At 42.4% G+C, this 274483-nt stretch overlaps 4 protein-coding genes across 7 annotated transcripts; 2 read left to right on the top strand and 2 right to left on the bottom strand.

Moving 5' to 3' along the window:
• Window positions 1-7858: 7858 nt before the first annotated feature.
• KDM5A (lysine demethylase 5A) lies at window positions 7859-63154 on the bottom strand. 4 transcript variants are annotated; one of them, XM_063134919.1, is made up of 29 exons: window positions 62632-63154; window positions 59250-59327; window positions 58175-58297; window positions 56359-56529; window positions 55794-55928; window positions 50869-50974; window positions 49794-49882; window positions 47732-47890; window positions 46636-46755; window positions 42969-43127; window positions 42103-42284; window positions 41368-41530; window positions 38940-39059; window positions 37452-37646; window positions 37143-37324; window positions 36589-36713; window positions 32870-33020; window positions 31366-31483; window positions 30237-30592; window positions 29044-29182; window positions 28438-28503; window positions 25924-26103; window positions 25330-25491; window positions 19643-20194; window positions 18526-18669; window positions 17944-18103; window positions 17399-17619; window positions 15229-15639; window positions 7859-9671 (listed from the first exon to the last, which is right to left on the bottom strand). In XM_063134919.1, the coding sequence occupies exons 1-29, from the start codon at window positions 62806-62808 to the stop codon at window positions 9459-9461; spliced, it is 5157 nt and encodes a 1718-aa protein (XP_062990989.1). In that variant the 5' UTR covers window positions 62809-63154; the 3' UTR covers window positions 7859-9458. The 4 variants fall into 4 exon arrangements, with proteins under 4 accessions (XP_062990989.1, XP_062990990.1, XP_062990991.1 ...); XM_063134922.1 differs by lacking the exon at window positions 7859-9671 and adding an exon at window positions 14714-14901; XM_063134920.1 differs by lacking the exon at window positions 28438-28503.
• Window positions 63155-67636: 4482 nt separating this feature from the next.
• Window positions 67637-87351, top strand: CCDC77 (coiled-coil domain containing 77). The gene is made up of 12 exons (XM_063134428.1): window positions 67637-67653; window positions 69174-69229; window positions 71166-71382; window positions 73960-74102; window positions 76615-76711; window positions 79057-79129; window positions 79369-79457; window positions 82096-82244; window positions 83498-83891; window positions 85133-85258; window positions 85387-85539; window positions 86523-87351. The coding sequence occupies exons 2-12, from the start codon at window positions 69183-69185 to the stop codon at window positions 86670-86672; spliced, it is 1638 nt and encodes a 545-aa protein (XP_062990498.1). The 5' UTR covers window positions 67637-67653; window positions 69174-69182; the 3' UTR covers window positions 86673-87351.
• Window positions 87352-98185: 10834 nt separating this feature from the next.
• Window positions 98186-190728, top strand: B4GALNT3 (beta-1,4-N-acetyl-galactosaminyltransferase 3). The gene is made up of 20 exons (XM_063134532.1): window positions 98186-98333; window positions 147980-148083; window positions 150192-150275; window positions 160353-160448; window positions 166197-166287; window positions 169213-169313; window positions 171233-171300; window positions 172074-172152; window positions 172810-172876; window positions 173564-173707; window positions 174873-174982; window positions 176139-176239; window positions 177536-177615; window positions 179585-180548; window positions 182673-182965; window positions 184324-184477; window positions 185886-185958; window positions 187234-187387; window positions 189487-189613; window positions 190491-190728. The coding sequence occupies exons 1-20, from the start codon at window positions 98186-98188 to the stop codon at window positions 190594-190596; spliced, it is 3144 nt and encodes a 1047-aa protein (XP_062990602.1). The 3' UTR covers window positions 190597-190728.
• A 7903-nt stretch (window positions 190729-198631) lies between these two features.
• NINJ2 (ninjurin 2) lies at window positions 198632-273991 on the bottom strand. The gene is made up of 3 exons (XM_063134426.1): window positions 273488-273991; window positions 202232-202463; window positions 198632-198795 (listed from the first exon to the last, which is right to left on the bottom strand). The coding sequence occupies exons 1-3, from the start codon at window positions 273518-273520 to the stop codon at window positions 198632-198634; spliced, it is 429 nt and encodes a 142-aa protein (XP_062990496.1). The 5' UTR covers window positions 273521-273991.
• Window positions 273992-274483: the final 492 nt, after the last annotated feature.

Raw genomic sequence — 274483 nt, 5'->3', positions numbered from 1 at the left:
TTTTGGATAGGGACTTGTAGAGTTGTTTTGGACCTTGGGGTGTGGAAATTCAGGAGGAGAGGGAAAAGACCCTTTTTTTCTATCCGCTTTCCCTTATCTGCTACACATACCCCTAAAGGGTCAGCTGCCAGCCACAAACCTGAGTGCTTACAGAAAGGGAAAGGAGAATTCAAGAGGGTGAAAAAGGAAAAAAAGAAAGTGGCCTTGCTACTTCTGAAACCCCCTCATATACTATAGGGAGGGGGAGTTAACCTCACAATGCATCTCTCCCTCCAGGCTACTGTTAGTTGTTATGCATTCAAGCAGACCATTTACCTCTCCTCCTTATTTGCATTTCTTTCAAGAAAACTGACATCCTGATAGTTTCGTATGTCCTGGGAGCAACATGACCATGTTGGCCCATTTTTAAAAAACAACAACACTTTTCTCTTTGTGAATATACTTCTGCGTACATGGGACATCCAAACCTGTTTTGAGGTGTCCCTGTTTCACTTCCAAATTTATATACATAGGTTCACTCAAGTTCGGTATTGGAGGGAATTCTAGTGATGAGCCAAGAACTTTAAGGCACACAGGGTCACTTGACAGGTTTTGAGAAAATCAAGGGAAATTGTTAAGTTTCTTCTAAAACTTCCAAGCAGCCGTTTAAGACCCTCACTTCTGACTCGCCCAATTTCCCTTGAACAAGAAAGTCTCGAAATGTAATGGAAACCAGTGGAGGCTGGTGACCCGGAGTCAGAGCTACACACCTTGGATTTATTTATTTATTTATTTATTTATTATATTTCTATACCGCCCAATAGCCGGAGCTCTCTGGGCGGTTCACATTATCCAACTCTAATGGATAGCTCGATTAGAGTTCTGAGTGGTTCAGAATGAAACCCAGAGTGGATTCACTGCACTGCTGACATTGGAGCCACCAGCCTCCACTGTTGGGAACACTATATTGATGTGGCTTTGTTTGGTTTTGGGTTTTACAGCTTCTTCTTTTATAATCATAATCATAATAATAGTCCTTTGTGTGGTTGTCCAAGGTTGCATCCCTGGCATCTCCAAAGAAATGGAATCCCACAACTAGCAGCCACTGAGCTATATAGACCAATGATTTGACTCTGCATAAAGCAACTCCTTTTGTTCAAAACAGGACATTTCAGACTGAGCAAACCAAGCTAAGTTAGCAGTGGATGCATGAACGACAAATTAGACTTAGGATCCTTCTACAATGGATATGACATACACCTTCACTGGAGTGATAATTATATAGTCATTGTTATAATCGTGTGACAAGTGGATTTTCCTCTGGGGAGTGTAGCTATCTGGTGTTTTTAGCAAAGCATTAGAGAAGAAGGGCCTGCTTTCACGGGCTTTCCCAACCATGGATTTGCTGGTATACAACTCACTACCATGGAGGTAGGAGACATTGGAACAGCCCGGGGAACTCTGCTGCAATGAAACTATCTTGGACTGAATAGAAGGCAAGGCGTTGGTTTCTTGGAGGATTGCAAAGACAGCAGAGTTACAGCACCAAAGAGCACACGAAATACCTTTAGATGACAATGAAGGACATGACAATGAACTATTTTGGATTAGACTACGGGCGGTGGGGGTATATGAACTAAGAGGCCAACAGGTGTCATTATTTGAATAAATTTGAGAAGCTCTGGATTTCAACTGGTGCATGGTGACCCTCACCTCTGTCACTTTCTAACTCAAGATGGATTATGCCATCTTCTTGGGGTGGAGAAGATAAGGAGACAGAGATGTGCTTCCATGGATAGATGGTTGGGATTAACCAACCAAAGGTGATAGAAAAAGTTGTGCGTGTTTTTAAAGCATCTGTAAGCAAAGATTCTAGTATCTTCCAACGTTCATCACTGTTTGGTCTGAAATTTGGTGCTGTTGCCCTCTGGTCAAAGGTGGGTCTGAGCTCTGGAAAGATTGGAGTCTGCTACAGTGAAGTATATGGCAACTCAACAAGAAGGTTAAGATTGGTTAAATTCTTGTGTGAAATTCTATGGATAGTTGTGGGTGGGTTTTTTTAAGGTAATAAGGTAAGGTTATAAAATGGTCCCATCTGATTTTGCAGATTTATGAAATGTTATTGCCAGCTAACTCCACCAGAAACAAGAGATCAAGAACTGAAATTCCTGAACTGTATGAAAACATTGCAGATTGTACTGCATTCACAGGGGACTTTAGAAAACTGCTGGATAAGAACTCTAAATTAAGTTCTCACACACTTCGATATTCTGAATTGTTTGGACAGTCAAGCGGCTACCCTGGAGCCGTAGCACATTAAAGAAATCCATGACCTGAAAAAATTGCCTTCCGCATTTCAAAAGCTTCCAGATCCCAACCTCAACATAAATTATGAAAATCAATTAAATGTATGCGGTTTCACTTGGATCAATCTCAGTTGGCAAGCTTTGTCCATGGACCTGATGCATCCCCCGTCTCCCTGAACTCAAATATGGCAGGAGGGGGAGGGGTTGGCACTGAGCCATATGACAGAAGGAATCCTCACCTCCCATAAATCTTGGAGCTTTGAGTCAACATTGCCTGTTTGTTGTAGAGATCTATACAACAGCCTCCCCAAACCTGGTGCCCTCCAGGTGTGTTGGACCGCAACTCCCATCATTCCTAGGCCAGCACCAGCCACACTGGGAATGATGGGAGTTGCTGTCCAACATCTCTGGAGGACACTAGGTGGGGAACGCTGTTCTACAACTGTAAGAACTAAAAACTCTCTAAGGTGAAATTCGTGTGATTTTCAGCAAAGGAGGAACAGTTTTACTGAAGAGGTTTTCAGCCAGTGCTCTTAAATGTCTTGTCTGTGACAATGTATGCTAAAAACATATATACCCAAAATTGTTTGTTTTTTGGTTCACAGGAAACATCTTAGAAGTTATTTGGTGGAGGGTTAATATGTTTTAATTAATGGGCAACACATAATGTTTATATTGTTTGCACTGGGGGAAAATAAGTGCAAAATATGCAGAAAGAGAAGAGTATGATTTTATTTAAAGTTTCCCACTGTTTAGGACAGGTAGCAATACAAAAACAGTGGCAAGGTACAAAAGGTTGAAGTTCCAATTATTGTAATATAGTTGACTGCCTGTCATTACAACAGGTAGCTGAGCCCTCTGGGTTGCTATTCTGCTCCCATTCATTTACAACAAATGGTCAATAGTCTACAATACCCACTGGGAAGGCAGGCAGCCTGCCACAGTAGGCAGAGCACTTTCCTGAGGACTGATACAGAGCAGAGACTGGCTAAGCCAGCATCAGAAGATGGTACCTTACCTGCCTCACCATCACATCTCTCACACTGCTGCTAGCAACCCGGAACATGACTCTGTTCTGCACACAGGGAGACAATACCATCCACCATTGCTTTGCTACAACAGCCTTCGAGTTGCACAACCACCACCAAAATAAGACACGGACACACCTGATGGGCAATGGGACCAAAATGACAAGATGCTGGGGGGTGGGGGAGGGACACTCATTCGTGTATGTGATATAATCCTTGTGAAATGACTACTGAGGTTCTGTTTATCAGGAATAGTTGCGCGACCACAAAAGAGCCCAAAGATGTTTTTTGTCCTCTCAAAACCTCCCGTCTGGAGGTTCACCTTGTTCAATGTCTAAATGAGTGCACCAGGCGAGTCCTTGCAAAGAAATGGCCTCATACCCGTTTCATTGTTATTTCTTCTTGAAGATCAGTTGCCAAAAGTTGGAAGAATATTCTAGACAAGGCCTTTGCCAATGTTTTGAGCAAGTCACAGATTAACTTGCCTGATATAGTCAAGATGTTAATTTCTCCTCTGCTGCTGAATCTTATCATTCCACCTGTTTTTCTTTCTTAACTTGATGTCACCTGCAAATTTCAGTCAAAAATATTCCCTATTGCCCTCCAACAGGTAGGTCACAACTGAAGATACCGAATAGGTCAGAATCCCAAAATTGAGCCATGTCACTCTGTTTAGTTCTGAAAACCCACCCTTAAATAACGCTTTGGCTTATTGCAATTTAAGGAACATCTATTCTGTTATTCAGGTCAGATATTTTTCTGACTCTTCAAACAGGAAATGAAGACAACGGCCATCCCCAGCATCTGGTAATCAGCGTACTTTCACCATACATGAAGGTTCGTTTAGCATCATAGCTAAAAGCCACGCAGGCTGGCCAGTACATCACAAATTCGTCTAGTCAAAGTTCTTGCTACTGTCTTAGTTTTATTTTTGAAGTACACTTTTCAGTTTGACAAACCCTTTGAATGAGTGATTGGGCAGTGAATTTCAGAAGTTGTTTGTTGTGTGTTGTAAGACAGCAATTAAAGCTTTCCTATATGGCTTTTACCGCTGTATAAAATGTATGAAAATCCAAGTAGACCACAGCACCGACATTTAAAGTATGTTGGCTTCCATGCTGGCTCCAGGACTTTGGGGGCCATCCGGTTACATCTGATCTTCTTGGATATTCTTGTGTACAGTAGTTAAGGCAGTGGGCCCTCTGCTGCTCTTGGGGCCCTGGTAAATGTCCAACTGTGCCAACTCCTGGAGTCAGCCCTTATCTAGTAAACCCCCTTAAATCCCATGTTTTGTTTTTCTATTGTTTAACCATTCTTTTTAATATGATCTCCAGTGCAAGTCCATCCGTAGACCTTGGCATGCTTTATTCCTTGAGTATAGCCCGTAACACTTTCTACCCCAACTTCAGAGATGAACGTGGATTTTTTCTCATGTCTAATCCTACCATTGGTTTCCTTGACACTTCCCCCCTCTTCATTCAAACATATTCCAGATCTCCTCCAAGTATAAATCTTTTTGTGGGGGGGGGGAGGGAGGGAGCCAGTTGTATATGCAGCTAATAAAAACCAAGCAGAATGAGACCCAATTCAATGGTTAACTAGCGTGCATAGATTTCTTACCTAAACAGAGAGATCATCTATCAAGAACCATGACCAGAATTTCAAGGTCAACAAATTCCAGTTAGCTTAGGTGTTCTAACTTTTCTGCCCACACAGAAAATTTAATATTTGCGGCAGGAACTGAGCTTCAATGTGTGCAACATCCAAGCGTATAATAGGTATTGTGAACAGACGAAATTAGTCAGAAGAGAAAGGTAAGGAAAAGTTATGTTCATTCAACAACATACCCCCTGATCATTTGATACTGGATCACTTCCAAGTCGAACATCTATGTTTTCAACGTTTTCTTGTAGCCTGTCACCATATTCTGATGCAGGAAGCAATACACAGTGTTACAGAAAAGCAGAACCTCTGGCAATGTATAAGTTATAAATCATTATTAAATGCACACATCCTGCTTACAAGAAACGCCTGCAAGATGAGGCCTTTTTAAAAAGTATGAGAACACTCTTCTCAGACTACCTGAGGAATGCAAAGATCCCCTCACCGTGCCGTATTAAACATTTCCCGCTGGCTCATAGGCAAACCTTAGTAGGTTAAAATTTGCAGTCACCACTGTCCCTGGACAGAAACTCTGGGGAATGATGGGAGTTTCTAATGCAGGACTGAACTTTGGGGGCATTCTGAAGGAGCCTGCTAGAGTGAGAAAGGGCAAGAGAGAGATCTCATACTCCAAAGTCTCACTGATTTCAACCATCTTATAAGATCAACATGAATGCAGGAACTCATGCTGAGTTTCAGAGGCACATGAAAGCAGTGAGACTGCTCACAATTTCCTAGGGCCTCTGAAGGCCATCTGAAGGTCAGACAACCCCATCTCCCACCATTTCTTACTTGACAAAATAAAAGATATATTCACCATTGGCAAGGGCACTTGTGGACCCATCAATGGGGCTTCAACATATAAATTTCAATAAGGACAGCATGTTTCTTTCCATTCTTCTGATGGTGTTAGGGTTGGCCAAGATCAACCTGTCTCCCACATCCTTGGACCAACTTAAGTTGAACACCATGAATACTATATAGCATTTGTACAATATTTTCCACAGATGTTCAGAGGGCTTCTTGTATAGTCTTACAACCTTGTAGTCTACTGTTACTCTGCTATTATGGGGCAGGGAACAAACGCAGAGCACAACATTCAGCTCCTAATGCCAGCCCAATGAATTGCTGGCTTTGTGGAAATCTTAACTGCAGACTTGAAGCTAATGCTCAAACACACTAGCCCTTGTGGGGAAAGGGGGAACATAAAGGCAATGGGAACTGAAACAGTGGATGTATTTGGTCAGGTGGGATAGGTCAACCAGAGATGGAGGAGCAAATGGAATTATATAGGCAGAGAACTTGCAGTGTAGGGAGGGTGCTTCCTCAGCTATTAGTTTTGATGGCTATATGGACCTCCATGTTTTGAGGCCATGTGGTACGGAATACCAGTTGCTGGGAAACAATAGCAAAATAGGTCTTTATGGCCTACTTGTGGACTTCCAAAGTTAAACTTTGTTCTGATGCAGCAGGATTCTTACGTTTTACAAAAACTGGAAGATAATGCAACACAAAAAAGTACAAAACCAGAAAGAATCCAGTTTTCAAAGCAGACTCCAAAAGGGGCTAGAAAGCAAGGGACAGACTGGCACAAAAGGAAGGCAGAAAATAACGTAAGATTGCAATCTACATAGTCTGCCAATTCAGTAACGAGGGGGGAAACTGCTGTTTGCTTCACCTTACTTATGCCTGGTAAGGGAATACCACCCAGCAGAAAGTGTGGGGGCAAGTGAACACTTCCCCCTCAATCATAGAATCATAGAATAGCAGAGTTGGAAGGGGCCTACAAGGCCATCGAGTCCAACCCCCTGCTCAATGCAGGAATCCACCCTAAAGCGTCCCTGACAGATGGTTGTCCAGCTGCCTCTTGAATGCCTCTAGTGTGGGAGAGCCCACAACCTCCCTAGGTAACTGATTCCATTGTCGTACTGCTCTAACAGGAAGTTTTTCCTGATGTCCTTTCCTGATGTCCAGCTGGAATCTGGCTTCCTTTAACTTCAGCCCGTTATTCCGTGTCCTGCACTCTGGGAAGATTGAGAAGAAATCCTGGCCCTCCTCTGTGTGACAACCCTTTAAGTATTTGAAGAGTGCTATCATGTCTCCCCTCAATCTTCTCTTCTCCAGGCTAAACATGCCCAGTTCTTTCAGTCTCTCTTCATAGGGCTTTGTTTCCAGACCCCTGATCATCCTGGTTGTCCTGTAAGCCCAATTGCTTTTAACGTTTTTCTTTTCTTTTTATTGTGGAACAATCTACCTACCATATCTCCTGGTACCATTTTCCAAGTTTTCTGTTCAAAAGTCAGTGATAATTCAAGTATATCCACCTGAGCTTTCTGTTACAACTTTGGCTGGTATTTGATGTTGATGAAGTAACTGAGGATCAATATTCTGGCTTACTTGTTCTTTGAACAACCTACTGTGTTTTCTTACCTTATGGCCACCTTTTGGGATCACACCTGTCTTCTGAATTAAAGCTCAATTTGCAATTCAAAAAGCTGTGTATAAATTGGGGGGGGGGGGAGAGAAGAGACCCAAACACATAGTCAAGGCTTTCTTTGAAATGGAAACTACAGCCACCTAAGTTGCTGAGGAGGGAAACTGTTTTTTCCATTTAATCTTAAAACAAAAGCAAGAGGGGGTTGCCTCTTCAGCATATGGTGGATACTTAAAAGAAACTTTTCAGCATTTTCCTCTTTTTCACAGAGATCTCAGGGTTAAGGTAGAAGTACCCCGGGAAAACTGGTGGGCCTGGAACACCCCATATCCCAATTAAATGGAAGTGCATCATATGCAGACAGGAGACGTCAACATAGTGCTTCATGACAGAGATGCTCACCAGTGAGGTCTGCGAGTGCTGGATACAACAGAAGGGACACAAAACAGTCAAGGCAGAACACTACAGATTTTATCTTTTAGAAAATCCCAACCCCTGCATCTAATAAGACTGGACACTATAGTTACAACACTCCTAGAACTGTAGAAGAATGGAAACACAATAGATAATGGAGGGAGGGAGGTGGAAAGACACCACTATGGCCAGTTTCAGCCATTCACTTACATAAAAGCCAGCATAAACTGGGAGATAGCAAGGGCCAAGTGCCCTTGCTAACAGAACAAACCCCAACATGAAGGTAGCACATGAAATGTTTTCACCTATTTAAAACACAGGCAGCAGGTGGAGCAAGGATGTGGGAAGTAACTGCTAAGTTCCTTGTACTACAAGGAAGGAATGAAGTAAAAAAAAACCAAGCCTGCAGGCAGGTTTTTGTTTAGTGAGCCTCTCTCTCTTTTTCTGTGCTGCTGGTAACCGTGGTAAGTATAAAAACCAAAGAAAAATAATCTATTTTTTGTAGAACAAGTCAGTAGTTTGAGACATAGAAAAAAGTAAAAACCAGTCCTTTTTAAAAAATGGGTTTACTAAAACAATTGCCACCCGGGACACATACCCCCAAGCCACCTGCCTTCCAGAAGAGCAAGGGGGGAAAGGTCGAACCGGATTTGTAGCCAAGCTTAGGCCTTTAATCCATCGAAACGTAAAGGCAAGGAAGCAGGGCTGCCATCTGCATCTCTGGACTGCGGATTAGAACTGCGAGACTACAGTTTGATGGAGCTGGGAATACTCGTGAGTTGAAGTTTTCACAGAAGCAGGTCAGTGTGGACTCGTGAGAAAGCTGGGCTGCTCTCGGTCCCAGTCGTTCATCCCGTGGGCTCATGGGACCCACTTTACCAGCTGCACCTTGCTTCAGACAACTTAGTGAGACAGGGTGTTCATAATGCCTAAGACAGAGGGAAATGGCTACCAGTGCAGGAAGGAGTGTCTCGCCAAGGATACAGACCTCAGCTACATGTTAATTTACGTGTGAGCTTTCCCCAAGATGGGAAGATATCCCAGAAAGAATTAGGGTAAACACAAAACCAATGCTTTCAAGACCTAGCGTTCCTTTGCCTTCTAACAACCAAACAGGAACTAAGTTATTTTGCCCACCCTCTCCTGTCCCCTCCTGCACGGTGCTTAGCACAGGTTCCTTACGCACATAACGTTGCCTTGGTGCCTCAACAACACAAAGAGGCCGAGCAGGAGCCTTCACTGCCGCACAACCGACGTGTCCCTATGGGGCAAACCTGTGGGGTTCAGGTTCCTCACCAGTGCCCCCTCCCCTATTTGAACTGCTGAGGCAGAAAAGCATAATCCATGGGCTTCACATCTGCTCAGCCTGAAGACCGTAGCTTCGCTCAGCCTTACGTAGGAAACACGGGAGTACAAATACTGGCGGGGACTTCCAACAGGGTGGCATCTGCATAGCTGGGTCAGTACCCCTGTGCCCAGGACATCCCTTCGTGTAAAGGAAGCCAGCTACACGGGGCCAGCTCCGCTATAGGGCCGTTCGTTTGTGTAAGTGCAGCATTCCAAGTGGCTATATTAGCTTCACGCCACCTTTTTAGTGTTCCGTTTCCCTCAAGTCCCAGCAAGACCAAGCGGCCGCTAACTTGTCTCCTTGAGGTCCTCCATGGGAAGCTTGTAGCTCAGCAGGAAATGAGCAGGTGGTGCATGTGTCGGACTACCTGGCCCCTGCATCTGTTTCTTTGCACAGTTTATACAGATATAGTCTTCATTCTCCGCCATTTCTGGCGAGACCCCAACACAAACTTGATGAAACCATTCATCACAGCCACCATCGCACTGCACCCAGTCTACCTGTAAGAGACAACAGATGGGTGTTAACTATATTGGAAAAGAAGAAAGGAAAAAACACTCACAAAGAAGTGGCAAGAGTTCTCTAGCTTAGCATTATAGAAGCAGACGGTCTGAAAAGCTAGAGTACTCTTCAGAGGTCTCTAGAGAAGCAAGGGGTTAATGCAGGGCCTTCATTCTTATCACCCAACCATGCCTCTTCAGAGAACTGAACAGAGCTCCATCTCACCCTAGAGCTTCACCCTGACAGTAGCATGACTCATGATGTCAGAAACTAGTGGTAGATGCCACCACGCCTGTAGCATGTGTTTCCAGGCAACTTCAAAGCTGCTCAAGGGGAGACTGAGGAGTGCAGAACACTTGGCTGAGAGTTGAACACCAAACCTGGTGAGTGGAAATGGCTGGGCTCCAGGGAAGAGTCTGAGAAGGAAGACTCCCTGTAGAGAGCCACAGCAGTCTTCACGGTTTAAACACTGCAACTGTGTTTCAATCCTCATTTATGTACAAGCAGTATTTGTAGAGCATGAACATCCAGAAGAGTCTGAGATTCATACAACACACTAGCTCTTGTACAATATGGGCATACATTACTTGCATAAACCTTCGTACCACCGAGAATCCTGTGGAATTGAATAAGCAGGCAAAAAGCCTCTTATATTTCATCACCAACATCCACGGCACTCTACATAAATAAAATCAGGGAAATGACATTAGCTCTATCCCAGTTTTGAAGTGAAACTACTGGCAGTTAATTTCTCACAGGCCAGGAGCAGACACAATGGAAATAGCAGCCGTTGCACATTGAAGACTTACGTTTTGAATAATTAAGATGTCCTTTGGCCATTTAATTATTCTCACACGTCCACATGCGTGCGCACACACACGCACACACATCAAGAATTAAAAATGTTCCTGAGCACAAACCAGCTTTTCATGATGCAAAGCTGGAATTTGTGGATTTGCCTACACAGAAAAGCAAAATGGGAAGGCATTTCAAAATTAAGGGGAGGGTCCATAGCTCCGTATTGGAACACATTGTTTATATACACAAAGTCCTAGCTCAATCCCCAGAAATACCAAACCTTTAAGAACACAGAGAGCTGTTGCCAGGCTGAATAGAAAGTACAAGAATAGATGGTCTGACGCAGTGTAAGGCAGCTTTATATATTCAACCCACCATAAGAATAAAGTTGCAGCAGACCATCCACCTCTAGCACTTAAACTTTGATTTTTACCACCAGTTTTTGTCCCATTTGTCCCTGGGAACTGTTGAGAGTGCACTCTTTATGCCTTAATTTTTTAAAAAAAAATATCGCTCCCCCACAGTAATTGTAGATCACTGAAATACTGATCTGTGGTAAAATCCAGAAGCCTCCTGAATTCATGTCCATGCTGAAGACAGTATTTCTCTCTCCTTTGGCTGTTCTAAGTTACGCCTACTTTTTGGCTTTTAGCAGTGCTGAGTCACTGATCAAAGGATTCCTTTGCACAAATGAGGCAGGGAGTTAGTGGCCACTAAGTAATGGCAGGACTGTAACAAGAGCATATGTTCCATCGAGTTGAAGTGTAAAAATAACAGCTGACACAAACAAAAGACAAGCATGCTGTCATCAAAAAAGAAGTACAGCTTTAACTCTCTGCACTGAGAAATGTTTTGTTTCCGTTGTCAAAAGGATTTAAAAATGTGTAAGTCTGACCTTAACACTACCAGGATGAATTAAGTACAGCACATTCACAGTAATCCAACATTTAAACCTAATATCCTACCTCTTTAGCTTAAATTTATCTTGTCTCCAAGTAGTGGACTTAAAGAATAGTTAGGAAGGTGCTGTTCATCTCACTTCCTGCCACTGCAGGCCTGGTTTTGGGTTTCAACTGGTTTAGACCAGTGGTCTTCAATTGGTCCACACCTGAGACCCATCTTGCAGTCCTAACCTGCAACTTGGGACCAACTTTCACAACGTTCTCCATGCCCAACTTGGTGGTAACAGCTTTGCCGCGACCCATCTGAACTGATCCCGCAACTCGCTTTTGGGTCATGACCACTGATTTAGACAGTCAGTGGTCAATTCAACATTATCCATTAGTTAAATTATGGATGAAGCCAAGTGCCATTCTGTACATTATGAGACTGGCTGAATACGGCCTGCTTTTGGTCTTGTTCAAATATCCAAACTGCAGTGCAGGGAGAGAAATGTCAGTTATTGGCAAAGACACCTTTGGCTCTTCATTGAGGAGTGAATGTGTGCTTAGGTCATCCAATGCAGAATATGTATATTCATGGTGCTGGAGGCTGGACAGCCCCACTATGCTCGGGGATCAACACACATGCCAAGGCCAGCTCCTCAGAGCTGGCTTGGAAACTTGTCTCCATGACAACCATGGATCTTGTCCAGTTCCAGGTGCTACTCTTATGTCAGCACACACTTTGGGTTCCACATTCTGTGCTAATGTGGAAAGACTGGGTACCTACTTTCTTTTGGGATTTATGGATGAGCAGATGAAAAAGAACCATGGGACTATATTCTTATATATGACGACAGCTGCAAGACTGATATATGCACAAAGATGGAAGGGCAAAATAGTGCCCACAACAGAGGAATGGCTACTGAAGATGTTTGAGCTAGCGGAGATGGTGAAACTCACGGCAATAATGAGGGGAAAATTGACTGTAAGATTTATAACTGAATGGGAACCTTTTGTAAACTTTATGAAGGGATGAGAAAAAAATGACTTGTATCTCTGTGGGTTCAACCAATAGTGTAGAAAATGTGGAGAGAGAAATTAGAGATTTGGATTTGACAGTGATAAAGAAAAACAATAATAATAATAATAACATTGTTATATATTTTTGCTGAGGAGAATATTGGAAGAACATTTTATTTGGTGTTTTGTTTGATTTTGTTTTGCCTTATTTTTGTGGGCGTGTGTTTATATGTATATTTTGTTTTGTTAGTGTTTTTTATTTACTGGTGTTTGGAAATAATAAAGAGATTAAAACGGAAAGAGTGGGTACCTACTGGGGAAACAGGCCAACACCTTTGCCCTGGTCAGATCGTTATCATCTTAGAAGGTAGAGAATCCTCCCTTCAATGTCTTCATTGGGATGGTGAGCCACTTAGGTTGGTGTGCCACTAAAGTCATGAAGCAAACTGGATTCTACAAGTCAATGGACAGATTTTTCTCTCTGCCACTATTGTTACCTTCAAAATACCATCCAGTGGACCCTTTCCAAATGGTAAACTGCACTCTGAAAGCTAGTTTTCGAAAACAAACAAACCAACAAAAACCCTGCCAACTTGGCTTTTCATTTAAATGGCATGGAGACTGTGATTGTGGCTTTTTCAGTCAAATTCCACATAAAGCAGGAGAAAAACCATACTGACCTTGTTAGACTTTGCTGCAGACTTTAACAATTTTGGCCATGAGATACCGATATGATAGCTGCAGAACTAGCATTCATGGAATCACTCAAGCAATTTTGTTTATTAAGAGAAAAATCCCACAAAGTCTAGCAAAATGAGATTGCTTCACCCCTCCTTCCCAGATCTTCTTTATGGAGCTCCATAATGCACTCCTACTATGGCCAAATGAGAGATCAGGTGTAGATATGGAATTTGTTATTATCTATGTGCAGATGAAACAGCTAAACTTTTTATTATTATTATTCAATCCAAGTGTTGCAGAATCTATAATCGGGAGTCTGGCCACACAGGAGAAAAATCAACTGAAACTCCATCAAAGAAAGATTGAGGCCCTTTGCCTACCAATCCCACCAATGATTTCGGGTGGGTGGGTGGGGGGAGAGACTAGCCTCTCCATCAATTGAGCTTGCTTCCTCAAGCTTACAGCACTGCTTGAGACAGCAGCCAGAAGTGTGTTCCACCACCTGGTAAAGCAGCTGTGGCTTCACTTCCATATTCAGAGCTCAGGAACCATCCTTGCCTTCATAACCTTGAGGCTGGAGTCCCATGATATGAGCTTGGATGGTTTGGGTTTGTTTTTTCTAGAAGCTTTAACTGCTGCCAAACAAATGGTCCATCTCCTGGAATGAGTCACTAGGAGCACATTACTGTACTGATTCCCTCTAAATGGCCTAGGTGCATACACTCTCTTAAAGACCACTTTTTATATGTCCAACCATGATCTCTTAGATCAGTCAAGTGTGCCTTAAGCATAAAAATGCAATACACACACAATGAGGGCATGCAAAGAATCATTCTTGATAATCGCACCCTGCATTGGAACTCTTCTTCCTGACGTTTACCAAAGCCTAGCAGTCTTTAACACTTGAAGACTTTTGTTTGGACAAGTGTTCATTAGATAGGGATAAACGTGAATTGGCAGTGCATTTAAAACTAGCTTCTGAAAATATTTTTGGAAGTTTATTAGAAATAAATTAGCAAGGATGTTATATACACGTTTATCTGCCCTGAGCTGCCATGGATAGTGTGCGTGATCAGTCCAAAAACGAAAATAGAAAGATTTGAAGTGCCTTCACAGTGTTTCCTAGGTCTCTGCAGTTAAATCCTGCAGCAAAAAACTGGCTTTTACGGTGTATGGAAATTTCTGCAGCAGTTTCTGCACTTGTGTAGGATTTACATTTGGAGTGTTTTATGGAAAAGGGACAGCTTTATTTTCAGCGAGAGCCACACTCTGTCAAGAGCAATGTGTGTTGCTCACGAGCACAAGCCTCCTCTGTTAGTGCACACACTGCTATCCCTTCCCCCTCGACACAACATGATCAGTTGCACTACTGCACATAAGCACCAGCTGGCATTGCTGACGCAGAGGTGAATCCTAGCTATGTGTGCATACACATCCAAAGCAGCTTTGTGGAATGTTCCCTGAACAGCACAAAACTACTATGAGTATGAGTGTTGCTTCCAGCAGACTGTCCCCTGCAGAGCTGAAACTCGAGTCCAAAGTTGCTGCAAGTGGACCTGAAAAGGGTCTCCAGGGCGGAAGAGATTTAATTTTCTATAATCCGATCAGTTCTAAAAGCTCTGCAGATTTACCTCCAGCAAGAAAGTGGGGCAGTGCGGCATGTGGTTTCCCTCAACCTGCAGACTCAGGGCTCACAGGCTTTATGCAAGAGCTTTTGGAAGATTAACTTTCCTAGACGAAGACTGCACGGCCAGCTTAGAGACTTTCACTTCGATACACACCAAGGCCTGGGAATAGTTCTCTGTCAAGTCTGGAATTAACTCCTGGGTGTCAGTCAGCAGGTGTTCTAGAGTGCCAGCAGGGAAGGAAAGATGAGGAGATGGGAAAACTTATCAGATGGGGAAACTATTTTCAAATTCACCCATTTCTTTACTGCATTCTTTACTGCATTCTTCCTGCCAATGTGCAGAATCCAGTTGGCAAGACTGAATTCTGATTTGGCAGGGCCTAGACAGATACATATACCCGTACAGTTCTTTCTTAATGATTAAAGAACCAATATTTTATGGTCTCTACCCTTTAAAATCAAAAATGACAAAATTCTAAGGCACAGCCCTGGCGTCTGAAGCAGGCTAGCAACGATCTCTGAAAAGGTTCAGCCAAGGTGACCCACCTTGTCCTTGCAGGGCCTCTGGCAGTTCTGTGCAGCACACACTGCATTTTCGTCATCAGACTCCTCAGCTCCGGACCAGTCATACTTGGAGGGGATATCCAAGACTTTCTTCTCCCTCTTTTTCTCTGTGCACTCTTTTACCAGGTCCACCTTTGCTGCAGCTGCCTTCTCACGCTTCTTCTTCCGCTCCTCTTCCTTAGCCAGTTTCTTGGCCAGTTTGTTTAGTTCCTTCGTCTTGTCCATGGTCAGTTTTAGCTTCTTCTTCTTGGGTTTCTCCAACTTCTTCAACTCCTTAGACTTCTGCTTCATTTCACCAAAGTACTGCTCTGCTTTCTCTAGCTTGCGCTTCCGTTTCCTCTCAGAAGAGTCCCTTCCCCGCATTTTTAATGGCTTCTCATCCATGCTGTCATCCTTCAAGAAACAATTTGACAAAATACAGATTAAGATCATTGCAAAGTTATTCCAATGGCATATCATGCAAACAAAGCCAAGGCACCAACTTCCGTAAATGCTGTAATGCTTCCCGCAAATGTGCCATCTTGGTGTACTCACTCACTCTGCTGTCATACACTTGGGCAAACTGTTCACTGTTGAATGGAAGCAAAGTGCCATTCCGTCCACCTCCACCCAATTTTAGGAACTCAGCCATCATTGGCAGAGGCCGTAGGAGAAGAGTATGTAAAGCAATGCACAAACATACAGTAGTGAAGCTAGAGAAAACAAGATCTGAATGAACAGGTGCTTCAATTCTGAGTTTTATCCATCTTACGTAGGAAACTGCCTTAGACTGAAAACAACCACTGATCCATCTATTCCAGTGTTGTCTACAGTCGCCACCAGCAGCTCTCCAAGTTTTCAGACATCGGCCTTCCCCAGCCATACCTGGAGGTGCCAGGGATGTAACCTTGGGCCGCCTACTTGCAAAATATGTACTCTTATCACCATGTTTCGGTCCAAGATTAATTTTAAAACACAGCATAGGTGCTGAATAAAACTAGCAATCCTTTAAGCTTTAAAAGATGCCATGTATTAAGAGCACAGCAGGAGAAATAAGGAACGTGACCCATAACTGTGTCTAACTGGAACACCAGCTGGAAACATCAATGCCTATTTCAAACCAAGAGACGGAAGAAACCAGTTAAGTTTCACAATAGAAGCTTACAGCATAGCTGAAGTTAAAGTCTAGAGCGCCGCGCTCTATTCTGAAGCCCAAAGGATGGAAGTTAAACAATTTGGAAGGGTGATAGTTTGTATACACAGCCCTAATTAACTACTAGTTTTCTTGAAGGACCAGTCTGAAAAGTGGAGAGAGGGCTAAGGCCTCCTCACCATTTCCTGAAGTGGGCTCCTAAGCATCATATACCACTTTTTGCCTCTTGAATTAGCAAGCAAGGGAGCAGCTAATTCTATTCAGGAGGCTGGATCCTGCCCTGGGGATTTCAGTTGCTGATCCCTTACCCTTACACACACACACACACACACAGAGAGAGAGAGAGAGAATAACACACACAGAGAGAATAATACATTTCTTGGCTCAAATCAGTATTGCCTAAGTATGTGCAACAACTTGAAGAATGGAAAATGTGAAGATCAGAAGCCCCCCCAAAAAAGCAAGAATGTGTTGGGGAAGAAAAATTGAGTTTGAAAAACCAGACAAAGCAAAAACAACACACGCACAATCCTATTCATTTCTACTCAGAAATAAGTTCCATTGAGTTCAATGGGGCTTACTCCTAGGTAAGTGCTGTTAACCTCAAACTGTAATGAGTGCTAGTCATAAGAAAGACTCTATAAGGAAATATTTTGAAGACATTCCCTCTATAGGTAAAAAAAATAAAAGAGTGTGCCAAATATACAGTCAGACAAAAAGATGCAAAGCCTGCTTGTATGAATGAAACTGTGTAAGATTCACTCTTTAATACTCTATTTAGTGGTCAGTTAACGTCACTTAGTGGTCAGATTTACACTGTTCAGAAAATATACGAAAAAGATTCAGTTGGAAACTTGATTTAAATCAATGATTTAAATTGACCTTTTCCCTTGCTGATTTAAATCAATCCACCCTGGTAGAAATCGGTCTTATAGGTCCCTTCTTCTCAGATCGGGGATAGCAGCCTGAAAAAATGTTCAGAGAATACACTATTGTCTGCAGAGAATGTTATGTCCTTACCTCCATGATATGTAGAAACCTGTCCTCAGATGGTGGATGTGTTGCCTGCAAGATCCGCCAGATGTGTTGGGTCTCATCCAGAGATACCTCTAGGAGATCTCCTATCATCATTAGATCTTCTAGCTGTGATTTGGCTCCAGGAGACAACTCGAGCACAGGCGGTTCTAAACTGCGAGGTACCAGGGGGCTTTTACGCGGCTGCTTCCTTGGGGTGTTGGAACCTTTCAGAGAGAAGCCAAAACGGCACAAGACAAAGGGGAGAAAGTTAAAATATAACATTTTGATTTTTCATATCATAAAAAGAATTGTTAGGATTTCAGAAAGTATTTCAAAAACTCAATTTCTTGGTAGTTGGTGACAAGTTGATGGCAAGTTCTTCTTTATGGCTACACAAAACATAAAGTCGCTTATATGTTCTAACACAGCAGGAGAAATCAGGATTATAGTGAATGACCCAGCCAACACAAGCCACTCAAAGTGCGACATAGTGCTTAGAGGTCAGACAATCCCGGAGATGCTCCCATCTGGGCAGAAAATGTCATTACCTTGAGAGCAGCTTTTAGAAGCTGATGAGTATGCATGCTCAGCACAGAAGGATGGCGCCGTCCACATGTGCGTTACAACTTCTTCAGATTTGATAGGTATTTCCTCATCACAGAAGAGGTTGGGCTCGAGACTGCTGGAGGATTTTACACTGGCATTGTCCTAAAACAGAACAGAGCACAGATACGGGTGTATAGAGTAGAATCCAGCCATCCTAATGAGACACCCCCTAAGTCTGTTATCAGGAATTCTCCAGCCTAGGTTAATCTAGTATATTCATTTGTAGAAATGTGTCTTACGTTTTGTTTTGTTTTAATCAATACAGTAAACATCTTAAAGAAGAGCCAATACTTCTTTCAAAATGATGGTGACAATGCATTTTTGCTCATTTCCAGTCAGTTAATTCAAGTGCAGTAAGTTTTAAAAGCCCTTGCAAACTTCACAACAGAACTTGGATCACCTTGGAGCGTCATCCAATTTTACAGCTATGATGGTAACCTACTCTAAAGTTAGCAGAAGTTTTACCAAAGAAAAAGAACCGACTGTTAATTACACTGTTCAGAGATTTTTATTGCTGTACTGACCTTTATGTCGTAGCCATATGCTTCCCTGATGTCTTCATCTGAATCCGTTTCCTCGTCATCATAGTCCGCAGTTTGCCGTGGAGATGATGACACACTACTCATTGCCCGGTTAAAGCCGGATTGCTGAAAACTAGTCAAGTGGCCCTAAGTGGTGAAAGACACTTTGTGAAAACAACCAGGGTCTCCAGTGAAACACGCACAAGGAAACAAGAAGACTAGAGCATAAGATCTCCTTTACTTGGAGTCTTTGGCCTATGAATGCAATTTAGATCCTAAGGAACTGTAACCATAACATCTACATATGGTGGAGCCTTAATTTCTAATCCTTAGAAGTGACTGACTGAGAACTCTGAAGACCTTTCATTATCCATAGCACCTGAGAGCATCATCACAGCTAGCTTCTTCACTGTCTGAACTACCATCCCTTGGAAACAGTAGAAGTTATTAACCATACATAGGTAATCTCAAATACATGGAAGTTGCTAATTGCAACAATGATGTTGCGCCAGACATGCATTTCAAGTTCTGCTGTTATTGGAGCGGGATGTCCAAAATTAGGTAAACCTCCCTGAGGTGCATGGATAGGAGCCAGGAAAGACATACAGTGAATTTAGGAACTTTTTTTTTTAAAAAAAGGAGAGAACAGCTGACATGACACAGTATCGTTATTAACTCCTGAATAGTAAAGTTATACGCCCATAAGTAAAGCAATATCAAAGTAGACTTGCATTCATTTTGTATTCATGTTTTAAAAGCTGTCCTGTTTGTAAGGTTTGGGAATTTCTGGCACGGAAATACAAATGTTCTTCTTGGGTTATTACAGTCTACAAACTGCTGTATATTCTATGTGCTTGAGGGAAACTATTGTGCTTAGGTAACAAACCAGTTTATTCAAATCCCCCAATACACGTTATCACCTTATTTTATAAGCCTTTCCGCATATTTAAGGGGGGAAATCTTCAAAATATTTGGTCACAGAATGAGGACTGCATTCAAATCAGACTACGTGACTGTTCTTAGTATATACTTAAGGAAAACAGTAATTGTTTCCAGAAAGAGAAAAAATGTTTTACATACAGAGAAACAATCAAAGTCATATACTGCATTCCCCTCCTACCTGTAGATCAGGGTTAGCTGCGGCCTTTTGGAGTTCTGCACTGATTATTTTCTCGGTCTTCTCCCGCGCAGCCTGCTCTACCATACGTTGGCTCAACACCGAAAGCTTGGCCAATGCAGAGGACAGTTCATCAGTAGCCAGAGCTTGCCGCGCTCGGTCCTGCCAACTCATAGCCCGCTCTGTCAAGCACTGCAACGCCTCACCATCTGGCAGCCGCACCGGCAGCTTTTGCAAGGACACCAGGAGGGATAAGATGGTCTCAAGGCGGGGCCTTCGAGAACGCATGCAAAGCGGACACAGGAACTTGACTTCTTTGGAAGGCCAGCTTGAGCCCTTCTTTTGGGAGCTGGTTTTGGGGAGGGGCACACAGGTGCTGTGAAACCAGTCTTTGCAGAGTTCACACTGGAGCATGAACCCACTGGCCGTCTTGCGGCAGATGCAGAACTTTATTTCCTCAATGCGATCCACCATGGTCATCTTTGCCAGGTTGGCTTCCCTGAGGGCATGCATGGCTTCAACCTCCTTCTGTTCGCGGTCCTTGAAAACAGCCGCCTGTCCAACAGAGAGAACAGCTGACAACTCTTCACTCATTTCACCTGCTAACCCCACATGCCCGGTTTCTTTAAAGAGAGATATGTTTATGAATCGCTTGGCTTACTTGGAAAATACAATTTTAGTAAAAACAAAATTAAAGCGAATACATCAAAACAATAAAAAATAGGAGCAGAAACATTCATTATGTTAAAATCAGAGTATAACCTTAAGAATCATTACAAACTTAGCAGTCTTCACTGTCCATATGGAACATGCTAAAGGTGGGACTAGTCTGGCCTTTCTTGAAAGAGAGATCTATAATGAGGGTGCTGCTACAGAAAAGGCTCTGCCTTGAGAATCCACTAACTTAAACTATGAAGATGATGTTACATATAACAGGGCCTCTACGACTGCAGAATATGGGCAGGTTTATATGGGAGGAAACAGTCTTTCAGATATCCTGGTTCCAACTAATTTAGGGCTTTATAGGAAAGAGGCAGCACCTTGAAATAAGCTCGGAAACAAACTGGAAGTCAATAAAGCTGATTCAACATGCATGCTACTACCTGGCTTCCATATTTTGTGCTAGCTGTACTTTCCAAATTCTTTTCAAGGACATCCCTATGTAGAGCCTATTGCAATAATTTAGACAAGAGGTAATTATGTCATGCAACCACTGTGGCTAGTTCTGCATTCCCCAGGAAGGGGTGCAGCTAGTGCATCTCTCGCAACTGCGCTGAAGTACTCTTGGTTATCACTGTCAGCTGACCTCCCAAGAGCAGTGCTGGATCCAAGAATGGCCCCAAGCTGCATGCCTGGTCCTTTAAATGAAGTGATAAGCCATCCAGACAGCCTGACCTCCCAATCACGGATTGGCTTGACTACTAACCAAAAAGAACTCCATGTTGTGTGGACTGAACGTCAGTTTGTTCACCCACATCGAAAACTCACTTGATCTAGGGAATGGACCGGGACCTTTCACAGCCTCCTTGGCATCAGTTAAAAACAGAACATTGGATACTCACTATGAAAATTCCTTCCTGTTCTAAGCAAAGGAGGCATCCATGATGGGTTATGCCCCACCACCACCTAGGGCTAGGCAGGGAACACACACCGATGCTTTGGCCTAGTCTCACCATCTGGCTCTTCCTCTCTCCAATTCATTTCATGACCAAGCAACAGGCAGAATAACTCCAGGGATCCAGAAGTGCTTATTACAATTAGGAAGGAGAATGAATGTAGAAAAGGATATAAGCAATTTGAGGGGCCGACCAAACCCCCAAGAGAGCAGGGTGAAATTGGAAGTGCATAGATGATTTAAGGAATTTAACATCCCCTATAACTCAGCTTCTGTAAATTTGGGGTGTGGTGTAGATGCTTCCATGGCTTAGAACGGGAAGGAACCCTTCATAGTGAATATACAATGTTATGTTCTCTGTTCTAGCAAGGAGGCATTTATGATGGGATGTGCACACACCAATCAGCAGAACATGGGAGGGAATAGGCATGCTCTATCCTCCACTGAATAAAAGTACCCAATTTGTAATGTTTCACAAAGGTACAAGTATTAGACTGGCTGACATCAGAGCATTTCTGCTGAATGTGGCCAAAGTGGCTGTTGCTGGAGTAAGAATGGGCAGTAACAGCTCTATGCTTCGGAGTTCACAGAATTGCGTATGGTGTGATGATACATTCCTTCATCCACCATACTAGAATTGGTCCAAACACTTCCAATCCCATAGCTCTTGGATTGAAAGAGATAAATAAGGAATGTGATTTGCAACTGATATAAAAAAAAATATATCCTGCTTATGCGAAGAACTCTCAGAAGGGTGTGAAGGGAGGATAGCAGGAGAGTATTTTGAGACTAGAGAAACGTCAAGCAGACGGAGTAGTAGGTAATCCTTTTGAAAAAGACAAAGGTGATCTCTCACAGAAAGGGCCACCAGTTCTGAGATCTGTTTGGCAGACATAATTGCTAGCAGGAACACAACCTTTCGGGAAAGAAGGTTAAGAGAAATAGATTTGAGAGGTTTTTTAAGGAGATTTGTAAGAGCCAAAAGTACAACTTGTAGACTCTAGGTAAGGAACTACTACTGGTGGACTTAGAAGAGTAGCTGCTTTCAGAGGATGTTTAACATATGTAGACGCCCCCAGAGGTGTTCTGCTGCTGTGTGAAAGGACTGAACTTAGTGCCAAAACCTGCCCTGTGCAGGGCATTAGCTGGCACCCCCATTTCCAAACCTTCTTGCAGGAAGCGAGAGACTCGCAGTTGACCCCTTTTCTTCTGCACCACTTTAAGAAGGCCTTCCACGTCAACTTCTAGATATGATATGTAGAAGAACGTCTGGAAGAGATGACTTCATTAGAATACCCTTGCAGATAACCAGGTCATTCTGCCCTGATCAGCTCTTCCGGCAGGCCTATCCAGTAGAATTTTAGGGTATTTTAGTATGTTTTTAGGATGCTTTTAAGATGTTTTTAAACAGTGTATACCATGTTTTTAATCAGTATTTTATGTAATTTATGCTTATTGTTGTTCCCCACCTCGACCCAATCAGAGAGGTGGGAAAGAAATGTATTATTATTATTATTATTATTCGAAGGATGACTGAAAACGCACCTCTCTGATGGTGGACTTAGGTTCTGGGGGAAAGGTTGGTGTTTTTGATGTTGGTTTGTCAGAATCCTGTGGAGCATCCTTTATGTCTAAATCAGTCATAGCCTTCACAAGCAAGGGGGGGAAATCATCGCTGCTAAAAAATTCTAGTGGTGGAAGCTTCTTGTAACACTTCCACATCAGACCACTCTTCCTCTTCTTTATCTGACTGTTATTGTCCTGAAAGAGGATCTGGGTGAGTCTGGCTTAGTAGGGTTCAGTTTGGTTGACTTGGATGCCTACTTTTTTCCTTCCCCTTGGCAACAACCTTGGGTCAGGGGACTCATCCCCAGACTCCTGAGAGGAGCACAGCGCTTGCTGAAACAAGAGTGATGAATCTGCTTTCTAATGCATTTTGGTAATGGGGAGAGAGGAATCAGTCAATGAGAGTGACAGAGCCCTATGTCGGAGCATACAGGAGGCAGTGTAGCACTGAAGCGGAGTGCTGGGTTCGTGAGCCAACTCACTTTGCGGCTATTGTCCGGTCAGAGTGCACCCCAGCTGATTCACCAGAAGTCTGACATGCAACTCTTTATTGCTGTGCCCCATATTTCTGACTAATCAGATGTCTGACCATATGCCTTTCTTGACTGTGCTTGGATAGGCACTTGCCCAAAGGGAGAAATTCAAAGGGAAAGTCTGAGAAGTAAAAGATACAAAGGATAAGAGTATTTTTTTAAAAAAATTAAGCTAGCGTTTCTGTATATTAAATGTATATAAAATAATGAAGACTGATGCATCGGAAAAGGCTGAACAAAATGGAATGTTTTATTAAAAGAGATAGCTTAAAAAGAAACAGTAGAAATAACGATGTTCCTTGGAAGCTCTGGACAAAGGCTGAGAATGAACTGGAGAGAGAAGCCAGGTGGAGGGACTGGGCAAACAATGGTCACATGCTCCCTGCCTTGCCCTGGATGGGGTGGAGGGCATAACCCATTGTGAATGCTTCCTTGCTAGAACAGGGAAAGAGATAGAGCTGGGTATCATCAGCATAATGAAAATCAACCCTAAAAGTTTAAGATGTATTTTGCGCAGCGGCTAAATGACTGAGCTATGAACCAGGACACTCCAAGTTTGAACCAGCTATGAACTGAGCTATGAACCAGGACACCCCAAGTTTGAACCTCACTTCTGCCATGAACTCACAAGATGGCCTTAAGCAAGCCACTTTCTCAGCCTCATCTACAATATGGGAGGTAACACTATTGATTTACCTCTACTGGATTATTAAGGATTACAACTAGATAAAGCATGTGAAGCACATTCAACACTGAAAAAGGCAATAAACAACTTTTTTGATGTGTAGATACACCTCAGTCCTATTCTGTAATGGGATTTCCTATGCAATTGTGCTTAGGAATTGGGCAGTGGTCAGCAGCAACTCTCCCCTATTCATGTATTTTCGTGTATTTTCCTACGGAGAATGTGAAAGGCTTCACAGCACATCAAGAGAAAATCTTGCTTGACACCATTATTCAATTATTTGTAGCAACAAAAGAACATAGTTTAGGGAGGTGCAGGGGAGAAATTAAGTTTGCAGTAAGTACACTTTATAGTTGCTCCCCAATCTATTCCGTTTTTGAAGTTGACGAACTTTAGTCATTTTCGTTAAACTGAAAATGTTGTTTCATACTCAAGGCCAAAGTTTAGGTCCTGAGTATGAAACAAAAGGAGGATAAATTCTAAAGAAATAGAAGAGTTTCTGTTCAAATCAAAGGTCTTAACACTCCCTGCATCCTAAGGAAAAGGTTGAGCTCTCAAGTATTTATTATAATGGTATCATTCAGATACATCAGGCACAAATAAATAAATAAATAAATAGAATGGTGCACTGCTTGTACAATTCCAGCTACAGGTGTTTCCTGACTTCCCAATAAGCTATCAGTCATAAATCAGGCCAGGCTTTCTTTGTATTCAAAACATGAAAATGGGAGCATTGAATAAGAATAAACTAGAGTGTGGGTGCTTTCAGCAACAATGGCTACACACTTAACAATGGTCAAAATGGGCTTTTAGGAATGAAAGGTAAGACTTACCAAGGAAAAAGAGATTAAAAGTAAAATTTAACTAAAAGATGAGATGAACAATTACATTAGCAGCCATAGATCACAAGTAACACATGCAGTTAGTTATATTGGAGGCTGGATAAATAAGAGTAGAGATTCCCAATTTTAAACTTGAGGTCATAAGGTCTGACAGTTTCATCGTTCTGGTCTAATCCTTTTTGCACATCTTACAACTGTTTCAACCTAAAGGCCAGGATGTGGAGTTAGGAGGAAAAGCCCTTCTGAGGGCTTGATCTTCTCCTTGCGCAGAACATTTTCTATCTTGACCTCTAAATGACGTGCTCTGAGCCAAGGAAGAACTTACACAGTGTAGCTATTTCCTATTCCAACTAACCTAAAATGGGCTCAAACGCCTGCCCCAAGTTAATAGTGTTATACCAATAGGATACAAAGGTCCTGTATACAGCAACGCCACTATAGTTCCTTACCACAGCTGCAGTGTCCCTGGTCTCTTCCACACCATCTTCCAGTTCACTCAAGGACTCCATGTCAAGATCCTTTTCTTTCTCCTTCTCTATTAGCTCCTTCACTCTTTTTCGCCTGTTCTTACTGTTGCCATAAACACCAATATCAGTTCGAGGACTCAGAACCTGCAACCCAAAAGAAGAATGGTTATACGTTCAGCCATATAAATGGTTCTGCGAGCCTTGAAATTCATCACAAAACAGATCTAGCCACGATTTGCCATGGGACCAGGCTTTAGTCCAAATTAACTTTAAAAAGATTTGTGCTAATTAGTAAGTTGGAACTTTGAAAATGTTTCAGTTTCAGCCAAAGGAGCCAAGCCAACACCTTTCCATGGTACTGAAGTTTATATTCACTTCAACCCTGCCCAGATTTACTGCTTCTCAATCTCTTAACAATGACTGAGAAGCAGTAAGACATCAGGAAGCATTAGAGCTGCCTTAGTCCCTGGCACAAGAGAAAGATGGACCCAACAACCCCAATTACCCACTTGCCACTGATAAGACAATATCAAGAATGCTTCTCCAGGCCCTGATACAGGATTGCCCACAACTAACCTGCAAGAGTGTGTAGCTGGAGTTCTTTTTAAGGAATGTTCTGCCTGTGCGTTCCCTCCATGCACGGGCTGCTGCTACCTGTGAGTCAACTTGTGGCAGAGCATCAAGGCGGACAGGTATCAGGCGGCCTTTCGCAGACAGATTCTCTAACTGCTCTAGATATGTGTAGATGCTTCCATTCTACGGGGTAAAGAATAATGCTCGGTTATATATTCCCATCACCAAAGCAAACTGAACTTATCCCAATTTACAGCCACAGCAGGATTTCAACAGTGTTGCATTAACTTAATTAAAAATATGGCCTTCAGTATTACTACTCCCAGGACAGCTACTAAAATAAAATGAATAGATGCAATAAAAACACATGCACATTAACACAATGGTACAAATAAGAGGACAAAATTATAGCAGCAGAATAAGATTAATTTAGCCAAGATTTATAAAGAGATCTAGGAAAATACAAGGATCTTTGCTTAGTGCCGAAAAAGAAACAGGAACAAAAGGAAACTGCTTTATCCTAGGTCAGATTATTTATCCATCTAGGCCGGATCTACACTAGTCTTATAACGTTGCTAGTGTCCCTTTCTAACGTGGTTCTCTGTATCGGTTCTCTGTATCACGGGGCACACTAGCGTTACTTACGTTTAGCTGCAACGGTACTTCAGGGCACATTTGTCAATCCTTTCCGTTCTTCCTCTTCTCTGAGAGTAAGCAGAGCTGCTCGGTTTGCTCCGCCCACTTCCTGCCTCGTTTCTAGCCAGCAATAGTCATAAGCACACACAAACTCCCTCCCAAAACATCATAATACAAGTCCCCGGGAATAGCCTGAATGCATAGGAGCCAGCCACTTTGCTGAAGCTCAGATGGGCTGGGTCTGGTCAGGGTTTGGATGGGTGACCAAGTTGAAAAGTTTTAGCAGCAGCCCCAGCTGTTGAGATTATTTCAAACACACCATTTAAGCCCCGCTGGTCATGAGTTTTGGACTGGGAGCAGAGACCCTTGTTTATTTTCCTGCACGGAGCTACAGTGCTCCTTTGAGTGCTCCTCAGCTCCTTTGCAAAGAGGGGGGAAATGTTAAAAAAAAAATCATAAAAAATCAACTGATGACCCAATTCGATTCAAATTTGGTATTTGAATTACTGTGCCAATTTTGGTGTCTTTATCTATAAAGCTTACGCAGATGTAAGCATTTGTTTAAAATCCTGCTCCTGCGCCCACAGCAGCGGCTCGGGCAAATCTTTTGCAAAAGGAGCACAATTAAGGCAGGATGCATGGGAGTACTTCACAATAAAAGCAGATTCTAAGGTGGAAAACTTCTGAGTCCTTTGCATGCAATTGTCAGTGATTGCACAGTATAACGCTGGTGTGATTTATCTGCTGTAGCAGATAAGATAGCAAGCGGGGCGAAGGAAGGAGAACAGGAAGTGGGCGGAGCAAACTCAGCAGCTCTGCTACTCTCAGAGGAGAGGAAGAGGAAAATTACCGGTAGAAGGAGGCACATGAATCTGTAGCCGCGCTGCAACTAAGAAATAGAACCGGTAAGTACAACTCATTTACAGCGTTGGAGACCCAGGGTCACATGACGCTGTGCGTCACAGTAACCCATTCAAAACGTTAGAATAACATCAGTGTAGATTCCCACCTAGTCAAGCACTGCCAGCAAACAGCAGCAGTTCTTCAGGGGCCAACATGGAGGTCTTTCACATCAACTGCTACCTGATGTTTTTAACTGGAGGGACCAAGGATTGAATGTGGGACCGCCAACATGCAAAGTAGGTGCTGTACGACTGGGCTATTTTCTCTCCCCATAAAGACATGAGAAGACACCTGGCATGCCTCATTGGGGATAGTGTTAAAAGGTGGGGGACTACCACCAAAAATGCCCTCTCCTTGTTAGCTCCCTGCTTGAGCTCAGAGGGTGGAGGCACAAGGAGAAGAGCCCTAAGGATGACCTTAGTGTGCAAGTGATCCTGAGCAGTACCTTATTCTTCCCACTCAGTTACCGATAACAAACACATTAAATAATTTCTCACACACATTTTTGTAGCTCCCGTAATGTATTTCAATTTGGTTTGGGTTTTTTAAAGCATGCAATTCCTGAACTCTTACCTCTAAATACCAAATAACTCCGCTAAGACACCCTTTCTTGTGAGAAACAAGCCAACTTACATCGGTGCATAAACAAAAAATTAATATACTCCCAATAACCAGTGTTTAACTTTTGCTCAAGTGAATGCAGCAACAAAAGCCAAGGTTTAAAAGACAAGGGACATGGTGGATGAGCCAAACACAGTTTACGCAATTGGATATGCCTATTCATTAGGCAGAGGACTTCCTTGTTTGAAAAGCTCTGACTCAACAATTACCGTCACCACTGGGTACCCAACCTTACAATTTAAATTACGTTCAGAGAATTGAATATTATCACAGCTAAACACATCCTTAGCCAGAGAATGGAATCCCCGCTTCCCATGAAGAAAAGACATTCTATAGCAGCCCATCTGAGTATTTTACCATTTTAGTCTTTGTTGTTGTTTTATTGCTATGTTCTTTGATTAGTAGCTGCATGGGGCATCTCCACTGAAACGGAACAGAAAGATATAAATACTCTGAGGAGGCCACTGCCATACATTGCAGGATGCATCAGGATCAATTCTTCACACAGCGCATAGTTAAATTATGGAACTCACTACCACAAGATGTAGTGATGGCCACCAATTTGGATGGCTTTAAAAGGGGGTTGGATAAATTCCGGGAGGCGAAGACTATCAATGGCTACTAGTGTGCTACCTCCAGAATCCGAGGCAGTAAGCCAGTGTGCACCAGTTGCTGGAGAACATGGGTGGGAGGGTGCTGTTGCACCATGTCCTGCTTGTTCATCCCTGGTCAATGGCTGGTTGGCCACTGAGTGAATCGAGTGCTGGACTAGATGGACCCTTGGTCTGATCCAGCATGGCACTTATGTTCTTAATTAAAAAGCACCCACAAAACTGAAAGGTGTAACAAATAACAGATCAGATTTCAAAACCTGGGGAGTCGTGCTTTGTTCAGGGAAGGAAGAAAATACCTGTTTGAAAGGATGTAAGTTACAAATGCTGCATTGCTTGCAGTTAACCATACCTGAATGGCCTCCACTTTGGATGTCCAGTCTCGAGCTCGCTGCAGGGCTTCTCTCAATGCCAGCACATTAGGCAAGTAAGCTGGGATATTCTTTGCTTCACTGACGATGCTCTCCAGAGCTGCTATACTTTGCCGAGGCCTGCAGGTGGAGGGGGGAAAAACAACCCGGTTGGCATCTGTTCTTGCTTCCTGGTCAGGATCAATGAAAGCCAACTGCACCAAGAATAATGCTTTCTCCAAGGCAGCGCATGAATTTATTCCACTTGTAGCTCACCCTTCAGAGTGGACATCCTCTTACCCTCAGGTAAGGCAGAGAGTGACTTGCCCAAGGCCAGCCAGTACGTTTTGAGGCAGACTAGGGACTTGAAACAAGGTGCCCTCAGCCTAGTTCCAACAATTGTGCCCATTCAATACACTGAGTCCTATAACTGAAGTGTGCAAAGTCTCTTTAAACCAAGGGCATGGAACACTGCTCCATCAGCTTTGTGCAAGATCTGCTCTATTAGACTGGTGATGAATATCACTATCAGCAGGTCTTAGCTATAAAAAAAAATCAGACTTTTTGAAGCCATGGGAAAATCAAGTTTAATTTAGACAGACTTATGAAGTCACAATATTAAGGACTATCAATTTATTTAGAGAAGTTAAATTTTATAATATTGAAATCATTCAACGTTTTAATAGCATATTATAATTCTCTATTACTGCAGATTGCCTTACATAAAAATAGTCATTACATGTTCTGCACAAGCAAAACTTTATCTTAAAAAGAATTTCACTCTTCCATAAGTGAAAATAATTCATGATATATATATATTTTCAGCATTCCCTCATACTCCTTATTTTTCTATTGGAAAAATGGGAAGAAAAGGCCTGGGGGGGGGAGACTTTTTTCCTGAATGCTTTTCTGTTCTTTTTCCACAGGTCTTCACATCTCTAGCAACAATTAAAATTCAGTTTTAATGGGAAGCTACCAGAGAGCAAGTTATCTGTCCTTGAGATACAGAAGTAAGAATGTGAACCGTTTGGTTTCCTTTTCTAGCCACAAACTCCCAAGCCAGGCATCATCATATGTGCAACTGCTGCACTTGCTTATTTATGGTTGGCATGGAGTAAGTTCATTTATAGGGAGGCCAAGACTTATTTTAGAAGTCCTACGAACAGTGAGCAAAGCAACCAACAGTAAAACTCACCGTGCTTGGAGGCAGACTTTGGCTTTCTCTTCCCACCTCTCAGAAACCGTCAGCAGTTCCTGCAATTCAGCCATGGCCTTCTCCACTGCATGATGTGGTGCCAGCCCAACCCCTGAGTCAATCAGTTTCTTCATCACATCCAAGGTGACTCTCTGAGGATCTGACAAGGTCGCCCGCACTTCATCCAGCCAACGTGCCTGCTGCAGCTCTTGTTTCAGGCGAGGCAGTTCAGGAAGTTCCACATAGAGGCCAGTGCCCATGTCTATCAACATCTGCAGCTTGGACGAATCTGGAACTTCATCCATCATGGCCTCCTGAGCACGTTCATGAAACTCTTCAACATCATCCAGCAGGTTCTAAATGAAGATTTGGAACAAGTTGGGCATTCAAAACAAGTGGTTCTAGCTGCCACAACCACCAACGATAATCCCGACTGTTTAGCTAGATCGACTTAGAATGAGCCAAACGTTCAGAACTACGAGACCCTAATGTAAACAGTTACATGTGGTGCCAAGCAAAAAATAAACTAGAGCAGTTCATTACAACTGACTAACAGTTGACAACGGAGGCACAAGTGCTACACCTTCTTGGGTGTTTTCACTGGACTAGCAAGGAGAGTCCTAACTGATCAGACCCAATCTGTGTCGTGTTAAACCTACACCCCTTCACTCAAAAAATATTTTTTCTTAACTATTGCTGCTGGAAGTAATCATGGCCAGTCTAATTACTGCCCACTCTTGGCTTTTCTGGGATGCTACAGTAGCCAGTACACCACTTTTAAAAGAAGAAGGCGATGATACTGGTTGTCTCCTCAACCCAGGAGAAGAGCAAGCACTGCCAGTTGAACAATGTGCCTTTATTCCATCCTGGCTACATTTAGGATAAAGGAAATATAGTGTTTAAAAATATATATTAGGGAGGCTCATGATAGATCCCTTGAACTAAACAGAAAATTGAGTACTCAAAAACATATCTACCAGGCGCACAATATTAGTAGGCTGCCCCTGAAATTATTGCTAGGGAGTTTCAAATAAGTTCTTTAATTTATAGAACACTCCTTTCAAACAGGAAAGGGAAGTTCTACAAATATCTTTAACTCAATCCAAGTAGAGTTTCTCCAGATACCCACCTTAACTTGCCGGGCTTGACTGATGACACAGGGAAGACTAAATAGCTGTTGGACAAAAGCTTTCAGTTCTTCCACAGTCAGTTTAGTCCGTGTCCTCCCACTATCTGGGCTCAGTCTACTATATGGAAAGAAGAGAACGTTGTAAATCCCATACACAGCTCCTAGAGAGCTGCAGAGTAAGTGAACAAGTCTTAGTAAATTTCTCAAGCCTACGAAGACACCTCTATTTCACAAGCAGACGTGGCAGTAGAGTTTGAGGCTGTGCCACATGTACTGAAAAATGCCATTCATAATGGCAACAATAAGAAAGCAATCTTGAACAACAAAATTGATGTTCAAGAAGACTTACAAAAAAATTAAAAAACTATACAAAGTCAAACTAAACTTAATTCAGCTACAAACACAAATAAAACAACAATTAGAGCAAATAGAATAGAAGAATTTCCTTCAGCCAGCTAAAATTAGGCAACCAGGAATTACCCAGAGGACCTTCTCTTCTGCTGCTCCCAGAGTGTGGAATGGCCTACCGGAGGAGATTCATCAACTTAACCGTCTTTTAGCATTTAAGAAAGCTATAAAGACTGATCTCTTCTGGCAGGTCTATCCAGTGGAATTTTAGGATGCTTTTAGTATGCCTTTAGTATGCTTTTAGGATGTGTTTTTTTTAAGGATGTTTTAACAATGTATACTATGTTTTTAATTAGTATTTTATGTATCTTGTGCTTGCTGTTGTTCCCCACCTCGATCAGAGTGGAGAGGCGGGTGAGAAATCATCATCATCATCCAGAAGACATCAGAGGTAAAGCCTGATAAAAGCTTTACTTCACATCTAAGAGTCATTTAAGTCAGCACCAGGTGAATATGCTTGGGGAAGGCATTCCACATAGGAAAGTCTGTCCAAAGTAATCACCCACTTAACTTCTAACAAAGGTATACCCAAAGCAGGGCCTCCATCAATGATCGTGACAAGCAAGCATGTTCAATGCAAGAGAAGACAGTTCCTCAGACACCCATGTCCCATTCCAGTTAGGGGGTTTTAGATGAAACCCCCCCCCCAAAAAAAAAAAAATACTGCAAGCCAGTGAAGTTCTTTCAACACAGGCAAAACATGATCAACATCGTGACAGCTGGGTCATCACCTAGCTAGTTTTGAACAAGTTAGTTTCTGAAGACTTTTCATAGGCAAGTAGTTTAATAGGTTGCACCTGTAATTCTCAGTGTTGCACAAGCTTTCTTCAGACACTTTAGCGGTCAGGCTTTCACAATTCTACCAACTACTCGAAACAGCCTTTCCATTCATTTTTCCCCTTCACAACCACACTATCCAACAACCACTCCACAAAACCTGCCACCACATATTCGAATTGAAGAGAGTCCACTTTGGCAAAGCACGCACAATCTATTTTGATTACAGGATTACCACTTTTGAGTTGCTGATCTGTAAAGTTATTGTCATGCCAAACAAACAAACAAAAGCCACCACTTCCACCCTTTCTGGTCATACCTGTGCTTTTGCTTTTTGCTCAGGAGTAGTTGGGCCACTGAAGCACAAGTCTCTGCCTCTTTCACAGCATCTCTTAGCTTGCGGAAAAGGTCGTTTTCTGGATATTTCCTGTCTTCAGCATCCTCCAACATCACTCTCAGTTCAATCACATCTGCAACAAATTAGCTAAGAGGTCATTTGCACAAGCATTGCAAATTACTTTCCCCTAGACCCCAAGGTTGGTAGATTTAAAATACTTCAGTTCTCATAACATAGTATAACTATCAATTCACTATGAGTCACTTCCAGAACCAAAATATTTTGGACAAGAGGGGGTGAAAGGCAGGCTGGCAATCAAATGCTTCCACTAATGAAATTTCTAATTAAACCTGACTGTCACACTTGCCAGATCACTACTACAAAACAGAAGAATTTCATAGAATCATAGAATAGCAGAGTTGGAAGGGGCCTACAAGGCCATCAAGTCCAACCCCCTGCTCAATGCAGGAATCCACCCGAAAGCATCCATGTCCAGCTGCCTCTTGAATGACTCTAGTGTGGGAGAGCCCACAACCTCCCTAGGTAACTGATTCCACCGTCACACTGCTCTAACAGTCAGGAAGTTTTTCCTGATGTCCACCCGGAATCTGGCTTCCTTTAACTTGAGCCCGTTATTCCGTGTCCTGCACTCTGGGAGGATCGAGAAGAGATCCTGGCCCTCCTCTGTGTGACAACCTTTCAAGTATTTGAAGAGTGCTATCATGTCTCCCCTCAATCCTCTCTTCTCCAGGCTAAACATGCCCAGTTCTTTCAGTCTCTCTTCATAGGGCTTTGTTTACAGACCCCTGATCATCCTGGTTGCCCTCCTCTGAACACGCTCCAGCTTGTCTGCATCCTTCTTGAATTGTGGAGCCCAGAACTGGACGCAATACTCTAGATGAGGCCTAACCAGGGCTGAATAGAGAGGAACCAGTACCTCACGTGATTTGGAAGCTATACTTCTATTAATGCAGCCCAAAATAGCATTGGCCTTTCTTGCAGCCATATCGCACTGTTGACTCATATTCAGCTTGTGATCTACAACAATTCCAAGATCCTTCTCGTTTGTAGTATTGCTGAGCCAAGTATCCCCCATCTTGTAACTGTGCATTTGGTTTCTATTTCCTAAATGTAGAAGTTGGCATTTATCCCTATTAAATTTCATCCTGTTGTTTTCAGCCCAGCACTCCAGCCTATCAAGATCACTTTGAAGTATGTTTCTGTCTTCCAGGGTATTAGCTATCCCACCCAATTTTGTGTCATCTGCAAATTTGATAAGCGTTCTCTGCAACTCCTCATCCAAATCATTAATAAAAATGTTGAAGAGCACTGGACCCAGGACTGAGCCCTGCGGTACCCCACTCGTTGCCTCTCCCCAGTTTGAGAAGGTTCCATTAATAAGTACTCTTTGAGTCCGATTCTGTAGCCAACTGTGAATCCACCTGATAGTTGTTCCATCTAGCCCACTTTTAGCTAGTTTGTTAATCAGAATGTCATGTGGTACTTTGTCAAAAGCTTTGCTGAAGTCAAGATATATGACGTCCACAGCATTCCCACAGTCCACAAGGGGGGTTACCCTATCAAAAAATGAGATCAAATTAGTCTGACAGGACTTGTTCTTGACAAATCCATGTTGGCTTCTAGTGATCACCGCATTGATTTCAAGATGTTTACAGATTGACTTCTTTATAATCTGCTCCAGAATTTTCCCAGGGATGGATGTCAGACTGACTGGTCTGTAGTTCCCAGGTTCCTCCTTTTTGCCCTTTTTGAAGATAGGGACAACGTTGGGACAACATTAGCCCTCCTCCTGTCATCCGGCACCTCACCCATCTTCCATGATTTTGCAAAGATAATAGACAAAGGTTCTGAGAGTTCTTCCGCTAGCTCCTTCATTACTCTAGAATGCAGTTCATCGGGCCCTGGAGATTTGAACTCATTCAAGGAAATTAGGTGTTCTTTGACCATTTGTTTATCAATCTCAAACTGTAATCCTGCCCCCTCAACTTCTGCTTCACTTTTTCCAGGGGGGTGATAGACCCACTTTTGGGAGAAGACTGAGGCAAAGTAGGAATTGAGCACTTCAGCCTTTTCTTTGTCATCTGTTATCAATTTGCCATCCTCATTAAGCAGTTGAACCACCATTTCTTTCCTCTGTCTTTTACTACTCACGTAGCTGAAGAAAGCCTTTTTATTGCTTTTAGCATCCCTCGCTAATCTCAGCTCATTCTCAGCTTTAGCCTTCCTGACGCCATTTCGGCACTTCTGCGCCACTTGTCTGTACTCTTCTTTTGTAGCCTGGCCTTCCTTCCACTTCCTATATGTATCCCTTTTTGTTTTCAGTTCATCAATAAGCTTTTTGTGGAGCCACATTGGTTTCCTCTGTTGTCTTCTATCTTTTCTCCTTGTTGGAATTGTTTGTAACTGTGTCTTTAAAATTTCCTTTTTTAAATACTCCCACCCATCCTGCACTCCTTTTCTCATTAGGCTCATTTGCCATGGGACCTTACTTATCATAGTTCTGTGTTTATTAAAATCAGCTTTCCTAAAATCCAGAGTACGTGTATGCCTACACTCAACTTTTGTCTCCTTCATAATCAAGAATTCAAGTATGACGTGGTCACTTTCCCCCAGAGTTCCCGTAACTGCCACTTTATCCACTAAGTCATCCCTATTGGTCAATATCAAGTCAAGGATTGCCGATCCTCTAGTTCCTTCCTCCACTTTCTGTAGGAGAAAGTTATCACCCATACATGTCAGGAATTTCTTGGAAGGGCCGCTTTTGGCAGTATTGGTCTCCCAACAGATATCAGGGTAATTGAAGTCCCCCATCACTACTACATCACACTTCCTTGAAACACTGGCAATTTGTTTCTCAAAAGTTTCGTCCTTGTCTTCTCCTTGATTGGGTGGTCGGTAGTAGACTCCGATTATCATGTTCTTTTTATTCCTTGCCCCATTTATTTTAATCCAGATGCTCTCGATGGGGCTCCCATTTCTCGCAAGGGTGGGTACACCGCTTCACAACCCAAAACTCTGCACTAACGCTATACAAAATACGCATTAGTTTTAAGAGTTAACCCTTTTCAGGGAACGTGCCCCATGGCAATAGCCAGACATTGGTTTTTAAGAGCCAAATTGCACAAGTTAAGCCTGAATTAGCCATAGCTATTGCAAACATGGTGCTGATATGAACAAATACTGAAAGCGTTTACCACCTGATAAAATATGCAGTAGCTAATCAGTCGCTCCTGGACAACTGGCCCATAGTCTTTTTTTTTAAAGGAACAAATACAAGTTAAGCATGCCATATTACAGGGAGCAAATATTTTAGACATGCCCTGTCAAAATGTCATTCCATATTATTTATTTATTATTTATGACATTTATATGCCGCTAAGGTGATAAAAGCCCTAAGCAGTTCACGTATAAATTATTCATAGCGAGTTTGTGCCAAATGTTTATCATCTGAAAGATCCTCTCAATCTTATTTGGAAGGCACTCTTTGAACACTCTGCAGGAGTCAGGGATTGTGGAGGAGGTGGGACTTGTGAGGCCCTCAGAGGTAGCTCACGCCTCTCTGGGCCAGAGATTCTGCACCCTTAGTTTAAGGATTTGGTTAATTAAGCCAATCTCCAACCCATGTGTGCTCCAAGGATTCCCACCCACAGATTCGTACAGAAAACAAAGCAGTATCTAACCTTTCTTGTGGTTGAGGTTAGCAGACAATGCCTCTGTGACCCTGCTGACCCAAGTATCATAGGACTGTGCTCTGAGTTTCACTCCATACAGCAGGGAAGGGAAGTCCTCTAGCGGATACCGGTATCTGGAGGTAAACAAGGAGGAAAAGCTTTCAAGCATATTGCAACTCTCAGATGAGGTAAAAGATACTAATAACGTCCCATATTTTGTCGATTTAATATATACTGGGTCTGTGGTTAACACGTAACCGTAAGAACATAAGCAGAGCCCTGCTGGATCAGACCAGCATTCTATCCACACAGTGTCCAAACAGCTGTTGACCAGGAACCTACAAGCAGGACACAAGTGCAACATCACCCTCCCACCCATCTTCCCCAGCAACTGGTATACATAGGCTTATAGCCTCTGCTTCTGGAGGTGGCACATAGCCATGAGGACTAGTAGCCATTGATAGCCTTTTCCTGAATACAATGTGTCCCGTTGAGAGGCTACAAAAGAGCAAGTGAGTCAACAGGAAGCAGAAGTATAGGTAGGGCCATTGGGAAAATCGTACCTTAGACACTTCTTCTGCATAGAACATAAACACAAATCATTTGGATGATACAAGCACACAAGGCGCTCAGGGTTACAGGAGCAGGTAAGAGCAGACAAGAAACACGTGGTCCTACAGGCTGCACACTGGCGCTCATCATCCGGAACCAGCTCAAACACTTCCTCCTCTGACATCAGCACCCCCTGAGGGGGAAAAAAAGCGATATCCGATAAGGATGCTCAGGAGAAGAACTTTCTTTTCTAAGGGCTTACACATTCTATTTACACAGCCCAAAAAGCCTGGAAAACTGTAGAGTCTCCCTGAACTCACCATCTGAACAACAGACTCCCTTAAGCGTGCCTCCTCTTCTGTCATGAGAGTCATTTCCTTGCAGACCATGGCAGCCAGTCCAACATCCAAGCAGTCTGGGTCTGCAGCCATCTTGAAGATTAGCTCCTCATGAGAGAACACACAGTGACGCCTCAGTCGCCGGTAATGATTTACACACTGCCGCCCTATTGGAAGCTAGAAAGGCAAGAAACGTTTGGTTTAGCCTTCTGCCAAACAGGCTACCTCAGTACCTCCTCCTCTTGGACTTCCATGCTGGAGGTCAAAAGGCGAGGAGAAAAACAGGAGAAAATGGTCTCATTAAAGGACGTCGGCAATTATTATAGGAATTAAGTGTGTCACCGTATCCAGGAGTAGGGTCTCCAGAGACCATGGTAAGTGAAACGCTTCAGAGTCTACTTGAGAAAAAAAGATGAGGGAATTGGTTCTGTAAGTTCCTGGATCCCAAGGGCTTCATTTCACACTGAGGAAAAGTAGTCTCAAATAGCCTATTTGAAACCAGCCTCTCCCTCCTGAAGCAATGAGCCAACCACCTCATTAGTTAAGAACAAAGACGGATAAAAACAACAGGGGGTAAAAGCAACAAAAAACAGGAGAAGGGAGGCCTGAAAATAAGTTTCCCAAGAGATACCACCTCCTTATAGTACCTGAAAAGGACAACCCAAAGAAAGTGGAAGTGTCACCACTCCACATGAGAAAAGTTAAAAGTCATCTAAACAAAGGAGGTCTGCTTAATTTTGTGTCATCTTACGTTAATTCTTTGTTGGATTTTAATAAAAGCACAGTAAGATTTATACAGCAAATGTTGCATAGCACCTAATATGCTGTCAACACTAAATATTAGAATAATAAAACAGGTGTGGTGATCTTAGAGATCAGATGACCTGAAAAAAACCTGGAAAAAAGTTCTGCTCACAGATCTGAAAGGGGGGGGGTAAATATTTTTAGAATGATCAGTTGAATTAATTCGTCAATTGCATTACAATTCTACATGAAGTAAACTTCTTCTGTTTCTGCATGATAACATGGTCAAGATTGTTTCTAAGCTCAAATGATATAACCTTGCTTTTTATTTGTAATGATGATGGTTTCCTATTTTCAGCTTTTATTTCACCCTATCTGCCAACTAGAAAAATAAATACTTCGTACATTTTAGGGTGCAGCAGTTTGTAGTTCATCTTCTTCTGAAGTATATTTTTTTATTCCTGAACAGGGCCAAAGGATTCGGTTGCCTGTTCCCATACTAAGAGTAACAAGCGAAATGGGAACAGGAGGGTTGTCAACCCCTCAACAGGTAGCTAAATTGCTAGGATCCACACTGTCCCAAGGTAGGCAAAACTGTACTTTAAAGTTTAACAAAAATAATACTTTGCAGATGAATGCTACAGAGCTGCCCTTTACTATAGCAGTACCAGGCAATTCAATATAGAATATTACTGCCCAGATAAGTTGTGCCAGGTGTATACAGACCCAGTCAGCAGTGCAGAAGTTCACAGCTTCAGCAAAGTTGTAGCCTTGATTAAATCCAGAGTGGTAGGCACGTGGGAAAGTCACAACAAACTCGCCAGCACACTGATTGGTCCGGTACACCTAGAAATGAGCCAATGAGAAGTGTGAGATTCAGAAAAGGAAGTATCAATTTTTGTGAACTGCCCAGAGAGCTTTGGGTATTGGTTGGTACAGACACGAAATGAAATAAATAATTAAATAAATAAAAATAGAATTATCACATAATCTCTTTCAGAAATGAACATGAAAATGAGTTTCAAAAGCTGCTAATTCAAGCATTACTTTTTCTTACACTTCCCCCAAGCACTTCATGTAGCCCACTCAACTGGCAACCATTTCAACTGACATGGGACGCAAAGGAGGTTGGTTTTAAAACCTCAAAACATTTTTAAAATAACAACAACACAGAGTGCTTTGCTGTGAATCCCCAAAGAAATATCTTTCCACTATCTGGAAGTAAAATCACTTAGCTCCTTCACATGGGCTAAAAGCTTTTGGAACATAGTATATACAGCTTTGTAAAGACAAAAAACTTTAAAAGTTTGTTAGAATAGAGAAAGTATTAATAGAATCACAGAAAATAGAATCAATTGTTGCTTCATGGGTCAGCAAATAGTGCTGTTTCCTCCAAATTGTGGCCAAGTTTATACAAAATGTAAAGTTCTTACAAAATCTAAAGATCAAAGTGACATGTAACTAAATATGCGCCAGTAATGATTATAATGATAATGTAAGCGTTTTTCCTGGTTTCAATAAAAGCATTCTAGTCCAGGCATTTTTGTTGTTGTTGAGTGCCTAATACTTGAGACAATTTAAAATAAAGTATCATCATTACAGCTGATGAAGATTAATATAAAGGGTACTCTATGTTCTATGTAGACATACTGGGAAAGTCAAGACTAAAAACTACAAAGCTGCAAGGCTGAAATTGAAAGCAAACACCAGCGCCATCATAATTTATGTAAAATATTTTTATCACACCTTTCCAAAACGCTCAGGGTGGCTGACACATTCTTTTAACCAAAACTATAGAGAAAAACTCATTTAAGACAGAGGTACAGCAGATAAACATGTCAAAAAATAATTACCCAGCAAGTCAGTTGACACTATCATCAGGCATGCGAGCCAAATACCTGTCGAAAAGGAAAGGCCTTCCAAAGACAGAAGAAACACATAGAAGTGGGCGGAAGGCAGGCCTCCCCAAAAATAGGGAATTCCAAAGCTACAGAGACAAATCTCCCCACATCCCCAATCAAATGCTGACAGGATGTTAAGGAGAGTCTCTCCAGTACAACTGAATGAACAGATAGGCTTTTTTTATATATATATATATATATATATATATATATACACACACACACACACACACACACACACACACACACACACACACATATACACACATATATATATATATGTTATCCTGATTACAAATTGTTTAGGGCTTTAAAGTTAAGTGACCAGCAGTCTGAATTGAGGCTGGAAATTAATCAAAAGACAGTGAATCTGCCACAAAAGAGGGGGGGCCCCATGATCGCCCCACAACCAGCTCTAGTCAAAATTCTAGTTCCCACATTTTTTCAAAGGCAGCCCCATGTAGAGCACATTGCCTTAATTCAATCTCACTATAAGTGAGGCATGTGCCACCATGGCCAGACCTGTCCTGTCCTCCCTAAGAACAGCTGCAGCTGCACAAAAACACCACTGGCCGTGGCTGCCTGAGTATACAGGAGCAAAGTCAGATTCAGGAGGACCTCCACTTGCAAACCCAAATTTTCAATGGGAGGGCAACCTCAAGAATAGGCTGGACTCCTATTTTCAGATGGGCAGTTATACAAACGAAAAGCACCTCTGCCTTTATCTGATTAAGCTTCAATTTGTTTGTCCCCACTCAGTCCATTACCAACTCAGACATCAATACAGCACCTCTTGCTAGAGACTTGGGCATCATCAGCATATTGGTGGTTCTCTCGAAACTCCTGGTTCACAGCAGTTTCATGTAAATGTTAAACAATATGGAGGACAAGATTGTGGACATCACAGGCTACTGTCTAAACTGCAGTACCACCTTCTGAAACTACCTTTCTAAGGAGGACTGGAAACATCACAAAATCATGCCTCCAAGTCCCATCCCAGCCAGGTGGGCCAGGAGGATACCATGGACAATATTATTGAAAATCACTGAGAGGTCCAGCGGAACCAACTGGGACACATTCCTGTCCAATTCCTGGTGCAGTTGGTCCAGCAGACCTACCACAGCAGTTTCTATCCCATAAGTGGGCTTTGAAGCTGGATTGAAATAGAACTAGAATATTTTAAATGCTATTCCAAGTCTTTCTACATGACACAAGACAAAGAGCCACTGAGTAGATAATTCTGCTCTACTTACAGGGACACCATGCTCCATAAGTATATTGGGGTTCATGATGGTGACTAGCTGGTGCAAAAGATCAGGCTGTGTCTCAAACAGCTCAGGAGCTAGTTCTCGCATCACTTCCTCCAGTTGTTCAGCTGCATGAGAGGGCACTCCGTACCATGTCTTTGGCTCTCCCCTAGAAGAGCAGATAATCCATTACCCAACTGAAAGCAATTCTAGTATAAGGCACACACTATGAACCTTCCCAACCCAAATCTAGAAATACAGGCCCACTCTCCTAGAAACAATAATGGGCCTTCGCCAAGAACCAATTAAACTGGAAAGATACAAAGATGGGCAATTTGTTCATAAGCTTCCAGCATGACCATGAGAACTGGAGAGGCAAGTAGAAGTCCACCTTTAATTGTGTACTGGTAACAAAATTATACAAGCATGGCAGATACAAAGCAATACAGTGCTTGTTCAGTGATGGTCTGAAAAAGACCATAGACATTATTCTGCTCCTCCCCAATTAATTGAACTATTTTCCCATTTAAAGATACACCTACGCCTCTTATTAATGCCTTTTTTAACAGATTATTAATAGTTTTACTATTATTTACATTAAGTTTTACTTAATGTTCTTATGCCCTTGACAAACAGCTTGAGGTAAAATCCTAGAAATGATTAAAACTGAACAGATAAGAACGGCACTATCATCATCCTGGGCAGGCAAACACATATCACCTATACAGCAAGAGTCCATACCAATGAAGGTAGTTGATGGAATAGCTCCAGTGATCCTCAATGTGCCAGCAGAAAGAGGAGAAGCACATCCCCACATAAAGCCAGGGCACCTTCATGCCAGAAATATCAGCATTGATGTGAGCGAGGACAGATTGCTCTAGTACTGGCATGTTGTTGAGGTTCCAGCCGGAAAGGGCATACTCCTGCCAACAAAAAGAAATTCGTCAAGGAAGTGGCCAGACAGCAATGCATGCACATTAATACAATGCAAGTCCGAGTCTTTTACACTAGCCAGACCACAATGCTTTGACACATTCTGGCATAGAGTATGGATGGGCAAACTTCACCTCCTCAAATGCTTCATCCACTGTTCTCCACTGTTGAGAGCAAAACCTATCCTCCATCTCCAACACAGGCTGTCCTAGCCTTCACTTACAGGGATCCCTTACAAGACAGGAGCTCTATGTCCTAATACACAAGTCAACCCCTCCCCAAACCACCTGACATAATAGGGGTTTTGTTAGTTTGGTTGCAATGCTTTCTCTGTTACAAAGTGCCTTGAGGAGGAGTGAGAAAGGAGTGCTTAACCCTTCTCAAGCAGTCACAATCCCCTAACCACCACCACCACCACCACCCACTGCTTTTACCCCCCACTGAAGTTCCAGTGGTAGTGGGCCCTGCCTAGGTGCCAACATTTGTCCCACCATGCCGGGCCCTGGCACCAGGCCCAATTGTAGCCAGTCAATATCAGAAAGAGTGTTAAGTCATATGTTAAATCTGTTGCCTCTCTCAATACTGAACTGCCCCAAATACATTGATCCTAAACACACTGAGAGCTAGCTTTCTAGTATGCAGAACCACATGCAGGCTGCGTATGCTAGCCACACCTCTTCTTCTGGCATTAGTTTTCGCCTGCCGTCCTTTATGGGGAAGCCACTTCCAAAGTCCTTGGATGAAATGTCAGCTCCATACTCAACAATGACATCCTCCTCAATGCTGCTGACTAGTCGCCAGAACTCCTTCTCCACCAATTCAGTAGGAACCATCTGAAAACACAGAAGTAATAGCATAAAAAGGATTTTGAAGCTAGCAAGTTACATGCAAACGGAATACAACAACACTTATAACCTCAAAGATTTTAAATAGCCGCCCCCACCCCAAACAACACTTAAATCACTTGTTTTAAAACGTTCTAATTTCGTAGGAACGGTAGCCATGATAAAAAAGAAAAATGTAAGGAATGTAACGGTGAATTTTCCTCAGGGGGTAAAGTCATTTTGAAACACAGTTTGCTCAACTGGTGTGGGAAGGGGGAGAAGTAGTGTAATGTGGAGCTGATTTTCCCTGAACTGTAACATTCAGACAGGAGGTAAGAGGGAATCATGCATGAATGCTCCCCCTGTGCCTGACATACTAGTTCTCTATGTGTAGAGAGGTAGGAGTGGTTTGGGTGCACATGAGCAAGCAAGCACACAAGCAGTCCAATATGGCACTTAGATGCTGCCAATTTACCCACATTCACATGCATCTGAGTGAAGTAGGCAGGCAAGAATACATCACTGTGGTGGCTTTCCTGCTGCAGCAGGGAGGACAAGCACATAGATCTGTTGCCATTGTCTTCACCTCAGCTCAGGATCCACAAAAGACAGTAGCGAAAGATAGACAGGAACTAAGAAGAGCAGTCATCACCCCAGGAATTTTTGTCAGGGTGGCCAAACTCATTTTTTTAATGTACCTCTCATATGTTCCTGCCTGGACCATCCTCAAAAACCCTCTTCTCAGTGCCTCTGCCAAATGAAGTTAGGCAGGTGGCTACAAGCGAGTGCCTTCTCAGTTTGGGCACCCCATTTACAGAATGCCTTCCATAAGGAGGCACACCTGGCACACACACTTATCTTTTCAGCACCAGGCAAAGACATTTCTCTTGTCCCAAGCATTTTAGATTATCATATTTGTTGTGTCAAGTTGGGCCCAGGCTCCCTGCTTAGGTTTCGGATTCTGAGTCAGTCTTGGAGGCAGAGCTAGAAAAAGCTCTGTCAAGACAGAGCAGAGGAGGAAATCCTCTAGGACTCTCCAGAATTAAAGGAGGGATCTTCCCAGGTGCTTATCAAACAGAAGGCCCAGTTCAGAGACCACCTTCCCTCTCCCCCACCCTTGGGATCGCACCCTTTGTCAGAGAGGGAGGATGCACTGGAATTGACAAATCCCAAAGTCTGCTACAGGGTTAAGTGGGAAGAATTGAGAGGAAGTAGGAGGCAGCCCGTCAGACTGGGGTCAAGGGGACCCTCACTGAAAGGATACAGTAGAAGCCTTTGAGCATATTAGCAGAAGTTCAAATTAGCACTAATGCAATTAGTGTAAATGAAACAAAATTCTTGTACATCCCTAAATCAATTTGATTCAATCACTGAGTGGACAATGGAACAAGAGATGTCTCACAGTCTGAGGAACACAGACAGAATGGATTTAACAAAATCCATACATCTCTAGTCCCTGACTACTTCTAGCTCAGCAATTCCCCAATCTGGTGCCTTTCAGATGTTTTGGGACTACAACTCTCATTATTCCTGACCATTGCTCATGCTGGTTGAAGCTGATGGGAGTTGTAGTGCAAAACACATGGAGAGGACCAGGTTGGGGGAAAGTGCTCTAGCTAGAGAATCTTAAGTCATAAGGCTGGGAAAGATGGCAAGAAGCACTGCCAGTCACAGTAGACAATAATAATATAAATAATAATAATAATATTTATTTCTTACCCGCCTCTCCCTTTGGATCAAGGCGGGGAACAATATTAGAACAGTAATCAATACATCTTAAAAATTCTTGATTTTACATTGATCTGGATAGGCCTGCCGGAAAAAGCTAGCCTTTAAAGCTGCCTTAAAATCACACAGAGTGTTAATTTTACGAATCTCCTCCGGCAGGCCATTCCACAATCTGGGGGCAACAGAAAAAAAGGTCCTCTGGGAAACTGATGTCAGTCTAGTTTTAGCTGACTAAAGTAAGTTCACCCCAGAGGACATGAGTGTGCGGGGCGGACTTATGGGAGAAGGCCCGCAGGTAACCTGGACCCAAACCATTTAGGGCTTTAAAAGTAATGACCAACACTTTGTACTTTGCCTGGAAACTAATTGGCAGCCAGTGGAGTGATTTTAATGTTGGGGTAATACGCTCACCCCTAGATGTACCGGTGACCAACCTGGCTGCCATATTTGAACTAGTTGAAGTTTCTGAACTAGGTACAACGGTAGCCCTATGTAGAGCATATTGCAGAAGTCAAGCCTTGAGGTTACCAGTGCATGCACTACTGTCTTTAGGTCTTCTGACTCTAAGAAGGGGCGCAGCTGGCGTATCAGCCAAAGCTGATAGTAGGCACTCCTGGCCGTAGCATCTATCTGGCCTGTCATTTGGAGCAACGGATCCAGGAGCACCCCCAAACTGCGAACACAGTCTTTCAGGGGGAGTGTAGCCCCATCTAGAACTGGTTGACATACCTCCAAACCTGGGTCAGAGCCCTTGACAGCAAGCACCTCTGTTTTGTCTGGATTCAGCTTCAGTTTGTTTTTCCTCATCCAGCCCATTACCGCCTCCAAGCATTCATTCAGAGGAGACATACTATCCTTAGCTGATGCTGTTATTGAAGTCATAGAGAAATATATTTGGGTGTCATCAGCATACTGATAGCACCCCGCCCCATGCCTCTCGATGATCTCTCCCAGCGGTTTGATGTAGATGTTAAACAGCATTGGGGATAGGATGGCACCTTGTGGTACGCCATACAACAGCTCCTTTTTTGAGGAGCCACTATCCCCAAGCATCACCATCTGGAATCTACCTGAGAGGTAGGACCGGAACCACTGCAGCACAGCGGCCCCAATTCCCAAATCCCTCAGGCGTTCCAGACGGATACCATGGTCGATGGTATCGAAAGCCGCTGAAAGGTCCAAAAGTACCAGCAGGAACACACTCCCCCTGTCTGGCTAATATTATGGGCTAGATGGATCAATGGCTTGCTAGCAAATAACACCCTTGTTACTAAAGGTCTATATAATGCCTGCCTTCACACGTTTTACAAAACTGAAGTTCAACTCCAACTCCTAAGGATGCCAGAATAAATCCTATTTGACTATGAAAGAGTTTAATACCTATACTAATTCTGTTTTTCCTTTAATTTTGAAATGCAATTTTATCCCATATGGCTACAGAGAAGAAAAGAGCCTCCAAGAAGCTTCCCTGGCACTTACGTCTGGCCTCTGAAGACCTATGCCCCATCATAGCTCTATGAGCCCCAACCTTTCATTCACAAACTCTATAACAGTAACCATAATTCTAAAGTTGGGCAAAAATACATCTAAAGGCAAAGTTGTAAAACTATCCTAATGGTTAAACACTCAAGTTGTGTGTGCCAGTTTTCACCAGTTGCAGAATATCAGACTGCTAGTGAGAATAGTGTGACTGCATCACAGTCTTAAGTCATATCAAACATTTCAGAAAAGTGGATATGGATATCACACACACACAAATGTGTGCAAGTGTCAGCAATTACATACTTACATGAACTGGCATGTTGAAATAATCAGACTTGAAATTATCTGCCATCTCACCAAAGCTCTGGAGGGTGTACTCTCGAACAGCCTGTTCAAATCCAAAGGCTTCACGTGGTTTGTTACATTCCTGGGGGGGGGGGGGGGAATAAATATTCATCATGACAGATGACAACAACCAGTTCAATCGTTACTGCAGGCTACTGTGACATAAGTCACTTTACCTGACCAAATATAAGAAAACATTAAACTTTCATAAATTTCTCCAGATTATAGCTATAGCTAGCCAGGTAATTAAGCGAGTCAGGCCAGTTAGCACATTTAGCAGAGATGGCACACAGGTGAACTTGCTTCCCAAAATATTCAGTTTCTGCGCCTGCTGCAATACATTTCAGATGGGGAAAGTCGGGGGGGGGGGAGGAAGCAGTTGGTGAACATCTGATCTTTGAGCCTGGATTAGAGAAAAATATATGGAAGAGCGGTCACATAGGAGCAGGTTCCACAGCTTCCTTAGTCACCTTGGCAGCTATGCTCAGCTATAGCGAGTGCTCTGGCAGGAGCTTGCTCAGCTGTGTCTTGGAATTAAGGCTTCTCCAAACATTATAAAATGCCTGCGTAGAAACCCATTCCAGATAGGAAAAAGCATGACAATCAAGGTGCATCAAGTGCCATGTGTGACAACTGCACTGCTCCCACCCCCCGTAAACCCCAATTGACTGTGGCTTCCTGTATTTGAATGCAGAGAGCTGAATTTCCCACCCCTCCTTCTCATGGAAGCTCCACCCACCCACCCACCATCCCCCAAATGCTACACAGAGGGTCGGGCAACTCTGAATGGGTTGGGCTGTGGTGCAGGTGGAAGGCAGTGTTCCAAAAAGTCTGGAAGATCCCTCCAGCCTCTGTTTAGGTGCCTTCCTCCCTCTCCACAGCCTTCACCATTCAGCAAGGTTTCTGTGAAGCAGGGGTGGGGAACTCCGCTTCCACCAGCCAAGTTGCAGGCACTGAAAGTAGGACTGCACCCATTATCTTACAACCTAACAAAGATGGGGCAAGCCACTTATTCTTGCCCCCCAATATTTTCCAAGAAGTATGCCAAAAAGCGGTACCTCAGCAACACATTTGGGGCATCTCCAGTCACCCTTGGGCACATCAGGCAAAGGGGGTATTAGGCAAAAAGTATGGTAGCTGTCATCGCACCCATCACACAGCAGCAATTTGTCTTCATTGTTTCCCCGTCCACAGAACAAGCAGACATATAGGTCAACCTGCAGAAAAGACAACTTCTCAGTCTCATGATGCTGATGCATAAGACAACAATTGCCAGGCAAACCTACCCCATTACATCTAATGTAGCATACAGTCCCCCTCCATAAGGAGGCTCTTTAAAAAAACAAAAAACTCCAGTGTAATTCTCAAACAGGTAGGAAAACAGTTCTATGTATACCGAACACACAAAATGAAGAGCAACTGCCAAGGGCAGCAATGGAAGGAGGAAAGGTATCAACGTTGGCTGTGATCTCATTACAGGGTTGGCATGATATTTTTCAGGGCACTGTTTTAACAGCCCTCAGGGAGAACCTCTGGTTAAAGCATTCTCATCTCCCTTATGTTTATACTAATGAAAGCTTTAATTTGCTTGGAATTGCTTTATTTTAGTTACTTTTTCAAATTACAAATATCTAAAGCAGCATATTCCAATATTATGGCCAATAAATAACTTCATATTTTTCCTTATTTCAATGCATATGTTTGGTTTGGTATATTTTAAAGAAATTACATGACATTCCAGTTTTTATAACATATTGATACATTATATAGGCCTCTATCAGAGATTTCAACTTGTGTCAGAACTTCAAAGCTTAAATTCTGGACTCAGAGTACAATCACACTAGTAGTCTGACAATTTTGCAATGCAGTTTTCTGGTGGCTCTCCTAGAGTGACACTAGCTCCTTTCGCTGCTCTTGCCAGGGAACTCTGTACCCAGTGGGAAAAGTCAACTGCAGAGGCCACCAGAGAGGGAGGAAGCAGCAGCCAGGCACCTCTCCACCGTGCCTGGGTCCAGCTCCAACTGAGAGCCCCCTCCCTCCTGCTACCAACTGTAACTGCTGAACTTTCCAACTAAGATTGTAGTGCCTGAGTTTGCTTTCCTTCCCCCCTCCTCCTCCTCCCTCCCAATCCCCTTTCCTTTTGTGTCATGTCTTTTAGATTGTAAGCCTGTGGGCAGGGACTGTCAAGAAATACTTTTGTAAGCCGCCGTGAGAGCCTTTTTTGGCTGAATGGTGGCATAAAAATCCTTAAATAAATAAATAAAAATAAAATAAAACTCAACACAACGGAAGACCCCACAGAACCCGCCACACAACAGTTGTGCAGGAACTCTCCTTTGCACAGTGTGGATATTCTGCATGGAGTGGTGTTGTTGTTTAAAAAAAACTCCACCGTTGCATGGAGTTTTCCTATCAGACAACACATTTCTCAACAGTGGTGTAAAAAAAACTCCACCGTGGAGTTCTAAAACCACCGTTGAGAAACATGTTAGCTGAACTGAGCCATCATCTCCTCAATATGAATTACAATTAGTGCATGTTATTGATGGCACATAATTAGACACATCCATTGACCTTAATTTCTCACATTCTGCTCTTGAAACACACACTACGCAAACAAAATTTGAAAGGGGCTTTTACATATGCTTCTTCCATGAAGTGCTAATCACACACAATAATGACCTAGAAGCAATGCAGTTAGCTCACCCTAAGGTAAAGTCTTGCTTGAAATCAATGCATAAAACTAAGAATAGTCCATAACTTCCTCCAATCATACTGCATAAAAAATAGCCAAGTCTCAGAACTAATAGATACAGTACTCAGCAAAACCCATATAAGATTTTAACCGTAATAAAATAGAGAACCCTCAACAGTTTCAACTTTTCTCATCTTGTGGGTGTCTCTTACAAGGTTCATGTAAAAATTTGTCAACTACAGCATGACTAAGAATTAGACTCCAGCAACTACAGGCCGAACTAGAAGTTGTTCTCAGCCTAGCCATGACACTGGTGTTATAGCGTTCAGCAAATGACGGGGTTAACCTTCTTTATTCACCCACATTTTCCCATCCCAGACAAGAAGCAAGGTTACAGATGCTTACATGCTCTAGAGCAAACTTACAAAATTGACAGAAAGTGCCCCTTTCCGCTGCCTCATCTGCATGCCGAAAGCTTCTGACCTGGTACCTTTGCGTCTTCGAGGTACTTCATCTGGAAAGAGAGAGATGTACTAGTTACGTTTTTTGCAAATATTGCACATGGTCAATCTAGCATTCTAAACGTAGCAACAGCCAAAGAAAGCCAAAATAGTATATTGAATGAACTAAGCAATTGTCATAGGAATCAACATTTACATTGCTAAAATGGCACAACCAGTCCAGCATCCTAGGAGCCAAACCTTTGTATTCTTAAAATAAGTAAAATTTCTAATCCTACCAACTGTTCATGAGAACTATGGGTATCTATAGTAAAGTAATGGAACCAGAAGAGATTTGGTGGGACTTCTAGGGCTCAGGACCCTCCTTCAAGGCCTCCAATTCTTTGCCTCAAAATTTGTATACATCTCATCCTGGTTTTTCATTCCAAAGTTCCCACTTACATCCCATTTAAAATTCCAGGATGGTGGGACCACAACTTTTACCAGCTCAAAGTACATATATTCTTAACAGTACATTTTTGAGAGGGAATGGAAAACCCAGGCAAGACATACCACAGAGATCTTTTTGACCTGCATAGTCACTAGTCACCCAAGCAGTGTATCATAATGTATTTATTTTTAAAGAGATTTTAACCTGTCTTTGAGAACACATTCTGGAGGATCCACATTAGTAGAAGCACCACCAAATCCTTTCCAACATAAATGTAACCAGGATTTACGGTGACACATGATTTTCAAACCATCTTGCATTAGAATATTAGCCAGACAAATTCTCACAAAGTTTCTTAGAAACCTCACAGTAATTTCTTTTGCATTGGCTTCCAGAAGAGACAATTGATCATATCCACACAACCCTGCAGTATGGTACTTACCAAAGACTCTGAAACCTTGCTTTACAAAGGTTTGAAATGCCCAGGTCATTACTTTGCACCAGCTACTAAACAGTCTTGTGAACAATCAGCTGAAAATCAATGCATTACAGAAATTAACAGGCTCTCAAGTCTATTTGAACTGCGGGGCCTCAGAAGCTGCTGTTTACCTTCTTTTTCCTTTGCTCCCAATGCCAATCCCATCATCTTTGGTCCTGCTCCAAAGATCTGGAGCTTCTTCAGTTCAGTGTTCCTACTCATCTCTCCTGCCTCTGCCTGAAAACAAGATCACATGAGTATTTATGCTGAAATGAGTATTTATGCTGAAATGAGTATTTATGCTGAAACACTATTAGTATTTATGCTGAAGCTAACTGTTCCATGGTAAAGGACCAGGGGAGTTATGGGCTAGATCAAACCCATTCTCCACATTTGTCTTTTCAGGGGCACTGCCAAGAACAGATAGTTCAGCAGACAACATATGTTTCATCACTACCATCAACATCTTTTAACAACTTTCAGATAAATTTTATGTTTCCTGGAATAGTACCCAGATGCAAAACGTCAACAGCAAAAAGGGGGGGGGGTTAAAAATAGGAATCTATTTCCTATCCCATTTCTACAAACCAGGGTCATCAGCTAATGCATTTTTAAATGAAGTCTCAGAATGAAGATTAAAAACAAAGGTAGACTCTTTTATTGAGGGACAACTTTGAAAAAGAATGCATGTAATTCATGTTATATTTACTACTATATATCATACTAATTATATGCCTGTGTTAATGAAGCTCAGTTTTGCAGACCTGGGTGTTTTCATATGCATTTCATTTTGATACAAGCAATATTTTTCTTTAATAAACAGGCTTCTTTCCTCGTTTCTAGTTAAGATGCTCCGATCTGCAATTCCTCACAAATCCAGGAATGGATTCATCTTTCAAGAGGCTAAGTAATTTATTCATTTCTGGTGCCTACATTCTACTCTTTTCAGCACCAGGTGAAGACCTTTTTTATTTTCCCAGTATTTTACCACCCTAGTCTTCTAGCTCTGCAGTTTTAAACCTGAATTTTAAATCTCTGCATTGCTGCTAGGTTTTATTCTGGTTCTACTATATTGTGGTTTTACGCTTCCATATTTTATGCTGTATCTTGTGGTTTTAATTTTTGCGAACTCCCCGGAGAGTTTCTCCTAGAAGATAGTACAAAAATGAAAATTAAAAAACCCAAAATAGCATCATAAAATCTTGAAAAGATATTTAAATTCAAAAGAACCTTCCTCCAAATGGATGGAGAAGAGATCATCTAGTGTCTGGAGGCAACAAGTAGTAAGAAAAATAAGATTGTATTAAGCATTTTTCACTCTACATTGTATCTTGCTTTTTCCCCAATTGAGCAATTCCTAAGGCAAGAGAGAAGCTCAAAACAGACACAATGCTCTTCAGTAATATTAGCCTTAATATCCTACTTCCTTAACTAGAGTCAAAGAGAGAAGGCAAGGGAGTAACCATGATCCTGCAGCCCACTCTCAATCGTATTTAGGAGACTTTTTTTAATGCTGTGCTGACTCTAAAAGAGTGTTTTGACTAGAATTGTACTATGAAAGTGATATGAAAGCAGTATATGGTATGTGTCATGGGCCCTAACAGTTGTCAGTGCCCTTCAATACTGCTACAAAGCAGTAGTGTGGCTCCTGCCTTTTATATACTGCTTCCATCGTGCAATAACCTGCTTGGTGTAGATTAGGCCTAAAGCTCAGAACTATAGGAATGAGACCCAGCCACTTCCCAGAACCAAAGAGGTCATAATCAGTTGCCAGCCACAAAATTAGATTATCTTCCAAGGCCAGTCAGATTTGTAGGTTTGGCCTGTTTTAGGATAGGATCTATATAATATTTGACTGAAATCTTAAGGCACAATCTAGTTGAAATTAAACACTCTTAAGGTCTCACTGATTTCAATGGAAGAGTTAAGCATGTGGGCACCATAGAATTTAAAAGTGCTTAAGTTTGGCTGGATTTGTTTAATAGCTGTTTGAGCTAATTTTACAAAAAAATCAAGTTTTTCTGAAACTCCATTTTTTAGTTTAGTTTGATATGTATTTATTTTAATATGTATGTCCCAGTATTCCTTACTTTGACAGGGAGCAGCTATCCACAATTTCAGATGTCTTTCCTATCATCCACTACCCAATTATTTTTAACTGGAGATTCTAGGCATTGAACTTTGGGCTTCCTGCATGCAAAAAGCAGCTATGTACTCCACCACTGAATCAGTACCTCTCTGATGTTTTATCAACACAAACAGGTTTTACCGAATTAAAAATATTCCAGCTTAGAGTTACTTTGACAGCAACAACATGCTTAGGAACAGCTGAACAAGAAACAGTACAAAAAGGCTGCTGGAAAACTCTGAGGTTTTAATTACTTTCATCCCGGCTATTTTGTAAAAAAAATTGAATAGGATTTGGTTGCCTGAGCCTGTTATACACTACATTGTACATTTTATATGGAAAAGCAGTACCAAAATTCTACAAGTAAATAAATACATATTAAACTACTTGGAGTAGTTCATACAATTTCCAAAACTGGAGAATGGACATACAAATCTAAGGAACCAAAATAGGCCTATTCCACCCTTAATTATTAAAATGTAAGAGGGATCTCTTTTGTACACTAGTTATGTAATACATATCTCAGGAAAAACATGTCTTACTAGACCGCATTATATGCAGAGCAGTAAAGTTGAAAAAGAAGATCAAGAATACTTTTAATCGTGAGTCTGGAGGGAGGCCTAAGTAGAGTCTTGGGAAAGCTATTCTACTCCACCAAAGTGTGCCTCTGGGAATCATCTAGCTAATTTACATATCCAATTCCAAAAACAGCAGCAAAACAAGACAAACCATGAGGATTGATTTAGGAGACGAACAGACCCAACAATGAACACATTTTAAACCTTCTTGACGTAAACAAGCAGAAAAAGATACAAAACATCTGAAATCACATTTTCTTAAGATACTTGGTTAATAGGATTTTGACAACAGAAGCAGCACTACTCAAGCATCTAAAGTACTTTATTCCAACATGTGATCTGTTATATATCAGTCACTATTAACTTCATATTCTGGTTCTTTCATGCTCATATATTTCAATAATTTCAAACGACAATCCAATTCTCGCCATTCCTAATGCCATTGTAACATCCACTATTCATTTTAAGTGTTGTATATAAAGCAAAATCAATTAAAAAGTCTCCTCAATATAAAGATTTGAGTTTTGAACATTAAGACTCCTTTCCATTTTTACTTTCTTTGTTCAAAATTTCACATGAGATTTTTCTGAAGTCTTCCAAATAGTAACAAAGAATGTTTCGGTTCAATTTTCAAGGCTGACATGTATCATCAAAGTAGAAAACCTGATTACAATACAACCAAAGACTAGTCAGGAAGGTAAGAAACACAAATGTTACTTGGAATGTGCATGCCTTCCTGCAGAGAATCACTTTTTAAATTACTGGAAAGTTTCCATCTACTATTAACTTGAACTCTTAGGTCATGATCCATGGAAGATTTCTGCTGCACTGGCACCACCCTCCCCACTCCCATCCCTGTATCAGTGTAAGCAGCCAAGCGCCAGCAAAAACTAAGCATTCCTGGGTTTGGAAGACTGTGTGGCCAAGTTGCCATGTAACCAGTGCTGGCAGTTCTAAAAGAAGATCTCACACCAAATTATTCCAAGTTTATTCCAAGAATTCAGTTCTTCAATAATGTAACCTGTCACCTATATTATTAAGCTTTATAATTAAAGATCAATATTTATTTATTACATTTTTATACCGCCCAATAGCCGAAGCTCTCTGGGCGGTTCAGAATACCATTTCAGAAGTACTAGAAAGAGTCAGGATGAGCAAAAACTTAACTCCAATCTACAAGCTAGTGACTCACCAGCAAGTAGCCACTGGAACACATTCATAACAGTGGCCTGCGAATCCCAGCTTTTAACTAAAATTTATAACAAATAGTTTAAAGTTTTTAAATAAAGTTTATAAATAAATAATTTATTTATAAATATAAATACTATTTACAAATAAAGTCATTTTCCCATCCTTCCTGTTCATTTTTCTTTTGCCTCATTTTTTTCAACAGCTTCAATTGTATTTGCTAACAGAGTTGGGGGGAGGTGGTTCAAACAGAACATAATGCATAGTATAATAATCGCATCAAACATAAAGTGGTAACACAGAGAAAAGGCTGTCAGAGTTAGCTATATGTTTTTCTTTCGTTTTGGTCAGTTTGTAAGGAAGGGATTGGGCCTTAATGGATTTTAAATAATTCTTTTTTTAAAATCACATCTCCTGAGGAAAACACTCTTAACCCTCATGAAAGAAAATGGTTATTTTAACAGAAAGGATGGGGAATTTGTACACAAGAACCAGACACTGCTTAGACACTGCCCTTCCTGCTGCAAGCCCTTTCTCCCCTTCATGGCTTGAACTGAGCATCCTGAAGACATAATGCTACCCACAAAAAATGTTGTCTACTTATCACACCTGAGGTGAGCCCAAGTTCCTCCATGCCTACTCTTACATATTTCTACTGGTATAGTGCATATCAGTAACTAGTCATATTTAGCATTTATGTAGCCCTTGTATGTTTTGTGAATACTCAAAACATACATTTCATTAATACTTACAGCCACCCTGTAGGGTAGACCAGTTTATCATCTCGTAATGCAGCACGTGGGGCACTAAAGTTAAGAGAAGGTGGCTTGCCCAAGGCCACACAAGCCAAGTGATGGCAGAGGTGAAGACCAGGGACTTCCTAGCTCACCATCTTAGTCACCATGCTACACCAGTTCAAACTGATATGAGAAGCTAACACACTAAAAAAAAGCCTTCAATATTAGTTATTTGTCGGCTGGGAGAAACATTAGTCAGGCCACTTTTATCTAGCATACCCACTTCTGAACTTTGAAAGGATAGACTTCTCATAATATGTTTTGAGTGAGCCAAGGCTAGACAAAGGCTGTTGCATTTCCAATGCATCTGCACTGGTGCAAAAACTAAAGGCACTCTGTCTACAGTGGCCAAGTGATCTGGGTACCTGGGACTTGACACGTCTGGTTCTCTTCAGCACAACGTTCATTCTTGAACCCTGCTTTGGGGGAGACTGGGCATCAATGCCAAGGTCCGCAACCTCCACTTTTTCCTTAAGGTCCAAGTTTGGCTTTTGGATGCCCTAAAGAATCAGAGCACAGAAGGACACCAGGTTGGTTGGATCCAGGACATCAGACTCTGGTTTTCAAAATGTGCATCACTAATGGTGGGGAAAAGGCTGCCAGCAATGACACATTACAAATGTCATCTGGAACAGAGTCATCCATGAAATCTAAATAAAATTGGTTCTCAACTGCTGCTGCCTAGCCAAAAAAAAATTAAGAATCCTTCCCTTGTTTGGTTCTCTTCCAACAAAGTCCCCATCCTATCAAGGTTCGCTACAAACATATAAACAGATGGTAACAAGATATAACCACAACAGCACACAACATAGCCCAGGTTACCAGAACAGTTGTTTCTAAAAGGGAAATGGACAAGAACGCAAAATCTTGAGTTAGTATATAGTGAACAGCAACTTGCATTAAGTCCTATTAAGATCTTAGCCCTCTCACCATAAGGCTAACACCAGACTGGAAAAGCTCATATGGATATAAGATCCGCTCATAGTGTGATTTCAGCAATGAGCCTGTGGCCTTTCCTGGCAAGTAACCAAGTCGGCTAGCCACTTTAGACCATTTCTTCTCTTTCGTGACTACTTCAAAGCCTCCTTTGCTGGCAACAATCTGAAATAGAAGTGAAACAACGTTGTCTTTTAGAAGGCTGCATATAAGTGATTCTTAAAACATATAGGTCACAGGCCTGCAGAAATCCCATATCCTCTGCTTTAGGGCATATGGATATTTCTTCTGCAGAAGCAACAAATTCATTTCTCCCTCCTCCAAAACCCTCAATGCATATAAAGAAAATCTGGATGCCCAAAACTAGACAAGCAGGAGTTCCCAGAGGTGCTGGAAATAGCACAAGCTTACTAAGATCAACCTGAAACACACACAAAACAGGTATGCAAAATCTAACTAGCAGTCTTAATAATATTAAAACTTGCTGTGAAGCCAAACAGGTAGTCAGAACATCTAGGGTATGTGACCGGTATGCAGACTCTCTGAGAAAGGAGTCTTAAAGCAGCAGCTTACTGCATGAGGTAAAATAGTCTGCTGCTTCCATGGTGAAGGCTACCATCTTAGAAATATTTGATTCTCTGTTCTTATCACTGGCCCGATAACGTCTATATTTATTTGCCTTGAAAAACAGATCATGAAAGAAAGTCACAGTCAGGCCCAGAGATACCTCCTCTGAAACACTAACCTCTTCCCCATTTTGCATTTGGCTCCCAAAAATTAATTGAATCAAATTTTCCCTTTTCCGGCTTGTGTGATATAGTTCTTCAAGTTGCTTAATTCAAATATGACATGCTACGGAATTTTGCAAATACTACTACTGTCACTCAAAAGGGGCCAATAGCTGTGCACACCACCAACCCGTGTTCTTCCCTCATGACATTCGGAGAATTTGTCAAAGCACGTTTGAGAAGGCGTTCAATAACAAATAAAGTGCCAATGAGGGGCAGGAGCGCTATTGTGTTCCTGAGATACTTTTTTTAACTACTATTTGTATTTGCTTTTATTATACTAAATTAAAATCAAAACACAAAGTTTTAAGCTACCTTGAGCTTTGGAAAGAGAGCTGACTATTGGGTGGAATAGAATTGCAATAAATGAACAAAACTCAATAAAGATTTTAGATAAAAGATTAGGACTACAAGAGAGCCCTGCGTTTCTTACAGACATATTTAAAATCAGTGACATTTTATTTAGCATGGATCATAGAGTTGGTTTTTTTTTTAAAAAAAACACCTCACAAATTATCCCAATAAAACTACTACTTTTCTGCCACTGAATCTACATGCTTGTCATGAGTTAGTTTGTGAAATATAATCCTTAAGTAAATTAGAAGTTGTACAATACAAACCTTAAGTAAATTAGGAACACAGAACTTAGGAAGCTGCCATACTGAATCAGACCTTTTGTCCATCTTGCACTGTATTATTTACACTGACGGGCAGCAACATGGACATGCCATTGATTGAGCCTGTGGCATGCAAAACAGATGTCCTACCTTAGAGATATAACCCTTTCCTAAGAGCAACAGTATTTAGTATTTTGCAACAAAACCCAAGCCTCATGATACTTTAAAGACTAAAAGAGCTAATGTCTGGCTAGAATGCTTGCCAAAGCCTGTGCAACAAGACTCCTTGTTACTTAAGTGCACATTGCTCAGACCATAAGGAAACAAACTGGAATAATTTACACAGGGCTATGTTCTCAATTCAAGGTTGGAAAATTGGCTTGATTGACTATCATCTCCACTCACCTTGCTCAATGAATACAGATCCAATATTTTTCTTTCTACTACCGGGATTTTTAACGTAGACCCTTGAAGTTCCCAAAATTTTGCCAGTTGGTCTAAGAAGTCCAGCTTCACTCTAGTCATTGCCTAATAACAAACCAAGGCAGCAGATGGACATCAGACAAGCTAGGTAAGAGAGAAGTAGACTGCCCAAGGAAAAGAATAGCAACATGCTCAGTCAACTCAACTGTTCCAAAAGTCTCGAGCTTAATGAGCAGAAAACGTCATATCAAAAACTAAGACCATTTCAGTTGATGTCAGATATGAACATCTGAGTACTTGAGGCAAATTTGAAGACAAACTTTCTATATCCCCATCACCCTGAAGTCTTCTTTACCATTGGCAGATGCTATTTGTAAAGCAACATAAATCAGGGGGAAACATTAAGGATCAGAGCAAGAGAGGGATGAATCCAAGAACAGTGAACACTACTTTTATTTTGATTCTCCATACTTCCTCTTTTCAGAAGTTTAAGAGTCTCTTGCAAGAAGTGTATTGAGTACCTGAAAGCTAGATAGGTTCTGTGGTTATGTTTGGACTTATCATGGTTAGCATTACAAGAAAAAAGCTGCAGGGCTCTAAATTTCACAAAGAACCTACATGAGTACAGCAGCCTTCACACTGCAGAAAGTCAGCCTTAATACATGGAAAGTTGTGGGACTGGGCTATCAAGAAAAGTCGAAGGCTGTGGGGCTGAAAATTGCACCTCTGCTCTCCCCACTCATGCAACAGGGAATGCCCAAACAGGGATATTGTCTCTAGGAAGTATGTTTCAGACAAGGGTTCTTAGATATTTCTAGTAGAGCCTTAAAAGCTCTTTTAGTGATATGTGGTACTACAACAAAAGACTATTCATGAACACTTGGGAGAGTTATTTTTACGCAAATCATGCCAATGCAAATGATGAAGAAGTGAGATGTTCTCATATTTTTTTCTTGCTTTTTAAGCCAATGATTAAGAAACCTCACCAAAATCTAAAGAAGCAGGCCTAATACTTTGTGTATTTATACAGATTTATGCCAGTGGTTGGGAATCTCACCTCCAGTTCGTTCAAGCGCTGAACTCGTGGGGTGAAGCGAAAACTTTGTACATCACATGCAAAAGGAGGTTGCCAGTCCTAAGGAGAAAAAAGGAAATGTTTGCTTCAAGATTCAAACTTTCAACAAAGCACTTAATGCACTATACAGCTAACAATCTTTCTGTATTTTAGAAACAGACGTGTTTTTATTCTTGAATTATATGCAAACAGTCAGGTTGAAAATATTTTAGGTTGAACTAGGAAGTGAAGAGGTTTTCAGGGAAAGAATCAGGTTAATTCATTTTTGACCAATAGTAACAAGTCAAAATGCCAGCATATTTGAGAATCTATTTGTCTTAAAAAAGAGACCCTAATTCTGCTAATGCCTGCACTCATATGGGTTACTAATGTACATAAGCAGGAGCATAATTTGAGATGTAAGAAAATTTATATTTTTATTCACTCCTTTGAGAGAGATGTAGGCATGCAAGGAACAAACAACTGCCTGAGACACTTTGCAGAGCAAACCCCAGCATTCACAGTGTTGTGAACCCTACTTAGATACTGACTTCAACAAATGCAGCTCAATTTTTCCAGTCCATTAGCATGGCCTTGAGATACATCTACACAAGTTACGATCCCATAAAATATTTTACTTGCCTGTCTGCCCACATCCCTTTGCCGTTTGTGGTATATTATGGCCTAAAGGTGAAAAAGGCCACTTGCCACAGACAACCAGTCAAACGACTACAAATTTCCAATATTATTTAAAAGAACATTTAAGTAGAAAACAGTATTTCTCCAGGTGACTGTTACACTTAAGTTCTAAATAGTAGGCATATATTGATAAACAAAGAAATAAAGGGATGGATCCAAATTTATGCTGGATCAAATGCGCTGGTAGAAGTGAACTTTCCTGCCCCCCTCATTCCTACAGCAGCACCTCTAGCCACCTGGAAACACTACATAGAGAGTTTTAAAAAACCTGAATGGGTAAACTGTGGTGTGGAGAGAGAAGGATTCCCAAAAATCAGACAGAGGAGAGCGCTTCCTCTCGTGAAATGTTAAGTTCTAGATTCAACTCATTATCACTTCTAATATGTCACAAAAGCATTCAGAGTGACATACTATTTCAAGCTTTTCAAGCTTGTAATAATACAAATCAATCAAGTTATTCATCACTGAGTACAGGTTTTTAATTATTATGTCAATGTAACCTGCCCATTATGCAGACGCTAAAGCAGTTAATAAGGAGCAAGACATTTAAATGGAAAAGAATTATTATTATTTTAGGCCCCAACAGATACTCCAGACAATCCAAGGTATTTGATGTGGTCCTAAAATAGGCAGCTGCTTCAAGAGCAACATGCCATAAGGCCAAATATGTGAATTCCAGAAGAACATAGAGCTCCTAGAAGCATAGCTAGTGGGGGGAAAGCAGAAGAGCTGCATAATTTAATGTTAGCTTTTTCTAGTATTTGAATACATGACTAGACTTCTACTTCCGCTGCTACACTGTTTTAAAAGTAATTTATACTATTTTGTACTAAAGTATTCTTTAAATTGCAACTGGTCTGTCTTGTAAATTAAAGCAAAAATATCATCTGCAAAATGGTAAAAATCTTTACTGAACTAATTGCAATTTTACTAGAAGTCTAACCTTGTCATCACATTCAAACAATGTGCTCTTTTTAACAGTGCAATATAATAATCAACCCTACTCATACTTTAATATTGACCTGAATAAAAAATATAACATTTAAACACGATATGGTAACAGAACTACAGTGTTTATTGTTACTGATCCTTTCCTGACCCCAACAGTGTGGACCAAAAGGGCTGCAATACTACTTCAGGATTCATTTCTTTCAATAACAAGTGCCATACATGTATTCAAAAATCAGTTATAAGCTTATTGCAAACAACTTTAGCCTCTAAAACCATGTAGAATTAGAAACTCCTCACTAGTATGGAATCAGGGAGAGAAAAACAATCTGACAAATCTTCTCTTAAGTGACAATTAGGGTTGCCAATTCTTTTGGCAGGACTCTTCTTCCAGCACCTACTTAATTCCTGACAGATACACACACAGCTACTAAAAGCACAAGCATTTGCCAGGTATTGCTTCTCCTATTCTCCAGGTTTATAAGGTGGGGGATTGAAAGGAGAGAACATAAGAGAACCTCTACCAAATCACATCATTTCAGGGTAAGTGTAACTACTGCAGCCTTTCATACAGTAACACAAAATCTAGTTCAGATTGTATACTAAGAAAAAGCAGCAACAAAGATGGAAGACAGGATCTAGATTGACCTTGGCTGGTGAAGGGGAGTGAGCAACATTCAAAGCAGGATGCAGCAACTGGATTCTATGCACTAATCGAGTTGTTTAAGGAGAGCACTAAGAATTCTAAACTCTCTAAAAGGCTTTTTAAAAAATCACCACACACATTGAGGTAATGTTTTAACTTACAGAAGCTGTATAATACAGTCTAGATAGGGAAAGGGTGCAAAGGAGACTATGTCTTTAACACTGATACCTAAATAAACTGGTGTAGAGCCTATACTATATCAAACTTCTTTGCCTTACAGTATTTTGCCTGTGTCTTTATCTAGAAATAACATACCAACAAGACCATATTTTACTGAACCAACTTACATTAACGCAGGAGCCATGGACAAGTTTTTCATGGAGATTTCTACACAACTTAGAAACCTGAGGGGCATCCTATCCTGAGCCAACAAAAATTGGAACAATACAACCCTCGGTGGTCTATGTAGAAGGTCAGCACTCAAATCCTCCCCCAGCATATAGTAACTAAGTAATCTCATTGTTTTGATCATAGCTACTGCATCTTGTACATCATTGATACATGAAACCTTTGTGTTACTTGGGGGCTCCATCCCTCATTTCTCTCTCTCCCTCCCATTTTCTGCTCCTCCTTTTTTCTTTGTATATAACCAGCTCTTTTTTACTTTTCGAAGAGATATGTTTGCTTTATTTTTTTGGCCAAAGTTCAAATCCAATTAGCGTGTGTATGTATATATGGATGGAAGAGTTGCCCCATCGCGAAAGAAACGCCATTGCTACGAATGATCGTGTGCATGAAGGCCTTTGAAAACTCGGGAGCGCTACAGGGGCAGCAAAGGCTAGCCTTGCTCTTTCGGCATCTTCCAAACGCGAAGCATCGCCAACCCGTCAGGTGTAGGGCGGCTGGTGGCGTTGGCCTGGTTTTTTGGGGGGGGGGGCGACGGGGGGGTAGCGAAGAGATGAGGCAACTGAGGAAAAGAGCGGCTCTTAGGAAAGCCAATATTCAATTCCAAAGACCACACACACACACACACGCCCCACCTTCATCCTGGCCCCTTCCGCAGCTCCTGCTTTCCCCCCACTCCCCGAGTACCTTGGGCGGCCTGATCTTGCAGATGCCGGTTTTCTCGGCCAAGGGTCGGATGCGGCCGATGAAGCCAAGGGGGTCGCTGAACTCCTCCCAGCTGGGCTCGAAGACGGGGCATTCGGGAGGAGGCACGAACTCTGCCACGTAGTGAGACCCACCAGGGCCATCGTCGTCCCCCGACATGATGGCGGCGGCGGCGCCGTCGTCGTCGTCGCTGCTGCTGCTGGCGTTCCTGCTGCCGCTGCCTCAGGACCGGGGAGGGAATGGGCTAGGCCGGGAGGGGGGCGGCGAAGAAGCGACGGCAGAGGAGCTCAAGGATGGGCCGGGGGGCGGAGGGACATCCCGGTACCCAGCGGGAGACAAACGCGCTGCTGCCCTCGCGCAGTGAGGCCCCTCAGAAAGAGCCACGGAGCTCTCGTAACACCCGCTGCTGAACAGGCCTCCCGTTTGTTTTTGTTTCCCCCTTCAGGGGGTTTGTTATTTTTTTCTTCTTCTTTCCTTTTCCTCCCCTTCGTTAGGCTCGCCGGAAGTGACGCGTCTCAGTTAAAACCCCTTTCTTGCGGAAGCGGGGGTGAGTATATCCTTCCGCCGGCAAGTTGTTGGGCTTTTAAATAGTCCCGGGTGTCTCTCCCCTCGGGTTGAGGCGCTTCTCTTTCCGCACACGCACCGTCTCTCTTTGTATCCCACCCCACGGCGAAGGGCCAAAGTGGAAGCTATCTTGTCCCTACGGGAGCCACAATGGACTTGGTTAGGCTGAGGCCTTTGGGTTCGCGGAGGAATGTGTGAGGACGCTCAACGACTAGCGAACTTCCGGTGCCGACAACTCGTTTACCCCACTCTGTCCCTGTGTGCGCGTTAAGAGATCCTGCCCCGCCCCTTTCCGTGGAAGCCTCGCAGAGCCCCGCCCCCCTCCGCTAGCCGTCAAGTGCTCCTTCCTCGGGCTACCTGCTGAATCCCTTGCCTCAGTCCCTTCCCCCGCCCGCCCGCAGAACACCTGGGCTCCCCCCCACTTGCAATTCCCACGGCGCCTCCTGCGTTACCTACCTCCCCCCACCGCGCTTCAGAACTCCCAAAGAGCCCCGCCCTCTCGCCGTCGCCAAAGCAACCCTCCTCATCCCACCGAAGCACCGTAACTCCTTGACCCCCTGGTAGGCCCTCAGAGGAAAACCCCTCGGGACCTTTAGGGCAGTTCTCGAAATTGCCATTTATCAAATCCACTTCCCCAACACTTTTTCATGCAAGAAAATAAACAAAAAACAGCCTGGGTGGCTGCTGTGTTTTAAATTTATTTACTACGTTTATCTGCCACCTTTCCCCCAAGGACCTCAAGCTGGCCAATATGATGATTTCCCTCACACATTTTTATCCAAACAACCCTCCGAGGGAGATTAGGCTGACCAAGGTCACCCAATGAGCTCCATGGCTGAGTAGAATTTTGAAATTCTGTTCTGCTCCTCAAGTTCCTACACTCGTAACAGCCTTCCCCATCCTGCTTTGGACTACACCTCCCATCAGCCCCAGCTAGCATGGCCAATGGTCAGGAATTCTGGGAGCTTTCCTCTATAACATCTACAGGCTGCCTAACTGCTACACCATCTTTTTGACAGCGAAACAATAAACTATCTTCATAACAGGCAGCAGTATTATCCTCTATGTCTGCAGCATAACAAGCTTCAGAAAGCTGCATAGGAGAAGAGGATGGTAAAAACTGGCAGACACTGCTAATAAAGCATCCTTCTTATTGTGACTGCCTTCAGAAACCTGGAAGCTAATGTTGTTTTGAATAATACCAAGCTAATACGGGTCTTACGGCACCTTAAAAACGAATAAATCTATTCTGGTATAAGTTTTGTGGACTATATATAGCCTTCATTGCATACATGGAGTGTTATAGACAGCTTCAGATTTATAGTCACTGTCAGTAATTTCTGCATTTAATTTCCTTCCAATCTCAGTTTACAATGCTCCCTACCACCACCACATGTACTGCACATATACTGTACATGAAGTTCATGAACCTGAAACTATAAAGTTCCAGGCATCTGATGAAGTGGGCAAAAGCTTATGGCAGAATAAATTTGTTACTCTTTAAGGTGCCACATGATTCTTTGTTGTTTTTACAGCAATACACTGCTGCCCTCTGGAAATCAAGATAACGTTCTTCTATAAAATAATGTATGTATCCCTAATGTTGACATTAATCACTGACATTAACAATTGCTCAAAACATCTATTGAAGAGAACAGAAACCAAACCATCTACATTTTTATGACTGTTCAGTTGTTTTTTATAGTGTAGACAAAAGTGCTACTAATCTGCCATTTCCAGCCAGCTCCACAACAAAGGTAGTAACTGGGCTGGCAGGGTGAAGTGGTTGCCTCAGGCAGCTGATTATGGGTGTCATGAAAAGGCAGCAAAACAATTGTTCAATTTATTGCTGTATTTTTTTTACTACTGAGAGGTGAGGCGCTTGTTGGATTTTCTGCCTCAGTACCAGCCTTGGGTACTAGGCACTTTGACTTGATAGGTGGCAGTGACATTTGCTGCTCTGCAAGTTATCTTGGGGCAGCCCTAGTACTATAATTCTAGTTTTGTCAATGTAGTCAGCAAGAATTGAGAAAAGTCTTTTCCAACCTAGTCAGTATTTATTTGTATTTTGAGGATTTATTAATTACCCTTCAACAATGTTTCCAAAAACATAAAAACACAATTACAATATCATAACACAGCAACTCATAAAACCAATTAGAATAGCTACAATCCACAATGTTCACCATTCTGTAACCCTATGGTTATGACTACAATAAGTTGGCTAAGATGTGCTATGGCTTACTCAGACCTGCACAAATCGTGATCCACCAAATTGAACACAGCTCACTAATCACAGCTTGCCAGGAGCTTGATGGCTCCCTTGTTTTTACAGGCCAATAATTATTGAGACCTTCTAGGTTCATGGCAGGTTTCTTGAGGAAGCGGTTGCATCATCACTTCTTGTAAGGAGGTTGAGATCTCTTAAGGAGATTTTAGTAACTCCTGGACTAGTGGGACAGTCCCTCCCTACTTTGCTTGTACCCCATCTTTCTAAGAAAGATGACACTCAATGTGGCTTACAATCATAAATAATACATTATTAAAACAAAAAAATGCATTAAAACACATACAAAAAACAACAGAAAAAATCCAGTATCCAACTCAAGAGACCCACTTACACACCAAAGGCCTGCTTGACTAAAAAGGTCTTTGCCTGCTGGGACAGCAGAGATAACGAGCCACAAGGGTCAAGTGCACACATAGTTAACACAATTGTTCAGGAGACAATTGTATCTCTATACATGTCTAGAGACTACTCAGTCTGTGTTTAGTAAATAAGCCCTTCCAGAACATGAACGATGGAGACATTCAACTTAAATATGCTAGGAAGGGGAAGGTAGAAGGTATATCTCCAGATATTTTTAACTTCAACTCCTAGAATTTCTCACCATTGACCATCCTGGCAGGGGCTTATGGGAGCTGAAGTCCAAAACATCTGGAATTCAACCAACTGCTCACCCATGTGCGATGGGAACTGTTTCTCACTGTGACCCTGACTCTATTCTGCTGGAGGACAGGCTGTTGTCTGTCCAGAAGAGCTGCCCCAGAAGCGTGAATAACTTTGCATTGTTTAGTTAAGGTAGTGGAATGGTCCTGTAAGGTACTTTCTAGCTCACTTTCCCAAAGAAAATTTAGCTTTTTAAGCCAAGGTGCTCAAGAGAAAGCAACATGATAAGGAGTATGAACAACAAAGTCTTGTGGCATCTTAAAAATAGCACTATCCTCTACATTTTACTCAGAAATAAGCACCATCTATCTAAAGTTCTTTGTAGGCTGCCTTTAAGGATTCAACCCTTTCAAGTTGGCATACAAGATAAAAACCATACAAACTGAATAATTTTTTTAAAAAAAATCCATAAAAACATATTTCAATAAAATCCGTAACAGAGATTGCCAATTTAAAATCAATAAAACAAAACTTAGCAATAAAAGCCAATGGTCCAGGTTTAAGGTGATTCTCCAGCAAGAAAAAGTGGGTCTTCAGAGTTTTCCTGAAGACCAGCAAAGAGGTCTGATGAACCCCTGATCAAAGTTGATTCCAATGGTGTGCAGCCACCACTGAGAAGAACCTCTCCCTTATACTCACCAACCTAACATCCTTGGACAGATAAGAAGGACCTCTGTAGATGACCGCAAAGTGCGGGCAGGCTGGTACCAGAGAAGGCAGTCCTTTAAGTAGCTTGGGCTGAAACCATTTAAGGGTGCAATCTTATGGGATATGCCCTGGGTATTCATAACACTCTGCATTTTAGCTAGATGGCCGATTTCTCCCATCTAGCAGAGGCTTTGGGGAGGGAAAGAGGCTGGGGATACCTTGTAGCCCCACATTCCCAGTCCCCTCCCCTGGTAACACCCCCATTCACCTTCTAAATAACCCATGGTCAGTCTTATGAATTCTATGGATTAAAATCCCACAGTGGGCTGTTGTGTCATGCAAACCGTCCCATTGTGCTCAATGTGTGTTACAGGTAAAGAGTTCATAAGACTGCAATACCGCAGCACTTTTACTCCCAGGTAAGAATGCAATAATAATAATAATAATAATAATAATAATAATAATAATAATAATAATAATAATAATAATAATAATTTTATTTTATTTTAAGATACCAGGCAACCCAAGTGAAGGCAATTTGGCGGTTTAGTTATTCTCACTAATCCCGTCTTTGTTTTCATGTTCGTGATGATGGCCTTGAAAAAACTTTCACAGCTCCCAAGATGTTTACCCACTCATTGTTTTCACGTTGGGACTTCATTTCCCAACGAACTTTTAAAAGGGAAGCTGGATGGATAGATAGAGAGTTGTGATTGGATACAAAGTCTGATCTCATTTGTCACGTTCTTCGCGATTGGAGGATTCTCACCGCCTTGCGCTTGATTTTTGGTTTTTCCGTTGAGACCAGCACTAGCAGCAGCGCGAACGGGGGAGTTACAGCGGTTAGTGGGCACGCTGAGGGAAAACGGGGAGTGAGGGATGCAGACAAAGCAGAGTGCAGACTGCTCGCCCTGGGGGTTGAGACTGAGGCGGGTCTCCGGGGATTGCACGGAGTTCTCCTAGGCGGGCAAGGGAGGAAACAGTTCCTGATAATCATTTATTTAAAAATTTAAACCAGTGGGGTTAGCGGCGCAAGCCTTCTTTCTCTCCCCGCCGCCCCAGGAAACAAATGCATATTTTGCAACCAATCCTTATACTAAGCTGGTGTGGGGGAGACCAGTGTAGGGTTGGTAGCCAGCAATGTGGTATAGCCCAGAGAATGTTGGCTGTGGGAAGAATTGGGTTCAAAATTCACCTCACCTGCAGAGTGACCCTGGGCCAGTCGGGGTCTCCCAGCCCAATCAACCCCACAGGGATGTTGTGGGGAGAAAAAAGGGAATCATGTATGCTCTCGCTTCTTGCCTGTTAAGAACCCTTCATGAGTATCTGTGATGAGCAACCAGTTGGATTGTACCCAATGTTATTTTAATTTCGAGTAGACCCGTTGAAATGAATGGAGTAAGGTAGATAGCCACTGGATGCAACCTATTGCTATTACTTACTCATCACTCCCCATAATTTAAGCCCCCTTTCCAGCATGCTCTCATGTGCCAAAACGTTTTACCCTCGCCCCAAATTCTGTCTGCTTTATATATCCCTGCCACCTTTTCCAAAGACTAACGTGAATTCATCCTTTTCCTTTGGCTGTAAATCTTGGTAAATTGCAGATTATGTGCCTTCCACAGTATTTCATACCTCTGCTGCTAATTTGAATGTGATGGGGGAAGGGAATGATGATTGAGGCATGCAGGAGAAGCCATTGGCCCCTTTGCCTCCCTAAAAGCATTCTTTCCTAGTCCTGAATAGATGTGGAATATGGTTGGGATGCCTCGCTGCTGCATGGGTGGTCACACACACACTGCAAAGACCCGTGGCCTTTAAGTTTGTGAGCTCTAAAGTTAAAGGGGCCTCTCTATTTTGTCTTGTCCATTCTCACAACAACCCTGTGAAGTAAAAAACAAAAAAGTTAGTGCTTTGGGCCAGTGGCTATTTGTGTCAATGTGCTCTTCCTCTTTATTATCACTTCACGTGTTCCAGGTTGAGACCTGGCATTGAAATGTTTTGATAAGACCCAGGGACATCTGACAAACTATTTTGAAAGTGGACTATGAGAAAGAAGTAGCTGTATGTGTCAGTGGGTTACAGTACATTGGAGGATCAGCCAAGCTGAACCGGTGGGAACTAAACAAAACCCAAATCTGCCCACATAGCTTGAATGCTAAATCTGAAAATGAAATACTTACTTGACCTGTGAAGTAAAAGTTCTTACTATGAAATACTTTATGCTTGAAGCTGGGTAGCAGGGAGGTAAGATATTGATGGAAGAGTGGTATAGAAAATGGAATTGCAAATAGGCCTAAGAGATCTTAGAATCTAAGAAATCTGTTTCTTTTATCAAATAGTGTATTTGACTTTCCTGCAGGTGGCAGGAATGAGAACCATGATGTCTTCTCCAAAAACACCCCCTGCCTCCAAAAGGTAAGCCAGAGAACTAGCTGCCAGTTTCACATGGCTTTGTTAGTTCCCTCTTCATTTGCCTTCTGGGATGGTGTGTTCGAACTAGGCGGATCACATTCCTTATATTCGTTTGCTGTTCATTTGGAATGTCTTTTAACAATTTCATTTTCCACAGCATATCATTGTTGCTGCAGAAGTTCTTGCCAACTTCTTAAAATATTCCAGCTATCTTTACTTCAAGACCCTCTGTCATTCCACTCTTTAGAAATCCATGAGTGTATCGTTGTAGGCTCAAAACGGGGGCATTCAAGTGAAAAGTTGCACACAAGCAGGAACACATTACACCAGTACTCCAGTGTATGCTCCAACTTCCTACAGCATCCTAGGCAAATTTCAGAGGACTTTTATATTATATAAAGCTCTAATCTGCTTGGTACCTCCCTATCTAGCTCCTTGGCTTCCTTCTTGCCTATATCCCCTTGTGGTATCTACCGTCAAGCGAAAGTGCCTTCTTGGTTGTGTCCTCCACATGCCAAGTCCAAATGATGAGAGATCATAAAGAGGCCTTTTGGTATCTCTTCTTCCAGATTTGGAACTCCTGTTTTCCAAAAGTTTTTTTTAAGGGGGAGAGGGACTCAGAACCAAAGCATTTTCAGGAAGCGAATGCATATTAAGGAGACCCTAGGGTTGTGTACCTCATGGTTTTTTGTTTGCTTGCTTTTAAAATGCATTAATTAATGCACAAGTGTGTCCATTTGGTTGAAGATACAGTCATCTTAAGTAGGGATGTGTGAATCAGTAAAACTCAAGCTTGCCAAAATTCTCCAAATTCCATCTCAAAGTCATTTTGACTGAAGTCTGAATCAGATTGTAAGCTTGGTTTTCTTTCTTTTCACTTGAAAATCCATGCATGTTTTCATCCACATTTTTCCAAATTTATGCATCTATTGTGCACCTCTTTGAAATGTACACATTCTTCTCCCATTGATTAAAGTGTATTTCTGTGCATTTTTTAAAAGTACACATTTTTCATGTGTGTTTTTGAAATGTAAGCATACGGTCAAATGAAATTCTTTTTGGTTCACGAATCACACTGCAAGTTCAGAAATGTAGGGACTTCAACAGGACATTACATCTGAGTTTGTTTTTATCCTGAAAATGGTGCAAACTAAGTAAATCATGATAAAAAAAATGAACTGAAATTAATTTCTTATACATCCCTAATCTTCAGCCACTGGGGTCAGGCATCCCTACCCAGCACATAGCTTTGCAGGCAATACAGTTTGCAGGCAATACTATTCTAAGGGGAGGATACTGGGCTGCGGGACAGAGTTATATGACTGCTCCCTCCCCCCCCCTTTCCGCTATGGAGCAGCTCTGCCTCCACAGGGGAATGGAGTTGACAAACCCTTCCAGCATTTTCTGTCACTAGGGGGAGACCTCCCTAGCCAGTCCATAGTTTTGTAGTCGATTCAGTTTGAAATTCGGAGAGATTAGTAGGGTGAGCGACACAGTCATATGCCTGCTATCCCCCCACCCTCCGCGGCTGTGGGGCAGCCCCCCTAATTTGAACGGAATGGACAAATCCCTCCCATAGAGGGCTCTAGGGGTGCACTGTGGCAGGGCCCATGCCTAGGGGAGCTAGTGGGCAGGCATAATGTGTCCCCATCATTCAGATGGGGCAGGCATAATGTGTCCAACTCTGGCAGCTGCAGAAGTTTTCTTGTAACCTTTGCTGTATCAATGTAAAGGCTCTTCTCACCCATGTGAAGCCAGGCCCATTCACCAGTATTTAAATAAAATTTCAATTCAGAACCAGATTTGTTGTCCTGCATGAAACTGTACATAGCCTGTCTTTTTTATCTTGTTGCTTGTTATTGTACAAGTGCTGTGGTTTGACAGGTTTTAGGATTTTAGTAACTTAACTGTTCTTGATGTGTTCAACCCTACCGCTCAGATCAACCACCAACCGTGGCTCACCCAAATGTGCAAGCTCCCCATCTCCTCAGCGGAATGATTCTACTCCTCTTCCATCAATCAACGAGCGTCTGGCCTACCTCCGTCCCTCCCGGGAACTGCTAGAGTACTACCGAAAAAAGATTGCAGAATTTGATGAAGAGCATGAGGAGCTGGTCAAAAGGCTGGAGAAATACAAAGCAACGTATGATGAGCAGGTAGGAAAAAGAAGCAATTATCCAGCCAGAAATGAGTTTAATAAGTTTCATATTTTGAATGAGGTTTTATTTTATTTTATTATTTAGCGTATTTATACCCTGCTCCTCAGCCGAAAAAAGGCTCTTGGAGAGGCTTACAATTAGTTAGCAAAAAATTAGTACTTGCTCACTTGCTTTATTTTTCTCTTCTTGCAAACTGGGTATTTACCATCTTGAATTTTCTGGGGAAATCCAAGTGTTCCATTTTAAATTACTAAAATGAGTAAATATTATGCTAGAATGTTGTAACTTAGTCCATAGTCTTTCTCTTGATATTGTATCAAAGGCAGATTTAAGGTCTATAAAAGCAACAAACAGACCATTTCCATAAGAATTCATATATTTTTCTGCCAGATGGTTTAGGACTAAACAATGGTCAAGAGTTGATCTGCCCTTCCTAAACCCGGCTTGTTCTTCTCCCAGGGTATTTTCCTCTTCTATCCAAGTGTTGAGCCTTGTATTTAAGTAACTGGCATACAGCTTCCCCACAACTGACAGTAAATTAATAGGCCTATAATTGGATGGATCCTCCCTGTCACCTTTTTAAAATATTGGTATCACAACAGCCTCCAACCGTTCTGAGGGGAGCTGTCCAGAGTTGTTAATATGTGTAAAAAGCTTGGCTAGAAGGGGAGCCCACCAATCTAGCTTGGCCTTCAGGATTTCAGAGGTTATTAAATCTAATCCTGGGGCCTTTCCTGGTTTAAGACATTTAATTAAAGTCTTTATTTCAAGTGGGGAAACTGGGTCCCATTTTGGTAGGTAATTTGGTTCCAGAGAAGAAAGTTTTTCAATTGACTGCTCCCTAGAGTCCATAAAATTTTTGGAGAAATGGCTCTCCCAAATGTCAGCTGAAATATTACAGGTAATTGAGCCTGAAGCATCACCCAAGGCATCAGTGACCAGTGTCCAAAATAATTTGGGTTTGTTATTTAATGAAGAATCTATCAGAGCCTTCCACCCTAGTTGCACTGCTTCCCTCTTCTTTTGAGCTAGCAGTGTCTTATAGTATTTTTTAATCAGATAATATTGATGGGGTAGAACAGCCTGATTTTCCTTTCTGTATTGATTGTATACATCTCTCAGATTTTTTTTACTACTTGGCATTCCTTGTCAAACCACTTGGGAGGGCTCTTCTTCAAGACATTTCTCGGGGCAGGTTGTTTCCGGCTTAGGGCAGATTTCAGAATAGATACCAATGTGGAGTAATTGTTTAAGACAGATGTAATTTCAGTGGCCCCTATGATTGAGTTTTTCAATTCTTCACCCACTGTAGAGTTTAGGAGGCCAGTGATTTTAATATTTATTGCTTCAGACCAATAAACTCTCTGGTACCTAAGAATTAGATCTGAATCTCTGTACTGGTAATTGGAAGCAATGTGTACAGAAACAGATAATAATAGGGTGAGATTGAGAGGTAGATGATCACTTTCAATCCTATTTCCAACAGAAAACTCCTTAATCATGCTTGATAAACAAGAGGAAAGCAACACATAGTCAACAACACTACTACCACGTCCGGAGGCAAAAGTGTATTCTGCACAGTGGTCAAAGGAATGGTTTCCATTCAGAATTGTGAGGGCGAGGCGGCCCACCATTTCTGTCAGGCATATACCACCATAATTAACTTTGGGATCTTTTGAACTTCTGTTATAGCTAAAAACATAATTCTCATTATCATGTGTCCCCCATAAACAAGATGAAAAAAGTGCCTTATTATTAGGACCAATTCTAGCATTAAAATCCCCCATTAAAATGAGGTAAGCCCTTGGAAATTTTGATTGTAGATCTGTTATATAGCTTTCCAAGTCTTCCCAGACCTTTTTGGTACAGATATTGAAAATCTATATCTTTAATCCGTTGTTCTACTATGGATTTTACCAAGATTACTCTGTAATCCAAGTGTTCCATTTTAAATTACTAAAATGAGTAAATACTAGTTGTCTGGGGCCTGGCTGTGGTTGCCAGATCCACCTTGGTTGCCAGATCCACTTGATGCTGCTTCCTCCATTGGGGAAATGGCAAATGAAGCCACGTTGGAGGGAGCAGGACCCGAAGCTCTGCGCCATCACTGATCTATGACCCCTCTCTTAATGCAGTAAATGAAAGAGGAGGCTGGAAAGTGTTGTAGCTAGTTGAGCGTTTCACCAAGGCGGCTGAGAGGATTGAAGGTGTGATGATCAGGAAGAGATTTGGAGGGAGGTAATAATTGAAATGGTGCTAAGAGAGGCATAGACATAGAAAATCTGCTCACAAGCTACAAGGATTTGCACTGCAGCGTTGAGGTCTAGAAAAGAATTCGCAGCACCCAGCTGCTGAGAGTAAAGGTGCAGAGAATTCCCAACATTTCTTCTCTTGCAATCTGCCAGAACTAGATTATGTCTAACCTTCATAAAAGTCAGTAAAAACTAGCATTCCTCTTGAAAGTTGCCAAGGTTTTGAGATGGGACAAGGTAATCAATGAGGAAAAATATCTCTGTCCTGCCTTTGCTTTAACTGCCAGGTGATCAATAATGTGCTTCCCATTTCTCCACGCAGCACAAATTGCAGTGGGAAATGCGTCAGCGGGAAGAAGAAATTGCAGAGCTGCAGAAGGCTTTGAGTGACATGCAGGTTTACCTCTTCCAGGAGAGAGAGCACGTGCTGCGCCTTTATGCTGAGAATGATCGGCTGAAAATCAGGTCTGCGGTTTGGGTGGAATAATAGAAAAACCTTCTCCCCATCTCTAGGTGTAAGTCAGATGCTAGCAAATAATCTTTTAACAGTACAGTGAGGACCTGAAGATGCTGGGAGCGATGGGTTTGGAATGTGTTTGTGTGGTTTTGGGGGTGGTATGGACAAAGGTGGGGTGTGTGCAAATAGACTGCAGAGGGGAGCAGTGTGCTTGTCCTTATCTCTGTATTTTATTGACCTGGGGAGAGAATTGAAATAATGCTCCGTCACACATGAAGAAATCTGCAGGGAGGAACATGATGCTTACTCCAAATCCCAAAGTGAAGCCAGGGTGATGTGTTACCCTCCATTCCCTTCTACTGTTGTCTTTCACTGAATTACTGTGCTAGGATATGAAGAGAAGCTATCCAGTTGTCGTGGGACTTGAGGGTGTTATTTGCATATGCACACTTTTCTTGACATTCCTCTAGCATAGAATTCTAGTATACAGGATTAGCATAAGATGAAGAATATGAACAAGGTTTTGGGATCCTTTACTTCCTAATATATAACATGAAAATACCTCCATGTCAGCCCATGCATGTTGAATTTTATTCCCCTTGCTTGATTCCTGCCAGTGATAACTTAGAATCAGTTCTGACATAAGTTAACTAAAGCTGAATTACGCCAGCCTTGTTTGGTCATAGATAGTCACACATGTGTGACAGATTGTCACACATCGAGACATCTGTTTGTTCCAGCAAAACCTCAAATTCACTGTGATGTTCATTTTTGTATTTAATGATACTGAGCTAGATAATAAGATAGGCTCCCAAACTGTGGTTTGACTTGATAACGAACATTTGCTTATGTTCCCCAGTGGCTCCTTTTTGCCAGCACCTTTGAATCTAGCAGCAGGATATAAGTGACAAAAATAAATACATCCAACCTGGGTGAGAGAGAAACATGTTTGGTATAGATTTACGATTAAATGTAGTTGTTGTCTTTAGGTTAGGAGTTTCTGTTTTTTAACCCAAACTGAACATATTTGAGCATTATTCTCTAGCTCCACATAGTTTTACAAACTTTAAGGGTGCAATCTTATCCCAGTGTTCATAAGCTTCCAAACTTGGAGGCTTACGGGCATCCAGTGCAGAGCAGTAGGTGATCTTCACCTCCATGCTCTTCCTGCTCTGCATTTTAGTTAGATGGGCATTTTCACCTGTCTAGCCAGGGTGTTGCGGAGGAGAAGGAGGAGGAAGAAAGGAGGCTGGAGAGGCCTGGGGATGCTTCCTATGCCAGTCCCCTCCCCCCACCCCCGCTTTTCAACCTTGGAGAGGCAGTTGGTGGGTTCTCTCTGTGGTGGCTGTGATGGGGTGGGGGAATGTGGATTCTTGGATGTGAGGTTGGAGCAGGGTCTCCAGCCTCAGATCCAGGAATCTGAAATATCCCATGGTTCCCCAGATGCTGTTTAGAAGCCATACGATTGCACCCTCCGTGCCTTATACAGGAGATGTAGTCCAGGTGTTTGTTTTTGTTCACCTTGCCATATCCCTTTTTATTATTCCATGTTGGTAGATACTTGTAAAAGTAACTTCAGAATGATTAAGGGTGCAATCCTATTTAATGTAGGACTTTTTTATGTCTAAGCAACTCCCTTTTTGGCTGGAGAATGATGGGATTTGCAGGACTTTTTTTCTGTCTAAACATGCATAAGATTGACTCCTAAGACAGTTCAGTAGTAATATATGAGTCAAAGGGAGAATACCTGACCATTTCTGCTATATGTATGTCTTAGCATTAAAATGGACACACTTCAGATTATTTGGAGGAAACACCACTACACCTCCTGACAATACAGGTGTTTCCTTAAAAATAATGTCAAAAACCGTCCTGACGTTGGACAGTTTCTGCTATGTAAAATCACTTCTTCATAAGCCAAAAATGAACTTTCTTTGTAAGCAGGTGGGATTTTATTGTCTTGCTAATACTGCCTCCTGGGGGTTATGGTTGGAGAAGCAAATCAAGTAGGAAGGAGCTACCGTATTTCTTCGATTGTAAGATGCCATCGATTGTATGACGCACACTAATTTCAGTACCACCAACAGAAAAAAAAAACCTATGATACACCCGCGATTCTAAGACGCACCCCATTTTTAGAAATGTTTATATGGGGGGAAAAGTGCATCTTAGAATCGAAGAAATAGGGTACTATAGTCTCCATAACTCTTTGTAGAATAGATGCAACTTCTACTGTGTGTGTGTGTGTGAGAGAGAGAGAGAGCTAAAGTCTTTAGAAAAGGAGATTGTATTAGAAATATTTGTGTTTCCTGGCCTTTTATTAGCCGGAACCTTATCATAAGATCTTATGCAGCAGTCAGCTTCTACAGGAAAGAGCCTCACCAGTATATGCGAACAGGGGATGTGCTTCCTGCTTGTCAAATGTTAGCTGAGCTTCCACTAGTCAACATTTAAAACAGGGTACACCAATGGGTGCACTTGGAAGCAGAAACAAGTCACCTTCCTTTCAATGGATTCCAGGGAGTTGGAAGACAGAAAGAAGATCCAGCACCTTTTGGCTTTAGTGGGAACAGACAGTGGCGAAATTACCTATTTTCACAAGGAACCACCTCACAAGGTAAATGTATTTCAGTTAACCTATAGACAATTTTTTATGTAGAGAGCAATCCTATGGTCCCAGGTAAGCATCCAAGGGAGCATAGGGTTCTTCAGAGTCTCTCTGAAGCTGTAGACGGTGCTACAACCTTGGAAGGGGGACTTCAGAATCTGATCCCTCCTCCCGCCCCTTTGCAGCCCCTACAGAAGGAACTGAGCCTGCTGTTTCCTGAGCTCACAAATGTGGACTCGGAGGGAGGAAAAAGGGGATGTTCCAGTGGGAGGGGCCAGAATACAAGAAATCCAGTGGCTTCTTCAGCCTCAGCCTAGCCCCCTCCAACATGTATCTTCTAAGATGGGCTCAAAGGCCTGTCTAAAGGGGGGGATGTAAAACAGTACAGAAAGATGACAATAGCCTCCGTTCCCTCGTCCTGCCAACATACATCCAGGCAGGACATTGGATATTTGGGAGCCTTCAAGATCAGAGACTTCCATCTAGTGAAGGCACAATCCATAGGATTGCTCCCATGGTTATTTATTTTTAATCTCTCTATATTGCCTTTCTGAGATATAAATGGCACTGGATATGTTGCCAGTGGTGGTTCACAAAGTAGATTAAGAACACAATCCTAAGCATGTTTAGACAGGAAGAAGTCATACAACTCCCAGCATGCACGCACACCCACCCCACAGCCAGCATTCCAGAGGGGTAGCCATGATAGTCTGTTGCAGCAAAAGCAACTGGGTATCCATGTCAATTCATTGGAGTAAAAGGCTTATCTAGGACAGCCTTCTCCAATCGGGTGCTCTCCAGATGTGTTGGACTATGACTCGCATTATCTGTAGCCAAAATTATCATTGGCTTCATGCCATTGGTTGGGGGAGGCTGATCTGAGCAAAGAAGTCATTTTATTAAGGGTTTCTTCAAACTCTCTATGGCCTAATTTGCATGACACAATAGCCCACCATAGCTTAATTTACCCGCCATGTTGTGCTGGGCTTGCCGTGGCTTGTTGTGCTGTGCAGACCAAGGCGACAGCGGTTGTTTGAGGGTTAGACAACCATGAAATAACCCATGGCTTGTTTTAGGGGTATTTGAGAGTTGTCTGACCCTCAAACAACCCTGCTGTCTGGGTTCACACAACTCGACAACCCATGGCAAGCTGGGCACTCACAGGCACCATGCAAAATTGAGATCCATACGAATACAAAATTGAGTTCCATACGAATACCCCTGCAGGTAAATTAAGCCATGATGGTCTATCATGTCATGCGAGCCATGTCATTGAAAATTATTTCAGCGGGCTACCTACTGCTGATGGTTTAAGGCAGCCTTCTCTCAATGTCACGTCCTGTAGATGTCTTGAATTACAACTCCCATCATCCCAATCAGCACAGTCATTTATAGGAATTGTAGCTGTAGTACACACATCTTCAAGGTGCCACGTTGGGGAAGGCTGGTTTAGGATGTTTTAAAAAAATAAGCCTACCATGATGAAAAAGATACTTGTGCCTTTCTCTTATTTGGAACACATTTACTTGGTTATTTCCGCAGCATTTTTTTAGAAATGTGCAGATGCGCAATGGATGTGTTTCTAGTTGTAAGGGTTACATTGGCAGATCAAGAGCCACAACCTTAAACTTTTGCATTTACTGAAAAAGAACACAGCAAAGTTGATAGTTCTGCTGAGTTATTACTGTTTGAAGATTTCTTAAGTGTTTGAGCAGGCTTCATTTGGACATGCTATCATACAACTCTACTTGCTACATAATGTTGTGGGCAGGGATTGTCAAGAAATACTTTTGTAAGCCGCCATGAGAGCCTTTTTTGGCTGAATGGCGGCATAAAAATCCTTAAATAAATAAATAAATAAATAAATAATGATGGGGAGTGGAGAACTTACTGATCCATTTCCTAATTCTCTGCCTCTCTGAGTTCTATACTTCCTAAAGGCATCCAGGAAGATCTGACAATGTTCGCTTTGAAATCAACAAGCACAAGCCAAACTTAAATTGTTTAAGCTGCAACTCTGGGGCTCGTTAGTGACTTAATGAGCATTACAAATCTCTGTGCCGTAATAGGGAGCTACAAATGTTTGCACAATTATAACACCGAGATTCAGGCCTGAGCAATGCCGTGCTAAGGCAGCAACTTTTAGGGCCCAGTGTGCAGCTGTAGTAGAAACAGAAGAACAGCATTTAACTGTATTTTATGTATTCTGTTATGCCTTTGTATTCCTTTAAAATTACTTTCCCTCAGAGGTTTTCTGTTTGTTTGCACGCTCGCTTGGCAGTGTATTGCTTCTAATGTCTATCTTGAAAACAGAGGCAGAGCAGAAAATGACCAAACTGTTTTGGTTCTTATAGGTCACTATACCTCAAAGGCTAACCAAGAGCAGAGATTCACATACTCGAAGTGATAAGCACACTTTAAAAACAGGTAATGGGGAAAATAAAAATTGTCTCTAGCAAAGGATGCAGCTAAAGCATTAGAATACCATGAGTGCATGTGGAAAAGATGTTAGTTTACATGCCTGTTTCTTGTGATACTCCGTACAGTGATGATTGATGGGTTAACATGAGGTTCCCTTTGGCCTAGGACATTAATTTCTTTCAAGGTAGTCAAGTGAAAGGAGTGGCGTAGCTTTTTTAACAATTCAAGTTTTATTTCTGCTTTAGGTATTAAAAACTCTGCCTCAAAACCAAAGGGAGAGAAACCAGAAAGTGGAGATAGATACCAAAGAGATGATCAAACATTCTTATTACAGGTAACCGACAGCCATGTGCGGGTTTGCACAACTTGGGCCTCTGTTTCCTTTTTATTTCTTAAATCAAAGAGCTCCTTCTCTATGAAACACCAACTTTGCTGGGGGTGGGGATGGTTCATTTAGCTTTCTAGGCACGCTGCTACTATTGAAATCTGTGGAACTTCAATTCAGGGTAAAAAAAATACTTAGGTCCATAATACCCACTGTTTTCCTTCCCCCAATATGTCTCTATTAGACAGAGTAAATTCCTTCTGTGAATTTACTTAAGATAATTTATTTTAGGATCCAAGCCAATAGGTATATTATTAACCCATTACTTCCCAGAGAATCAAAGACAAGAGGCTGAATGCTTTGTTTGGGATGACTGACAGTAATAGTAAATTAGGCAAGCCTGTAATATTTGCCTTTCGGGTCCTTGCTCTAGGCATCTTGAAATTATACTGTACACTTATATCTGACCCCACTCTCTTTCTCTTTGCCTTTGATCTTCTCACACTCAATTTTACTTTGATTTCTGTGTTAAGTGCTCAGAGCTCTGCCTCAAAGCCAGCAGTGAAAGGAGAGAAGCCAGAAAGGGTAGAGAAGAGTTGTCTGTTCTATCTTGGACTTCAAACAAATGCAATATGTATTTAGGATGGTTCATTCTGCCAACACTCTTTTATATATCTCACTCACACACACACACACTTATAAACCAATATAGCTGGACTATTTCAGATAACCCATTAACAATTCATTTACATGGTGATAAGCCAATGTATTTGAAATGCAAGGAAAGCTGCCAAAGGGTAAATAGCTTCAAATAACCAGCTTGTCATATGACAGTTCATGGACTGGGAATGGTGTGGTCATTGAATTAGTTTAGGAACCTGCCGACAGAGTTCACTGATGTTCTTGAAGACGACTTCAGCAAAAGTGATAGTCAGCCTGGCCAGCCCTACTATGAAGCAGGAGGATGCGGATGCGGATGCAGCAGGCAGTGGAGTATGGGGAGAGCTGTGCTCTCCCTCTCCAAAGGGTCTGCTGCTTCTTGGTCCTGCCAGTTGTTTGTATGGCTGGCCAGCAGGCCCAAGAAGTGGCCACTTGCTCGCCCGTGTGCCTCTTGCTTACCCAAAGTGTAAGCTGGCAGATGAGATGGGAGGGGTGATAGCGGCAGCCTGCCTTGGGCTGGGCCTGATAGTCAGAGTTAAGCTACGTCATTTCTTTTGTATTGTGGTGGTTGGCTGTTCTGATCATTCAGTCTCTGAAAGTTTTTTGATTGCCACTTTTACTGAAAAACCAGCGTAGGTGGGCATGCAGGTTATTAGACAGCTTCCTTTCCTGGCAAATGTGCAAATCTTCCAGCTGAATAAGAAGACTGAACAGAAATCTAAAGCCTATATGAAAGAAAGAAAGAAAGAAAGAAAGAAAGAAAGAAAGAAAGAAAGAAAGAAATCCTTTTGACATTCTTTTGACATTACAGAAATCCAGTATCAAACAATACCTTATTAGGATCTTGCAACCTCATTTTTTATCAAAAGGTTACCATCACCATCTTACAACAAAGATACATGGAGAAAACTCAGAATTACTATGCTGGCATGGACTAAGGTCCATCTAGTTCAGCAGCAAGTATTCCACTGTGGCTAAACAAGAAATGGCAGGGAGGTTCACTAGCAGAGCATGAGGCCGATTTTTCCATTATTGCTCCCAGCATCTGGCTATTGAAAGAGAAGACCTAAGAACATGGAAACTGAATTTCTTAATATTATGGCTAAAATTCAGTGATACAGTTATCCTCTGAGTTCTCTATCCAGTCTTTTTAAAGATCTGTTTTTGTTCATGACCATCATGATATACAGTGGCACACATGCATAGTGTTTAAAAAACAAACAAACTTGGTTTTCTGGCTTTATTATAAACCTGCTATGGGTTGATTTTACCACCACCACTTGGCTTGCTTCTTTTATAGTCTAATGGGAGTGGCCAAATATTTCTTAACACCAAAAGCGGGGAAAGTATGAAAATTATTGTTATTGAAATGAAAGCAATATCCTTTGTGGCTGATGGACTTCCCCTGATGTGACCATTCCCATGCTGACTTCTTAAACTGTTGGATTTAAGCAATCATTTTGGCATGATAGCACTCTTCAAATACTTAAAAGGTTGTCACACAGAGGAGGGCCAGGATCTCTTCTCGATCTTCCCAGAGTGCAGGACACGGAATAATGGGCTCAAGTTAAAGAAAGCCAGATTCCAGCTGGACATCAGGAAAAACTTCCTGACTGTTAGAGCAGTACTACAATGGAATCAGTTACCTAGGGAGGTTGTGGTCTCTCCCACACTAGAGGCCTTCAAGAGGCAGCTGGACAAGCATCTGTCAGGGATGCTTTAGGGTGGATTCCTGCATTGAGCAGAGGGTTGGACTCGATGGCCTTGTAGGCCCCTTCCAACTCTGCTATTCTATGATAATGTCTATGATAATCTCAAAGTATGACTGCATAAAGCCATCTCAAACAGGCTGTGTGATGCCACCATAGGTACTTCTCTAAATCAGAAACTAGTAATATCTAAAAACCACAGGAAAAATAAAGCAGAGAAATGTTAACTGTTCTGCAAGAGGAAGCATCGTTCACCCTGACATTCTGTGTTGATCCAGGTGGAAGCTCTTCAGGCTCAACTCGAAGAACAGACCAAGCTATCCAAGGAACAGATTGAAGCACTGCTTGAGGACAGACGAATCCGCATAGAAGAAGCCCAGGTCCAACATCAGAGGGATCAGGACAAGATCAAAGACCTTACCGAAAAGTAGGAATAACAAAAATGTGTCTTGCTTTGAATGGGAGCCCGGATGTATATCATATAAAAATAAACCCCATTGGAATGGAGAGAAGCGCTGGTCAACTTCATTATGCTTTTGTCTAGACTCATCCCGCAGCAGTAGTGATTTGATATGGAGAGAAGTCTTGGGGTACCTTACATCTCTAGAAGCAGGAATAAGGTGGCAAGAGAAGAAACACAAACATCATTCTCTAGACACTATACTACTAGCCAATTTGCACTATCCTACTTTGTGAATACGGACTAGAAGTCAATACAGATTGCCCAGGGAGCTCTGTTAACAGAGCATCAGGATTTTAATCTGATGGTCCATGGTTCGAGTTTCTGCCTGGGCATGCAAAGAAAGGGTGACTTTCTTTCTTATTCCCTCTGGGTGTTGCTTTTATTTTAAAGGGGCTCCATAGCTCAGTGGTAGAAGGTCCCTCGTTGCATGCATAGAAGGTCCCAAGTTCAATTCCCAGTATTCCCAATCAAAGGATTAGATATGAGAAAGACTTTTGCCTGGTAGCCCTGGAGTCCTATTGCCTATTGGAATAGACTGTACTGGACTAGATCATGGGTGGACAGACTTTAGGCTTGTAGGATCTGCTTGGTTTTTACTATAACCCCAAATTTCCTCAACTAAAGTCAGTCACAAAATAACAGCTCGGGTGGGGAAACGAATATACCCTACCAGTTAAGGAGCAGGGTGCCTCTGAGCACATGCTTGGCCCAGACATTTGTGATCAGAAACCAGAACCAAGTTCACGAGCCCTTGTATACAAATATCTGCTCCTGGTTTTCCCCAGGAATTCCTTTTCAGGGATATAATTTAAGGAGTAAAATGATTTTTAGTGGTTGCTGTTATTGGAAGTCAGAAACGTTTCCCAGTCTACTGCAAATTACCCAGAGATCTTCCGATAAATCCCAATCTACGCTCTGTCTTCCCTTTGACTTGGTAGATCTTGCTCCAGTATAAGACAGCATCATATTTTCAGGTCCCTCAGGGTAGTTCCATGTAGGCCCAAAGCCAGAACGCAACTCTCCAGTGACGAAGTTCTAGTATAGATATAAAGTTAGTTAAAATTGTATTAAACAGGATGCATGTTTTCTCTCCTGCAAACTCTGACCTGTGGAACTGTAAAGCCATTGCTTCCCTCTCTCCACCTTGGTTCACAAAGGGTTTAATGCAGGAACTGGGAAACAATTTGATTGCTAATTCATTGCAGTGCTTTCTCCAGATACCACAAAGCTCAAAACCTGCTGTACGAGAGCACCAGAGATTTTCTCCAGGTGAAGTTTGATGCTCGGGCAAATGAGAAATCCTGGATGGCAGAGAAGGACGTTCTGCTGAGGAAGCTGGACAAAAGCAAACCTGTGCCCAAACACAGCAGGGTTTGGCGGGGCCAGGAGGACCACGACAAAAGTCGGGACAGTGGTCAGAGCTGGCGGGACAGTAGCCCAGAACAACGAGAGAGTAGCCCAGACCAGTGGGATAGCAGCCCCTGTCAGCATAGTTTTGACAGGGGAGCACCTTCTGGCAGGAAGGTAGATGGTTTCAAGAAGAGGAGAGATGCCAAACCGATTTCTCGAGCAGAGCATGAATTTCATAAAGCACGTCGTGCAGAGATTAAGGTAACAGCAGCTGCTGTGATGTAACTGCCCATTTCTGTGGGCTCAGTAATATAATACCATGAAATTTCAACATCTGTGATGCTCCAGCACATTGATGTAGTGTTATGCTCTCCTGCTAATCACTGTCTTTTATTCCAGCATTAAGTTTTCTCTGCCTCTGTGCATACCCTCTTTTCTTCAGTCTTGTTATAATTTCTGTGTTCTACTCTCTTTGCATTGCTGGTTTTATGGGGCGTTTTAAGTTATAGAAAGACCAAAGGAGTTGGGTCTGTTTGGTTCAGAGGAAAGAGGTCCAAGGAGGATTGGGAATAGCCTTCGAAGGATTGCCTTGAAAAATATAAAGATCAGCTGTTTTCCTAATTTCGCAGGGAGAGGTCAGTGAGCTAAAATGGTGACTGGACAGCTAGAGGATGGAACACATCTAAGCATTAGAACAGGTTAGCCAAAGTTGTAGTAAAATCCTCATCAATGGATGTCTTTAAGCCCAGGTTAAATAACCATTTGGTTGGCTTAATTTAGGCAGGTTTAAGTCTTTAGATAGGAGAATAGACTGGAAAACCACTTAAAATCATTTCCAGCCATATATCAAAGAGTGCCAGTCAGTGGAGATTAGGGCATACAGTCTTTTCAAAAGAAAAACTTTAGGAGTCTCCCTTCTGGTAAGGGGTAAAATGGATGATGTCCCTTCCTGCTCTGGAGTTGTTTTCATCAGTGAACAGGATGGTTTCACCAATGGTTTCAAAGCTAAAACCACTCATAATTTTGAGAAGAAGCTTCTGCCTTGAACCACAGGGTACAAACGCCAGGCCTGGTTGGAACTCAAAGATTTGCTTTACAAACAATGCTTTTGCCTGCTCAGGAATTAAAATCCAGCTATGTTGGAATAACCACTATTGTCCGATTTGCTCTTGTTTTCTTGTCCAGTGCAACATACACAACACACTGAGCATACTTTAGTGCCCATTGATCGTTTGCTGCCTGTCCACAGTTATCTTTTTGCATCCTAAAGGAGTTGTAACTAGAACACCAACCTGGAATACTTAAGCCAACCTGGAATACTTAAGCCAACCACATAAAAAAGTACATGGTACACATCAGGGTAATCAATGTGACACCTAGCTTTGTCATGATATCGGCCACACGCAAGGAGGTCCAACTACCTTGGTACTTTTTGGAAAGGATGCTCTTGTGCATAAAACATCATGCATTTGGTAATCCCAAGCTTTTTATCTCTACTCCAGGGATTACAGGAGCAACTGATACAGGAGCAGCGGTTAGCAGACATGTATCGAGAGCAGTGTGTTTCCCTGGAAGAGCAGCTGGCTAAGATTCGGGAGGAAGGAGACGTAGGGCGAGAGATCTTCAAGGTAATACCTTTTACACAGGCTTTGCAGCCGCTTTAGCATGCTATGATCTCCACCTCCCAAGTTTTTATTGTAAGAGCTAAGTGTGGCACTCCCCACCTGCATTCCTGTGTTTGCTTTCATATTTGCAGGAACGCTCAGAAAAGATGGGGAAGCGCCTGCAGCTGATGACCCAGCGCTATGAGGCACTTGAAAAACGACGTGTCATGGAGGTGGAAGGCTTTAAGACTGACATTAAACAACTTCGGCAAAGGCTGAAAGACGTGGAGAGGCAACTTTTCAAGGTAATGGTTGAATATGTGTATCCAGAAATCCTCTGGATCAGAATTTCAAAATCCATGAAATCTAATTGGGTAAAAACCTTCTGTTGGAAAGAATAAACTGTTGGGGTCTGGCAACCCTCCTGAGCATTCCACAAACTGGGGGCAAGTACTGAAAAGGCCCCACTCCTAGTGGCTGCCCACCACATTTTCTTTGAAAATGACACCTGGACCAAGACCTCATGTGTTGAATGGGCAACTCAAGAGGGAACTTAATGGAAGGAGGTGGCCCTTAAGGCACAAATGAGCAGAAAGTAGATCTCCAGGTGTTTTGGACTTTGACTCCACTGCCAGCATTCCTTACCATTGGGACTTTTGGAAGTTGGAAGTCTGCCTGCCCCTGCCTTAAGGCACTCTGTTAACTGAGCTGTTTGAGGTTTAAAGGTTAAACTAGCACCTTCAATTTGGGATGGGGAAAATATTTTGGTTTGCATTTTAATGCAAACCTATCTAATTTGCACTTCTCAAACCAATGTGCAAACTGAAATGCAGTTATTCTGTATTTGCACGTATCCAAATTGCGTGATGCAGTTCTCCAGTCCAGAACATGTACAAAAATATGTATAGTAGTGAAAAGTTCACACAGAAATGCATGTATTGGTGAAAATAATGTACAAAAAGGCACTGTATTATGGGAAACTGCTTGTAAAAATGTATGTTAGGCAAATGTGTATACTAGGAGAAATGCATACAAATCTTTGTGTCTAAGCTGGAGGTAACTAGAGTATGGATGTCTGTGCTAAGATCTGGCTTTACCAGGAAGGATACAGGTACACTATCCTGTGGCTTCTTTTCTTGTTTGAGGGTTAGTGCACTGTTTAAAATAAAAAAAAATCATCCGCTCTAAATGAAAATTTGTTCAAAACTGCTGTCTGTATTCCTTTTTCATAAAACATCTAATTTCTTGCATTTCTATCTATCCTCCCATCCCTTTTTTCCCTTTCTAGGTGACAATGTCTGTGGGTCCAGACCAAGACCTTGCAATTCTGCATGAAGTTCGCCAGGGGAATAAGAGAACTAAAAAGATTCAAGGGGAACTGAAAAATTTGAAGTCAAAGATCTATGGCCTGGAAAATGAGCTACGCATTTGCTGTTAAGGATATGCCAAGTCAACACCAGTGATATAGATGGAGGCCATAGTTGTGACAGCTTTCTCAGATGTTTATTTTGTGACAGAACATTTAGCTTGCTGTAAATCTAAGACTTATACAGGATTGAAGGACCCCATTAAAGTGAATGTGAGATTTGGAAAGAAACTCCATTTACCCTTTTTTTCCCTTTCTTTGTTACACTTGTCCAGATTTGGCTTCCCCTTCTTGTGATGCCAGCTGATGCACACACTGGGCTAGACTCATTTGGTGACATTGTATGTTCTCAGAGAACTTACTTGCAGCCTCCAGGAACTCTTTCCATCTACTCTAAGAACGATTCGCTAGTGGATTGGGTAGCATTTGTGTCACTGGTTTATAATGGAGAGGGAAGTAGCCTCCATATGTCCCTCAGGAATTACTCTGTAAAGAAAGGTTGATGACCATCTGTATGAAAAGAAAAAGCTCTTATAGTATGCCATGTGCTAATTTGTGCTCTTAGGACAAAGTCCTAAGGACTGCACCCTTGCTCCTCCAAAGTCCACCAACTCAGAGGCTTCCAAGATTCCTGTGCCCTGCAAGGTGGAAGGAATGGCAATCTTTGCCTCATCATCCACCAATCTCCTATATTTTTGCCAGACAAGCTTTTCAGCCTATTTAGTGAGGGCATTTTGGAGGGGGAGGGAAGGAGACTAGATATCCTAGTCTTCTCCCCTCCACGCCCAGCAGAACACCTGGTGGGCGTGGTCAGTTTTCTGGTCAGTTTTCCAACCTCGGAGAGGCAGCCCACATGGTTCTTTCTATGCCAGCTGCGAGGGGCGGCTCTCAGACCCTTCCTTCAGAAGTTGGAGTGCTGTTTCCGACCTCTGAACTGGTTTTCCGAGCCATCCTATGGTTCCTGTAATGTTAGAATTGACATCAGCATTTTCTCTTGGTATTTCCAACTCTTTCTACCACCTCTGCAAGCAGTATAATAAACATTCATGCAGACTATCGCTTGCCGTTAACCAAAACGTTAACCTATCACTTCTCCATGGGAAGTGCTTCTGAATAGCAAACTTCATAGAAAGCAGTATGTCATGACAATTATATCAGTCTGCTTTGCTGTTGATAAGACATTGCAAGGCTGTGGCCAAACATGGCTTCCCTGTGCTTGCACATGCTATGAAATTGATGTATACAGCTGCCACATGGGATGATCTTCACACAGTTTTCACACTGTCTTATAAGGAAGTGCTTTATAACATTTCAAACAATCCTTAGTTTCATCAGATGCCTCTCCCTTTTGGAGTTTTATGATTCTTGTCTGGATATTTGGATAGCCATACCACAGTGTTGCCAAAGCATAGTGCTAGCCTGTACCTTTACACAGAGTTAAAGCTTAAATCACTGCAGGTTGCAAGCCTCTTAGAAACAAGGAGTCACTGTCTGTAAAGAAAAGCAATGATTTACAGTAAGCAAGAAGCTGAGAATGCAAAATAGCATGACAGCGAATCGAATTTTGTGTTTTGCCCTTAGAAATCTGACAAGGCAAAGAAGACTCAAGTAGATGAGACCAAAGGACCTGTTTGCACTGCAAATATAAATGATGTATTATATCATATTTGCCTATACTGGCAACACAGCATATGGACTATACTTTTGTCTGGCTTCAACTGGTTTGTAACTATTTACCAAGTAAATACATAGAATAATAACATCTTGAAAGAGCAAAATATGTTATAATGCTTGGAAGTGCCTTAGAGGTGTGTTTTTGTATTTGTGCCTACTACCCTGTACTTGTCAATTTCTTGAAATTCAGATTTTATAATATTAAAACTAAACTGAAACCCTTTTCATTAAAAACAGAGTTGTGTGGTGCCTTTAAGATTAACAACTAGTGTGGTCTAAGCATTCAGGGATTAGAGCCCACCTAATCCACAGCAGTCCGTGTTACTTAGTTGGCAAGAGACGTGTCTAGAGGGAAGAAATGCAAACAGTGTCACTAAAAGGCTATGTAATGCAAGAAGTACAATTTGTGACATTAATATGCAAAGCTCAAATGTATACATCAGGAGTAGAGAATGCCAGGCCTGGGGAGGGGGGGGCAAATATTCTCTTCCTGATGTCCCAATCCAGCTCTTACACTTTCCCCCCAACTTCTCATACTAAGCACATAAATGGAAAGTTACTGTGCTGTTCCAATAGAAAAATAATAAATCAACAGTAATATAAAAAGCTTTACGCTACAACGGTAGTGTAAAGCCTTTTGTTAGGTTCTACTAAAAGGGTGAGAAGTGTGAGCTCTATAAAAGTCTTTAGATATGAGGGAGATGTTTCAGGGCACTGGAAAAGCCTGGCGCAACGTAGCCTTTGAATTGGATCCATACTTAGTCAAGCTTACGGTAGACCCTCTGAAATCAGTGGGGCAAGTTAGTCATGAGTAAAGTTCCATTGATTTCAATGGGTATACTCTATAGGCATGACTATATCACTTGATTGGTAACTCACCCTCTCTTATGGATATTTCTTTCTGGTTTTGCTGTTTCTCATTTTGAATTTTGCTGGTTGATGTTTTGTTTGTAATTATGTTGTACTTGATATATATAATTGGCATCTCTGAGGGTCCACATGGTTGATAAAAGTGGGTTAAAATATTTTAATGAATAAAATTAAGTGCCCTGTGTAAGCAGTCTATAAATCCCAATATAGTCTTCCACTTAAGAGCTCTGCTGAAGCCAGACGTTCTTAATGCAATGTTCTTAAAGCAACAGGATGTTACAAGATAAAAAGCAGTACCTACCAAATGTCAACCTATCTAGAGCTGGTATAGCCAATTCAGACATAACCATTTTCCAATTCAGAAAATATTCTTATAGGAAAAAGAGTTGTGGGAAGCCATCACCAATTGTGGTCAGGGCGGGCGTCCACACACATATTCTTAAGCACATGCCTGCAAGTCATAATCAATTGTGGCCAGGACCATGGCTGACTGATGGCTGACCTTTAGGTCTAGCCACCGTCTGAATTCCTCACAATGCCCCCAGTGTAATTTTGCTCTGAGGCATGGTGGGGAATTAAAATGGCAGCTAGACCCAGTCCTCCAGTACTGCTTAGAACACTATTGCCCTCCAATACCAAGTAAACCCACCAGGGCCCACTAGCAGCACTTAGCCCAGGGCCCCTTCAAATCTCCTGCCAGCCCAAATCATGGTTACTAGAGCAGGTATGCTCTGCTAAATAGACACTTGTGCAGTCAAATGTATTTTACAGTTTTTCCTATAAAATGCTTTCCTAGTAGAAAATTATTTTTATTGATTGATTTTGTGTGTTCTGTTAATTATGGATTTGTGTGTGTATGAGTCACTTTGAGACTGTATTTTTCCAGTGGGAAGTGACATATTAATATGCTTCCATCAATTCTTGGCTCCTTTAGAAGTCCTCTTGCACTTTTGGAATGCGTATTCTCTCTTTGAGTGATGCTGGTTTGCTGATAGCTGAACAACAGTGCTGGCAGACTGTGTCTGAAATTTTCATTTCACAAAAATACCACCCTTGGCTCTAAAGCTTTATTTTGTAAACGTACAATTATTGCTTTCTGTAGACTAGGAGCTGTAAAGGCACAGAAGTACGCAGATGGGTTTCTTTGTATGATCAAATATGTTGGAAAGCATTATCTCAGTATTCTGTTTTCACAACAAACCAGTATTAACAGATGCTTCTGATTAATTTTTCAAGTATAAACACCCAACCATACTCTTCTTTAGATGATGCATGTAGGAGAAGCACTCAAATGATTTTTCAGTCCTACTAGCAACATAAGGCAGACACCCCAACTTAGTTGAACTTAGATCCCACTGAAATCAATGGGTCATGCTAGTTGTGGTTTAATCTAAGACCCATTAATTTCAATGGCAACCAAGGCCAATGAATGTAGTTTGGATCCAAACCCAATAACTATTTTCAAGTTGGTCCAATTGATGTTGCCTCCATCTGTTTGGAAACTTCTGTGGGAAAAGGTGGCATATGGTCTACTGCCTAAATAACAATTGAGCAAATCACCTAGTGATTTAGAGTAAAATGCAGAGTCCATTATGCTTACTCACCAGAGAATACTAGATTTTAGTTCTGATTTTCAAGATCCGCAGAGAATACCTCCCTCTGCAATGACACTATCTAGGGCAGCTGTTTTCCAGAGAGACAACAGAGGATGTCAAACAAGAATTAGACTGCAGGTACAAAATACAAACTTTTCTTGACTGTTGCTCCTCTGTTCTGGTGCTCGCTTATACAGGAGATTAGAATAGCTTCAAAGCTTCACTTCCTACATGTGGAGAGTTGTCAATGACATAACATAGACGCTTTGACACACATCCTAGGAAGAAATTAGCCAATAGTAAAAGGGAAGGAGGAAATTCATCGGTTTTTCTCTGTGTTGTACGTTTTTTGTTCAAAAAGTAAACACATTGCACTTGGAACAATCTTTATGTTATGGGCTCTGCTTTCATCAAGTGCATCCAGATGTGCTTAATCAAATAACAGAGTTGGTTGCTATTTGTGCAGATGACATCAGCTGTATGTCTTATTAGTGATCAAGCTGTTGCCAAGACAAAAGGACTCTGCAGTAGAGCCCTCGCCAAATAAGGGTCAGTATTTGCATGCCATCCTTTTCCACAGTGAGATCTATTCATGTGTAATGAAGTCAGAGGTGCCTGAGAAGAGGTGAACAGCTTAGAGCTATCCCTAACTACTTGTATAGCATGTGAAAAAATGCTGTTTTGCATCATTCTTGCAGACTCTCTGCAGATAGCTCTTCCCCTTTTCTCTGTTCACCATAATAACTGCTAGTGACTTGCCAGTACAAATCACTTTATTGTTTAGAGCCACAATATACTTAGAGAAAAAAGAAAACAATGACAGCAACAGTACAATACAATCACAACTTTATATATACAGAAATACAGATCTCATGCGGTCAGAATCAACCGCTGTAAGCTGTTTGAGACTTGGGATGTATTTTCCTCGCTGCGAAGGCAAATTTTGCTACCTGGGCAGTGATAAAAACATCAGTGCCAGAAAGAAGAGCACATAACTGTTCTAAGATTGGTCTATTTGTTAGGCACTGGAGAATGATAGGAAGAAATTTATGCTTAGGATGGTCATAGAGGGGGCATCTTAGTACTGTATTTCTTCGATTCTAAGATGCTATCGATTGTAAGACACACACTAATTTCAGTACCACCAACAGAAAAAAAAGCTTTGATTCTAAGAAATAATAAACACACCCGCAATTCTAAGACTCACCCTGTTTTTAGAGATGTTTATATGGGGGGGAAAGTGTGTCTTAGAATCGAAGAAATACAGTAAGTGGGAAACATCCTCAACCTCCCCAGATGGTATTTGAGGGACTGGAGTATTGTCAAATCGTTCCTCCAGAAAAGCATTAGACGTGCATTGTAAACGCAATGCTGAAAATGATTTTCTTAGAAGGGCTACAGTCACAGTTATAAAGTAACTCTCCAGACTAAATGACATTTTATACAACAGGAATAGTGACTTGCCAGTAGAACCTCCACTGTGTATACGGGCAGAATTTACTTGAAATCTACATGGACGGGAATGCTAGCATAGACAGCATGGTGTATCATAGTGGGGGAGAGACCCTCTTTTAGCTCAAGGGCCAAATTCAATTTAAGGGAAGCCCTCAAGGACTGTATTCCGGTGGTGGTGTAAGGGGCCAAAAGTGAATGGGATGGGGCCATATCAGCATATTTTATCTTAAAGGTCTTGTTGCCAGTAGCTAAGCCTTAATAGAGGCATTTCAACCTTTTAGAATGGGGAGGGGGGAAGACTGGGGAAACCAGCAAATAATCAGTAGTTGGGAACATTACTATAAATAATGGCACTAGAGATACCTTTATCCACTTGTTCTTCTACACTGCTTTGGTTACTCCTAATCATGGTTGTCTTTTGCTTATTCACATATTTTATTAATTAATTTAATTTTTATACTGCCCAATAGCCAAAGCATTCTGGGCAGCTCACAACAATACAATTAAGTTCTGTGATCCTTTCTTAAGTGTCTGGTAATCAATGGAGGATTAAATGAAATTGCAGTCTATATTGTGCAATTAAACAAGGATATGCTATCTAGTCCTGCCTCATTTCCTCCAAGGGGGAGAATTTATTCCTAGTATTTCCTTTCTCTAAGTGAGAACCTTCTGAATCTCCCTGTGCTTGAAACACAACAGCAGGCAGGCATGCTAGTGTGCCGTGGAACGAGCTCCTAAGATGCATATATAATTACAGTATACATGGAGATGTGGAACTACGAAGAAATGTGGGGCAGTGGCGGGGAAAGAGATATTCAGAAAAGAAAAGCTGTCTTCTAACATAAGTTGGCTCATACTCTGACCATATGTTGAGCCATTAACAGGACCAGATGTACACAGACAGCTGCCCTAAAGTGACTGGGGGCCGGGGGTGGTCATGTATATCCAGGCTTAGTCTTAAAGACATGTGTAGGGAAGTGGGGAATGGATGGTCGAAGAGATGAGCTCTTATAAGACTGAAATATGGTAATATGCGAGTCTGATACTGGAGCTTTACCAATTGCAGGTGTCTGACTCACATCTGATCACCCTGGCATTACAAAGCTTCACATCTTCAACCACGTTCTTCTCAATTTCCAACAAACTTTGTAAAGATGCAAGTGGGGGGAAGGTTACATCATAACCAGTATCAGGAAGCTGCCTTATGCTAGTGCAGGTTATTTGTCTATATAACCACCAGATGTTTTGGACCACAACTTCCATCAACATCCACACTTGGGGTGATGGGAGCTGTTGTCCAACACATCTGAAGGGCACCAGGTTAGGGAAGGACTCTGTTCAGACTGGCAGCAGGTTTCCAGGGTTTTAGAAATTTCCCATCATCTTGTCAACAGGAGATGCCAGATATCATTGAAGTGGGGACCTTCACCTAACAAATAAACTGTGCTACTCCACTTTGCTATGGCCCCTTCCATGAGATCCCTCTTCAAGTTGCCGGAGCATTATCCCGGCCATCTTTCTTGCCACGACATCCCAAAACACTAGGGGGCACAATCACTCCTTTTGTTATCAAATAGTAGTGTGTGTGTGTGTGCGTGTGTGTGTGAACTATGTTTGTTGCTTATTGGTCATTTTATTGAACATAACGTTCATTCACAGTGTGATTTTGTTTGTAACTATTTTTCAACAAGCATGTCTCTTAACGGTCCTTGCCAGGCCTTCCTTAAGTCTGTCTGGAGCTTATGAGAGTTTAATTCTTCTACCTTTCCTACTCTAATAGAACAGCCAAAAAGGAGGGTGATAGGGCATGCTTTCTTGTTTGAAGATTGTCTGTCCTGATAGTTCCTATTTGTAGGTTACTGCTGTCTGTGGGTGAGAATAGTAGTACTCCTGGTATAAAAGTCTGGTCAGTCAATGTATCATTGGTTTCACATGCTCCTGAACAGTTTTCTAATCCGGCCACTCTGGGCAGTATCCCACGCTGCCCTGCGCAACGTCAGGACCCACGGCTACCACAACGGGGAGCTAGTGGTTATTAAAGCAATCTGAATCGAGAAGAAATGCTTGTTTCTGGAACAGGCCAAGTCAGTGGAACTTGCAGAAGGGAGCTCTGCTGACCTGGCTCAATCCAGGAATTAGCATTTTCACTAATTTCAGGGGTTCCTTTATTTATTTAGAGTATTTTTATCCCACACCTCAGCCAAAAAGGCTCCCGGAGCGGCTTACAATAAGTCAGTACAGAAGACAGTCCCTGCCCTCAGGCTTACATTCTAAAAAAAAAAAGACATGACACACGAGGAAAAGGGGATGGGGAGGGAAGAGGGGGGGAAAGAAATTAAGGAGACTGTTTAGCAGGACTGATAGGAAGGCCCTGCTCCCCCCTCTCATCTCCCAATGGAAGCAAGACCAACAGCTCCTTCTACCCCACAGGGTCAAGATGACCGTTAGCCCTGGGAAGGGGCGCAACTGAAGCAGGCCCTGATGTTCTCTGCCTGCTCCCATCTCCTTCGTTGCTGCTGCTTCCCCACAGGGACAAGATGACCGTTAGCAAAGCACTAACTTCCCATTGCACAAGTGTTGAGCTCCAGTGGCACAACACTATCAGCAGGAGCACAGCAGTCTCATTAGACAGCGACCAATGTATCTCTAGTCACAAGAGATATTTATATTTGAAACAAACTTCATTCTATATTAACCCAACACACACCCTGGTGTACTCTGTGCTGGTGTACTCCAAAACATTTAGACACTTCTCCAAATGTTGCATAAGCTAATCCTATCCAATGTATTTGTACAGGTTAAGGACAGGGGAGGGGAATGACTTTTAGTCCAGAAACCAGATTACATCTCCCAGATGAAGCCAGTGGGCCAAATTACATCAAGTGGACAGGCTCTCTCTCAACCCCCCTCCCATGCTGTCACCCATCCTGCCTCACTCCACCCTCTTTTTAACAAAAAATTATCCATGTAGAGAGAAGCAGAGAGCTCTGTGCTTCTCCCTTCACAGAGAAAGGAACTAGGCTGGAGCTTGCAGCTGATCGTGGCCCAATTGCAGTGCAAGCAACACTGGAAAGGACTTAGCTAGCAGTATCCAGCTCCTGCAAACTGCAGCCAGGTGGTATGTGGTAATCCCAAACTTATCTCTGATGATTGGAGATAAGAAAGGGATTCCCGTTTATACCAGTCACCTTCTGATGGAGATTCCTCTCCCCCACAGGGGGTGAGGATTGAGGTGCTCGATCTTCTGCCAGCCAGACTGAGTTCCAGCATGGGCTGGAGGCTGCCCACCCCTGGATAAGGAAGATGAAAAGGGAAGAACTAATTACTGTGCTGAATCCTCACCTATTTTGTGACATAAAACTTGGGGATTCAGCATGATTAAGACACCACTGTGCTGTAGTAACTCCTTCCCATCCAGTTTCTGCTGGAGGATGTTGCCTTGCCCTCTCCTGCTGTTGTCTACCCATGGGGGAGGATCAGTGAGATGATGACATTCCATGCCATGATACTACTCGCTTCTTTTTTGTTTTAGTATTTGTCATGTTGGTAACTTTCCTTTCTGCGTGAAACATTGACAATGCTTGATGACGAGTCCAGCATAACTTGAAAGCTTGCATAGCCCTCTAGCAATAGAAAGGAGTTCAATGAAGTCACTCCTTCCAATGCTGATCTCGGCTGCAGAGTGCCAGCAGCTTTGTAGACAAAACAGTACCACTGAGCAATAGCAGGAAGGTTTCAGTATGCCCAGGGAAATCTGAGGTTTGCGGAAGTACAGAAAATATTTTTTAAACCACTATATAAGGGATGTTTCCCATGGGGGAAAAAGAGGTCTGTGCGTGGATGTGCTCATATGGTGGGGGGGGGGAGGCAAGGGGGGAAAGGATGAAAGACAAAGGATTTTGTAGCATTAATTGGGGCAAAGGAGGCAGAGGCTTACTTTCTGTACCACCTCTATTCCCCCAGTGGTACAGTTAGATAATTTTAGTCCCTAGACATAATGGTCTTGTGTGCATCCCTATGAGATGGCCATGTGTATTACTTCAGTTGCTAAGCACATAACTAACCTTTCTCTTTGCCCTCTAACCACTGTTCCGTGCTTTACAACTGCTTCGTCTAAACCTAGGAGGCGGGGTTGTTTCTGGGTTAAACAACCCTCAAATAACCCATGGGCTGAGTTCGGATGACACCCTAATCAACAGATGTTTCCCATTCTGTTCCTATTACACACACACACCCAGTTGATTAGCATGTTGTCTGAACTCAGCCAAAGTCTGTTGTACATGGGTTACTTGAAGGCTGTTTTACCTTCAACAACCCATTGCCCAGATTTGGACAACGCAGGAAGTGGCAACTGCAGCTTGAATAGGTAGTGTAGTACATGCGGGTCGCCATTTTGAATATTAAACACCTGGTGAGGAGTTGCCTTGGTATATTGTGTTGTGTGAACCCAGGTGGCTGAGGGTTGAACACCCTCAAATAATCCTACAATACACCATGACTGAGTTCAGACAACACACTAATCAACTGGAGTGGGTGGGCGGGTAATAGGAACAGAATGGGAAACAAACGTTTATTTGTGTGTCGTCGAAACTCAGCCCATGGGTTATTTGAGGGTTGCTTAACCCTCAAACAACCCTTATCACTTGGGTTCAGATAACACAAGCCACAGCTGAGGCTTGAACAGGCCGCACAGTGCCAGCAGGTATCACAGCTCCTCGTGGCTTGAATAAACCATGGAAGGCTGCAGTGGTCATGCAAATCCTGTCAATGTATGCTACTAAATGAAAACAACAATCATGTGTAATCCTATGCATGTTTAGACAGAAACCACCACCCCTAAAACTTCCATGTAGGTTGGGGAATTCTGGGAGTTGTAAGACTTTTTTTTCTATCTAAACATGCACAGGATTGTGCTCTTAAGTTTGTGTGTGTGACCAAACACTTAAGCTAAGCATCACGGTGGCCAGTTCATCAAGAGAATTCAGACCTTAGTTAAAAGGCAGGTGAAGATTTCTGTTTGTTTTTGTCTGTGGAGGGGAGGGGGGCTGCTTTACAGACCCTGCTTCTCACAGCCTACAGTTTAGCTTGGCAATTCTAACTTCCTCGTCCTCCGTTCCCCCGATTCTTTATTGATTCCTAAAAGTCCTTGGTTCCTTGAGACGTGGGGACCACACTAGAGGTTCTAATAATGATCGCCTTGGCGTAGTTGCGCCTGCTGTTTTTCTTTACTTTTGTGTAAACGCGTGTGGTCCGGTTGGGGAGTTTACGAGCTCCCCACCAGCGCGGGAAAAGCTTCGTTGCAGACTTGCTTGCCGTAGTCCCCTATTTCTCTCGGCTTTGAAAGTGCAGCTCGGCAGCCTGGTGCGCGCCTGCGTTTGCAAGACGCAGCTCGCTAGCATCCCCACCACTTTCCCTGCTGTGCAATGGGGTTTTGCAGCGGCTCTGTTGATTTTTCCGCTGTGGTGTGGGCTCTGCCTATTATGACCACGGGCTCCACCTACCTGTGGCTTAGCCTGCTCTTAAGTGCCCTGCCCTTCGCCCCACCAGTCTCAATGGGCACTAGCCACTTCTGAGGGGAAACTAGCGTGGAGGCGGGAAACAGCCTGCACTTGGGAGTCCGAAGCCAGCAGGAAACAGGGAGGCGGACCGGGCTTAAGGGGGGCAGCAAGGCAGAAGGCGGCTAGTGGTGCGGGGGTTGAGGGCGGGGGGAGGCTGACGGGCGCCACAAGAGGCTCCTCCGGCAGTGCCGGGGCGGAGGGACAACATTGCGGGCGCCTTTGAGGGAGGAGGAAGCACAAGAGGCTCCCAGAGCGAGGAGAAATGAAGTTTTGGCGGCCCGCAGTTGCTGCAGCAGCGGCGGTGCCCAGGCTGAGGGGATCCGTCACGGGCGACGAGCGCCGCTCCTGCTGAGGGAAGGAAGGAACCACGGAGGGAAAAGCGGCGGCGGCGGCGGCGGCGGCAAGCATGTTCTCCGGCTTTGACTGAGGCGGGATGAGGAGGCGCCCGTTGCAACTGAGCAAGGTGCTGAGGAGGAGGTTCCGCCTCTTGCTGATCTTGGGGCTGCTGGCCGTGGGGCTCTGTGCAGCCTACTTGGAGGTGGTGGCGCTGACCGACGGGGGAGGACACCCCTTGAACCGCAGTGAGTTGTTTTCTCTCTGTGTATGTGTGGAGAAAGGCTTTGGGCTTCTCCAGAGTTGGGTGCCGGTGGCCTATTCCTGAAGGGTAAAAAAAAAAAACCCCTGCAAAGGAACCTGTTTTAAGTGCCGCCGTGATGAAGGCGCGCGAGTGCCTCTGGGCATGTGCAGGAAGCCTTTCCTGTTTCCGCGCGGGCGGGGCCAGGGTTTCCACATGGGATCAGGGCGAAGGGAAGATGAGCTTCAGTCCATGGCACTTTCCCGGTGTGATGCTTTCTGAAGATGGGGGAAGCAGTGCAGGCTGTGATTTTGCTGATCTCACAGACGTCTGTTTTAGTTCTGACTGAGGCAAAGGTTGGGGACCAGGTTAAAATGTCTTGTGCGTCTATGAACCGGTACGGTGGGGTGGTTAAGAGCAGGAGCCGATTGATTTATTTAGGAAGCCGATTGATTTGTTCGTTTGTTACTTGGGTTTATAGGCTGCTTTTCAAAATAGTCTAGAATCCCTTCTCCCTCACCCCCATCCATCAACTCCGTATAGTGGTTTACTCAATAAAAGGGGAATGTATGTGAAATGTTTTGAGCATTTATGAAGAATGCTATGTAAATGTTATTGTTGTTAGTGCTAAAACACTGTATTCAATTCTCTAGTCTAACACACGTTTGGACATGCCATTTGAAATTAAGTGTAGGAATGTGAGGATATTCCTTGAGGATAAATTCACCTTGGTCAGTCTTTTTTGTGAACCGCCCAGAGAGCTTCGGCTATTGGGCGGTATAGAAATGTAATAAATAAATAAATAAATAATAAATAAATTTCTCCAAAGAAGTTGCCCCCCAAAGCATGATTAAAGAGCATGCATAGTGAAGGCATCCCAAAGGCACAGAGGAATTTAGCCAAAATGTTGACTTTGCCAAAGGCTGGAGTTGTCTTCCTTGGAACTAAATGCCGGTTTAGCTGATTCTTCTTTCACCATGGGGGTGCCTAAAGGCATGATTAAGAAATAGTTCTTAAAATTTGCCAGCTGAAGGTACAGGTGTATAATTTCCCATCAGATGTTGGTCTGAATTAGCATATCTAAAAGTGGCACAAGTTGACTAGTTATGGGGTGTTTTAGGATGTGGGGGATGGTGATGATGTTAACACATAAGGGTGGCAAATCTTAGGTTAATTAACCCATGTTTTGCTGGGTTGTTTTGCATATGCAATAGCTGATCAGAGGTTGCTCTGTGGCATCCAGACCTGGACTCTATAGATTAATTGTGGGCTATGCAACCCACAGTTAACCTAACAACTAATTGTAGGTTAACTGTGGATTGTTTAGCCCATGGTTAACCTACAACCTGCAACTGGAGGTTAAATATATGAAATGGTAGCAGCACATACTGCAGAAAATTTTGTGTTAAACCATGATTTGTCACTGTTATGTGCAAACTGGGTTGATGTCTTGCATCCTGCCACTTGGGATATAAGTCTAGTAAAATGGACTTGTATAACTAGATATGAAATGGGAACATAAAGAAGGAAAAATCAAAAGATGTCATGCATTTTTGTCTATGCCTCTTTCTTACATAGCCAGAAATGTTGGATTTATACTCAGTTCTGACGGAATAGGTTTGCTTTCACACTCTTTCACATTCCACCCCCATTCAATATTTTTTAAAAATACCAAGGCCACCATTTTAAACACACTTCTTAGAGACTAAGCTCATTGAACAAAGTGTGACTTAGGTCTGAGTAAACATGCATAACATTCACTGTTTTAATCTTTGTAAACCGCAGAGAGCTTCGGCTATGGGGCGTTATATAAATGTAATAAATAAATAAGATTGCTCTGCACATGCATAGGTTCTTGTTACTCCAGTGAAACAGGTTTGTGTGGAGGCCATGAAGGGGTGAAAATTAATTTGATGTTTTTTGCTGCTGCTGCTGCTGCTGCTGCTGCTACATTTCAGACAGTCTGCCAAAAGTTAGTTTGCTAGAAACCCAATTGTCAATGTAATTCCTTTAAAAAATTTGTGATTGGTGATGATCCTAAATGCCATCTTTCTGCTTTTTCAATCTTCACTGGGTTTTTATGGGGGGTGGTCTTGTTTCACTCTGTTCAGTCACCCTGAGTTGATATGCCATAAGTTGACTTGCTGTAGTGAATGGCCCACTATGCATCTAGATTGTAGGCCAGCTGACATTCGGAAGACAGTCATAGTCTGAAATGTATATTAAAAACTGAAATAGTGAGTCAGATGGGCCTTTTGTTCAACTACATCATTTTGTAATTGCAGAAATTCCTCGTGCAGTTGGGGAAATAGTGGGCAGAATCTAACCTGTGTTTCTAGCATGGCTACCACCTGATGAAAGAAATCTTGTTTGATTAACAGTGCAATCCTGTGCATTTCTACCCAGAAGTAAGTCGCATTAAATTCAATGGCACTTACTGCCAGGTTAGTGTGTATAGGATTGCAGTCTAAATTAAATTATAATTTAATTAATAATTCCCAATACTTCTTGAATATTCTCATCAAGTTTTTCTTTGTAGCCAGCATCCTTTATCTTTCACCACCTTTCTTGTTAACATACTGCTGTATACTTAGGTATTTCTGGTTATATTTTGATTCTGTTTCCACATCCTTTCTCTCTCTCTCACACACACACACACACACATATATGTATTAGTGTTTTGAAATGGTTTTCTTTACTTTTATTTCATTTAATAGATAGTAGATAATGTAACACAGTGCTGTCCACTTCCGCATGATTAGTGCAAACAACTGCTGATACCTAGCAAATGATTTCCTAAATTTATCAGAGACATCAGTGATTAAGGCTATGGCTTATACTTCCACTTGTTCACCAGGTAAAATGAGTTTGTGCTACTGGCTCTGCAACAAGAGGAGTGCATTATATGTGCTGTTTCACATGTGACTGTAGACATGTTTGCTGCATTTACACCAATGTTTCCTGCAAAACATTTAAAATGTGAAGTGGGGAGATATGTCTCCCCTTTACATTTCATGTATTTCTTTCAGGATACATCAGAGTAAAGGCAGCAAATAAACCTACTCCCATTAAATATAAATTGGCTTTATATTAAATACCTTGACCTGGTTCTCATGTAATAACAAACCATGGTTTGTTGAATCATGGGTGTCATTACATGCAAATCTGGAATTATGGGTTAACTATGGGTTGTTAACCATGAACAACCCAAGAAGAGAACCCATGTTTTGTTAGCCATGGTTTGTTACCCATGCACTGGCCACTTCTGCTTTTAATCAACAACTTAAATCATTTGTAGGTTGCCGAGTGTGATATACGAACCCAGACCAATGGGTTATTCAAGGGCTAAACACCGCTGGGTTGTTTAGCCCCTAAATAACTCATCAGTCTGGGGGCACATATCACCCTGACAACTTCTGATTGTGCCGATCAGAGGTTGTTTACAGAAAATAGAAGCAGCTTGCACACTGCAAGCAACGCATTTGCTTTTTCCTGCTTATCTCTGACCGTTCATGGTTTATTTAACACATGGCCTGTTGTTATGTGTGAACTGGCCCAAACCCTGGGTAGGGCAGCAAACATTATGTGCAAACCAGGCCAGTGATATCTAAAGACAGGATTTTATATCTGCAATTGGGCAATGGCTAAACTGCAGGATTTAACGTTTCTGGAAATCCTTGATCAATGAATTCTCTCAGCCTTGGTTCTCAAACTCTAAAACTAGTAGTATTAATGTACAGCATACTTCTGGGCATTTTTAATCAGAAGTAGGTCCTACTGTGTTCAGTGGGGCTTGTTCCCAGATGAGTATGTTTAGATTTGCAGCTGTTATTTCACACTTGGAATGCTAGAGGATAAATGAAATAAAGAAACATTTTGCATACTGAATGCTGGAAAAATCCTGCCCTTCTAAAATATTTGACACTGTCACCTAGAAATTTGAAATATGTGTTCAATGATATGCAGAGATGATACCTAAAATGACATGGTAACTCCTAAAATAAATAAATGTACAGCCCTTTCCAAGATGCAACCCAGTAAGATGTAGAGATGTGAAGGTCCAGGAAAAAATGGAAAAGTTCTGAGGAGGAGAGCCCTGTGCGTCACTGTGATTAAAATAAAATAAAAACAGGGGGAGGAGAGGAACGAGCCCCCGTGCGTCCTATAAATAAAAAAAACCCTAAAATGTTTTTTATCTATATCTGCGAAGCTGCGTAGACACAGATAAAAAATGAATTAAAAGGGGGAATGGACAGCCAGAGGGAGGAGAGGTGGTTCAGACTCTGCGAGTCCCTCTCTTAGTCTCCCTCTGGCTGCCTAGTTCCTTCCCCCTTCCCCCCTTCCCCGGGTGCTCAGCACAGCAGCAGTGATGGCGGCAACTCCACACTTGCGTTCTTTCCCGTGCAGATGCTGGGAAGGAGCACAAATGCAGTAGCCGGAGGCCTCGCAGTGCCAACGCACCACTGTCAACACAGGGGAGTGGTTTTATCTTGAAGGGAACAAAATAGGATTATTATTTTATGCTCTGTTGTGGCTTGCATAAGGACAGACCAGTGTGGGTTAAGGAAAAATACCAAAAACACATTTTGGGAAACATTCTAGACAGATTCAAATTAAATCGAGTTAGTCTTCACAAACATAAGAACCCTTTTGTACAGTCCAACCAGTTTAAGCATTTACAATACCACTAAAGTCAATGGGACTTAAAATGTTTGGTTAGATCATATCTGATTTAATTAGAGAGAGAAAATTAGGATATTTCAGTATCTGGAGAGACAAGGATTTTCTTTCTTTTAAATGGCAATACGTTGTCCTCTTAATATATCTGCCAAAAGGTTGAGGGGGTTTTTAGCGGTTTGAGGAGATATCCTTGAAGACTGCCAGTGCTACCATACTACCAATAAGAATCTATTTTGAGATGTAGAAATGAAAAATAAATACTTTCTTTGTTTTGCTATTTTAGCTCGGTAAAATTTCCATGTTTTGCAGGTAGAGACATGCTCTGTTTTTTTTCTCTATAGAAAACATGGTCCCAGCTGAAGTGTATAGAGGCTGTTGGGAATGGAGTCATTCCAGAATTTTATTCATTCTCCATCTTTATTTTTTTTTTAATCTTCTTTCACTGTCCCTCAGGTGGAAAACCTAGTGACAACACATAATTGGGTGCCAACCAGCATTTATAGCATTGCCTTTGCTGATGCAATAGCCTCCATCCACGTTTGTTACTCTGAAACTCAAAGGTAGACTTTTTCAGTAATTTTCCAAGGCTGGAAGTATGCCTGTAATAGATCATCATTTCCATTTCTGTGTTTGCAACAGAACATTCTCTGTTCAACTTTCTCTAGAAGGTACGTATTTATTTATTTATTTATTTATTGCATTTTTATACCGTCCAATAGCTGACGCTCTCTGGGCAGTTCATAAAAATTAAAACCATTCAAAGTATAAAACAAACAGTATAAAAGCATGATATAAAATACAATATAAAAGCACAACCAGAATAAAATCAGCAGCAGTGCAGAAATACAAATTTAAACAGCAAAGTTAAAATTAAGTTTATTGACTGTTAAAATGCTGAGAGAATAAAAAGGTCTTCACCTGGCATCTGAAAAAATATAGTGTAGGTGCCAGGCGAACCTCCTTAGGGAGCTTATTTCACAGCCGGGGTGACAAAGCAGAGAAGGCCCTCTTCCTGGTTGCCGTATGGCATATGGTAAGTATCAGAGCTTTTTGGGGGAGGGGGGATACCTTGTGTAAGCATTCACAAAATTACTCTAAATAATTTATCTAGCTTACACAAGGTATATAAAAAATACTAAAATTAGTGCTTCAAAGGGTTTTTGTAAATGAGGGGAAAAAACTATATTTGTATATCAACATGACCATGTGAACTAAAGAAGCAACTAATCTATCTTAAATTATCTTGCATGTTCTCCTCTGGCAGTACCTGCAACAAAGTCAACTGAAGGCTGCTTCACATATTATAAATTTAATATATTGGAAGAACAGGATCCTATGGTGAATTGATGACTGAATTAAAGAATCATATAAAATGCCTTTATGTAAGTCTGTAGTCATGAAGCCACAAATAGCAGCTTGGCTTACTAGCCAACCTTCCACTTCTCACTGCTCATTCTGCTAGCCCTCTGGCAAGGACTTGAGGGAGAAACAGTCTTGCCCCTATTGCACAGGAGCTGGGATGAAGAAAGAAACAGTGGCTCAGTTCAGACAACACGTTAGTCAATGCAGTGTGAAAACTCCACTCAATGGTTGAATTTTTAGGAGGTACTCCCCACATAACATGTCCTAACTCCACCGTTGTGTGACTGTGGGCTACCATGGAGTTGAGTAAAATTCATCGCGATGTTTGGTTGACAGTTCCTCCGTCCTCTCTCCTCCCCCGGTCCTCCCACTGGTAACCCAATCAGCCATGGCTGCAAAAAAACCAATCCCAGTGGCTCTCCTAGAGCAGCACTCGCTCCTTGCCAGGGAACTCTGTAGCCAGTGGGAAAAGTCAACTCGACGGAAAACTCATGGAGCCCTGCACACAACACGCAACACAATGGTTCTGCAGGAACTCCGCACAGCATGGATATTCAGCGTGGAGTGTTTTCCCCAAAAAAACCACTCCACTTTGGGGTGGAGTTTTCCCGCCAGACAACACATTTCTCAATGGTGGTGGTGTATAAACTCCACTGGAGTTCTAAAACCAACATTGAGAAATGTGTTTTCTGAACTGAGCCAGTGAGAGAAACTCCTGCTCTTAACTGTTTTCTTCTCCAAGCAGGGCAAGTGAGAACCTCTCTCATGTTTCCATGACCAAGGGCATTTGTGGAATTGTGGGTGCCTATCTATGGTGTTGCCACATCTGGAATACTGCATGCTGTTCTGGGCATCTCATCTCAAGGAGGATACTGTAGAGCTGAGAAAGGCAACTAAAACGATCAAGATATTGGAGCATCTCCCTGAGAGGAAAGGCTAAAGGCGTTTGGGGGCTGTTTAACTTAGAAAAGGGCAACATGGATGGATATGATAGAGTCTTATAATGGTATGTGTGGTGTGGAGAGAACAGCAAGAAAAAAATCCATCTCCCCAAATCCTAGAATTCAGGATCATCCAAAGAAATTGTTCGGCAGTAGATTCAAAGTCAGGTGCTTCCTTGCACAATGCATAAGATTTGGTGATGGATTAATTAAAATGGATTTAAAAAGATATTAGACAAATTAAAGGAGGATAGACCTATCAAGAGCTTTTAGACATGATCATGATAGCTAAATGGAACCTCTATGTTCCAAGGCAGTGGGAAACATTGTAGTTGGTTATTGCCTTCCTGTGCTACTTATGGGTGGTCTCACTGACTGGCCACTTCTGGGAAATAGGATGTTGCACTACATGGCCCTTAATCCTGATCCAGCAGGTCTCTTCTTATATCAAAACTGCCCCTGCCCCAGTTTTTCAATTTATTTTGTTTTATACTAACCCAAGTGGAGTCAGCTCAATGCTAGGAAATACTGTGTTTTGATTTCCAGCGAGAGAAAGCAGATCTCTGGGCCAGTTTTGAAGAACATGAGGACTCCTTACAGTCCGGGGTACAGAAGTGAATGTCACTGTAATTTCTTCCAGATCAATGGGATAATTCCAATTAAATATATTGTGGCTTGAGGTGAAAGCCAGACATTCTTTAAAGTGCTGTTTATAGCCACCAGGAATACCAGAGTTCCAAGATCCTGGAGTTTTAATTTGAAATTGCTGCCTCAAATGTCTATTCAGGTTTGTTTATATGTGAAGTCTTGTAGTCATATGAATCTTGTATCCTTATGCTCTATTCTGGAAAATTTTCAGTTCTGTGGGCTATTTGTGTACACGTAGCAAAGTTCAAACTTTATTTCTATAAGACACCTGAGAGAATTGCTATACCCTCATGCAATGCTAAGACTATCAGGTGCTGATGCTTGAGGGGTAATTTTAGGAATTTGAAATGTATGTACCTTTATGTAAAAAGAATTGAGCAAGAAGCATTTGGAAATTCCAAGCATGCGCTGCATATATATTTAGGAAAATCAGACCAATGGGTCAAAAACAGGTAGATCCAGGGCTGGCACCAGACTATTTTGCGCCCTAGGCAGGCGCGCCATACTGAAGCCTCCACCCCGCGCCCGCTCCTGGCTTCAAAGCCATGACGCTGGGGTTGGGGGGGCAGGGCGGAGGCTTCGAAGTGGCGCGCCCGAAAGTGGCTTCCAGGTGCGCCGTTCTGAAGCTGCCGCCCTGCCCCCCAACCCCAGCATCCTCAGGACGCTGGGGTTGGGGGGCGGGCTGGAGGCTTCGAAGTGGTGTGCCTGGAAGTGGCTTCCAGGTGCACCGTTTTGAAGATGCCGCCCCACCCCGCAGGAGTGGCTTCGAAGCCAGGACGCTGGGGTTGGGGGGCGGCCGGGGCGGCGGCTTTGGAACAGCGCACCCGGAAGCCGCTCTAGGAGAGCAGCTTCCAGGTGCACCGTTCAGTGCCCTCCTTTGCTTGGCGCTCTAGTCCGACGTTTGAGCTGCCTCTATGGCAGCGCCGGCCCTGGGTAGATCTTCTCATATGTAATAATATAGCTATAATCAAATAACAGAACCTCTATTGGAAAAAACAACACACATCTACCAGACAAATCTGAGGAACTTGTTATATGTAGCTTGTATTGCTCAGAATTATTTACAATAATTACTTTCCTTATACTCATAATAATCCTGTAGATCAGGTCATGTTATTTGCATAGTTGCAGATAATGAGAATTAAGCTGGCATTTGAACTGACTACTTTTTTCCAAAGGCTGTAATCATTGGATCCCCTGATTAGTCTTAAATATTTGTTTTACTTCTGATCTGTGCCTAATTGACAAATAGCAACTATTTCTAGACAGCTTTTGACATGAATTTTGGAGACTTGGGGCCACGATATGGCAAAATAACTTTATGGAAACTGAAGAAGTATTGTGTAATCTGCATTTAGATTATTACATGTGATGATATATATGCAGGTCCTTTACTTCATATTCATGAGCTGGTAAGATGCACCCCATGACAGTTTTTTAGCATACATATACCCAGTTAAATAGGTATGTATGCTTTCATTGCCAATTGATAGTTGTTGCATATTTTTGCCTACATAGAAATGCTTCCCATGCAATCTCTTTGGCTGAGTGTGCATGTAATGGGGCACATCATGGTTGCAAAGGTTCTGGCTTAAATGAGTATTCCCTACTTGCTTACAAATATACCCATCCTGGCTATTCCTTGGTTTAACCATGATTTATATCAACATCGATGTGAATTTGGTGTAAGCTAACCAGGATTGCCCTCATAATCATGGTTTGAAATGGTTCTTCATAGTGGGTTTGCAACCATGATGATGAGCTAACACTGGTTAAACATGTTCATGCTGATGGAATGCTAAAGTGTGAGTAAAGTAAATCATGGTTGGGAAGAGGAGAATTCACAAGCAAGAGAAACGGAAATAAGCCACACATAAATCTAAGGTTTAGCAAACATGAGCTTACAAGTTGCTCTCAGTTATATCTGCACCAGACCTTGTTATTGCTCTTCATGGCTCTGTTTATTCAGACATAATGCTCTTGATCCATTGACAAGAGTTGATTCCTTCACTGTCTATTCCTACAATGGTATCGGCAAATGTTGATACCAATTAGGAAAGCTCGTCTATTGGTCAGCAAGACTAAGAGGAAATTAAAATAGATGTATCAATGCTTTTATTTCAAAGTTTATGGGTGTTGCTCCTTTTAGCTGTTCTGTTATTTCATATGCTCTGACATGTAGCAACGGCTGAGAAATCTCAAAGGACTACAGTAAGTGCCTGAGACTGTATGCAGTTTTGATTAATACCCTGGGAATGTTATGTGTCTGTCAATCACATGAATTGATTATACTGCCAGCAAAACAACAGAAAAGGAAGGGGCCCTGCCCAAACCTGCCCATTCCAGAGTTCTATATCTTGTTCCTCCACATTTCTTTGTAAGGAACATGCTATATTTCTGTCTGTTCTGTGACAATCTGAGTGTCGGGTACTTCTCTCTTATTTCCAAATTTGAGCATAACAACAGAAGCAGCAGCAGAAGCACAAGCACACCTTTAATGTGGTTACACCCAGTATGTGAGTCTGTTTGTAGACTCTGTTATGTGATAACGAAAATGAGAAAGGATCACAAAGAGTTGTAATGACTCATCCAAAGGACCTTAGGGCTTTCTCAGCCTAGAAGCAAAGCGCTTAATCACTGATGCCACTAATGTTCTTTATGAAAAAGTCTTACAACTGTAGCCTTTTCCACTTCCTTCAAGCTGCTTGTCTTTATCTACAACAGGGATGGAAAACCTCAAAAGTCATACGAATGGGACTTTTTTCCTATGCCTTATTGCCGTGTGTGTGTGTGTGTGTGTGTGTGTGTGTGTGTGTAGGGAGGATGAGGGAAAGAGAGAAGGGGAAATGGGGAGAGAAAATGAGAAAGAGGAGAGAGAAAGAGAGAAAGGAAGAGATAGAATACAAGGGAAAGAGACAGAAGAGGAAGAGAAAGGGAGATAGAAAAAGAGAGAGAGAAAAGGGAAGATAGAGATGCTGTATCATGTCCTCTCTCATCTCAAACTATCGCCCCGCTCGTGCTCTTACGCTCCTCTGATGCCATGTTTCTCGCCTGCCCAAGGGTCTCTACTTCCCTTGCTCGGCTTCGTCCATTTTCTTCTGCTGCCCCTTGTGCCTGGAACGCTCTTCCAGAACATTTGAGAACTACAAGTTCAACCGCAGCTTTTAAAGCTCAGCTAAAAACTTTTCTTTTTCCTAAAGCTTTTAAAACTTGATTCTGTTCTGACTTTATACTGTTAGTTTTACCCTACCCAGTGCCTGTTTATCCTATCTTGTGCCTGTTTGCATTCTTTTCCCCTCCTTACTGTTTTATTATGATTTTATTAGAATGTAAGCCTATGCGGCAGGGTCTTGCTATTTACTGTTTTACTCTGTACAGCACCATGTACATTGATGGTGCTATATAAATAATAATAATAATAATACAGAAGTTAATTAAATGAAATAGACAGTCGCTTTTAATGGAGGAGACAGCAAATTTGGTAGTTATAAACTTTTCTTATATAAATGTACACTGGCTTTAGATGGGTTCAAAGAAGGAGGGACTTCTTTTTTCTTCTTTTTAGACCTATGAGAAAATTGCACAAGTGAAAATGAGTAGGGAATTGGCCTTGGAGGAAGCATGTCCTCTGCAGCCATTTCTCTGCTGCCTCCCACAATCCTTTAAATTGCAAAGATGCATTTTTCCCTGTTGCAGTTTAACATTGAGAGCTGTAATTAGGCACTTCCTTATTGCTGCCTTACTTTGCTTCTCTGTTGTTGTGTTAGTTAGCTTCTCTGATGCTGCGTTAGTTCACTTTAACCTGTATCTGAACCTGCACATTTCTGGAGGGAACTTTTATTCTTTACTTTGCTGATGCACAGCGGCGCACCTCCGGTTTATAAAAATAGAGATCTGCCACATTAATTCCTTCCCATTCCCGTTCATTCAACACCGCACAGAGAGTGTGGAGAGGAGCGGGTAACAAGCCTTCAGATCCTGTTCTGGATAACTTGGGATTTTTGCTTCTTCATGGTACAGTGGGCATAATGGGGGTAGGGAGGAGTGAAAGCTATTACTCCCTGTCAGTTTGCTGGAATGAGGCAAAATTGGGGCTGTGGGGTGCTCTCACAAGGAGCCTTCAGATCCTGCCATGAATAAATTGGGATTTTTGCTTCTTCGTGGAACAGTGGGCATAATGGGGAGAAGGGTGGGAGCTATTTCTCCCTGACGGTTTGCTGGAGTGGGGTGAAATTGAGCTAGTGGGGTGATCTCATAGAGAATCTTCAGGCTCTGTCCAGGATCATTGGGGAGTTTTGCTTCCTCAAGGAAAAGTGAGCCTGGAGAGGGGTGGGTAACAAGCCTTTCTCATTGATGACACTGTTTCCACACACATCCCGCCCCCGTACCTGGAAGTATGTTTTTCCTGGCACTGAAAAAGCGGATTTGGCGATAACTGGTTCTACCATGTGACATTGGCAGAGTAAGAGTATGATTTCATCATACTGTGGAGAATAAGAGCAATGCGCTTTCCTCCCAGGCTCATCAAGATGAGGTCCAGAAGATGAGAGTCTCTCCTCACAGAGAAAAGAATGGGTGCAGCCCCTATTATGGTGGGAAGATCTAGAAAGGAGAGCAGGACTTCCTCAAACTCTCTGTTAGAAGTGATTGAAGGCTAAAACTACACAATGTGCCATCATGTATATCTTTCCCAAATACTTAAAACAACAACAGCAAGCAGCTTAGGGATTGCTAAACAACGCCTTCCCTAGCTGCAGCTTGCTGTTGCTACCCATCATGCTGTGTGTGTGTGTGTGTGTGTGTGTGTGTGTGTGTGTGAGAGAGAGAGAGAGAGAGAGAGAGAGAGAGAGAGAGAGAGAGAGAGAGAGATATTTATACAGAAAAACTGAAGGAGAAAGGTTTAAGTAGTTCCTCTGCAAATCTTCTCACAGTTGCAGCCTTTCAAGGCTACTTTTTTTTGGTGGTGGTGGTGGGAGTTTGTTTTTAAATTAGGGGAAATTACAGTTCATATGTTGTTTCAGCCAGTCATGTCTTTAAACCTCCATAAACAATTTATGTATTACATTTCTATACCGCCCCATAGCCAAAGTTCTCTGGGCGGTAAACAAAAAACAATACGTTACCCATGGTTTATAGCAGTATTGATAACACCACACTCTGGTTAATATTGAAAAGGGAAAGAAGGGCAGGGAGCCTTGAAGGGGTATGTAAGTCTTGAGAGTGTTCCAATCCTATAATAACTATGGTTAAGAGAAGAAGAAATGTTACATCTGCACCCAATTTATGTGTCTAGATAGGAATAGTCAATATACCACATGCAGATAGACATGTATTCTGTGCAACCAACAGAATTTTTATAATGATGAGAATCTCTGCTTTAGCTTTTTTTTATATAAGTATCGTGCGTATCAAGAACTCATAATAGTGTTGATCACTGCTGCCTCTCTGAAATGTTCTTTAGCTGCAGGCTTACTTGGATATTTGTCATTTGCTCACCGCCCATAGACATTTCTAGTTTTTCCGTTATTGATGCTTTTAGTCCAGTTTAATATCTTTCAGAATTACTACACATATGAAGACATGTTTATGGTACATTGCAACAAGCTGCCCTTAAAGGATGACATTATTATGAACACACTATAATATGACTACCTCTGGACTTTTATCCCTATCTTTCATATCCAGTCCTTATGCTTTGTAACTGTAGACAACAAGAGCCATGGATGAAATCACTAACTGGAAATACTGGTGAACCCTCTGTCTAATGGGCATCATACCAGATTCCATGTTGGCAGGTAGCAGACCAGCTTGAAGGTTTGAATCCTGCCAGCCCAATGGAATATTGTGTGCCTTGGCATTCCCTTGGGACTACATTTCCTGTCCAGATGCAACACTGTAGAAACAGAGCAAAAATGGTTCTGCACAGCCAGCTCTCATTTGTGTAATTCTTGGAAGCTCTGCAAAATTCCATGAACAGGTCTTGTTCCAGATGTTGTGCCATAGCAAAGCTCCTCAGAGGTGTGCAGATTGTTCAGTCCTGAAGTAAGGTGGCAAAAGAAGTAAAGTAGATGTGATTGTGAATGAGATGTGAAAATGCGTTAAAATTGATAACTTGCATCGGGTTATATATGTGACAGGAAGATTTTAGATCATAATTTTCCTCTGGTAAAATGTTTTGGGGCCGTACACATTTTTGTACCTGTGGAAAAAGTAAATATACTTTCCCTCCTCCCCATTTTTCAAATAACAAACAGAAATGTGGGTTGTAGCTGGAAAAATATCACCCTCTCTCCATCTTGCAAACTTTCAGACAAATGGTCTTCATCAGGTATAATAAATACAAATAGAAAAGCAGATCTGCCCAGATCTAGGGCTTTTTATGCCAAATAAGCAATAGGCTACAACAGACATACATTAAATAGATTTCAGATAGTCAGGTCTTGCTTGGAAAAACGGCTGAAATCTTACCGTATTTCTTCGATTCTAAGACGCCATCGATTCTAAGACGCACTCCATTTTTAGAGCTGTTTATTTAGGGAAAAAGGTGCGTCTTAGAATCAAAGAAATACGGTAGGTTTCAGGGACAAAGCAGTTAGTGACAATTGTGTACTGGATGAAACTGCGGTAACCAAAATGTAAAACATTTCTTCATTTCTAGATTTTACAGAATCATCGTAAGATAGAGAATAGATAAGGCAAATCCCAAAGCAAACATATTAACAAAATTCAAGATTAATTTGGAAAATAAGCTAGGTAAAGTGTTTTTGATTTCCTATGTGACGGTTGTACAGAGTTGAGGTATATAAAGAGTTTAAAATAATTTGTAAATGGTATTTTCATTTTAACAGTTTGTGTCCTATTAGAACACATTTATTTATTAAAATTCATGTTTGGCCACCTTTATCGGTAAACCCCACATTAATTTATTCTCTGCCTGGCATTATTTAAAAGCTCAGTTCTATACATGTCTATTCAGAAGTATGTCCCATTGAGTTTAATGGGTCTTGCTTCTAGGTAAGTAGCTCGGGGGCGGCAGTCATTTTCCTGTGAGTAAGCCCCACTGAACCCAGTGGGGGTTACTTCTGAGTAAACTCTGCACCATTTGTGGTTTTACTGCATCTCCCTTACTTGGGAACAAGGAATTCAGTCTGTTTTGGACAGTGTTGCACACCCTCTGAAAGATCAGGTTCATAGCTTGGGAATACCCTTCGATCCAGCTTTGTCACTTGAGACAAAGGTGTAGTGGCACCTCAGAAGACTTTCCCCCAACTTAGGTTTGTATACCAGCTGACATGATCTCTCCTGGATAGAGCATAGTCTGGCAGTGGTGAGCCACACTCTGGCCACATTCTATTTTGAGGAATGTAATGTGTTGTATGTGGCGTTCCCTTGAAGACAGTTCAGAAGCTGCAATTAGTTCAAAATATAGCAGCCAGGATTTTGACTAGAATGACTCACTGGGAACATATCCTACCAGTTTGGAGAGAAGTATATTGCTTACTTACTGGCTTGCTTCTGAACCTAATTCAAGATATTATAGAGCTGGAAAAAGTGCAAGAAAGGGCAACTAAAATGATTAAGGGGCTGGAGCATATGAGGGAAGGTTACAACAACTGGGATTGTTTAGCGTCGAAAAAAAAGGAGGCTAAGGGGAGAAGACATGATAGAGGTGTATAAAATTATGCATGGTGTGGAGAATGTGGATATTTTCTTAGGGAAATATTTAACCCAGCATGGGTTATCATGTCATCTGTAGGGAGGTTTTTAACTCATGGTGTCTTATTTGGCCAAAACAACCCACTCATGGTCTGCAGAGTGGATTACTTAGCACATTATGGGTTATCGTGTTGTGTGGTGGTCACAGTGGCTTATTTTTGTCGCCTACAAAGTCGCTTGGCAAGAGCGAACCAAAGCACTGTTGCTGCTGTCCTCCAGCCGGAAGGTCGCTGTTTCCATGATCTGCCTAGCAACTGATTGCACTCGTAACCTAACCCTAATGCTTCCCCCGACAGTGCACTCTGCAACCTCCCCAAGTATCAAACATTGTCTTGGTTGGGTAGCAGCAAATGCTCAGGGATGTCATTTTGCCTTGTGTGCATCCTTGCCAGAGGATGAGGTATATGAAGTTTTGTCCCACTGCTGCAAACCTTCATGGAATTATAGCTGCCACCCCTTTTTTTGCGAAAAGGTGCTTTCACTCGAGTGGCTTTCTCTGTGTATAGGGTTTTCAGTGGGGCTCATGTGCATCCCTGCTAGGGTATGAAGTTTGGTCCTGATCCTGCAAACTTCCAAGGGTTTATTTGGACCACCCCTTTTTTGTTGCACCTGAGGTTTTTCCTCCTTTGTGTGTAATCACACAGGGTTTTGATGATGCTTTGAGTGCCTCCTGACTAGGGGAGGCTGTGTATGATGTTTGGTCTCAATCCTGCATACCTCCAGCGCCTTAGAGCCACCTCTCCCTTGTTGGGGTGATGCTGGAAGGCCTGAATTAACCTCTCCCCTGTCATTCGGATATTGTGGAAAGTTAAAACAGGCTGCTGTGATGTTGTCAGTGGACGAAACAGTGCCACTGCTGGGGCAGGAGGACTGCAGCAGGGTAGGGAGATGGCTTAGATTATGTACAATAGCTTAATAAGCTATTCACAGTAGCTTATTTGTCTGATGGTGTGGGGGATAACAATAGCTTATTTTCAAAATAAGCTACTGTGAGTAGATTCTTAACGCATTATGGTTTAAAGCGACGTCCAATCACAGCCATAGACTTTCTCCAACCCCATTTTAATGAATCTGAATTGTGACAAAGCAAATACTCCCACATCCCACAAATTCCACACGTTGTATAATGGCTGCTAGTCTGCCTCTGCTATATCCTCTCTCTTCCACAAGCTGATACACCCAGGGCATAGGCACAAAAGAGAAACATGATTGGTCGTGGGCATTGGTCAGAGGCACCCCAATGCACAATGAAAAGCTGGGTTGCCTTTCCTCTGGCAAGCTCAGAGGAACAAGGCAAACTGAAAGAGTGTTTGGTGGGGGTGGGGGTGGCTTTCCCTGGAGGCAATTTCTAAATGCCCCCCTTGAAGGTGACATGGGCTTCAGGAAGATGCATGCACAGCATAGCTGCCTCCTACAATGCTGAATGATTGAGACGCCAGGACAAATGCTCGGGGATAGAAGAGAGGGAGTAGGTAGTATGAGACATAGTTGGAGTTCTGGCTATGTGTTTGGGGGACATTCATTCTAAGGGGACAGGGACCCATGCCCATAATAAATAATTGCTCATGAGCAGGGCTTTTGCAGGTATAGCTTTGAAAGAACTCCCTGATGATTTTTAGTCCTGCCCTGTAAAACCTATCTCTTCCACAATGCCTGTGGCTGCTGAACAAGGAGCTTAGCCCTCCATTGCTCCTCTCAGTATTGCAATCACTGATAATTGATAGAGAGAGAATTTAAGCTTCTTTCATACCTTTTTAGTTGTGGTAGCAGTTTTATATTTAGCTGGCAGTGTGTGGCCTTGTGGGATCTATAAGGAAAGAAAGAATCTCTCCTGATCATTTCTGTGCATTGCCCAGTGTCCCAGAGCATTTAAGCTGTTTGGGTGGAGAGTTGGGTGATAAATTTAGATGAGATATTTCTTGCCAAGAGCTGCGTGTCTGACCCAGCTGGGCCTTGAAAGGCAGAAAGGGAGAACAACATCAAATCTCCTCCCTGAGTGCCCAAAGTTCCCTGAGATCTCCATATTCCAAAAATTTACAGTGAAAACGAGTGCCTTTCTCAAGGACACAGGAGTCCCATGGGCAAGCCCTGGGAATGGTTTACTGCTGTAGCAGCCTCGTGTTTACAGTGGAATGCCCAAGCTATATCTGTCTTGCATAGCATGGAGTAAATTCCTTCTCCATTGAGCTCTTTAACTATGCAAGGAACAACTGATATATTTATATGTGGAATGCTACAGGGCTTTCCTGAAAGAAACTTGACACAGGAGTAAAGGCTTGCAAAGGCTGTTCTAAACTTCCAGTGATTTGGCAGGAGTAGAATGAAATGCAAAGAATTCCTGAGGAAATACAGGTACCTGTATTCCACACATATGCACGCACTCACACATTGAAGCTAGCAGCAGCTTCAAGGGGGATTTCAAATGGAGAAACGTGATAGCGAGGAAGAGTTAATCCCCTTCTCTCAGCACTGTAGCCCTATTACAATTCACACACATGTGTACATCACAGGTGGTTTTACATTTTAAAAATGGGGATGGGGATAGTGATCCATTCATCTCCCGTGAAACGTGTAGCTCAGTCCTTTGTGTACATCCTGTTACAGCTATTCAGGGGACACTCATTTCTGCTTCTTGTCTTTTTCCTTCTCCATCTTATTAGCTAGTCAGTATGTCTTTCTGCACTGTATATAAAGCCTGGTCAACCTTTGACCTACCATGCCAAACATGTCACCCAGCCATGAAGTCTGGCCTATCAGGTGCTTGACTGACACACGTCAACTGTTTTTTTTTTAATTGTTGTTGTTGTTGTGATGATTCCAGGCAGGCAGGCAGGCAACATTTATCAAACTGTTGATGGAGGTGCCATATGTAACAAGCTGCATTCAAATTTGTGAGTCAGTGGGTTAGGCCTGCTGTACATATTTAAAACGAAGTCCATTTACATGCAGCCTTGAAGAAAAACACATGTACTCATCCCTGCCCCACAATCACAGAAGACGTATCACTCTCCCTGATACTTTGCTGCCCTAAATAGTTCATTTTTCTTTTTGTCGGAAAGCCACTGTGCAGTCCTTTATATTAGAGCCAGAATTGCTGATGTCCACCAGTGCAAGGGTGTGGTCTTCTAGGCAGAACATAGGAATGGGTGCCAACAGTCCCAATGTTCTATATTTGACTTGGCCAGTAATATGCGGTGGGATTTTAAAGTTAGCCAGTTTACCTCACTGTAGCTCAGCAACTTCATGTTAAGCTTGTTTAAAGAAAATAAGTGAAAGAGTATTTGTTCATTCTTGAAAGATGCTGTGTTTTAATATATGGTTAAATACACAATTGTTGCATGAACAAGAGAAAAGAGCAGTGGAAGATGATGTACTGAAGAGATTTAGACAATAGAAAACACTTTCTAAGGGTCCCCAACACTGTTAATAGTCTCTGGCCATAGACTTCACTGGCTGTGAAATTGCTCAAAACGTAAACTATGTTGTCTGGAAAATCCAGTTAAAGTACATAGCTTGCCAATTTTATCGTCTTTTGGAGCCTTCAGTCATGAAAGTTGCAATGAAATAATGAGAATCTGTCTTTTTTAAAGTATGATCCTATCCTTTATGGTTGCAATGGAAAGTTTTAAACATTGACTGTAATATGTGTCAGAAAGTCTCAAACAATGGTGCATTTGTGGGGAGATATTTCTTGATGTTCTTTTAAAGAAAACCTCTTAAGTTTCATTGTTAGAATTGTTTACCACTTCACTTTTTGGTAGGCCTCTGACTTGTGATTTTGCAACGTTCAGGTTTGGTGCTGCCTGTAAGAGTAGGCACAAGTGATATGTAATGAAAGATACATAAAACATCTGTGAAAAGATGCTAATAAATAAAGAATAAAAGAAGTAATCAGGAACCATCAGAAAATTAGTGTCTTATTAATGGGATCTGAAAAATCCACATAGTTAGCCAATGTAGATATGAGATTGTTCATATGTGTGCCTTCATAAAAAAAAATGTTAGTGAAGCATTTCCATGGAGGCAAATATTATATTTAAATTGGTCGTAAGAGAAGTACATACAGATTTGTTCTTCGTCACTGTGTTACGCATGCATCTGTCTGGCCAGATAATGGCATCCGCCTTCCCAGTTGCAGCACTATGTAATTTTCAGTCTAATTAACTAAGGAAAATCCTTTCATTTTCTTCAACAGAGACCAAGGGAGGAACCGATAGGGTATTTATAACATGAAAAGAAAGAGGGAAATGATTTTGCCAGTGTCAGCCCCAGACATTCTAATCTAAAATCAGACTCCCACGAATATCCCTCAATAGTGGTCTTTTTAAAAAACCCACAGAAGATCCAGTTGTTGCACTTGGTCAGAACATTCAAACAAATGCTCTTATGACTTGGGACCATGGAGAAACTGCTTCCATGCTACTGCATGTGTAAAGCGCACTTTAATCTGTGCAGTTGTGCAAAGTATAGCAAGAGAAAAGGCGAAAACAACAAAAGCACAGCCAGAATTGCAAGGCCGTATGTTTCTTTTGCTTTTACTGTTTGGGCTTAATTTGTTCTATTAATTAAAAAAAATCATGCACATATTTTGAACATAGGAGACTGAATAAGGTCCTGCCATTTAGGGTGGCCAAGCATCCTACTTTACACAGGACAGTCCTCTAAGACAATTCACCATGAAAGGTGGGTTAAATATTTTAATTAATGAATGAATTGAAGGCTTGCCAGACAACAGTCTTCTATTTGAAGGCATCCTCTATTTGAATGGGTGTCCAGTCCAAGTCTTGTTTAAAGATAAAGAACCATAGGAAGGGAGATCAAGGACCTTGAAGTTAGCACCCACACAACAGCAGACTGATCAGGCACATGGGTCACCTGGTCACAGTTTTCCACACTGTGGTAAGATTATTTTATTTCTATTGAAATTATAGTGATTATTTAAAAATTATAGTAATTATTTCAAAATTTATGCAAATCGGTGTCAGGTTTTGTTTTCCTGTTTTTGTTTTGGTTTGTTTGTTAGTTTGGTTATGTATTTCCAAACTAAGTGGCCTTCCTACAGCCTTGCCATTTACAGGATTTCTATCCAAATATATCTGCTGCTCTATAATAGGGAAATCTGCCCCTTCAGCATTCACTTATGTTCATATTAAACACTTCTCTCCATTACAAACTTGGCAGTGGCTTTTTACATTTGCCTGTTCTTTCGTGAGAGTTTAGATTGTATCTGGTGTGATTTGTTTGCAAGAGAAACCAGACTGTGAGTAAGAAGATAAAAGCCATAATTTTGCAGCTGTGAATACGAAAGTGTGATGATCTAGAGGAACCTTCTTTGTGCATACAGTATGCACGCACATTCCAGCAAAAAAACTGATGTGGTTGGTACAGTTCTCAAATTCAAATATCATAACGGACATGAGTAGCTTTTTGCATTCAATACTTAATAATATATGCTGAGCAATTTTAGCATCTCTCTTTGCTTATGAAAGTTCTGTAACAAGCACAGATTATCCTTTTACTCTTTGGCCATAGCTAGACGGGGCGAAATCCTGGGGCAATCCCCGGAATTGTCCCTGTGCGTCCACACGACACACAGGAGATCCCGGGATCAGGGAGGGATGATCCCTCCCTTGCTCTGGGATCTTGCCCTACCCTTTAGGCCTGGTTTTTCTGCGGTCTCAAGCTCAGCCCAAGACCACGGAACGTGTAGTCAGGCACCACGCTTTGTGCTGACTTCTCGTGGTTCCTCGCGAGGAGCTGGGACCCCCTTTTTAATTTTTTTAAAAAACACCTATCTTTTGTGCACAAGTGCTCATGCGCTGCTGGCTCTTTAAAAATAAAAAATGGCAGGTGTGACTCCTCTCCCTCTGAGGTCGTCGCGCGCCGTGTGTAAACAGAGGGGGGATCTCGCAATAAAACCATTGTGAGATCTTCATCCCTCCATTGCACATTAACAGGTAGGTCTACCTAAGGCCTTAGTAGTCCAGAGGGAAAAGAAAGGAAAGGTGACTGACTTTCATGTACAAGCACTGATACGTCTGGAAATCATCAAGAAGCAAATAGAGATCTGCCCTTGTTTCTATACCTAGTATAGTACAGAATCACCTTTATAAAAAGAGCACTAAGCACAGTGGCTTCTTATAGTTTAAATTATTATGCCAAAGCCAAGGTGCCCATTTTATCCATCTTTGTCTCCAGTTCAGGAGTTTACTCTTTCCTTTTGACATCTTGATTAGTACATTGGATACTTGTTGAGACTAGGCCTAATGAACGCTGTTTTCAGTTCTGTCTTCCTGGTTCTGAAGGTCCTGGGTTTTATTTATTTTTTAAAATCCATCTACATAATTGCGTTTCTGCCAGTTCTGGTTCAGTTAATTATTATTAATTCCTTTAATTAAAGCAAAGGGTTGGATATTTTCACCTATAGAGTTATACAAATGCCCACATTACATTATGAGTTTTGTAGCCTTAATATGGCAGAAACAACCATTATATTGCATGTACTGTATGTTTTGCTTGCAATAATGAAGTTGGCTTGGTATCAAAGAGTATTGCAATACTGTAATATTTTAAATATTGCAACAATGGAGATACCATAAAAATACATGTGAAGGGCATTCCACACATTACATGGCAACAAATACCTGAGTTTGCCATCAAGTGTATGCTCAAAGGTACTTGCAAGCCAGTCCTAGCTCCCTAATGAGTATACTAAACATTAATTTGTGTTACTCACACTTTATAATTTTATTGAACGTTGTTGTCTGTAAGCAACAAAGGGAGATGGTTTGATGAGTAAATGAGGGAGGCAGCAATCTGTGTTTTAAGTCAGTTGCTACATGAGCGCATGGCTTTGCTACGAAGGGATATAGAGGTGAGCCGTGAGCTAGAAACCCGGAGTGTTGGACAAGCCAGTAGTCTGGACCAATGAGTAAGTCAGGATCAAAGGACCAAACATAAGTCAGGACAAGGAACAAGACAGAATTTAGGACCAAAGGCTATAGGAACACACCAAATTTCAGGAAGACCTTGTTACTAGATCAAAGCTTAACTGGAATCATAAGCTCTCTTATAGGCCTTTCTTTCCAGGAGAATCCAATAGGCAACCTAGAAGGCCTGGAAACAAAGCCCCATGATGGTCTGGAAACAAAGCCCTATGAGGAAAGATTGAAAGAACTGGGTGTGTTTAGCCTTGAGAAGAGAAGGCTGAGGGGACACATGATAGCACTCTTCAAATACTTGAAAGGTTGTCACACAGAGGAGGGCCAGGATCTCTTCTTGATCATCCCAGAGTGTAGGATGTGGACTAATGGGCTCAACTTACAGGAAGCCAGATTCTGGCTGGACAACAGGAAAAACTTACTGCCTGTAAGTGCAGTACGACAATGGAACAGTTACCTAGGGAGGCCGTGGGCTCTCCCACACTAGAGGCCTTTAAGTGGCAGCTGGACAGCCATCTGTCAGGGATGCTTTAAGATGGATTCCTGCATTGAGCAGGGAGTTGGACTTGATGGCCATATAGGCCCCTTCCAACTCTACTATTCAATGATTCTATGAATAGGGTCAGTCTATACTTGAGGGTACTAAATAGAAATGGGTGGAAAAATGTGTTTTTTTACTAGAATTTATCCAGTTCACACCTGAACGTGAACCCAAATGCAGTCTGAAGTACGTACATTTCCAAGCTTACTATGAGATTCACGTAACAACAAAAATGCATTTGAAAAATGATGTGTGTATACACTCTTTAGTGAATGGGAGAAAAATGTGTACATCTTTTAAAATGTGCGCAATTCATGTGTACATTTGGAATAATGGACACAAAAGTATGCGCATATTTTCATGCAACTCCCTCCACAATCCTCTTGCAATCCAATGAGTCAGAATGAGTTTCAAAGTGGAAATCGGAAAACTTCAGTGAGGTTGAGTTTTGCTGAGTCACACGTCCCTAATACTAAACTGCCCGGGCTGATGCTGCAGTGTGTTGTTCAGTGGGTCAGCTGCACACAACCCCAAAGGTTCCCAGTGCGAACCCAGGCAGCTCCTGACAATACGAAACTATCCTATATTGAGTCAAACAATTTACCTAGCCGTACCTGGAAATGTCAGGGATTGAACCCAGACCATAGGCATGCAAGGCATGTCCCCTGTCACAAAGCTGCCGCTCAGACTAGATAAGGAAAGAATGGCATCCTTTACAATAGGTTAGGCATCATTTGTTCTCTTTTATTTGCTCTCTGGAATTCTTTTTCAGCTGATGTGAACCTGTATCACAATATGAAAACCTTTATACAAAATACCAATGTAAAATACACCACTTCATTCCCATTACCTTGGAATTCCATGCTGTTGTTTCAGGCTCTCAGTCCATGCATATTCAACCTCAACCCTTTGTTCCTTTGTTTATAGTCTCTTTATACAAAGCTATAGCAGGTTTCCCCTTCTCCCCAGAGTCTTCAGTTAAAGCAATTTAGGTGTAGATTGGGCTGCACCTCACACAAACTCCACCAAGAAATGTCAGTTATGCTTCTCTAGCATCCTAGTTGCTTGTATAATCCCTTTTAATGGCCTTTAGGTTGCATATCTTTAAAATAGGATTATGGAAATGCATGGAATTATTCATCTAACGATGAGTAAACGTCATGATAGCTACATATTACCTCCAGTTCAGTTACTGGGGAATGTCAATGGGATTGGCCACTGTCAGAAACAGGGGCCATAGCTAGACCTAAGGTTTATCCCTGGATCGTCCAGGGGTCAAACCTGTTCATCTAGGTGACACACAGGGAATCCAGTGCTCAGGCAGGGGCGAACCCGGGGTGATCCCAGGATAAACCTTAGGTCTAGCTGTGGCCAGGGTATTGAACTAGATGGACACAATCTGATACAGCATGGCTCTTCTTATGTTCATACTCCATAAGTAAAAACAAATGTAATATATTGTTGTTCCTGACTTTTTACATTATTATTTTTTAGTTTTGTTTGCTAAGGAATTATTTCCCTTTGTCTTTTTTTTTTCTTTATAATGTTTTAGCTCTGGATCTTTCTAAGTTTGTTAGGCTATAATCCTTTACTTGAGATAAGCTAGCTGAGGAGCTATAGGCTATGGCAGAAGCCCTCTAAGCCGGCATTACACCAGATAAACTGCCAATGCAATTGTTCCACCAGGGCATCTGCCTTGCTGCCAAAAATGTGGTGGTGTAACAGCTAAAATGGTATAGAGTTGTAGATGGGATGTGGGGGCAGGCAGGCGGTGGTACAGGGCAAAAGTACACTTAAGCCAAATCCTTAGCTAGACCAGGCTATACCCCCGGGTGATAGCCGGGATCATCCCTCCCTTGCCCTGGGATACAGCCCTACCCTTTGGCCCCACTTTTGTGTGGCCCGTTTCCGTGGCTTGACCCCCCTCCTCTCCCCCAGACTTTACAGTAGGTCTAGTCAAGGCTTAAGACTCCAACCCTGACCACAGCACAACTTTACTTCAATCCAGCGCCTGGTGCAAGGGATCTCCACCCCACTGAACTCAATGGAGGAGGGGGGGGAGGATAAATAAAAAATAGCCACTTCCACAGCCACCTCACAGGGGCAGGACTATGTATAGGGTATAGCATAAAATACCACTTAATCATAGCACACCACTACCAGTATATAAAACCCACAGAGGAAGTCCCAAACTCAGATAATAGGGGCATAGGGCTATATCTCTCTTGCCTCAGGTGTATGGCATCTGATGAAGGGCACTATGGGGAAAAGGGTACTTTACGCAAAAAGGGAGCACTTTGCAAGAAACCACCTGGTTTAACAACACACATGGGAACGTTGGCACTTTACAAGCATTTTTCTGCTTAGAAACCCTTATAGGTGCCTTGCCTTGGGATTCCAAAGTCACACACCTAACACCAGACCCTACCCCACTTTACATAGGTAACTAAGGGAAGCAACCATGCTGTCAAGTAAAACTACTGCAAATGTGTCTCTTGTGGCTCTTCCCCTGCTCTATGTCAGGGGCGTAGAACCTTTGGCTCAGGGGCACAATCAGGCTGTCCTGGAATTCAAATCCCTCCCTCCAGGGTTCCCCAGATGGTCATTCACCTTTCCCTTTGCCCCCACCCCTTTTCCTCTCACATTTCCCAGTTACTGGTATTGAGAGGCACACTGCCTCTGATACGGAAGGAAATGTATAGCCATCGTGACTGGTAGATATTTGTAAGGATAGCCTTATCTTCCCTGACGGTCAAATACAAATCTGAGAATATGAATGCGCAAAATTTTAATAAAATGGACATGTGTGTGTTATCATATTTAAATTGTCACACAGACATTACAATTATCCCTGAAGGTGTCTATAAAATGTAAAAAATATAAATTTTCTATATTACAATACATGTTTGTTTGTTTAAAACATTTATATTTCCAAATACTGTATTTGGAGAATGCTGTGAATACACATGATATATATATGTGTGTGTGTTTCCTATAATATTTGAAATGTTACTCAGCGTGTCATGGCCTTCCTTGCTTTGAATGGAATTGTGACCTTTTTCTGCTTGACATTTACCTTTTGTTTTGGCTTGGTGTTTTTTTTTAAAAAAAGTTTCATTGTGGAAGGAAAATGTGAGCTGAGTCCAGATAGTTTGATATCAAAGGTATGTGCAAGGGAATGTACAATGTGGTTCTTTTTGATATACTAGATAAAATGTTTCTGGGGCCAGATACTTTATCTCTTTTACACTGCCAGTTTTATAGTACAACAGGACCCTCAGGCTCTAGCATAAAAACAGAGGTATTGTTCATTCCAGTTATTTTCCAGGTATGGAGGTGGACCTTGGGACCGTTGCCAAGATATCAAAGCCTGAGTATGACTTGTATGAATTCTGGGAGGGTGAGGGAAGGCACAGCATTTTAATGGGTAGGTGAGAAATAAAGCAGCCACTTGTGCTGCTAATGAGTTTATGATCATCAGATTGCAACCCACAGATTAACAATTTTTCCTTTAAATCTGCCACTAAACCAGGAAGTTCAACAACAGCTTCCCTCACTCATTTTTCTCTTCTGGTCCTGTTACCTTCCTCTTTCCCATGCATATGGTATCTGTAGACACTTGCTTTCTGCAATTGGCACGGGGTGGGAGAGAAGAGGATTCTGAGGAAAACAAGCAGAGAAGTCATTGGGGCTCTAGATTCAGCATCAACTGGGCACTCAAATGAATTGCAACTGGGCAGCCCAAATGAATTCTGTCTGATGAAATAAATCTGTGCCTGTTGTAATGGTGACCCAAAGCCTTCAGACACAAGCACACCTGCCAGCAGTTTGAAAGATGAGGGAAGGCATGTTTGGAGAGTTATGGAGACCTGTCATCTACTTGTGAAGCCAAATACCTAGATCACCTACAATTACTGATGCTTTAACTCTTGTCTATAGGAGTCACACAATAATTCTTTTTCACTATATGGTCATGTAAGCATACTGTTATGTACATGACTGCTCTTATTATTGTGAATTGGATGATCACCAAATAATTATGTACTGGCTAGAAATCCTTCCCATCCGCCTTTGGAAGATTACTTCCCTTAGTTGATCAGTAGAGAATGGGGATGGGGCCCAAATAACCCCCTTGTTGTGGTCAGACCATTTCCTGGTGAGATTTGAACTCACAGAATTTCTTCCCTCTTGCAGGGGTGGGAGACAACTGTCCAGTGATTGGCTGGATGAGGGCCATTAAACTGAAGCTGCATCCTGACAGGATGGAAGCCCTGTGGATGAGTGGTCCCCAGGTCTGGGAGATAGGCTCATTGCTTGTTCTGGATGGGGTTGCACTCCCTTTGAAAGATCACATTTGTAATCTGGCTGTACTCCTAAGCACATTACTATTGCTGGAAGTCCAAGTGGCCATGGTATCATAGAGTGCCTTTTACCAGCTTTGGCTGGTTCACCAGCTACAGCCTCTCCTGGACAGGGATTGCTTGGTCACAGTGGTACAGGCACTAACAACCTCAAGACTGGATTACTGCAATGCACTCTATATGGGGCTGCCCTTAAGGCTAGTCTGGAAGCTGGAACTAGTGCAGAATGCAGCAGTTCAACTGTTGTCAGGAGCAGTCTCTTTTCAGCATGCAACTCTCTTCACTGAAGGAACTGCATGTTTGTTACCAGGCCAGGTTTGAGGTTTTGGTACTAGTGTATAAAGCCCTAAATAACTTGGTATCAGGCTATTTGAGAGAGAACCTTCTCCCTTTTCAACCTGCCCAATCACTGAGGTCATCAGATGGCATGCTCCTGGTGGTTCTGCATGAACCTATGGCCTGATTGGAATCCACTTGGAGAAGAACTTTCAGTGTGGTGACTCCCTTCCTGATGAACTCCCTGCCTCTGGAGGTCAAATAGGCACCAACATTATGTTGTTTTTGGCACCTCTTGAAAACATCTTTATTTCAAGAAGCCTTCTTTGAATGACCAGCCGCGGTTTTCACTGGTATTTTGGTATTCAGTTTTTAAAAACAAAAAATCATAATATGGGTTTACTCTTTCCTGGAGGAGAAGGCTATCGATGGCTATTAGTTTTGATGGCTATATGCTATCACAGGCAATTGCTGGAGAACATAGAATCATAGAAGCAGAGTTGGAAGGGGCTTCTTAAGGCCATCGAGTCCAACCCCCTGCTCAATGCAGGAATCCACCCTAAAGCATCCCTGACAGATGGTTGTTCAGCTGCCTCTTGAATGCCTCTAGCGTGGGAGAGCCCACAACCTCCCTAGGTAACTGATTCCATTGTCGTACTGCTCTAACAGTCAGGAAGTTTTTCCTGATGTCCAGCTGGAATCTGGCTTCCTTTAACTTCAGCCCGTTATTCCATGTCCTGCAATCTGGGAGGATCAAGAAGAGATCCTGGCCCTCCTCTGTGTGACAACCTTTTAAGATTTGAAGAGTGCTATCATGTCTCCCCTCCATCTTCTCTTCTCCAGGGTGAACAGAATGCTGGATTAGATGGACCATTGGTCTGATCCAGCACATGGCTTTTCTTATGTTCCTTTTATCTTTTATTGTTGACTGCTCCAGAATCTGTGTAGATGTAGAGTGGTATATAAATGTTGCAAATGAATAAATAAATAAACTGTGGGTTGGATCTAGAGTAGACCCATTGAAATCAGTGTAACAAGACTATTCTGACTAAATCTGGACCCAACCTTATATATAGCAAGTGAGTAAGAGACATCTGGGAACTTTTAGCTGGGTTTGGCTTGAAATTGAATGCAGCATTGTGGGGGCTGCAAGTGTTGCTGTTTGCAGATCTGCTGGAGGATTAGTGGTTGCGCTGCCTGCTGAAGGTTTACAGAGAGGGAGAGAGAACAACAGAGAACAGAAGGGATGGTCTACTGATTTATCATATGGCACTTGCAGAATATTATACATTAGCTTGGAGTCCGGTGCTTCCTTTGAATGAAGCTCAAATAAGACGAAATAAGTCACTGCAAAATACAGATGCACAGGCCAAGTGTAGAAAAACCAGGCCTGAATATTTCTCTAGAAACACCAATTAATAATTCAAAGCCAGGATAAAGCAAGGACTCAAAATCCAGGTAAGAGCAATCCAAGGTATAAACACAGAAGGAACATCAGTAACAGCCAAGAACACAGAGCTGAAGCAATTTCTAGCCAACCTGGAAGCATCCATTTCGTGTTCCGTCGCGTGAGGTTGCTGAAATCCTGAATTTAGTTGGGTCTAATTGTCAATATGATATCTCTCCCAGAAAAGGTTCAGCAGAGAGGAGCTAGAAATGAGTGCAAATCAGCACAATAATTTTGTAGAATATTTACATTTTTCTACAAGATGAACCAGAACTGAATTAGTTCAGGTGTGTCAAACTCTATAGGCCTAAGCCAGAACATCTTGAGATGTTACTGAGGAAGAACCAGACTAGAAAATGTAATGGTTTGACTCTGATTAGAGCACTTATGGCTGCAAGTCCATACACAACACAGCTATTTAAAGTTAGGCTCACTTCCAAATAAGCACCCATATGACCAGATTGCACAATGAAAAATGCAATTTGAACGAGTCTGATTGCTATTCTGACCATACAGAATTGAATGTTCTGTTCAGACAGCCAAGCTTTATCTAAACAAGATTAAGAAAAATTGATTTGAGATTGAACACATTTAAATTAGAGTTCTTTATTTTCTTTCTTCAGTGAATTGTTCACCTGTGAATGCTTTAGATTTTTGCTAATTTCATTTTTAAATTTCTTTTAATAGAATCCAAGTCTGGGTACTTTTACATCTTTACTATCTCATTTCAAGGTTCCATGTTCCTTTTGGTACTGGCCCTGGGGTGTTGCTACATTATAACATACAATGGTGTATATGGGTTCAGTTGCCCAAATTCAGCATCTATAAAGGGGGAAAACCAAGTCTTGATGGGAGGAAGTGCATATGTATAGAAAGTGAATGGAGGCTAGTATTTTTATATTGAGGAACTCAAATGAAATATGACAGGTGTGCTGTTCATTTGGAGATCTAAAACTCACAAGGGCAGAACTTCAAACAATATGGGGGCAGTTTTCTATCATTTACCCCCACAGGATGGGAAGTAACATAGTATCCACACAGCAGCTGGGGGGACGACAATCCCCAACAAAACTATGCCTCCGTGTTGAGAGTGGTAACCCTAGGGGAACTGAACTTGCCGGTTATTTGAATTATAACATTTTTCATTAAGTCATTTTATAACTTCCATTACAAACATCTTGGAAGTGGATTGCCTGTAAAGTCAGAATGTTTTTGATTCTGTGCACTGCTTTTTTGAACCTCCTCAATCATTCAAATGCTCTTTTATGTAGTTCTACATCAAAATGTCCTCCACTCATTTTGTACACATGCATTTCTCCAGGCCTCTAAAGAACTGCCATAAGGTAGTCCTTAACCTTGCCTTGCTCCAGTCTGGGCTGACTAGTTGTATAAGACCTTGTTCATAGCTTTACTCATTCAACCAAGATGTCTTCATAAGGGCAATAGCAGACTAGGAAGGAATGTCTGGATGACTGCTTAGTTCATATAAAGTGAACTATAGAGCTAATGTATGCCAATATTTCATGCATTAAAGTTGGCCAAACAAGAAGTCATCTATCTACACATGTTTAATTTGATTCTGCAACATGCAGTGAAGAGGAAATATACAGCCCCACCCTGTCCCTTGGCTCGTTGAAGAATACCCAATTGCTTCAGCAGGTTTTGTTATTTTTAAAGTATTAAATTTCTAAACATTATATGCTGACATACAGTTTGACAGAGACATGTCTCCTTCTGGAGTCCTGGGACTAATTCTGGAAAACATTCTTATAATTCTAGGGAGTTAGGAAATAAAAAGGTTTAAATATGAGCCTGGCAGAATGGCTGCCATATCCTGTGCGTTCTGAGCCTGAGAAAAGAGGGGGGGGGGGAACACAACCAGAAAATACAAATATGGCATAAAACAGCAGGCCTGCTCCCATTGTCCCTGGCAACTCTGCCAGTGCCCATCAATCAGGGATTGTATCAGCAACACATGGTACCCACATTGGGAGGGAGCCAATGAACTCAAAGTGATGAGAACATGCCCCCAACACACCCATCACAACACACACAATGATGTCATCGTGCTCCAATCCATCAGCCCCCATGGCACAGTGGGCGGGTACTGCAAGTCCCCAGGCATCCCTACAAGCAGGGGCTTGAGTCCTTTTTGCTGCTCCCAAGCACTGGTTTAAGAGCATAACTCAAAGGGAAGGAAGCACTGCCCACACAACACATCACCCACATAGGCTCCAGAGCAGGAGGCATGTAGAGAGCATACAAACACAACCCTTTTGGGAGAACGGTTCAAGACTTACCCAAAGAAGGGAAGCCTCTTGGCAAGCATCCAAGGGGAGGGGCCAGGTGATGCTGTGACAAGCTGTTTTATATAGAGTGTTCCAATGGGGATTATCCAGTTTGTGACCACAGTGCTTGGGAGGGGAGGCTTAGTCTTTCCCTCCCCAGCCACATTTCCCAACTGCCCCCCACCCCCTGTGCAGCAGTTAACAAGTAAAAAAATAAAAACACTCACATTAACACTGATGGCAGTTTTTTACTCTTGCTAATTGCCATGTGGTGTTGGGTATTTGGGGGAGGCATGGCTGGTGAGGGAGGTTCTAAACCTCACCTCCCTGCGCACTGTGATCTTCATCAGGATTGGATCGCCACACACACACTTTTAAGTAATGAAAAACTCCAGAGGAGCTGCACACTGTGTATAAACTGAGTTTGACCCTTAACAGCCCATATTATCTTCACATTTAATTTAAAAGTGTGCATATCCAAGTACTGCAGCCCACATGCCCTTGCTGACTTCTGTGCCATTGAATCTCCTGACTATAATACAGATTGGGGTGACTGAGGGACCAGCATAGGCTGAGCTTCCAGCCTCTGAGAAATGGCATACAGACTTTTTCCTACTTTCTATACTACTTTATTTATAATTAATAATGTTGTACCTGCCTCAGTGGGGGTTGTGGTGGGAAATGCCACAATATCAGTGACTGTTCTTTTCCCCCTGCTGTAGTCTTACCATCCCCTCAATCTCTTCCTGGTTATGAACCAACCCCTTCATAATATATATCCCCCTCAAATGTTTGGCCTTCATGTTATAGAGAACACACACTCCAGTTTTCTGTTATACTAGCATACAATATCCAAACTTTCCTTCCTTTATCTGCTGCCACGCTCACCCTTTCCTTTTATTTTCCATTCTCCCCTGTGCCTTTGAGTAATTCCCATAGATCTGCAGGGAGAGATGTAAAGTTTCCGGAAAGTTTGAAGGCATTGGGGAAAAAACGTTTCTTCTCAGGGGTTTCCAGGGGCGAATGGAAATTTCTGGGAAATTTTTCTGAGCTATCACTATCAGTTTCAGTCTCTGCTTCAATGGCAGTGTGTAATAATCTGATGCTGTACATAGTTTTTAGAAATCATTTGGAGAAGTAAGTATATGAACACCTTATCTTAAACATTTTATTCATCATGCTAAAATAAAGCATTCCATAATCCATTTCTTCTTCGTTTTTAAATTTTTCAGGGGAAAAACAAACAAAAAAAAGGCTTTGGGGGAAAAACAGGGAAAACTGGTTTTTTTCTCAATTTTCCTTCCCCCCCCTTTTTTCTTTTTTCTTTTCTTTTTTTCTTTTTATTTTTGGGGGGGGGGCTTCACATCTCTATCTGCAGGACAACAGATATCTTCCTGGTATCAATCCCTGCAAAGTTCTGGAGTGCCTGGTTGGTTTTGCTGACTCATGTATAGGAAGGCAAGGGAAGTTCTCCCATAACTTCTTGTGTGGTAGAGTTTAGCTCTTTATGACATATGGTCCACATGCCCAAGGTGTGTCGCACTTGAGGTCGCCTTATGTATAGTTTGTGGTGTCTTGGTTGCACACTTTGCAACGTGGCATGACATCTTCAGAACTGCTAACTGGTTTAGCTTTATAGCCTTGGCTACCCTGTTTCACACTCAATAACCACAATATCAGTTAACTGTTGACTATGATATTCTGGGGTTTACAATTGTAGGAACTCAGCCACATACCTAATGGAACTGAATAATCTGTAAATTGTTAAGGCTACTGTAATCTTAAAATGAGTTTTCATCAAGTTACATGAGCTGTATAATACTGTAAAATTAAAATTGGTATTATCAACAAGGTGGTTGTCTAAACATTTATAGCACTCATATTACAATTTTAGTTCCCAGCATATTTAAGTGTATGAGGATAAAATTTGCTCATATCAAACAAATTACTTGGAGGCAATCACAAAAACAGCATTGTTGTAGCTGAAATTGTCTTTTCAAATTTGTGGAAATCATTTATGCAAGATGTGCTCTGTATAAATTATGAGTTATATAAATATAGACATGCAACTCATAAAAGACGTTGACTGTCATGATTTCTACAGATTTAAGTGTGGTGACTTCATTGTGATGTCATTGTTGCAATATTGTTGCTACTACCATCACTGGAATGGCTGTTGTGTTATTGCATCACATCATAGCACCCATTCTTTTCAAAGAAATAGTGATAGGCATAGGTGGCCCTGTCCTGCCACAGCCAACTTCATTAGAAAAAGTAATAATTTAAAAAGTAAGTTTCTTGAAAAATTCTGAATAATGGAAGCCTGCAAACTCTTCTTGCGTCAAGCTGTCCTTCCTAGCCTATTTCATCCCTTCATTAGGTGGATTCTGGGGTTTTGTGGGGGGTGGGTACCCAAGGGTGCTATGCATATTGTTTAAGCTAATTGGTTTAATAAGCGAAAGACTTGAATAGCACAAAGGAGCAGGGAACAAGGGAGCAGGTGTTGAGGTCTCTGCGGAGCCCTTTGAAGGGAAACCTGGTTCATTATTTCCATGGAAACTCTTGTAGTTAAACTGGCATCCAAGACATTAGGAAGGACATTGGGCAGCCTTTATTTTGGATAAGGGTAGTCCCTTGAGTAAGTCTCTTTTTCTGTCTTTCTGTTTTCTTTCTTTGGCAGAGACGTGGCAACATGGCTGCTCTATTGGACATGATGCAACCCTGTAATGTCTCTCAAAAGTATGAAAGCAGCAGACTTGCAGACTTCTCTCTGCTTTAAAGGTTGAAAGGAGGGTTTTGCTTCACAGTAGCTGATTGTGGTAGTAATTGATGACGATAGTAATGATAATTGCCTTCATGGAACTCAAATTTGACATTTCTGTCTCTCTGGAGTTGTTGCTTTGCTGCTGAATAACCCATTGGAGACTTCATTAGGTATAACCATGGATTAGATCTTGGAACGTTGGAGTTATACAATTTACAGTGGTTCAATTCTTACTTAAAGGGTCAGTTCCATAGAATAACACTGGATGACTGTGCTCTGGCTCCCTGAAAGTTTAACTGTGTGGTGCCACACAACACTATTTTAACCCCCGTGTTTTAAGGTCTTTAGAAGATTTAGGGCTGATAACACCCAGCTCTATTTCTCTATAACATGTCTGTCAGGGAAGGCCATGAATGTTCTGTACTGGTGTTTAAGGGGAAGGGCCATAGTTCAATGTTAGAACACATGTTTTGCATGCATATACAAATCTATGGTGCGACCACACTTAGAATACTGTGTACAATTCTGGTCACTACACCTAAAATATATATTTTCCTGGAGGAGAAAGCTATCAGTGGCTACTAGATAAGATGGTTATGTGCTACCTGCTATATTCAAGGCAGTAAGCCTGTGTGCACCAGTTGCTGGGGAACATGGGTGGGAGGGTGCTGTTGCACCATGTCCTGCTTGTTGGTCCCTGGTCGACAGCTGGTTGGCCACTGTGTGAGCAGAGTACTGGGCTAGATGGACCCTTGGTCTGATCCAGCATCAGGGCCCTTCTTATGTTCTTAAGTTCAATCCCTAGCAACTCCAGGCAGTGATGGAAAAAGAAATCTACCTGAAACCTCGAGGAGCTGGTGCCAGTTAGTGTTGACAATACTAGGCTAGATAGACCAATGGTCTGACTCAATATATGGTAGTTGTTTCTGGCTTGTAATAGGTGTCATTCGATGTTCCCATTTGATTGTTATTTTTAAATTGTTTTTTATTGTTTCTATTGCTTGTTTCCTTTGGCATGTAAACTTAGGGATTTTGTTATATCAATAAATAAACAAAATGTTTTTAATTCTAAAAAACATTGTTTGGAGTGTATGTATCTCTCTGTGTGTTCATTCATCTCCTTTTTCACTGTTAAACTGAGGCTGAACAACACTGATATGTCCTTGGGGACCTGAATCCATGCCATATGAAGCCAGGTGTAGTTCCCTTCCTCTGTCCATTGAGCCACAATTAGGCAGTGTTGATTTGATTTAAATCACATATCTGAAGGACTCAATTTTAATGATTTATTCACAGTTTAAATCACTAGTGAGGAAAATTATATTTAATCGCCATTTTTAGTAGAAGTACATTATTGTTTAATAAAACCAATATATATCCAGAGATGTAGGTTTCATTAGAAGGTAGGTGCACACTAAGCAATTATTCTGAATTGTATGGGATGATCATTTGGACATTTTAGTACTAAAGCAGAATGAACTTGTGAAGTCATTCAGGAGATGAACCAATTCCAACTGTTCAATTCTCGGCCTTTTGGCTAAGATCAAGTGTGTGTAGTGTAACTGTTCAATTAATCATGATATTTTTGTCATGATGTGCCAGAGTCACCACCACTGAACAGACTTTTGAATTGTACTAACAACATTATTTATTCTTCTGGTTAATATTCTTCTTCAGTTAACAACAATAACAAAACATGCGCATAGATTTTTGAAGAGTTCATATTTCAGTTTTTAGATATATGTAAAGTTCTTTAAAAAATAAAATCTAGGCAATTTCAACCACATGTACAGAAACAAAATAATTCGAAATGGGCTCCCTTTTTATGTCCTGCTGCTGCCATGCTAAGTATTTCCCTTCTACAATGGAGGATATATGACGCAAGAGTTAGGACTGCATAAATATTTTTTTTAATTTATTTATTTATTTATTTATTTATTACATTTCTATACCGCCCAATAGCCGGAGCTCTCTGGGCAGTTCACAAAAATTAAAAACATTCAAAGTATAAAACAACAGCATAAAACCATACTATAAAATACAATATAAAAGCTCAACCAGATAAAAAATACATTCTGTTCACTTTTGGCTTCACTTTCTATTCCCCTGCCCTGCCCCTTGCATTTATATCCGGATTGCTGGTCCATATTCAGATCTACTCCCATCTCCCCAAATTCTCTATTTATTGACCTTCTCAATCTTTACACTTAGAAGCAAGGCCTTGAGCAAGAGAGGTCATGCATGCAAATTACAACTGATCAGGTTATCTCCCATCTCCATAAACCACTGTTAACATATTCATAGAATATAATTAGAAGTTGTATAATCTGTATTCATGATGATATCTTTGACCTAGGCGCTCTTTTTTTAACTAATTATTTTAAGAAAATTTCAAAATCTGATTTAAATAATACTGATTTAATTTTTTAAAAATCCATTTTTAACGTGTATGTGTTTGTTTTTTTAAAAAGCATTGATTGTTATCAGCCCTGCAATTAGTTCTCATTTAGACATGCTGACCTGAGATCAGGAATTGATGTAGTTATGATTGTCTTGCAAACTGCAGATAACAAAAGGTGATGCATAATTTGAGCTCCGAAAGCAATTCCCTGTGGCCTATATCTGAGCCAATAGTTGATGATGAAAGACAAGTCTTGGCTTGCATACCCACCTATTACTTTTCAGGTGCTAACATTGGTGGAAGGTTGTTTTGCAGCCTTCTCTATTAACCATCTCCCGGCATGGCATGAAAATGTCATGGTTGCGCTTGGGTCACTGTCGGTGCCTTTACAAAGGCGGATCACTTACTCGCTTGAAAAGAGGAGATGACAGGGTAATGAGGGGTCTGGCTATCATTTATTAATGCCACCGTGTTGCATTTCCTTTTGACTCTTATAGACTTGTATAGACTATGGAGAAAGAGAGAGAAGTGGTGATGATGTAAAAAACAGAATCGGAGCCCACAGAGGAACTTGAGAGGAGGAATGGCTCTGGAAAGGAAGAGGGGCTCCACAAAGGTGCAGAAAGGTGTATATGAGGGGAGCAGGTCATATAATACTGAGGAGGTGCTGGTAGCCACAGAGAGGAGAGACCCAGAAAATGTTATATTAAATGTCCTTTTTTAAAAGTTATGCTTATACTCTCTGGTCATGTTCCCACCCAAAGGCCCTGAAAGCAGCTTACAACGACACACCTCAAACATAACAACATGTTGAGGAAGGCTTTTCATGAAGAAGGCTAAAAATAGATGAAAGGGAAAAAAAAGGGGGACTGCTGAGGATGGGAAGAGGCTAAGCCAAGCAGTTTTCTGTGCTGTGGCTAGGGGGGGAAATGGCATTCTGCTGAGAACAACTTCCAGCTGCTTAGTAACTTTTATGGTAATAACGTGTTTTACAGAGGTTTGCCCATCTCTAATTATTGAGCCTTTCTTAGTGAGTACTTGGGAGAGGGCTTTCTCTGTTGTGGCACCCCGGCTGTGGAATGCCCTCCCCTTAGAGGGCCCGACTGGCACCGGCACTGGCTTCATTTCAGTGCCAAGTTAAGACATGGCTTTTTTAACAAAGCCTTTGATGGCTAAATTCACCAAGCCTGTACATAGTTTTAATTGTTTTAATTGGTTTTACTGTTTTTAAATTCTGTACTGGTTTAGCTTATTAGTGGTTTAATTTGTTTTTAGCTGTGTGTATTGTTTCATATTGTTTGTATGAATTTGTATATTGTTTGAATGAGATCCTTGTGATATAGGGCGGGATACAAAGGTCTTAAATAAATAAAATAAAATACTTGACTGTTACTGGGATTGTCACTTTTTCCTACATCATTAGCACAAACAAGCCTCGCCTTGTCCATGTGGCCACTTTAGCTATGGTTCTGACAGAGCATTTGTAGCCTCAGGATTGTTATGATGCACATTGACTTTCTCAAAGCATGTCTAACCTTCAAAGAAGTAACAGGGCTTCTCTGAAGTATTCAGGTTATATACAGATATCTCTATGTCGTACCCATTTGTTTTCATACCAGTGGAAGCAGTTGCTGCTTGGTCTTGTATTTCATCCTTGGTATCCTGACTATTTCACATTCAGCCTCCTTGAAAACTCTGTACTATCATTTGGCCCTGCACTGATGTTCTCAAGTTGCGTTATAGTATAAAGTTTATTATACCTTCCTCTGATTTATACTGGTTCCTCAACTGTCCCAGAAATAAGAAGCTCTCCATTATCCTCAATAAAAAAGACAAAGTGATTTAAAAATAGTGTTTCTGACTGTTACGCAATACACATCACTTAAATCAGGAATTCTAGCAGCAGGGCCCAAACAACTTGCTCTCTGCATCTCTGTAGCAGCTATAGACAACATTTTAGATGGACAATTCCATAGTCTGGAGATAGGACTCCCTGGTTACTTTTTAAAAAAATTTTGGTCCTTTCTTGCAAGATAAAAGTGACACCTGCCCATACGAAACATGCACCAGGCGTGCAAAGGTGAGGAACAGCTGCAACGAGGTGTTTGAGAATAGAGGTCTATGCCACTCAGCCTTTCCTGTCCTGCACATCCCTTAAGCCAGAAGGTAGAATTGGCTCTATTGGTAGGTCTCTTGGTGGTTTGCAGTAAATCAGCATTTCTGATTTCCAGTTCTTTAACCATTGCAGCAACAAAATGACCCCACCCTGAATTGTACTGTTGGAATGAAAAAAGCTTAGGAGAACAACTTCCTAATGATCAGAGCAATCAGGCAATGGAACCAACTGCCTAGGGAGACTGTGGGTTCTCTGTTACCGGAGATATTCCCACAGAGACTGGACAGCGATCTGCTAGGGATGCTTTAAGATGGATTTTTCTACACTGAGCAGGGAGTTGGACTCGATGGCCTAAAAGGCTTCTTCTGAATCTCTGGAGTAATCAGGAATGTTTTTGTGTGTGGAGGGACTGTGAGCTCTAGTGTGTTCCGGTTCAGAATTCTTTATTTCCAAGTGTATGGCCTTTTGCTGCAGCCTCCAGCTGGTCTGTATGCTCATACCTTAAATGACCTGCTGCCCTCAGGTGTGATTGTCATGTTGCTAGTGTTTGAAGTAAGAGTCATCTGCCAATCTGGCCAGCTTCTGTACATGCAATAGCGGGGCTCCACCTTGTCCTCAGGCAGCAACTTGTCTTAGGCCAGCCCTGGAACTGTTCCGGTATGTTGTTAGCCCTACATTGGAAGTTGCGCAGGGGTCCATAACCACGCTGCATAATCTTCACATGTGGGATGGTTGTGGTAAACAACTGATTTCTATATTCACTTACAACAACACTCTAATAAAGATCGTAAGAATTATCACCTGCTTGAACTTTTGTTGAGTAAATACATAACCAGAGATCAACATCGCAGTCGAAATACCTCAAGTTAAATTATGTGTCAACGTTTTAAAAGAATAGGTCAAGCAGTTAAGTGCTAGCTTATAAACAACACTGATTTTATTGAAGGCGGTTGCAATATCTATTTGTGCATCTCTAAAGTATACCTCCTGGCTACATGAGGCAACTAATTTGGGATATACTTCTTGATTATGAATTTCAACTGTGAAATGATATGTGACTCTGGGAATTCAATGTGAAGATTATTAATATAACCAATGATGCTTTAAAACGTTGCAGTGAAAATAACACCACTCCCCTGGCCATTTTTTATTAGTGGCTGTATTAGATTCACAGTGGAAGATACCCCATACAAAAAATATTTCCAACTGCAGCAAGGATGATTCTAGCTAAGATGTCATCTGGTTAACACTCTAAGCTGCCGTGCAAACCCAAAGCTAACAGAAAGCACCACAGGGAAAGGGTTAACCACCCTCCACCACAGCTCTGAGGTCCTGATCCAGATCTCCTTGCTCTGACTGCTAATAGTAAGAGGTTGGAGATCCAATTGAGGATCTCCATTTTGGATTGGATCCAGGATCTGCCTTTTGCAAGACGAAGGGACTTTGTGTGAGCAAAATCCCCCACACATCACAGCTCACCCTATTCAGCAGAATCTGACTTTTTTTAGTATTTTCAGGGGGCTGGAGGGGTTACCGTAGGAAAGAGAGAGCAGGGAAGTTGACTTCTGCTGGCAGAGTTGACCCTGCATAAATTTGGAGCCAACCCTTTGTCTAGTTTGGCCCTAAATTCCAACAGTTTCCTTTAAATCCTTAGGCAGGCAATACTGGAATAGGCACTTTTAATTCTTATGCAGTCTTTCAAATTGCAAAATTTGTGTTAATACATGCCCTTTATTTAGCATGAAGCTGACGTCTTGACAGATGTCCAAGTTTAATGTTGAGAATCTGATTCCCAACGTTGTGCATGCACAATCATCACTCTTTCATCCGTGTCATTACAAACAAATGGTAGCAGCTGCATTTTCCTACTAAATTATAAGTCATTTCCTCCCCTTTCCTGCCCCCACCCTTCTACTTCATTTTCATTTCTACCACAGAAGAACATTGAACCCAGAGTTCCAGTGGATTGTCCCCCTAGTTCTTGGAGAAGGGAATACTAGCTCATCAATAATAATAATAATAATTTTATTTCTTACCCACCTCTCCATTTTGATCGAGGCTGGGAACAACAGTAAATATAAAATACATAAAACTGAATTAAAACATAATATACATTGTTAAAACATCCTAAAAACAATCTAAAAACATCCTAAAATTCCACTGGATAGGCCTGCTGGAAGAGGAAAGTTCTAAATGTGTTTCATAAAAATTAGGAGCAGAATCTTGGAATGTTAGGTTTAAAACAAAACAGCAGCTACAACAACCACCACCCTTGACTACTTAATATTGCAATGAACTGCCTGGTTCCTAAAATACCCTCTACAAAAAAGAGAAAAGCAGGCAGGGTCTTAGGAATACCCCAGGCCCTATGTATTGCTCCAAAGGTGAAGCAACCAGATCAAATCTTCAACTTGATCATCTTTGACATTATGTGTGTCACATGCAAATGTTGTTAATGTGGAATAAACTATGTAAGAGAAATTGAATATATTTCCTAGCCAATCTATGTTTTACATTTTGCATTATACAATTATTTCAGCCGTAGCTAAACTAAGCTGCATGAGTGAAAAGACTCTTAGCAATACACCACTTATGCCATTGGAACGGTTTTAAAAGTGGTAACAATATTAGCATATTCTCTGAGCAACTTTTTCATGGTTTCAAAGTTTTATATAAACAAACTAAAGAAGGAAAACTTTTGTGCCATTCCCTTCCCACTGAAGATGTTTAGTCATATTGATGTGGATTATTTATAATCACTGTGCCTTTTTATGTGCTTCATTTTGACACTTTCTTTCAAATTCTTCAGAGTGTGATTTTCTGACATGGAAGGATTTCCACTTAAAAAATAGCTTCCTGAAAAATTGTAAGCAATGATATTATCCTGGTTGTGCTATACATTTAAGGGTTTTTCAAACAAAATTTAATAATTTTATTTGTACTTGAATTGATTTAGCACCAGTAGTTCTATATCCCATTCCCATGACAAGGATGATTGGCTAAGCAGCCGTAGGAGGGTTGCTTGCTGTGAGGATATAGGGCCTCTTCACACAACATGCTAAACCATGGTTAGGCCACTAGCCCTTTGCAGTAAATGGTTAGTGAGTATGTTTAAACCGTGGTTATATGGCCACCATGGTTAGGAATGGTTCACACAACACGCTAAGCCATAATGTTTAGCTCAAAATGCTTAACCACTGTGGATTAGGATTGTCATAGCTATATTTACTACTTTTTCTGAAGCAGCGTAACTAAACTTCATTCTTAAAGAGGGGGAAATACTTCTTTCAAAAAAGGAGAGAAAAAAAATCAAAACTTTTCAGAAACGGTGGGTCATTACTGCTTTCAAGCGACTGTTACTTGCTCAATTTTGCTTTTTCCATGGGGTACATGAGCATTTCTATGCTTGAATGGCTTAGTGTATTGAGTGGGGTGGGGGTGGGAATCAATCTTTAATGAATTTTCAAAAATGAAACTTCTTAAAAGTATAAAAGGTAGTGCAGGCATGGGAGCTGGGAATTGTGTCACATTCATGCAACCATGCCCCCACAAAGCACGAACAATAGCAACTAATATGCTAGCTAAGTAGCAGGGACCATGTTTTCACGGAATAACAACAAAAAGGTGAAGTTTGCTAAGAAAATACAATATCCCCACAGCAAGAATGCTGCCTAGGGAACAACATTTAGAACACTAGTAACAAGTACGTAAGTAGCCACTGCACATTCATTATGGTATACATGGATTAACTGGAAAGGCCCTTATTTATTTTAGTGACATTGCTCCAAAGGTGAAGCAACAAGCAATTTGTACACTGAGAAGTGTGTTTTTCTTTGTAAGCATCTTTGTCACCTTCATAGGATAGGTCCAAAACAAACAGCCTGGCTGCTCAGTCCTGTTTCTGTCATGGACCTCGTAATGATACTTGAGAGGTATTAAAACTACCTTGCAGTAACTCTTCAGTAGGAGGTAGGAAAGCATATCATCAAAGAGAGCTTTGTTTCATCCATAAGAACATGTGTACAAATGTGTTTTGTTGTGAAATGAAATTCCTTCTGTAGTTAGTAATGGCTGCCCTAGATGCTGATGGAAGAAAGTTGGTTTTCATTTGTTTGCTTTTGTTTTTTGCATGAACTGAATGGAAAGAGAGCAGTGGATGCTGGCAACATAATCTTGTGTCTACTGCAAGATTGCCTAGCTTATTGCTGAACCATAAAATACAATCTGCCTCTGTACCATCCTCTATCTTCTCTTAATGTATCAGATAGGTGACTTCAGGGAAAGTCTAGGAAGGGAACCACCATTAATTACAGCATCAGATGGAAAAATAAACATATTCAGATCACCACACCACCAGGTGCTTAGTAGAACATATTGAGTGCTTATTTGATTTCGCCAGTATTGTTTTCTGTCCTTGTTTGTCTGAAACTATATGCGGCACATTTACTCTTAAGTAAACAAAGTTGACTTGCATAATATAGACACATATGCTACACGTCATATACTCCATATACAGACATTGGAACAATAAATGAAGGGAATACAGCACATTTATAAGTTAGTTTAATTGTATATTTAGTTACATTTATAGATATTTTTTCTTTTTCTTTTTTTTAGCTACCTTCCCCTAGAAGTTGTATTAATCAACCTTTCTTCTTTTTATACTATACATATTTACATAACGAATGGATTGATACTAATTGTTAGGGGATTGTTTGTATTTATCTTTTTTCCCCTTTTGTAACACCTTAAATAAAAGAAAAAGAAAAAAATATATATGCTACACTTCTACAGCAAAGGGACAGCCAGATTCTTAATTTCCAGCTAGTAGACTTTCTCATTAAACATAATGGCCCACCATTCACTTACACTATGGGGTTTTGTAGGCCCATTTCTCAGTCACAAGGCTGAGGAGTACTGCAACTTCCCTACTGATGATTATTATATTGGTGAAGACTTTCTTATTTTCCCAGACATTTTAGTCTTTCAGCTTCTGTTTTAAATCTGTCACTGTATTTTAAATCTTTGCACTGCTGCTAGGTGTTTATTTTATACTGTAGTTACCACCTTTTAAACTGTTATGTTATATTTTATCATGTTGTATTTTCTGCTTTTAATTGTTGGGAACTACCTAGAGAGCTTTGGCTATTGGGCAGTATAGAAATGTAATAAAAATAAAATAAACATATTAATTATCAGCAGTATGCACTGGATCATCTCTCTGGGGCAGTTCTGTTAACGTGTTTGATCCAGGTTAAGTTAGGCCTTAGCTAGACCTAAGGTTTATCCCAGGATCGTCCCAGGGTCATCCCTGTTCATGTAAATGACACACAGGATATCCTGGGAACAGGCAGGGACGACCCCGGGATAAACCTTAAGTCTAGCTAAGGCCTTAAGTCACACTTAGATCCCATTCAAATTACATTAAGTCCCATCAGTTTCACTGGGGCCTAAATGCAGTTAACATAGGGCATGTCTAGACCTGCCGATATCCCGGGGATCATCCCTGTGACGCACAGGGGATCCCGGGGATCATCCCATGACGCACAGGGGATCCCAGGAGCAGGGAGGGATGATCCCTCCCCTTTCCCGGGATATTGGCATACCCTTTTATCCTGACTTTTCCCACTGTCTCAGGCTCATCCCAAGACCACAGGACGTGTGGCTGGCCAGCCCAGTTTGTCCCGGCTCCTCGAGGAGCCGGGCACGGAGCTCTTCAGGAGCTCTGTGTCCATCGGGATGGGGTGAAGGGAGTGGGATTTTTTTTAAAAAAACAAACAAAACCAAACCACTTACTTTTGCAGTCGAGTGCTTGTGCGCTCTTTTCCAATAAAAATAAATAAATAAATGGCGGGTGCAACATCCTCTTCCTCCTGGGATGCCACGTGTAGACTGAGGGGGAGAATCTCGCGATCATTGGGATATAATGCAACTGATAAACAAATACTAGGAAGCAGGCAGGAAGTTTCAAGCACTGCTTGCTAGGATGGTCCAGGGACTTTCTAGGAATGAGGCTTCTGTGGCAGGAACCATAGCGCCTGTTCCTAGAGTGTGTTTCTTTCCCCTTCTTTTTTCCCTGGAGCAGATACTGGAGTTCTGAGGGGCCACCAGATAAGGCTTGCGGGATTGCGCACATCCACTCTTTTTGCACCCCTGTCCTATGCCAGCAGGACTTTCTACATGCATATTGGGGCAGGGGACTGGGGCAGATGGGTTGCCCTGATGATAGAGGAGGTCTTCGCCCCATCCTAACCCTTCTCAGCCAGTCTTTGGTGGTGGTGGTGGTTAGGATTGTTCTACAAATGGGTTTCTCATAAACAAAATAAACCTTTTTTTACTAAAAGTAGTTATAAAAGTTGCAGGTGGGGAATGCCTCATTTGAAATTATGCCTTCTGCAGCTTTTTCCTTGTTTTCTTCTTACAAGCAAGTGTTAGGGAGATTTAACAGATTAATTAATTAATCAGTTAATTGACAAATGTGTACAGTTAGCTAAGCACACAATCCTATGCGTGTTTAGACAGAACAATGCCCCACAACTCCCAACATTTCTCAACTGGTCATGCTGGCTGGGGAATGCTAAGAGTTGTAGGACATTGTTCTGTCTAGACATGCATAGGACTGCACCCTAGGGTTTTTTTAAGCCCTAGTTTTGTCAGCTGATCACCCTTTTTCATACCAAGGTCATCAAAAGCAATCAAAAGTCAAGCAATGCTCCTGTGCCATTTTTCATGTATGCATGATAATCTGCAGTGTCAGAATTCCCCCTTCTATACAACTATTGAAAGTACATCACATTTATTACAGATGTTGCCTTTTCCATATGGTCTCCCAAGTTCAAACTGTCACTGTGGAGAGAACACCTTTGACAAGTTAGTATGAACTTTTCTGGAGTTGCATCCAGATGGACTGAAATAGCTGCAAAGTATTTAAACTTCCTTCTCATTTTAACTAAGCCTCAGAGAATTTCATGCAGAAAGCTGCTGACAGATCAGTAGTCTGGCATCTTACCACATCTGAAAGGTATTTAGAGTGATCGTATTGATCAAGCTTGTACACTTCTGCATTTTTACCTTAACTTTTTGTGTGTGCTATTTTTGAGACAAATGCAGCACCTCCTAGCAAAACATAGATGGACTTCAAAGGCTGCATTTGGATAAACAAATAGCTGAGCTTAAGTTCTCAAAGTCAGGGCTGGAAGGGATTTCCTTTATGCTGACTGGCATGTTTTTATAGGAGGAGTATATCAGGGTGGGGAATATTGCCACACTTTTAAAGACTGAGGGCCTATACAATCTATAATTTTAGGATAATAGTAACTCATTTGTTGCAGTAGGTTCAAAGGCCTTGAAGGTGTTCTTTTTGTGGTGAGAATACTGGTTTTTCCCAGTACTGCAATAAGTTTCCTTTGGGATTTTTCACCCTCAGCTAGTAGATCTGCTGAAATAACATTTCCTGAATTAACATAGCTGCCCAACTGATTTACAGTGTAATCCTAGACATGTTTATTCAGGAGTACATCCCACTGTGGTCAGTAGGATTTACTCCCAGATAGGTATGCATAGGATTGCATCTACAAGTTCCACTTAGATAGCACCTTTACCATGATGAATGACACAGCTATCTTCACCCATGTCTATGTCATTTTGCAACCTTTTAAAATTTTAAAATTTGCTTTTAAAAGGGTTAGTCTTTAAAGATTTAATTTTAGCCTGCTGAACTGCTCAAGAGCAGGAATGTTTTAGCCTGCTAAAGACCAGCAACACTGACCACCAACCTGTAGCAATATATTGTGAACCTTTTTATTTATAACTAGCTGTACCCTGCCACGCGTTGCTGTGGCTCAGTCTGGTTAAATTGAAAAGAAAGAAAAGACAAAGCGGATGTTTCTAATATGTTTCATTTCACAATGCTTGTGGATATACAATATTTTTAGTTGTTCCATTGTCTGTGTAGATACAGAGATTGTCTGGTTTGCCGACTCTAGAACACACAACATATAATTGTCCATGTGAGAAGCAATCTGTGTCTAGATCTAAACCGCACAATTCTAAAGATTGGCCCTGAGCTTTGTTGATAGTGATTGCAAACGCCAATCGAATTGGGAATTGCAATCTCTTAAATTGAAATGGCATATCTGTTGGAATCATATGAATGTGAGGAATGAGGACATCTTCACCTTTGAAAGGTCCTGTCAAGACTGTTGCTTCTATGACCTATAAGAGCAAATAGGAGAGAACATGCAAATAGGAGAGGAGGCAGAGGCAGTGGATTGGCCTACTGTTTGGTTTTTAAAAAAGGATGTTTTTTATGGTGAGGAGGTTAGTGGAAACTCCTGGCAGTTACCTTTCTTCAGAACGTGTAACTGTCACAGGTGTGACATCTATATTCACTCAGCCAATTGTGAGAGAACATGCAAATGTGAGAGGAGGCAGAGGCAGTGGATTGGCCTACTGGTTGGCGATGTCACAATGATCAGCAGGACTGGTTTTGAGGAGGCCTATTTCTTCGATTTTAAGACAAACTTTTGTCCCCATATAGAACATAGTTGCATAACAACGCTCGCATATTCGAATGCAACGTTGTGTCAAAATTTCAAAGCAATCGGTGAAGAACTTTCGGAGATATAACGTCTGTTTCGAACGAACATTTACATTTTTATTTATATAGATTTAAAAAATGTCTTCAGTTAAGTTTGTATTATGACACCTCGCCCTCATAGTGTCATGTTTCAGTAATGTCACATTCTTATTGCCACTGAGCCAGGTTTGATCTGCACACAATGCTAAGGGGAAAAACTGGACTTCTTAAAATTGATTGGATAAGCCTTAACTCATTTGTCGAGACTTGAACTTTTGTAGGGAACAGCCTTCTTCATTAGATCTGAGCTGACAAGGTAATGGGTGCACATCTACTAAAGTATATTACAGGTTGAATCATATTAATTAAAGATGATTAAAGAACAAAAGATTGCAGGAGAAGGAAGCATACTGGGATTACTAACACAAACAAATATTTAACAATGGAAGGGTGATCTTTACACATGCCAGTGTGATAGTTACACATTGGACTAGAAGGATGCATGTTCTGTTCCTCCTATTCCCAGGAGTACATTTGGTAGAATTCTGGTAATATAGCAAAGGGTGGAGCATTTGTGGTGAGATCAAAGGAAACCCTGATTTGTCTCTCTTGGCTTTTCTCTAAGAAACCTGGCAGGAGTTGCTTTCCTTGAATTGGCTGCTCCCCTTCAGATCTCATGAAATTTGCTGCTGAATGTTTGCTAGTTCACCCTTTTAGTTCCAGTAATATAGCTATATTGGCTGGATAATCCTATTACTAGGCATAGACTTTTTTAAAAGCACCAATACGAAAGGTGCATTAAAGTCCTCACAGGGCTGGCTCCGGGCAAGAGGTCTGTGGTGGCCCCTCCTCCTCCTTTCCACTGAGCCTGGCTTTGTCCATTAGCATTGCTCTTCCTTGCTGGTGGAAGTGGAACCAACGGTAGTAGTAGTGTTGACAGTGCTACCAGGGATGAGAGAGGAGTGAGGCTCCAGGCTAGCCAGCTACAGCAGGAAGAAAGAATGGCAGCAGCTCAAGTTCCCATCACCCTATTTCTTTGGACCCAATCCCCACCATGGCTTCTTCTGCAGTGGCAGCAGTGACTTATCTTCTTCCTCGTTACTACTGCCCAATAGGCTCTGCATCAGCTCTCAGCTTTGGGGGTTTTGGTTAGTGATGGGCCTTTTGCTTCGGTCGGGCTCTGGCAAATGAACAATAATGCCAACAGCTGATGATAGCCTTAGGTCTGTCTAGCCCAGGGCAGTCGACTTTTCAGCAGCTGAAATGTTATTAAGAGTACTAGCTGCATATTTTGTTGCATAATTATTGGACGAGCTTCATTCTACTTTAAACAAGTGTCATGTATCTTCAAGGTCCGTCACCATAGGAGTTTAATTTCACACAGGATGCTCTTGGACCTAGGAACTGAGACTCTATAGTGTCCAATTTCCCTCTCCCTGCCACCACCCTCCTCGACACATAAACACACACACACACACACTCTCTCACCTGGGCAGCCCCTCTCTGTGACATTAAAATAAGTAGGCCAATGGCATCAGAAGGGCAATGATAACCCCAGCAGTACAGGCCCATTGTGACAGAGTAGATGAGCCAGTGTGACATCAAATAGAGGAGACAGATTCCAAAAAAACAAAATTGAGGAGGGGAAATAGTACAGGATGTTTAGGAAGTAACTTCAGTGTTCTCATGGCCTACCATAGTGACAGACCATGTGTTAGTTCATTTAAATGGATACGATGGACCGGAAACCAGAGCTAGTGACTATAGTACATGCATTCTGAAATACTTATTCATGAGTTGTTACCTATATGTGGCTGGGCAGTTTGGGGTGAGGGAATTTAGTCTGCTGAAACAAAGATTCTAAAGACACTATTAAGGGTGCATAGGCTTTTTCAAATCAAATAGAAGACCCACTTATTTTAGAAGTTAAGATGATATTTTGATATTGCATTGGAGTAGACAAATATTTTAAGGGCGCAATTTTAATGTACGTTCAGACAGAATTCTAAACATACATAAAATTCTCCAGTCTTACAATTCCCAGCATTCCCCAATAGCCGTAAGCTTCTTCTGTTTAAAGATGCAAAGGATTGCACCTTACGCTTCTGTGTGCCAGCATCTGATGGGATTTTCCTAGTTTTAATATTGTATACCAGTTATCTACCAGTATGTATCCTGAGCTTACTAAGATCTTAGGAAAGACAGTTTAGAGAAGTTCATTAATACTTCAAATATCATCATCATCATCCTTAGTGGTTTTTATAGTGTTATCTGGATTTAACCCTTAGAATGATATGTTGCCAGATGAAAAGGAGTGCTACAAATTTGATTTTTATCTGTGAGTAATCCCCATTAAGATTGTGGTACTTATTTGTAACTAAAGATGCATAAGTTTGGTTTATACATCTTTTAACTGTTCTGTGTTTACATTCTGTCTTTAAAATATGGACAGTATGTCCTTGTGTTGCATAAAGGGCAACAGGAATTGATTGATCAGTGCTTACATAGTAGTTGAGTTACCATACATACATACACACACACACACATTTAACCTAAAGGTTTACTTTTATATCTTTCTGCTTTTTCTGCACAGGATATGGAAGCTGGGGTGAGCTGGCTAAAGCCCTGGGAAATCAGGAGAGCCCTATACTGGATCCAAGCCTTCAGTTTTATCTGCCTCAGAAACCAAAATATCAAGTAAGGAGAACTCTTGACTTTTATTTAAAACTCTGCATATAAAGTCTCTGAATAAAAAAAATACTTCACAAGAACTAAAACATCAAATTCAATCCTCCGGTATGTCAATAGAAGTAGGGTTTTAAAATTTCCAATGGATGTACTTGATGTATGTTTACAAGGTACATTTGCACCCTTATCATGGAAAAAAGAATTGGATGCTGAATTGTTACCCAAAGGCTACTGTTTTCATACTAACCAGTTAGGCCCTTAGATACCACCACCTCTTATTAGATCCAACTACAGTTGGGGAGGGCAGGGCGACCTTTTAATGACATCAGGCAGGTACAGCCACAAAACAGAGGCACCCACCCAATCAAATTATATGAGAAACACTCTGCTGCTACTGTATACTTACTAAATCCAAGCCTGAGCCCTTTTCAGAGGCATTGTAAGACGTACATGTTTAGACTTGATTTGAATGCTCATGGTTGAGTCTTAAAAAGTGGAGAAATCTCTATTATTATTATTATTATTATTATTATTATTATTATTATTATCATTTATATATCGCACCATAGCTGAAGCTCTGGGCAGTTTACAAAGATTAAAACACTGATCATTAAAAATCAATATATAGAATTTAAAACCATAAAAGCAGAAAATTTTAAAACCATAAAAGCGTTTTATATATATAGTATGTGTGTGCATGTGCATTTAAAACAACTAGGCACTCTCAGCAGATCTGGGGACAATTAAAAACTCAGCATATGCTGTTAAATGCCTGGAAGAAGAGAAAATTCTTGACCTGGCGCCAAAAAGATAACGAAGTTGGCACCAGGCGGGCCTTGTCAGGGAGATCATTCCATAATTGGGGGGCCATCACTGAGAAGGCCCTCTCCCTTGTTGCCATCTTCTGAACTTCCCTCAGAGTAGGCACCCAGAGGAGGACCTTAGATGTTGAGTGTAGTGTATGGGTCAGTTCATGTTGGGAGAGGTGTTCTGTTAGGTATTTTGGCCCCAAGCTGTGTAAGGCTTTATAGGTTAAAACCAGCTCTTTGAATTTGGCTCGGAAACATAAAGGCATCCAATGGAAGTGAGACAGAATCGGTCTTATATGATCGAATCTTGTTCCAGTTGTCAATCTGGCCGTTGATTGACAACCATCTTCTGAACCATCTTCAAAGGCAGTCCCACGTAGAGTACATTGCAGTAATCTAATTTGGAGGTTACCAGAGCCAGGTCAACTGAAGCCAGGTTATCCCTGTCCAGATAGGGGCGTAGCTGGGCCACCAACCGAAGCTGGTAGAAGGCACTCCGTGCCACCGAGGCCACCTGAGCCTCAAGGGACAGAGATGGTCCTAGGAGAACCCCTAAGCTACGAGGTGGGGTTTTTTTTAGTTACCTGCCTCTTTCAGCAAGAGCTAGGTGTTACTCAGTTACTCATTCCCTGTTCTTTTCCCTCCTGCTCTTAGCTATCTGAAAATATGGTAAAAAATAGAAGAAAAGCTTGGATTTGTAACTGGTGGGCCAGCAACCTCCTTTCAGGTTTACTTGGCCCAGGGGCTGCCAGTTGTACAGGCAATGGGCCCAGATTCAAAATCTCTATGGCCCCATTCAGACAACACGCTAAACCATGCTGCTTAACCACAAAATGGTTAACAGAATGCATGCAATCCTTTAACCATTTTGTGGTTAAGCAGCATGGTTTAGCGTGTTGTCTGAACGGGGCCTATGAGTGCAACTCTGAGGATAATAAACCAGACTAAGCAGCCTGGTTTATTTCAGTATTTTCCCAAAAGACAGAATTGTTCATCTTCTGAACATGTACTTTGTTTGTATTAGAGTAGCTGCAACGGCCGGAGCAAAATGGACGCATCATATTTACCCAGTCAAGTTTAGCTTTTTAAAAACTGTCCAGGACAAAAAGATTTTGATTGTTTTTAAAATTAGCTAAATGGCAAACCTGCTATGGGTACAATCTTTATGTGTTATGGACTTCGATAGGTCATGCAAAATATATGTTTGCACATGCAGCTTTTGCTTCCAAACTTCTAAAAGCATGAGAATCATCATGTGTATTGTGGTCAGTTGCACAGAAAAAAATAATCTTGTCCTTTTCTATATAGATTGAGAACCGAGCAACTGGAAGAAACCAGAGCAACAGAACAGATTCTACAGCATCGGACAATTCTGCCTCCTTGAGGCTTGAGGTTAATATTCAATAAAATACTTTTCAGGTGTACAGTTGTAGTCTGAAACATCTCCAGAAATGTGGGAATGAAGCTGTGGAAAGAAAGTCCTAGAGGACAATGTCATAACTACCTGGTTTTTGAAGGCTGACGGTGGTGGCAGTGTTCTGTTCTTTCATTCGTTTGAAAGTGAGCAGAACCAGCCTTATTGTTTTTTGTTTGTCTGTTATTGGTGGGGGTGGGGTGTTACAGCAGAAGAGGCTGTGGATGTGTTGAACCGGTGCCTGGCTGCGACAATGGACTGGATGAGGGCTAATAAACTGAAACTCAATCCAGACAAGACTGAGATGCTGTTAGTAGGTGATTCCGCTGACAGGATGGGGCGTGTTCTACCGGTTCTGGATGGGATTGCACTCACCCTGAAGGAGCAGGTTCGTAGCTTGGGTTCTTTTAGATCCATCATTGTCACTTGAGGCTCAGGTGACCTCAGTGGCATGGAGTGACTTTTACAAAGTCCAGTTGGTGGCCCAGCTACGCCCCTATCTGGACAGGGATAACCTGGCTTCAGTTGTCCATGCTCTGGTAACCTCCAAGTTAGATTACTGCAATGCACTCTACGTAGGGCTGCCTTTGAAGACGGTTCAGAAGCTGCAGCTTGTGCAAAATGCAGTGGCCAGATTGATTTTGGGAACCAGAAGGTTCAACCATATAACACCTGCTCTGGTCCGCTTGCACTGGCTGCCTGTATGTTTCCGAGCCCAATTCAAGGTGCTGGTTTTGACCTATAAAGCCTTACACGGCTTGGGACCACAGTACCTCACAGAACACCTCTTCCGACATGAATATACCCGGTCACTACATTCAACATCTAAGGTCCTCCTCCAGGTGCCTACTCCGAGAGAGGCTCAGAGTGTGGCAACGAGGGACAGGGCCTTTTCGGTGGTGGACCCCAGACAATCTCCCTGACGAGGCTCGCCTGGCACCAACGTTGCTATCTTTCCGGCGCCAGGTTAAGACTTTCCTCTTTGCCAAGGCATATGGCAGCACATCTTAATCACCCACATGTTTAGTTTTTTAATGGTTTTTAATGCTTTATGTGTGTATGTTCTGTGTTTTAGAATTTTAAATTTTGTATACTCGTTTTTATCTCAATTTTAGAATTTCTGTAAACCGCCCAGAGAGCTCTGGCTATGGGGGGCGGTATATAAGTGTAATAAATAAATAAATACATAGGAGAAAATCTAAAAAGGTTTCAGGCTTAAGTTCTTGCTTTGATGAGTTTGTATTGATGAAATTTGAGAAACCATAGCTAATGCAATCTGGTTGCCCGCCCCAACAATGTTGACAATTCAAATTTCTTTTATAGAGATGCTTTGTAACCCAAGATTCTTCTCAACAGTGGCATTGGTTAATCCATTTTGTCACTGAAATCTGCTACATTTGAGGTGTGGGGTGTTGGGTTATTGCCAGAACTTTTCTCCTTCTGGAACTCTGTTTGTGCTCAGAAACAAACACACATCACGCAGGTCTTACACAGCAGAGCTGGTTTATTTCCTTCAGGCTTCTGTGCAGTTCAATTCAGATCAGTTCAGATCAGCACACTGAGGCATACACAGAGAGCAGTGATCATAGAGCAGTGATCAGTAAGCAGTGATCAGTAAGCAGCGATCAGTCCATTTTACAAAGTGAGAAACTATATACACATCTTACACAATTCTTATCTACATTACATACAGCTGTGATGAGGCTAACTTAGAATCTTGGCAAGGTTCCCAGAACAGCCTCTATCTCAAGGTAATTGCCCAGATAGACTTTCTCTGTTTAACCCTGAGATAGCCATACACACACAATTTTAATGACTAAGCAAGTATTTCTTTTCATATACTTAACAGTCCTCCTCTTGCGCATGTTGTTTAAATTGTGTTACAATCTGAGACCCAGCTTTAAAAGCATCTCTTTGTGTTTTACCATTGAACGTTCCACCTGTCCTTCCTCATTTTGTTTTACTTTCAATACCCATTTACTGTTAATGGCTTTACGACCTTCAGGTAAAGGTACTAGCTCCCACGTTTCATTTTTTTCCATTGCTCTGATTTCCTCTGACATTGCTTCATGCCAGCCCTGAGCTTCTGTAGGTTCCATTTCCTGAATTTCCTCAAATGAAGTAGGTTCATAGGCTATTAGTAAAGCTCTATGAGAAACCTGTTTGCTTTGGTATTCATCTGAGTAACGAATTGGAGCTTTGCGTTCCCTTTCTGATCGTCTTGGCATAGTTACAGGCATAGTTTCCTCCTTTACAGTTTCTTTCCCCTCCCTCTCTTGCTGAGATTGTTCAGGAATTTCTTCTGTTTCTACAGCTTTCTGTTCTACAGGCAAACTTACATACTGTTTTGTTTCCTGCATTTGTTCATGAAAAACTACATCTCTGCTCACAATTACACTTTTGTGATATGGAGACCACAAACGATAGCCTTTTGTTTGTGTATCATATCCCAACAGTTTACATTCCAAACCTCTTTGAGCTAGCTTTCCTGGTCTGTTTTCTTTCTGAATATGAGCAAAACATTTACTTCCAAAAACCCTTACATGTGACACTCTAGGTTTTCTTTTGTAAAACATTTCATATGGAGTTTTTTCATGTACAGAGTGGTAAAGCCTGTTTAACAAATAATTTGAGGTGGACAAAGCTTCTGCCCAGAACAGGTTAGACAATCCTGACTCTTTCAATAGAGCTCTTAACATGTTCTGCAAGGTTCTGTTTTTCCTTTCTGCAACTCCATTTTGAAATGGTGAATATGGAGCAGTATGGTCATGTTGTATACCCTCATCACTGAGGAATTTTTTAAATTGGTTGCTAAGAAATTCACCTCCCCGGTCCGTTCTTAGATTAGCTATAGGTTCTTTAAATCTATTTTTACTCCACTTAACAAAGGCTTTAAACTTTCCAAAAGTTTCACTCTTCTGTTTTAACACATACACAAATCCAAATCTACTGTAATCATCAACAATAGACAAGAAAAATCTGTTTCCTCCTTGACTTGTCTCAAAAGGACCTGCAAGATCTGCATGAATTAATTCAAAAATTCTTTTTGTTGTTCTCTCACTATGTTTTGGAATGTTTGACTTATGACACTTGGTTTCACTGCATACATTACATTCTACATAGTTAGAACATGGTTTGATTTTCACCCCTTCACACAATTCTGGAATCTTAGAAATTGTTTTATAGTTAGCATGACCAAACCTTTTATGAATTAAATGGATACACTCTTGGTGTGGTTTGCAATTGGCTATTGTTTTTGTTGTGACTTTGCTGGCTACAACTTCATTTTCTGTACAAGTATTAATCACATACAAAGATTCTTTCATTATTCCATGCACACACACCTTGTTTCCCTGTTTTATAGTACAATTTTCTTCAGTAAAACAAACCTCATACCCCATTTCTGTTAACTGAAACACACTTAGAAGGTTTGTTTCCAATTCTGGTACATATAAAACACTTTGTAGTTCAACTCCCAGACAATCAAAATATACATTACCCACACCACAAATCTGGATTTTTGTTCCATTTGCAAGGGTAACACACTTTTGCTCTGAAGTAGAAGTTTCCAAGGTTACAAATGAAAGTTTGTCTTTTGCCATACTTATTGAAGCCCCAGAGTCCAAAAACCAAGGATTCATTGTCTCTTTGACTCTTGCTAGAAGACACTTCTTTGTTGATTCAGCTTCATTCATGTTGTTTTCTTCTCTCCACTTTGCTGTCAACAGCTTCTTCTTCTTCTTGTTGCAATCCCGCCTTAAGTGTTCTGTGGAACCACAGTTAAAGCATTTCCTTGCCTTTAATGCAGCCACCACATCAGAAGATTTATGGCTTTGTTGAAATTCAGCCACAGGATGTTTAAAGCTCTGTTGTTTTGAAGCTTGTCTTCTTTCATAGGTTTCCAGTAGTTTTCCAGCTACATACTCGAGGGTTAAATTTTTCTCCTCTTGACTTTCCATCATGGTGACAACCGCGTCGTACGATGAATCAAGACTTGACAAAATCACATAGACTTGGTGTATAGTTGTAAACTCCATCCCTCGTGCCCTGAGTTGATTGAAGATTTCTCTCATGCTTTTCAAATGGTTTGACATAGACTCCCCTGGTTTTAGCTTCATTCCATACAGTTTCCGGGTTAGAATTACTTTACTGCCCGCTGTTTCTCTTTGATATACAGCTTGTAGCGCATTCCAGCACTCTTTTGATGTATTCAAAAACTGAATGAAGGAAATTTGAGAGTCTTCCACAGCTAATGCAATAACTGCCATTGCTTTTGCATCGTCCTTAAACCATTTAGCATTCTGTGGATCTGCTCTATCTGGTGGATCCTCTGTGACTACATACCACAGTTCAGCCTGAATCAGATACATTTGCATTTTGTAAGACCATAATGCATAGTTAGAGTCATTCAGCTTTTCTAACAATTGATGCAAACCAGACATATTAGCTCCTGCCATTCCCTCTGCTTTAGGAATTGGTATCTCACCGTCCTCCTGCTCAGAGTCCTCCTCAGAGTCAGCCGACTGAGATTTTTCCTCACTTTGCAGCACTGGCTTTAGCTTGATGTCTTCCTTCATCAACAGTTTTCTGTTTTAGCAGACTCCTGGTTCTGATACTGCACCGTTCCCACCAAGTTCTGGTTCTCCTGCCTGGGTTAGGCTGGCGTAGGCTTCCTGGACTGGACTGGGCCCATAACCTTTGTTGGGTTATTGCCAGAACTTTTCTCCTTCTGGAACTCTGTTTGTGCTCAGAAACAAACACACATCACGCAGGTCTTACACAGCAGAGCTGGTTTATTTCCTTCAGGCTTCTGTGCAGTTCAATTCAGATCAGTTCAGATCAGCACACTGAGGCATACACAGAGAGCAGTGATCATAGAGCAGTGATCAGTAAGCAGTGATCAGTAAGCAGCGATCAGTCCATTTTACAAAGTGAGAAACTATATACACATCTTACACAATTCTTATCTACATTACATACAGCTGTGATGAGGCTAACTTAGAATCTTGGCAAGGTTCCCAGAACAGCCTCTATCTCAAGGTAATTGCCCAGATAGACTTTCTCTGTTTAACCCTGAGATAGCCATACACACACAATTTTAATGACTAAGCAAGTATTTCTTTTCATATACTTAACATGGGGGACATGGTCATTTGCTGAGGCATGTCAGGGGACAATTAACTAAATTCTGTTCTCTTCCCAGATTACATTTTTGGTTTCTTCAGTTTAATTTACTGTTGAAACTTGTAGCGGCTTATGGATTAATTTACGCATGAGACATCCATATTTCTTCACAAACTAATTACAGGGGGATACATGATACCTTTGTTGTCCTCTCACATCTGTCTAAGCATTTTATTGCATGGGGACTCCTGTTGCTATAAAGGGGCCAGGAAATGAATAGGGGACGGTTTTATTCCAACATATAATGAAGTTAGGCTTTGTTTGAAAAGAAGGTGTGTTTTCCTGGCAAACCTGAGCCATAAGAAGGGATCTCAGCATGGTTTACAACAACGAAGGGGCTTTGACAGAAGAAAACTTTGGCACTTTTTCCCACTTAGCAGTTTTTAAGAATGGAGAATTAGAACAGGGTATTGTTCTTGCAATCTCATGCATGGAGGAAGTAAACTTACCTTTGCAGGTGGGGCGGGGTGAAGATGAGACAGAGGTCATCAGTGCTGAAGGAACCTTAACCTCAGCCTCTTACATATATTTGGAGATGGATTGGAAGAAGAAATTTAAACATCCATTCATTTGTGCGTGTATTTGCCCCAAGAAGGTATCTGGTCTTAGTCCAGACAGTTGGTCTTAATTATCTATTAGTTCCTTTTCTAGTTTACACGTGCCTTTCCCAGTGTGGGTTTCATTAATTCCAAGGCTACTCTCACCTGAAACGTAGTATATGTAAAGACATCCACCACCATCGTTCAGCATCCTGGTATGTTTTTCATTATTGATATTCCGGTTAACAAAACTGAACAAGGAACAATGCAGATAAGACTCCTGTTCTGTGTGGCATAGTGAGAATTGTGTCAAACTGGTTTCCCCCGCAACTTTCTGCACAAAATTAACCTGAACTCTGGAAAATTTGGAAATTTTGCAACCTTGGTGTGACATCAGTGACATGTGCCATAGCCTGATCTTAAATATTCTAAGTCCAAGGCATCTTCTGCAAATGCAACACCACCACAGACGGTTCTGAAAGAGATTGTTCATCTCCTGTGCTGTGAAGGGAATGGAGTTCTCATATTTATTCAGGATTCAGTTGAAGAAAGTATGGGTATTTAGGACACTACTGGCAGATATGTTTAAACTACAAATCTTAAGAATATTTTTAAATTCTTTGTCATGGTCTCTGCGCTTGCACGGAGCCTCACTTTGAAAAAAATCTATAGTTGAGGAACGTTTTGGTGGGAAAACACACACACACCACTGCTACACTGAGCATGCCCAGTTGGTTCCCAGTCGGTTCCCGCCATAACAGTTGCCTCGTGGAGAACTTCGAGGGTCTATCTTTTGCTTTTAGATCGTTTTGCTGAGGACTAATCTTTCTGTATTCTACTTCCTTGTTTTATCTTTCTCTCCTTAAATGATTTTTTTTTAAAAAAAAAAAAGTTTGTTTTCTTCTTTCTTTTCCATGGCCATGGCCCATTCTGAGACGCATGGCCCTGAAGGCCCCATTTACTAAATGCGTCCAATGTGGCAGCAAGCTACCACTGTCTGATGGCCACACTTTATGCCTTTTATGCCTGAGCGAGTCTCATGTTGTAGAAACTTGCCAATTTTGGGTGTCATTTTCAAAACAAGTCAGGCAAAATAGAGCGGACCACTTTAAGGCGATTTTGTGGATGGAATGGAGGGACAAATGGAGGAATCAGAGGATGCATGTCCCTCTATGCAGCGTGTGCAGGAGCCGCCACCTCTGGGATGATCTTCAACACTTTCAGCAGCTAAGAAGAACCCAAAGAAAGAAAAAAAGCCCAGATCTTCTGGACATAGTTTGTCCAAAGAGAAAAAAAATAAGGCTGCTAAGAGACCCGTGCACTCTTTATTGGGTTCGTTCCCCCGCTTCTGAACTCATCTATTAGAGTTGAGGTGGAAAATCCACCTATGCTTGTTCTGGTTGAGCCAATTTCAACTGCTTTGGAGGGTGAAATCCGAGATATTTCTCCTCTACAGACCACAATCCCAACACTTCAGGATTGGTCTTTCCAATCCTTGGCCCAGCTACCGAGAGATATGGGAGAACAATCTCCTCGAGTTCAACACTACTCACCACAGAGAGGAGAGAGACTGGTGGAACATCGGTCCCAATCCCCGATGTCGTCTCGATCTTGTAGTTGAGGCCCTGGGACTACTGGGTATTATCAAAGAGAATACCGAGATCCCGTATTGATATTTGAAACGCGAGTGTCTCTGTCTCCCTCCTCTTCCAGCGGGACTGTAGCCAGTGCAGAAAGGTGCATCTTTTGCTTTTTGGAACATGTGGTGCTATAAGAGCCACTGACACCTCTGCCTCCTCTCCACCTCCAGGTTTTGAATTGCTACACCTAAGAACAGAAGAGGTCTTTGTTGCTAACTTTTCTTAATACATTTTCACATAGTTTTGCAATTCAATCTATAGTCATGGCTTCAAGTCATTGAAAGTTATCTAGAGGAGGAGGAGCCTGGCCCTTCAATTGGGAGACATTGCTTTAAACATTTCTTAAAGTAGCACAATGTCTCCATTCTTCTCTGGTTCAAACCTCCTTTTTGTCTAATTTATCTTCACCCTCATTTGCACATTCTTCAGATTGAATGCAGCTGATTTGTCCCAGAGATACTGAACTGCCAAACAATAAAAAATGGAGCAAAGCTTTTCCATTCACTATTATTTGCAATTACAGCTTGAAAGAGCCCTGCCCAACGAGCTATGATGGCTGCTTCAGATTTTGCAGGGAGTTGGCCAGAAAATGGCTGAGCATATGGAATAAGTGCTTAAGGCATAGTCAAGCAACCAAGCAAACATGCTGAAGCTAAGCAGTTCCGGGTGTTGTGAGTGTCTCTGTGGGAGACAACTTGGAAACTTACGTAAACTGTTGTGTGATCCCTAGAGTTAAGGCACAGGTCATAAATGTAATAAACTTCGTATTTTGGGAATAGTTGCAGATATATCAGATGCGTGATAGAAGAGAGTGTCCCTGGAATTTTGACATGCCAAATGATTCCCTGACTACAATAACCTACACCTTGGTCAGCTTTCTGGTTTCTTTCTTTGCGCATTTTCAAAACATGGAGTAGGAAAATGCCTCTAATGAACTTCTTCCCAAGGTTCCCTGAATTTCCCCCATGGTTTTCTGTTTGAGCAACATTTTATTTGGGGCCCTTATCTTTTCCTTTTTCCTAGCCCTCTCTTTTCAGGAATGCTCCTGGAAGAGGGAAATATTTGTTATGTGGAAAGGGATGACTAATTTATAGGCTGGGAGTGGTTTAGGGATTTCTGTTCTCTCTTTGTTGTGCAAATCAACTTCTCCCTGTAAAACTGCCCAGAAAGGCCTGGGCATTATGTTCTGATAATGTATCATTCCTTTCTAAAATATGGGAGAGGTCTATGCCTCCTATTTACATTCAAATTGTCCAACATGTCTGATACAGTGTGTGAAACCAGCAATGTGTGCAACTGACTGTACACCGGCAAAACTCCTTTAGAGCAGACAGATCCCAGACCCAGAAGGAGCTCTTTAAACCCTTAGACAGGACAGAACGACAGAAAGATCTCAAGAAAGTCCAAATTGAATTTGGCACAATTCTGGATATTTAGAATCCCGAGTATGTATCTCTGTTTCTGCTCGTTCATACTGTGACTTTTGTGAACTTGCTTAAGGCTGTTTTGTACATTGTAGAGGACAAACATTGGGATGTACATGAAACAGGATACTCAGCCAGTCCTATTCTTTGGTGAGTGTACCTGTATAAAATAAACATTTTATTTGTTTGCGACATTCACACTTTATATTTTTAGGTCTATGTATAAAAAATATCTTGGGTGTACAACTAAAAATATGTAATGTCTGAAAAAGCTCTTGGACTAAATTTTCCAAATTAAACACAGTTTGGGCCATCTCCATTTGTTGCCTATCCAGAGAAGTTGCAGATTTAAATGCTTGAAGTCCTGAATTGAATGATAGGGAACTTTTCACATAGGATCCAAAATTATTCAGTCTTATTCCAGTGTACACCAAAGTTTCAGGTTGCATAGAATCTTTGCTCAAGCATTTCATGAGAGCCTCTGCCTGTGTACTCAATACTGCAGAATACAACCTTCTATTGTACCCACTGGCCATAGCACCAATTTTCACACTACAGTAATCTGCCAGATAAAAATACCACAATATTTATTTTGATATTGTGCTGAATGAAATTAGAACTGCAGCTAAGGAGGCTTCCCTCCTGCTTCCTATGAAGAGTGGGGAAAACAAGGGGGATGGAATTTCAAGACCCAAACAGCTGTTTTCCTGGTGCCTCTTGGAGATGTGCAGTTAACACTCTGCTCTGTCCATGTGCAGGCAGAAGTGCCTTCTGGAATCAGTTCAGATATGTCTGATAACATTTCTCTATAGAAATGGCATGCTCAGAACACTTCCAGTGCTTTCCAAAAGCCAGCAGTGCGGTGTAGTGGCTAAAGTGTTAGACTGGGAGTGGGGAGATACAGCCACTTGTTCAGTAAATAAACGTTGCTAATAACACAGAGGTATGCCATTAAATTTTTGATGCTCCTTTTCTCTTTGATTTACATGCCCATCAGCCAAAACTAGTTTTGCTAGTCAATGTTCTTGAAAGCCTGAACATCTTTCTCCATTTTGATTGTATTTCACTATAACACGATATATAACCATGCTAGATTACAGGTTTTCAGATCATGTACTTCTTTTGAGCTCTCTCGAAGTCTAGACTCCTCCTTGCCGTACAAGGCCCTGGATACCTAGAGGTAAAACACAGTGTTAGGCTATGTGGGCATCAAGTAATGGGAATGATGTGTAAAAGGTATGTCTCCTTGTGCTTTCATGTGCTTGCAGCTCCGAGGCCAAGTCAACCTCCATGTTTTTGAGGACTGGTGTGGTGGCTCTATTGAACAACTGAGGAGGAACCTCCACTTTCCACTGTATCCTCATGTGAGTATCTTGTTATAGCCCGTGGCATTCTCTTGTACCAAATGAAGAGTGAACCCTCTCTTCCTAGGTTCTGTATAGCCTTCTAACAGGGCTGGGCAGTTGGCATGGGGCCAGTTGGCATGGGCCTATGATTTTGAGGGGGCCCTACTCAATGGTGCAAGAATGGATGAATGGATTAGCAGTTTTCAACATTAACATTGACAAGGCAAAGTTGCTTGATTTTTCTGTTGTTGTTGTTGATGATGATGATGATGAATTTGCCCAAAGAAAAGCATGTAAAGTATTTCTGAATGGGAAGAAGTGATGTCTTATATACATCTTGAATAAAAGTGCTTGCCATTACCTTTTTTATAAATCATTCTAGTTCATATGTATTTAGAACTGATTAAAAAAACTTAATGAGCAGTTTGAAATGGGGCCTACATTTCCCATCTGGGCCGGGCCTATGGGAAATGTAGTTGTGGATGAGCAATTGTGGATGAGCAAATGATGTTTCCTTATTGGGCGCTAATGAATTATCAGCCTAATTTTTTTTAAAAAAATCATTGTGGATGTTACTTGGTCATTGAAATTTGACTTTAGGGTAGAAAGAGAGAAAAAGAGAGAAACATTCACAGTGGCTGCATTCAGAAATCAACATAAACCATAGTTTATCATGATGGGAATGAGCCTAGCCTGTCCTTAGTTCACGAGCTGCCTCCACTCCTTCCCCACCTTCATTAGATGAAAATCAGAAGCTCCTGCTTCCAATTTTGAATTCTAGATTGTGATTAAGTTTAAGTATGGCTTGTTGAAACAAGTCCACTTCATTACCATGGTTTGTCATTGACCCAGTTTAGATGACATGCTAAGCCATAGTAGTTAAGCATTTTAAGCTAAACATTATGGCTTACCGTGTCTTGTGAACCATGACTTAGCATGTCATATGAACCATTCCTAATCATGGTGACTGTATAACCACAGTTTAAACACACTCACTTACCATTTGCTGCAAAAGGGTTAGCGGCCTGACCATGGCTTAATGTGTTGTCTGAACAGGCCCAATGGCGTGTTTCAAACAAACCATAGCTAAGATCAAACACAGTTTGTCAGTTTTGGACAACATGACAAGTTGTGGTTAATTAAAAACAGATGTGAGCACTTCTGAACTCCTTGCAGCCATGCCAGAGGAGGTGAAGAGCATGCACCGGATAAGGGGGGCATACTGGTAATTTGGATGAAGAGGACTATGTGAGGGAGGCTCATAGTCAACAAAATGATTGTAAGAGTTATGAGAAATGTAAGGAAAACCCCACTGACAGGATTAAGAGGGAAATAGTTAAAATATTGGATGAAGGGCTGATAGAAGAACAGATTTCAAGATAGATTTATGATTTCCTGTTAGGAACTGAGGAGAGCCCCCCTCCCCCCAATTTTGCCTTTTACCAAAAATTCACAAAAATGTATTCCCTGTACTGGGACGTCTGATTATTTCAGATTGTGGTTCCCTTTTGGAACCTTTGCCTGCCTTCGTCAATCATTTTCTTAAGCCATTTGCTCCATTAATAGGTCCTTACTTATGGGACACAATGCGTTTTCTGCAGCTTATAAATTATTATTTAAAGAAACAACCTTTTTATCTTATTACTATGGATGTGGTGCCCTTGAACACCAACATCCCACAAACACAAGTGATGGAAGTCATTGAACGTACCTTGAACAAGAGGATGGGAAGAATTTCTTGCTCCATTGGGTTTATTTGCTCCTTAACTGAATTGGCTCTTAAGAGGGGGGGAAACAATTTGAAGGAAATTTTTACTGTCAAATATGGGGCACTGCCATGGAATGTAGCTTTGCCCCAGAGTTAGCAAACCTGTACATGGACCAGTGGGGATGTGAACACATTTTATCAGTTAATAATGAATATATTTAAAAAATATAGTTTTCTATTAGAGATTTCTGGATGATATTTTGTATTATCTGAAGAGGTTCAGAAGAAAAACTCAAGGAGTTTGGACAATATGTTAACATACCTGAGACAATTTAATTTGTGGTTGATTATCATCATTGTAAAATCAATTTCCTGGATGTGGAGGTGAGAATAGAAGATCACAATATACTGGCAGGTGTTTATAGGAAACCCACAGAAGCTCATAGTTTTTTGGCATATGATAGTTTTCACCCTGGCTACCTGCCTTACTCCCAAATGATAAGATTACACAGGAACTGCAGGAACGGCAGAGAATTTTATGTACAGGCCAGTATTCTTTCAGAACAACTTAAACAAACGGGGTACTCATCTAGGGTTCTAAAACAGGCGTTGTGTAAAGCTCGGAATTTGGACAGCAGGATCCTATTGGAGCCAAAACATGATCAGACCAACCAGGAGGGTTTCATAGTGCCCCTGACTTATGATGGATATACAGCCCAGATAAGAGAGGCAATTTGTAAACACTGGCATCTCCTGTCAGAAATTCCATGCTGCAGAAAGAATCCTGTTTTTACATACAAACGTGCATGGAATTTGAGGGATGTATTAGTCCATAGCACTTGGAGCTCTCCTTCCACCTTAATATCTTCTAGTATCAATGGTGAAAAGATTGTTGGAAACTACCGTTGTGGACATTGTCGTGCATGTGCAAATTTTATCACTCTAAAGTTATTCAAAAACCCTGTTTCAAATTGGCATCATTACATTAAAGAATTTGTCGATTGCAATGCTAAGAGAGTAATCTATGCTGTCAGTTGTCCAGCTATATGTTGGCATGACCTCAAGAGCTGTTAAAAGTCGAATATGTGAACGCAAAAGCTGCATCCACTCCAGAAGACATCTGGTAAAACACTTCTTGGACAAGGGACATAAGGATAAGGACTTGAGGTTTCAGATAATTGAAAAAAGTCAAAGACATGGGACCAGATTACACCATCAACTGAGAATGAGGGAAATATTCTGGATCTTCACCTTAAGGACAATACTCAACAAAGAGTATAATTGGATGCCACTATTGTAGACCTACTTATTCTTTTCTCCACCTGCCTCATCTGGATTCTGCCTGCCATTGTTTTATATATAGTGTGTTGGTTTGGTTTTGTATTATAGTTTGATGGAGTATTTTGATATATGTTTAAATACAGCAGTCCTGTGTGTGCCCTTAAGGAGATTTCACATTCTTTCAAACATGCAGCCTTTGGGCTTTAGGACTTTGCAAGTGATCCAGTTAGGAGTAAACCCCTGCAACTCTTTCCTCCATAATGAGCTGATAACACAGCTGTACAGGGTTTCAGCTATGGCTGGTATTTAGCAGCCATAACCTCAGAGCAACGGATTATGTACTATACCCAAGCGTGCGGTGTGTAGACTTGTTTATGAACAGAACGGTGACCATATGAAAAGGAGGACTGGACTCCTATATCTTTAACAGTTTATTTATTTATTTATTTATTTATTTAATTTATATATCGCTCCATAGCCGAAGCTCAGTTGTAGAGAAAAGGGATTTTCAGCAGGTGTCATTTGTATGCATACAGCATCTGGTGAAATTCCCTCTTCATCGCAATAGTTTATTTATTTATTTATTTATTTATTTATTTATTTATTTATTACATTTCTATACCGCCCAATAGCTGGAGCTCTCTTTTGTATCTGGTCAAAAGGGCAAGACTCCTGCAGCTTTAACTGTTATGTTGAAGACAAAATTTCACCAGGTGCTACATGCATTCAAATGACACTTGCTGAAATTCCCTTTTCTATACAACTTTAAAGATACAGGAGCCCTGTCCTCCTTTTCATATGGTCACCCTATGAACAGGACTATCTACAGTTTTGTTTACCCTATGGATTGGCACATTTTAGTCTGGATTGCTTATAGTTTGCTTATTTGTGACCAAGTTACTTTTAGTTAAATAACACTGTATGGTTTTGCATCTTTTTATATACCTTAGGGATATATTCAGATATCGATCACAGCAGGTGAAATAGATAAGCTACATAGTAGAGACCTACTGGTAAAGAAAACTTTTATCAGTCTATATTTATGTGCCTAGTTTATTAAATAAAGGCTTCCTCAGGTATCTGTAACTTTCTATATTTTTGACTTGCAAGTCCTATTTTGATAATTCAATTCTAATAAACGTTATTGCTGTTCTTTGGCCTATAGTTATGGTAAAAAAAATCCCCACTGCCAAAGACCTTAGTGGTCAAAACAAGTTTGGGTTAGATTTCTATGTATTAGTATAGCTTACTGCATTAGAATTATATTAGGGAAAGCCTATTGTGAAACCAGTAATGTCACTATGTGTGTATGAAACATGTTGGATTGTCAAATTTTTGTCTGCATAATTTTATAGATGTATTATCAAAAAAAATTACAAACATTTTTATACTTCGTATTTTAGACTAGTTATTTTATTAAAATTTGTTTTATTGTAGCTGTATTTTTATCCTCAGTGACTTATAAGCTTTCTTAAACCAATTTTGCTTCTCCTTGTTGAGTTTGGTTTAAGATAGTACCTTCATTGATCATTGTTCCTATCATAATAAACCATATAGCCACTTTGCATTTAAAGTTAAGATTTCTGAGGTTTCTGGCTGGCATGAAGCAAACTTGTGGATCTATAAAGTCATGCTGATGTTTTTATGACTGGTGTTAATTTAGGACCAGTATTGTGTAACTACACTTCTGCTTGCTTCTCAACTGGTCAACGTAAATAGAATCATAGGATAGTAGAGTTGGAAGGGGCCTATAAGTCCAATCCCCTGCTCAATGTAGGAATCCACCCTAAAGCATCCCTGACAGATGGCTGTCCAGCTGCCTCTTGAATGCCTCTAGTGTGGGAGGGCCCACTATGTCCCTGGGTAATTGGTTCCATTGTTGTACTGCTCTAACAGTCAGGAAGTTTTTCCTGATGTCCAGCTGGAATCTGGCTTCTTGTAACTTGAGCCCATTATTCCGTGTCCTGCACTCTGGGAGGATCGAGAAGAGATCCTGGCCCTCCTCTGTGTGACAACCTTTCAAGTATTTGAAGAGTCCTCCCCTCAATCTTCTCATCTCCAGGCTCAACATGCCCAGTTCTTTCAGTCTTCTTATAGGGCTTTGTTTCTAGACCCCTGATCATCCTCGTTGCCCTCCTCTGAATGCGCTCCAGCTTGTCTGCATCCTTCTTGAAGTGTGGTACCCAGAACTGGACGCAATACCCAAGATGAGGCTTAACCAGTGCTGAATAGAGGGGCACCAGTGCCTCGTGCGATTTGGAAGCTATACTTCTATTAATGAATTCCAAAATAGCATTTGCTTTTTTTGTAGCTGCATCACACTGTTAGCTCAAATTCAGTTTGTGATCTACAACAATTCCAAGATCCTTCTCGCTTAGTAAATGAACGGTTTATTGCTTTTAAAAAAGTCATATATTTGTGCTACTCACAAGGAAGCTAGGCTAGTAAAAAGGGCCCTGTAATGTCCAACAATTCAGGGAAATAGCAATGCACTCTCCCCCAAGCCCTGTCCCTATTTTAGTCTAGCCTTTGCTATTTGTTCTTTCTTGTTGTGCCTCCTACCCCATATACCTTCTCTTTTTGGATGCTTTATTTCATAGGAAGCAGCCTTACTGGTCCATTTAGCCCAGGACTGTCAATACTGAATGGCAGCAGTTTTCCAGGTTTTCAGTACCTGGGACCACCTTCATGCCACAACTGAACTAAGGCCTCTCTCGTCTTTATCTTCCTCCAGCTCAGTTTAATAATTGTACTATTCCTTTTCCTTGCACTTTCAGACAAGAACCACTTTGAAGAAACTGGCAGCATCTCCACAATGGAAAAACTATGGATTACGCATCTTTGGCTATCTGCATCCATTCAGTGATGGTAAGGAATGACTAAAATGGGCTCAGTTTGCAAGAGAACTAATGAGAATGGAAGAATGTAATCTCACCTCCATCAATCTTCTGTTTTTTGTTTCCAAATTATAGGATGAGGTTAATGTTTATGTAACGTCTTTTGTCTATTTGAAATAAATATTCAGTTCTGAGATAGTGTGACATACCTTTACAAAAATTTCTCCCATTTTTCCATAAAGATTGATACATAGACACACCCACACATACATATACAAGCACATACACAGACATGCTCACATGGCCACAACTCATTTTGCAAAATTATTAGTGATAACATTTCACTTATAATAGCTTATTCTCTGTGCAGTCCCACATACGGATTGTACGTCTGAGCAGAATTCAATTTGGGAAATTTTTATAGCTAGATAAGAGTTTTGATACATGCCCCACCAATTGTTAGAGAAAAGGATAAACGTCCTCTCAAAAATTATGTGGCTTTAGTGGAGCCTGTCATTCTACCATTAACTAATTAGGACTGTGGTGCTTTGTCACAAAATAAAATGAAAGAAGCTGTACCTGCCAAAAAAAGTTACATGTTGCTAAGAGTTTTGCATTCCAGTGCTACCCATTTCCCATGGGTGAGCATAGCTTGCAGTTCTATGCTGTACAGATGAGATCAGCCTCAAAACTTTCTCAATAACCCAATCTCTTAATTAGTAGCAGCATAATCTAGCTGAGAGATTCTCTGGCCTCAGCTAGACAAGGGGGTTGGAGGGAGACGATCTCGCGATTTTATGATCACGAGATTGTCGCCCTCATCTACACGTGATGTCCAGGAAGGAAAAGGACGTCGCGCCTGCCATTTTACTTGTTTTTGTAAGGGAGATGGAGCGCTTGTGCACAAAACTGTAAGGTGTTTTTTTAAAAAAATTAATTTCTCCACTCACCCCACCCCACCCCTGATGCCCGGCTTCCAGCAGTTACTCGCGAGGAGCTGGGACAAACTGTGATGCCTGCCCACACATTCCGCAGTCTCGGGATCATCCTGAGACCGCAGAAAAAGTGGGCTAGAAGTGTAGGTTAAGATCCCGGGGAAAGGAGGGATCATCCTTCCCTGCTCCCGGGATCCCCTGTGTGTCATGTGGACACACAGGGACGATCCCGGAGCAATCCCCAGCATATCACTCCATCTAGCTATGCTCTCAGGCTGTGGTCCATAGACAGTATACTGATGGTTCCTGATGAGCTCCTTTCAGATTGTGGAACAGTCAGAAATATCTACTTGGCCCTGTTAACGCTGACAAAGATTGTAACTTTGCTCACAAAACAGGTACAACCATTGCACTACAAAGGCAGTTAGTAAAATATGAATTAAGTATGTACTTTTATTTGTAGAACAAGAAAAGAAGTTTTTAAAGTGAGCTGTTGAGACCTCAACCAATTTTTAAGTGATCTGCAAAAAGAAAGTCTGAAAAACACTGATGTAGCCAAGTTAAGCACTTTAAAGCCACAATCCTATACTCACCTGGGAATAAGTCCCAATGAACTCAGAGGGTTTACATATAAAACATTGTGCTGCACATTTCACTGATCTCAATGGGAAAGCTCAGCATGTGCTTAAATCTCTCCCATTGAAATCAAGTGCTTAATTTTATCCAGGTAGTGTAACATTTGTGGCAAATCCATTCCTTGCTTCAAGCTTTTAGGAATGCCCTTGGTTGACCACTCCAGGATTTATAGTAGACCAGCAGGGCAAAGGAGATTCTGGAAGGAAGAATACTAGTCTGCTTGTGGCTTTATGCAAGGAAGGACTGATAAAATAAAAATATACATCTACTAAGCTTAGTTTGAGTCCAAATTCTTATCTAAGAATCACAGGTCTCTGAAAACCAGGGAGTACCTTCTGTTTTTGTTTTTGACACCTCTGTTAGTTCATTTTGCAATATTGTCCTGGTATGAATGAGTTTTGTGTTTATTTGTTTTTGTTTAATCTGTTTATTTTTACACTCTTCAGCAAATCACAGTCCAAATCCTCATACTCCCAGATCGTTGAATACTATTGAAGACATCTTCCTGCAGCCAAACATAAATAAAGCTGTGTTTATTACACATTCCACCGAGAGTGTTTTGGCAGACAGGCTAGATACAAAGGACAGAAATCAATCAAATTAGTGTACATCAAGAAACTGTTTTGTTCGTTTTTTTAGATTCTCTTGTACATGTGTACATCACAAGCTTAAATTAGTTTCACTGCTGTCATTTGCTTTCAAAGAACCCTATGAATTGTAACTCTGTGAAATGTCTAGAGATCTTTAACGGACTTCTTGGTAACCTCACAACACTATACTACTCAGGGTACTTTCTGGTGTGGAAGGGGGCGACCATGACCATTAAACCAATTTAGGTTTGCATTGTAGATGTGGTATAAAACTAAGCAAAACCCAGTTATTCCACCAGCAGTGGCTTCCTGCAGTGAGAAAAGAGAGGGGGTGAAGGAAGGAAGAAATTGAGATCTTTGCAGAACATTTCCTTGTGTTTTTAGTTTACTACAATACAAAATTAAGGCTCTGCTTTCCAGATCTCCCCCACTTCCCAAGAGGGGAATCATGTCTTGGCCCCAAGACATTTTGCTACCTGACATAGAGTGGCAAATGGTGTTCCTCACCCATCTAAGTCAAGGTTCGCAGTGCCCAAAGACAGGGAAGTTATTTTGGAACATGAGGCAGGAAATCCAATAATTACCTCTCCCCATCTCCGACAGTAAAAATATAATAAAAACAAATAACTAACAATTTGCTGCCCTTTCAGGACAATCAAAATCTGAGAGGCAGCTTCTTCACTCTGTCTAATAGTAGTTCTGGCCCTGTTTGGATTAAAAACAAAAACAAATATGGTCTCTCTTCTGAACAGAACTTCTTAATATACTAGTTAATCCCAGGAATTTTTTTCCTAGGTGAGTTTCAGTTTGCCATTGCTGCTGATGATAACGCAGAGTTCTGGCTGAGTCCAGGCAAGAATATCTCAGACCTGCAGCTACTGGCCAGTGTAGGCAAGGTACAGTATATGCTCTCTGATTTCTTAATTTTGTTTTACTGTTTACACTTGTGAGGAAAAGGGAAATAGCTTTTTATGTCTTTCAATACCTGTGGCAAAGCAGTATATCAATAACTCTGTTGTTTTACCTTTGGCAAATGTTCACGGGTTCTTTTAATGATTTGCCATTAAAAGTATTCTCAACTATAATTAAATTCCTGAAAGGTATCCCAGAATACATTGTGGGTTTGCTGGGTTCACTATAGAGACCAAGGTTGCACAGATCTGTAAGGTCTGAACACATCTGTTACCTTGGGTGACCCAAAATGGGAAAATGAGGTGAGAAGGCTGCATAGTACATATACCCCTACTGTCTAGAGTTACTACATGTGGCAGAAATTTAAGGGTTTTAGGTCGAAAGGCATAGTCTGTACAATTTTATTGTTTTATTACCACATCACACTTATCACATATTGAGATGTTTAGGTATTAATTTTTTCCTATGGAACTATAGTTCACTCATTCCCTAAAGGATGGTTCATGTTGGGCCAGTTTACATGGTCAAACAAGCCACTATAGCTTAAATAAACCACAGTGGCTTGTTTAAATTGGCAGCCTGTGCCGGGCGCCATTAGCCTAATAACCCACCTGGGCCCAGTTTGTGCCCAAGCAGCATGGCTTCTTTGAAGGGGAAATGAGCCTCAAGTAACCCAATAAGAGGCTATGGGTTATTTGAGGATTGTTTCCCCTTTAAGCAAGCCATGCCACCTAGATTTAGATGACATGGCAAGCTGTGCACAGCAGGTTAATTAGGGAAATTGTGCCCCCACCCCATGTCTCAGGGATAAAAAGCAAGCCATTGTGGCTTCAATTAGCCCCTATGGCTTGCTTCAGTCATGCAAACTGGGTCTCACTGACCTGGTTCGCACAACACGACAGCCCACTATGTCTTCTTTTACCCATGGGAGCTGTCATGTCATACCGGGAGTTCAATGGCGCCATTTTTTTCTCATATTGTACAAACCCAAGCGGCAGGGATTGTTTGAGGGTTAGACAACCCTCAGATAACCCTAAAACAAGCCATGGTTTATTCGAGGTTTATTTATTGTCTAACCCTCAAACAACCCTTGCCGCCTGGGTTTGCACAACACAGTAAGCCGGGTCTCCCAGGGGAGCCATGCAAAATTGGGACCTGCCACAATGCTGTCATGTTGTGTAAAACAGGCCACTGTGTTGTAAATGTAACCAGAGTGAATGTTAGTCACAAACATCAAATTGGAGGGAATGCCCATACATGTGGCGAATGTATTTCATGTGGTTTATTTCTGAGCATGCGGCTTCATTCTGAAGTCCAGGGGTGGTTTCCTGGAGATCCATGGGAGCCATCAGTCCCTCAATGGGATTTGTTCAGCCCTTGTAACCCATTGCACTATTGTTTCTTGGCTGACCTGTCAAGCTCAGTGTAGAGGGGAACACAATATGAAGGAGAACGTGCCTTGCCGTCTTTTTCAGATTGGCTTCTGTGCTGTCTAAGCACTTGGAGCCATTCAAGTGTAGCGTGAAAGGGCGGATAAGCAGGAGGTACTTCTGTCCTCACTGAAGCTGGTTAGAAACATCAACTAAGCCTTACGCTATTCCATCTCCATATGGGGCAGCCAAACTCATCAGTAAGTGTCATAGTGGGCAAGGTTACCCCCACCCCAGTTTAAGGTATTTGCTAACTCTCCCCCTCCTGTTATCTATTCTGGGCTATAACGGATGTTTTTCTATCCTGAGAATGACTAAAAATAGCACCTGGATTCTTTAACTATTCACTGAATGTTTGGATTGATTTAACTATGGGCTGGTTGTACACAACTGTTCAGTAAGCAAAGAAGCGAGTTGCAGCTCCATGGGAATGAAGCATAAATGTAAAGGGGATGTTTTCTGTCTTTGTACAGACTGGGAACGAGTGGACAGCACCTGGGGAGTTCGGGAAATTCAGGAGCCAACAGTCAAAGCCAGTGAAGTGAGTGAATAGAGATCTTAGTTCCTTCTTCTACGTTGCTCAACCACCTATAAGACTACTCACCACATTCTCATGACCCTTGCATTCAGGTGTTAGTCAAGAGAGCCTGTCTAGAACACAACCTGCATGTGGCATCTCTCGTATTCATCTCCACATTTTAAAAAATATCCTTTAGAACATCATGACTTCGAAATGTTTGCAAGTGGGGAGGGAGGATTTAAGCTTCGTTCCTCCTGATCAGTAGAGTGCCCTGTTCTGCTTAAAATAACTTCAGAGTGCTCCCTGGTGGCAATCGTAGGTATTTCCTGGAAACATTCTGATGCTTGATATTCAAACGGATTCGCATAACCAGTGTTGTTCATGTATAGATTGCAATTATCACTCGGCTGCTTGATCATCTGAAGATTGATCGCCAATGACTGGGGTTATTCCCCATAATAGCCTTTTCAACATGTGCAGGATTGTAGCTATCAGTCGTGGGGAAAAGGGCTTCTCCGTTATTATTGTGCCATAATGTAAGTCAACTACAGCTGATTGCCTGACTTTACTGCAACTTTCCCAGAAGTCAAGAAAATTGAAGTAAGCAATGATTGGATTCCTTAGCTGGAAGGATGAACTAACAAGAAGCTTGAAGACAGCTTGTTCTCAGTTGCTATACTCCTTTGAGTGGTCCATAGTGATGTGGCTGCTTTAGCATCACTTAAGCTGGACAAAATATTCCACATGTAAAGCAACTGATGTAGGCTTTTCTGTCTCCCCTCCCTCCCTCATAGGTTGTCTGCCACGAACAGATATTACTTTGAGGTGCTGCACAAGCAAGATGACAAAGGAACAGACCATGTGGAAGTGGCAGTAAGTGCTCAGGCTGTGTGTGATCTATTTATCTGGCTTGCAGGGGCTTGGCCTGAGGGTCACGCCATGCTTCAAAGTTTCCTCATGGGAGGTCAAGTTCTGAATCTCTGTCTTTTTTTGGGGGGGGGGGTATGTTCGCTATAATGTATGAAGTGCATTAGTAGTATTTTTCCCTCCACCGTTGAGTATAATGCTGAGGCAGCCATTAGATTGTAAGCCTATGCGGCAGGGTCTTGCGATTTACTGTTTTACTCTGTTTGATGGTGCTATATAAATAAATAAATAATAATAATAATAATTGCATGTACCAAAATATTGATCCATGTACTTACAGCAGCAGGGCCGGCCCTACTATCAGGTAGAATGAGGCAGCTGCCTCAGGCAGCCGGTGCAGGGGGCCCAGGAGTGTCAGTCTCACAGCTGTTCCTCCTGAACACCCCAGCTGTTTCCCTCTGTTGGAGGATGAAACTGTATGCCATACCACCTGTCCCTGAACTACACTCCTGCCTCAGATGTGGTGGAGGGTACTATCTTGTTGCCAGTGTTGACGTAAGATTTCAACTTGGTTCCTAGCTATGCAAGTCTGTTGAAGACAAATCTCTGTTTCCTTTCCTAATTGACAGATATTTACATTTTATATACACTTTTCTCTTTCAGTGGAAGCTAAGTGACCCCGAAACTAAATTTGCAATTATTGACTCTCAATTCCTCTCCCTTTATGCTAGTAAGTACCTTTCCATCTCAGAGCTAATAACGCTGAATGGGCTTTATCTTTGCCTTTTTTCATTCACATCATCAGAAATGCTTTGCTTCCAACTGCAACACATCCTAGGCCGATGCAGAAAGTTTGCACCATAGCAGTGGGTGTCACTGAGCTTGAGAGAAGGAAAATACTTCCATCTCCTGGATGTATCTACCAGAACTTTAAAGTCCTCTTCAGAGGCCCTTCTCCATGTGCCCCTGCCAAATGGGAAGAAAGGGTGACTTCTAGGGAAAGAGCCTTGCTGTGGATTAGCTCACCTGATGCTATCTTTATCGACTTTTCAGAATTGGGGATTTAATTTTTTTTAACTATTATCTTACATTTTAATATTTTACTTTACTTCTTGTCTTATAAGCTGCCCAGTGAACATGTGTTGTTGTTGTTGTTGTTGTTGTTGATGATGATGATGATGATAATAATAATAATAATAATAATAATAATAATAATAATAGGAATAGAGCTTTGGTTGGCAGATCAACCTTGCAAAATAAGGGACTTATTTTGGAGCTGTGAAATTTCTTAATATTTGCTGGCACTATGTGCCAGACCTTGCCAGAATCAGACATGCATATATTCCACTGTCTTAAGAGGAGAAGTTATTCCTTCTTTCTTCCATCTCTTACACTCTATTTTTATTCTGTTTCTTAGATGAAACACTCTTTAAAATGGATGAGGTTGGTCACATCCCACAGACACTAGCCACGCGTATGAGCCGGATTTCACACCATGAGGGAGCAACGGAACACGCAGCAGATATGCTGAAGCCTGACCCTCGAGACACCATTTATAAATGTAAGCATTCTAGTTTACTGGCAGGGCCCATGATGTGACATTTTCTGTATCTTCAGGGGGCCTCTGTAATCTCCATGTATTTTCCCAACTAGTGAAATTGTGGGCAGGCTACTTCGGGTTTTTTTATCTTACCTTGATGGGGCAAAGTGACTCCCTTTTTAAAAACCATTCACCTCCTTGAATGCCTCCCTTGCTTCACAGGATTCCACTCATTCTTCTCTTGGTAGTTGTCATTTAGTTTTCTGCAGACACTGTTGTCGTCTGTCAAAGGGCATGGCTAGATGAGGGGTTTGGAGGGGTATGATCTCGCTATTTTATGCTCGCGAGCTCGTCCCCCTCAGCTACACGCGGCGGGTGACATCCCAGGAGGAAGAGCATGTTGCGGCCACCATTTTTTTAAGCAACAGGAGCTGTAGCGCTCCAGCACAAAGGTTAGTTGTTGTTTTTAAAAAGAAGAAGCCCCGACCCCGTTCCCCACCCACCCCCGATGGGCACGGAGCACTTACAGAGCTCCGGGCCCGGGTCCTCGTGTTTACTCACGAGGAGCTGGGACAAAACCACAACGGCGGGCCACACATCCCACAGTCCCAGGATCATTTATTTTATTATTTATTTATTCATTACATTTTTATACCGTCCAATAGCCGAAGCTCTCTGGGCGGTTCATCTCGAGACTTCAGGAAAAATCGGGATGGGAGGGTAGGGCCATATCTCGGGGAAAGGGAGAAATCATCCCTTCCTGCTCCCGTGATCCCCTGTGCGTCATGTGGATGCACAGGGATGATCCCGGGGCAATCCCCGGGATATCCCGCCCCATCTAGACATGCCCATAGAGCGGCTGCTGCCTTGAAAATTTAATACGGTATTGCAATGATGTCACTCCTGTCTTTGCTAAGATGAAACAAATATAGTTTCTTAAAAATCTTTCCAAAAGGAAACACTGACACCATCCATTTCCAAGTTACTCCAACAGATGAAAACGGATGGTTAGTGGGGGAAGGGGGGAGAAGGAATTTGTGTGGGGAAAAGTTTTAACATTCACAAATGCAGTAGGCAAAATGGTGTCATGGCCTCCACAGGGGCTTTTGTATCTGTTAGAGATGGCTTAACTTGGAACTGAGCAGCTTTTGTAATGGCCTCTTCTTCATTTCTGTTTTTGTCTCAGTGCCTCTCATAGGCAAGTCACAGATACGCAGGATCCTTCCAGACTGCCCTTACAAACCAAGCTACCTGGTCAGTGGATTCCCACTGGATCGCTATCAGGGGCTCCAATTTGTAAGTCCCATTTCCCAACTCAAGAGTTCAGTCAGCTTGTACCCACTGTCAACGGAAGTTTACATTCAGGAGTGGCTTTACTATTAAGACTGGCAGTGCGTGCGTGTGTGTGTGTGTGACAGGGTGGAGGGCGGGGTTAATGTACCAAGCTGCATACACAGTTTTTAAAAAATGGTATCTGGATATAGACTCCCATGCTCATGCTGAAACTCAGGATCTAAGGCTGCCTTTATTCACTTGCTCTGTTTCCTTGAAACCCAGGCCACAGCTAGACCTAAGGTTTATCCTGGGATCATCCAGGGTTCACCCCTGCCTGAGCACTGGATCCCCTGTGTGTCACCTAGATGAACAGGTTTGACCCCTGGACGATCCAGGGATAAACCTTAGGTCTAGCTATGGCCCCAGAGTTCGGACTTCCTGCTCCTTTTGTCTTAAGGCCTTACCAAGGAGCAACACATTGATTAGCTGATCAAACCTGATCAGTGTACTAACTGAGTTTGAATCCATAGCCCAGATTAGTACACTCCTATAAATTTGAAGAATGGCATCACCAGTGTATATTTATCTACTCAGAACTGTAAAGGATTTCAGTCTTTGGGGTGGAGCAGAAGCTACCTCTCAGTTCTTAATGCATTATGGGAAAAGTAATTGCTGCTCTTGGGAGTTACTTGAAGGACATCTCAGAAACGTAGGTGCTCACTTACCCTGAAATAGCAATGTGTTTCATGTTCCTGTTTGTTTCAATGATTCAAGGGTTAAATGTAAAAGCTTTAAAATATTACAATTAAAAGCATTTATTAGCTGCCTTTCCAAGCTCAAGGTGGCTTACACTAAACAAAGCAAATTGAAAATAAGGAAAAGAGACCCTAAATAATTAAGAGGGATGTTGTCTCCTCTTTCAATTTTGGATACATGACTGCATAATCAATAGTATCTTTGCTGTCCCTGGTATGCAAAATAAACTGTATCTCAAAATTCAACACATGTACACATTAGTCAATGTATAGTGTGAAAATAGGTCTGAAGAAAGGTTATTGATTTCAGGATGATAGCCCTAAGCTATAATCTCTGGAAAACTTTGGATGTCCAAACTAATCCTGAAATGCAGTTTTTGTGATGATTTTGTTTTGCATGGACGTCCTTCCGCTCTTTCCAGGTTCATCTGTCTTTTGTATATCCCAACGACTACAGTCGTCTGAGCCACATGGAGACGCACAACAAGTGCTTTTACCAGGAAAGCCCCTATTATCTAGAGAGGTAAAATCATTCTTCTAGATAACTGAACTCTGCTCTTTTGTGACCGGAAAGCCGGGACTTAATTTTAGCAGGGGGGATTGCCAGCTAAAACAGGCGGTTAACTGCTGAAAGTCTTTTCAGTAACTTGGTGCCTTCCTGACATCAAAAGGAAGAAAGGTTGCTTCACACAAGATTTCTTTCCTACATGGGATATCATATCCTTTTAGGAAGAGCCTCATATTCCCAATTAACACTCATGTATTTCTCTACGATTAAGTGTGGATTTCTTCAGTACATAACTCGCAACAAAACACACCATTTGTGTTTGCCAGGCATTACATTTTCTATGTAGTTTTCCTTCGTGGAAATGATATAGGAAAATTGTCTTATGCAAGCAGAATCTAAAGCTTCTGTTGCTATTAGATACAGCTAAGGTCTGTTGCTTGACCATCAGTTATCTGCTTAACGCATCCTATTTATTTCTGTCATGCAATGCATGGAAATATAACCCTATATGAACACATTTATCTAAATACCCAAATGTATTAGATTCCCCCCCTTCCAGCTACCTTAATAAATGAGGGTACACAGTACCTGTATTGTAAGGGGGATATAATGGAATAAGCTGCAATGTCCTTTTGAAACTGAAGAATAAGCAGATTGCGTTGCAGAGAAGTAGAGGAGAAATGCAAGGAATATTGTAACAGGACTGAAGACCAGTTTATAAAGTGAGCAGAATCACGTGGTAAAGGTTTCCCCAGACTATACTACTTTCAGGCTGCAGGCATTAGAGTGCTTCTCTTTAAATAAAACTCCCTGCACATAAAAAGCTTGTCAGACTGAACACTACTGCAAGACTTTCTCTGACAACATGCTATTTTTCTATGTGTGGGGAGTTTTATCCAGGGAAAAGTATAAACACGTAGTCTGTACCTGCAGCCTGAAATTGCAACAGTCAAGGAAAACCTTTAGCACTTGATTCTGTTGATTGCATAAAATCACCGCCAGAAGCTGAAGAGATGTCAGGTGTAAGAAGGGGAGTATTAATTGCTGGGTACCCTGGAGAAGAGGCTGATGCTAGGGAAAGTGGAAGGCAAAAGGAAGAGGGGCCGACCAAGGGCAAGATGGATGGATGATATTCTGGAGGTGACAGACTTGACCTTGGGGGAGCTAGGGGTGGCGACAGCCGACAGAAAGCTCTGGCGTGGGCTGGTCCATGAAGTCACGAAGAGTCGGAAACGATTGAACGAATAAACAACACAAAGTTCAACATGGAAACACTTCTCATGCCTTCTCCTGCCTTTTTAACTCCTGTAGATTTGGATTTTCCAAGTACATGAAAATGGACCATCCAGAGTGGAGAAATCTAGATTCTGAAGAAACAACCAAACTGCCAGGTATACATATTCTTGGCAGATGTGGAAGGATGGTGTCAGCTGCCTCTCCTTTTGCTTTATAACTAAGTAATAAAAGAACAGAAAGCTTGCAATGGATTAAATCAGAGGAGTTGGTTTCTTATCTGTGGCAAAGAACATAAAACCAGAATGAGAAACTTGGCAAACTTGGACATGACGCTTCGTTCGTGTGGAAGCATGTCTTTCCCTGTTCAAAATACAACAACTACATCAAAAGAAAAAATCAGGATGCCTGTATTTTTCTCCTGCTGGGAAAACAGCAGCTTGAGGCAGGTCAATTTAGATTGGGAAACCACACAGGGAGAAAGGCTTAAATACTCTCTCTCCCACCTCACTGCAGCTAATGCTGCAAGCAAATTGACAGCCCCCTACTGCTGCATTTCATTTTTCTTAAAAACAACGGTGAGAACTCCCGTCATGGGTTCCCCATGCAATATATGTATGGCCCTCACATACAATATGCAACGTATAGGATGGCAATATATAGTGTGCAACTCACATAGCTAGGAAGAAAGAATCAGGCTAGAACAGAGAGAGAGGAATCTGTCAATTTCAGTTTCAGTTTTTTCAAAGTAAACATTAAACATTTCTCCTAATATATATATTTTTGTATATATATACAAACTTGTCTAATATACTCATTTTTTCAAGCAGTTTTTCCTAATATAAAGCATTTTGAACTTTATTTTTTTACTGATATACGCATTTTTGTTTACACATTTCCCAAATATTTGCATTTCGTATGCACTTTCAAAGCACAGAACTGCGTCGCAAAATTTTGGAAAAGTGCAAGTACCAAAGGATAATTGCATTTTAGTTCACAGATTGCTTTGGGAAGTGAAAATTGGTCAGGTTGGCATTAAAATAAGAATTAAACAGATTTCTCACCCATCCTTAGGTTGGTGATGGACGTTATTTCCCCCCCCTAAAGAACTGACAGTGGTGTGATACTGTCATTGTTGCTCATGGAGTGCATACACAGGGTTGATTCCCCACCCACCCCTTCTTGTTTCTTTGACAAATGACTGCCACGACACAGGCTCTGAACACCAGACCTCACGTCTGCCACCACTTCTTATGGGGCGACACAGGCTCTGAACACCAGACCCGGCCGAGGCTACTCCCTGCTCAAGCCAAGCACCACCGCTTGATACGCCTGAGGCAAGGGATAAAACCCACCTTCCTCCAAACTATGTGGAGAAAGGGGTTTAAAATGGAGAAGGATTTTAATATATATAATAATGCGCTGTGAGTTATATCTGCTTAGGTGAATGATTGTCAGAGTGGGTGTTATATATGTAAACTTAAGATGATAAATGCCAAACCGACATGTGGGCTATTTATGGTAGTTTAAAAACAAAACAATCAAAATTTATTTTTAAAAGTTCATAAGCTTTGTTTCAAATAACAACATTTAAAAACCTTTTCGAAACCTTTCATACAATCCTGTCACTCATTCACATTCGCGCTTTCCTTTTTCTCACACAATCACTCTTGAACTTTCTTTATTCTCAGTATTGATTAATATACTTCCACTATGTGCACATCACACCCTAAAGACACCACTCACTACACTGACTCTCAAATTTCCCAGAACTTAAATACCATAAATACAGAGAGCACTACAGACTCTAAGAGTACCCAACAAGTCTCCCTGAAAAGCCTTTCCTGAAAGGAACAAGAACAAGAACAAGAACTCACAATCCCCTCAGTCATTCCCTTATATATCACTCCTCCCCCCACCCAAGACATTCGAACTCCGCCCACTCAGGCCAACATTCTAAAAACCACAGACTTACAAACTGCAGACATACATTTGGAATTGACGTGTGGGGTGTAACGCCACAATGACTGCTACAGAAAAGAAGATGGGTAGGTGGTTTAATTCCTTGCTCTGCTCAGAACATGAATAACAAAGCATAAGTTATATAGTTGTGTATGATCTTTTCAGGTTATGAAGAAGACAATTTTGGTGATGCCCAATATGCAGACCCAGAAACAGAAGACACAATTCCTCCGTTAAATTCCACTAGACCAAAGGCTGAAAGCGATTCTGTCGTGGCTGCAGAAAACACAAATGTTTATGATTATTCTCCACAAAAGCATCGGACTCTCTTATCAATTACCAGAAAAGATACACAGAGCAAAGATGTTAAAAGACAGAGGATGGCTTCCATCGCTCAGAGGAGCAATAAAACCAACCCACAGGCAAATTCACCAATGAGGAGACCACCTTTGAAAGGCAGAGTCAAAGAAAGCTCCAGAAACTCCCCTCATCATGATGGAAATGTCGAAGTGTTATCAGCCACCAAGAGAAAAGTGGGAGAGGATGGCTTGCAGATTAACAAAAAGCCCAAAGTGGCTGGAGAACAAAATCAATTAAGTCTTAATGCAAATAGAAAAAAGGACCCTTCGTTATACACCACAAAAGTGAGGAGAGAATCCCAAGTACTTGACAAAGGAGCTAGACGGGCAGCCCGCCAAGAGCAGCCTGTTCATGAGGACCAGTGGCTCAACCAGGTAGATTCATATATAGCCAAGCATAAGGCAGCAGATGCTGCAAATGTCATTTTGGGAAGGGTGGACCTGGATCCCCAGCAGCCTGCCAGGTCCGATTCTCCTCAGCCAACAGTGCAAGAGGAAGAGGATGAAGACCAGGTGGCCCTGGAAGAAGAAGAAGAGGACAAAGAGGCTGATGAAGAGGAAGAGGGCTTTGAATACATGCCTGTGCCTCTGTTTGACCAGCTAGTGAACTGGGAGCAGACCTTCAAGGCCAATAGCATAGACTTCCAGATGCTGCGGACAGACTGGATTGACCTGAACTGCAACACTTCAGGGAACCTGCTCTTGAAAGAGAAGGAAGCCTTAGAGATCACGAAAGTATTCCTAAAGAAACTCAACCAGAGGCACAAAGGGTAAGACAGGAAGTAGGGATGTACAGATGGTTGTAAAATCGTCTGTATTTCATAGATCGTCAGAAGCCTTTCATTCCGTCATCCGGCCCTTGACGGAATCAGATTTTAATTTTATTTTTTGTTTCTGAATTTGCGCAAATGTGCATTTTCCACTTTAGCTTATGTGCATTTTTAGCCAAAGTTTTTCAATTATTTTTGAGTCTTCTTTTTTTTTAATAACGAAATTTGTGCAAAATCCCCAAAGGTTGGGGAAATGGTCCGCAAGTCCATGGACTCCACCGGACTCATGAAAAGCTGGTCCACTGCGTAATCTGCCAGTCAGATTCATTAAAATCCAAATTAATTTGGTTCATGGCTTATTTCTTAGACATCTTTAACAGAAAGTATCTCGCACTTCCTCTGAACTACAGTTCAGGATAGGGACCGTAGCATAGAATATATGTTGGGATTTATATTTTGAACTCTTGGGGTCTGGGTAGGCAGCTAGAAATGCCCCCAGACCGCTTTGTGAAATGAAGAGTGAATCATTACAGAAGAATTTTGGGTATGTCTTGGGAGAGCTAGGAATATGGGTTGTGAGCGTCCGCTTTCCCTGACATCTTTTGTCATTTCTACTGATCAGCCATGTTGAGAACCACAGATTAAACCTACAGCCATGTTGCCTAATTTTTGAGTGCTTAGATCCTGCATCAGCAGAATCACTAGCACAGGGGTGAGCAGTACGTGGCCACGGTCCACAGCCACCACCGCCCAGCTAATTTTGTGGCCCCCACTGTTGCCAGCCCACCTCTAAATTTGTCGCCAAAACTTGGTTGGGAGGAAAAACACCAATTTCTGTTTAAAATAAGGCACTGAGAGGCGAGCATGCCTTTAAAAAAAAGAAGAAGCAAAAGCGTGCTCCCCACACACCTTGTTTAAAAGGGAAAGCAGTGGTTTCCCCACCACTGAATGGTGGCAAATTCAGCAGTGCAGTGATGGCAGGATGCGGCTCCCAGTGGTTGGGGCGGATGTGCTGAACATTGCCCCCACCCCTGCACTACTTGCAGGAGGGAACTACAGGCCGTTCAAGCCAGGATGCTGATCTTTAGTGGCTTGGGGCTAGACCTTCCCAGCGTTCTTTCATCAGCATTTGACAAGCCCAGAGGCTGAGGGTGACACTGTGAGCTGTAGCAAGTATGTGATGGTCATACAGGAAAGGATGGTGATACAGCAGGAAAGTAATGAAAGGGGTTTATTTACACTAAAATCATTGAGATCTCGGGGCAACATACAGATAAAATCAAATAGTATAAAACAAATAATGTACACAGCTAAAAAGATATTAAACCATTAACAAGCTAAAACCAGTAAAAAATAATAATAAGAGCAATAAAAACAATTAAAACTATGTGCAACTTTAGGCAAACTTGGTACCAAAAAAAAGCCAATGTCGGCACTAGTCGGGCCTCCAAGGGGAGAGTATTCCACAAGCAGGGTGCCACAACAGAGAAAGCCCTCTCCCACATCCCACCATAATGCATGTCTTGCATTGGTGGGATGCAGACGAGGGCTCCTCCAACAGATCTCAAATCTTGGGCAGGCATATAAAGGGAGAGGCGCTCCCTTGAGGTTCCAAGCCTTTTAGGGCTTTAAATGTCATTGACACCACCTTGAATTCTGACTAGAAGCGTAAAGGCAGCTAGTGTAATTCTTTTAAGACCGGTGTTTACATGTTGTTCCGGTCAGCAGTCTAGCTGCTGCATTTTGCACTAGCTGTAACTTCCAAGTTGTCTTCAAGGGCAGCCCCACATAGAGTGCATTGCAGTAGTCTAATCAGGAAGTTATCAGCACATGCACTACTGTGATTAGGTTGTCCTTGTTATGGGGAGGTAGGACATGTCTTCACTTGTTATGGAACGTGCCATATCTTTTGGGGAAGAAGTAGTTGGGCATATTTGTGGAAGCGCTGGGGTAGTGTGGGTGTTCAGAGCATTTGACTGATATTTTGTAGTGCAAAGTGTAATGAATCAGGCAAAGAGTACTGTGCAGCCCTTGCCAGGTTTATATGCATCCGGTCTGTGGACTTTCGCTAGGTCAGACACACCCCAAAGTTCTGGTGTGCAAACATGCCACTACCAATTGCAGGCGATTCCAGCTGCAGCACATCTTGAACGTAGAGAAGCGGCAGGACCACATACGGGGCAGCCGTTACCTGCTGGAGTTGGAACTGTTGGAGCGGGGGAAACGACTTGTCCGGATCTCAGAATACATCTTTGCACGGAACTGGCACGGCGCGAGTAGCGACGAGGAGAAGATTATGAAAGACATGGCTTGGGGCCACCGGCGTCACCTGATGGCCAGCCCCGATGAGCCGGTCCTGTGCTGGCCATCAGCCTTTTACTGGAATCACCGTGCCGTTGTCCACTTCATCGTGCCAGGTAAGAGAAGGGGTGGCAGAAAGGTAACTTCATGATGAACTAAGCATTTCGGATATTGTCAGAGTATCTATATGTGACTGATTTACTCTTGTGTTTTGGTGTAATACCTTACTTTAGGTGTACTGTATATTTGGCAACCCTAATTACTCTAGTGGTAACTTTTCAGTATCTGGCTAATGCCCCAATCCTCCTTCCAGAATTCACGCATCAGACATTGAGCATTCTCTGTCACCTATCCTAAATGCTAGTAGGACAAAATAACCAACCTAAACCACCATGATATTTGGATCTATGGTTTGACTCGGGTTACCAATTGATATTATTTCAAGAGAGAGGAAGGTCTCATGCAGTTTATATTCCACAAGAGCACAAAAAAGTCACCCGTGTGGTATTTATCTAAGAATCCAGCAACTTAAGAATTTGACAAGTGGCATTTTTCTTTGTGGAGCAACTTATATTTGCAAAGCTTTTTTGCAAAATCATTCCACCTTTCATCCATCATAGGGTTCGTAACTGGTCTCCCATCTGAGCACTGACCAGACCTAAACCTGCTTAGCTTCAGCAAGGTGGCTGCATCATGTGCCCTTAGACTATATGCCCCAAAGCTGCTCCTGATAGAAACTTCCAGTGGTCAGTAGCTTCTTATAAACTCCTTGCCTTCCCCATAACTAGCAAAATCAGAATATTTTTTTCAGGTTTGATCAAGAAAAGAGCAGAATTAATTATGCACAATAAAAGAAATGATGTAAGCTTGCTTTATTTGGATAATTTATACAGTTCTTGGCTCTTCTTGTCAGATAACCTGGGTTTCCTTCGTGCAGAACTTTGAAATCTGTTCCTGCACAGATAACCCTGGACAACTACACAGCGTCATTGACTGCATCATCTGGTGAACTAGGAGCTGACGCCTGGCAAATTTTCCTCTGAAATAGTCCCGATAACCCATAAAGATTCTGCATAGGTTTGGGCAAGGCACACTGTACAGTCAAGGACTAGAGCTAACAGTTTCATTGCATCTTTTTATTTGCACCCTGTTCTGTAGTGCTATAGAGCTACATTTGCAAGGAACGCAAGCCTTATACATGAAAGATTGATTTATTGATTTATTGCATTTCTATACCTCTCAATAGCCAAAGTTGTCTGGGCGGTTCACAGAAATTAAAACCATCAAGTATGTGCTGTGCTACCAAAGTTACATCATTTCTTTATTGATCTCTTTTCTTGATCAAACATTGACTGTGTCCCTATTTTGAAAAGGAAGCAAAAACAGAATCTTGTCTATTTTGCACATAGGATCTTCCTTAAAACCTGCTTTGCTCTCATTCTCTTTTCCCCCCTTTCCTCCTCCTGACAATCAGTGAAAAACCAGGCACGCTGGGTACTGCAGTTCATTTCTGACATGGAGGAGCTGTTTAGGGTTACTAAGGACCCCAACTTCAATGTCATCATCACAGACTACAGTAGTGATGACATGGATGTAGAAAGGGCTCTGAAGAGGTCCAGCTTGCACAGGTGAGAATATGTTTCTTACAGCAAACGCATCTACAATTATTATTATTATTATTATTATTATTATTATTTATTTATTTATATAGCACCATCAATGTACATGGTGCTGTACAGAGTAAAACAATAAATAGCAAGACCCTGCCGCATAGGCTTACATTCTAATAAAATCATAATAAAACAATAAGGAGGGGAAGAGAATGCACCAAACAGGCAGTATAAAAGTCAGAGCAAAATCAAAATCAAGTTTTAAAAGCTTTAGGAAAAAGAAAAGTTTTTAGCTGAGCTTTAAAAGCTGTGATTGAACTTGTAGTTCTCAAATGTTCTGGAAGAGCGTTCCAGGCGTAAGGGGCAGCCGAAGAAAATGGACGAAGCCGAGCAAGGGAAGTAGAGGTCCTTGGGCAGGCGAGAAACATGGCATCAGAGGAGCGAAGAGCACGAGCGGGGCAATAGTGTGAGATGAGAGAGGAAAGATAGGAAGGAGCAAACAGGTACACAGGCCCCTGTATACAGAGCATGTAAGGGGCTGATACAGTCATGACATTGCTTACTGGTTAAGCATTTAGAAATGCAGTTGTGCATTCTCCTTCTTCCTGAAGTTTCCTCTGCTGGGTTTAACCACTGCTATTGCTGGCCAGCCTCAAGTTGTTTGCCCAAGTCGAGATGTGAAGCCATGATCCTGGTATAAGCTGCTGGTTGGCCACTGTGCGAACAGAGTGCTTGACTAGATGGACCCTTGGTCTGATCCAGGATGGCTCTTCTTATGTTCTTAATGCTAGTTAGCTCCATGGTTAATACCACTCAGATGTAATTGTTACCCTGCTGGAGCCTGCAGTATTAACTGCGGTTAGGGCTAACTAGATTCCAGCTTAACCTAGGTTCTTTAAATCATGGTTTCAGATGCTGGGATAAGAAGAAACCATTGTTAGCTTTAACAGTTAATATTGCTACAGAGTTAACCATGGTTAGACTCAGAAGAGGGGATTTATGTTCCAGAAGGGAGACACTCCTGATCGCTTAGCGGTTGTGCTCTTTGAAACACATTTATTACAGAATTTCATACAGGAGCTAAGCCTGCAGTATCACATTTCTCTTGTGTTGTGAGATTTATACAAAGCTTTTAAAGCACTTCGTATGCTCCCACTTGACAGCGTGCCACCCCTCTTCTTCATAGAGTACTTGAGTCAGTTCCCAATTTAATTTACAACCCTGTGCTCAAGTTGTGAGACAAGGTAAGTGCTCAAGTTGTGAGACAATGGAGACAGCGGAAGGGCAGCTTCAGCTTCTCCTTCTGGTGGCCGCAGCAGCAGGAGGGGCGCTCAGCTGGGTTGCCTGGCTCCTGCTGCTTCTCTGCGTAGGTGAAGGTTTGTTTTGTCCGTAAAATATAACCCAGTTCTGTGTGACTTCTCTTCAGGTATCAGTACTTGAGGCTGACAGGGAATTTTGAGCGCTCTGCAGGCCTGCAAGCTGGGATCGACCTCGTGAAGGTGAGTGAGGGTGAGTTGGGGAGGCCCAGCTGCAGAAAGTTAGGCGGTCCCTGTATGATGAAACAGGCTCTAAAATAATGATCCCTTTGGGCTGCAATGCTGGGAAGGTGTCCTAGGAGCCATAATTTTTTTCAGATCTCCGGGTTCAGATCTCCTCCTCCCCCACCTACAAAGGGGGAGATTTGACCTCGGATACCCCCTTCCAGCCCCTTCAGGGACCTCCACAGTCCTTACTTAACACTAGGGTTCCAATCTCAGAGAGTCAAGGTGGGGAGGGAGGCCTACCAGGGATGGGTCAATGGGTGTGCTGGGAAGGGCTGTGGACTCACAAGATTCACTGTTCTCCTGGCCCCCAGACACTGCTGATCTATGCCAGCCCTGGAGCTGCCATAGGCAAATTCTCTCCCTTTGATTTAATGGGAGGGATTTTTATTATTATAATTGCTATTATTAGACATGTATTTCTTACCCGCCTCTCCGTTTTGATCGAGGCGAGGAACAGCAGTAAATATAAAATACATAAAACTGGATTAAAACATCATATACATTGTTAAAACGTCCTAAAAACATTCTAAAACCACTTTCTTGTTTTAATAACAGGTTGTGTGTGGCAGCGGGAGTGTGGGGTGGGAGAGGAACTGAAACCGGTGTTCCTCCATCTATTCTACCTTGCTGGACTCACTCCAGCAGAATTTTGGATTCATCAGAGGCTCTGTGACCAGAGTTCTCCATGAGAAACGCTAGAATTGCTCTGGCCATTTGCTTTTCCTCAAAAAAGTCAAATCATATGAGCAAAGCCTGGAGAAGCTGGTTGTGTTTAGTGTGGAAGGAGGTGGGAGGGTGGGGCAATATGTAAATCATTTCAGATATTTAGATGGATATTAGAAAGAAAGACCAAGTATGTCTTCTGAGGATAGGGCAGCGGACAAACTACAGATTAGATTTAGGATAAATACTGGGGTTATATTTCCCATCTATAAGAGTGGTTTAGCAATGAAAAAAGCTACATATAAAAGTAGCTGCATTAAAAAAGCTTCATGCAAGCTCTCATAAAAACATTGGGCAGGACCCTGACAGGGAAGTTTTACATTTTGGGATGTCATCTTAGCCCAGGGAGCGGGGAAGCCTGCACTAATGATACTCTTTGCTCCTTTGATTATTATGATCCCGTGTTTCATGGGTGTTTTTGCAGGCCCTTCCATGCATGCAGGCACTTCTTAAATGTGATGAGCTGTGGGGAGAGTGGGCTGACAGCTCCGTTATCTCTGCTTACAGGATTTCCACAGCATCGTTTTCCTGTGTGATCTGCACATCCATTTCCCAGTAGGGATCATTGACTCAATTCGGAAGCACTGCGTGGAAGGGAAAATGGCTTTTGCACCCATGGTTATGAGGCTGCAGTGTGGTGCGTCTCCACAACGGCCTGATGGTGAGCAATCGTGGGCAGAAGGCTCTTGGGGAAAAGATGTATTTTCTGGGCATTTTTCTCCCTTGTCATCAACATAGTGTTAAACAGTCTTGATGGAGTTCGTAGTCTAGCCTCATGGAGATCGTTGAAACACTGGTTTTGTACATCAGGGAGTGTAGGACTAAGGCAGCCTGCTTCTCAGGGGCTGTTGGATTCTCCAGATGGCAGATGAAGGGCTAGAACTTTTTTTTTAAGGTGACCACATAGATAGTTCAGCTCCATATTTAGCAGGAAGAGTTTCACAGTTGCAGATCACCTGTTCTCAGACAGGTAAAGGTGCCAATTCCAAAATGTGGATTTTTCCACTTTTCACTTTGCCAAGGCCTTCACCGTGCTGCATACACTCTTTTTTTGTCCTATATAGCAGAGTGTATGAAGTTGGTGGCCTAGATGTGGCTGTTGAAGTGTTGCCAGTCAGCTCCTGGAAACCCTACCAAATTTTAATTGAGGCATGGTAAAATGTTTGTCTACAGAGGCCAATGCGGTGTAGTGGTGAGCACAGGATTTAGATTGGGAAGGCCCAGGTTCAAATTACTGCTCATCCATAAAGCTTACTGGTTGTCATTAGGCCTGTCACTGTCTTTAGCATAATCTACCCAAGAAGAGAATGGGAGACAACTTTATGCCCCAGTTCACATGTCATAACTACCCAGGATTTAAACAAAGCTGAGTTAAACAAGCCATAAACACTCCATCCCTGGGTTGTTTATCATGATGTCAGAAACAGGAGTTGGAGGTTGTTGGGAGAAGAACAACCCAGACTTGTAACCCATGGTTTCTTATTGAGTTTCAAGTCAGGATCGTTCCTCCCCCCAACAACCTCCAATTCTGTGTTCAGACGTAATGATAAACAACCCAAGGAGGGCGCATCCCTGGCTTGTTTAACTTAGCAGAGGTGGGTGGGAGTCAGCTCACTCCCGTTTTTTCAGAACAACCCACAGTTAACAAAACATGAGTTGTTTTTGATGTGTAGACCAGGTCACTGTGTACCACCCTGAGCGCCTCAGAGGAAGGATAGGATAGGATTGCAACAAATACATTCACCCGTAGGGAAAATAACAAATGTTTTTAAGTTGTATGAAATCAATATTTTGTAATTTAGTTTTACATTTCTCTTTCTCTCCCTTCATATCATTTAATATGGATTGATTTATTCTTAACATCCCATAATACTCACAAAAGCCTGATTCTCACACTTTCTGGAACAGGCCTGCCATAAACAGTGGTTTAATTTAAACACTACAGACATACCCAGTAACAAAGTGATTATTGCTTCCGTCATGAATGTACGTGGTTAAAAATAAAAAATTACTTTCAAGGTAGTAGGAGCACAGCTTTTGGCACATGGATTCCTGCCATGCCATCAGAACAGTGTTCAGTCTTCTTTAATATAATAAAATGCATATAAAAACCCAAAGCTGTATATGACATAATCCTGAAATGTTTCACATCAGGATTGTTATTGGGAATCAGTGTGATGTAATGCAGTCACATAACTGCTATGCCATGAAGTTTAATTCACACTAGCCAAGTTCTCACTGATGTGGTGAACCTGTATCTGTGCTATAGCACTTCAGACTTGCAACTGAAAACTCACATGACTAAATGCTCCTCCCTCCAAAAATAGAAAATCAATCTTTGTTCATAGAAAACTAGCATGCCAGGGGAAGGGACTCCAGCCTAATCTTCTCCCTAACATGCTAGTTGTCTACCACTGGTACCTAACTGAGAAGTAGGTCATTATAAGAACAAGATAGGGGGAGACCCTGTGGAGCTATCTTCATGAGGGGCCACGTATGGCATCGTATTATATCCCAGTGAAGAGCAGTTGCAACTCATTAAGACCTTTATGTAGACAATTGCTTACTATTAGACTTCCACTTTGAAGCTGGTTTGATGGATTTTGTTGGTTGGGAAGGAGGTGAGGGAAGGGTGTGGCTCTTTGCCTATTCATCTGTTATGCATTTGTACAAATAGATGCCAAAGGTTGTGTGAAAACTTTATATTTCAGTAATAAAGAATGTAGATATAGCTGATGCTCATGCATGTTGCCTTCATAGGGTACTGGGAGGTGAATGGCTTTGGTCTCCTGGGAATATACAAGTCTGATCTGGTTCGTATTGGAGGGATGAACACCAACGAGTTCAGGGAAAAATGGGGAGGAGAGGACTGGGAACTCTTGGACAGGTAACTATCTCTGTACATGGGCTTAGTAGTTCAGCTCCAGATAACACCATGGTGACCTCTACAGACAGAGGAGTTGTTCATGCCATCAATAATATTCTGTGCCATTTCACAGGCTGAATTCATACCTTAAAAAAGAAACCCTTGTGTACAGCCACTGTGAATCTTGAGTACTGTAGTTAGACTCCCTTGCAGACTACCCCAAGTTCCCATTTGATTTTACAGAGTACTGAATTCATCCATCTCTGCATACGTAAGAACTACCATGCTGTCCTTTATACAATTGTTTAAGTGCCCTTTAAATGTTACAGCAATGGCATAGGAGCCATTAGTCCCTGAGTTCATCCTGTAGCACTGCAGAAATATTTAAGGGCCCACAATGCTGTATGGGCCTTACTACTACATCTACAGCTTCTAGTTATTCAGGGACTCTTTTCCTTCCTCTTCACTTGCTTCACAGTTTTTTTAAAAAACCTTTAAAATAATTTATCTGTAGCCTGCTATATCCCAAGGTATTCTCATTCATTCTCTCTCTCTCTCTCTCTCTCTCTATATATGACTCTGTTCAGATGACACGCTAAGCCATGGTGGTTAAGCATTTTGAACTAAAAATTATGGCTTAGCATGTCGTGTGAACCATTCCTAACTATGGTGGATACATAACCTCAGGGCCTTATGGCTGGTAGATCCCGGGATGGGGGTGCCCATATCTTAAACTACTCAAGGTGGGAGATATTTGGCAGAGGCAGCTTTTCCTAGTATACCTGACCTTGCCAAGAGAAATTGTATCTGTAGAACTTCTCTCCCCATCCAAACAAGGTTAGGTTCAAGTGATTCTAAGTAGTCACTGGTTGAAACCTTTTCCCCTTTCCTCCCACAGAATCTTTCAGGCCGGCCTGGAGGTGGAACGGCTCTCTCTCAGGAACTTCTTTCATCACTTCCACTCCAAGCGGGGCATGTGGAACCGACGTCCGCTGAAGATATGATGCTCATTTGCACTCCTAAGAATTGGGAAGAAAACGATCCTACCTCTAGCATCTTCCATCCAGATCATGGTTTTGGAACCTTTCCTACCAACACGTCACAGGAGCACTTCTGATAAGCAAAAATCATAAAATGTGGATTCTTACCCAACCATAAGAACTTCCTCCCCCACCACACACACACTATTTTCATGGTGTCTTCTACAAAAGCAAAATGCAAACGTAAAGACACCATTCTTCCACCCAAGTGAATTACTAGAATTCCCCAGGCCACCAGGTTTCTGTGACACACAGTGTCCTAAAGGGCCTCTGATAATTGAAGGACAGCTTTTTCACCGCAAGAAGACAGAATGTTCTGATGTATTGGTACAAATGCAAAGATGTTAGAGCTGAGTGCCTTGCAGAATGAGTTAGCAAGAGTAATATACCCCTTATTATATCAAGTATGGATTATTTATAAAGATGCAGCTTCTCCTTTTTCAGGATACTTGAACAAAAGAAAACATATTCTGAAATTCATGCCATTGGACCAAAGTCAATGGGTTCTCCGATGGGTGCTGTGCCTGTGTATTTGAGCACCAGCCCAACCAGGACATATAAAGGAGTTAGCTGGTTCCTCTCCTCAATTAAAGCTTTTCATGTTCTACTCAGGTGTACAGCAAAAGGAACGTGGACCTTATGGTGAAACTGATGTGCATTTCCCATGTGACTGCCTGCATCATTCTTGGGTTAACCAAAGGCCATTTGGTTTAATTACGGGCAAATGGGATTGAAACCATGCCAGGACCTTAGTCAGTGGTCACAGAATTGTGTTTATCGTGACCGTCATATGGAATGTGGCATAGAGAACAGAGGGAACTGGGTATAGGGACATGAGACCACCTCCTCTTCCTTGAATCCTATCTGTCGGTAGCCTAGTACTTGGGAGATGCATTTACAGTGCAATTCTAGATATTTCTACTCAGAAGTAAGTTCTGTTAAGTAACATTTATATGTTTCCCCCTATTTATTATGTAGTTTTAATGTTATTGGTTGGTTTGTGTTTTTATTTTAACGTGTTATAAGCTACCTTGGGAAAAGTTTTTTGAAGGGCAGGGTATACTTTGGGGGGCAAAATAATTGAAGTTATGATTATATTCTGGTATTGATTTTGCACAAAGAACAGGTATCCTTGCATTGACGTAAGAAAAGGAAGTTTCTACATTGCAATTGTGGAAGGAAGGACCAGGCCTTTTGTGGTAGTTGGTGCAAGATTTAGCCGTGACACACTTCCAGGAAACCAACCAACCATCTCCCTTGTAGCAGATTCCACATCAAGCAGTATGGGGAGCAGCTGCATTTGAAATGTGTGGCCGGGTTGGTTCCCTGATGCAGGAGGATTAAGTTGGGGTGTGTGAGAGTGTGTGAGTGGCAGGCAACGTATGCATCTTTGTTCTGAGACAAGCATCAGGGAGTGGCAGGCTGTTCTGTGCTATTCAGCAATCAGGCTTTTCCACCCTGTCACGAACCTTCCACTTGTAGACTGAAGATTCAAGTGCTGTTTGATCAGTGTCAAGAAACTCCATAAGAAAAAGGACGGGGTCAATTGGGAATCTGGATCCCAGCTAACTGGGTCAGGGAGATAATGCAGTGATTTCAGTTCAGGATCTGTGTACTTCTCTTCCAGACAAGACTGCTGCCCTGACTGGGCAAACAAAATATACAGCCCTTATGATACAGAAATAAGCACCACATTTCCAGGAGTTAATGCACAACTTAAATACAGAGGGTGGGAAATCTTGATAATAGTTACTTATAAAGAACAAAACCTTGTTGAGAGATGCAGCCTGAATTAATTACCGTCCTATCCTGTTTGATTCAGGCAAGTATGTATGTTATAGCTAAGATTGGGAAAGCCTTGAATCTCAAAGGAATAGATGACCATGTCTAGCTAGGGAGGTGTCTTCTTAGCTACTTGATTTCAGAAAGCTTTGATTATTTCCTCCCTGGAGGGACCATGTTGGGGGCATAATTAGCTTCTGGGTATTAAGGCCAATTATGAGGTTAAATCATCACCACATCTTCTTAGAACCAGCTGCTTGCGGACTGCAAGGTGGAGTTTGTGGGTCAAAAATGGAACCAGATAGTCTTGGGCCAGTACTAGGGGATTCCCCCTCCACCCCCTGGCCTACACCCCCACGGCTTATCAAGCTGGGGACTTCAGGTCTTGTAGCTTATCTGCATTTGCTGTGTAAGAAATACCATGTGCAAGAGAGACCATATGGTTCAGAGCTGTGAAAAAATGGATGAAATAAGCTCTATTCCCCCCACAGCAACCCAAGGATTAGTATATTTCTTCCATACAAGTAGGAAAGTTTGGATACCCTCAATTTTTGTGAATACTGCCGTTTTCTAAATGTAGGAAAGCACATGCATTCACTGTTTCCTGTCAGAAGAAAACAGGCTCTCTTCCTATCAAGTTAATTTATTTAAATTTATGTCGATCAAAATTGGTCACTGCCTGACATAGGATTTTTTTTAATGGCCAAGATTCACAGCTTTCTTTTTGCACATCTAATCCATGCCTTTTCTACATTTAAGGTTGCAGGCACAAATACAATATTAGCTCTAGGTTAAATACCATGCATACCATCTGATCATGATGGCAAAAAGCCATGAAGTGCTAACATTATGATGTTCAAATGTGGGAATTGAGTTTCCCAATAAAGTTTTTGCCCACAGATGAAGGATGGAGTCCCTTCAAAGGTGGGGTGTGATGAGACATGCAGGAGCCTCATCTAAAAACAAGGAAGCCTTTGTTTATTCACTCATATTTTAATGTGTGCAGATTTAATTGATTACATCATACAATTAACTAAGATTTCTTTAATCAGATATTGCGACCTTCCCTGTTAAACACTGGGTGTAGGAATCAGGGTTGGCTTTTGCTTTCCAATCAAGGCAGGAGACAGAAATGAAGGGGACTGTGCTGAAAGAATCTGTTGTCTGAATATATTGTTTGTTTTTCCATAGTCTTTACTGCCAATGTGACCTTCTTTGAAGTACCTCTTCTCCTTTTACAATCAGATGTTGTCTGGTATATTTAAATTCTGTACATCACTTTGTGTGCCTTAAAGATGACTCCTAACCCTTTCTTACTTACAAAAGGAAGCAGAAACACCTCAAATCAGTTTATAAATACAGATTTCTTACTGAAAATGTGTGTTGTGTCTTTTTGCTTTGCCTGTACCGTTCTCCAGTGATATTAGAGCTTGCCTTTCCACCCTTATCAAATAACAGGTATATATTTATAGAAACAAATATCTTATTTCCCATTTATTAGTATGTGATTACTCTGACGAGGGGAATATTTGGGAGTTTTTGTCCCACTCCACCAAATAATATTCATGGTCTCCTACTTACAGTAAGACAAGTAGATTTTTTGTAGCGGGTGTGTGGGTGGCTTCTTTCCAACCTAAGCATTCAAGGCCAACATCAGTGTACCTGAGATGGGTTTCAGGAGGTCTGTTCTATACTTCACTTCCTCCCTCTCTTTACTGCTGGGCATTGCAGGCTTGAACGTGCAAACAAAATTAATTTTGTCACTAGCAGTATTCATTCATCAGTGCACTGCCCATAACAGGCTTTTTGCAGAGATGTACTTTCTTCCAGGAGACAAGCTGCGGTGTGCCATAACTATGGTACCCTACTATCTGGATGTGCTGTAAGAGTGCAAAATCACCATATTTTGGCTGAAGCCCACCTGCATGTCAAGCCATACAAGAACCTGCTAACTGGGGGATACTTAAGAAGTGTTCACACTAAGGATCAGACCAAGGGTCCATCTAGTCCAGCACTCTGTTCACACAGTGGCCAATCGGCCAGAGACCAACAAGCAGAACATGATGCAACAGCTCCCTCCCACCCATGGTCCCCAGCAACTGGTGCACACAGGCTTACTGCCTCCAATACTGGAGATAGCACACAACCATCAGGGCTAGTAGCCATTGCCTCCAGGAATTTATCCAACCCCCTTTTAAAGCCATCTAAGTTGGTGGCCATCACTACATCTGGAGGAGGCTTTGACTGTGCAATCATCCCACCTTGTTCACGGAATTTTATCTGGGCTGGGGAGGGGGCATCCAGAGGATGTCTTCCAGTTGTAAGCCTCTCGTGGCTTTCCACCATTTCTTCTGTCTTTTTCCTGATCGTTAGTACTAGTACTCCCTCTAGAAGCACCCTAAATGTGCTTTAGGACTATAAAATGGTTTGTGTTCTGGCTGCAATCACTCCCATGCCAAGCCGATCAGAGGCCAATTCTGTCATACTTGGAGGTATCCTTATCTTAGTGTTTTATATGAAATATAAATGGAACAGCACCTCATGAGCATCCAGTGGGCTAGATGCAAAGGTGACTTCCCCCTTCGTTTCTTTACTTCCAGATCAGGGTGCTTGCATACTTTTCTACCATTCTTGAAATCTTAAAATAACCCTGCATTGAGCAAAAGCAATTGGATACACAAACCAATTAACAGCTTTGGATAAAATATACTTTAATAAATAAAGAGAAAGCAAATAATACCTGGAATATGCAAAGGATGTTCCGGTTCTAAGTGGAATAACGACATTGCAGATCCTTTTAAAATAATATAAAAGTAGACAGGGCAGCATCACATGCATGTGTTTGTGTGGAGTGTCCAGAACACTGCAATACTTGCAAATACAAGGTTAACTTAAACAGCCATAAAATATTTTGCACATCTGTGAACAATATTATTTAAACTAGCAGAGGTTTACAATGTAATTTATTCTTTACCAGGTATAAGCTGGTTATTTTGATCAGATCTGAATTTCAGTATAACTGTAACAACATAAAAGATATAAAACGAGAATTAAGATTCATATCCTCCATATAGTCATTTGAACTTTGGAAGGAGCAACTCAATTTTCATGCATTTGTGTGTGCAGAATTGCCTCTTCTGCTGAGCATAACGTGGGAACTTGGCTACTTCGGGAGTTTCTGGTAAATAACCTGGGATCCTTAGTTAGTAAGGGAACTCCCAAGTCTGCATTGAGGATTTTGTGCTACTGCTGATTGCTGGACCACATAAAGGAGATGTTTGTCATATAATGCCATATTTCCTAATGTTTGTAAGGTGTTTCCTCTGAACTAAAATTGGAAGTATACTTGGAAATGTTTACTTTTAGAGCAATAGCTACCATCCTCAGAGAAGCCCACAATAGCCCTGTTCAGAAGACACCTTAAACCAGGGCTTTAACCAGGAAGGTTACGCCAGCTTTAACCACGGTGAATAAGCCTTTTTGCCTTCATCACCGTGTTTAAAGCTGTGGTTTAAGATGTCTTCTGAATGGGGGCAGTGTGTGTTCCTGTGTGAAGCATTGTTCCAGCCAAGCCTCTCTGAGAGCTTGTAACTCTGCTGTATCATTGCATTGAGAGCGTTTGATCCAATATAGAAATGAAGCATCAACTAGAGAAATGAATCTCTGTCTGATTCACTGCTTTGCTTGCTTCCAGGCAGAGGCACAATGGGCAGCCTCTTTTCTGGGTGGGTTCACAGGACAGATAGTTGTGTGTGGGTTTATTTTTCCTCCAGGCACACTAACTTCACTCATGAGTCAAGACACATTGAGATTTTCTACATGAGGCATTTATTGTGTGCTTGTGTTTTCTTATTAATGGTTGTTTATGGGTTCTTTAGACAATGTCATGAACTTTCAGTTTTGCTTCTGTTTTCAGAGCACTTTTCCAGTTTTTTGTTTTAAATATAGAACGGGGAAAATGTATTATTTCTGAAAGCGCGGTTTCTACTTGTATATTTGTGCTTTTCCACTATAGCTCAGCTCCACCTAGAGGTTATGTAGCAGAAAAGCAAGAAGAAAGGAAAAGCTCTTTGTGTAGCAATGAAACCAAAAGTAAATGTAGCAATTAACAGATTCGTGTAGAAAAGCCCATTAGTGTTCCCTCAGACATGGCTTGAAAAACTCTGATCTAACGTTTGACACTAACCAATTGTGGGAGGTTTTGCAGTTATAATCAAGATTTTACGTTAATGCTATTGCCCCTGTTACTATCATGCCCCTTGTTACTATTAATGAAGGAAGGGCGTCCTCCTTTTATAGAATTGAATGTTACAGTGTGATGGCAACAAAAAGGCTAAACCTTTTAGTTGTGGGCTGGGGAGGTCTAGGGTAGCTCTTATATGGACCAAACAAAGAGATGCTGCTTCTGATCTGAAAGCTTCTTCAACTCTTCAGAGCTGCACACCCGTTGCAGAAGCAGCCCACATGGAGCAGCTCCCACATGCTAGCAACAGGCTTGACCCAAAAAGTTGCCTGCCACCCATGGAACGTCAGGTCTGAGGTCAGTAAAAGTATAGGAAGGTGTCCCAGTCATGTGCTCCAGCCTGCAAGGAAAAGCAAAAGGGTTCAGGGCAGTTGCACATCCTACCTTTCCAGCAATGCTTGACGAAGACGTAAAGCAGGATTTCGAGACAGCTATTCCAAAGGCAGCCCTTGAAAGATGGCAGCCAGGGCCAGTGTCAAGTGTAGGCCTTATTGGGCATCTGACGAGAGCCCACGCACCAGCAGATGCCCACTGACGAGCACCCTGGACTTGCTCCTCTTCACCATGGTGACCTGCTTGTTGACCTGCCTCTCACCCTGGCCCAGATAATGGTCCTAAGAAGGAGGAGCAGTAGATGCCACTGCCTACTTGCTGATTGGCTCTCTGGTCTGTCAAACAAGCAACTGGTACCAATGAGGAGGAGGAGCAATGGCAGCTGGTGACAATGGCGATGAGAAGGTAGACTCACTGCGGTCCATTGAGGATTTCTTGCCCATGGGGCCTCACAAACCTAAAGTCAGCCCTGATGATAGTTGGTGGTTTGATCCCATAGAAGGTCAACCCAAGAGTGGGGATAGGGTAGCCGTTTAATGAACTGCCCCCCAAAAATGGCAGAAAAAGAGAGATAATTTGCATTACATTTTGCTTATGCTAATTTATTTGTATAAATGCAAATTTAAACATTCTGGGCAGTGTCCAATTCCATACATAGCCAACCCTGCTGGTTCCGGTCCATGTGGGGCCAGCCCCGGCCTCTACCATTTGCATGATGTGACACAGCGCTTCCAGGGGCAAGTGCAAAACAAGTGGAAAAGCTCAAAACAAGCGGAAAAGCTCACTTCTGGAAAGGGCAGGGCTCTGGTGACCTCCCCACTTCCAGAAATAAGCATTTCCACTTGTTTCAGGGCTTGCGTCCGGATGTGCTACATCATGTTCCACAAGAGGTGGAGCCACTTGTGGACCAGGGCTGGCCTTGTGTGGAAGGGCCCAATTGGATACTGCCCCATTTTATTTTATTTTAATTGAAATGCAGTGTATCTCAGCATAGTGCAGAAGATTGTTAGCCGCTCTACACCTCATAAAAAAGATGGCAACAACAAGCAGGTTCCTCTGCTCTGGGAACTCCCTTCGTAGAGATATCACTAGGCAAATTCTCTGAAGAAGCGGTTTCCTTTTCAGAAAAATAATCCCACATCTCTGTGTTATCCAGGTGTTTTTAGTCTTCAATCAGTTTTATTGGTTAAATTATAATTACATATTGATTGTCTTCTGACTGATGATGATGATGATGATGATGATGATGATGATTTTTATTATTATTATTATTATTATTATTATTATTATTATTATCATCTTTGTGAGCCTCCCTGAATGCCCTTATCAGCATTCAATAACAAGTAAGTCCCAAACAATTGCAAATAAAATACTTGCTTCTAGTTCAGCATCTTAAAGTGCAATCCTAGGCACGCTTCGACAGAAAAACATCCTGCAACATGCTGACTGGGAAATGTCGGGAGCTGTAGGTCTTCTTTCTGTCTAAACGTGTGCTGGATTGTGTCCTCAAAGGCATGTGAAAGGCATCCATACGACACATCACTCCCTCTGACAGGGTTGGAGCCAAAATGTGGCCGCTGAGAAATAGGAAGGGGGTCTCTGCATGCCTGAGAGCTCACCCTTTTCTTACCCTTTCAGGGCTCAGTACAGTCTCCGACCATAACTTGGATAGAGCCCTGTCTTCTGCACACCGAAGGCCGTAATGAAGATGTTGACAATGACCGTGATGAAGACCAGGACGGTGGCGATGTTGTTGAGCAAGTTCAGGCGCTGTTGTTTCGCCACATCGTTCAGGTTCAACCGAGCTATGAGGACAGAAAACAAACCGAAGGCAGAATTCAGAGTGAGGGGCCCCAGTGTCTTTCCCCTAACCAAAACAAATTCTGACTCCTTTCATCAAGTCTCTGCCCCTGCCCCTTGAATATTTATGACATTTCTGTCCTGCCTTCCCTCCAAAAAGATCAGGGCAGTATAGCTAGTTCTTCCCCTACATACAATTTTCTCACAACAACACTCTGTGAGATACAGTAGGCTGAGAAACAGTACCTGGACATAAAGGTGTATGCATGGTGTGGAGAAAGTGGATAGGGAGACATTTTTCTCCCTTTCTCATAACGCTAGAGCCCAGAGTTATCCCATGATGCTGACTGGTGGGATATTCAGGGCTTCACCACCCCAGGCTAAAATCCCTCATCCTTACTGGGACTTCTGCTTCTGAATTCTTTGCAGAATTAAGATCGGCTCCTTTACATGGGCAGACACGTGCTTTGGATTGAGGACACCCTTTCTTGGTAAATTCTATATGTGTTCTATATGTTTCATTATACAGCCACTAAGTGGCGGTGTCAATATATTGGAGTAACCTTTCTTATCAAGTTATCCCTGATCTTTTTTAAAGGGGGATAAAGGGGGAAAGGTGGGAGACATCGTGGAGGTTGATGACATCATGTAAAGGACCCACAAACTTTCATGAATGACCAATTATGAGTGTGCAATAAATCACTCATGTAGAAATGGTCTGAGGACATATAAAAGGAAGTACTCCTCACAGCGCATAATTAAACTATGGCATTCACTACCACAAGATATTATATTGTATTTTATATTATGGTTTTATACTGTTGTTTTATACTTTGAATGTTTTTAATTTTTGTAAACCGCCCAGAGAGCTCTGGCTATTGGGCGGTATAGAAATGAAATAAATAAATAAATAAATAAATAAATAAATAAATAAATGATGTGATGATGGCTACCAATTTGGATGGCTTTAAAAGAAGGTTAGATAAATTCCTGGAGGAGAAGGCTATGAATGGCTACTAGTCCTGATAGCTATATGCTACCTCCGGTATCAGAGGCAGTAAGCCTATGTACTGGGGAACATGGGTTTGAGGGTGCTATTGCACTCTTGTCCTGCTTGTGGGTTTCCTATTGACAGCTGGTTGGCCACTGTGTGAACTAGATGGACCCTTGGTCTGTTCCAACATGGATCTTCTAATGCTCTTATGTTCTGGACCACCCAATGAGCTTCACGGCTGAGTGAGAATTTGATCTCACATCTCCCTGGTTCTTCCCTGATGCCAACTGGAATTTTTTTCCTGGTCCCCCCCCCCATCCCATATGGGGATGGGACAAATTGGGGGGGGGGCGGGAGGTGATGGGAAGTTTCCCCATCTGTATGCAGTAGTCCCAGTATGGATTATCCCCCTGTACACTTATAGTAAAGTAAAAACACACACATTAGGATCACTACACACAATACATTTAACGTTGTGTGTCGTTTAGCCCTAAGAGTACATCTAAACCATAGAACATGGATATGGCAAACCGGTGCCAGAAAATGTATGCATCGTCTATCAAGGTTACACTTTTCAAAGAGCGGGGATTTGCTGCCAGTGCTGTGAAGTGTGCTGTCAGTGGCAAAACCTGTGTTGTGTTGCTGTCATGTGCCTTGTGAAATGCCCTAGCTGCAGCTATATCTTCAACACAGGCGTACGCAAGGTTGTGCCCAGGCACACCCTAATGTCTCAAGCAGTAAACGATAAATCGAGGGGGAAGTAGGAATCCATAGGGGGATCCAGACGCAGTGAGGACAGTCCTCTGACTGCCCTCTGGCTGCTCCACTGCCATGACGAAGAACTGCTGCCTCCGAGAGAACGCCGTTGCTGCCGGCAGCAGGAGTGAAGAGGAATTGCCCTGCTGGGAGCCTCTCTGCCGGGATCCGCACCCCTTCAGCCACTAGGCCTCAGCTGGAGCAGCTGCACCGACCGACCTCATGCCAACAGAGGCACGTGTAAATGATACCGGGCACACCCTAAATGTCACCCACGTGCAGGAACAGCCCTCCAGTTGTTCTGCTGCTGCCGCCCCCGACAGCACGCCATTACTCCTGGCAGCAGGAGCAAAAGTAAATCGCTCGATGGGAGCCTCTCTGCCGTGTTTCAAAAAGGCCAGGCAGAGGAGCCCCAAAGGCTAATGTCGCCTCGTAAGACCCTCCTCCAGCCAGTGTCATCGCAAAGCCTCACCAGTGCTGGGGCTTGAGGAGCATCTCCTCAACCCACCCACCCCCTCCTCTGCAACCCCCTCCTGTGGTCAGGGAATCTGAACACAGAGCAGGGCAGGGGCGCCTACAGCGTTCGATAAATAAATGAATGAAACTAATATCCTTGATGATGGAGTAGTCAATAAATATTTGCCTTTAAAAAAAGAAACAATTCCCTGGGTGCACACCCTAATGAAATGTGCTGCACACGACTATTATCTTCAAAGTGGGCTAAATCAGAAAACCCTAAAAAAGACAGACTAGCTGTCGCCAAGGCACAAAATGGATTTTCGTTTTTCGATGGCTCTGGTTTTCTATGAAAAGCATGAGAGCAGTTATTCTGACAGGGTGTGTGTGGAAGCCAATAGGAGCGGCCCATGCTGGGGGACATTCACAATCAGGCCCTATATATAGAAAAGGGATCCTATTGATGCAGCTGCCTGTAGCCCAAGGTCATGACCCTGTCATTCCTTTCCATGCCAAAATGCAAGCAGAGAAAGACAGGCCTGTGCGCTTATCATGCAAGGGGCCGGCTTGGGAGCTGGCCAGACAGGCCCAGAGACTGTAGCCTTCTGTATAGAACCATAGGGGGCAGCACACAGGAATGTACAAGGCCGGTGGAAAAGAGGAAGACAGACCACCCTGGAGTTAAAACTTCAAGAGACAGGGTCTCCAGACAGGGTGTGAAACCTTTCCTCCAAGCAGCCTAAGGTGGTGTACACGAACGTCCTCTCCTTTGTTATCCTCTAACACCCCCCCGTAAGGTAGGTTAGGCAGAGAGTCCGTGTCTGGCCCAAAGTCACCTAGGGAGTTTCATGGCAGAATAGGGACTAGAACTTGGGTCTCCTGAGTCCAAGTCCAATACTTTAACCACTACACTACACTGGATCTCTAACGCCTCCTTGGAACCAGCTCTGCACTATATATTTTAAACAAACCATAGTGAGGGAGTATCGACAAGGCACTCTATGCCATATCACTTTTCCTGGTATGGATTTTATTTATTTATTTATTTATTTATTTATTTATTATATTTATATACCGCCCCATAGCCAAAGCTCTCTGGGCGGTTTACAACAGTTAAAAATGGTAAACATTAAAAAAGTATACAAAATTTTTAAAACCATCAGAACATATGAAAGCCCTTGGCTGTAGGACTTGTGCAAAGAAGCCAGAGAGGTCTGCAGAAAGAAAACTCTTACCCATCACTATAAGGAGGATCCCAATGGCTGTCTGGAAGAACAGGGAAATGGCAATGAGCGCCGTCAGGGCAGCATAATATTGGAAGGAGGGCCCCTGTTCCAGCACCGCCTTCAGCTGGGCGGCATTGGCCATGAACAGCGCCACATCCAGCATGCTCTCCGCCACGCTTTTCTTCGTAGCGTAATGGTTTATGTTGATTATATTTTCTGGCCCAGAGCCAGGACTAGAGGCCTAGAGGAGGAGAAGGAGGAGGAGGAAGAAGCAGCTGGTTACGAAATGGAGAAGAAGATGATCATGTCCACCAAGTGCAGGTGCACAACATTCTCCCTTCCAATAATCCACAGGAGGGCAATACCTTTCTTAGATCAATCAAAATGTCGAGGAATAATCAGCAAGCTTTTGGGTCCTTCAGAACTCATCATCAGGCCTTCCCTGGCCTGGTACCCTCCAGATGTAACAGGTATACATTGGAGACGCCGCCTCCAGATGGGCCAAACTACAAATCCCATCATCCCCAGGCAGCATGGCCACAGGAGATGTAGTTCGACACGTGTAGGGGGTGCTGGTGTGCAGAAGTCTTGGCTAGATGTTAAAGCAGGAAAGGCGAAGGGGGAAAGTTGGCTGATGTTGAAGCCATGAAATCTGCATTTAGTTACAGCCTTAAGGTGGAATATGGAAGGAGGTGGCAGACAGATTAAGCAGGATCTGTGAATCTTGAGTAGAGGAAGAGACAGATTGTAATAACTGATGGCTTTTATATTTTCAAAGGGACAGTGGCCATTGAACCTCTGTCCCAGTATACCTTGGTACACCTTGTGATCAACGGAGGCTGGTGGCTCCAGATCAGTGCGGGCTGTGAATCCATTCTGGGTTTCAGTCAGAACCACTCAGGACTCTAAAGGAGCTTTCCAAGATGCTGAACACAATTTCTAAACTAGGTTCAGCACCTTGAATAACTCCTTCAGGCTGGTTCTGGTTGAAACCCAAGGCGGATCCACAACCCCACTGTTGTCAGAGCCACCAGCCTCACCTGCTTGGGATCTTTTATACTGGGCAGGACAGAATGATCTAACTCTTAGGCAGCGAACTTCCTGAACCACCATCTGAAGCAAGGCTAGCACTAGGTTGGCCTTGCTGGGCCCTTGCCAGAGCCCACACCCCAGCAGAGAGTTCAGTGCCGATCCCTGGCACCCCGAAACCTCACTGCTGCTTCTCTTGGCTGCGGCTGCTGCCCTCTCCAAGCTGTGACGAGAGAAGGAGCAGCAACCTCTCCCTCAGAGCGGCAGTGCAGGCTGGAAACAGAGGAAGAGGAGCACGCATCTTGCTTTCATGCGAAATCACACCCTCCCAGGGCTTCCAAGGGTGCGGTTTTGCCTTTAAACAAGGCAGGCACTCGTACACCTTGTTTTAATTTAAAGGGGGGAAAGCGGCTTTTTTATCACCGCCAAATTGCTGCCAAAAATTTTTATCACCGCCAAATTGCTGCCAAAATTCAGCAGTAATTCGGTGGCAGTGACTGGTGACAGGGGATGGAAATTCACCCTCAAATCCTCCAAAGTTGCCCTCCTTTGCTGTATAGCGTGTAACTGGAAGTCTCCAAAGTAAAAAGCAGTGGGCTAATACAGTTTGGAAGGCTACAATGAGTAGGCATGAACACAACCCAGCAAGTGCAACGAGCAAGGAATCCAAATTTGAAGACTGATACTATGGCACCGTGGTTTCCATTCATTTCCTATGTTGGGGGCACTTCAAACTTTTGACAAAATTCCAACCAAGTACAGTTGCCAATATTTCTTCTGATTGATACGCGCAGACACACAAAATGGCATACACTAGAATGTGTTCCTTTTATATGTTCTAGAACTTGTATTTTTACTTTCATTAGGTAGTTTTACTTTCATTATTTACTTAGACTGTTTTATTGAAGATGTTCCATAAACTTATACACTAAGATTTATAATTAGTGAATTCCTTTGTTTCTTTAATGATTTTATGTATTATTATTCATGTTCTTGTTTCTTTTCTACTTTTGGCAGTAGGGAGAGAGAGAGAGAGAGAGAGAGTGAGTTTTCAGACATAGTTTTACTATGCCCACCAACAGCAAAATCCCTTTCTCTCTCAACTCAGCCTCCCTGACTTTTTTCTTTTTCCTCGCCCCCCCCCCCTTTATTTAACATTGAACCCAAGGAAGAATTCAGAACTCCATCACTGCTTGGTGATTATTATTTTAAAGTTGGCTCTACCACACTTCTGTTCTGTTCTTCTCAGTATGGCCACATAGGGGAGCCCCAAACAACCTCTAGCTTAGCAGCCTCCATTCACTAGCAACAAACGGGCCCACAGACCATTGGGATATGGTCAATAATGTCATAAGAGGCAAATATGTACAAAAATTGTGGAAGATGGTGTTTTTGGAGACTGAAGGAATTGTGGGAATGAAGATAGAGCGAACACCTAAAGTAGCATTACTGTCACTATTTGAAGATTTAAAATGTAAAAAAGAAACTAAGGAATTGATAACGAATTTGCTGACTGCAGCAAGATTGATTGTAGCTAGGAACTGGAAGATTCAAGGGGAATATTGTATTGAAGAATGGTACAAAGAAGTATGGGATATAGCTATTAATGATAAATTGACTTGTAATATTAAATGGAGAAGAGGTATAGCTAAAACAAATGATTTTGAAGGAATTTGGAAACAGTTCCTAATATTTGTGTTTTCTAAGGGAAGTGGGGAACCACCAGCAGAAGAAAGTATGAGATTTTGGAATCAGGAATGAGATCCCGAGGTGGGGAGTGCACTTGTATGTTAAGTTTGATTATGTTATATAGATATGATATCGATGTTATTCAACATTTATATAGTATGTTGTTTTGTTTTAATTGTAATGGTGTATGTTTAAGTATTGTAGAAAATAAAAAATTTAAAATAATAATAATAATAATAATAATAATAATAATGTCATAAAAGAGCCAGAGTAAAATGTACAACTGCTGGAGATATATAAACATTTTGGGTGCTATCTGGAGAACCTCAAGGGGTTTCTTGTAACCACATTCGAAGTATGGGTGTCTAGTCACCTCTGGAAAAGAGGTTACCACAATGCCTAATGCTTGTTATAGCTTCATCTTATCCTATGTACAATTTTGGCTTTCAGAGCAGTCATGGCAAACAACCACACTGACTTATATCTCTACAAGTCTCGTTAATAGCAGCAGTAATACTTGTTTTAAGCATGCTCCCCATTGCTCATTTCCCTCTCAAAAAGCCCCTTTATGCCTTACACACGTTTTAGAAATGGAAAGCCCTCAAGGCAGGGCTGACTGAAATGTGTTCAGGCCTGCCATACTACTTCCACGAAAGATAGGGACAAACTCCACCCATAATTGGTTTCCAGCTTTACTCTGGACTGAGCTTCTGAATAATAAATAATCCATTTTGAAAAATGAGAGAAAATGTTGTAACTCAGGCCAGGGAGATTCTGCCATCAGCTCCTGAAGAGAACAGTTGGCACATCCCCTACCACACCTTCACCGGGGCTACTTAAGGCCTTTCTTTCCTGAGGGAAGACAGAAGAGGAGAATTCAGGCCAGGGAGCTCCTGTCATCAGCTTTTGAAGAAACCTTCAATTGGCCTGAGGATATATATTATAACATCTGTTTGTTTTACTATGTTAAAACTGTAGACCACCTTGGGTGCTTTGGCAGAAATGTGATATATAACTACGCCTAAATAAATAAAAGTGAATGAATGAACGGCAATCCGACTTTCCTTCTGGCATGGTAAAAGGATTGTGTAAATTATAGCTCCAATTCCCAGAAAATGTCTTCCTCACATGCAAGAACACACACAAGTAGGATGGTGGGTTTAGGAGGAGGACTTTCAAGACATAAACCAGCTGCAAATATGGCGGCTGCTTTTATAGGCAAAATCATTACAGGTGGCAAGAAAGCAGAGAGGGAAGGTTGTGTGGAACAGCAGTAACAAATACCAAGAACAACTTGCATGTGCTTTCACGTTCTAAAGCAAATTTCATCAGATGCTGAAATTTTATCCTTCACCTGTTAGTGGTATTGTGAATAGTCAATATACATATCTTTTAAAAATATTTTTATTCAGTGTTTTATAATACACAGAGACAACATTGTAATACAAAACAACACGTGTCGGACATAGTTCTAACATGAACAATGCATGTTTGCAATTTTATGAAGTTTTTCTACTTGATGAATGGTAATTGGTGTCTGCTTGCTTTTTCAGATCATAATGCAAAAAAAGGAGGAAATTTTTCTTTGTGGCCTTGTTTTATGTCTGATAATACAAGAAACCATAATTCAAAAAATGAATCTTGGTGAATTACTCCTTTAATTTTTCTTACTGGACAAAGTTAACTTTTCTGCCAGGGCTATTGGGAAGGAACATAAGCCCTCAATTTTGGCATTTAGTTTATGTTTTTGGTATTGTAAAATCTTTTCAGAGGGGCTATTTAGTTTCAGCCTAACAGTTAATCGTTCATAGGTTAAATGTTCAGTTTTGATGATAGAGGTCAGGATGTTTAGCCCAGGAAACAGGAGGTTATGGGGTTAAACAGGATCAGAAGAAGAAGAAGCAAAGTTTGGAAACTTTGTGTACAGAAATGAACAAGAAACTACCCCTCCCCCCGGTTTGGAGGTGGGGAGAGAATTTTTTTTAGAACAAAGAAAGCAAGAATGAGGAGGAGGAGGAGGAGGAGGAGGAGGAGGAGGAGGAGGAGGAGGAGAAGAAGAAGAAGAAGAAGAAGAAGAAGAAGAAGAAGAAGAAGAAGAAGAAGAAGAAGAAGAAGAAGACGACGAAGAAGAAGAAGAAGAAGAAGAAGAAGAAGAAGAAGAAGAAGAAGAAGAAGAAGAAGAAGTAGTAGTAGTAGTAGTAGTCGTCAGAGTGCTGGAGGAAAGAGCCAGAGCTGCAGGAACTGGAGAACTGAACATGACAGCTGGACCAATGACAGTAAGATGTTGCTTAGATAAGGGATAAAATGGGGACATAGTCTAGACAGGTTAGCTGGATGCATTTATCTCTACTTGTTTTATTATTATATTCCTCAATGAGAGTGGGAGTGTCCATTTGGATTTTTTTAAAAAAAGAAAATCAGTTTTTAATACAATGTCCCTGATTACTGCGGTGCTTTATTCCTCCCATCATCTGTCCTTCCTCCTGCCTGTGGAAAGGAACTCTGGGACTGGTAGTTCTTGAGAGAGAATGTGAGATAGAGAAGCACACATCTCTCTCTCTCTCTCTCTCTCTCTTTCTTTTAATCTATAAGCCCAGTTTAACTGCACAAGTACACTGCTCTTTTCTAGATGAGGCTTTTATTGTGTGCTTGCCATTCCTCACACATGGGACTTTGTCGGTGGTCTAGACAACAGTGGGGTATGGGGTTGACCAGGGAAAATCTAACATGTGGGGGAATGGCGGAATGAAATGCTAGCTAGCGTAGCTGTGCAATTCCACTAAACCACAGTGCCACCTAGAGGTTATGAGGCAGAACATACAGAAAGGCAGAGAAGGGGTGGGAAATGTATAGATATACGATCTTAATCCCACAAAGAATCCGGAAGTGGAAGCAGCAGTAAAGAGGCAGGTTAAAAGCCTTGTCTAGAAAAGCCCACTGACTCTGTTTTGGAACAAGGTCTGTGCCAACTACTCACTGCTCAGAATGTTGCTTGCTTTAACCCTGTGCCTGTTTGGCTCACAAGATCTGGACAATAAATACATAAATACAAGGAAACAGATTTCCATTAATATAATCAAACAGTATCTGCAATTTAGCACCATTTCCCCCCTCGTGGTACTAGGGTTGTAGCCTGGGCCGGGCCCCACTGGAGCTATGCCCCCGCCCAGGTAGCGTAACTCTTTTTCTCCACTTCCCCCAACCACCTCCTTCCAGCTCTATAATTCTGTGCATGAATATATTTGTCTAGCAAAGATAAGACTGCGTGCAGAGGATGGAGTGAACGGTACTGTGGAAGTTCAGGCCACGATAAACCTGTTCATTTCTACGGTGCCACAACATGCTTTATTTGCAATAGACAAACACAGCTAACCCCTGTGGAAGTTGTTGCCATTTTATATATATCTCAAGGGCTGCTCATATCCCCAAAGCATACGATTGCTGTTGCCCACTTTTAGCACTTTAGACAGTGAAGGAAGAAGCAAAAGGACAACCAAGACGCATGAGACAGAAAGACGGAGATCATGTGAATGATAAATACTCCTCTTTGTGTGTGTCTGCTGGCAGAGACTAGCTGTGGAGGCACTTTATTAAAAGGCCATTAATTCCAAGCAAGCCGCTTTGGAATGCCAAATAAAACACACACAGAGACCCGGGCAGTTTCACACACAGGAAACAAAAGAGGCAACATGTACATTGGGTGTAGGAGTCCAGGCACTTTAAGGCTGTACACTAAGACAGAGATGTCTGAAGAAGAGCATAAAGAATTTGTTTAGCACTGAGGTCTCCATTGGAATCTGAGCCAAAAGGCAAGACGCAGACTAGGAATGCAACATGCTCCCTTATTGCAAAAGCTTCTTCCTGCTTCCCAAGATAACAGCTTAACCGGACAAGAAGAATCCATCTTTTTAAACATGTATGGCACTGAAATGCCACCCAATCCTGATTTTATCCCAGCAACCCAATCTGTCATTAACCTGTCCAACTGGCAGTTACCTGGAACTGCAGACTGTGGCCTTATCCATTGGCCAGAGAACCAAGGATCGGAGGGTTCATCAGACAAGCTGATTTCACACGCTCGCTGCTGCCCACTTACGGATGTGCGCGCATCCTTTAGACGACAACGTCCACCTCCCATGCACCTCCTGCTCCTTCCTCTCATTTTTCTGTCGTAAAATAGACCCCTTTTAATGCGTTTTTTTTTTTAAAAAAAAAAAGCAACACCACCAGAATGTGGTGTAATCTCCTGCTTTGTGAAGGAAAAGCGGTGAGATGAAAACAGCCCCTGAATGGGCCATGTGGTCTTTGTTTACTTTCTCTTTCCCCTCCGGGCAGAAAGAGGGGAAAGAAGAAGTAAACAAAGAGACAAAAGCATGGGCGGAGAAGTGACGGTAAGGAAATGCGATTTTCCCCATGTGATGACGCTAAGGGTGAACACATGGAAAGGAGGACAGAGCTCCTATATCTTTAAAGATTATATAGAAAAGGAAATTTCAGCAGGTGTCATTTGTATGCATGCAGCACCTGGTGAAATTCCCTCTTCATCACAACAGTTAAAGCTGCAGGAGCCTTGCCCACTTTTGTATCTGGTCAAGAGGGCAGGGCTCCTGCAGCTTTAACTGTTGTGATGAAGAGGGAATTTCACCAGGTGCTGCATGCATACAAATGACAACTGCTGAAACTGTTAAAGATACAGGAGCCCTGCCCTCCTTTCCATATGGTCACCCTAGGACCACTGGGAGGCTGCACCCTTTGCCTCCCAGGAAAAACAGCATGGCAAGGGGAAGACCAACCTAGCCTCATACATCAGCCAAAGAAGAAACAGCTGCAGGGAGCCCTTTCCTGCCAGAAAAAAAAAGACCTATAAAAACTTTGAAACTAAAAACTGGTGCTTAAGTTTTTGCTTCTTCTTTTTTTCTCTTTCCTCCCAATCCTTTTTCCTTTTGTGTCTTGCCTTTTAGATTGTGAACCTTAGGGCATGGACTGACACTTTATTAATCTTTGCAAGCCACTCTAGGAGCCTTTTCTTGGCTGAAGAGATGGGTAAAAATACTGCAAATAAAAAAAAAATGCCCTGCATTTAAAGTATATAAATACATACATATTTAAGAAATATGACAATTCTTAGTTTAGGTATTGTGACAAAGTTTGATGTGAACTGCCTTGAGCATACAATGGAAAGGTGGTATATAAATAAAATGGACATTGACTTTGAAAAGTCCCTTTGTACCAGCAGGATGTTCTCAATTGGTCTATTGAAGAGACCTGGGGAATTGCCAATCACAATGTTCCATAGTTCCAAAGCATAATATTATATTAGGCATCATGAGATTTTAAAAGCATGAAATATCTTTTCATAGTCAGCTAAAACACATTCTAGTTTCCGTAACTTGCTTCTTTAAATGAAAGATACATTCTTCCTCCCATTTTTTGTTTCTTTTTTTTAAAAGTTTCATAAGAATTTTACACTCCAAGAAAAGTTTGCTGTGTATTTGTGTTAGATTCCTCACTTCCATCCTTTCAACATGTTTGTGCCTGCTATAATATGTACATTTCCCCCTGATCCAGCAGCCCCTTGGATCAGTGCAAAGAGCTCTGTGTACATTAAAGGATACACACAGAGATTGGTTGAAATGAATAGAGAAGCCTGATTAAATAGGCACAATCAGAGTGTGCACATCGGAGCATACATGAAATGCTATACTAAGAATAGACAGTACCATTCACAGGAAGTAGCTCAGTGGTAAGGCACACACTTTGCATGCAAAAAGTCCCAGGTTCAAACCCTAGCATCTCGGGATAGGGATAGGAATGAATCCTTCATAAAATCATAGAATTGTTGGGTTGGAAAACAGACCTTACCATCAGGAAGTTTTTTCTTATATTTAATTGAAATCTAGGTAGCTGTAACTTATACTCATTATTTTGGGTCCTAATTTCTGTAGCCATGGAAAATAGTTCTTGACCATCTTCCCTGTGGCACCCTTTTAAGTACCCAAACACTGCTAATTCTCCAGACTGAACATCCCAAGTTCCTTCAGCCTATCTTCATAGAACATGCCCTTGAGTCCCCTTCAGGAAACCCAGCAAGGGTGCAATCCCATACATCTTTAGAGAGAGAAAAAGCCTACAACTCCCAGCATGCCACAGCCAGTATGGTGGGCAGGGAATGCTGGGTTGTAAGAATTTTCTCTCTCAAAATATGTATAAGATTGAGCCCTAAGTTGTAAAATCGCAGTGCATTTGAAAAATGCTCATCTGAATTTTGGTTTCACTTTTATGGATTGTTTGAAATAGGGGTACTAAAAGATGTTCACGCCCCTGTTTGAAGAATCAAAGCAGCCCTGAATTGGAGCAGACTTAGACTCTCATTGGCTACTAAGTTGGTTCAGGGTGTCATTTCTTGCCAAGGATGATGGGGCTTGTAGTTATGCTTCACAACCCCTGATGGGGGAAAGCACTCTGTCTGCGGAACGTTTGGGGATTGTTTGGTCCACATTTTGAAGAACGTGCACCTCTCATGTGCAGCCTGAACTCAGTTATCCTTCAGATTTTGCATTTCTCCAAATTTGGCTGAGTTGTAGACCTATTTTCTGTCTAAACTTGCATACGATTGCAGCTTGAATGTAGAGACAATACTGAGCTAGATGGACCACTGGTCTACCTCAGAACATCATCAAACAAGTATTTTATCACATGCTCGTTACTGCCCACTTACGGATGTTTGTGGGTCCTTTTAATGACGATGTCTGCCTCCCATGCGTCTCCTGCTCCTTCTTACCGTCACAAAATATACCCCGGTAAATCCAATTTTTAAAAAACGAAATGTGCCACCATTTCCTGCTGTGTGCAGGAAAAGCATGGATGTTGATTGCGCTTAAATCCACAGATTAGCAATTTTATTATCTATATATCCCTCCCTTTTTCACTATGCTAGGCCCCAATAACCCAATTCTGTTCCCTTTTCAGAAACCAACAAATAACAATCTAGTATCTTTAGTGGTTTTGTAACACTCCCTCTTTTTTATCCCTACTTTGTACTGTTTTATATAATGGTGTATCTTCTTGTTTTATATTGGTCTGTTGACTGTAAATAAAGAAATACAATACAGTGCAATAAAAACAGTCACTAAATGGGGCACATGGTAATTGTTCACTCCCTCTTTCTTCCCCTGTGTGAAGAAAGAGGAAGTATCATGGGACAGAAGTACAGGGGGGAAGGGACGGTAGTAGGGAAACACAATCTCCCCCCCCCCCCGCCCCCCCAGTCTCAGTATAAGACAGCTTTCTATGTCAGATGCATTATAAATCCCATTATCATTGCTGGAACAGAAGTCCCATTGACTTCACGCACTGTTAACATTTCTGCAATATTCCCTGAAACATGAGCCAGTACGTTGACAAAGCCTCCCAAAACAGTTCTTGCAAATTAGGTAAACACCTACGTGAGATCACTCTCATTCAGGTAAGCTGCATTTTTGCTTTTGTACACAAAAAATATCATACCATGTTTACAGTGTAATCCTTTGCATTTCTATTCAGGAGTAAGCCCCACTGAGTTTAACAAGACTTCCTTGCATGTGTTACATTGCAGCCTCTTTTCTGATTTATTTGTTTGTGTATTAAATCTGGTAAACCAATTCCCAGCTGAAGCCCTCAAAATGGTTAACAATAAAATTAATACCCCAAACTTTTTTTTAAAAAAAATCATACAAAACAATAATAAAAGCCCAAGGCAAAGAGTTATAATAACAATTCTCTTGTGAGAACATACCAGCTCATTCAAGCTCTGGGTGGGGTGGGGGCTGATTAGGCAGAAGCCCTCCAAAAATGGACCATATTTTTACAAACCTTCAAAGAGGGAAAGAGAGCTTTTTTTGCCTACCCGCTGTAGATGCGGAAACTGAAGCTCAGAGGTTTAAAAGTTCTGTTTTTGCTTTGGAGTGTTTGATTTAGGTTTCACCAGGCCACGCACTCCCCAAATGTGCATTTTCATTATCACTGCCATGAGGGAGAAAAGGGTTGCTGACAGTGATCAAGTGGGAGATGAGGAGCGTTCCCAAATGTGAGCCTAAGCAAACATTCAAACATTGCTCGATGCGCTGTAGCCCTACCACCCCCCACCCCGCTGAATACATTCCGCTCCCATGGAAGAACTTGACATGAATTTCAAGAACGAGTCTTGGCTGTGATTTCGCAGTGTACAACATTTCAAGCACAGGTAAATCAAGACAAAAAGGATGTCAACAGACAGTTTTATGACCTGCTTGGCACACTTAAAGAGCACACTGTCTTCTCATAGGAATTAAATGGAGATTAATCGTCTCCCTTTAAATGCATCCCTTCCATCATACGACCCCGATGGTGAAATAGGATCACAGACCCAAGTATAAACAGAAGGGATAATTTTGGTTCTTACAGGGCAGAGTGTTAAATCTCTTTCAGGTCCAAATTCAACTTCAGGGAAGCTCTTGTGGGCCACATTCCAGTGGGACCTGGGGCCAAAGGCAAAGGAGGCGGAGCCAAGGTAAACGGGGTGGGCCCAAAAATACCAGCACAAGAGAGGCATTTCAACCTTTTAGAATAAGGGAGGGAAACATGCAAAAGCCGAGAAACCAGTACATGATCAGCAAGCAGGGGGAAAGGGATGGGGCCAGGAGCGGATCTACACGTCGTACTGAAGGCGCTTGCGTGCGCCTCCAGTGCGCCCCCAAAACGATTGTGTAGATCCTGCAGAAGAGACGGAGGAGGAGGAGGAGGAGGAGGCCCCGCATCGCCCCTCGCAAGCAGGAATGGCTCCGAGTGATTGACATTGTTGGGGCCTAGGGCGTCCTTGCCGCCGCCGACCATCTCCCCGCCGGCCTCCTGCTGCCGGCGAAAGAGCCACCCGGGGCGGAGAGCTCGGCGGAAGAAGCCGCCGCCCCACCTTCTTCAGCCCCGGGTGGCTCTTTCGTCGGCAGCAGGAGGCCGGCGGGGAGATGGGCGGCAGCGGCAAGGACGCTCTAGGCCCCAACGATGTCAATCACTCGGAGCCATTCCTCCTCACGAGGGGCGATGTGGGGCCGCCTCCTCCTCCTTCTCCTTCACCTCTTCCTCCGTCTCTTCTGCAGGATCTACACAATCGTTTTGGGGGCGCACTGGAGGCGCACGCAAGCGCCTTCAGTACGACGTGTAGGTCTGCTCATTTGGGTAACCCCAACAGGACCGAGTGGGACCCCCAGATAGGCTGGATTTGACCTGCAGGCCTGAGGTTCAGCACCCTTGTTCCAAGAAGTGATGTGGATGTACCACATCCAGGCCCCATCTTTAAGGCGCCCCCCAAATACGTGTTTCTTAAGAAGGATCCACAAGCCAGAGTTACCTCAATTTTTAGCAAGACATTTCCCCTCGTCCTCCAGTTGCTGAAGCAACAACAAAATGGGTCTTTGCTCTCCAGGAAGCAAGAAGTGCAGGTGGAATCAGATGAAGGAGAACTTTAGTTCATAGTCTTCGGTGCTTAGGTCAACACTTGGCAAAAAAAAAATCTATCCCTTTCATCCTCAGATGAGAAGGCTAAAGATATCTGGGAAGTATTTTAATCTATGTATATATAAACATATTAGCTGCTTTTCAATGTAAAGAACCCTCCCAAAGCAACTTACAAAAAAGAAGAATGTGGGTTATAAAAACTGCCTTAAATTGATACAAAACACACCAGTTCAAGGATAGACAATCTCTTTCAGCCCAAGAACTGGATTCAATTTCAGAGTTCTCAGAGGCCACATTCCATGGGTGGGCAGGACTGAAGGAAAAGGGGAGACGGCACCAAAAATGCCGGCCTATTTTAGCTTAAAGCTCCTACTGCCAGTAACTAAGTCTCAGGGGAGGTATTTTCAACCTTTCAGAATGGGGGGGAAACCTGCACAACCCCCCACCCCCAATCCCTTCATTAATTACTCTGACACTCATTGTGATTCATTCATGATAGCACCCGCCTCCAGTAGTCTCAGGTTGAATGGCAGGATGCCAATATCTTGTATTGTATTGTATGGCGCTTGTTGTTGGTTTCTTTGGCGATAACCTGCACTTATTTGCCTAATAAACATGTTGGTACGGCTGGATGTTACAGAGTAAGGGAGGCTTTGGCCTATTGGGTTCTCTAAAAGATTTCACGCACAAACACACACATATGCATACACACACACGGAGAGAAAGAGGGAAGGGTCCTGCCATTACAGCCTGTGGGTCATCTAATACAGAAGATCTGCCACTGGCTGGCAGTGGAAGCTGGTGACTCTGATGCCAGTGGAGCTGTGAATCCGCTCTGGGTTTTAGCTAGAACCAGTGAGAACTCTAAAGGAGCTGTCCAAGGTGCTGAACGCAATAAAAAAAGTTCAGCTCCTTCGATTGCTCCTTTAGAGTTCTGACTAGAGATGTAAATTTTCCGTTAGTTTTGAAGCCATGGGGAAAAACTGTATTTTTCCGTTTTAACGGAAATTTTTGGAAAAATTGAAATAATGCAATATTAGCACTTTTTACAGATCGAAAGTCACTTTGTTACTTTAGGAACATAAAATGTAATTATGTCCAAGTTGGTTTGGCATAAAATTATTACATTTGGTACATTAAAAGTAGTGTATTCAAACAATTATTACAAACTTAATTTACTTTTTTTACTTTTTTTTTTTTTTTTTTGGTAACAAATGGAGCTACAAGCTCCTGAACTGTTAGGAACACCTGAACTGTAAGGAACCTCTTTGGTTCTGCCAGTTTATGAAGAGCAGGCAAAAAACAATAAAAAAACAACAACTGAAGAAACCACCAACATTAGTAACAAAGAAAATTATTTATGTCTCCGCTAGTCCTCCAGTGTCAAGACATAAAGCCCCCATTCCCATAAAAAGAACTGAGAAAAATGGGGGGGGGGGAACCAAGATTCAATGAATATGCATGAAATTTAATCAGACTCATTTCCTGACCTATAGCTATCAGTATTAGTTTCAGTCTCTGCTTCCATGGCAGTGCCCCCTAGAGGCAGAAATGCATCTTCCTCTTGCATTTGAGAGTTGTAGTCTCAGTTTGCAACCTAGGACTTGCTTGTCCTTGGTGCACAGACATTGTAATAATCTGATACTATACAGCTTTTAGAAATCATTTGGAGAAGTAAATATCTGAACACCTTGTCTTAAACATTTTATTCATCATGCTAAAATAAAACATCCCATAATCTGTTTTTTTCTTCATTTTTTTCAATTTTTCGGGGGAAAAAACTAAAAAAGGCTTTGGGGGAAAACAGAAAAACCCCGTTTTTCCCCGAATTTTTCCGGTTTTTTTCCGGGCCTTCACATCTCTAGTTCTAACTAGTTCTGCCTGAACCCTAGAGTGGATTCCCAGCCCCACTGACATTGGAGCCACCAGTTTCCAATGCTGGCTGGGCTGAAGGGTGTGGAATACCATTGTCTGACACACAATTGTGGTAGCACAAGGGCTGGGGAACTAATGCACAATCCTGGAGGACATCCATGCACTCAGAGGCGCTTTGGATGAGTGTTTCTTGAAGAGCAACAATCACTGCAAGGCACTTGATTAAATCTCAAGGGAGTTTCACCAGTAGCCTGATATTTTACAAGCGTGCTTGCTTTTTAAAGGGAAAAAGATGAAGTCCCAACAGTAGTGCCTTGATGGTGCTGTAGAAATAATCATCAGCAGGAGTGTTTCATCAGCAGCTTCCAAACATTATGGCCCTTGCATGAAGGCAGCTCCAATGTAGCAGCAGTATTTCCAGCTATCTCCAGATTGTGGCCATAACATCCAGGTTAGACCTCAGAGGTCTAATGCAGGAGCCCATGGCTGGAGAGGACTTCAGACAGAGGATGCTGTCAAACAGGGAACTGCCCTCTGTAAGGTAAGACACATTGGGCAGTATCCAACGATGCCATTGCGCTAATGCAAATTATGTTGTGCCAGTGAAAGGGACTGCTAGCGCAACACCAATAACTATAGCTTCCACAATGGGATTCCTTGGAATACCTGATAGGAAAGCTCACACTATTGGCATTACGCTTGAGATCCCTTACACTAGTGCAATGCAAATTTGCATTATGGCAAAGACACTCATGACCACCCCAAAATGAACTCAAAGCTATTGGTCCCTTGGAGAAGCAATGAAATAATGAATAGGCCAAAAGGAAGAACTAAAAAATATGATGGATTTCTGAGTCAGAGTTCATTTCTTAAGTCTCCTGCTAAAAAGAACGATATCTTGCCAGGATGTACGCTCCAGGTGGCTGTCATGCGTTGCCTCCTCACTGACCTGAACCTGACCTGGGTCAGCCATGGCCATTAAAAACAGTACACTGTCACTCTGAGAGAGCCCAGCATCCAGCATCTTAGATTACAGCATGACCTGGGATGGGTTGGGTGTGTGCAAAAGTATGCAAAGATTAATATCCTGGATACTGTTGCAAACAACCTTGCAGGAAAAAAGAAATCATAGGGATGGCTCAACATTAATGCCAATTCAAATTCCTTTTTAATTCATATTTATACGTTTTTGGATACGCTACAGCCTGCAACGATGAAGTATGCTCTCACAAATGCAACAGGTGCATTCGAGTCAAAATTAAGCCCTTATATGTTCGAATGAGTTCAGTAGGAGGGTTAAGCATATGCTTAAACCCCTCTGAATGAAATCATTGAGAAGATTGTTGGTAGACCACATGCTTTGCATGCAGAAGGTTCCAACTTCAGTCCTGGCATTTCTTGTTAAAATGATCTCAGGAATCAAGGATGGGAAAGACGGCTACTGGCTGGGACATGGAAGAGCCACGTTGTCAGATGGAGATCAATGGTCCAGCTTAGTATAATGACAGCTTGGAACATCTCCAGCAGTCTTTATTTGGGAATGCTTATTTTGCACATTTAGGCTGCAATTCTAGTCCCGTTTGCCTGAGAGAAAGCTCCACAAACTCAATGAAAGTGACTTTTGAGTAGACATGCATAGGATTGCACTCTTGGTTGCTAACATTGGGTGGCATCCAATGCTGCTGCTGCACTTCCACTCAGTCTATTGCACCAGCAAGATCCAGCACTCACACAACAGAAAGCTGATGAATCGAAAAGCAACCCCGCAAACAAGTGGAAACGTTTGTTTCCAAATCAGGACAGGTCAGTGAAGCTTCATTCTGACCTGCTCCATTCCAGAAGCAAGTGTTTGCACTCATTTGATGTTGCTTTCAGAACCGCACGCAGGTGGACCTTCTGTGTGCACCTCTCCCTTGTTACACATCCTCAAATCCTAGGTGCTTCAAAAATTTCAAAATTCAGGGAACACAGCTATAACATCCAGCACTGCAATTAATCATGCTCTTCCCCAACATATGTCAGAAGAATATATGTGCTTTTATTTTAAATTTGATGAGGGTGCGTAACTCCTCAGAGCAGAGTTGTAGAGCGCTCAGCATGAGGAAGCTCTCCTAGGAGACTCAATGGGCTGCAGCCCCATTCAAAATTTCCAGGACCTTATCTTCCAAATGTGCATTTATATAACAACTACAAAACACGTTTTTATATTTAGATACACCAATTGCTGTTCCTGACTTCTATCACATTCAAAATTCAGTGCCAAAATAGCATATCTCAATTTAGATAAAAATAGAGACAGCCAAAGGTTATGCTACTGCATTAGTTAAAGATCTTTTCTACATGAGGCTGTTAATCGGCTATATCTACTTTTGGTTTTGTCGCAGAACTGAGATCCAAGCACTACAAGAGGAGTATTTCCTTTCTTGCTTTTTGACTACATAACCTCTAGGTGGCACTGTCATATAATAGCAGAATAATGCAAATACACAAGAGGACATGATGCTTTCTTTCGCCTTAACAGTTAAATGTTGTATTTTCCCTGCTCTAAAAAACTCGCTGAAAGTGCTAGTTAGACACAGAAGCGAAACTTGAGGATCATGACATCATCAAAAAAAACTGTAAACAACTGTGAGTAGGGAATAACAAACACCTGGTAAGTGCCTCACGTAGAAACGTCCCAAGACTCTGCATACACTATCAATAGATACATACACACACATACTTAAAGGAGAAATATATTATTTTATTTTTCTTTATTTTATTTTAAAATAGAAGGAACAAAATTAGAAACATCAGGGATTACAATAAAAATATATACATCAGGGCTGCGGATTGAAATGGACTCTAGCTCACAAAAATATATGCCAATTGCATTTGTTTGTCTTAATAATTGTTTTTGCTACACCAGACTAAGACAATGACACCGCTGGAATATGATGTTTTATACGGCGCAAGAAAATAAAAATCTATTTGTTTAGGATGAAAGGACACAGGCCTATGTATATACCAGGCAAGTCTCCCTAGGGAAAGCATTCCAGAGATGTTGTGCCACAGCAAAAAAAAATCTTCTCTGTTATATCCTCACAACAATCCTGTGAGGTAGCTTAGTCTGAGAGTTGGTGACTGGACCGAAGTCACCCACTATTTTTCACGGCTGAGCTCAGCATTCTAACCACTAAACCACACTGGCTCTATATAATGCTGTTGAGGCTAAGGGTGCAATCCTATACATGCTCAGACAGAGAAAAGTCCTACAACTCCCAGCATTCCCCAACCAAAGTCTGACCCACCCACCTAAAAATGGGAACTTTTGGCCAGTTGGGTCTCCTCAATAGCTATAAATGGCTCGGCCCCTTCAGAGCCTTCACACTTGCCAATTCACACTGTGAAAAGTCAGATACAACTGAAACCTCAGCATGAGCCAAGAATGAGGACACATGCTTTTTGCCACAGATATTTGAGACCAACCCATCTCCCCGCTGCGGCTCACAGGAGGCAACACCAACTGTTCTTGAGCGAGAAGAGCAGGCCCCAGCCAGAGACTCGACGGAGGGGGAAGCTTTCCTGTGGACACACGTCCTCTCACTCCTTTCTCCCCCTTGCCCTTTGGCTGACATTGAAACAGGATTCTGCTTCTCAGCTGTCTGACTTGGATACTTGGAGAAACATTGCCTGACAGATCAAGTGCGCACTCAACACAACCCTCTTTAACTCTGATTTCCCCCTCACACACCCCCTTCTTAAACCCCTTTCTACACATTCCCCATGGTCACACTTTTGATTTGCTGGCTTCTCTATCTCACACTCAGGGTTGATCAGGCTGGTGCCCTTTAAATGTGTTAAACCACAACTCCTATCATCCACAGTCAGCATGCTGTTATAGCCCAGGTGGCTGAAAGCTGGCCTACAGCTTTTATAGTCATTCCCTTTCCTCAGAGAAATTGTACTTCTATAAGTATTTGAGGGAGGACTAGGCCGGAGTGTCTCAAAGGGAACAGCTGCATGCTCTCACGAAACTACAGTTGCTAGGACTTTTTAGTAGAAGTCATTACATAAAACCTATGTAACCTTGTACAAACAAGCCCATGTTTTATTGAATGTTTTCTCCCCTAGTCACCTATTGGATTGTTGTTGTTTTTATAATTTTTATTTTATTGTAAAATTAAAAAAAAAAAGAAAGAAAAGAAAAGAAAAAATACAGCTACATAGAGTTGAATATATCAAATTCAATATATAATATGGCTTTCTAAAGATTATACAAAAACTTCAACAAAAGCAGACCAAATATCTTATTTGCCTGATGGGTTAACACAGCTTCTCCAACCTGGTGCTCTCCATATGTGCAGAACTATAATTCCCATCTTCCCTATCCAGCACAGCCCACGACCATGCTGGGCTGGAGAAGATCTGTAGTTGTCTATTCAATTTGTACCCCCACCTTTCCACCAAATAAAATTGCGCTCAGGGCAGCTAACAGTATAAAAACCAGGATTAAAACAAACTTAGTTAAAACAATAATAAAAACAAATAGATTAAAACACAGATTTAAAAACTCAAACAATTTAAAACAAATAAAAACAGAACCAAGCTAGTTGGGAATTATGGAAGTTGTAGTCCAGGATAACTGGAGGGCACCAGGTTGGAGAAGGCTGCGTATGAACATAAGAGGTTTTCAACTGGAGCACCCTAAAGATCCATCCAGTCCAAGATCTTGTTGCTGCCTGAGGTGGAGCAGTAAATGGTTCCCCCAACCCCATCCCAAAGCTAAGATGCACAGTACCCAAGTTATTTTGGTGCCTAGGACAGAAAACCCCTCAAGTGACTCTGGGCATTTATCATGCACTTGTCATTCTATACTCATGGTTGTTTACAGGCTCTTTAGATGATATTGTGACCCTCCAGTTTCACTTCAGTGTTTAACCAGCGCTTTTCGCAAGTATTTTTAAAACAGGGGAAATACAACATTTAATTGTGAAAGAGAAGAAAGTATGATTCCCTCTTATGTATTTGTGCTCTTCTGCTATACCACAGTGCCACCTAGAGGTTATGTAGTGAAAAAGCAGGAAAGGAAGCACCCCTCGTGTAGTAGTGATCAGATCTCAATTCATCAATGAAACCAAAAGTAGATACAGCTGATTAACTGCCAATTAACAGCCTTGCATAGAAAAGTTCTTCACCTCCATAAAAAAACAACAGTAATAAATACCGAAGCATTTGCTGCCCTTTTCTGAAATTCAAATGAGCTGTCTGAGATAGCCGCCTCCTTCTGCCTAATAGTAGGACTGGCACTGCAGACTATTTTAAGATCTTGGGACAAAATTATGATGTTGGGATTGTCTGGTATTCAGCTGAGTGGAGAGTTGGTACCTTAGGAGAATTTTTTTTTCCTTTTTCCTTAAGGCACGAGGATTGGAGAGGCCTCATTTCCTTGTTATTAAAGTAACTTCAAATGAACATGAGGATAAAAAATGCTTTGCAGAAGCACTCACAACTCTCTAATGCAGTTTCATTTACTGTAGCTCCCGGGGGAAATCCTGTCTAATATGAGAACTGTCGTATGTATTGGCAAGGAGGATTACCCTGAATAACTATTTTAAAAACCAGGATACAGAAGCTGCATATATTCAAATCAGACCTATTTAGCTATCACGGTGAATTTCTCTTAATGTAGCTGAAGAGACTAAATGAGAAACACCCTGAAAAATTAAAAGTAGGTTAGCAGGAGATGGGGGCAGGGAGGAATCTATGAAAAATTAAAGAGAAGTTGGGTAGTACGACAGTTTTCTTACAAAGATCAAAGTGTAAAGATGATGATTACATTCTCAGGTCTGCACACTTCATGCCCCAAAATACTAAGAAGAGCTAAGCTTAAGATGAGCATAAATAGCATTTACATCCGAAGTTTCAAGTACGTGTCTTATTTTGTACAAATGTGGTCCCATTTGCAGACTCTACTTGTAAAGTTTAGAAACAAGGTTTACATGTCCTGCAGGACTTCAAAATTTTGGATTTGTGTAGGGAGGGAAAGAATACAGTGACCTGGGATTTGTCTCCTTTCGAACACTGAGAACAATGAGTGTTCATTGTCCAGTGAACACTTGTGAACACTTGTGTCCAAGCATCGAATTTTGTGGTCCTTTCCCCTCCTAATTTTTCATGTTAAAATTAAGCGAAAGGCAGACATTTCTGAATGCACTGAAATGCTACTATTCTTTCAAAGATTTTCCAAACATCTATTGGCATGCTGAGTTCTGTTGAAGTACTTCTGAGACACATAGCTTCATCACACCAGGGTTATACTGTGCAATCACTGCGAATTGCGTGCAAAGGACTCCGAAGTTTTCCAGTTTATAATCTGCTTTGACTGTGAAGTACTCCCATGCATCCTGCTTTAATTGTGCTTCATATATAAAAGAACCGACCTATTTAACTACCTCTTTAGGAGCAAATCTTTTGTTGTTCTCCGAGCGGCCACTGGGGGCGCAGGAGAATGATTTGATATGTTTAAAGTACAAATTAAACAAATGCTTACATCTGTGTAAGTTTTAAAAATAAAGACATAAAAATTGGCACAGTAATAGATATTAAGGAGGGCTTTAAGCATACCAAATTTGAATCAGATTGGGCCATCCGTTGATTTTTTATGATTTTTTACATTCCCCTCCCCCAAAACCCTTTCCTGGTATGCAAAGGATCTTAGGAGTGCTGCCGCCCAGGGTGTGATTTAGCTGACAACAACAACAACAACAACAACTTTACGCTATGGGGATAATTCGAGGGAAATGGGTACATGGGATGAAGCCTAAGAATAGGATCCAAGAACTCAGGCACTGGAAATGGAGTCCTTCCTGCTTGCAGATGTGGGCCCATCTCCTTGTCCCATTCTATTCTGTTTAGGGGTGCTTCAAGATGGAGGGTTCCTAGCACAATGGAACACTGCACAGCTATTCAATCTTTCCCTCCTCAACAGCTTTTCTGAGGCAAGAAAAAAGAAAGAAGCAGTGGATAAACACAGGAGGGTTACAAATGGAAGATGATTTGGAAAATACTGCATGTTACAGGAAGGGGAGAGAGTTGCAGTTAGTTAATGCATGGGAATTTAGCCAACGATATGGTTTCCTGTGATTTTGCTGCTCCCCTTCCTTCCCTCCCCACCACTCTGACCTTCTCCATTGCTGGGAGTACATACGTTTGTTCTTACTCCTACCTGGGTAATGGAACACAAAATGAACTGAACAAACTTTGTTCATAACACAACACTGTACCTTCATTTTTATGCAAAAATACTGTGAGTAAACCATTTCACCTTTTCTTCTCTAAAGAAGGGTGTGGTCTCCTTTTTAAAAACTTTGTGTGCATATAGGACTGGAAAATCTTCATTCTGTTCTGTCTTTTGTTTTTCTCTGCTAACTGCCTTTTTAATAGGAGGCACCATTACTAAGGGTCCATATGTCATCAGTGACTCTCCATAAAATTATGTGAATTAGCAGGAAAATTCCACAATACCCTTTGGAATTACACTTTGTCTGTTACATGATTCCCCTTGTACTCATCAACTTTGTGCTTTTCCCATACATGGTTCCTTCTCCCAGAACTGCCTGTTCAGATAATTATTTTTCTTAATACATGATAAATTTGTGCATATGTTGCCACATGCCCCTACAGAACTTGAACTATCAGATGAAATTTGCCAGAAAGGAAGTCATCATGAGACAAAACCATCAGGATCCACATCAAATTCCTACTACAAGAAATTAGCGGATGAAATGAAGACGGTTGAAATTAAGGTTGTTTTGTAATAGGCAATTTTATAGTTATACTTATTATATATTGGCTTGTGCTAGAAATGAGGGTATAAATCCAAGAAATAAAATAACTAACATTGCAGTTCTATAGTTGTGTCTCCAAAAGTAAGTCCCATTGAGTTCAATGGAGCTTTCTCACAAGTAAGTGGGTATAGGATTGCAGCCTATCAGTGCAATCCTATGCAAGTCTACTAAGCAGAAGATTGCAACTGAAGGTTGTAATACTATGGCTACTTATTTAAGACTAAGGTGATCATATGGAAAGGAGGACAAGGCTCCTATATCTTTTGTATAGAAAAGGGAATTTCAGCAGGTGCCATTTGTATGCATGCAGCACTTGGTGAAATTCCCTTTTCATCACAACAGTTAAAGCTGCAGGATCCCTGCCCTCCTGACCAGATATAAAAGACAGCAGGGCTCCTGCAGCTTTAACTGTTGTGATGAAGAGGGAATCTCAACAGGTATTGCATGCCTACATATGACACCTGCTGAAATTCCCTTTCCTATACAAAAGATACAGGAGCCCTGTCCCTCTTTCCATATGGTCACCCTAATAAGGTGAAGATTGTCTGATGTGTTTTGACCAATGCTTATTTTACGCAAAAGTAAATTGGGACTTAATCACAAATAACGTCTGATGGATTGGAGCCAATCTCATCACAGTAGAACTCAGGGTCATCCAATTAAACTGATTGGCAGGAGATTCAGAACAAACAAAAAGGAAGTACTTCTTCACAAAGTGCACAATTATTTTATGGAATTTGCGCTACAAGACCCAGTGAATGCCACTAGCTTAAAAGGCTTAAAAAGGGGACTAGACAAATTAATGGGCGGCAGGTGTACTTAGAGCATCTGGCATCATTGGGCAGCTGGTGTCAACATCTGGCATCCTAGAGCAGCTGCCAAGGCCCAGTATCTGATACTGACCTTGGGCCCCTACACTGAGCAGCCTCCTATCATTTTAACTACCCACAATGCCCCAGAAGTAGCATGACGCCATGGAATTATGGGGAATTAAAATGGTGGTACCTGCTGCTGTTCCCCACCTCCAGCAGGTACGGTCACTCAGGGTGGAGGACCAATGTAAAAAACTGCCTATCACAGAGCTTGCCAGGGAGCCTCCCAAATGTGAGGCCTGGCAATGGCTATTAGTCATTATAGCTACTATATTCAGCCTCCAGTACTGGCTGGTAGGGAACACCAAAAGGAGGTGGCTATTGTCCTCATGTTCTGCTTGCTGGTTTTTCAGAGGCATCTGATTTGGTCAGATCTGGTTGGGCTTTTCTTATGATATGTTCAACCATACTATTGCCAAAAAAAACACCCCACCATATTTCTTTAACGGCTTGTACACAACCCCCACTTCCGGTGGAAGTAGAGCCTAAATAGTGATGGTTCACTGGTTATGAACTGGATGGAATACAAAAATTATGGACAAATGGCATAAAAAACTGTATTCTCTAGGACCCCCACCTTTTTGCACTTTTGGCCACTGAATCTAGGCATGTCACAGTTTTAATCTAAAGTTACCTTCTCCTTTTGGAACGGCACAGAATGTAATCAGTACTGCAGCCTCTCATACCTATTGCCAAACAATAACAACTAGGGACATGTGAACACTCGTTTCATCTTTATTTTGTGCTCTGAATTCCTGCAAAGCCTCCTAAGGTTCAAACTTTTTCTACGTTTACAAAAACAGTTCTTCCCTTGAAATAGATCGTTTTTAATCTTTGGTGAGCAAATATGGAGGTGAGATTGTCTCCAGTGAAAGGTTAGGGCTTGCCTTGGAATGTCCCTCTTGTCAAGCATATATTCCTGACACAACTGGAAAATCAAGACATACCCATTGTATAAACTCTTGACCCAATCTGAAATGACTGATGGCTTTAATGGAACTTGCACTGCAGACATCCTAACAAAGTGTTCCCTCAGTGTTCTCAAATTGCTGCCTCTTCTTGTGATTTGCCTGACAGCAAGAAGAATTGTGTGAGGGAGGAGAAGGGAATAATGTAGGGATGGTCTTTTTTTCCATGTAGCTCATTTTTCAACTCCGCTCCGACACCGTCGTGCACTGAAACCTAATTACTAGGAGGTTCCCATGCTTATGTAGCCTTCCAACCAAGGGAGCAGGACATGGTCTGAAGAAGGCCTGTGATGCAGCAATGTTACTGAAGCGAAGCAGGTTTGGCTCAAGTCACCTGGATTGTCTAGAAAGATGGTCTAGATAAAGGTAATAAATAAATATGGAACCAAAGTCTGGGTTGGATCCCGACTTTTTCTTATTTTGAGCAGACCATTGAAATCGATGGGCCAAGTTAGGTCCCATTGATTTCAATGGGTCTACTCAAAGTATGAAGTCTGGATCCAACCGTATGTGTAGACAGTTCGGTGGGAGTGTAAAATAAGTTAAAAGGGCTGAAAACATTTGTCTGCACTAGGGTGAAAAAATAACTTTTTTTTTCTTTGAGAGAAGTTACATGCCCCAGATTCCTAGGTTTCAATTCCTGGTATCTCTGTTTCAAAGGGTTTAAGCAGGCACAGTGAAAGAATCTTAAGAGTTCAATGCTCTGCCTGTTTAGAAAGAAAATGTCCTGGCTGGGGAATGCTGGGAGTTGTAGAACTTTTTCTCTGTCTAAAGGGGCATAGGATTGCACCCTAATGGTGTTTCAAATGGTGTTTGCATCCACTAAAGAAGGGACAGGTAACCTGTACCCCACTAGGAGCTTTGGTCTATTACTCCCACCATTCCTGTCCACTGACTATGCTGCCTAGGACTGATGGGAGTTGTGGCCACAATTTGCCCACTCATGCGCTAAAGAATCCTGCAGGCATTTTAAAAAAGTCCTTTATTTAACCAAGCATGCTTCCCACTCCCTCACTCTGCACTCCCTGCTTTGTCTCTGTACTGTTGTGTGGTATCACTGCCTCCTGGTAACCGTTCCCTCAATCTGTGCCTTCCCTCTGTGTCACAGAGTTATTCTTCCTCTCCACTACACCAACTCTCCTAACTGGTTCCACATGTGTTGATACCCAGGACAGGCTGGCCCTGCCATTATATGCAGAGTGAGGCAGCTGACTCTGGCTGTCATGAAAGGGCAACGAATGGTTGATTACGTGTGTGTGTGTTTGCTGCTCCGCCTCAGACAGCAAAATGTCTCAGATTGGCCCTTGGAGTGTCACTTCCTGTCAGGATTGATAATAATACTGAGCTATAGATCAATAATCTTGCTACAAAGCAGCTTCCTATACCTGCTATCCCAGGACAATTCAAGAAGAGCAGACATAGGATTCACTCCTACTGTAGGCACACTGGAAGGAGTGGACAAGAAAAACTTTGGCCATAAGAACATAAGATGTTGAATCAGACCAAAGGCCCATATAGTCCAGCATTCTGTTCCCACAGTAGACAACCAGATGAGTAGCCAAAAAGACATAAGCACAAGACTGCCCTAGTGCTACTACTGGTCATGTTCCCTAACAACTGGTATTGAGTTGTTCAAGTTTTACCACAACATGCAACATGGACTCTCTTGCCATTTTGTAACCATTCATGTCTATTGATTTGTTTCTTTTTCTCATTCTCATTTCTGCTCTTGCCTTCTCTGTCTTCTCTTTCTCCTAATTTTATTTCAAACAAACACATATGGGCTAGCCAGCAGGTGGTGCTGGGGGGCAAATCTGAAATGCTTTGCTCTTATTTTCCCCCCCTGGAATAATCTTTCCAAGTGCATTAATCATCTCCCCTTCATTGTGGGACTAATGCACCAGCAGATTTTCAGTGCATTATGGATTAGATGTGATAAGGCCTAAAAGGGGTCATATGTTATCGGGATAAAATATCCTACTTCTGCAAGAAACCACAGAAGTGCATTTTGTGTAATTCAGCGGCAACCTGGATTATTATTAGAACTCAAAAGTCCTAATGAGGGCTAAGAGTTCAGAAACAACAACAAATGTTCATTTATATTTCCAGATACTTAATGTAACTTATTTAGAGCTAAGAATGACTGTTAGCCTATGCATACTAATGAACGTTCTTTAATATGATTGTTTTGGGCTGTTTTACCATAACTAAATGAAACCTAGAATCCTGGCACCACCACAAGTAAAAGCAGGGAAACCAAAAAGAAGATATAAACACCCTGAGGATCCACTAGAGGCAGTGATTACCAAACTATGAGTTGATTCCAATGTTAAGTCCCGAAGGGCGCAACCCTATTTGATCTGCCTTGGATTCCCGTAAGCCTCCGAACTCAGGGGCTTGCGAGTATCCAATGCAGAGCAGAAGGTGCATCACATCCCCCATTCTGCATTTTGGCTAGATGGGTATTTTCACCCATCTAGCGGAGGCTTTGGGGAGGGGGAGGGAAGGAGGCTAGGGACAGATGGAGATAGGTCGTATCCCTGCGTTCCCTGTCTTCTCCCCTCCCCAGCCACCATCATGCCCCCTTTCACCCCTTTATGAGCTCGTGTTTGCAACTTTGTACAGGCAGCGAGCGCAGTTCTCTCAGCGCTGCCTGCGAGGGAGCAGAGTGGGGAACTTGGACTCCTGGGTCTGAGGTCAGAACGCTGTCTCTAGCCTCGGATCCAGGAATCCAGAATATCCTATGTCCTCTCAGATGCTGTTTAGGGATTGTAAGTAGGACTAACATTGCATACAACAACCCTATGAGCTGGGTTGTGGCACACCGTGAGAAGAGACTATGGTTTACCATGAGAAGAGATGATGTGAGCTTTGAGACATTGAGTCCACCACTGTGGGCCCCTTCATGCACTGTTATCCGTGTGTGTGTGTGTGTGTGTGTGTGTGTGTGTGCAATATTGATCACATCCACCCCATTTTGATAACTTCTCCTGCTGACCTTCAAAGCTCTTCACGGTCTAGCTCCTGCCTATCTCTCCTCTCTCATCTCACACTATCGCCCCGCTCGTGCCCTCCGCTCCTCTGATGCCATGCTTCTCGCCTGCCCTAGGACCTCCACTTCCCTTACTCGGCTTCGTCCTTTTTCTTCTGCTGCCCCTTACGCCTGGAACGCTCTTCCAGAACACTTGAGAACTACAAACTCAATCACTGCTTTTAAAACTCAGCTAAAAACTTTTCTTTTCCCTATAGCCTTCAAATATTGAGTTTGTTCTGACTCTATACTGTTAGCTTCTCCCTACCCGGTGCCTGTTTACACTTCCCTGTGCCTGTTTGCATTCTCCTTCCCTCTTTATTGTTTACTACAACTTATTAGATTGTAAGCCTATGCGGCAGGGTCTTGCTATTTACTGTGTTATCTGTACAGCACCATGTACATTGATGGTGCTATATAAATAAATAAATAATAATAATAACAATAATAACAATAATAACAATAATAACAATAATAATAATAATAATAATAATAATAATAATAATAATAATGAATTCTGACTCTCTAGATGTTGGTAGATTTAATGTGTTAACGTATTTTGTATAGAGTGTTTGTTAAATGTACTGTTGGTATTGGTCAATGACTGTAATAAAATATATTCATTCATTTTGATTACCAAAAAAATTGTGTGGGTTGATAGGTGTAGAACCCTCCTCCCACCTGAGGCTTCCTTCCCCACAATCCGCCTTGCACCTTCCCAGGTTCATTTCTCTTTAGACAATCTCCAATACTGAAAGTGACATCAGTTGCGGGGAAAGTACTGGGGAGGGTTGAAGGCTGCTAAGCCATGATGTAGGGAGCTCCTGTCCCCTTGGGCAGTGCAACTCTCTTCCTTTTAAAACTGAACTCAACTCCCCTTCCCGTCTTTCTACATGATTGGGAGTAGTTCTGTGTTGATCAAAAAAACGCAGCCATCGTTTCAAAACAGGACATGGCCAATTAAGGGTGCTATGGAAGCAGCAGGAGCCTCACTAGATCAGACCGTGAGCCATCTAACCTCGCATTCAGCGTCCTACCAAAGCCAGCCAGATGCCTCCGACATGTTCATACAAGCAGCATCACCAAGGGGTGGCACTGCCCTGAAGTTTACCCCCACCCTCCAGTACTCAGGATACTGCCTCTTAGTATTTACAGGAATATTCCATTAAACTATAAAAGGGCCTTAGGAGGAAATGTTCATGCCAGAGACATTTGGAGAGGGCTGCCGTGTTTACGTGTTTATATGCTAATGCTCAAAGCCTCTGAGCAAAGATGAGGGTGTTGGAGTGCTTGGTTTTAAAAGAGAGCATAGATATGCTGAATATGATGGGAGACTGGTAGAACAGAGAGAACCAGCAGGATAAAATTACTGGATACAAACACTATAGGAAGGGCACGGAAGGGAATACAGGAGATGGTGTCACTTTGTATGTCTATATAAATAAATAAATAAATAATAATAATAATAATGTCAAAGAGGGCTGTGGCAAACCCTTAAGTCTGACGTAGTTCAGCAGTGCCCCCTCGGGGTCTGGTAAGTTGACACCATGTTTGGACACTTGAATAGACTCAGCTCACCTTTTTGTTCTCCAATATGCATCCAAACTTAAGCTCTTTTTAATAATGCTCCAAGTATTTCAAACTGACTGGCTCTTTTGAGATGTAAATATAGTGTTTTTACAAAGGTGTATCCTGCTAATAAGTAATTTTCTGATTTACAGGCTAAGGCACTGACATCAGAAATGTAAGGTGTCACATCACTGGAGAAAACAAGATGTTGGACAGATAAAGAGGCCTTAACTGATATTTTCAGGAAGGGAGTCTGAGGAATCTTTTTGACAAGAGGTTTTAAGATGGAGACAAGATATTTTTAAACATTTATGGTTTTGTTCCCCCCCCCCCCATGTACGTTAACTTTGTAAGGCCGCCTTGAGGCCCAGCATTGGGCAAAAGGCGGGATAATAATAATATGAAGTTGTAGACTGTAGTTGATAACCCTTGAAAACAAGCAAATCACCAGGTCCAGATGGTATCAATTCAAGAATTCTTCAAGAACTCAAATGTGAAATTGCTGATCTTCCAACAAAAATATGTAATGTGTGCTTTCTAACTGTTCATAATTGATTTGGAGTTAGGATTAAGCAGTGGGGTGGCCAAATTTGCTTATAACATCAAATTATTTAGGACAGTTAATACAAAATAGGACAGCAAAGAGCTCCAAAAAGATCTCTCCAAACTGTGCATATGGGCATTAAAATGGAAATGTGGTTCAATCATGCAAGCAAGTGGACAGTGATGCATATTGCAGAAGTAGACAACCTGGGGCCCTCCAGGTGTTTTGGACTACAACTTCCATAATCCCTAACCATTGGCTGTACTGTCTGGGTCTCATGGGAATTATGAGTTGCCAAATCCTGCATATGGGGGAGGGGAGCCCTAATCACATATACGCTGATGAGCAGGGCCAGCCCTATCATTAGGAAGAGTAAGGAAGCAGATGCTGAGGGTCAGGAGGCAGCAGTGAGGCGTTGGAAGACAGAGCTGTGGATGCTACACAACCTGTCCACAGGTGTCCTCAGGTGTGGCAGAGGATACTGCCCCATCCTCTGCAGAAACATTCAGTTACCACTCTGGTCATCTTCTGTATGTGGAATGGGGAGAGGCATTTTATCCTTTCTCTCCAGCACCAACATGTCTTGGAGTGGCCCTGATGGGAGAATATGAAGTAGTCTTTCAGCAGAGCCTTGTTTCCTGTCATCTCCGTTACAACCTCCTGGGATGGCTGCTGAGGGAGCAGGAGGCAAACAGGCAGGCAGGAGAGTAATTGCCTGATTAGCTCTAGTTTTTATCTTTCACTTTTGTTTTTGGGATAAATGGTTCCCAGGTACCCTAAAGAGGCAGAATGCAAAATTTAAAACTGATTTTTTAAAGGAATAAGTAGCCTTAGCAGTTTTCACAAGGTGTTTTGTTTGTATTGTACAAGGCTATAGTCTGAGTAGAGCCTTGGCACTTTTAAAGAGACAGGTACCATTGCCTGAGAAAGCATGGCAGCCCCGTCCTGAGCTGCTTGGTCATAGAAACATTGGGCTTCTCTAAATGAGCGATTTATAGCATGCTCGTGACTGGCCACTCAAGGAAGTTTGTGGGTCGATTACATGATGTCATAAACATAGGGTGACCATATGAAAAGGAGGACAGGGCTCCTGTATCTTTAACAGTTGTATTGAAAAGGAAATTTCAGCAGGTGTCATTTGTATATATGGGGAACCTGGTGAAATTTCCTCTTCATCACAACAGTTAAAGCTGCAGGTGCCCTGCCCTCTTTTAAATCTGGTCACTCTAGTATAGCTCCTGCACCTTTAACTGTTGTGATGAAGATGGAATTTCATCAGGTTCTCCATATATACAAATGACACCTGCTGAAATTCCCTTTTCTATACTGTTAAAGATACAGGAGCCCTGTCCTACTTTTCATATGGTCACCCTACATAAACAGCCAGGACGTCTCCCGCAGTTTACCCCGGTAATCCCTTGTTTTAAAAATACTGAGATAATGCGGTATCTCATTTATGAGAGGATTATTCCTCCACTAGATGGTGCTGTTTTATTTTAAAGGATAGGCTGCAATAGCATTCCCTTTTCAATCCAAAATCATGTGGTCGCTGTTGATCACTGTCTGAAGGATCCCGTTTTGAACATGAAAAGACCCAAGACCTAGTAAGAATGCGGGGTTGCTGTTTTTAAGGTAGAGACTCTCGTTAATGCAGGAAGCTGCCTTATAAAGAGTCCAGACACACTCACTCGCCACGCACCTTCCTCCCCTTGGCAATTACATTTAGTGGCAGGGTGTGACCTGGGCGCCTACATGGGCACCATGGAAGGCCTGCAAGAGCTGCATACAACCCGCTCACCGCGGGCTGGCCAATTTTCTGGAAAAAAATCCAATGAACTTTCCAATGCAAATTAGGTGGATTTGCGTGGGGTCATTTGCATAGGAAAACTTTCAGTTTTCAATGCAAATTAAGTTCATTTACAGAGGAAGAAAATGAGTTTCCTTCAGAAAATGTTCTGCTGCCCTACAGCAGGGGTGGCCAAATTATGGCCCTCCAGGTGTTTTGGCCTAGAACTCCCTTCACCTTTCCCTATGCCAGCTAGAGTTGATGGGAGCCATAGGCCAAAACATCTGGGAGGCCACAAGTTGCCCACCCTTACCCTAGAGGGGTCAAATTTAATGTTTTATTTGACTTGTATTTAGTAAACAAAGCTTTAAAAAGTACCCGATGTTGTTGTTGTTGTTGTTGTTATTGTTATTGTTTTTGTTGTCCTAATACACCATGTATTTGATCTGAAATATTTGAGGGTAAATTAAAGGACACAATGTGATTTAAATGTTACATTCTGTAGAAATTTTTACTGGAATACTTGTAAAAATTTAAAGACAAAAGCATTTACTTCTCTTACCTTGTTTAAATATAAGGAATTTTTAAGGTACTGAAAACTATTGACACACTAATTAATTTTAGCAACCCAAAGAAATGGGCAAAGAAATGTGGATAACCACTCTTCCATTTCAATATTAATTACAACTTTGAAACTGCCACGCTTGCCTAATAAATGTATTTGCCATTGGCATGCATTCATTTTTATTAATTGAACTTATGAAACAGGAAATTTTCCATGGAAAAATAAAGTGCTGGGTAAATTCCATTTTGGAAAATTTCCTGCAAAATATTTTCCACCTCACATCACTGCTGGTGTGGAATGTAGTTCCTGAACATTAAGTGGATGATAATAGTGCAGGAGAAGGAATCACTCCTTCAGCAGCATGCGAGACTATTCATCTCATAGGAATGCAGCCTCTGAGTATCGTTTAGAAAGATGTGGCTCACAGGTAAGTTTAGTGTTTCTGGATGGCAACTAAATAAAATGTAGATCTGGTTTACTTCTCTAAGAAGGACACACTTAGGCCTTAGCTAGACCTAAGGTTTATCCTGGGATCGTCCCGGGGTCATCCCTGCCTGCTCCTGGGATATCCTGTGTGTCATTTACATGAACAGGGATGACCCCGGGACGATCCCGCGATAAACCTTAGGTCTAATTAAGGCCTGACTGTATATAAGCCTGGATCTGCTTGAAGACCGTAGCAAGAGGAGAGGGGTTTAATCTGTGCAGCAGCAGAGGCACTAAGGGTGATTTCCTATACAGGTTTAGACAGAAAAATAGCCTTAAAACTCCGATGCTGGCTGGGGAATGCTGGGAGTTGTAGGACTTTTCTTTGTCTAAACATGCATACGTTTGGCCCTAAGGGAGATACTCCCTTCAGCCTGCCTCCTCCATTACCACCAGGTTCTTATCTCTTGCTGTGAGCTCCCATAATGCAATGGACTGAAGACCTAATAACACTAACAACTATTGAAAGGGTGTTATATAGGAACAACTTGCAAGTGAATAAATACTCGGATGTCTGATCTGCTTTTCTTGAAGTCTATGTATAACTCCCCCCACCATTATTATTTTTGAATGAATGGTACACATGGTGAAAAATGATATTCCTATATTTGTAACATGTGTGTGTTTTCTTTACACGATATATTTTCTGTTCTGTTTTGTTGATATACACAATAAAAAAGGTGGGGTATCTCTTGCTGTGAGCTCCGATGACAGAAGTGAACTCAGCTAGGCAAAAAGCATTTGGGGGAGGGAAGAGCTTATGGGGCGGTAATTGTTGAGTGTCGGAAGGGTTCAGCTCCCATCACCTGCATGCATCCATAACTGCCATGGGGTGGGGCAGTTGGGGCAATTTGCCTCAGGCCCCTATAGCTCCTGTGCATAGCACTGGCCCCTGCTCTGAGGCAGGATCTACACTACTGCTTTATTACGGTATTAAAGTGCACTGACAACTGTTGGGGCCCATGACACGTTCCGTATACCGTTTTCAACCCACTTTCAAAGTGATATGTCCAGCTTGGTGTAGATCTAGCCTGAGTCACTGCTCACCCGAGCCACACACATGTGTGGGTGTTTGCAGGGAACAGTGGCAGAACTCTCAACATTTCACACTGGCCCCAGCACTCCAGGCTGAGGGTGGGCAGACAGACATCTGGCTTGTGGGACCTACTTTGTGTTTTTTTTACTAAGGCCCTGAGATCCAGCAACCAGGGCCTGATGCAAAATAGTGGCTCAGGCGAGCAGATCTAAGCTCAGAATCAAGGAACAGCATGCCTCTGAGCACATGCTCATTCTGGGAATTTATGATCAGTACTAGAACCAGGCTCAAGTCCTTTTACACATGAAGCCACTCCTGGTTTCCCCACACACACATATTCTTTTTCAGCAACTTAATTTGGAGGGGGGAGCAGACATTTTAGTTGTTGCATTTTTTCACAGTTGGGAGTCAAAATCCTTTGCTGATCTACTACTGCAAATCACCCCCAATATCTATGATGGACCTTCTGCCCAGCACCTCTTCTGCTAAAAATCTGGCCCTTATCTTCTCTACCACCTGCTCCCATTTTATACACGATGAAGGATTTAAACAAATGGACTTGCTACCATCCTGTCTAGTTTGGACCTGAAAGTCAAACATCCAGTCTGATGAGTCACTTTGGGTGTTGCCAGAAGATGAAAGGAAATCGTTAAGGAAACTGCCTATCAAGAGCAAGTCATTGGTTGTGCGGTTGGCACCAAGCAACACGTGGAGTCTGGGAAATGTGGGTGGATTTTTATTTCATTTCGTTTTTGTTTTTTGTTTGGTTTGGTTTTACGTTCCCAAACAGAAGAGCACTGACTGAGTTCGGCTTAGGAAGTAGGTCAAGAGGAAATAATCTTTCACATCACATTCGAATCATGATTATTTTACATGAGCGTGGCAGCCTACTCCCCAGCATGGGATGGGTAGCGAGGCGGACTGAAGATGGTCACCGATCTTAAAATACTGCCTTTGGGGAGGGAGGTTTCAAGAAAGAATAGACACAGGCAAACGTTGCCTCCAACACAACATCTGCAAGGCATCTCCAGCGCCAATTCCCACTTGCAAATTTCCTCACATTTAACAATTCAGCATTAAAAATAAAGAAATCCACGGCACGGCACACTCATTCCCATCACAGTGTCAGCCAAAACTGTGTCATGTTCCTAGGATAGAAACCAAGTGCTGCCCTTTGCCAGAAGTGCTGGAGAAGTTATTGGAAACTCTTATGGGCATGTCTCCTATTGAGCTGAAGTTTGCATCTGTTACTTTTCAGTGCAACCAACAACCCATTCCCACAGTCACCATGCAATCATTCAGGACAGGCTGTTGGCCGGTGTCCAGATCTTTGATTCAGATTCCAACAATGCCCCAACCCCAACTCCACAAACATTGAACAAATCTGGAGCAAAAATGTAGTTTTTGCAAGTGATAATTTTGGCAATGGAAAATACTCCAGCTTCTCTTCCTGGTTAAAAAGAAGAAACTAGTTTGACTTGTAGCTATGTAAGACAAAGTTCTAATTGACTTGAAGTAGCTTCAACTATTGGGTGGCATAGATATGTAATACATAAATAAAGTGCAATATCTCTATCTAAAAATTGAAATGCAAATCTGGAAACATTATTATCAGACGAGTGTCTTATTGCACGCTCGTTACTGAGCACTCATGGATTTTCACGGGCCCCTCTCATGATGTCGTCTGCCTCTCACTCGCCTCACACCCCTTCTAGCCTTCTTCGTGCCACAAAAAAACACCCCAGTAAGTCTGACTTATTTTTAAAGACGGATGTTACCTCTGTCTCCTGCTGTGTGCAGGAGAAGCAGCAGGATTAAAACAGCCCACTGAATGGGCCCATATGCATGTTCTTTACCTCCTCTTTTAAAAGAGGAAGCAATGAGGGACACAACCGCATGGGCAGAGAAGCGACAGCAAGCGAAAGTGATTCCCCAATGTGTGATGACGCTGTATGTTGGTAAAAAAACACCAAAACCTTCAAGGGTAGCCCAGATCTTTACCTTCATCTTAAATGGTTTACAGATAGTATCCTACCCCTTGGTTCCATCTTATCTCGCTGTCCCTTAAGTAATTAATATATGCTTGAATGTATATGCCTCTTGGAATGGCATTTCCACATAGGGAATGTGCAGATTTGGATTACCTCCTTCTCTTGAAGTGAATGGAGATCCCAACGGACTCAGCAGGTCTGTGTGTACATCAGAGAGCACTGAAACATCAGAGAGCTGCAAATCGATGCATGCTTACTAAAGAGTAAGTCCCATTTCCCTTCAGAGGCCTTGCTTCTGTGTAAACCTACTAAGGTTTGTGCTGTTAATCGAGGTGCAGGGCTTGGAAGCATTAATCACAGAATCAAAATCTTGGATTTTAATTCATTTTTATTGCAGACATCCCCTACGGATTGGTTGATTACATCGATGTAATTAACTGCATACCTGTCTTGAACCAAGCAGTGGCTTTGAATCAAAGCGTCAGGTATATCCCAATGTGCACACACTTCTCCTGCCTGAGCAAGTTTCCCCATTGATTTCTGCACCGTGTGTTACAGCTCTGTGAACTCACTGGGGATGCAAAGACATGGAGCTTCCCTCAACATGGAAGTCCATTGAGAAGCCCTTGCACCTGTAGAGTTCCTTGTCTGCATCAGCACAACTCTCACATGTAGTGTAATATTTATTTCAATTAGTGAATCACTAATAGTACGCTCTTGTACCCCAGTTCTCCAAGGGGCTGCCTATATGCATGGAAAGCCCTGGGGTGAGTGCGATTATAATACGCAGCAGCCACTTTGCACCCACCTTGGAGCTTTCCCACGAAGCTGCAAAGAAAAATAGTCAGGGACTTAACCCGACTTTTTTTCTCCGGAGCGAGGCGACTATGGCGCGTCTGCCATCTATCCTCACTATGGAGGCATGGCCAGGCGGATGGCGACCCCTGATTGGTTGCCATCCACCCAGGCAGGGGGAAGGCCCGACTGCCAGAAACCCCATGCTTTTGCTGCTGCATCAGGATTGGCCGCCATCACCCCAAAGCAGCAAAAATTAGGGCTTTTGTTTATCACGGCAGCAACCTGCCACCATATAGGCACCCCCCCCGCAAGTAGTGAGAACTCCAGAAGTTATGGGTGTTACCCAAGGTTTTGTATCCTTGGAATGAGGGGAATATATGATGTTATGTAGATATGGTTTATTTCCACACGTATACAGGCTAAGCATACATGGAATCTTACAGCATTAACATTCCAACAGATACAATTCCCCCCCATTAGGTTTCTAGAGGAACCACATCAGCATCGTAAGATTCTTGTGGAAAGAAACACTTTTGGTCTCACTTCAAAAACAGCAAGCTTCTCTTTTGGTTTCCTGTCTCCCCCAGTCCCCCTGTCTAGTAGGGGAAATAATTATGTCCCTGTTCAGACGACACGCTACGCCACAGTGGCTAAGCACTTTGAGCTGAACATTATGGCTTAGAGTACTGTGTGAACTATTCCTAACCATGGTGGCTACATCACCACGGTTTAAACATGCTCACTAACCATTTGCTGCAAAAGGGTTAGCAGCCTAACCATGGCTTAGTGTGTTGTCTGAACAGGCCCTATGAGTCATCTCTGCCCGTAGGCGTGGACAACCTGGTGCCTTCCAGCGGTTTTGGACTAAAACTTCCATTAGCCTCAGCCAACATGGTCAGTAATGTTGTCTATCCTACTCCAAACTGGTACCCCCCAGATTTTGAGACTCCAACTCCCATCAGCCCCTGCCAGTATGGATCAGGATCAGGAATGCTGGGAGGTGTAATCCAAAATGCCTGGGAAGCATCATTAGCTACTCACAGAAATCTTAGCATCAAGAATCAAAGAGCTGTGGAATGTGATACCTCCACCACTAAGGGTGAAGGATGTGTATGTTTGTGCGTGTGTGTGTGTATCTGTACACACAGAGATCCAGTTCTCCAACTTGGGAGAGAGGCAAAGGTAGAGCAAGAGCTGTGAGTTGGTGAAAGGCTGAAGGCCCCTTTGGGATTCGATGTTGGATAGAAGATCCACTGCTTTGTAACTGTGCCTGTGGGTCGCCTCTGCTTATGTGTTGCTTTTATGTTTGCAAATGAAGCAAGTATTACAAAAATTGCCGCCAACCTCCAGAGCTCCCTCATCTAAAGGAACACAAGTCTCAAGAACTCGGCACCGCTCCAGGAATTGCAACACAGTAAACCAATTAATTGTTAAGAGATGGTGCTGCCTGACTAAGGGAGGGGTACGTGAATCCAGCCAGAATCCCAACGAAGCGCTTTCTCCAGCAGAGCAAAAGCATTCAGCTTCTCCTTCTCAAGTCTTCATCAAGGGCTGGTTTACCAACACTGTTTTAATAGCAACGAGAGAAATAGCAACCTTACTGCAGCCTCATTTTTAATACATGTACAGTCTAATGTTGCATGCTGCTGCTCTGAACAGGATGTTCTAAATCATCTGTAACTACTCATAACCTTAATTCTCTCTTATATAACTTTAATCAGCAGACACATAGGTCACTGGAAGCACAAACTGGTGAAGCCCAGAGCATGGAGCGGCCTCCCGCTCTCAGTGATATATGCATGAACACTGAAAAGCATTCCATTTCTCTGAATTTTTAGGACACTCACTGATCCTCCCATCATTCTAACAACATTTTCTATTAAAGATGTATTAAGTAGTTAAGAATGGCAGCTCTGTAGGGTGGTCATTCATCCTGCTTTGCAGAGGATATTTCTCTATTTGGAGGGCTGTCAAGAGACAATCCTCTGTTTGAAGCACTGTCTAGTCCAAGCCCAGTTCAAAGATAAAGAACCGTGAGAATGGAGAGCCAGCAGACACACAGCTCACCTGATCACATATTTCTCTACTGTGGTGAGATATAGGGTGACCATATGGAAAGGAAGATAGGACTCCTGTATCTTTAACAGTTGTTAAGAAAAGGAAATTTCAGCAGGTGTCATTTGTATGCATGCAGCACCTGGTGACATTTCCTCTTCGTCACTACAGTTAAAGCTGCAGGAGCCCTGCCCTCTTGACCAGATACAAAAGACAGCAGGGCTCCTGCAACTTTAACTGTTGTGATGAAGAGGGAATTTCACCAGGTGCTGCCTGCATACAAATGACACCTGCTGAAATTCCCTTTTCTTTACAACAGTTAAAGATACAGGAGCCCTGTCCTCCTTTCCACGTGATCACCCTAATCTTGTATATCCATTTAAATTAAATTAGCAATTATTTTTAAACTTGCACATAAATTTGCATATGTGGTATTTATGCCAATCCATGTCCTTTCCCCCCTTTTTTTGGCTGATGCATTTCCTCTTTTTTTGGCAGTGTATAAGTGGTCACCCTGTTCTCCATGTCCTGCGCGTCTGAAATTCAAATGATGCCAGTGTCCATACAGCAGGGGTGGCCCTCTAGAACATTTTGGCCTGCAACTCCCATCAGTCCTAGGTGGGAATGACGGGAGCTGTAGGTCAAAACATCTGGAGGGCCACAAACTGCCCAGCCTTGCTTGCCATACAACTTGCCAATTTCCTCCCTGATCCTTTATGAGATTAGTAAGGGAGTGAATAGCAAGAAGATGGAATTTTAGGTTTTAAAGCATGCCCTTGCACTATGCATGCTATAAAAATCACAAGGGATTTGGATTGATTCCGGAAGCCCTTTGCACCAAATGGAAGGACAGAAAGAAGGGTTAGATTACTTAGTTATCTGGTGAATTGGTTACTCTGTCTGGATTGCTCTGGGGCTTTTCCTAGCAAAGGAATAGCAGCACTGGAAGGATAACAAGAAGACCTATGGTGCAATTCTATGCATGTTTACATAGAAAAAAGTCCTGCAACTCCCAGCATGCCCCAGTTTACATAGAAAAAAGTCCTGCAACTCCCAGCATGCCCCAGTTTACATAGAAAAAAAGTCCTGCAACTCCCAGCATGCCCCAGTTTACATAGAAAAAAAGTCCTGCAACTCCCAGCATGGCTGACTGGGGCATGCTGGGAGTTGTAGGACTGTTTTCTGTCTAAACATGCATAAGACTGTGACCTTAATTAAATAGGAGTCGACAAAGAAACAGTAATAACAATGCTTGGCTAATTAAACTCGGGTGTACGTCATGTCTTTTCAGAAAGCAAGCAACTTTTAAGCCTCAAGCAGAACTTAGCTAAATTTGGATCAAGAGTCACACGAAGACTGAATATCACCAGCCTAGCCAATGGGAAAGACCGACAGGTGTTGCAGCAGTCCAAATAACATCTGGAGGGCCACATGTTCTCTAGCCTTGCCCTATAATGTCCCTTTAAAAAGGGCTCCAGCTACGGAACTCTTTCTTAACAACTGCTATGTGCAACTCAATACAGCAGAATCGGATTGCAGCCTGTAGTCTAGTCACTGTGCCTTATTCCATTCCAATATTTATCTGCCTCAAGGAAATGTGTAGGAGGCATGCCTGGGCGGTTAGCTCAGCCATGCAGAAGCGAAGGCATATTTGTTGGGAGACGCCCCACAATATTAACACAAATTGAAACAAACGGCCACCAGATGCTAGAATTTTTCTAAGTGTTCTTCAAAAATGAGATCAAATTATAAGAGAGGGCATTTTAAGGGTTGAGGACAAAGAACCCTATCATCGCCTCCGTTTCACCATTACATCAGTGCCTAGCAAAAAGATCCATTTGTTGAGTACATAACATTGCAAGCCTGTTTATCTGATGAACATAAAAAGAACCCTGCCGGATCACACCAAGGGTTCATCTAGCCTAGTTTCCTGTTTGCAACAGTAGCCTGCCAGATACCGCCATGTCTTATTTGTGGGCTTCCTGGAGTTAACACGCCTCCAGCTGTGAGCCCCCGCATCAAGTACTCGGAGATATACTACTTCTGAATGTGGAGGTTCTTAGGAGATCCGAAAAATAATATTCTTTGTTTTGTTTACTGAACTTTGGTCATGACTATAGGAATTTTAACAGACAGACTTGTGTAGTTAAGCAATCTTGAAAACAGTGGAGGTTGATGGCTGATGGTTCCCATGTCAGTGAAGAGAAAAATATGCGCTGGATATTCATCGCGCCACTGACATCAGAGTCCCCAGCCTCTGAAGTCAAAGGGTATAAAGTGTTGAAGTCACAAGGTATAAAATTATGCATTAGCCTAGGCAATTTTCTAAATGAAATGTATTTTTTCAGGGCCTTTTCATAGAATCATAGAATCATAGAATAGCAGAGTTGGAAGGGGCCTACAAGGCCATCTAGTCCAACCCCCTGCTCAATGCAGGAATCCACCCTAAACCATCCCTGACAGATGGTAGTCCAGCTGCCTCTTGAAGGCCTCTAGTGTGGGAGAGCCCACAACCTCCCTAGGTAACTGATTCCACCGTCGCACTGCTCTAACAGTCAGGATGTTTTTCCTGATGTCCAGCCGGAATCTGGCTTCCTTTAACTTGAGCCCGTTATTCTGTGTCCTGCACTCTGGGAGGATCGAGAAGAGATCCTGGCCCTCCTCTGTGTGACAACCTTTTAAGTATTTGAAGAGTGCTATCATGTCTCCCCTCAATCTTCTCTTCTCCAGGCTAAGCATGCCCAGTTCTTTCAGTCTCTCTTCATAGGGCTTTGTTTCCAGACCCCTGATCATCCTGGTTGCCCTCCTCTGAACACGCTCCAGCTTGTCTGCGTCCTTCTTGAATTGTGGAGCCCAGAACTGGACGCAATACTCTAGATGAGGCCTAACCAGGGCCGAATAAAGAGGAACCAGTACCTCACGTGATTTGGAAGCTATACTTCTATTAATGCAGCCCAAAATAGCATTTGCCTTTCTTGCAGCCATATCGCACTGTTGACTCATATTCAGCTTGCGATCTACAACAATTCCAAGATCTTTCTCGTTTGTAGTATTGCTGAGCCAAGTGCCCCCCATCTTGTAACTGTGCATTTGGTTTCTATTCCCTAAATGTAGAACTTGGCATTTATCCCTATTAAATTTCATTCTGTTGTTTTCAGCCCAGCACTCCAGCCTATCAAGATCACTTTGAAGTTTGTTTCTGTCTTCCAGGGTATTAGCTATCCCACCCAATTTTGTGTCATCTGCAAATTTGATCAGCGTTCCCTGCACCTCCTCGTTCAAATCATTAATAAAAATGTTGAAGAGCACTGGGCCCAGGACTGAGCCCTGCGGTACCCCACTCGTTGCCTCTCCCCAGTTTGAGAAGGTTCCATTGATAAGTACTCTTTGAGTCCGATTCTGTAGCCAACTGTGAATCCACCTAATAGTTGTTCCATCTAGCCCACTTTTAGCTAGTTTGTTAATCAGAATATCATGGGGCACTTTGTCAAAAGCTTTGCTGAAGTCAAGATATATGATGTCCACAGCATTCCCACAGTCCACAAGGGAGGTTATCCTACCAAAAAATGAGATCAAATTAGTCTGACAGGATTTGTTCCTGACAAATCCATGTTGGCTTCTAGTAATCACTGCATTGATTTCAAGGTGTTTACAGATTGACTTCTTTATAATCTGCTCCAGAATTTTCCCAGGGATGGATGTCAGACTGACTGGTCTGTAGTTCCCAGGTTCCTCCTTTTTGCCCTTTTTGAAGATAGGGACAACGTTAGCCCTCCTCCAGTCGTCCGGCACCTCACCCGTCTTCCATGATTTTGCAAAGATAATAGACAAAGGTTGTGAGAGTTCTTCTGCTAGCTCCTTCATTACTCTAGGATGCAGTTCATCAGGCCCTGGAGATTTAAACTCATTCAAGGAAATTAGGTGTTCTTTGACCATTTGTTTATCAATCTCAAACTGCAATCCTGCCCCCTCAACTTCTGCTTCACTTTTTCCCGGGAGGTCATAGACCCGCTTTTGGGAGAAGACCGAGGCAAAGTAGGAATTGAGCACTTCAGCCTTTTCTTTGTTGTCTGTTATCAATTTGCCATCCTCATTAAGCAGTTGAACCACCATTTCTTTCCTCTGCCTTTTACTACTCACGTATCTGAGTAGTAAACTTTTTATTGCTTTTAGCATCCCTCGCTAATCTCAGCTCATTCACAGCTTTAGCCTTCCTGACGCCATTTCGGCACTTCTGCGCCACTTGTCTGTACTCTTCTTTTTTAGCCTGGCCTTCCTTCCACTTCCTATATGTATCCCTTTTTGTTTTCAGGTCATCTCTAAGCTTTTTGTGGAGCCACATTGGTTTCCTCTGTTGTCTTCTATCTTTTCTCCTTGTTGGAATTGTTTGTAACTGTGCCTTTAAAATTTCATTTTTTAAATACTCCCACCCATCCTGCACTCCTTTTCTCATTAGACTCCCTTGCCACGGGACCTTACTTATTATAGTTCTGAGTTTATTAAAATCAGCTTTCCTAAAATCCAGAGTACGTGTATGGCTACGCTCGACTTTTGTCTCCTTCATAATCAAGAATTCAAGTATGATGTGGTCACTTTCCCCCAGAGTTCCCGTAACTGCCACTTTATCCACTAAGTCATCCCTATTGGTCAATAACAAGACAAGGATTGCCGATCCTCTAGTTCCTTCCACCACTTTCTGTAGGAGAAAGTTATCACCCATACATGTCAGGAATTTCTTGGAAGGGCCGCTTTTGGCAGTAATGGTCTCCCAACAGATATCAGGGTAATTGAAGTCCCCCATCACTACTACATCACACTTCCTTGAAACACTGGCAATTTGTTTCTCAAAAGTTTCATCCTCGTCTTCTCCTTGATTGGGTGGTCGGTAGTAGACTCCGATTATCATATTCTTTTTATTCCTAGCACCATTTATTTTAATCCAGACGCTCTCGACAGGGCTCCCAGTCTCATCCGCCTGTATTTCTGTGCAGGGATAGGTATTTTTAACATATAGTGCAACTCCACCTCCCTTTCTATTTCTTCTGCTCTTTTTGAACAAGTTATATCCTTCAATTGCTATATTCCAGTCATGGGAGTCATCCCACCAAGTTTCAGTTATACCTATCAAGTCGTATTTGCCTTCATGTAATAAGAGTTCAAGTTCATTCTGTTTGTTTCCCATGCTCTGGGCATTAGTATATAGACATCGAAGACCATGTGTTTTATAGTCTGGCTTTGTTCCTACCTTGTTGCAGACACTATTTTGGGATACTGTTGGAGCTGTTCTCTGTACTGTGGTGCATTGGCCTTCATCCATTGTTGCCTTGAAATTTACGTCTCCCACCCCCGTAAGATTCAGTTTAAAGCCCTCCTGATCAAGTTCTTCATGCTGTGGCCGAACTCATTCTTTCCAGCCCTTGTGAGGTGCAACCATCCCTTGCCAGCAGTCCATGTTCCAAGTAGCGTAGCCCGTGGTCCCAGAATCCAAAACTCTCACGACGGCACCACCTTCGAAGCCAGTCGTTCATCTGGAGTATTTTTCTTTCCCTTTCTAATCCTCTTCCAAGAACCGGGAGGATGGATGAGAAAACTACCTGGGCCCCAAAGTTCTTCAGTTTCCTTCCCAGAACTTCAAAGTCTGAAATGATTTCTTCGTAGCTCTGCTTGGCGACATCATTTGTTCCCACATGGATGAGAAGAAAGGGGTATGTGTCCGTGGGCTTTATGAGCTTCGGTAACCCTTCAGTCACATCTCTAATCTGTGCTCCAGGGAGACAGCACACCTGGCGAGTCCATGGGTCTTCACGACATACTTGGGTTTCAATCCCACGCAGCAGGGAGTCTCCCACAACGACTACTCTTCTCTTCTTCTTGGTTGACCTACCTTCTGCCTCTTGGTCACTGTTGCATGGTGTCTCCTGTACTTCTTCCTCTGCAAACTGTCCTTCAGTTTCATTCTCCAGAAGCTGAAAGCGGTTGCTTAACTCTAATGGTTCCACCGGTGCAGAATGCCTTCTAATTCTTCTGCTCCTAACTGTCACTCTTTTCCAGGGAGTTTCCTCTTCATTGGCTTTCCTCCCCTCAGCATACTCCACTTCTGCTTCAGCTGGCTGTTGTTCTTCAATCTCATGTACTTCTTGTTGCTGTTGCAGTTCCACCGTTTGGTCTAAGAACTCCTCGACTTCTCTTATTCCTTGGAGGGTGGACGCTCGCCGCTCAAGTACTCTCACTTTTTCTTCCAAAAGTGCCACCAGCTTGTACTTGTTGCAGGTATACGCCATGTTGAGCTCAGGCAGAAACACGAACATTGCACACCCTTTGCAGGTAACCACCTCTAGGGACTCCTTTCCATCCATATTGTTGATTTCTGCTTTGGTTTTTTTTCCTTTTTGTTTATAGTGGAATTGCCTTTGCTTTGTTGTGTCCTCTCTGAAGGTACACAACTATATGAGTATGTCTTAAGGGAAAGTAAGATCTTTTGGGAGGTGTTTTTTTTTTTTTTGGTGGTGGTGGTTTTATGGGTTTTTTCTCTCTTTATGTTTTTCTTTGTTTTTCCCACCTCTTTTTTTTTTTAGAGGCCTCCCCCTTGACCTCCCCCTGTCAAACTCCTGTTTGCTTTCCCTGTTCGCTCGCTCCCTGGGAATCTGGCTTACTTTTATAGCTCCTACTTGAGCTGGGCCAGCTGCTCTTCCCTGCTTCTGCTCAGCTCCAAGTCAGGAACTAGAATGAGGTCACTGAAAGGCCAACAACAATCAACAGCAATCAGGCACTGATTGCTGAGTCCAACTGACAATCAGGCCACTCCCCCTTCAGCTCCTGCAGCAACTATCCACACCGACCCTCTTCACTCAGCTCTCAGGAGCACATGGCAAGCACACGGCCTCTTTGAATTGGAAGCCTCCTCGGTTTCCTTGAGGCTTCTCTTCTTCCCCTTTCCTTGGTCTCTTCTTCCCCTACACTCCCCCTGTCAAACTCCTGTTCGCTCTTTCTGTTCGCTCACTCCCTGGGAATCTGGCTTACTTTTATAGCTCCTACTTGAGCTGGGCCAGCTGCTCTTCCCTGCTTCTGCTCAGCTCCAAGTCAGGAACTAGAATGAGGTCACTGAAAGGCCAACAACAATCAACAGCAATCAGGCACTGATTGCTGAGTCCAACTGACAATCAGGCCACTCCCCCTTCAGCTCCTGCAGCAACTGTCCACACCGACCCTCTTCACTCAGCACTCAGGAGCACATGGCAAGCACACGGCCTCTTTGAATTGGAAGCCTCCTCGGTTTCCTTGAGGCTTCTCTTCTTCCCCTTTCCTTGGTCTCTTCTTCCCCTACACTCCCCCTGTCAAACTCCTGTTCGCTCTTTCTGTTCGCTCACTCCCTGGGAATCTGGCTTACTTTTATAGCTCCTACTTGAGCTGGGCCAGCTGCTCTTCCCTGCTTCTGCTCAGCTTCAAGTCAGGAACCAGAATGAGGTCACTGAAAGGCCAACAACAATCAACAGCAATCAACAGCAATCAGGCACTGATTGCTGAGTCCAATTTTCAGTAGTGGCTCCCCAGTTTTGTCTGGAGATAATAGGAGTTGTAATTCAGCACAGCTGGAGGGCACCAGGTTGGTGAAGGCTGCATTAAACAGTCAAGAGCATGTGCTTATTTAATTACCATACAGTTCGCCTCATCAAAAAGAATGGGGGGAAACTCTGTTCCCTGTAACACATTAAATTATTATTATTAAAAATAATAAATCTCCACCATTCTACATTCCTACAAAGAGCAGAAACCTTGCCAGTCAAGGGAATATCTGTTTATTTAGCGGAATCTTTCCTATCCTTTTCCTCTGCAGTTGAACTTGGCAACGTGCAATCTTGTTTTTATGGAACCTCCTCAGGAAGGTTAAACCTATTAAAATTTATTCTGCAGGGGCCTCACCTCAGATCACTCTGGCAGCTTTAAAACTGTAAGCTATCACAACAATTGGCTTTTCCTGCACCATTGTCCACTTGTCTGCTTATAAGCATTCCAAAATTAACAAATAATCTCCATTACAGACATACTCCTAACACCAGTGGAGGCTGGTGGCTCCAATGTCAGTGAGGTGTTAAATGCACTCCACAAAGCACCCTGGAGAGCTCCTTGAGAGTTCGGGCTCCTTCTGACCGAAATACCAGAGCGGATTCACCTCCCCGTTGCTACTGGAGCCTCTGCTGCCTAAAACACCATCTTCTGATGTATGTTTGACCTAATACACATTCCAATACTTTGCCATGCATTTATTAGGCCCAGATCTACACCAGGCAGGATAAAACACTTTGAAAGCAGTTTGAAAACGATATATGGAGGGTGTCATGGGCCCCAACAGTAGGGTGACCATATGAAAAGCAGGACGAGGCTCCTGTATCCTTAACAGTTGTATAGAAAAGGGAATTGCAGCAGGTGTCATTTGCATGCATGCAGCACCTGGTGAAATTTCCTCTTCATCACAACAGTTAAAGCTGCAGGAGCTATACTAGAGTGAGCAGATACAAAAGAGGGCAGGGCTCCTGCAGCTATACTAGAGTGAGCAGATACAAAAGAGGGCAGGGCTCCTGCAGCTATACTAGAGTGAGCAGATACAAAAGAGGGCAGGGCTCCTGCAGCTATACTAGAGTGAGCAGATACACAAAAGGGCACGGCGCCTGCAGCTTTAACTGTTGTGATGAAGAGGTCACCAGGTGCTGCATGCATACAAGTGAAACCTGCTGAAATACCCTTTTCTATACAACTGTTACAAGAGCCCTGTCCTCCTTTCCAGATGGTCACCCTACTCAACAGTTGTCAGTGCACTTCAATACCGTTATAAAGCAGCAGTGTAGATCCTGCCTAGGCCTTATTGTGGAGCTGCAATTTCCGTTGCTCAAAACTTGCCCTGTAACCCTGAAACTGGTGCCGGAATCAGCTTCTCTCCTGGAAAACAGCAGCTTCCAGAGGTCCATTTTTCTCAAGAGTGTGGCATGGAGGGGGGGCTGTTGTCTTTCCCCCCTGCCCACCATGATCTTGAGCTTCATTGACCCCACCAAATCTGCTTTTTAAATCAAACACACACTTCTAGGCACGTAAGCAAAAACCAGCTTGCCTTTAATGGAACACACTGTTTGGGCCTGGCTATCTCTCCCAGTCTTCTCTTACAGGGCTCTGGCAAGGAGGTGCAAACACATGTCTCTTTGCAAAGTGTGGGGAGGTGCACAGCACCCTTCCCGGGGCCCTCCTTCTGCTCACATCCTGCCTGTCACAACGACAAGCATTTTGCTAGTATAAAACACTCTTGGCTCAACCGTGGAAATGAGCACATGGTTTCGCTCTGCCTCAACCACCACCCAGGCACGTGTCTCTTTCCTCTCTGTGTTGTCTCCCCGCTGACACTGCCATAGAGACACCTCTCCCTGCAGCTCGCCAAACGGTGAAGTCAGCTGCTCCCACCAATACCAAGACACTCCTGTTTATACATTGCGCCAATGAGCCAGGGGGAAGAGCTTTACAGTGACCAGTTCAAATGAAAGCTTTCCCCACCCAAAGTGTAAATACCTGAGCTCACCACCCTACGTTTCAGGCAGCCACTCCATTGAGTAAAAAAAAATCACCATGTTGCTTTGCTGCTAGCACTGGGAAATCACAGCAGCACCCATTAGGAGCAGTGAGGTCTGCAAATCTGGCAGACAATCCTTCAAGGGCTCTTTGGCCCAGGAATCACGCAGACCCGGTAAGGCTCAGATCTGGAAGGTGTGATATAGGAACGAGGAACAAAGAGTTCCTTCAGGCATGTCCAGAGAGTTCCTTCCAACATTGCAAACAAAAACATCACCCTCATAGGTTCGGTAATGCATTTGGGCAATGCTGAATTATTGCTAAGAACATGTTTCCAGCCGTGTTATTTTTGCCCAGGCTCTTTTAAACTTTAACTTTAAAAAATAACAGAAAAGAAATAAAAGCCACAACCTTGAACTAGAATCAGCCTTTCCGAACTCGGTGTTATTTAGATGTAATGAACTACAACTCCCATCACCCCCTGCCAGCATGACCAAACCCCCCATGCTGCTTGGGGATGATGGGGGTTGTAGTCCTGTATGTCTGGAGAGCACCAAGTGGGGGAAGGCTGAGACTATTCCATATATGGGCTGTGGGTTTTCTTGCCAATCTTCAAGCCGATTAGTTTGAGAAAGTCCTGTCTAATCCTCATTAGTCTTTAAGTGAGCAGAGCATTAAAAAGAGGGCTTATTCTAGTTAAAATGTCAAGGGTTTTTTGGTGTGTGTGTGTGTGTGTGTGTGTTAAAGGATGTCATACAACAGTGATGTACACAAGTACTAATTCCTCCAAAACATGTATCCAGACTTACAGTCCAATTTATTTTCTCTTCAGAAGGAACATGCTTATAGCTCCTTCAAAACTGGTCCTCTGGTCTTAAGCACTCATTTCACATGCACCCATGCTGATGGAGGAGGTCCCCTGTGTGTAGAAGTGCCTCCCCATTTACTTTGATGGAACGGATCAACTGTTCCATACACAGAAAATAATAAATGCATGGAAGCGCTCCTCCCATTGGAGAGAAACCATTTGCACAGGAGTTATTAGTGCGCCTCGGAATATGCATGGGGATAATCCAAAAGAAGTTAATCCTGTTGAAATAAATGGGATGACAATTAAGTGTGGCCTCTCGTTGCATTTATATGAATTGGCCTACAAGAGTACTTAACTTTGTGTAGATTGCGCCAACTAGGTAGAAGTTACTCTCAGCATCTACAAAACAGGTGTGACCCTCTACAGAAAGTAAAGGGTGCTTTAAGGCCCATTCCTATGAGGGGAAACGAAGAGCACAGCGCCCTTTTCCAGGCTGCAACTTTTGCTGTGGATCAAGCTGTTCACTATTAGGCAAGCCTTTGAAAATGCGGCCAGCGAGTGCTGTGCATTCTTTCAGAGACACCCCAAATCAATCGATAAAGAACCAGCGCCGACTAATGACCTGATAAACAAACTGGGCTGGGATGGACAGGGGTGTCACAGGGAGGGTGTTTGCCTCCCATCCCTCGTGTGTGTGCCCTGTGTTTATTTTGCTTGCGTCAGCTGGCCTTGTTTTTCTGAACTGCCCCTTCGTTCATGGTGTTTCCACAGCTGTACTGACTCATAGCCTTTCTGCAGAAAAGTGGTGCCATTCAATGCAAAGGACACTGGGCATCACCAGCTCCCGTTCCAGAGATCAAGTAGTGATGTCCCTTCAGCTGCAGAGCATCAAGCTTCAGCAGAAGGCTGTCAATGGTTACTGGGAGTGATGGCTACAGATTACCTCCACTGTCAGAGGCAATATGCATCTGTATGCAGTTGCTGGGGAACACAAGCAAGAAGCTGCTGTTGCACCCATGACCTGCTTTGTGGGCTTCCCAGAGGGAGACATTTTTCTCCCTCTCTCAAACTACTAGAACCCAATGGGATCATCCCATGAAGCTGATCGGTGGGAGAGTCAGGACAAATAAAAGGAAGAACTTCTTCACACAGTGTATTGTCAGACTATGGAATTCACTTCCACGAGATGTAGTAATGGCCACCACGTTGCATGGCTTTAAAAGGGGATCGGACAAATTCCTAAAGGAGAAGTGGCTATGTGCTACCTCCAGTATCAGAGGCAGTATGCCTATGTACACCAGTTGCCGGGGGGAATGGATGGGAGAGTGCTGTTGTGCCCATGTCCTGCTTGTACGTTTCCCACAGGGAATTGGTTGGCCACTGTGTGAACAGAATGCTGGACCAGATAGACCCTTGCTCTGATCCATGGCTCTTCTTATGTTCTTCTGTCCACTGTGAGAACAAAATGCTGGACTAGATAGGTCTGATCCAGCATGGACCTGTGACGCATTAGCAAAGAGGAAGTTGAAGAATAAGGAAAATAATGAAGCAGAGCCTGGATACAGCTTTCCTTTTCTTTGACAAAGTTCCTACTTCACACAAGCCATTTAAATGGTAAAATTTCTTGGAAAGATTGTTTGCATTTCTAATTAAAGTTGAGGTTGCATTTCAGCTGACTGAAGATCATTTGTGAAAGCTTGAATATAATTTGCAAGAACCTGTAACTATGCTGTCAGAAGCAAACACAGCTGAGTTCAATGGAGCCTATTCCCAGATAGGGTTGCGGGCATGCCCTGTAAACTTAATTGTGAGATTTTATTAGTGATTTGTTTGTTATGGATGTCTGATGGAGTTTACAATCAGAATGTTAGCTACTTTGTGTATATATAACAGGAAGCCAGGATATCAATATCAATATCAATATCCAGGGAGTGTGACTATGGATTCTTAAGGTGATCATATGAAAAGGAGGACAGGGCTCCTGTATCTTTAACAGTTGCATAGAAAAGGGAATTTCAGCAGGTGTCAGTTGTATATATGGAGAACCTGGTGAAATTTCCTCTTCATCACAACAGTTAAAGCTGCAGGTGTCCTTCCCTCTTTTAAATCTGGTCGCTCTAGTATAGCTCCTGCACTTTATCTGTTGTATCTAAAGATAGAGGAGCCCTGTCCTCCTTTTCATATGGTCACCCTATGGATTCTCCTTGGCTTATTTTCCTGTCGCACACCCATAATTACCGTCACCGAGCGCAGCTTGTTGTGATCTCCAAAGCCAGCGAGGGTGGGTGGTAGGGCTGTTTTACAAACCGGCCTGGAACCCGTGGCTTGTTCTAGGTTTATAAACCATTCCTGCCACCCAACTTTGCCAAGTTTGGAATCTGCACCCGGCAAGATAAGCCATACCTGACGAGGGTAATTATGGGGGCTTATTTTCCCTCCTCAATCATGCAAACCCGCCCAGTAAGGCTTACTTCAGAGTAAGCATGGACAGGATTGCATTGTGAATTGCTTCATCTCTTTTGGCCCTGCCACTACAAATATAGAAGCTGATAATAATAAGTTGTTCCTCCTGCTCTGCAAGGATACACTCATGACAGAGCCTGCTATCACAAGATGTTTTCAGCCTGATTGTCACCCTTGACACTAAATTAATCTCTTTACTCTATTAGTTTTGGTGGGGGTTATATAATAGATGGATTTAACCGGACAGTACACAATGTTATGCTGCTTAGCAATCAAACATTTTGAGATTTGCTCCTCATTAGCTCTGCATATTGTATAGAGAAAATGTTGCTTATGAAACAGTTGAAACTGAGATCTGCCTTCAGGGCTTTGGAGAGACAAGGGCAAGCAAGAGACCACCCGTTGGCCAGATCACCAGATTGGGGGGGGACAACTGTATTTCCCTATCGTTGCTTCTGTCCCACAACAGAGTCGAGCAGCTTCCTCTTCCTTCACACGGGAAGAAAGAAGAAGCAAGCAACAACCACGCAGCCCATTCAATGGGTGTTTTTATGGCGCAACCTCTCCTGCACACAGCAGGAAATAGTGCCAATTAGCGATACAGCCAGAGGAATCGGATTTTCCAGGCGGTATTTTGAAGCGGGAAAAACAACAGAAGAAGCAGGAGACACACAGGAGGATTGCATCATCATCAAAATGTCTTGTGAAGATCTGTGAGTGGCCAGTCGCGAGCATGCCATAAAACACTCATCTAATGATGCCCATTATGGACTTCAATTGTAGGTCTGTATGTGTACATCAGAGGTCACACATTTACTTAGAATGTAAAGGTCGGGAAGTTGTGCTCAAAAGAGCAGGAGACTGTAAAGTTCAACAAAAGGTCAGAGGAAGAAAAAGAAAAATGTCTCAGGAAATGACAACTTAATTTCCAGAAATTAACAAGAAACTACTCCATTGAGCAATTGGAGTTTGGCCTGGAGAACTGATGGGTGCAAATATTGCTGGAAAACAGACAGACAGGGAGAGTTATGCCCACATGCCCATTTCCCAAGAGAATCAGCCAACTATACAGTGTGATTTTAAAAAATGATGAAAATTAATAAATAATAAACAAGAAAACAATGTTCATTAGAATATAATGTAAATTCCTTCATATCCATGAAACTATGCCTGACTTTATTGCCTTACCTAGCTGGGGGAACTAATGGGCTGGTCAGGTCACCCTGGAACCTAGAAAGGCATCATGGCCTTGGGAAAAGCCCTATGCAGAGAGACTGAAAGAACTGGGCGTGTTTAGCCTAGAGAAGAGAAGATTGAGGGGGAGACATGATAGCACTCTTCAAATACTTGAAAGTTTGTCACACAGAGGAGGGCTAGGATCTCTTCTCGATCATCCCAGAGTGTAGGACACGGAATAATGGGATGAAGTTACAGGAAGCCAGATTCCAGCTGGACATCAGGAAAAACGTCCTGACTGTTAGAGCAGTATGACAATGGAACCAGTTACCTTGGGAGGTTGTGGGCTCTCCCACACTAGAGGCATTCAAGAGGCAGCTGGACAACCATCTGCCAGGTATGCTTTAAGGTGGATTCCTGCAATGAGCAGGGGCTTGGACTTGATGGTCTTATAGGTCCCTTCCAACTCTACTATTCTATGATTCTATGGGCAGAAGAACATGGTATGGAGGTTCCGAGTTCAAGAAATCTCAGAGAGTGCCTCACATTTGCTGGATTGTGTCCATAGTTATTAACTCTATACCACACAGAAACCAGGAGTTTGTCTATAAGGAGTATCCCTCTTCAATTACCTTACTAGGTTTTGAAGAAAACCAACAAAGCCTGCCATAGTTGCTTAGCAACAGACCCAGGATCAAGGTAGGCCTGGTTGGGCACCTACCAGCAGCCCACACCTCAGCAAAGGCCCCCTGGCGTTACTCTGCCTCCTCAACATTGCACAGTTCACCCGCCTCTCACTTGGCCCCAGACAATGGTGTGGGTGGGGAGAAGGACTCCTGCTCATTTCAGGAGTCCCCAGCCTTTTTCAATCCATGGGCAGATTTGGGAATTTGCAGCAGGCACTACTACAAAATGGCTCCCCTGGAAGATGTGGCTAGTCACATAATGGCTGCTGGGGGGCGGGAGCTAGCTAGTCAAAAGGTTGGAGGGCAGAGAAATAGCAAGGCCAGAGGTTAGGGGGGATGGAAAGAGTTGCTTCCTGGCCCACCCAATCTTCTGTCTACATGAACCTATCCCCTTTGCATGCTCTCTCTCTCTCTCTCCACTTCAAGCCTCTAGCCTTGCCATTTCTCTCCCCTGCCACCTCTTTATTTCGCTGTTTCTCCCCACTCCTAGCCTCGCTCTTTCTCTCCCTTCACCTTGTTTTCTTTTCCCGACTATGGAGCGTCTGATCAGTGGCAGGTTCAGGAACAGGGAAGAGAACCTAGACCCCTAACATTTTCCAATTTTTATTTACAATTTTTCTGAGAAGGGGCAGAGAGTTAAGAGCTTTGTCGGCACCATTTGAAGGGCCTGTGGGCACCATGGTAACCATGTTGGGGACCCCAGGCTTACCTGCTCACTGGCTCTCTGTTTATCAAGCAAGAAAGTGGCTACAGTGATGAGAAAGAGAATGAGGAGCAACAGGAGCTCACGAAAATGGTAGTGAAAAGGCAGACTTGCCGAAGGAAGGGATCCACTGGATGTTCTACCTACGAGCCCTCAAAAAATCTGGAGCTGGCACTGAGTAGCAAGCACAAGGCATGATCCCAGTCATTTAAGTTCTAACAATGTTTTTTCTTGTTCCAGTCCAGCAAAATGGCTAGCCAAGGTGGAAACCTGTTAGGAGTATCTGTGTGACGCACTTGGTGCACTGGCAGATAATAACCCCATTCAATCATGGGGCAGCAGCAGCATTAGCACAATACGGCTCACTTAAAACATCCAAATACAATGTTGGCAGCCTACCAATGGCATCCAAATTCAGATCTCAAATATTGTTAGCCAAGTTCATTGTTCTATCTAATCAAGTACTTTAACAACTTAATAGGCAATTGGCTATAATTAACAGCATTCAGGCAGAAGCCTGTTACAGTTCTGAAGCAGGGTTGGAAGGATTCCTCTACCACCACCCCGCCCTCTTGCCGCTGTCCTAGATGATGGAAAGTTCCCTCTGATGAAGAACAACAGTAATCAGGTCCTGATAGCAATGACATCAGTTTCAGTGGAGATAATTAATAAACAGATAGAGAAGAGCAGCTTTGGTTGCTGAAAGGTGGCAGAGACTGTGGAAAATGGGAAGATAAAACTAAAACCAGACCCAGATCCCTGGATGTTAAACATTAACTGCACCTAGCAGCTAAAAAAGAAGTAGTGCATCAAGGTATGGAAGAGAAATATTGGGTGGGGTGGGATATATGGACATAGACATAGCATAAAAGAAAGCTTTATTGAAAGTCATCAGGTGTTCCCCCCCCCTTCCCCTTTTTCTCCACCCTGCATTTATGTAACTGTTTCTGCTTATATATCTCTTTCTTGGTGTATGGAAGTAGGTACATGGCTTGGGAAGGAATTAAAAGTTTAAATGAACAGCTTTTAATAAAGAGGAACTGTTACAGGAGGTTTGAAATAGCAAGGTTTGTGCTAAAAGGAAAGGGGAAGACTAAGAATTAAATTTGAATGGAAAAAACGTACATATGATGTTGCTTAAAACTAATTGTATTGGTTGGCAAATAACTAGGGGCAGAATTCAATGTTTCTTTCCCCCCTCTTCTTTGTAATGTGCAGTTTAGCTAAGGTGACCATATGAAAAGGAGGACAGGGCTCCTGTATCTTTAACTGTTGTATTGAAAAGGGAATTTCTGCAGGAGTCATTTGTATATATGGGGAACCTGGTGAAAGTTCCTCTTCATCACAATAGTTAAAGCTGCAGGTGCCCTGCCCTCTTTTAAATCTGGTCACTGTAGTATAGCTCCTGCAGCTTTAACTGCTTTGATGAAATGACACCTGCTGAAATTCCCTTTCCTATGCAACTGTTAAAAATACAGGAGACCTGTCCTCCTTTTCATATGGTCACCCTAAGTTTAGCATAACAAATTGCCCCATTGGGCTCACAGGGGAAGCAGTCATACCCACTCTCCCAAGCAGGTGGGGATGTCACATGCCTCACCTGGAGGAGTCCTCTTCAGTGAAAGAACTAGAGGCCCCAGACACCCAGGGCGCCCAAGACCAGGGACTGCCACCAGACTGACAGGCGTCTGAGCTCTCTGAGGAGATTCTGCCTCTGAGGCAGAAGCTGAGCAACCCCCTGACACCCTGGAGTGTCATCACCTCAAGCAACAGGCAAGTAAGACTCCTGTGTGAAGGAGTGCTTGTCTTATGAAAAGGTCTCCTCAGAAGAAAGTGTCTCCTCAGGAATAAGGCTCTGTAAAGGGAGACTTGAATATACCACCTGAGCTCTGGGTGGGGCTCCAGCACTCTCTCTCTCTCTCTCTCTCTCTCTCTCTCTCTCTCTCTCTCTCTCTCTCTCTCTCTCTCTCTCTCTCTCTCTCTCTCTGCATTTCAGCAGAGTGACATTTTGTAGACTCTGTTTCTCCAACACTGCAGAGCATGACTCCCAAGAGTCTTCCTTTGTGAATACACAAGGTGGTGGAACTATTTAGAGGGTGGGAGAGAAATATCACAGTGCTATTCTAGATCAAAGATCAAATTAGTAGCGACTTACAAAAATTTCCCTTCTTGGCGATAATGTGCACATTGTCAAAAGCCCAAGATCTCTAGCATCACAATGTCAGGCTATTTGTGGAACAATTAATTGCGCAGAGGACAGTCACAAGAGGATTTGAGTAGTGGAATTGACTTAACCTCTGCTTCACGTCCAAGGCCATGTTAATGTTGGCTCTGTTACCTGGGCCAGGTTGAGCTTTCTGGTGTGGACAGATATGTCCACACCTTGGACATATTTCCTCCCATTTCTTTATCCCCCCTCTTTCACCGCTTACAGAAAAATTAGGGAACCTCCTACAGTGGGGCTTTTTTCCAGGACCATCTGCGTACAAATTTGCAGCTTTAATCTCTACTGTTTGACTTCTGAATGTGGTTGACACAATGCAGAAGGTGGAAGCAAGCTATTTTTAGATCAAATGTATGCTACGATCAATATAACCTTTTCTTATGATTTATAGATGCAGGCATTCAAACGCCATTTGTACAACCCGAGACTAAATATGTTTACTCGGAAGTATATTCCGCTCTGTTCAATGGGACTTTCTCTCATGCATGCGAATGAAATTCCAGCCTTAGTTTGTGAAAACGTCTTGCATTTTTCCACTGTCAAAAGCAAATCATATGGTGCTCTTGGTGTTTTCCTACACATGTGGGCACCATAAACAATGATAGATAATTGTAAAGCACACAAGATCCTCGAACAGCAGGCTCAGATGAACACAAAATCCCATCCTAGAAATATGTTTATAAATGCTGGTGTTGTCTGAAGGCCAAACTACTAGTGATGAAGGAGACTAATTGCAACACATTTTCAAAGCCTTTTTTAGCCTTGCTGGAGAGTTCAGTTTTGATTTGGTTGTAGCAGTGGAGCGGAGGGAGGTTAACTGTTTCACTGATGGAATTTGCCCTCTTTCAACAGCTATTAGCTACAGGGTGTGGGAGAAAAGCATATATTATATGGGGTGGCCATCGACATGTCATAAAAAAGAGGAAGCTCATTGCCAAAACAGAGGGGAGGGGAGGAGAACATTGCTTTGCATATGCTAATTTATATGAATAGCTGCAAATTGAAAAATAATGGCTATCAATTAAATAAAATGTGATGGACTGGTTCATATGAACATTGCAGCCCACTGTGGCTTATTTAAGCCATGGTGGTTGCAGTGCGGGTGGGTGGCCATTTAACCCCCAGCAGGCTGTGTGTACGCTGTTGTCTGAACCCAGGTGGCACAGGTTGTTTGAGCGTTAAACAACCCTCAAATAACCCTACAAAGACTGTGGCTTATTTGAGGGTAGTTTAACCCTCAAACAACCCCTGCTGCCCAGGTTTAGATGTCACAACAAGCCATGCCCAGGGCTGGAATAGGCAAGCTAGTGCCCATGGGCACCGTGGCTCATTGTGGCTTAAATAAACTATGGTGGGCTTTGGTGATAATGTAAACCAGGTAAATATGTCTCACCATAGTGGGGAGGCCTGGGAACAGAAGATCTCCTGTGTGCCTGCTCAGTCTGCTATCCAGGCTCCTGCTACCTCTCTCTTCTTACAGTTTTTTATCTTTAAAGTGGACTTTGATTGGCCTTCTAAACAGAGGACTGCCCTCTTCAAAGTAGCACACATGTTCACACTGTGGTGAGGGTGGAGTAAAGCAAAGAAATAGAAGCCTCTTTCTTTGGCCAGCAAATGCAACTCATTATATTGTTAGTAGCATGAAGAAAATGACATTATATATGTGTGTGCGTGTGCAGGCTTGTCCATTCCAAAGAAAGCCCCATAAAGAAAGCTTTCTGCACTATTATTTCAAGATCTAAAGTCTGCACCAAGAAAAGCTGGATTCTGTGGGTTGTATGAATTATGTCAATTAAGCTAATCTGCATATATGTGAATATTTGCATAGTTCATTGGTTGGTCATGAGATGGGACAAAAGCTATTCAAGGCACTGAAGACCCAGGGGCCCAACATTGGAAAACCCTCAATCAACCATCCAACCACTGACTTCAATCCCCGACATCTCCAGGTAGAGCAGGAACAGCTCTTGCCCGAAATCCCAGAGAGCCCGGCCTGTCAGGGCTGACAATACCAAATGGAGCAATGGTCTGACTTAGAGTAAGGCAGCTTCCTGTGTGCCTATGATAAAGCAATCCTATAATGGAAGTAAGCCCACTAAGTTCAATGGGACATATTCCCAAGTAAGTGTGCATAGGATTGCAGCACTCACATTTAAGCTCATCTTTGTAGCCCTAAGGACTAGTAACTTGCTTTTAAAAACAACAACTGAAATTTGCAGATTGCTGAATTCTGAACCTTAGAACCCATTTATTGACTTACATTTATTGACTATTAAATTTCTAGTCCACCTTTCCTTTTAGTCGTAATGCCCAAGGTGGATTAGAAATTAACATTTTTGCTCATAAGCACAGCAAATGTGTGGATTTATGCTCTTACGCAGATGTGTGGATTCGACATACAGTAGATCTATCTGAGATTTAGCCAAAACTTTCTATTGAGGAGCTATGGGGAACTTAATATAGTGCCTCCTCTATCCTCCATATACACTGCTGTCCCCTGCTAGCAAAGTTGCAGCCTCTCTGCCTATATCTATATCCTGCTTGTGGGTTCCCAGTCAATAGCTGGTTAGCCACTGTGTGAACAGAATGCTGGACTAGATGGCCCCTTAGAGTGTCATCAGACGAGCATTTTATCTTACGCACGCTACTGCCCACTTACAGATGTCCTTTAGACGACTATGTCCGCCTCCTGCACACCTCTGATGCCTTCCACTCGTTTTTCTACCATAAAATAGCGGCTTTCAATACCATCGACCGTGGTGGTATCCTTCTGGAATGACTGGCTAAGTTGGAAGTGGGAGGTACTGCATTGCAGTGGTTCTGCTCCTACTTGACTGGTCAGCTCCAGAAGGTGGTGCTTGGGAACATTGCTCAGCTCCGTGGATTCTCCAGTATGGGGTTCCACAGGGGTCAGTCTTATCCCCCATGCTGTTTAATATTTACATGAAACCGTCGGGTGCGGTCATCCGGAGCTTTGGAGGGTGTTGTCATCAGTACGCTGATGACACGCAACTCTACTTCTCCTTCTCATCTTCATCAGGTGAGGCTGTGGATGTGCTGAACCAGTGCTTGGCTGCGACTATGGACTGGATGAGAGCTAATAAACTGAAATTCAATCCAGACAAGACTGAGATGCTGTTAGTGGGTGGTTCTGCTGACCGGATGGAGGGTATTCAACCGGTTCTGGAGGGGGTTACACTCCCTCTGAAGGAGAAGGTTCGTAGCTTGGGGGTTCTCCTAGATCCATCTCTGTCACTTGAGGCCCAGGTGGCCTCAGTGGCACGGAGTGCCTTTTACTAACTTTGGTTGGTGGCCCAGCTATGCCCCTATCTGGACAGGGATAACCTGGCTGCAGTTGTCTACACTCTGGTAACCTCTAAATTAGATTACTGCAATGCACTCTATGTGGGGCTGCCTTTGAAGACAGTTCGGAAGCTGCAGCTTGTGCAAAATGCAGCGACCAAATTGATTACTGGGACTAGAAGGTTCAAGCATATAAGACTCACTCTGGCCCGCTTGCATTGGCTGCCTGTATGTTTCCGAGCCCAGTTCAAAGGTGCTGGTTTTAACCTACAAAGCCTTACATTACTTGGGACCACAATACCTGACGGAACGCCTTTCCTGACATGAACCTACCCAAACACTACGTTCAACATCTAAGGTCCTCCTCCGGGTGCCTACTCCAAGGGAAGCTCAGAGGGTGGCGACAAGAGAGAGGGCCTTCTCTGTGATGGCCCCCTAACTGTGGAACAATCTCCCTGACGAGGCCTGCCTGGCGCCGACATTGTCATCTTTTTGGCGCCAGGTCAAGACTTTTCTCTTCTCCCAGGCATTTAGCAATATGTAATGACCATGGGTCTGGGTTTTTTGGCTCATCGTTTTTAAAGTTGTTATAGTGGTTTTAAATGTATGTGTATTTTGCTTGTTTTTGTGGTTTTTAGTCTTTGTATATTGTTTTTAAGTGGTTTTAACTTATGTGAACCAACCAGAGAGCTTCGGCTATGGGGTGGTATACAAATGTGATTAATAATAATAATAATAATAATAATAATAATAATAAATAGACCCCCCCAAAATCTGACTTTTTAAAAGAAAAAAATGGAATGTGCCACAATCTCCTGCTGTGTGCAGGAAAAGCAGCACAATAAAAATATCCCCTGAATGGGCCACATGATCTTTGTTTATTTCCTCTTTCCCAGCCGGGAAAAATGAGGAAGTAATGAGGGGCAGAAGCAGGGGCAGAGAAGTGACGGTAAGGAAACATGATTTCCCTCCATCTGATGACACTTTTAGTCTGATCCAGCAGGGCTCTTATTGGGTTCTCATCAGTGCAGCACTGGTACAGAGCCACCGTGGGCCAATGTGACCCAGGTCCAATATAATGAGAGACCCTCTGCCAGCCTATTCTAGAACAAGTGGAACTGTGTGCTTTGGAAATAGATGAAAATGACTGTATATGTTATCAACTACAGTCAGATCCACCTGGATACTTGTTAAAAAATGTGATATTTTCTGAACAGTTTGTGAAAACCAATTTGAGCTCTTGCACATACAAGCTAGTCATTTCACCTGTTTCCTAGATGGTACTTTGGGTATGTCAAAATAGGCATTTATGAAGTACATTTCCGGCTTTCTGGAACTGATGATTCCAATTTGCACACAGAGGGACTAGTTATTTAAAAACAAAGCAATAAATAATGAACAGCAGACAGCACAGTAAATGCACCATAGCTTAACAGAGATGCACAAACACATACAGAAGACAGTAAATTTCTGGAGCGTAAACTAAAACACACACATATGAATAATAAAGGGAAGAAACATTTAGAATTGGTTTAATTACTGTTTTAGGAAGCTAGAGGAAAAGTAGGAAGAGTTCAAGCTGGAGGGATCTTCTTTGGTTTTTACAGGAATCCTGAGTTCCTGTGGAACGCCTTGGACAGCTCCTTTAGAGTTCTGACTGAAACTCAGCAGATTTACTGTCCCACTGATGAGCTCAGGGCCACCAAGGTCTACCAACCAGAGCCTGGTGCAAAATAGGTACATGTTTAAACAGAAAAATGCCCCCCAATACCCAGCATGCCCTGGGATGCTGGGAGTGGTAGGATCCCCACACACACACACACACTGTAAACATGCATCGGATTGTGGCCTTAGAAACAAAGAATTCTGAACCTGGGGGTTTGTTTTGAGTATCAGAAATGAACTAACAATCCCTCAGAACAAAAATCCATTCCTGCTTATCCTACTGCACACCATCTTTCTTCTTTTCTGCAGAATAACTGAGGGGGAGGGAGATGTCATTTTGTTGTTATTGTTAAACTGGGAGTCAGAAATTATCCAAACATCTACTAGTAGATACGGATCTACTTTCTGCCCACCCCTGATCTAGGGACCAACCACGTCAAATTGCTGTGGTTCTACATTTCAAGCAGTAGCTGGAGGGCTGTTTTGTGTGGCTTGGTTTATCCCAGGTGCTTGGTGCCCATTTTATACTTGACCTAAAAAGGTGATGATGGTTAGTTCTATTTATATCTCACTGTTCTGCTTTTTTCATACACTCAAGGCAGCTTACAACATGCAATCAAATCACATCAAGATAGCATCCCATCAATAAAATAATAAAACATTGCAGAACCAGTAGCCGCAGTTTACAGTTGCCATATGTTGCTTCCTGATAACCTCAGCAGTCATTGGGGAAGGGGGGAGGATGCTCTCAGATTGAGCTAGGTAGGATGGAGGGTTGCCTAGCTACTGCAGGGCTGGCCCAAGACCTTTCACTGCCTGAGTGAAGGACAAAATGGCGTCCTCTCCCATTCCATGTGCTAAAGCTGACTGCACAGGCAGATGAATCTGTCTTCAACACTAATTCTGAAACATAAGAACATAAAAAGAGCCCTGCTGGAACAGACCACCAGCCCATCTAGTCCAGCATTCTGTTCACACAGTGGATAATCAATTGTCAACCAGGAAGTACAAGCAGGACATGAGTGCAACAGCACCCTTCCATCCATGATCCCCAGCAACTGGTGTACTTAGGTTTATAGCCTCTGATACTAGAGGTGGCACATAGCCATCAGGACTAGTAGCCATTGATAGCCTTCTCCTTCAGGAATTTATCCACCCCACTTTTAAAGCCATCCAAATTGGTATCCGTCCCTACATCTTGTGGTAGTGAATTCCATAGTGTAATTATGCACTTTGTAACAACGTTATCCACTGAACATGAAAGCAGCAGGCTAACTTAGGGGGTACAGAGTAGGCTGATGGGCACACAGTTCTCTTTTTGAACACGTTGGTGCTGCCTCCCAGCATCTGCCGCCTGAGGCAATTGCCTCACCCTGCCTAATGGTAGGGGCAGCCTTGCCCCAGAGGTTAGGTAGCGCTATTACAGTGCAAACATATACGTATCTCAGAACGTCCAATTGATTTCAACGGGGGACACTCCCAGGTCATATAGGACTGCAGCCTTATTACCCCACTGAATCAGTGGGATTTTGGTCAGAGTAACAATAGGACCTCATTGTGCAGGGGTGCCATTTTAGATTTCGTGGATGTCAGATGCAGAGTGAGCCACTTATACTGTGCATATTTACCCTGAACAATTGTTCATACCAGACAGAAATTATCAACCACTTTTTCCTGACTTCAGGCACTTTCAGTCCCCATTAATTTCACTAGAAGAGATTTAAGAAAGTGCTTAACTATACCATTGAAATTAATGGAATTTAAAGTGCTCTACTTTGGCAAGATTGTGCCATTAATTTCTGGCGTTCTGAGCCTTCGCTGTACATTTTCCTGCAGTTTTCCTACAGAAAGCCTTTCCTCTAAATGTGCTCTTCTGGATTGAGATCTGACAGTCTTCCCCAACCTAGTGCCCTCCAGATGTTTAGGACTACAACCCTTAGCAGCCTCAGCCAAAATGGATTATGGGAGTTGTAGTTCAAAACATTTGAAGAGCACCAGATTGTGGAAGGATAGTAGGAGCATAAGATATGTACACTAATGTATTGCACACTACAAGAGAACTCGGCTTACTGGGCAGTTAAAGGTGTGATCCCATGCTAGTTTAAATTTTTTAAAAAAGTCCTACAACTGCCAGCATTCCCCATGCTGGCTGGGGAGTGTTGGGAGTTGTAGGACTTTTTTCTGTCTAAAAATACATAGGATTAAGGGTATAATAAGGCATAATAAATATAACATTTCATACTCCAAAAAGTCCTAAATGTATATCCTGCCATCCTGCACAGATTGTGCCATATCTATAGCCCTGTTTTGCATCATAGGATAAAGTTTTTTCTTCTCCTCAAAATTCATTAGCTGAAGCAGGGGATTTGTAAAACCTATTCTTAGTGGAGGACAGAGCCCTGAATGTTGCAAATACCCATTTTTAATAGTATTTTATTATTCTCCTGTAAAAAAACACAAAAACATCAGCAGTGAAATCCACAGGCCTTCTATCCACCTTTATTTTATTTTTAGCCATCGGCCATTACAACTGAGTTGCAAAAAATTGGCACATATTCAGCAATATCGTGTGCTAATGAAGTAAGGGGTAGTTTTCTATTTAAAAGAAAAAAGTGATTGAAGAGGTTTGGCTTTCTGTTTGTTCTCTTTAACCCGAGGACTGTTTCACACCTTTGCTTTTTGTACTTTGTAGTGCCAGCATCAGGAGCTGGCACTGTTAAGGGACTATCAAGGCTCACTCCCCTGCCGGGCGAGGCGGGGGTACTGCCAGCCTCCTGACCCTGCCGCTGTTCCTCCTCCTTGCTGTTTACCTGCCCACCCTGACCAAATGAGCTGTGATGGGAACCAGAAGGAGGAGACTCAGTGGAAGCTGGTGACATGGGTTGGTGAATCCGCTCCAGGTTTTAGTCAGAACCAGTTAGAACCTTGGATAGCTCCTTTAGAGTTCTGACTGAAACCTGGAGCAGATTCACTGACCCACTGACATGGGAGCCCACTAGCCTCCACTATGGAGGAGGAGGAGGAGGAGGAGAAGCCGCCTCCACTTGTCTTACTCCCTGGTGTGCATTGGGTCCAGGAGTAAAGGCCTGAAGGGACAGCAGTGACAGCAGCCAGGAGGAGGAGGTGGTGGTGAGTCCAAAGAAGGGTCTGCACAGGGGACATCTTGTCCAAGGGTCCAAAACTCTGGTACTTGGATGTAGATCCCAGAGTAAAAAGCACATGCATATGTGTATTTAAAGGGCCATTTGAATTGCATATGCTTATTTAAAGGGCCATTTCCGTTGGTGAGATACACAGAGGCCAGGAAGCTCATCCTTCCCTAGTCACTGCTTCCGTGTATATTGTGGAGAAAACAAGGAATGGGGAAGCAGCTATTTCAACACGCACACACCATTCACAACTGATGCACCAAGCATGAACGTCATATACAGATATCCATAATAATCGAGTACAAAACAAGAATGTGAATTGGCCCTAATAGCCTGCTCCTGAACATATATACCTGTAAATAGATTGGGTGATTGATTTGTGATATTTCTATACTGCTAAATATAATAAAATCCCTATGCTGATTTTATTATATGTAATGGGACCTAATTAGTATGTTGAGTATTGACATTTTAATTTACAGAGCTTCTCTACGTTAAGCAAAAATCCCACTTCCTTAATGGGCTTTCTTCTTCCACAGTCTTTCTGGGTTTACAAAGGGCTCTTTTACACAGCAACCACGTGGTTTGGAATTGAAACTTCCCAGCTCGGCAATGCTCTATATGTTAAATGAAATGGCGCCATGTAGTGCCTGAATTATAGTGCAAAACCGCCCATTAAGTGTTATTACAGCTTACTTCCAATCTTTCTGAAAGCGGGATAAAGGCAGGAAAGCACAGGAGACGTCCTGGAGGTTGACGACGTCGTGTAAAAGACTGTTTTGTGAGTGACCAATCACAAGCGTTCAGTAAATCACTAGTGTAGAGAAGCTCTCAGTGTCTTTCATTTCGCAAATGATTCTCCCCCTTTTTAAGGTGCAAATTATTCTTAATTCAGAGTCTGTCCCAATGTCACATTTTGCAGCCAATGCCCATATACAAAGCCTGAGTGAAGCAGCATGGTGTTCTGCATTGCTAACACCCCTCTAACTCCTCTAACACTAATTGAAAGTCCAGGTAGAGCTTTGGGTGTACATTAGAGACCCACAAAGCAACAATTCAAGACAAGGAAATCCAGCATCCAGTCATTAACACAGCCACCCCACTCATCCCCATGTCTGTGACTATTACAGATTTCACAATTAATATAAAATTCATTCAGTACTGTGAAATTTGTCAGTTCCAATAATAATAATAATACCACACATTTGTTTTAAATATTCAGGTTTAGCACCCTTGAAGTAGCACTAAAATATGTGTGATGGATGCTAAACCCTAAATAAAGAGGAGCACTTCACATATGAAATGTAGAAAAAACAATAGCCCTCTTTCTGGTTGCTCAGGAGAGGTAAATGGAATTTTGGAATAATCCAGCTGAAGTCAAGCACTTTTTAATCCCACCAATTTCAATTAGAGAGAATTAATAACGTGCTTAGCTTTCTCAATGAACTCAATGGGGACCAAGATTGTCTACAATCTTAAATAAACTGAAAGTCGTGGGATGTGTTACCAAGTGAACATGGCTAGGCTTAGGATGTTAAAGTGCTTAATTTCGGCTAGACACTAGACGATGCACTTTCATTATTTTTAATCTGTTGTTTATCAGTTTGACATGCCATAGATTTTATTAAATATGAATCTAGTCAAATTAGGAAATGGTGCCTTCCTCAGGTGGATAATTACTTCAGTATGAAACTGCAATTTCCAATTAAAATGAAATGTATTTTGCATATGAATAAATTATTTGGCTGCTTGTCCAAAAAGCATTACTATTTAGCAGTCAGGTAACACTTTCAGCGTTGTAACAAAATGTTCAAAAACAACAACCTATTATTTTGTCCACATAACAACTCTGTGAAGCTGGTCGCTACATTCATTCCCGTTATGCAAACGAATGGGAATGGGCAGGCATGCCAGTATGAATTAAGGTGCAATCCTATGCATGTCCTATAATTCCCAGCATGTCCCCGCCAGCCTTGTGGGGGCACGCTGGGAATTGTAGGGCTTTTTTCCTGTCTAAACATGTATAGGATTGCGCCCTTAGAGCTTCTCTACGTTAAGCAAAATTCCCACAGCCTTACCAGGGTGTTTTCTGGAGTCTTCACAGGTTTATGATCTGCACAATACACATGGTTTATGATCGGCGCAATACACGCGCTTCTCCCCGTCTTGCTTTTGTCGGTTCCTTCCCATGTGTTTCATCTATACCACCAACAGATGGCACTGCTATATTTGCGATTTAGATTTAGTATGGCATTTTCGGTGACTTATAAAATGGCAGATTCCCACTTGAAAACAATGGGAAAGGCAGCAGAGGACCCGCGAATTCCTATGAGTGAACAATCACAAGTGCACGATAAATGCCTCATGCAGAGACAGCCTTAAGGTGCAATCCTATGGTTTGTGCCCTTCGTACTCATAAGCCCCCAAATTAGGGGACTTATGAGTATCCAATGCAGACAGCTGGAGGACGGATGGGATCCTCTCTTAAATGTCCTGTCCATTCTGCAGTTGTTGCTAGATGCATGATATTGAGCGTGTACCAAGGGAGTTCCAGAGTGGGAGAGGGGAGGCTGCGCACCACACTGGAAGCTGTCTAAAGCCACTACCGCAGTCTCCTCCCCTCTCCACTCTGGGAACGCCCCCTTTTTGCCCTTTCCGTGTTCAGTTTTACGAGCACAGAGAGGCATCCGCCACAGGTCACTACGTGATGGCTGCGAGGGGGACGGGGAGGGGAGCACAGTTTCCTGGCTCTGAACTTGGAGCCAGAAAACCAAAAACTATGTCCCCCCAGACACTATCTAGGGCAGGCATAAGATTGCTCCCTTAAGTCACTTTCCTGGACTTATTTGCAGTGAAATAAGCAATGGGCTCCTGTGTTCTTTCCCTTAGGGAGAGGTGGCAAACCTCTATATGATGTCTGTTAAGTTTTTGAAGGAGGTGGTTTAGACGCAGAAGCGTTGCTTACTTTCTCCAGTTTATATTTCTTAGCTCTACTCCCTCTGTAACACTTTCCAATTCATTTTTTCCCTCTCCTTTCCAGTTCAGGCTTCCTTGACAAGAGACTATTCAACTGCTTTCCAGGCCAATACGGAGGAGTTCTCTTTCCTGCTTGGAACTGGAGTATCACCAAGAAGTACTGAGTTTTACTAGCTTCTAAAACCACCCCTTGAGCTTTACTGAAAGAAACTGTTTCTCCCTCCCAACCTTTTCCAAGATCACTTTCGACAAAAATTCCTCAGACACTGGCCTAAAACAGAAGCCAATTGACTACCTGGTGCACTTTCCCAAATCAATATCCAGCTTTAAAATCACATTTACATCATGATTCCAAACATGTTTACTAAGGATTCAATGGCATTTATTCCAAGGACGCTTGTAGAGGATCAGGCTGCTAATCTTATTTTTTATACTGTATGCTCCATGGACAGAAAGGAGACCAAGAAAGGCAGGGGGCGTGTCTAAGGTCTTCACCAAAACAGGGCGCTGTCTGTACGCGGTGAAAGCCCTGCGGTGGCCGCAGACCTGTGCTGTGTTGGTTAGATGGCACAGGTGCAGCTTCACAGCCACTACAGGGCTTTCCGCAAAGCTGTGGTTTGAAAAAGTCAGGTATTGTCCCCCTTGCCCCTGAGAATTCTGGGAACTATAGTTCTCAGGGGGGATATTCAATATATTTATTTCTTTGTTTAGTTATTTAATATCTCCCTCTTCAGCCTAAAAATAAACCCAAAGCAGCTTACAAGAGAATTTAACAATAAGCAAAGCAAACAAAACAATACGAAGATATTAGACCAGGGATTCCCAACATGACACCCATGAAGGGGTCCCCACGGTAATGTGTGTAAAACTTTTTTTAAAAAATCCTTTTTAAAAAATATATGTGCATTAAATTTTATATATCCATAGGAATGAATACATATAAAATGCATACAACCTTCTAGCAATTATACATACAAAAGTAGACCAAATATCCATCTGAAAATAGTATCTATATGCCAGCTGTTCAAATACTGAAAGTGTAGTACATCCATTGCAATATAGGAGGTGAATGTTTATCTTTCTTTCCAAAGTTGTAATATCAACTTTTAGCTGTGAAAAGAGCACGAAGAATCCATTTATGCTGACCATTTGTTAATTTCCATGAAGCAGGGAAATCATCAGTGAATCATTGTACATCAGTGAATATTAAAGACTGCTCCAGTACAAAATCTAACTATGTAATAACCTCCTCCCAAACAGAATAAACTGCTAGACATTGCCAAAACACATGTTTAAAAGAAGCACTTGCTGCATTCCACCGCCAGCAATTAGCTGAATTATTAAAGAAACATTGTGATGTCCTATAGACACAAAACAACCATTTTTGCAGAAAAAGATGCAGTCAAAGATCCATTTTCGTTACAGGTGGACACCAAAGCAGCAATCCATTGATTAGGCATGTTGTGGTGGTGCTCACATGTCCAAAAACGTTGTGGACCCTTGTATTAGACTGCTTTGCAGGCAGTATTCCACTATTAAAACAAGATGAAAATTAACTGATCTCAAAAGTACTGACAAATTAAAAAGTCTTCAGGTGGCATTAGAAAGAAATTAGATTCTACCCCAGGCAAGCCTCCCTCAGCAGAGAATTCCAAAGCTTTTTTGGTTCGGGCACTCTATCCCTGCCCACCAACCACCTCACTTAAGAACATAAGAAGGGCCATGCTGGATCAGACCAAGGGTCCATCTAGTCCAGCACTCTGTTCACACAGTGGCCAACCAGCTGTCAACCAGGAACACACAAGCAGGACACAATGCAACAGCACCCTCACACCCATGTTCCCCAGCAACTGGTGTATATAGGCTTACTGCCTCTAATACTGGAGGTAGGTAGCCTACTCATCAGGGCTAGTAGCCATTGATAGCCTACTCAGCCTGGAATTTATCCAACCCTCTTTTATGGCTTGGGACCACAATACCTGATGGAACGCCTCTCCCGACATGAACCTACCCGTACGCTGCGCTCAACATCTAAGGTCCTCCTCCGAGTGCCTACTCCAAGGGAAGCTCGGAGGATGGCAACAAGGGAGAGGGCCTTTTCAGTGGTGGCCCCCCGACTGTGGAATGATCTCCCCGATGAGGCTCGCCTGGCGCCAACATTGTTATCTTTTCGGCGCCAGGTCAAGACTTTTCTCTTCTCCCAGGCATTTTTAACAGCATTTTAACAGCATTCAACAACGTTAAGTTTGTTTTTAATGGACCCCACAATTGTTGTTTTTAAATGGATACTGTTGTTTTTATACTGTTTTTTATGTGTGTGTGTGTGTTGTTGTTTTTTTAAATTGTATACTTTTAATGTTTACTATTTTTAAATGTTGTAAACCGCCCAGAGAGCTTCGGCTGTGGGGCGGTATATAAATGTAATTAAATAAATAAATAAATAAATAAAGCCATCCAAATTGGTGGCCATCACCACATGTTGGTAGTGAACTCCATAGATTAACTATGCAATGTGTGAAGTACTTCCTTTTATCTGCCCTGAATCTCCACCAATCAGCTTCATCAGATGACCCCAGGATCTAGTATCATGCATAATTTTGTACACCTCTATCATGTCTCCACTTAGCCTCCTTGTTTCCAAGCTAAACAATCCCAGCTGTTGTACTCTTCCCACACAGGGATGATGCTCCAGTCCCTTGATCATTTTAGTTGCCCTTTTCTGCACTCCTAGCAGTGAGAGGACCTGGAGGAGAAGGCAAATATACTGGCAGATTCCTGAGAGAGTAGGTAGTCCATACAGTACCTAGGTCACCAGCCATTTAGGACTTTAAAGATTAAAACCAGCACTTTGAAACAGACTGGGTCCCAATGTAGTTGTTTTAAAGCTGGTGAGATGTGTTATGTGTTCCATTCACTTGGTCCCAAGTCAGTAGTCTATTTTGGATTAATGGCTGCTTCTGATAGCTCTTCAAAGGCAGCCCCATGTACAACAAATTATAGTAGTCCAAACACGAAATTATTACCACACAGACAACTGTGATTTGGTAGCAGTGGTAGCCACAACAATGTCATCTGCTGAAAGATCCTTCACAGAATCATAGAATAGTAGAGTTGGAAGGGGCCTTTAAGGCCATTGAATCCAACCTCCTGCTCAATGCAGGAACCCACCTCAAAGCATACCTGACAGATGTCTTCATGCAACAGAAGCCTCCTGAGCCTTCAAAGAAAAATACTACCGCAAGGCTGTAAACCTGACCCTTCAGAGGTTGTCCGGAAGGGCACAACACCACCTCCCATCATCGACCAACACAACTTCCACCTTATCTGGACTGACCTTTAGTTTACTGAATGTTCAAAACCCTCAGCAAAGTCCAACGCCTGGGATTCTTGCAGTGGCAGCCATGACAATTAAATGGGCACTAATAAAACAAATATTTGCAATGTAGGTATCCCCAGTTCTACAAATATTCTATCAAGGTTCCTGGCTCAGCCCCAAGAGCATTTCCTCAAGCATGGCTTAACATTTACAGAAGAACATGATGAACGAAATGCACTGCTTCAGAACTTGCAGATGGAAGTCTCTCCCGAAAAGTAGAAAGCTAGCATAGCAGGCAAAGGGGCTGGGCTAGAATCTCTCTCCCTAAGGTGCTAGTTGTCTGTTTGCAGAAAGTTTACATGGGGGAACATTCAGATGTAACATTCCTCAAGCATATAACTCAAAGTGGTCCAGTCCCTTCTACCACTGGCTGATTATTTGTGGTTCGAGGCACTTGCTTTTTTCCTGTTTGGAAGGCAAATAGGACTTCTCAACCAATGCTGGGTTACCACATATCAGCCTTCCCTAATCTGGTACACTGCAGATGTGTTAGATTATGACTCCCATTGAGTCCAGCCAGCCCAGCCAGCCTCTCATGAGCGGATATGATGGGACTTGTAATCCGTCACATTTGGAGGGCACAAGAATGGGGAAATCTGCCACGTGCTTTGCCTCAACATCTGTTAAAAGTCATGCTGTGGTCTGCCCTCCTCCAGTTGGCAAACTTGAAACTCTTCAGCTGAACTCTTCCCTTTTTGGCTTCAGCAACTCCTTTTCTGGTCTGGAGGTTTTTGGGTGGGTGTTTTGGCTTAAAAACCTCAATCCATCTGCAATAAGCTGCCCCTTTCAAGAGACACAGAGTTCTAGGAAGCACCACTCCTCAGCAAACAAACATTAAGGAGCAAAAACATAGGAGAATGGAAGGGCCAGATCAAGAGGTTTTGTTTCTCTAGAACCCCAGGTAGGAACTCATGTCTCCTGCTCTCTCGCTCAGTGGTTGCAGTGTTTATTTCTTTTTCCTCGTGCCTCGACTTGGGAACGTTTTCTAATCAAGCACAGAAGGGCTTTGTGAGGAAGGGCAGAGAACGAGTGATGTTTCCCGGCTTGTAAAATAGGCGCTTGCCTTCTCTTGCCTTGCTCAAGAAAAGCCCTTTCTAAGAACACACTGTGCGGCTCTCCTATGGCATCCGGACTCTCTTCACTATCAGCCCCTTGATGAGCAAAGTGAGCGGTGCTGTCATCAGGACAGGACACGGGGGCAAACGTCTGGGCCCCTCTCTGCAAAATGAGCAGGAGGGCCCCCAAACGCAGCAGGCTTTGCTTATTGCATTTTGAAGCAAGTAAAGTAATACACATCCCACACATCCCCAATAAGATCCGTACATTCAGAATTACCATCTAAATTGTATGTGTATGTGTGGGGAGCCTACAAGACCATTAAATCCAGGGTCTTAAACTACCCAATTGCACCACTGAGAGTGGGACAATGATCCTGAGATCCATTCGACACCCAAGGAAAAGTGGAATAAAGTGGGAGGAGAAAACCCCAGAAATCAAAAAGAGAAGAATGACTGACAGGAGATGAGGCCATTGTTCTTCACCCCACCCCACCCCTCCCCTCCCCTCTTGCTATGCCCAAGTTGGACTCACATGAAGGTTGATCATTTCTCCTTCCGATCCCATCCTTTGGTTCCCCACGTTTTCCCTTCAGTCCTCTTGAGCCCGCACAAGAGATCAAATCTCTGCAGCTTTCTGGATTCTCCAGTGCATTGGCTGGGTGGGAGGGAAAGCACAGCTGCTGGAACAGACATGCTATTCATCGCCACTAAGTGGGACTTTTGCCTTGGCTTTGGGGGTGGGGAGGAGAGGAGAAGGGGTGGTGGAAGCCGTGGCACGCAAGTCCTTTATTGTCTCTTTAAGATGCTGAATGCTCCTCCTGTCATGTTAGCCGTGACTACATGTCTCCATGTCCCCTGGATCCAGCTGAGCCCTGTGAAGTCACTCGGGTGGTGATTCTGCGAGGCACGCAACGTACCAAGGCGCTCATGGCACTGGCCAGGCAAGCTTTCGGCACAGATCCTCCAGGCAGCCTGAAGCTACAGAGCCCTTGTGTGCAGATGGCTTCAATCACATCGGGTTGTTGACACAGTTACGGCGACTCAGTCACGCTCGTCAGCTGCAAAAAAAGACAAACCAAGAAGCATTCTCCATGCCGGGTCCTGAACTTGGGGGGCCATTTCCAACCCACCAAAATCTGGGCTGGGGATTGCGTGTGGAGTTGCCAGGAGAGGCTGGAGTTCATATCTGTATCTCTGAAACGCAGCAAGAGAGGCCCTGCAGCTGCACTGGTCTCTCTTGAAACATCCTCTTCCACCACCAGCTGTAGCCAGCATAAATTCAGTTTTGCCCCAGAACAGGTGGGGGAAGTTAGCAAGAGATTGCCTTATATTCAATCAAATCTAGGGTAGCCACTTATGAACTCCCCCTCCAACCCACAAAAAGAAAGAAAGAAAGAAAGAAAGAATCACCAAAAAAAAAGGACAAAATGTTGCATAGGCTACTTTACAGATAAATAGATGCAAAATTAGAAAGCATTGTCATAACTGAAATAGAAATACATCTCAGCATAGTCTGGAAGATTGTGAA

This window comes from Elgaria multicarinata, chromosome 9, assembly GCF_023053635.1.
Source record: "Elgaria multicarinata webbii isolate HBS135686 ecotype San Diego chromosome 9, rElgMul1.1.pri, whole genome shotgun sequence".
Lineage (NCBI taxonomy): Eukaryota > Metazoa > Chordata > Lepidosauria > Squamata > Anguidae > Elgaria > Elgaria multicarinata.
The sequence above is the reverse complement of the archived record's forward strand: the minus strand, read 5'-3'. Positions and strand labels throughout refer to the sequence as shown.

Bases quoted from the DNA above. Each gene is read 5' to 3' on its own strand.
- KDM5A (XM_063134919.1), bottom strand. From the start codon at position 62,808: ATGTCGGGGGACGACGATGGCCCTGGTGGGTCTCACTACGTGGCAGAG. The intron at 56,530-58,174 runs GTGAGTGGAGAT...CTTCTATTTCAG, and splicing joins ATCTGTATTCATTGAGCAAG to ATTGTTGCCAGCAAAGGAGG. The intron at 37,647-38,939 runs GTCTGTATACAC...TTGCCTTTCTAG, and splicing joins ACTTCTGCACTGCTGACTGG to CTTCCAATAGGGCGGCAGTG.
- CCDC77 (XM_063134428.1), top strand. From the start codon at position 69,183: ATGAGAACCATGATGTCTTCTCCAAAAACACCCCCTGCCTCCAAAAG. The intron at 76,712-79,056 runs GTAAATGTATTT...TGGTTCTTATAG, and splicing joins ACAAGGAACCACCTCACAAG to GTCACTATACCTCAAAGGCT. The intron at 85,540-86,522 runs GTAATGGTTGAA...TTCCCTTTCTAG, and splicing joins TGGAGAGGCAACTTTTCAAG to GTGACAATGTCTGTGGGTCC.
- B4GALNT3 (XM_063134532.1), top strand. From the start codon at position 98,186: ATGAGGAGGCGCCCGTTGCAACTGAGCAAGGTGCTGAGGAGGAGGTTC. The intron at 166,288-169,212 runs GTAAGGAATGAC...TTTTTTTCCTAG, and splicing joins TCTGCATCCATTCAGTGATG to GTGAGTTTCAGTTTGCCATT. The intron at 177,616-179,584 runs GTATACATATTC...TGATCTTTTCAG, and splicing joins AGAAACAACCAAACTGCCAG to GTTATGAAGAAGACAATTTT.
- NINJ2 (XM_063134426.1), bottom strand. From the start codon at position 273,520: ATGGGATCGGAAGGAGAAATGATCAACCTTCAT. The intron at 202,464-273,487 runs GTGAGTCCAACT...CTCCTCCTCTAG, and splicing joins GAGAAATGATCAACCTTCAT to GCCTCTAGTCCTGGCTCTGG. The intron at 198,796-202,231 runs GTAAGAGTTTTC...CTGTCCTCATAG, and splicing joins GATCCTCCTTATAGTGATGG to CTCGGTTGAACCTGAACGAT.